Genomic DNA, 252,304 nt, shown 5'->3' on the forward strand with positions numbered 1-252,304 from the left:
GTTAAGAGGATTCTAAAAATTTCATTTTGTAACCCACGTAAAACTATAGGGAGTTTCCCTTTTACATCAAAAATTCACTTTTCATTCATAGTTTATTTTCTACGGCGTTTGTGCTACGATTTCGGCATGTATTCTCGTGACGTGATTGAATGACTGTCCCGTTAATCTGTAAATGTTTATTAAATGTGTTGCGCGCAACAACATTTAAAAACTGATAAAGGATTATTTTAGACAGTATCGAACCACCCTAACGCAAATCCGAGGCATAAAAAAGGCTTAATGTTAATAAAAAAAAGTTCAACATGATTTAAAACAATGGCGTCCTTATCGATTTGTTTGCAAAATTTTATTTGGTCTTCGCTTTGTGTTTGGAAAGTAAATATTTTAATGAATGGAATATTTATTACATAATAAAAAATATGGTTGCTGAAGAAAGATTTCAGTATATTGTGATTTGAGGCAGAATAATCGCCAAGCCTTGACAACTTCCGGGCAGCGGTCCGACGCGAAGAATTAAATTTTTTAAAAAAATTATCGCAGATATCCAACTCTTAGGGTTTAACTCGTAGCCCTCCTCGAGCAAACTTTCATATTTTTTTAAAGCATTGAAAGTTTAAAATCCATTTGGAGCCTTGGTGGTTGTAATGGATGCAACCAATCATGATACGGAAATATCCCGTTGCTAAAGTTTCAAAAAGTTTCACTTACTCGTTTAATGTGGAAGTGTAACTAACTGTGTGGAAATTTTCTTATCAAGCAGGAAGTAGTATGAATAATTTTTGACGAGTAAACAATGAACTTTGTAAGTATATTTATAGTTTTTAAGAAAATGGCACAAAATAAAAATCATGCGTGTTTAGAAGTTTTATTTAATGAAAATCAAACTGTTTATATTTGGGGTTTTTTACTCGGTAAGTAATTATCCTTTTTATTTCATTTATGGAAAGATTGTTTCTATTTTGTTTTCTGTAAGTTGAACGGCTTAAAGAGTAAGTGAGGAAATCATACAGTTGATTTTTTTCTCTCTCTTTATCAAAAAGAAAAGTCAAACGCATTGCATTTTTATTTTGTTTTCAAACTAGAAATCTTATTAAATATTAATTAATTGTATAATTTCTGAAAAATGATTAATTTTATTTTATTTGTTAAAACAGTTATAAAAATTCTGATGTCTTAAAATTTAGTTTGAATAACTGTTTAACAATGAAAATAATTTTGACTTTCTGCAAACCTTTAAAGAATTGTTTCGCTTTTTGTTTGACCATCCGAAAAACTATTTTCTGTAATTTTAATATTTATAAAATTATCATAAATTTTGAAAGTTATAATAGATTTTATTGTAAACATTTTAATTGTTACATTTAATGAGTAATACATTTAAATTATTATTTTGTGAGCATTTGCATAATAAATATATCTTCCTTTTGTATTATTTCTCTTGCGTTTTTCATTTTACTTTGTATAATTTTGACACTTACAAACATAGAATGGATTAGAGTTAAAACAAAACAGATAATCTTTCTTTTAAGGGTAAATATTTCAATGATTAGGAGTTTAATTTTAACAAAATTGTCGTGACACTTGAATTTAAGTAAAATATTTGAATGCTATACTCCAGTATTCAAATAAAATTTTTATGATTGTTTTGCATTTTGGGGAGTAGAAAAAACATATATTATGTTCAATTAAATTTCCTATATTTGTTATTTATATATTATCTAAATATTTCGTAATATGAAAAAGGGTATATAAATTTAAGAACTTATGTATAGGCTTTTTTTATGTCCTTAGATTTACATTATTTTAAAAATATTCATCAACAGTTTTTTAGTAAACATCTTCAGTTTTTTCACAATTTAGTCATCAATATTCATCAACTTTTCTATCAGTGTTAAAATATGAGATATTTTATAACATTTTCGAAAATAGAATTATTTAAGATCCCTACTTATTTAACTCAATTAGGATTATTTGATTTTTATATTTTTATTTGAAATAGTGTGACAAAAACGTGTACTATTATAAAGGATATTTTTTATATACTGAAAGAGAAACAAAACAAAAATTGCTAGTTATAGGTTCTTAACGATAACTTGTATATTAGTAGCAGGTTAAATTTATTTTATTTTATAACGGTTGTTGAACAGTCGGACCGATTTTCGGGTTTACGACTACTAATATTCAACTACGTAGCCTTGTAATTTTGAACCTAATCCAGAAGACATGGGAACTCCTAGATCTAGCATTGGGGGAAACTGATGATGAAACTAACTCGTATTAGCGTTACAAGGAGAGGAAGACCACGAGATCCTCCCACGGTTAGCCTGATGGCAAGGGGACTCTAACTCACGATCAGTGTACCACTGAGGATATTTTACGTCAGAACTGTGGTTGGTTCAAGTCGGATGCGGAATTCGTATCGACCAACCTTCTCTGGGATTCGAAACCTGGCCACCTCATTGCAAGGCGAACCCTCTATCCCCTGAGCCATCGCTGCTCTAACAGGTAAATTGGAAAGTCTTGCTCGTTGTAAACAGCAAGAGTAATTGCTTTCCGAGTGACATTGGCAGTTTAAGGAGATCTGGATTTTCTAATTTGCCTACGATGAGCCGTGTTGGCCCAGGAGAAAGAGCGGTGACCTTCCAATGATGTGTACCAGGTTCGAATTCCAGCAATGGCTGGTCGATTCCAATTCTGCAGTCGGCTCGCACTGACTATAGTTCTGACGCAAAAATATCCTCACTGGTCCTGGATTATAATTCCCTTGCAGTCAGGCTAACCGTGAAAGGTTTTGTGGTTTTCCTCACCATGTAACACATATGAGGGATAGTTCCACGAAAAAGTTCTCCTCGAAGACAAATTTCTCTCAATACTTGATCAATATCGCCCATCCCTTGTCTTCTGGATTGGGTTCAAAATTGCAAAGCTACGGAATTGTACATTGGTGGTTGTGAACCCAAAATCGGGTCGGCTATTCAACGACGGTTATAAAATAAAATAAAATTAACCTACGATATACATAATTTTTGTGGTCAACAACTTGTAAATAACTAAACTTAAGTAACGCTAGTGGTGGGGGTAAAAAAATGTGGAGGCTTTCTGGTTGCTGTTTCTTGGATTTTATGCCAGTATCCCGATTCTAAGAATTGTACTTGTTTTATACTTTTTTATTTCTTTACAGTCGTACCTTTTTGGGACTTCGTTGGTATCTGAAATAAAATTTATTGGAGAACCAAATAATTTTACAAACAAATAATTTAATGTTAAAAATAAGACAGCCGAAATGGAACATAACATTTTAAAGATAGCAGCTCATTCACTTTATTTATTGATTATTTCTAACATTTTATTTAATTTTTTAATTTACGTCTTGATTAAATATAACACAAAAATATCTTTTGTGTATACATATACACATATAAACATCTCCCTCTCTCTCTTTATATATATATATATATATATATATATATATATATATATATATATATATATATATATATATATATATATATATATATATATATATATATATATATATATATATATATATATATATATATATATATATATATATATATATATATATATATATATATATATATATATATATATATATATATATATATATATATATATATATATATATATATATATATGTATATGTGTGTGTGTGTGTGTGTGTGTGTGCGTGTTTGTGGGTTGACATCCCTTTTTTTAAATGTGATTAGCTTTGAATGATAGAATGTTTTTTTTTCAAAAAAGAATCAAAATATATAATACAGTGGGAATATAAAAAAATATAACCAGGAAGAACTTTCAGAAGAAACTAATCTTAATGGTTTAAAGAGTGAACTTCAAATGTGCTAATTATTTAGAGCTAACTATTAATTAAGTTACGAAAACAGGAACAGGTGCGTACTTTCTCTGAAGAAACATATGTCCTTTTTTTAGATGGATTTGGATAAAATTTGGTGGAAGGGTTCATATCTGCAACCACGGAAACATTTCAATGTCAGGTTTTTGTTACGAAACTGTGACATTTGGTGCTGCATGGATATTCATACAAGAATTTCATATACAGTCTCTGGCCAAATTATTAGACGCACTATAAGGTTCTATTTAAAATCCTAATTATCAGTTGATACTAAACAGTTTTATTGCTTTTACGTGACTAAAATCTGTTTGCACTTGCTTGCGTTAGTGTATCATTTGGTTAAATTGAACGATATATAACATAAATTCGACGATTGGATAATTTGGTCGATATGTTATATAAATTTAGAATATTTATTATGTCTGGTATTATATTAGTATATTATAATAATTAGACCAAATAATTAGATGCACTGTAGAGTTTTAATAATTACATGTTTAGCACGAGTTTAAATGCAATACTCCTTATATATTTAAACAGACATGTAATGGGTTTTTATTCAATAGATTTTTTATATACTTCCTATTTGTATTTATTTTAAACGTATTGCATTACAATGTTAAGGGGTTACAGCACCTTTGCAACAATTTCTTTAAATAAAGGTATAATCATTCATTTTGAGGATGCTTTACATGCCTATTTAACTTATAATCAATAATTTATCTTCAAAAAACAATTAAACTGTTTAAATTTTTTAAAATTTTAAAAAAAGTTGAAAGAATTCAAAATTTTTAAATCCCTAAGGCTTTTTTATTTTAACTTATTTTTCAAAAAAATTTTTTTCTTAGTGCTCACAATATTCTTCTTAACAATTTTGTGCATTCATTTATTGATATATCAATTAGAGTATTTTTTATAAAATATTTTGTAAAAAAGTAGATAAAAAAGGGTAAAAATTCCTGTCAGGTATATATAACATGCTGTAAAAATTGTAATGCCTTATAAAATGCTTATTCCATGCACAGTTTAAATAAGTGTATTATACTTAAGATAAAAAAGTTTACTTCAAAGCTTTATCTTAAATAGAAAAAATTCCTTAGGGACTTAATCAAGATCTAAACACAAAATTATCATTTATGAGAAAAAGCCCTTTAAAGTTTGTCAGCAGAGCAAGATTCTGTATTATTACAATCTAAAATCATTCATAACTTTTTCAAAAATGTAGATAGAGACATGATTTTTTTTTCAGTGCATTTGAAATAGTTTGAAGTTTTATTATAAGCAATAAAAAAAATTGGTATTTTTGTCATTTTTTGGGTACTGTGACCCCTTAACCAATTGATACATGAACGTAAACAAGTGCAAACTGGTTTCAGTAGCGTAAAAACAATAAAGCTCTATAGTATATACCACCTGATAATTAAGATTTTGAAAATCTGTCTTTGTATTATTCAAAAAATGAAGAAAAAAATATTTTTCTAAAGGATGCCAGTGTATTTTTGATTCAGTTTTATCATTCATGAATGCTGAAAAACAATTCTTAATTCGTAGGATTTTAATGTCATGGAATGCTACTGTTAATAAAATGAATAAACATCTAATGAATAAACATCTAATGAATAAACATCTAATGAATGAACATCTAATGAATAGGTTTTATTTCAGTGGCTGAGGAACGATGAATATTGGGATTGTATCCAGATCTTTGTAAATTGATCCTGGCTTAACAATTTCTTCCAGATCGATCAGAATGACATTTTTCATCAGTAATCAATTAATCCTCCGTGCACTGAAAGAGGAAAGAGTTTTCATTTTCTATTGTAGGCAATTAATTCCGGAATGTGAATAACATTTAAAGAAACTTTTCAACAAGTTTATTTAATTCGAAAAAGGAAAATGAGTTCACGTAAGTTGGATTTCTCGGAAATGGTGGACTCCATTTAAAATGGAAATGGGAGAAAATCACTCTTTGTGTGTATCTTTCATTCGTCTCATTGCGGGTGAATAAATTTAAGATTTCAATAGGAGGGGTAATGGATTTTAATTTTCTGAATCAATTTAGAATACGATGAAAAAAATGGAAGGAATAATATTTCGATTTTGTAGTTTCAGTATTGATTTCAGAAACTTTTCATACATTTCAAGTCATTTTTTTGTATGCTATTCAGTAGGTTTCAATTAGATATAGAGAGAATTTATTGCAAACTTTTTAATTAAAACAAATTTTAACAATATATATACATACATATATCTATATCTATCTATCTATCTCTCTATCTATCTATCTCTCTATCTATCTATCTATCTATCTGTCTATCTATCTATCTATCTATCTATCTATCTATCTATCTATCTATCTATCTATCTATCTATCTATCTATCTATCTATCTATCTATCTATCTATCTATATATATATATATATATATATATATATATATATATGTATATATATATATATATATATATATATATATATATATATATATATATATAGATATATATATCTATCTGTCTATCTATCTATCTATCTATCTATCTATCTATCTATCTATCTATCTATATATATATATATATATATATATATATATATATATATATATATATATATATATATATATATATATATATATATATATATATATATATATATATATATATAGCATAATAAATAAATATAAAAAGGACAAAAAGAAAAAAAACCAAAGAAAATTAAGAAAAACAATAAGTTTTATTTACTGCGCATAAGCTGCAAGTAAATAGAACTTATAAAATAAGTTCAAAATGTAGAGAAAACATGAAAAAAATTACAAAACAATGAAAAAAGGGGAAAAGAAAAATAATAACAATAATAAAAATCCGGAGAAAAAAATTCGAAAAAATGAAGAAGAAAAATTAATAAAAATCCGGAAAATAGAAGATATAATCTTTTCATCAGCTCACACGATTATATCCGTAAAAAAGGAGTGCTTTCTAATATTGTATCAATATAGCCAAAGTAAAATACATCAGTACAATAGTGTGAGGAGCATTAAAAAATTTACAAGAAATTTACAACAAATAAAATGGAACACATTAAGCAAAAATATCACGTAAAAACAGAAAAGAAAAAGTAAAGAAAAAACAGAATAAAACATGAAACGAAATCTATAAAGCGAGTAGCGAATTCAAATGAACTTACATGAACGGGAAATTTTTCAGAAATGATTTAAAATATTTTTATAACAAAATTGCCAGATTACAAAATATGAAAACAGAATAGTTAATAATAATAGTAATAATTAATATGTAATTTTTTTCATGCTTTCTCTACATTTCGAATAAAAGATAAAGAGTTTAGAAGAGGTGACGCCGGTTGCTTTATTTTCCATATTAACCTTAACATTAATTTAATCTGAAAGTTTCATGATATTCATGTATAAGTGTGGTGATTTATCAAAGTGATTTCAATTACTTCTGTTAAACACTGACTTAAATGCCATCGGGATCGTTATTGTTCATACCAGTTGATTTGCTACTGATTTTTTCGATCCATTTGGATTTAATTATGAGTTTTTATTATTTTTTTATCTCAATTTCTTTAGACTGCTTTGCAATAAATAAATAAATATTACGAATATTATAAATAAATAAATAAATGCCCTTAATTGATTAATAATTTTTCGAGATTTCTAAATTGACAAAAAAAAAATTTTTGCTGAAAAATTTATAGTAACAATAATAGTAATTTTAAGATAAAGAAGAAGCATTTCAAAATAAAACATGTAATAAAATATATATATATATATATATATATATATATATATATATATATATATATATATATATATATATATATATATATATATATATATATATATATATATATATATATATATATATATATATATATATATATATATATATATATATATATATATATATATATATATATATATATATATATATTTATATATATATATATATATATATATATATATATATATATATATATATATATATATATATATATATATATATATATATATATATATATATATATATATATAAATATATATGTGGGTGATTCTTTTCAAACATGACAATTCGGACCACAAAATTTCTTCAATTTTAAAGTCTCAAAGTCTTTCAAATTTAGTCTGCAAAGTAATCTAAAATTTTTTTTGTATACTTCTTTAGATATATTTATTAATATCTTACAGACAGCAGTGCCGTTTATTGACATTTGCGCGAGAAAAAAAAATGGAAATTCACCAAATCTTGAATGCCAGGAAAATGACATATTAGCTTAGAAGTTTAAAAAACAGTCAATTTAAGTCAATAGTAAGTAACTCAACTTAAGCCTTTATGCTGGATGGACCATAAACTGCTTAAATTAATTCTTTTTATCCACAGTAGAAAGACGAAATTTTTTTTTCTGTTGCTGATATGAACAGAATAAAATTGTGTATAATAATCAATCATTAAATAAATAAATAATTTTGATTACATCCAACCATATTACAATCATACATAAACTTGGTATTAGGTTAATATTTGCTTTACCTCCCTACAATATTAGCAGTTAAAAAAATTTTTGGTAACATTTCAAGTACTGAAATTCATAAGCCAGGAAAATGACAGCCAGGATAATGACAAATTCGCCATTTTATAGCATATAACTTTACTTTAATTTAATATTTTATCCTAAGACGTTTACATTCTGCAGAAAACAACAGGATTTCTTAAAATAACTCAGATAAATCTATGCAGTTTATGTTATTAATGATTTCAAGAAGCTAGGAAAATGACAACACAAAAACCTACTCATCTTGAAAAAGTTTTTGAAATAGATTTTGAACCAGAAAATTGGTTCTTTATTCATGCAACAAGACATGTTCATATAGGAGGATATCTAATCAATCTATTAACATAGGATATTTATTACTGGCTCTATCTAGTTTGGTTATAAACCACTAAATAAAAGTAGCCAGGAAAATGACAGATTTTCTTGGGACAAGCAAATTATTGACAGAAAAAATTATTTTAAACGAAGTTTTTGTAAATAATACCCTCTGCGTATATTCTAGAAATGCTTACACCGGTTGAGATAAAAAAAATAGATATTGAAAAATTTATGGGAAGTTTTGAAGCTAGTTATTATTGGAAACGTTTGTTTAGGACATGCGAGGAAAATGACATTTTGAAGGTCAATTAAATTTTTTAACTATACAAAACAGTCAAAGCGAGTACAAAGTCATTTTAAAATGCTAACAGCAATGCAATTTATTAATTTCTTTTTTAAAAAAAGTTCTTTCAGTATTACAGTATTAGATCTTGGAGCAAGGGACAGTGAATTGTCATATTTCGTGAGAATCACCCATATATATTTATATATTCACCTATATATATACTGAAACGCAGTCACTTAAAATAGAAAATAAGAAAATAACGCACTCATTTTCTAAACTGGAATGGGATTCCTTGAAGTGACGTAGTATCTCGATCCTGATTTGTTGTTGTAACGTGTCATTTGTTTACGTTATCAACTGTTTTTTCACTTTTATTTCGAGTAAGCCAAGCTCGTGAAGTATCAATTCTCTTAAGTGGCATATTCTATATTCTTGATGAAGGATTCTTTAATATGGATTTCAATTCTTTCACTATATATTTCTCACTTAACACAAAGACGTAAAACATAAACAAACTAATTAAGTTGCCAGGGACACAAAAAAAGTATATCATGGTTACAATAAATTACATAAATATATAATAAATCTAAATTAAGTAACAGATGTAGACGAGAAAGAATTATATTTCAACGAATTCAATGTGCGATACGGCGTTGTAGTTAATTAACTTCACGTTAATTAACATTTGAACTTATGTTTTGAAACCTAGCTCAATTTAACAAACCATTTTGCTTATGAAGGGCTGGCGCTGACGTCATAGGTCACATGTGTGGGTATCTGTAATCTTCTTCTTGAAGTGCAAGTATTCTATTGTCTGCTAACTCAACTTTAAAGTTAAATTAAATTTGTTTTCTCTATTGAAGATTATTCGACTTCTAATAAACCTATTCAGTTAAAATTTGGTAATTGACTTAAGTTTACAATTCTGTTTAAATTCATTCTAGCACTTGAATATTGGTAAATATTTTTTAATTTTCTCACCTAAACACATTTTTTTAATAAAAAATTAAAAATTAAGTTCTTTTTACTTTAAAAACATTAATAATTTTCCAATTTCCTTGAGCCAGTATGGTTTTATGAAAGCTTAAAAGAATACCCAATTAAAGTTGTTTCAAGTCATTAGCTTGATATTTATAACTTTTATTGTGTGCGTAAGACGTAGCCTCTTTTTTTTTCTTCAAATTTTAGCTTTGGATATATAAATTGCAAAAGTTCATTCGTAGTATTTTTAAAAAAGTGCTTGTATTTAAATTATGTCTTGGCTTATGTTAAACTCAATCAAACAAATGAATTTTTGATAATTTATAAAATACGTTCGGAAAATGTACACTGTAAAAAATTCCGGATAATATTAGGGTATAAAGTACCGGCACATTGAGGACATCATCCATAAAGCAACTTTCATTATAAAATTCCGTGAAACTTACCGTAAAATATTATTCCGTAATTTTAACAGTAATATTTATTTAATTAGATTGATTCAGTGATTTTACAGTTACTGTAAAAATCACGGTATATCAGATTTTTTGTTTCGTAACATGTTCTGGTAAAAATGGATCTGACTATAAAAAGTACCGACATTTTGAGTGTCGGTACTTTTTGCCGCAATTTGATCAGGAGTTTTTTTACAGTACACCTTAATGCTTCCTTGATAGAATCAAAATCACCTAGACTCCTTAAATTACAATAATTATATACTTACAGCTAATGCAGCGTGAAGCGTACTCGAATAATTTGATTTTGCTGTTTGCTATTTCGGTTTACTGGTAAACCTTAACGTATCTTGCGTTCTTTTACAACATGATAATAGCTAGAATCTAATATCAATGCTACAGAAAGATCATCTGATAAAATAATAAAAAAGCGTCAAATAACTACTTCTAAACCTGAAGAAGTTTTTAGCTATAAATGTAAGCGGAAATTTCAAAATAAAGGCAAGTTACAGTAAGCATGAGTCGAAAGCAAATTAAAGAAAGAAAGTACAAGTCTATATATTTAAAAGACTATCAAATGATTTAAACTTTATTAATAACCTTAGTTAGTTCCCTTCAAATAGTAACTTAACATATTTGCAGCTGCTTTGTTTATGGAAAATAATATTACGTGAATTACTTGTCCTATGATAATTCATGAATCTGTCATCATTTCATTAGATATTTATTTTAAGAGATTTAAAAATATTGATCACTGAAAGTTGTAATTACTGATACTTCTCATCAGGATTAAAATTAACGAAGAAAAAAAGACAAAAGTAATAGTGAAGTCAATTGAAATCCGATACAGTTTCAACATACACAACTTCAACATTTAAAACCTTCATCAGTTTTTAACTTCCTTAAATATCTATACAGAACAAAGATGCTTGTCACGTAAGAAAAGACCTTTTAAACAATGTATCACAAGCCCAACCTATGTATTTGAAATACCAAAGTTGAAGCTCAGTCACATCTCGATATTCGTTTTCGAATAAATCGAGCAATTTTCTTTATTTTCTTCAATTCTACATCGAGAAAAAAAAAGTAGAGTCGAAACTACCTGTGGTAAAATTTACCGTGTTTCTTGCTCTAAGGGAACAGTAAAGTTCGGTAACTTTTACAGAAGTGCTTTAATGATTTTGGTAAAATTAACAATAAAATGTGATTTTATAATGTGATAAAATTTTAAAAATGTGATAAAATTTAGTAATTTTATTACGATACCTTAAGACATGGCATAAAACCCTTTATTCGGTATTTACTTTTCAGTTTTGCATTTTTTACTAAATGTGTGGTAAGAAGAACTTTAATTTTGAAAACCAGAAAACTTTTTAAGTTGTTATCATAAAATTTCAAGAGGAATAGTTAAAACACCGAGTATTTTCGTTTTATTAACTAGAATTATGTTTCTTTTCTCATTTTTTTAAATACAGAAATGTCATTACCATACACTGAAGTAAATTTATCAGAATTTTTTTCCCGTGTAAATAAACTCCGAATTATTCATCCAGAGTTTGAATACTTTTTTTACAAGAGAAAAATTGACACATTATTACTTCTTATGATTTTTATATTTAGTTTTTACTGTCAAATCTTTTCACAAAATAACCCACTATTAGAGAAAAGTGAATAAGCATTTGGAAAGGAAACACAAAACAGACATTAAGTTTTACGAATCAATACTGAAGAAAAAGACGATATTAAAAACATCAAACCTAATTCATTACCGTCAAAAATTGAGAGCAAGAGAGATGAGGTTACAAGTAACTATTAGAAACACCTTAAAATTTTTTTCAGTAATCAAACTGGTTTTCATTATACAAAATTCTTAAAATGTGATCCAATACCTAAAAATAAAATGGAAGTGAAACCTTTTTATTCAATTTTATTAAACACTGTATTTTTTAGTTGAGATTTAAATGAGTTGAAAAATATTTCGGGACCATATCATATTTAATTCTGTTTAAATTATATTTTTATTCCACGTGTCTTGAATCATGGAAATGTGCGAAAATGTTTGATTTACAATTCAAATACGATTAGCTTTAATATTTTGAATGTTAAATATAATAATTTATTAAAATATGAATCAAAATATATCATATATATCATAGTGTGTTATAGAAATAGAAAAAGCCACCTGTTTATTTATAATTCATAGTTTTTTTAACTGTGCATTTTAAAATAGAATAAATTTAAAATTATATAACTTATTCTAATTTTGAAAACATTTTTGCAAAGTAATTTAGATTTTTCCAGCCTTCAATTTGATTTACTCTTAATTTGTTCAAAGCTATGTTCTTTCTTCTGAATATTTAAGTTTGTTTCTAAATCAAAATGTGTTTCTAATAAAATTAAATAAGAATAAAAGTTTTATTACTATTAAATTTACTGTGAAATTTTGCTTATTACTGTTTAATACTTTAATGAAATCTAATTTGGAATAGAAAAAAAAATAACTGAACTATGAAACTTTACAGATTTCTCCAATTTTGATTCTAAATGATTATTCAATAGAATAAAACTAAAATAACGAAATATTTAAGTTTGTGCTTTTAATGCAAAATATTCACATTGATCAATATATGAACCTAAATCAAATGATTATGAAGAGTAATTAAAAGTGAAAATTATTTTACTATTAAATCTGTATTATAAAAAGAAATACAACTCTCACGCTTATTACTTGGACAGGAATAGAATTATATATATATATATATATATATATATATATATATATATATATATATATATATATACATATACATTTCTTTCATCTGCTTAATCTCACCAAAATTTGTTTGTGAGCCGTGATGGCTCAAGGAATAGAGCGTCCGCCTTCCAATGAGGTGAAACGGGGGTTCGAATCCCAACGATGGCTGGTCGATACGAATTCAGCATCCGGCTTGCATCGACCACAGTGCTGACTTAAAATATCCTCAGTGGTAGACGGATCATGGATTAGAGTCCCTTGCCGTCAGGCTAACCATGGGATGTTCACATGGTCTTCCTTTCCATGTAAAGCAAATGCGAATTAGTTCCATCAAAAAGTCCTCCACGAAGGCAAATTTCTCCCACTGCTTGATCCAGGAGTTCCCTTGTCTTCTGGATTGGGTTCAAAATTACAAGGCTACGGAGTTGAACATTAGTAGTCGTAAACCCAAACTTAGGGCTGATGTTCAACGACGGTTATAAAATACTTTTTTTTATCAGTGTATTGTAAATAGTTAGAAATACTATTTTAGGATTGATCAGTAATTTTGAATATTGACAGGAATAATGAAACTTGAGCAATAATTTTCATAAATAAAAAAAAAATTCTATAAAGTTGTCTTAATAATATTGAAAATGTTTTAATCCAATTAAAATTTAAATCTAAGTTATCTTCCATTAAAATCATAAGTTTTATTATATAGTAAATTTTTAAATTTTTACTTATTGTGTAATTTTTTTGTAATGAAAATTGCACTTAAAATTATTTTACTGTAAAATTACTTTTCATTAGGGCTTAGTTAATCTTTAAATAAATGCCTTCCGCATCATAAAATATTTTTCAATCACAACTTAACATGTAACTTAACATTTCAAATAAACTATTATATCATTATAAATGATGTATTTTATCAAAAAGGACAGTATTAAGTAGAAAAAGTTTGTAATCTTTTATTTTAATAAAAATACTGTTTTTGATAAACATTTTGTTATTTCTCATAATTTAAGATGATCCTAAGTTTAGCTAGAAATATTTTTTATTGAAATTATAAAGGATAAAATATAAAGCTTATATTTTTATAAGTAAGTGCGCATATTAATATAAATTTAACTTAATTGTAATTTTAATAACTTAAAAGCCTATTGCACAACCATCTTAAAATTAGTTTTCAGCGAATTTGATTGTTAATGATATAATATTTCTTAAATAACATATTCAGGAAGTGAAAGATAGAAAAAAAAATAGTTTAGAGCAACATATGTTACTCTTAGAGTGTTATGAATGTCAACTTTGTTTTTTAAACTTCGATCTGAATGGGTTATGGAACGAACGATTACTTTAAAAAAAGTTCTATGTTACATCAAATCAGTTTAGTTACATCATTTATAATGGGATTACCGAACATTCATCCTAAACAATTGGCATTAGTTTTATTGGACTTTGTTAAGTCAGCTTTCGGTTGCGTAGTACGTATGAAATTAAAAAATAAGATCTGTCATTAGTTTCTTGAGATGAAAACAATAAACAAAACAAAAAATTGATTGAATTGAAATTAATGACCTAATGGAGTAAACAAATCATATAAATCTTACAAAAACAATTCATTTTCCCATTTTAAGCAGCCTATCGATTCCCTATTTTAATCACGTGATTCCAATTCCCGAAGAAGCTGCTCGCGCAGATTTTCTGGAGTCTCCGCAGTGCAATGGCGGCTTTCTGGAGAACTGCAGATCAACTTGATATGCTCCGCCATTTTGGGAATATTTTAGGGAATGCATAAATTCCAGGAATTCCTTTGCAGCTATTTTGCTGACGGAAGAAATCTCTCTCTCAATAATTGCGAGTCAGTAATAATCTGAAGAGCAAAAATCTCACAGTCAAAACAAGTCAAGGTGAGACCCCATCTTTCCTATTCTCATGACTTATTTCCATGACTATGACCCGTTACTTACTTTCAAATTACGCGAAAGTTTCTTTTGACAATATGGTTGCTTATGAATTTATTGTTTATTATTGCAAATGTACTCGAAAAATGGTTATAACTGATTGGTTTACGTTTGTATTGAGTCTGTAAAATTGCGTTTTGATATGATTGTAAAACTGAACTATAATTTACAATAAATTTTTAATTATTTTACAAAATTTTTCAAAAGATTTTACTGTAAAAATCATCAATAATTTACGTCATTGTACTAAATAATTAAATAAGTTATGACATTTAATTTAACTTCAAATTTATATAAGGTTGCGATTGACAATATGAATGCTTATAGATTTGTTTATAATGATCCATGTTCATTATTACAAACTAACTTTAAAAATTTATAAGTAACTAATTGGTTTCCGTACGTTTTGAGTTCGAAAAATTTTGTTTTGATATGATGTTTAAACTTAAATATGGTTTACAATAGCAAAGTGATAAAATAAAAATAATTATTGTACAAAGTGATAAAATAAAAATTAATTATAATTATTGTGCAATTAATCAATAATTAAAAATATTGTTCTGAATAAAAATTAGTTATGACATATAACTACTTCAAATTTAGATAAAGTTGTTATTGACAATATGAATGCTTATAGATTTGTTTATAATGATCCATGTTCCATTACCACAAACTAACTTTAAAAAACTTATAAGTAACTAACTGGTTTTCGTTTGCTTTGCGTTCGAAAAACAATGTTTTGATATGGTGTTGAAACTTAAATATGGTTTACAATAGCATTTAAGTTATTGTGTAAATGATTAAAAATTAAAGTTATTGCAGAAATGAATTACCCTTAACTTACTTCCAATTTACATAAAGATACAGTTAACAATATGAATGCGTGTGAGTTTGTTTAGAATTATCCATGTTCATCATTGCAAACCAACTTAAAGAATGATTAGTTAGTTTCCTTTCGGATTGTGTATGCAAAGCTGTGTTATTATATGATGTAAGTATGGTTAACAACTTAAGTAAGGTTAACATTAACTACAATAATTTTTTTTTAAATTTAAGTATCAATAACAATATTTTCTTAAATTCAAATTTTTATTTATGGTTAACAATTACTATCTTATGGTGAGATGTACATATGATTGTACTTGAGTAATGATTTATTTTATTTATAACAGTAAATAATTTCAGAGTGGCATTTATTGTCTTAAAATCGTACAGTCATGTCAAACTTGTAAAATTTTAATGAACCTCTAGCATTTAGTGTATAAATCGATATTAAAAATACTTTGCTGGTTAATTAGCTTTTAGAAATCTAGCAAATATTTATACATTTTTATATTTATACATTATATATGCAATACTTTTTTCGAATTCCTTTATTTTTGTTGTTGTTGTTGTTAAAACATCAAAATATATAATTAAAACTTTTAGTACCAGCATTGCCATTTAATTTATAAAAGAGATACAATTGATTTTATTTATAAGCACAAACAATTTTGGTGTTATTTAAGAATAATACCCCAAATAATAAGTAAAGTAAGTATATATAAGTATAATAAATAAAAAATAAAAGCTATTTTAATTGATATTCGTTAATTGCAATAGATTATATTATATTATATTATTAGTGCCGATGTAACATCTTATTTAATTAAAAATTAGTTGAATGTTTAAATAACTGTTACTCTAAAATGATAAATATTATTTCATTTTAAACGAAATTGTTTTCGTTACAATGTGTGTTTACATTTATTATTATTGTTTTAAAAAGATTTCAACTTTTCAATTCTATTTACTTAGCCTGTTTATTTTTTAAAAATATTTTTTTATAATCAGTTTTAGTTTAAAAATTATTTATTTATTAACCGATATTTATGCGCACAATAAAATGGTTATGTATTATTATTTCCAAAATCCAAGCTTTGTAAGAAATTAAAACTTAAAAAAGGTATTTCATTAAAAAAATATTCAGTCAACATATGCAACTAAAATAATTAAAAAAATTGTATAAATTATTATATAAAACGAGTATTTAAAATTCTAAAGCAAGATGACGAATAAAACTTTTTACTCTTAATTGTTAAACAATTTATTTAGCAGTAAAATATTCACAGAATTTTAATAAAGGTCAAAAATTTTATGAGAATGTAAGAGCCAAGTACATGAGCACTGGTAATCAGCAAAATATTTACACTAAACAAAAGTATGTTACTGTGCTCTACCGTATGCTAAATCTTTGTAATAAAATATGAGTTTCACAATGAAAGCTTTTAGGATATTTTATTTGAAAACATTTTGATTTTGATACAATAAATTAACTTTAATTTTGATTATAACAATATATTTATCGCCTCGAAGCAAAAAAGACTACGAAGCAATGGTGGAAGTGGAAGGAGAAGAGAAACAGGCATTAAAAAAAGGGATTCTTAAAATTGAACTGAAAAAAAGTAAGGAAAAAAAAGGGGAAAAAATAGAAAAAAGTGATCAAAAGAAAATAAGAGTGAAATTGGAGAATTTTTGTGCAAAATGCAAGTAGAGGGGAAAATGTATGAGAAGGATGTTTTCGATTTGCACATTTTAATACATTAATCATATCACTTATTCATTGTCTCATCAAAATTTCGAGATGTAATGTTTTTAGAAAATAGTAAAATGTTTCACATATGTGATTTGAGCAGCATCAAAACATTTAAGTTATTTAGTTTGCTTAAATATGAAAGCTAATAAACTATAAAGTATAAATAATATTAATTACCAAAAACGAATACAAGGTAGTACATAAGGACTTATCTTCATATAAATTTTCTGAAATCTTGTCAGAATTCAAATCATTTGCTCTAAGTATTAAAAAAGAGAAAATTTAAAATGTTTTAATTTGACAATAATTATTATAAATGCTGCGGAACTTAAAACCATAAATATCATACTACGCCATCAGATGCGATTAAAAGGAGTATCAAAGAAATTCCCTTGGAAATTCAGAAAGATAGGGAGCAATAATTGTTTCAATTAGGTTTTAGGTTTAATATTTTAAAAATAATTTTAAACGCACCAAATTATTTTAGAAGTCAGTTAATGAAAAATCATCTTTTTAAATATAAAACTTCTTTAAAATTTGATTTCTCAAAATTTTTTAACTGATTTCATTCTAATTTTGTATTTTGCTATTTAAATTTACCTATTTCAAAATAAGATAACAATTTGTTTTTGCTATTCGAATTGTTTTATTATTAATAAAATTAATAAATGATTTATTACAAATTATTTTTTACGTGGAATTATCTTCGGATAAACGAAATTTATTATCGTGTGCAAAAATATTTCGATTCGCTAAAAAATGCTCGAGACAGGGGAGAAGTAAATTTAACATGAAAAGGTTCGAAGCTACTTTCTTGACCGAACCATGGGGACTATTTTTTTCTCCAAATTACAGCAAGATTGCGAGACAAAAATCCATATCCGTTGAAATAAAGGTATGCTTATTCTGAAACAGTACCTTTTTATGTCTGATTTCGTTAATAAAATATCGTCTGCACAAACTAATTAGCGTATTTGAGGTCAACCAGCTCCAACCATTGAAATTGAGAATTAGTAGATGAAGATCTGATCATTAGAGCAAAAGTTAATCAGGATAGTTTTGTTTTTGCATATTATACAACAAAATCTGTTTTATATTTAATTTAGATTTATAAAGAATTATAAACTGGATGCTTAATATTATATTAAAAAATAGTTAAAAAATTAATGTTACTTCTAGAAAGAAGTAAATAATGAATGCACACTGAAAAAAAGTATGATCAAAACTACCAGAATATTGTAAAACTTACCATGTTTCTGGCTCAATTTGGATACCAAAAGCTAGGTAGTTTTTAACGAAGCTCTTTGCTAATGACTTTGGCAAAATTAACCATACAATATTAATTTATAATATGTGATGAAATTTATCGAATGTGCTAAAATTTGGTAATTTTATCATGATTCCTTAAGGCTTGGCATGAAAATCATTCATTCGGTTTTGTATATTTTACTAAATGTGGGGAAATAAGAACTATAATTTTTAAAAACAGAATTTCCAGTAATGGGTTACCAAACGAATGGTTTAAATACCAAATATCAAAATAGTAATTTTATTTTAGAAAAAATACTGTTTAAAAGAATTTTAATTGAAAATTTATTTATAAGCTAAAAAGAAAAACCTTTTACTAACACATAAAATATTTTTTGTAATTAACATAAAAGGATATTAGATGCTTCATCGGGAATTCAATTACTTAGAGCAAGAAAGTTCAAGAACTTATTAATTATCTTTTTGTCGGCCAGTTATTTAGTGAATAGCTATTCGAACTTCTGATGCGCCTGAAGACGATATTGCTCAGAATACTAAATTCTTGAAGTATTCTATTGAAGATGCTCCATTCCTTAACGTGGGTTGACTTGATCGATCGTTTTCTAAATATAGCAGGCGTCTTCGTTTTACGACGTGATTCTGAAATAGTGGACAACATATCATAAAAAATACCACATCGCCATTTTGTATTTAACGCTTAATCGTTTTCTCATACTAAGAAGACTGACTTTTAAACTAACTACACTGAAGTTCAAGTCATTTAAAAAAACTATCATGCTAATGGAAAAATTGTAATTAAATATTTCTTATAAGTGTAATTAATATCAATGACAAATAATATTTTAAAATAATTATTGTTATAACATAAATAATAAAATTTTTATTTAGCTCAAAAATTTTAAAACACTATTAAATGTAGTAATTTTTTAAAAAAGAAACGAATAGAAACATTGCTTTACCCTTTTGATCCAGAATTTTTATTAAAAATATTTTTCATACTTTTTTCATTATTTTGTTTAAATTTATGTCAAAATCAGTAAGTATAATTAATATTAATAACAAAGAATATTTTAAAATAGTTATTGTTATAATATGAATAATGATATTTTTATTCATTTCAAAAATCTTAAAGCACTATTAAATTTTGTATTGTTTTTAAATAAATGAATATAAACATTGTTTTAACACTTTGAGGCTGAATTTTTATTAAACTTTTTTTTCATACTTTTTTTATTATTTTGCATTAATTTATTTCAAAATAGCTGAAAAATAATATATTTAGCTTTCTAGTAATTTATGGTTATAAAATACAGCATGAAACAACGGTGTCTCCCTTTCTAAGGGAAAATTTTCCAAACACGGCTCACTTTCCAAACAACAATTTTTCCAATTTGCACTTATTTGCAGAAATATAGAACTTATAGATACAGTTATTCATCATTGAAATTTCTTTAATTCATGAAATCTATTATTGATAAATTTTCAATATGAAAAAAAAAAAAAATTCAAACTACTTTTTTCAGATTTTTCATTTTAGTACAAATATAACTCCGATATTGTAACAGATTTTGTTTTTTAACTATTAGACTGTTTTTTATAATTAGAAGATACCAAAATATATTTTTGTTTGTAATTAGAGAGTCAGAAAAATATATAAAGGGTACACCGGTGTCTCATTTGCATCAATGGTTAAAAGGTTACTTATACATTAAAATGATTTTTCACGTATTTTATTTAGCTTTATGAAGTTGGAAATGATTCTTGTTAACTTAAATGATTAATTATGGCTATTTTTTGTGCTTTTGGGGGCTAAAACATTAAAGTAATCCATGTTTATCAGCATGGATAAGGTATGCTTAGTTGGGTTTGCTGTCGTTGATTAAAACTTTAAAGTAATGCATGTACGTACAATCACTGGGATTCGAACCAGGTTCAACTCATTGGGAGGCGAGTTCTGTATCCTCTAAGTCAACACGGCTCAAACAAATTAATAAGGCTTTTTTTTTGTATAGTTGATAACCAAGAGTTTGAAGTAGTCCTTATTTACGTAAATGAATCAACTATTCTTAAGTTCTGCACTGCCGATGACTGATACATTGAAATAATTCTTGTTATCTACGATGCAAAAGTTTTTGGCGTACAGCTGCTACAATTTTTGGCATTGAGGTAAACTAAAAATTTTTACAGCGTATACATTCGAAGTTTTTATTTATTTTTTCACTTCTATAGATTTATATATTTTTGTTGTTTTTTACAGACATATTTCCTTCCGCTTTAATGTTTCATAGCAAAACTAATTTATTAAAAAAACAAGCACATTTTTCTCAATATCTTTGCACCAATTAACAATTGTAATTTTGTCAATTATATATGATTTTCTTCACGATAACTGCAGTTTTGTACTTAGAAATGTATTCAGACTACCTCGGCTGTGCGCAAAAATTTTTCTCAGTGTTTTAACTCACATCGAGGTGTAATGAGTCAATGTAAAATATTGTTAAAAATACGTTTTGCATCTAGGCGGAAAAGAAAATGCTTGTAAAATTGCCATTCATTATGGTAAGGACATATCCAATAAAAACTGATCACAGTGCTGACGTAAAATATCCTCAGTGGTAGACGGATCAGGGGTTAAAGTTCCCTTGCCATCAGGCTAACCGTGTGAGGGTTTCGAGGTTCTTCTCTCCATGTAACTCAAATGTTGGTTAGTTCCATCAAAAAGTCCTCCACGAAGGCAAAATTTCTCCCATTACTAGATCCAGAAGTTCCCTTGTTTTCTGGATTAAGCTCAAAATTACAAGGCTACAGAATTGAACTTTAGTAGTCGTAAACCCAGAAAATTGGGTCGGATGTTCAACGATGGTTATAAAATAAAATAAAATAAAATATCCAATAAAAAAAACCTAATGCTGGTTAGTAAATCTAAAATATACTGTATGCTAACCATTCATTTAGCCATTTTTCTATTCATATGATAACGGTTCACCAGAAAATTCGGGTTTTCAAAATTATAGTTCATCTTACCACTCATTCAGTAAAAAATACAAAATTGAAAAGTAAATTTAATCAAATAAATGACTTTTGTGCCATGCTCTGAGGTATGATAAGATTACCAAATTTTATCACATCGATTAAATTGTGTCACACATTCTAAAACTATTCTTTATTGTCAATTTTACCGAAATCATTACCAAAGTGCTTTGGTATAAATTAGGTTGATGTTTCCATAGAGCTAGAGACACGATAAATTTTACCATAATCTAACAGTTTTGATCATGATTTTTTCCTTAGTGCGTAAATGAATGAATTATGCTTAATTATTGTACTGTTGATGTCAAATAAATTGAAATACCCCCGGTACTTACTGATTTAACTCACCTTGAGATGCAATAGACCAATGTAAAATGTTATTTAAAATAAGTTTAATGTAAGTAAATCATAAATATTTTCCATTTATATGGTCAAATATGATGGTTGACTTTCTAAAAGTTTATGTTTAAAAAGTTAATTAACAATCACAACTTTTTCTCGTACTAAATATAAAATAGAAAACTTATTTTCATGACAGCAGGCTATTCTACTGTAATCTGAATATGATTGTTTAAAAACGTACTCGAAATAGTTTCTAAAAATACATATACTTCTAAAGGGCGTTGTAACAGAACCCAAGTTTCTGTGACATTTCGTGCAATCATTCAAAGAACGTTCCGTTATTTTAATTTTTTTTCAAAGATTTAAGAAAAGGAATTTCACTTTTGACACTTTTCTCGTTGATTTATACCGTTGTTAAAAATGGCAACTATAACGTAAAGATTTTATTCCAAAAATTGCAAATTAATTAGAGGGTTTTAAAAAAATTATATCAGAAAGGTTCTGAATAAGAGACACTTTTTTTTAAAATTAAAATTTGTTTATAACAGCTATTTTGATGGTCATTATTACTTCGAATTGTATGACCACTGTAATTCATTTGGGATTGGCAAATTTTGCAAAACTGAAAAGTCTCGCAGTGATATCTCAAAAAACAAAGAGGCAGTACGAAAAGATATGCGCAACTAACTCAATTTGTTAAATTATTTTGGGTAAGCACGGACTATTATAAGCTGCAAAGTCTGGAAAATATCCCCTTCTGGTGTTCTTTTATGGAATACTACCATAACATATTAAATACGAAAGCTTTTGACAGAATAGGATCTATAAAGCATAACATATAATATTCACTCGCAGTAAGACTTAAATGACAAATATTTCCAAATACCAACCATTACTGAAACCAATACATTGAAACATTTCTAAACATTGCGGAAAACAATAACCTTGAAACAATACCTCCAAAGGGGTTGTAAGGTACAATAGGGGATACAATCGATTACAACAGGGGAACTATAGCATGTTAGACTACTTTTCTCTAAGCTCAAACCTATTAGAGTGTTACCTGATGAATAACTGCATTTGCTTCAAAAATATATAAAAAGGAAATAACAGTCGACATGTTGCAAGCACTTAAAAATAGGCGGCCATCTTGAAGGCTTGTCCAGACGGGAATGAGAAAAAACAAACGTGATTTGAAATATAAACTTTTATATTTCAAATAACTTTTGTTTCTTCTCATTCACATCTGACAAGTCTTGAGAGTGGTCGCCTATTTTTGAAGAGCTTGAAACATGTCCACTGTTATTTCCTATTTATATATTTTTGAAGTGAATTTCTTTATAAGGTAATACCTAACAGCTTCAGTTTCTTAGGAATATTTATTTCCTGTTATTGACTAAGATAAGAGTTTTACCATGTTCAAAGAATTTTTTTTATTTTATATTGTCTTGTAAAAAATAACTTTTTCTTACTCTTATGTTGTTATTATCTTACTGTAATTATAATTAATTGCCTTTACTGAATACCAAAAATGGTGATAACTACTTAACATCGAGTATTTTGAGAAACATTTTTTTGTTTCACTATGCCAGGAATTGTCTTTATTTCCACATAGGCGCATTATAGTTGCCATCATTTTTTAGTGATAAGATGCACTGAAAATTTTTACAGTGTAGATATTAAAATGTTTAGAAAAAACCTCTTGCTCTGCAACACATTTCAATGAAATATTCCTACTTGAAAATTTAAATGAAGAAAAAAACATCAGACCAATAGCAGCATATTATTGCAGTGATGCATCATATTTCCGACATCAATAGCATATACATAACCTCATTTTCACCATACTAGCTCAGCTTAAGTTGTACTTGCTATTTCTTACAATATGGTTTTATCACCCTACTCTGCATACAACCTCACAGTCAAAATTCAATGATCATCTACCCACACGAATAATCCTCTACACTTCATTTGCATTATACCACCTCATCGAAACACCAGAAAGTTCAAGTTAAAGATGAATGGGAAAAATCAAAATTCAATGATCATCTACCCACACGAATAATCCTCTACTTCATTTGCATTATAACACCTCATAAAAACACTAGGAAGTTCAAGTTAAAGATGAATAGGAAAAGTCAAAATTCAATGATCATCTACCCACACGAATAATCCTCTACTTCATTTGCATTATAACACCTCATCAAAACACTAGGAAGTTCAAATTAAAGATGAATGGGAAAAGTCAAAATTCAATGATCATCTACCCACACGAATAATCCTCTACTTCATTTGCATTATAACACCTCATCAAAACACTAGGAAGTTCTATTTAAAGATGAATGGTAAAGGGGTCGCAAGCGGCCTCTTGTACCCAGGTATTTCACACAGTTCAGTTCAGTTCACTAAAACGTTTATTGAATAATTTCGCTTTATACATCCATGACTCACACAATTATTTTTTATATCTTCATGATAAACAGATTATTGAATCATTAAAAAGTATTGGATTGTATAAATCCCTAAAATCTTAATGAGTTTTATCACGTTTTAGCACAGGTGTGGTTTTGAGGGATTTAGTTCCCGATTTCATTGGGATAAAATTTGAACCTAATTATTTTATTCGGTCATCAATGCAAGTTCATCTAGGAAATTTTAAAATTTAATTAGAATAATTTTAATATTATTAATTAGTATTATTAATTAATTTGTATAATTAAATATTGATTATATAATTAATTAGTGATAAATTAATTAATAGTAATTAAAGATAATAATTAGTTATAACAGTTTTCTCCAGATAATCTTTTATGACTTTGTATTCATTATCTTAATTGCTTATCTTTACAGTACACAGGCAGAGAAAGAAATTCTGATAAAATACCGTCTTGTGCGGTAATGTATTTCTAGTAAAAAAAGCAGTAATTCTGGTTAATAAAACCAAAATATGCGGTATTTATACCATCATTTGGTAATTTTTCAGTTCATATGGGAACGGTTTACTTGCAATTCCAGTTTTGATAATTTTCGTTCTTATAGGCTCGCATTTGGTTATAAAAGAAAAACAGAAAAGTAAATTAAACTAAATAAATGGTTTTTATTCCATCCTCTAAGGAATCATGATAAAACTACTAAATTTTATTACATAAAACAATAATTTTTTAATTTTATCAACATCATTACTGAAGCACTTCTGTATAAATTACTGAGCTTTTTGGTGTTCTTATTGAGCCAGAAACCCAATAATGTTTACAATATTCTGATAGTTTTGACCATACTTTTTTTCTCTGTGCAGTTTAAATCAAAGCTCGTAATAAAACTCCATCTAGCTCCTTTACTGCTTCGCAATTGTAAAACGGTTAATATGTTTCGATACAAATTCATCATTAAATGTTTCCTAATGAGGTAATATCATAGGATAACTTTTCATAAAAGAAGCAGTGCTTTTACTTTAAAGCCCTCAATTTGTAATCCATAAGAATCATAATAATAGCGGGAATACAACAAAAAAGATTAAATATTACAGGTTTAAATTAGGATTAAACAAATATTATATTGCTGTACAGTACTTTTATAGTTTTTTCTGGTGTTAAGATTATGGTACCCAAAAAAATGGTAATGACATTTCTGGTGAAAAAAACAGCAAACATAATTCTTGTGAATAAAGCCAAGATATATGGTATTTAAACCATTAATTTGGTAATTTTTCCGTTCGTATGGTAACGATTTACCTGAAATTCTGGTTTTCAAAATTACAGTTCTTACTACCACACATTTAGTAAAAAATACAAAACTGAAAAATAAATTTAACCAAATGAATGTTTTTTATGCCATGTTCTGAGAAATTTTGATAACTTTATCGCATATTATAAAATCATAGTTCATTGTTAATTTTACCTAAATCATAACCGAAGAGCACGGAAAAAACAACCAAGTTTTTTGATTCCCTAAGCTGAAAACACGATAAATTTTACTATATTCTGTTAGTTGTGACCATACTTTTTTTCTCAGTGTTGCTAAGTTATAAGTTTTTATTACTTGTGTTATTTTAGAAATTTTCTCACTTATGTAACTGATTATAAAATGGTAAAAGATATTTCTTAAATTCAAATGTTTAGTAATTTTAGAAATTTTTTAAATTAACTATTAAGCTTCAGGAATTGAGACCATTAAACAACAAATTTATTGTAACTTTTGTCATTTAAACATTTATTCAGTTCGCGGCTTTAATTTTCTAACCCATTATTCACATTCCAATAGCCTTTTAGCTTTTTACTTAAATCGAAACAAATATAAAAAATGTCAAGATCAATTTATCATAAATAATTTATTTGCATATTATTTTTATAGATACATATTATATATAGACATATATTATAAATATGCATACATATAGCATTACATATAAAATCTTCTCCCAAGTCTTTTTATCTAAACATAATAGAATTTTGTGTATTTTTCAGTTTAGTCTATATTGCTTAGTTCTAAAAGAAGATATCCATATTTTGTGTTGGAAAATATCAAATTAATATAATTTAAATAAAAATAGAAAAAAATTCCTATTTTTTTCTTAAAAAAATAGTTAAAAGTTAGATTTTTGTTATATTAAAAAAAATCAGAAATTTATTATAAATTTCTGATATATATATTTTTTTTAACTTTTACACTTCTTTATAAAAGTTGAATGCATAATTTATGTTAAATATGATTTAATATCCAATTCGATTTTAACAAAAATGTAACAAAAATACTTAATATTTCTAGCTAAAATGATAAAGGTATTATTTTTTTTAAATTTCAAATAATTAATGAAATAAAATCAAACAGCATAATCCTTTTTTAAACTTCACATGTTCGTGAAATTGAATAACAAAACGACCCAATTTGTCAGTTCGAAAACAAAGGAAGAATAATGAGACCAGAAAACTTCAAAAAGTCAATTATTCGTAATTACTCTTGGCAACGTTCCTTATTTATGTCCACATTAAAAAAACTTTTAATGTAGCTGTATTTAAATTAAGTATAAAAGCAAGTAGGTATACTCTAAAAATATTTATTTATAAGCAAATAATTTTGCAATCAGCTAAAGGTAAATTAAAATTTTAAGAATTTCAGGTCTCCTTTATTCACATTTAGTCTTTATTTATTTATTATTGCTGAGAATCAAATAAAAGTTTATATTTCATCCTTTATTGTTATATCTTCTGATGAAATCTTGACGATTAGAAAAATGAGACTTGAAACAAATAACAACCTTATAAATATATTTATAAATAGATATATTTATGTGTAATACTTACTATGTAAAAATATTTCAGATCTAAGTCAACACTGAGAAAATAAGTATGGTCGAAATTACCAGAATATGGTAACTATTACCGTGTTTCTGGCTCTGTGGGAACACCAAAAAGCTTGGTTATTTTTACCGAAGCGCTTTGGTAATTTTTTCAAATAGTCAATAAAACATGGTTTTATAATATGGTTCACGTAGTAAAATCTGAAGATGTTGTAAAATTTTGTAGATTTTTCGGTATACCTCAGAGCATGGTATAAAAATCCTCTATTCTTTTAAATTTACATTTCAGATTTGTATTTTTATTTAAATCTGTGGTAATGAAAACTATTATTTTAAAAACCAGAATTCCCGGTAAACCATTATCATATCAATGGAAAAAATATCAAATGAATGGTTTAAATACCAATGGACAATTAAACCATAAATTTTGATCTGGTATTGTAGTTTTTAATATCAGAGTTATTTATTTATTAACTAAAAATATCTCTACCATGTAGTACAGCAATTTTACCACAATTTTACTTCATTCTCCGAGAAGTGTAATTAAAATTATGCCACTCTTCATTTTAAATGCAAAATGTATATATTTAAAAATAAAAATTTCAAATACATATTTTTTTTATTATTGACTTCTCTCTCTCTTAATATTTTATTTACTTAGAATTAATTTGAATTACGAAATAAGGTTTCATTAACCCTACCCTCTCGCTACCGACAATATCATGGGGTAAGGCTTCTATTTCTCGTGCCCATGACATTTCCGGTATAGAGAGTCGAAAAGTAATGCACCAAAAATGTTTAAATATATCTCTTGAGACTGATTTTTTTTATTTCCTATTTTAAATACTAGATGGCTGAACCTACATGTCATCACTATTCAAATATATGTATTTGTGACATATACTTCATACTCTTGGCTCAAGTTCTTAGGATCTTTGTAAATGTACGCGGTTTGTGTTCTGTGATAACATATTTTTTAATTTGCGTACATCATGGAGTGAGAGTTACGCAGACATATATAACAAAGGATTTTTAAATTTCTTGCTAAAAAAATTCAAAGAATTAAAAAAGAATACGTATATTGTACATACACTTTTTTTAGTATAATTTCCTCGAATGAAAAAATAGGCGAGATAATTAGGATGGCATCTTCCACGCTAGGATACTTTATGATTTCACAAATTGATTGATTTCGATGCATTTCTTAATAAACATTTATTTGTAGCGTAAATTATTTCGTTGAAATATTTTTGTATCTTTGAAACTTGTAACAAGTTTACAAAACTATAATATTTTTCTCATTATGAGTAAAATATTTTACTATATCATTTCTTGATTTTGGAGAGAAGAATATTCGAACATAATTCGAAGTTGTCATAATTTTTACTAGAAACTGTAGCTTTTCAAATCTAAATTTATTTTTAAAATTCACTCTTCAACATGAAGAGACTCTTTAACTAACATCATATATATTATGATAAAAGTTTCTTACTACTGTATCCGTTTTCTAATTATTGAAAGTCTTCTAAGAAATGCAAGTATGCAACTGACCTTTAAGATCCGGAATAAAGCTTTAAACCTTTATACTCCAGACAGATGTTGGCATTAGTCCAAAAACGGCACATGTGCCTTTTGCCTGGGGCTGCATGTAATGATTTGGGTAAATCCAATTACTATTTCTCCAAGGAATATAGGATTAGCAAAAGACAAGTTACCGAAACTTCCACGTTTGTGGAGCGATTATTTTCATCAGTTCTACGAAATTAGATATTTTTTTACGTACTAATCACACATATATGTAGAAATAAATATATAATGATTTATAAAAACTACCATAGAAAAGAAATATACTGAAAGGCATGAGGTTTACAACATTAATTTGTAATATGCAATAAATGCTACTTAAATTTAGACTTAATCTAAAGATTAATAATGAAATTAAACTGCTTAGTTAGCAAACAATCAATAAGAAATATAAAACTTAATTTTGATTGTAGTCAAGTGATTGATAGAATAAACTAGTTCGTAAAGTTATAAACATTAATACATAAAGGAAAATGAAAGCTGTTAAAATTAATATAAATGATAAAGAATGTTTGATGCAAATAAATTGCCAGATATGAGTTGTCATTTCTCTTTCAATAACTGACAAGAAATTAATTAACAATAAAATAATATTAATTATTAAATAAATTGTTAATAGAAAAAAATTTAAATTTATTATTTCCATGGATGGAATAGATATTGACTGAGTTTCCAAGGTTTTCTTTTGCCTATTAGCTAATTATATTAAATCATGTTTACATTAAAATCTTTATGAAGCGACTGATATAAATATTTATACATTTTTTTGATGCATACTAAATAAATAGTTACTAGATATTATGAATATATATTATAAACATACATTAAGAATGTATATCATGAATATATAGTATAAATATATAATATGAATATATGGAATGAATATAGGAATCTTATTAAATTCACCCTTTTTTTGCCTACTAGCTAACTATATTAAATGATGTCTATATTAGATGCCTTATGAAGCGGTTGATGTAAATATTTATATTTTTTGATGCATAATACATAAATAGTTAATAGATATTATGAATATATATTATGAATATATATTATGAACATATATTATGAATGTATATCATGAATGTAGGTCATAAATATATAATATGAATAAATAGAATAAATGTAGGAATCTTATTTAATATAAAACAAGATTTTGTTTGTTGATTGAGATTCAAAATATAACCTGATTTTTTTTTAATCTTCCTAATTCCAATGAACGAAACAATTCAACATATTTCAACTCTCCTTCTCTAAGGTGATATTTAAGTAATAGATATTTTTATTATGCCAAAAATCACCTCTACTAATCATTATGTTATTTTTAAACACATTTAAACTAAGTTTTCAATGAAATTTTTTAGATCATTTGTTAATCAAACTTTGGAGAAAGCACATGTTTTACAAATATCTCTTAGATTGTCATAGTAACAAAAACAAAATGATTTCATTACAACAGAACACATGTTATTTTAGGATACACACGGAAAAAAGATACTAACTGCCCTATTGCGTGTCATTTTTTTCAGTTCAGTTATTTATAGTGTTTAATAGATTAGTAGGTGGATATTTCAATTTATGTTTTTAACGCTACATGAATACAGAACAAATAAGATAGTTTTAATGAAGTGTAAAGTTTTGGATAAAAATGATAACCAATGAAACAAAAGATTTTCAATTTATCAAGTTCAATTAAACCTATTTTCACAGATTTTGATAACGTTTTATGATCATGAAGTTTTAAATTCGAGGACAGATTAGAAACAATAAAAAAATAATTTAAAAAAATTAAAAACACAAAATCATGTAAAATTTTGCATCATTATGACTTTGACTTAATTATGAATGCCAAACACCTAGGTTTGTATTATATTCACTTGGTGCTTCATTCACCATTGGTGAGAAAAAAATGGTTAAGTATTCAATAGTGAAAATGAAACGTAACTCCTATTCAGCCAAATACCTAATCTGACTTAATCATTTGGTGCTTCGTTCACCATAAGTTAAAAAATTGTGACGTATTCAAAGGAGGAAATGAAATTAACTCCTATTCACGCAAACACATAAGTTTGTCGTATATTCACTTGGTGCTTCATTCACCATTATTGAAAAAATGGTAAAATATTTAGTAGAGGAAATGAAATATAACTCCCTTTCAGTCAATCAGCTAAGTTTGTCGTATATTCACTTGGTGCTTCATTCACCATTATTGAAAAAATGGTAAAATATTCAGTAGAGGAAATGAAATATAACGCCTTTTCAGTCAAAAGACTAAGTTTTTTTTTTTACATTCACTTAGTGATTCATTCACCATTTGTGACAAAATAGTGAAGCATTCAATAGTAAAAATTAAATATAACTCCTATTCAAAATCATTAGACCTGTTTGACGTAAAAAACTGCACATCGGAAATAATTCTAACTTAGTTTTATTAATGAATTGAAAATTTTAAGCCACGCTAATTATTCATTGGTGGTCAATTATTAAGGATCAAAGACTTTTTAGAGGGTAGCACAAGAAATCGTGAACCAAAACAAGTGCGTTGACAAGTAATGATGTTAACAAAACAATAGCGGTTAAAAAATTAAAATAATCTTATGAAAGCGTAAGTGCGTTATTGAATGAAAACTGTTCTCTTAAAAAGGGTAGCAATTTCGAACGCTGAATTTTGCAAACCTGTTTTGAGCTTGGTTGTTAACTTTAATGTTCTCTATGACATTTATTTTAGTGAAGGTTTGGAGAACCTATTTTAATATTGTATGGGCTTTAAAAATAGTTTTGCGAGCCTTTAATTGAAGATTAACCATAAGTTTCATAACTTTATTCACTTAACTTATAATTTTGATTTGCACTCCTAATAAATTTCTTTAAACACTATTTCAAACAGTATTTTTATGATTAGTTTACTTACTTGGTTGTATTTCGTTTTTTTTTTAATTTTTCTTTGTGATTTTAGATTAATATTGCATCCTTCATGGGTTAACTAGGACCACCGAAAATTTTTTTCTCCACGAAACTATTACACAACTTGTAACAATCTATAAAAGATGAAATCAATAAGAGATGCAATCAATAAAAATATGAATTTACTATTTAAACTTACTAACAGAATTTAAGCAGCTAAATTAAATATTTCGAACTTTTCTGTATAAATTAAATATCAAAAATACTAAAACTGTAAAAAAAACAAGAAAAAAAAACAAGCATTTTCGCTACATTTGTGTTTTAACATATAAAGATATTGAATATTACATGTATTTTTATTTTTGACCCAATCTTCAATTAACATCGAACATAAATTATTATTTACATCATATTAAGTAGTAAATTAAGCTAAGGTGTCATATTTTTTTATTTGCTTTTAACATACACATTTAAGAAATCTTTTCATGCATACACTGGGAAAAAAAGTCTGAATCTGGTAAAATTTGCTGTATTTCTAGCTCTATGGGAACTCCAATAAGAACAATAATTTTTACCGAAGCGCTATAGTAATGAATTGAAGTTAATAATATGTTTTATATTATTTGATAAAATTTGGTAAATGTGGTAAAATTTGATAACTTTATCATGATATCTTAGAGAATGGCTTAAAACTATTTATTCAACTAAATTTAACTTTTTACTAAATATGCGGTAATAAAAACTATAGTTTTGGAAACACAAATTTCAGTTAAACACATGAATGAAAACAGTTATCGCATAAAATGTGTTAAATATCGATTTAATCTGGTTTTATAACCAGAATCAGGATTTTTTTAAACCAGAAATAGATTACCATGGAGCATGATTTTACCACAATTTTTTTCCCTCTGTGTATATACAAAATGTAGAATGTAAAAACAGACGTAAGTTGTATTACAATTAATAAATCTCTTTAATAAGTGCCGTCAAATAGATAAATGTCCTAAATTGAGAATTTGCTCGAGTAACCCCTAAAGACGGTGTGCTCACTCTCAAAAATAAAACTCCACGACTTTTTGACAATTTTGCATTCCTTGAAATATATTTCGTTAATTTTCATAATTATTTCGTCCCGAATTCACGTGATTTGCACGAAACGCGAACTCTCGTCAAATGTATGGCAAAAATGCTTCTTTAACTTGGAGCCTCATCACAGCGCTTCGGGGGAGATTAACTGGAATGACGAGACTAGACTAGACGATCGAAACTACCCAAATCAAAATTTTTGAAGTTCCCATCAAAACATTTTGATGATTTATGTTGGTTTCAGAGTGATTCTTGATGGTCCAAGATCATTTAATGGTCACCATTATTCAACATTTTCCATTATGTGTTCATGGTTTTTGATATGCCAACAACAATTCTGCTTTAATACTATGATGGTTAACTATCAAGAGAAGTTTGATTCTTATGGACCAACAATTCATGACGATTCGTGATGGTCCAACTATACATTTCCGTTATGGTTTAATGGGAATTCTTGTTGGTTCACAGGGATATACCATCAAAACAATTTGGTTTTTTTTTATGTTGGACCATCATAATTCAGTCCTACATTGGGGTGATGGTGGTACATGATCCTTCCAACATTTGATCTCTGAGAAACTATGATGGAAATTTCTGATGGTTCAACATAACCGAACCATCAAGAAAAGTTGCTACTCTTATGTTGGTACATCATAAATCAGTCCTAATTCCTACTTTGGGGTGATGGTTACTTATGTTGGTAAACAACAAGAATCTGATGGTTCATGATGGAATTATTGATGGTTACCATCAAGATTATGTCGGTCCATCAATGGAAACCATCAAAAATTTTGACTTGGTTAGAGAGATGACATATGGTAGTATGGTGGTCAAAGTGCTATCCTTATACCAGGACTATAATAGATCTGAATCGCGCTTCGGGCATCGATGTGGTTTTCAGCACTTTGTTCTATGTGTCCTTGTGACGCCTCCTTGTGATGGTGACGTTCTGTCCGTGTGACGGTGGTGTTCATCCATCTATATGGTGTCTACGAAAAAATAATAAACGATGCCACCCGTTGTTTAGTATTATTATTTATTTTATTAGTGAAAAATAAAACGGAATGAGGATAGATTTCTTTACTTTTGACAAAATTCATTTTCTCGTAGAAGTGACGAAATTTATTTCGTCACTTGGATAAAATATTTGCTCGGATCATACACCAGGAAATAGTTCCATTCGAAACGAAAAAAGTTTCGTGAGATTTGAGTATCCATCAAAATTTTACAGTGGTTTCACATCAAAAATCAATCAGAAAATGAATAAAAGACAAACATTCTTTTTGCAAACATGTCATTGCTTGACAACATCCTGTACGCATTCGTACACTTTGAGTGTATGCACGCATGTATATATACACCTTGTACGTATTAATATACACCTAAAGAACTGTGTTTTTCTTCCAGGTAAATAAGCGGCAGGATGAGGCTGCCCATTACAATTGACACGGTGCTGCAGCGGTTTCGCAAAAGTGCTGAAACCGCTGCAGCCAATGAAACCGCTGCACAAATTCCAGCTGGGGCGATAGTGCCCAAGGAGCCTTCTGAAGGAGTTTCTCCTATTGTGGACGTCAAAGAGGCATTCTCCTCTGCTGCTGCGGCAGTCACCGACGAACCTATCGGAGAAAAAATTATGCATGAAATCTCCGATAAAACTCACGGTAAGTTTTAGTTCTTTATAAAAGAGATAAGGTGTTTCATAATTACCATCCTTTATCCTAACATTAACTTTCAATTGAAATTAAAGCCATTAAAAATCCTGGTTGCTTATCCGTACTAGGTGTAGGCATATAACAAACCATTATTCTTACGGTTAACAGTTTGAATATCATCTTATTTATGGTTATTTGACTGTTTTGTTGGAATATGGTCTGAGACAGTGCTCTCATGATCCTCAAAAAAAATTTTAAAAAATGTACGCATTATCGATCTTTATTTATTTACATCTGACGAATCATTATCAAGATTCCTCACAGTGAAGAAGAAGTTTCTTCGCAATTAGTTGGAATGACAGGAAAAATAAAAAATAAATGCTTCTAATCGTTGTTTTTAAATTCGATCTTTACCGAGTGTAACGTTGTAAATGATGTCCTATTATGTTGACATAATATTCATTTAATTTTTAGAAAATAAATTGTAATATGCATTAAGTGTGGTAATTGTGGAACACCACGTATTGATGTTACAGTTTCGTCAATCAAAATATTTATGTTTCATTACATTAAACTTATTTTGATAAAACAATCTTACAATATACAAATGTTTCAGAAGCCCTTTTCATTGGTGTGGAAGTTACGAGAGTGTGTTAACAGCTCAGGCATCGTCTCCGTCTTTTGATTCGAGTAATTGTATGCCGTGTTCATAACTACGGTTAAAGGCTAGATAGACGAAAGGCCTTGGAATGCCAAGTTAAGCTTTTGGCATGCCTGGGCTTCCCAAAACAGCCCTTTGTAACTTCATACAAATAGCCAGACCTCGAAATCATCTATAAGCTAAACATTGTTGGTATTTTGGGGGTAAATTTAACCTCGACAATGCCCAAATTATTTCCACCCCAGTCACATCAGCTCATTTTGATGTCCTGGAATCTTGTTTTATTCATATGAATCCCGATTTCCTTGTTAACGATATTAGTTTCTCACTACCTCTACAGAGCGCACAGAAATGCATTTTATCCTGATTTTCCGATCTCAGCTGCTTGGATTTTTCAGTTTCGTTTCACACTTTTATTCTTTCATTTTTCGTGGGCAACTTAACATTTATTTTTCAATTCATTATTCCATTCCTCTCATTCACGCCTGCCAAGTCTTGAAAATCAGTGCCTATTTTTGAGTACACCGATTTATTCCCATTTATATACTTTCGAAGCGAATAAAGTTTTTAATCCAATAATATCGTATGCATTTCATAGAAAAGAAAGATAAAAAAAATCAATTATAAAGTTATAGAAGATTCGTACCATGTTCGTTATTCGAGCATGTTTCTTTACCGAAACATCACTACAAAAAACACTTTACAAATAATATGCGTATCGTAGGATCGAAAAAGAAAAGTTATCACTGTTTTGAATTATCAATAAATAAAATAGAAGACTCATATAAGTTAGCATGGCTTTACATATCAGGGACTCTATATGTCACTTATACGTGTCAGTGATATAGATGCCTATCAGTGATTTTTTTAAAAAACAATTTTGGTAATATGCTTTACTGGTAACACGAAATTCAAATAATAATAAGAATAAAAAAATAAGTTTTTTCAATTATCAGCATATAAATTTGATGTTACCTTCATATAAATTAGTAAATCAGTGACATGTCCTCATATTCATGTCTTAAGAAAAAACGCTTTTATGTTAAGGATCAAAAAATAAAAAGCAAATTATAGCTGCTTTCAAATTAAGAAAAATATCAGCATAAATAATAATCATTCTTTTATAAATCAGTATGATTTTTTTTTGTTTTTTAAACAGAAAACTTAATAAATTTTTTTAAAAAATTTTTTTATTTAATTTTTCTGGTTAAGGTGCATATTTTAAAGCGTATGTGTTTCGAAGTGTTCAGCCGTTAATTTTTTATTTACTTCCGAAGTAAATTGTATGGAAATAAATTTCGATTACAAATGTTAATTTATACATTTGAAAATCAAATAACAAAGAAGACAAATTTCAATTTATCACCGTAACGCGAAAAATAAAACCAGAAATGGTTTTAAAGTTCGGCTTAATTTTGATAAAAAGAAACTCAAAGCTTTGTGATGACTCTCTTAAGAAGACGCTATGCAGCTGGAAAAACTTTACATGGCGAATTTTAAGTTTTGAAAAAGGAGAGTTATGGCAAACTTTACTCCCTTCAATGATTAATCTCTCCAAAATTTCTTTGTGAGCCCTGATGGGTCTGGGGATAGAGCACCCGCTTTCGAATGAGGTGAACCAGGTTCGAATCCCAGCGATGGCTGGTCGATACGATTTAATCATCCGACTTGCACTGACCACAGCGCAAAATATCCTCAGTTGTAGACGGATCATGGGATAGAGGTCCCTTGCCGTCAAGCTGACCGTGGGTGTTTTTCCACTTCATGTAACGCAAATGCTGGTTAGTTATACCAAAAAGTCCTCTACGAAGACAAAATTCTCCCAAAAATTGATCTTGAAAATCCCTTGTATTTTGGATTGGGTTCAAAATTACAGGGCTACGGAATTGAATATTAGTAGTCCGTAACCCAGAAATCGGATCGGCTGCTCAACGACGGTTATAAATAAAAATTTGCTGCAATTCCGTATTTTGAAGGCAATTCGTTTGCAATTTCGTATTTTTTCGTATTTTGATTCTTTTTCTATACTTTAAATTACTTATATATTTTACATTCGTCGTTGAACAGTCGACCTAATTTAATACTTACAACTACCAATGATCAACTTTGAAGTCTTGTGATTTTGAACCCAATCCAGAAGGCAAGGGAACTCCTAGATGAAGTGTATCGTATAACTTTATTTGATGGAACTAACCCGCCTTCGCCTTAGATGTAGAGGTCAATCACAAAGATCTACATTGTTTAGCCTGGTAGAAAGTGGACTTTAACCCTTGATTTGCCTACCATTGGGGATATTTTACATCAGCACTGTGGTCCGTGCGAGCCGGGTGCAGAATTCGTATCGCCCAGATATCACTGGGATTCGAACCCGGTTCACCTCATTGGAGGACGAACGCTCTATCCCCTGATCTATCACGTCTTGCAAACAAATTTTGGTGAGACTAAGCAGTGAAGGAAGTTAGTAACTTTATTTGATGGAACCAACTCGTATTTGTGTTGAGATGGTAAGGAAAACCACGAAAATCTTTCATGTTTAACCTGACAGAAAGGGGACTCTAACCCATAATCCGTCTACCACTGAGGATATTTTACTTCAGCACTGTGGTCGGTGTGAGCCGGGTGCGGAATTCGCACCGACCAACCATTGCTGGAATGCGAATCCGAATCACGTCATTCGGAGGCAAGCGCTCTATCCCCTGAGCCACCACGGCTCTGAAATTACTTATGTAGGTGAAGGAGAATTTGTCATGAAGGGTTTCTCCAGCACTGTAGTGACTTTTTAAGTAATTCTCGGTCTTTAATGACAGCGAACACCGAACGTTTGCTGATTCGCCTTAAAACTTAATGAACTGGGAAGCAAATATTTTTTGTTGTATTTAAACAAATACTTAATTTAGCCTGATTCGGATGCGGGAATTTGAAATCTTAAATTAGTTTTGCTCCTAAAGCTACTCATATTTTAAATGATATCTTTAGTGTATTTTTTATCGAAATAAACAAGTTTAAAGACGTTATATAAAACAGGGAATCACGTAAATGTTGCAACAAAATTCTAGGGGAGTTAGGGCACATCATGAGGATTAAAATTGTATAGGAACCCATGAGTGGAAATGTTATTGTGCTGTCTAGAGGCACTTTCCTATCATCGGCGTCATTGCCGGGCATGGGTTTGCAAAATTAATCTTGATGATGTGCTTTAATTCCACTAGATGCTTGTCGCAACATTTATGCGACTTCCTGTTACGTTTTAAATTTATTCATTTTAAGAAAAAGTAGACTAAAAAGTGTCATAAAATATTGCAGCTTGGAGTGAGAAAATTGCAAATTTGAAATAAGCTACGCGAAAATATCCATGATCAGTTAAAAAAAATCTCATGCACCAGAAAAAAAGCTGTTCCCCAGTGTAAAATTTAACTTTTCCAACACATCATTGTAACGGCTTTTAGCGCAACTGGTCTAATAACTATTGAAACTGATACGTGAATAAAATAACCTCCAATTTACGTAGTGTATTTCTGCATTTGAGTGTTAAGGTGCCAGATACAACTTTTAACCCATTGACGGTTTAGCAAATGGGCAAAGTTGGGAGAATGATTCTTCCCAATACACTATTCCCCAATCTAATAACACAGAAAAACCGGTTTTGCTATGCGGAGAAAAATGCCGGTCAAAATACGACTTTTGGAGAGTAGAACCGTCAGAGGTACCGTCTCTTTCTGACTGTTTTTTTCCTTTTCATTCTGATAATATTTTCATAATTACTTTCTAGAGTTTATCACGTATGTTCTTAAAAATATAGATTTTTGAAGCATTGAATCTAGTGTATTTGTCCTCATAGATATTCAATGATTGTATGCTTTTTTTTCAGTCCCCGTATGGGGAATTATTTTGATTATCATCGGTATCGGACTGTTGCTAGTCTGCATCTGTTGCTGCTGCCTCCGACGATGGTGCAAAAGGAGGAAGAAGGACAAAAAAGGAGGAAAAGGCGGAGTCGATCTCAAAGGCATGGGGTTCCTAGGAGACGCCTACAAGGAAAAGGTAATTGATCACATACTATATAATGTTCCCTAACCACCACCCTTAATGCATATTTTTTAGAAACTATGGAAAACAAGTCTGAAATATTTATTTCAACTTTCTTTCACATCTTTTAGTTTCCTCAGTTGATCAAAATACGCATTGCAACATTTTCAATTTCGTCTTCCTCGATAATAATTAGTCAAATTTTGATACAATTTTTTTTTCAAGGTTTCATAATTATAAGGTTGAAATACTATATGTTATAGGTAATTATAACGATGTAATAATTACATTAAATGCTTTTTAAATAGTGCCACAAACACTATAAGAAAGTCAGTTAATTTCTTGCTTGTTTAATACTTCGTAGAGGCTGAAAATTTCTATTAAAAAAAGAAAAACCAAAACCATTACCGAAATGTGACAAATCACTATTGAGAAAGGTGGAATTAAAATCATAAAAATAACAATTAGATAGTATGATGAAGCTTGAAGGTGCTTCTAATAAACGGCCTTCAATTTCTGGCTTCAAAATTCAAACTTTTTGACTGTTTTTCATTGATGGACCAACAAAATCTTGATGGTAGCCATCAATAATTCCATCATAAACCATTATATTTTTCATGCTAACCAACATAGATAACTATCATCCCAATGTAGGATATTGGACTGATTTATGATGGTCCGACATAAGAATAGCAACTTGTTTTGATGGTTTGTTCATGTTGAACTATCAGAAATTTCCATCACAGTTTCTTAGAAATCAAATGTTGGAACGATTATGTTGGAATTCGGACTCATTTATGATGGTCCAACATAAAAAAAAACCAAACTGTTTTTATGACATAATTCTTGAGTACCAACAAGAATTCCTATTCAACCATCATTGAAATGTATAGTTGGAACTATCATGGACCAACACGGATCATCATGGATTGTTGGTCCGTGAGAATCAAACTTCGCTTGATGATTAACCATAAACTTCCATCATGGAGTGATGGAAGTTTATTGGCACGTCAAAAATCATGAACATGTTATGTAAAATGTTGGATGATAGTGACCATCAAATGATGTTGGACCATCATTAATCGCACTGAATCTAACATAATCCGTTAAAATTATTTGATGGAACCATCAGGAATTGTGACTTGGGTTCTTTTCTGGCAATCAAAGAGGATTTGATTCTTGCCTTCCTCTCTCATGATTCGTCAAGTTTTCGTCACCTTTTTTCTTATAATATTGCCTTACGACCATTAATGAGCATATTGTTTTACTTAATTTTTGACAAGGATTTTAAATATATGCATTAAAGGTGTTGACTACGGAACACCCTGTATACGTAATTTTCTGACACGAAATCCATATTATTTATCCGAAATATTATTATAAAATTTAATTAGTGTAAGAATCGAATAATTGTTTTAGGTACAACCGGATGAAGAAGACTTACAAGACAACATGGAAGATAATGAGGGTGAAAAAGAGAGTGAAAAATCTGAAGAAAAACTGGGGAGATTACAATACAAATTAGATTATGACTTCAATTCTAACAACGTAAGAATGGAAATATTCTAAAATGAGTTTGTATTGTTCAGAAATATCTCAGTTTTTTAAATAAAAATAATTTTTTATTAGATATTTTGAAAAAATAAAAAAATTTGAGTAGATTCTAGCAAATTTTTTCACCTATTTCTTTTTTTATTTTTTGTAATTTTTGTTTTCAGAGATTTTTTTCTCTATAATTCTTGCTTTCCTTGATTTATTTCCTCTCTTCTCATTTCCCCCCCTTCTTTTTCGTGATTTCCTTGATTTTAGTTTTTTACTACTCTGCTTTTCGTTTATGTTCCCCTCTTCACTTCTTTCGTTTTCCTTGATTTTTTTTCTTTAATTCTCATTGTTTTCCTTGATTTCTTCTAGTATTGATTTGTTTTACTTACCATTTCCTCCTCCATTATTCTCATTTTAGGTTTTTTTCCTTCACTAGTACCATTATACTCTTTTTTCTCTTTCATTTTCCTTAATTATTTTCCTCTCTTCTGGTTCTCCTTCATTTTTCTCACACTTTTCTCGCGTTCTTCATTAATTTTTATCTTTTATTATTCTGCTTTTTTCATTTTTCTCTTCTCTTTTATTCTTTGAAATTTCTTTGTCATTGTATTTGTTTCTCTAGACTTTTTTTCGTTTCTTATTTTTGTGTTACTTGACTTCACCTCTTTCATTATTCTCTCCTTTGCTTTTCTCTTTCATTATTCTCGTTTTGTTTGATTTTTTTCTCTCACCGTACATTGGTTTTCCTTGATTTTTCTCATTTACTTCTTTTCTTTACCAAATTTTTTTCCTTCTTTTTTCCCCTTGATATTTTTTTCTTTATTTATTTTTATTTATTTATTTTTTATTTGATTTTTCTCAGTCATTGTTTTAATTCTTGCTACGTTCATTTATTTTGAAATTAATCGTATAATTAATCGTACAATAATATTTTAATTTGAAATGTATAATTAATTTGTCATTACATTTTTAAATTTTTAATTAACTTTTTAATTTTTAATTATTTTTTTTATTTTTAATAAAAAATTATTATTTTAATTCATTTCTTAATTTTTAATTAATTTATAATTAATTACATTAATTTTGAATGTATAATTAATCATTATACATTTATTTTGAAATTAATCGAAAAACCTTTATAGACATATCAAAAAGTAAAATGCTTAATGCCCGCCTAACTAACATTAATATCATTATTTAACGTTAGTTTTATCACCAGTTTCCTTTAAGAGTTTTGTAAATATTAATTATATTTTGTAACATTAATTGGAAATATTTGATTCATTGAAAATTTCTTTAAAGTTTTTTCTCATTCTATTTTTATATGTTCCATATACATTTTATTATTTTTTTATATTCTATTTATTTTTATATTCTAATTTTTTATTTATTCAAGAGCATTTTACTTTTATATAGGTAATTTTCTCTTTTTAGGGGACAATTTTATTATCATAATAAATAATGTATGTTTCAAACAGTTGTACGCATAATGAAAAATCAAATCATCACTCAATAAATGTAATTTAATGTTCTTATTTTTAACTGCCTTTCAATTTTAGTTAGCTGTAACTGTAATACAAGCTGAAGATCTTCCTGGTTTGGATATGTCAGGGACATCAGATCCCTACGTCAAAGTTTATCTTCTTCCGGACAAAAAAAAGAAACATGAAACTAAAGTGCACAGAAAAACATTGAATCCGGTCTTTAACGAAACTTTCAATTTTAAAGTAAGTGATTTGAACTTTTTTTTTCCTTGAAAAAATTACTGTATTTATAGTAATGTACAATTCACCCCACACTGAAAAACCAGTGCAAAAAATGACTGCCAACTGTGCCCTAACCATGCATGTGCCATAACCATGTTTATGGCAACATGCCATGTTCACAGTTGCCATAAACATGCCAACTGGGAACTACAAACAGTACATAAAGTATAACAATAACAAACAAGTTTCTGTTAACCATAGTTTATCTTTTTCATCAATATTATTAATTTAAAATATAAACTTGCTCCGGACAGCAAATATATATTTTAAAGTGGTAGTTTATGAACTGTGATTCTTGATTTAATAAATTTAAAATATAAAATAGAGAAAAAAGTGAATTTAGAAAAACAAGAAATAAACTATTAACTTTCAAATGTTGAATATGTTTATTGAATTTATCAAACTGGCGACAAATTATGGCAGAGCTAGCTGCTGTTTTAAAGAGAGAGAAAATCCTGTCATAATTTGTTTGTAATGTGATTGTTTGAAAAACAAATTCAGTATTCGAAACATGACTTTTGTTTTATCTGAACTTTTCTTTTCTAAATTTTAAATTTTAATATATTCTTGCAATTAAAAGATAATTTGCTATGAAGTGTTTTACCTGCAGTATAGCATAATTTTAGTTAAATTATATTATTAGCAAATATTCCTTCTTAAGATTGATTACAAGATACGGTTCAGTTTAACAATTATTAAAGTTGCGGAAAAATTTTAAAGAATTGTGATTTTAATATATGCTGATATCATATGATGCCCATATTCTATCATCATACTGATGTCACATTATGGTACAGATACCATGATTTAATGTTGAACCAGTTTTTCTGAGAGTGTAAACAGGTTTAGTGAACTATTGGTGACTTGCAAATGGAATTAACCCTATAAATATTACTCTTGAATTCGGTTTGGCTAATTGGTTTGGTAGCGATTAATCAATTCTGAAACTGTATTTGTCGAAAAGGTAATATAAGTCAAGATTTAAAATTATGTATGACATCTAAAATATATAAAAGCTTTAAAAAAATGCTTATTGATGTCTTATAACGCTGTGGAAAAACGTGAGACTTAAAAATGTATTTATTCAGTTACAAATTTATCATTATCAACTGCTTATTATTTATTTAATAAAAAGTTCAATGACTTATTTTAACAAAAGCTTCCTCTAAAATCATTGCTACCAGCACTATTTGTAATATTTTGAATTTTTTATCCTGTACTTCATTTATGTTCGAAGGCCAGGTGGTAGTAGCTGTTAGCTTTATAACTCTCTCCTGCCACCTATTAATAAATATTTATTCAATTAATAAATATTTTATGGTGTCAGTGGTGATTATATCATTTACAGTTCCATTAAATCAAAACTGAGCTCAATTGTTTTCATTTATTTCTTTGCGAATAATAGTGATAATGAAAATAAATTTGATAATGAACTTTTAATGCATCCGAATACAAAACGGAAAGGTCACCTATAAAATTTCATATGATGTTTACATTACAAAAAGTGGAATATTTGTTGAGAATACTGAACTATTTAAGATAGAATAATTTTTGCATAAATTTGCATAAAAAATAAATAAAATATGAATTTAGATTTTAATAAATATTTTGCTGATTTTTTTTTTATAAAGAGCTGAATAGTTTTTTTTATTTCGTCCAATAATTACCAATTTATGGGCGTCTAACCAAGAAATTTACACTCGGGGGGCATTCAGGCTCTTCTGCCTAGTCCTGATTTATCATATATTGATGGGGCAATAATCAAGAATGTGATTAAGTAAAATTAAATCTGGACTTTAGAAACAATAACCAAACAAATTAAATTTGGATCTTTTACATCATTCATTTGGTAGTTAATTATACAAACTCTGTACTGCAAGTTACAAGAGATTTGTAGTTAATTAAATTTACGTGTTATTTGGGGATAAGTCATAACGAAAGTACTTATTGAATATTTTATCCTCCCAAACCTTATGCATGGACTGGACTTTTAAAATTGAAATTCTAATTGAACTTTTTGTGCATATCTTTTAAAGGTACCTTTTGCTGAAATTACATCCAAAACTTTAGTATTCGCTATTTTTGACTTTGATCGCTTTTCCAAACACGATCAAATTGGAGAAGTGAAAATTCCATTGAACACTGTGGATTTGGCCCAAACGATTGAAGAATGGAAAGATCTTACGAGCGTAGAAGGAGAACAAGGACAGGTAACAGTTCCAACTCTAAATAATGTAAAGCTGTTGTTGCCATGAAAAATCTTAAATTATTTCAGAAAATTATTTTTGAAGAAGAAATTTTAGCTTTGTTGTTCCTCTCAGTCCATCGGCTGGCAATCTGTCAAGTGAAGCTAATCTGGCAATCTGTCTAGTGAAGCTAATCTGGCAATCTGTCAAGTGAAGCTAATCTGGCAAATCTGTCAAGTGAAGCTAATCTGGCAAGCTGCCAAGAATTATTTTTTTTTTCGATTTCGATTCTTCTTTTTTACAAATTGAGAGTACAATAATTATTAACTTTTTGAAACTTAAATCTAGATATTAGCTGTGAATTAAGTCAGCATCGCAATCTGAATTCCATTAATGGATTTTAGAATGTGATTACTCTCTTATTTATTCTTGGCGAGTTGAAATTTCCACCGGGCCTCTCAGTCCATCGACTGGCAAATCTGTCAAGTGAAGCTAATCTGGCAATCTGCCAAGATTTTTTTTTCTTCTTTTTTTTCCGATTTCGATTCTCTTTTTTTTTTTACAAATTGAGAATACAATATTTATTAACTTTTTGAGATTTAAATCTAGATATTAAATGTGAATTAAGTCAGCATCGCAATCTGAATTCCATTAATGAATTTTAGATTGTGATTACTCTCTTATTTATTCTTGGCGAGTTGATATTTATTAAATGAACGACATTAAAAACTTTGATTGAATCCTTGGCAGCTTTTCAGATTAGCTATCATCGATAAGAATTATGATTTTCTTATTGTATGCCAATAATAAATTCTCTTTCATGAATTCACCTTTAATTAAGAACAGAAAACTTCTATTATTTATTTTATAGATTTTCAAATTAAGATTCCTCTACGTTTAAACCTAAAATAAGATTTCTTTTTAAAAAAATATACCATTTCGATCAAATTGTTGTTTCTAATTATATCCTCTTAAGAAAATGCCTAGCCAGTAGGTGGTGATTAATGCAATTCATTACCCCCAAATCAACTATTAACATTCTTATTAATTTCAGTATTTTCCAGGGTAAAACAAATTTTAACAGCTTTTGTTAAGAGGCTATATGATTTTTGCTTTTATGCCTACTTGCCAAAGACATGACTTGTTACTAACTTAAATGCTGTTTTATGAGTTGAAGTTTTGCTTCTCATATATTTTCTTATAGTTTTAAAAAATTTTTAATATTATTGCACATTTTGCTTTATAACGTAACTGTATAGTTTTAGTTTCATAAAAATATAATGGCTGCAAAAGCATTCTGCAATTCATCCCAAAATTTCAGTCATAAAATCCCTCATTACATAAGTTACTTATGTTTTTATACTGATAGAAGTTTTAAAGAACTTTTCTGATAAAGAAATTAAGATAGCCTCTTTCTGTTAAAGCATTTTAATAATGCGCTATGTATATTAAGAAAACATGCATTAACATTTTTTTTAAATTTGATAAGATATATTTTATTAATTACTTCATCTTCAAAAATTAATAGTTTCCAAAATTAATAGTTTCCAAAATTATCGTTTGCAAGTTATTTTTATTACGTATAAAAATTATTCACAAATGATAATTCTTTAATAAATGTAAAAGTTTAACTGCTTTTAGAATCGATGTTCACTACCTGAGGTATAGAGCAGTACGGTACAAAAAGCTCATTAATGCATTTTGGACAGATATTAAAATTTGTAAGAACATATTTATTCATGAGAAAGAAAAAAAAATATTCTGTAGACGATAACTAATGTATTTGTTTTTGTGTGAAATTATATGATCATATGCATTTCAACATTTTTTTTAGAGTAGGAATTGTAGATATTTGAAAGTAGACATTTTCGCGACACATCAATTTAGAGAAAGTAGAATTAGAATATAGTTTATTGTAGGTAGGTTATTCTATGAGAATAACCTGCAGGTTATTCTATTAGTAACTGAAATACGCTTATAAGACTTAGAGCATTTCCATTTAATAATTTTTCATTAGGCTATTTAGTGGTTCATGATTTTTTAGCTCCAGATCATTTTACCCGTTTAGTTTTTATATTAAGTTAGTTATTTATTGTTTTTATTTTTAAGCCTTTAGTTTCTGTAGCAGCACTTTTAGTTGCGCATGCGCATTCTTTATGCTTTTTTTTGTTTTCCATTATTAGCCTTATGATTTACCATCCCATCAGAACAATCAATCAACAATGCTTTAATTTCTTATGATTTTATGAATTGATTCGTATAATTTTTCTTTCTCAAAATACCAATTCCTGCTGTTTTTGCCATTTCGTCAATCTCCGTTGGACCTAATTGTTGTTCTGAAACTTCGTCTTGGCCTGTGGCGTCTGCCAAATTTGTAAGTATACACATCAGTCATGGCCTGGATATATGTTGTTGTTTTGGTAAACGTTTGTGTCTGTGGTTGTGCATTTGCTTTTTTGGTTTCTGCGTTCGAGTAACGACGTTGCTTGCTTTCGCTGTCGGTTAATTTTTTTCCTTCAGTTTGTCGTTTTTAATTTTCAGTTAATTCGTGTTATGCTTCTTTTTCGTGTGTTTGCAAAACTAATAATTTGCTTGTGAGCCGCTTTTTAATGTTTATTCGGAGACATTGATTTATTATATTAGTAGAACTCGCGTTGTGTCTTAGGAAAATAATTTATATGGACTTAGTTTAGTGTGTTTATATGTATCGTAGAAAGAGAGGAACAACTTGTCTAATTTAATAAGTTTTCATTATCTTTTATTCAAGTAAATCAAGACTTGTCAAACTGTTCTATTTCAGATCACAATAAATCAAAACTGAACCGTTCAATTTATCTTCTATTCCAATAAAACTGAACTGAACTGAGCGACTTGTATTATAATTCATCTTAGTAAACTAAAACTAAACATTCCATACCAATAAAATGAAACCAGTCTTGATCAAAACTGAACTTCTGGCTGGATAATCTGAAGTGATTAATCAATATAGCACAATTGCCTTATATTCTATTCTAATCCAACACAGCTGATAAATTTTTCTATATTCTTAACCCAATAATACAAATTATGAACAACATTCCTTATCTTCGAATAGATGAAAATAATATAATTTTTGGACATTAATCATCAAATCTCTCTATTAAAATAAAATAAGAAAAGAAAACCCATAGTGTTATATTTTATCAAAATATAACACGAATGCAATTTGAAACTATATTTTTTTAATGAAAGTTTGGTTAAAGAACAAAGTTAAAATATTAATCTGTAATAATTTGTGTTGTTTTCTTAAAGTTTTTGAATTACTAATTAAAATTAATATTTTTTTTTAAAGTTTTCTATGAATATTTTTTTTTCGGGGGGGGGGGGATTTAAAATACAAATTACGTGTCCCAAAAATGACTGACGATTTGGAAAATCATTTCAATGTAAAGAAAAAAGGAAAGAGATACAAATGAAAAATTTGTTAAAATTTACTTAAACCAAGTTTTGAAGTTCACCAAACTACAAAATAAGTTACAAGGTACGTAAGCATATGGCTTTAATGACTACGAAAAACTATAAATTCATGCTTAAATATTTTTAGGGAGACAATAATTAAATTTTTTTAATAAGAATGGTTTGGAATTCTCCCAAAAAAAATTTTTTATAATATTCTCACTAAGCAATAACATCTATTGTCTATATTTGTAACTAATTATTAAAATATACCTGAACAAATTAACTAATTTTTGAAGCAGAATGTAGCTAACCGTAAGATCTCTCATCTTCGGTATTTTCAAACTTTTTTTTTTCAAATCGTCGATCACTGTTGAAACTACACCCGGTATATTTACATAACAAAATACTAATTAACAAAATAATTATATGCTAATTAAATGATAATCTTTTATTTATTAAAGAGGAAATTAGAAATAAATTAAATGAGTTGGTGAAATCGTAAACGTACTTAATACTTGACATGCTTTCGAGTCACAGTTAAGTAAGAAATTTAGTAGAGCTTCTGTTTTAAAAACAAAATTAATTATTTTTTAAAAAAACAAAGGTTTTTAGCCTAACGTAACCTGAGCATCATAAGTGAAGTGTTCATTATGATTTTGTTATCATTATCTGGGTTACATAATCATAATCGTTAGACATAGTATTAAGCATTTATAACACAATCGTTTAAAAAATCTCTAGACTTATAGATTCAAAATACTTAACATGGTTTGGATATGCATCTTACATTTAATCAAAATCTGATGGAGTTGATTCTGACAAATAATCATTGTAAAAAAATTTAGCGAATCTTCACTCCCAAAATGGTACCTACTACTTTACACCAAAATTTGTACAATGAAACAGATGATACAGATGATTCTTGGATACACGCGTTTTACTACACCATGATAGTTCCTAGTCTAGTGAAACACAAGAGTGTTCTTTTACATGACTACACATAATTCTTGGATATAGGCGCTACACTACACCATGAATCAAGAATAGTTGCTAGTGTAGGGAAACACAAGAGTGTTTTTTTGCATGACTACACATAATTCTTGGATATAGGCGCTACACTACACCATGAATCAAGAATAGTTCCTAGTGTAGTGAAACACAAGAATGTTCTTTTACATGACTACACATAATTCTTGGATATAGGCGCTACACTACACCATGAATCAAGAATAGTTCCTAGTCTAGTGAAACACAAGAGTGTTCTTTTACACGACTACACATAATTCTTGGATATAGGCGCTACACTACACCATGAATCAAGAATAGTTGCTAGTGTAGGGAAACACAAGAGTGTTTTTTTTGCATGACTACACATAATTCTTGGATATAGGCGCTACACTACACCATGAATCAAGAATAGTTCCTAGTGTAGTGAAACATAAGAGTGTTCTTTTACATTACTACACATAATTCTTGGATATATGCGCTACACTACACCATGAATCAAGAATAGTTCCTAGTCTAGTGAAACACAAGAGTGTTCTTTTACATGACTACACATAATTCTTGGATATAGGCGCTACAGTACACCATGAATCAAGAATAGTTCCTAGTGTAGTGAAACACAAGAGTGTTCTTTTACATGATTACACATAATTCTTGGATATAGGCGCTACACTACACCATGAATCAAGAATAGTTCTTATTGTAGTGAAACACAAGAATGTTCTTTTACATGACTACACATAATTCTTGGATATAGGCGCTACACTACACCATGAATCAAGAATAGTTCCTAGTCTAGTGAAACACAAGAATGTTCTTTTACATGACTACACATAATTCTTGGATATAGGCGCTACACTACACCATGAATCAAGAATAGTTCCTAGTCTAGTGAAACACAAGAGTGTTCTTTTACATGACTACACATAATTCTTGGATATAGGCGCTACACTACACCATGAATCAAGAATAGTTGCTAGTGAAGGGAAACACAAGAGTGTTTTTTTTGCATGACTACACATAATTCTTGGATATAGGCGCTACACTACACCATGAATCAAGAATAGTTCCTAGTGTAGTGAAACACAAGAGTGTTCTTTTACATTACTACACATAATTCTTGGATATATGCGCTACACTACACCATGAATCAAGAATAGTTCCTAGTCTAGTGAAACACAAGAGTGTTCTTTTACATGACTACACATAATTCTTGGATATAGGCGCTACACTGCACCATGAATCAAGAATAGTTGCTAGTGTAGAGAAACACAAGAGTGTTTTTTTGCATGACTACACATAATTCTTGGATATAGGCGCTACACTACACCATGAATCAAGAATAGTTGCTAGTGTAGGGAAACACAAGAGTGTTTTTTTGCATGACTACACATAATTCTTGGATATAGGCGCCACACTACACCATGAACCAAGAACAGTTCCTAGCGTAGTGAAGCACAAGGGTGTTCTTTTACACGACTACAGATAATTCTTGAACATAGGTGTTTTACTACACCGTATATCAAGAATAGTTCCTAGTGTAGAGAAATACAAGAGTGTTCCTTAACAATACTTGGAGTAAAGTAGCTGCCATCATTTTATGTACTCACTAACACTATAATTTATAATTACTTTATGTACTCACTAACACTACAATTTATAATTACTTAATGTATTCGCTAACACTGCAATTTATAATTACAGTAGGATAAGATACACACAAGTATCAATAACGTTATTTTTGCAATTAAATATAAAGTAGGAATTATTAATTCACGCGGCATATGCACACTGGTTCTTAAAATAAATTTTGTAACATACACAGCTTAAAGAGAATATTACGATGAATTCGAACTAGGTTTAATACAGCAGAAGCTAATAGAAATTGAATTTATTAAAATATTCAATACTATTTTGCAGATATTTTGGAATTAAAATGTAATTATCCTTATTACACACTTAAAGCATACATACATTTTGAAACGGTGAAATTATCTGTAGAAATATAGCAGCGTAGAAAACAAAAAATCGAGACATCTAGTAATTAACTGTAAACAAACTACTGCCGATATCCTAAGTATGCAGAAATTGGCGATTTCTGAAGTGATAATAATTCAGGCATGGTGTGAATGCACGGGAACTTGATTTACAATTTCTCCATTGCTGGTATTTGTACATAAACTAATCTCTTGAAACAATTTGCACGTTTAATTTGGCTTTAACTTGAAATCGAGTGGTTTTTAAGTTAGACCGTTCAATTTCAAATTCGAAGACATATTATTCGAAGATATATTCGATTCGATAGAAGATGGTATTCGAAGAAATAATACAGTTTTTAAAATGTGGAGATCGAAATAAAAATTCAAACATATACATCAAATTATAAGGTAGTAAAAAACGGACAAAGTGCAATCAAATAGAGTTTTTCTTTATATATAAAAGATAATTTATGCATTTTTTACAATAAACAAGTACTTTTATTCGTAGCATAATAAGCAAAAAAAAATAATTAGCAGTATTGAATTTACCATTTCTAAGACTATAGATAGTACATTTACTACCAATTATATAAATATTTAAATTTCCGTACAATGAAAAAATGGTTACATAACTATGAATTTAATTATTATTTTACCATATTCAAACAAAACTGTCAAATAACCGCAAATAAGATTGCAATAAAACTGTTAACTGTGAGAAAAACTGTTTATTTACTGCTTTCCCTTAATGCATGTAAACAACCACAATTTCATCGCTACTTAACCCACCTAATAAAGCCACTTAGTTCTGATTTGTCAGTTTCATGACAGACAGAACAGACTTTCGAGTTACAGTATTGATACCACACTATTTCCTCCATTCCCTTCGACACATAAACAGTTTTGGGTGTCCAGCCCTCCCCAAATTGCATCGGGCACTTTTCAAGACCCATTAACTCATGTAAATTAAGGTTTTTAAACCATGCTAGTTATAAATGGTTAAAAAAAACTTATAGTTTTGTATTCATGGTTTTATAACCATACTAGTTGTAAATGGTTTCAAAACCGTAAAAGTAAAAAACTGTTCTTTACCGTACACTTTACAGTTAATCGGAAGAACAGACTTCTGCCTGATATTTTTCCATAATTTTGGAATGAAAATTCTAACAATGCAGCAAACTATTGTGTTACTTAAGTTTGCGTTGCCACCTATCATGGAAAATAAACTTATAATTTCAGTTATACATGAGTAAACACTTGTAATGCCCAATTCTCTGACAGCTTGTATTATTTGTTACATTTATCTTATAATTAAAATTAATAATTAATTTCCCTACTTTTTAATAGCCTTCAGATCGGGCTAGAAAAAAATTTGTTTGAAAACTGTAATTAATTTTATCCAATAATCTAAGTGGCTATTTTTTTCTCCGTGAAAACAGAGTTTCTAATCTATAAAACTCTTATTAGGCTAGTCCCATTATGACCCTGAAACATGGCTTCTAACTGAAAATAGAGTACAAAAATAACAGCTTTTCAATAAAGCATGCTTGTTGAAGAAAAAAAAGTGTCTTTCGGCGAAGGCTATTCCAAACAGTTCGAAAACAAGGCTCCTAACTAAGAAATAGAGAACACAAAATTTCAGTTTTTGAAAGAAGATTCTCATAAGTATCTTTGAGAAGGTCAAAGAAAATGGCCTTCAGCAAAGACCAGTCCTAATATATGGTTCTGAAACATGACCTCTAACTAAAAGTGGATAACACAAAATATTAGTTTTTGAAAGAAAGGTTTTCAGAAGCATCTTTGAGTGCGTAAAAAATGGCCTTGACCAGTCCTAATATATGGTGCTGAAACATGACCTTTAACTAAAAATGGAGAACACAAAATATTAGTTTTTGAAGGAAAGGTTCTCAGAAACATCTTTGAGTGCATATAAAAATGGTATTCGCTGAAGACCAGTCCTCATATATGGTTCTGAAACATAACCTCTAACTAAAAATGGGGAATCTACATTTCTATTCTACAACACTAAGATAATTTTACTTTCTTTGAGAATTACAAAAGTTTTTGAAATTAGGACACTTAAAAAAAATTTTGAAAACTTTTTCTTTCAAAAATTTTAAAAACATTAAAAAAATTTAATTTAATTTTATTAATTAATTTAAACGTAAAAATGGTTATTATAGTTTCCATATTTTATTTAAAATTGATATTAAATATTTTTTAATAGATAACTAAGAAAAGTAGTTATAGTGCTTGCAATATTTTATTTAATGTATGCAACTCTATTTATCGAATAACCATTAAATTATCACATAAAAAATGCAGTTATAACTGTTTAGATTCTTTTAGTTCATAAGAAGACATAAGATAGGAAATTTCTTAAGAAATAGTTAAGTTTCAAAACACATTTTTAAAATGAGTTATAAAATTATATTATTGAACTTGAAATTACACGTTGTTCCTCTCTTTGCTAGCTTCTTCGGCAGTAATTCAAATTATTATTTAATCGGTGAAATGTATGTCGTTAACTAATCGGTTGTTCACTGTTATGGTTAATGGAAATATCTTTCGTTTAATTCAAACTTTGTGATTTGATAGGAAAACAAGCTTGGAGATATTTGTTTCTCACTGAGATACGTCCCGACAGCCGGAAAACTAACGGTTGTAATTCTGGAAGCCAAAAATCTGAAAAAGATGGACGTTGGTGGCCTATCTGGTAAGGAAAATTAATATAAATTAATATATTATTATACTATTTATATACATAATATAAAGTATTAATGTGAAGTATATGCATCGTTAGAATTTCCAGGAAAAAATGGCTAAATAACAATTTATTTATTTGTTATTTTGCCATATTCAACCAAAATAGTCAAACTACCGTAAAAAGAAGGTAATCAAACTGTTATTTGAAAGAAAAATCGTTTATTGCCGTTTCCTCCAAATATGGTTTAGCAAGAATGCCTACTTTTGAAGCCACTTAGTTCCTTGTAACTGGGTACATATTATAGCAAAGAGGATCAGTCGTTCATACTCAAGAATAGTTGAACTGGGGTCCGAGTCCCAGCGTTGACACCACAATATTTCCACCGCTTCCTTGAATTCTTTTTACAGGAAAAGTTTCCAGTGTCTTTCACTCCCCAATTTGTGAATCTGGACTATTGGGATACGAAACTCTCATTCTCGCATAGATGATAGCACCACACAGCTGCTTAACACTAGAGAGTCTAGAATTTACGATCTCTCTCGGTAGGTGGTGCCTCCAGGTAAATTAGTTAAGTCACATTCCTTGGTTCAATTGACAAAAAAAGAACCCAACTTAACCACAATCTAACTTTAAATATGCATTCCTTAACGAAAGAGCTCAACATAACGTAGCTAATATTTGCGGGTTTTGAGCCATCCTATTGATGTATGCTTACAAAACCGTATAGATTTGTATTCACGGTTTTTCAACCATACCAGTTGTTCGATTTCAAAACCGTATAGGTAAAAATGTTCCTATCCCTAAAACCTGCGTGTCTTATTGGATGGACAATCTGCTGTCGATTATTTTACCATAATTTTAGAATACAAATCCTCGTTGTGTTAGTTTGTAGATGCATATACTTTCGACAAATCGATGAAACTTCTTTCATTTCTGAAACAAAGAACTATAAACTGAAATATCAAGTGAGTAAGCAGTCATGCACATGAATTCTTCAACGTACAAGCTTAAAAATTTTCGAAGAAACTAATTAATGATTTTTCTCGCTTGAGCATCGAAAAACTAATTCAAACAAAGCTAAAAGTTAAATTTAACTAAAAGGTTATATAAACGAAAGAATGTAAACAAACAAACTGAGATAATTTAGTTAATTTATAAATTTACTCAGGTTCAATATTAATTTAGAACTATGTTTTAGTTTTTATGTTGCTTTATAAATACGCATGATAAGATAGAGAAATGTGTTTTATCTACGAAAATCTATCAGCTATGCATTTTTTCAAGTCTCTTATCTTTTTCGTTAGTTTTCATTTTTTTATTCATTTAATTTTTTTTATATCAGAATAAATGCAAACTGCTGTGTTTCCAAATCCTGAAATTTTTAATTGGGTACATCAGGAAATTTCACGGTTCATACTCAATGTACTCATTAATTTCATGTTTCACTCGGTATAATAGGCACCTTCAAAAAGTTCTAGGTATTAAGTACAAAGAATCAAATACATTGATACGAACTTTTCTCTAGTTTGTAACATGTATTTCCTGAAAACAGAATACCTACATTTCATTCAGGTTTAAAATTTAAACTTTTAAATTCCTTATTTGCAAATAATTTTAAGAATCACTCAAAATTCACCAAATTCATTTAACGAATTTAAAACAATTGATTTGATAACAATCAATAGGCAAACATAATTCAATCTAATTGGTAAACATAATAATTCAGAATTATATTTAACGAATTTAATATAATTATCTTAAAGAAATTGGAACTTTTAAGAAAAAAAATTGTTTCAAAAAAATAAGAAAAAGGAAAAATTACCCCAAAACTCAGAAAAACAAAACTTTTTTATGCATTTTAAACGCAAGTGCATAAAGTAATTGAAATGAAAGATACAATAAAAGAAAAATTTTAAAAATTTTTATGAATTCTTTCTCGCAATGTAGAATAATAAGTGTTTAAGGATAATTAATGGTATAAAGATAACCTCAGGTGGCACTATCAGTTAAAATTCGAACTAAAGTTTCTCGTTTATTACTTTTGATTTAGTTTCACGTCTGATTTAGTTACTCATAAAAATCAAACAAATGTGTCATTCCATATTGTTTGGGGAAAAAATAGATCACCCTGAATTACTTCTGATCTAATGATCGGATCTTCATGTTCTAAAACATATTAATGGCACAAGGGAGAACCTCAAGTATCCTACTTAATTAAGTAGTACCATATATGGCAACGTTACTTTAAAAAAGTAACGAGTAAAAGTACAAGTATTTTTAAAAAAAGTAACGAGTAAAAAGTAAAAAGTTCTTATTTTAAAAAGTAACGAGTAAAAAGTACAAGTAAAAGTACAAGTACTAAGCAAAAAAAGTAATGATTTAAAAGTACATTTCTAGGAAATCGAAAATTCAAAGTAACCTAAAATTTTATTGAATAATATTCTTATGCTCTTTAAAGTTTTTGCCAAATTGTTGTCATTTATTTAATTATTTTTAATTTTGAAAGTTTTGGATTTAAATTTATTTTTAAATTCGAAAGAATATTATAATATAATTTTATAATATAATCGTATAATATAATTTTAAAATCAAATATAGTTTTAATTTCAAACTTTTTATGGATTTGCAAGAAAAAGAAATTTTATCTATTGATTTTAATTTTTAGTTTATTATTTTTATTTATTTAAATTACCATTGATTTAAGATTGTTTTACTCTTTAGAGACGCGTTTTAAAAGCACAAACATAAACAAAGCAAACACAGGGTTTCAGATAGCTTTGTGATCTTTGAGCTAGTAAAAAATAATTGAATGTGCAGTATAAGTTGAAACAGAAGGTATTTAAACACGAAGTCAGCTGTGAATGCATGTATATTGCACATTAATTTTATAAATTAAAAAAAAAACATAAGCATTTTTTTCAATTTAATATTTTGCTTTTTAGAAAGCTTACCGAGTTTTAGAAAAAAAAGTAACGATTTCGTTCGATATTTCCGTTACAAATACTTGTACTTTTTCCCTAAAAAAGTAACGAAAGTACAAGTAAAAGTACTAAATTTAAAAAGTAACGAAGTACAAGTAAAAGTACGTACTTTTTACTTGTACCGACGGTACAAGTAACGAAAGTAAAAGTACTGCCATATATGAGTAGTACCGACTGTGCTTTTCTTATGAAATCAGATACAAACGCGTACTTTCTCTGAATAAACATAAGTTCTTTCGGTGGATTCGGACTTCAGACTCCCCTCAAAAAAATCATTATGGGGAATAGTCACAGTCTTAATCCTTCTTAATCAATCAGTCCTAATCGTTTTGGTCCGGAGAGTGGTCCAAAATTTGATAACTTTATTTTTAATGATAATGATAACTTTATGATAACTTTATTTTTTGCGAGCCTTATCTTCTCGATAACTATTTAAGCAAACTGAAATTTTTTTTCTTCACGCAATTATAAAATTGGCTTCCCAAAAATAATTAAATGCAAAAAATAACTTTTTGTTTTATTATTATTTACTATATTATTTAAAAAAATTTAAATTTCAAGACTTGCAATTTTTTATATAATTTTAAAGAGCGTAATTTTACATGGCAAATTACAAAATTTGAACGATTACAGCCTATAGTTTCTAAGGAACAGAATTTTTCTTTTTAAAAATCGTATTTTTAAAATTCGAGTTCAAACTAACTATTCGACCAATTTTAAATTTTTCAATTTGTTTACAAGACAAAATATGCACATTAACATTAAAGGGTCTAAACTTTACAGAAACCAACTGAACAAACTATTATGATCGTATTTCCCAGATTGTGGCCAGACCCCCTACATTTTGGGGGTCAGAAATATGAATCCGTCGAGAAAAAGTTATGTTTATTCAGAGAATGTATTATTTTTGTAACATTATATATTTTATGTATATATATATATATATATATATATATATATATATATATATATATATATATATATATAGCATAATAAATAAAGACAAAAAAAACACGAAGAATATTAAGAAGATTTTTGAGTGCTTCTCACACTATTGTGTTTTGATATATTTTGCTTTGGCTATATTGAAGCAATATTAGAAAGCACTCTTTTTTGCGGATATAATCGTGTGAGCTGATGAAAAGATTATATATTTTATTTTCGCATTTTTTAAAAATTTTTGTTCTTTCTTTTTTTTTCTTCCTTCTCCTGTTTTTTTTATTTTTAGTTTTATTATTATTTTTTTCCCCTTTTTTCATTGTTCTGTAATTTTTCCCTTATTTTCTCTACATTTTGAGTTTATATATATATATATATATATATATATATATATATATATATATATATACGTAAATAATTCAAGAATAATCCATTTAATTTAAAAATCTGTAGTCTCTATTTATGTCGTTATTTTAATTTTTTCAACTGATTTATGGCTCACGCTCTATTAGAATTTATAAAAAGTACTGAAAAATCAAATGAATGACAAAATTACGAGTGTATTTAAATACAATCTCATTAATAAAACTTTCTAGAATATCAAGCTTGACAATACGTATCGTCTTGAAAACTTAAAAGATGTGTAATACACGGGAAGTAGATTCCATTTCCATTCCAGAATCTTTTTATTGTTTACACTCAATCAACTATCTAGAAGTTAAGCAGTAAAAAATATCCCTATTCGTGAAGAATGATTCCAAATCATTTGACTAATTCATAGAATAACTCGTTTTTCATGTTTGCTAACAAAATATTGCTTAATATTTACGGAATGAAAAAATATTTTCTTTCAAATAAAAAGGCTTTTTAGACTTGAGTAACTGTGTATACCTCCCTAATGACTGCTTTCAAAAAGCTTTACCCCACTCCAATGTGTTATATTATTATTAAGAAATAAATTAGGATACTTAAGCTAAAAATAGATTCAATATTCTGAGGTTCATTGTAATGAGGGTAACTTTATTCCATTTTGCCCCAATATTAAAAGAAAAATGAAATATTCCTTATGAACTCAAATAGTGCTTAAAATAAGTTGCCATGACAATGAGGCCGGTAAATTGGTTGCCATGGATACACTGAAAGTTTATTCACTGCATTTGACGTCACATTAAAGAGATTTCGAACTAGCTCTCATGGATTTTGAACGTTGTTTCTAAATTCGTGGAATATTTGTTGATTTAATCGAAGGATACCTTCTTTGCGAATTTCAGTTTAATTAATTTAATATCAGCATGGTGCAATGAACTTTAAGAAGCTTTCTTATAAGATGTTATTTTATTGCTTTATTTTACTTACAATATAAAGGTTAATTTTCCCTCTTTACTTAAAACAAACTGTTCAAGCAGTATAATCTTTACTTTAAGCATCTTTGTCATTCAAAATAACTAACCAAATCATAAATATTTTTCCTTTATAGTTTTAGATTATAAAGAACAAATTATTGATTTAGATTTACGAACTAATTAATTTACTTCTAAGGTGAATCTAAGGTTTATCTTGAATTTTTCGTATAAATGCAACCATAGATCGTTGATTATTCGCAGGTTCTTTACTTTTCTAAAGTAGAGTACACAAAATAGAGTAACTTTTCTAAAGTAACAGTAAAACAGAAAAAAATATTTTAGACATTTTCTCCTAAAAAGTGCAATTCCAAATAAAAGTATTTCTGCTCACTGGACGAAAATTTATGCATGTACAAGTAAAGCATCGTTTAATAACCAGAAATGCCGATAGACTTAAAACGGCCTGAATTCAGTTAGGAATTGTGTTCACAGAGTCTTGGGGGTGCGTCGGATTGTATCCAGTTTAAGTAACTTACAAAAGATTGCACGAGTTCATCTAATTTTATTTTATTTTATACCCGTCATTGAATTGCCAATCCAATTTTTGAGTTTACCACTATCAATGTTCAACTCCAAGACCTTGTAATTTTTAACACTATCTTGAAGACAAAGGAACCACTGGATCAAGTACTGAGGGAAATTTGTTTTCGTGAAGGAACTAACCCGCATTTGAGTTAGATAGTGAGGGAAACCATAAAAACCTCCCATTGAAAGCCTGGCGGCATGTGGACTCTAATCCATAATTAGTCTACCACTGAGGATATTTTACGTGAGCTCTGTGGTCGGCGCGAGCTGGGTGCGGAATTCGTATCAACCAGCCATCGCTGGGATTCGAACCCGATTCACCTCATTGGGACACGAGAGCTCTATCCCATGATTCACCACGGCTGGAATTCATCAAATTGCGGTTATGCTGATTTCAGCGTTTTATCTACAGTTCCACGAAGCTCTCAAGTTTTCTATAAGGTTCAAATCAGGAGATTTTGTAGCCCTATTGAGATGTAATAACCCTAGCAGCAAAATACTTGGTCCCATATTGAACCAATATTCAAGAATCTTGGCTCAATAAAGGTTCAAAGGGCCATTATTTCTCCGATATCGATATCCGATTTACCCGATATTTACAGTCAGGTGTTGTATAGAATTGTCAGATGTGTTTATTATTCAGCCAATATATGCCTTATTTTGAGTCTATGTATGCCAATATTGGCTCTATACAGGACCAATATTAAAAACTCTAGACATCTCAATATTGCCCCTTGAATGTATGTTCATATAGGCCAATTATTAGCCAACTGGGGCCGAGGTAAAATTGTTGTTAGGGAAGGTCTGTGAGTTTCTGTATAAAATCAGTCATATGTACAGTCCAATAAGGTGCATGAGGTTGTTTTACCTTCAATTAAGGTTGTTTTTAGGTTGATAGAAACATACCTTAGAGCAACCAGCTTAGATAGATTGTTTTTGAGGTGTACAGGATATTTTGTATACACTTAAAGCAAATAAGTATATCTGAAGTGTGACTACTTTCACTCGATTTTAACTAAAAGTTTCGCTTAAATATATATGAGTTTGATTTTATGGAGGTGAAAATAATGTTGAAATTGAGGTTTATCGAGGAGATTATTTTTGCTGCAAAATATAACCTTATTATCTAATTCATGTGTATTGTTTTACACCTGTTAACCACAAAACAACCTCAAAAACATCTTATTTTTTGTAAGGGTTTCCTTTCCTCTGTCGGAATACCTTTTTTTAATCTATTGCACTAGTGAGTGTTCTTCATCTTCATCAACGCATTTCTTTTTATATATTTTGTATTTCGCCACTGATAAATAGAGCCGACTCCTGTCAAAAAATTTCAGCATTAGATTCAGCTCTCTGTTAAATATATTCAGCGCTCGTGTATTCTTTAAAAATATTGTAAATGAAGAAAAATAAGGATTTACGATGTGATTGATTTGTACAATTTATTTCAGATCCATATGTAAAAATCGCCATTATGATGAATGGCAAGCGAATCAAAAAGAAGAAAACGAGTATCAAGAAGTGCACGTTGAACCCTTATTATAACGAATCCTTTACGTTTGAGATCCCCTTCGAACAGATACAGGTAAATAACAAAATATTGTTTGTATTTTTTTATAAATTTAATTATTAAGTTTTAACCCTTGTTTTACTTTGCTAAAAATGTATTGTATCTAATGTTTCTTTTTGGAATTTAAAAGTGTTCTGAAAACGAAATTTCTTATCTACTTAGCGAAAATAATTCTAGAAAAATTATCGGACTGTATGGGAATGACGTTTCTGGTAAATAAAAACGTTTTTTTTTTTTTTTGTCGTATGTCTGTTTTAGGCAGTGGGGGTGCGATTGTTGCTGTTTTTCAGTAGCGCCATCTATGGCTAGGAATACGACTTCTGCCACGCCATTCACACAACCACAACCTGTTTATAGGGCGGGTCACATTTACACACAAAGGAGAAAGGACATAGAACACACAGAGAGAGAAAGAAACATCCATGTCTTGCCCGGGATTCGAACCCAGGACCTTTCTGATGCAAGGACAGTTCCCTGCCCCCTACACAGGCCGATCGGCAATAAAAACGATATTTCTGGTTAATAAAACCTAAACGTATAGTATCTAAACCATTCATTTGGTAATTTTTCCTTTCATATGGAAATGGTTTACCGGAAATTCTGGTGTTCAAAATTACAGTCTTTATAACAATCCAGTAAATTACCCCACATTCAGTAAAAAATACAAATTTGAAGAGTAAGTTTAACTAAACTGTTTTGCTAAAATTACCACATTTTACGACCTATACCAAATTTTATCTCATAGTCTGAAACCATACTCATCGTTTATTTTACCAAAATCATTACCATCTCCGGTAATTATTTTGGTAAAATATAATAAACGATTTTGGTAAAATATATGATCTTTATATAGTTTTGGTAGAAATTAAAGAGCAATTTGGTGTGGGTGATTTACCAGCGTGTCCAATCTTGTTATTTAGTTTTTAAATATCTGTGGTTTGCACATCGCAAAGAAGTCCTAAGTCACGAAAACCCGGTTTTCCTCAAACGAGGCTATTGGATTCTGCAGCGGAACACCACAGGGGTGGATCCAGAAATTTTTCCTGGGGGTCATCATGGACTCAGATTCCCTCCCCCCACAATTAATTTTTCTTAGAGAAAAATTTTTTTAAATATTTTTTTGAAGAAAAAAAAAATGGGGTTTTTAATGCTAGTCTTTTCATTTATTTGTTTCATAATGAGCAATAGAACAATACATAAATAATTCAGGTATTCAACATCTTTAAATAATAAATGTAATGCGTTTTTTAAAAACTTCGGCAAATCTTGGCTTTGGGAGAAAAAAAAATCGATTTTTCCGACCTACCTAGGTGTATATGCCCTTAGAGTAGGATTGCCCCCCTTAAATAATTTGTGAAATATTTTCTTTTCTTTTGTAAACTATTAAAAAAGTTTTTTTTAAATTTTTTTTCAATTGGGGGGGGGGGGGTCATGACCCCCATGACCCGCCCCCCGCTGGATCCGCCACTTTAACACCATTTGGCAACTACTGGTGTAATGTCTTTGTAACATCTAACCAACAATCTTTCAAATTTCATTTTATCAGACAAGGCATTTTTAGAGAATAAAGTTATTTTACAGTGCAATTTATTATTATGTTTCGAATTAATTATGATTACTAATTATGGATTTTTATCTAAATAAATTTTTGCTGCAAGTTGTTCAAATAAGTCAGAAATTCTTAAAACTATAATTAATCTGTAATATTCTATTAATGTAAATAACAATAAAGATTTTTCTTATGCATTAAATGTTAAGCATTATATTTTTTCAAAGTTTACAAACAATCTGTTGTTTAAAATTGAAATAAGCCATGTTTGTTTCTGAAGATTTATTTCGAATAATAAATTTATACTCACTTAAAACCGTTCATAAAATTCCTAACAGACACAATTTATCAATAAAAATGTCATCGTTTTATAATAAATGCAGGAAGTAGTCTTTAGAAAGCTCTATTTTTTTTTTTACTTCTCGTCGTTATGTGACCATCACTGTCTAGACATTGTCTGAAAGTATCGAAGAATAGACGCATAAAATTTTTATGTATCAAAAGAGGTCTTACTCTTACGTACTTTGGTAAAATCAAATTTGATTATTAGATAATATTTTTTTAAACAGAATCATAGTATGTTTTTATGATTAATTCTGTTAAATTATTCCCGTTAAATGTCTACGTATTCATTTATGAGAAAGCATTAAGAGCGCTTTTTGTAGCTCTTACGCCATTGAATAAAAAGGCACAGTTATAAACTTGAAAAAAAAAGCTTTAGTTTTAAAATGTATATACCATATTGGTGAAAAAAATTTACTGGACCATAAAATGGTTAACTATTTCAAGTATTTAAGAATATTAATTTGCTAGTTGCCTTTGGCAACCAGCTGGGTCTCCTTTAAAAGTTATTTTGTACAACAAGTAAACTTTAATGGTAACCAAGCCGAATGCAAAGCACAACTGTACTTAAATATTCAAATTAATCAAATCGTAAGAGTTAAATAATTAGCGTATTATTATAGCTTCTTATTAAATAATTAGCGTATTTTTCCAATTATTATTAATATTATTATTTTTTAACAGTAGTTGAACTGTCGACAATTTTTAGCCTTATGACTACTAATGTTCAACAACGTAACTTTGTAATTTGAACCTTGTTTGGATTTAAAAACAGATAAAAAACAGAATATTTGAAAACATTATTAACTTGCATCAAAAATTGCATAAAAACATGCAAACAATTATGGCCCGATTTTTCAGGTAAACTACTAAATTTAACAACTAATTCTCAACATTTGTATATTTTTATACAATGCCAAAGTAGCTTTTCAAATATTATAAATTTAGATATTTTCAATACACTATGGCTTTTTCTTAATAATCGTATTTTGGGCCTTTTTGGAAATCAACAAAGAGATAGCAAGCTACAGATGGACACGTAATTGGATTGCGTAATTGATTGCTTGGATTACAGATGGACCGGTAATTTGACATGTAGTTTGATTGATGGACAATTAATTGCTCTGAGTTATAAAAATAGTACATTAGGCGCAAAAAAGCTTTTTGATAGAAAAAAAAGACATCAGGAAAGAGGTTTATGTTAGCCCTTTCCATTCTGGAAACCCCTGCAGAACCCCTTCATCACCCCTGCAGAAAAATACGTAAGGACGATCTTAACAAAAGCAACAAAAAGCAATACATTTTCTTGATGAGGGATAAAGAAAATTTCTTGATGAAACAAATTGGAGAGAAAAATAAGTTTGAATGTTTTAAAAATGTGAAAGTCTTTTTTGAGGTAAATAATGAAGGGTCGCATATTATTTATCATTTTCTCTGTTTTTCTCCAAGTACGAGTGTTTTAAATGTACAAAATTATTCGTACATGTATCTCAATTCTAATTGTTACAAATCTCATCAAATGGTAGCACGGAGGGAAGATATGGCCTGAAAAAAAATTCCAGGGAAACGTAACAAAAATACCTCTTTGAAACATTTATCAGCATTTTTTGAGTTTCCAAACTCCGTTAAGTCTGCTGTATCAAAATTTTATATTACAATGCTACAAACGAGGATTCCGAAATGTCTATTAATAACGGTACAATGGCAAAAATAAATTCAAAATATCTCAGAAATGAAGACCAAGATAAAAGTACTGTTTTTCCCATTTTTCACAATTGGATCGCCATCTGTTGAATTTCGAGGATGACAATTCAATAACGTGAGAAATCTGTTCTAGCCGTGAATGATTACTCAGTGATGAAGATGGGCCGTAGTGTGCTAAAACCCTTCCTTCCTTTGAGCAAAATACCTCTTTTTCCGAATCAGCTATTATGGACATGAACTATTCTTCCTCGGAGGTCTTCAAATATTGGCTATGAAATCATAGTGTATAAATTCTTCTAGGATGATTCTTGTATAATTTTAATACATTCTTAGTTTTTAGAGTTCTGGTGTATATGTGTACTATTATTATTTTAAAATTCTCAATTGTGTTTTCAGAAAGTGCAGCTGATGATAACGGTGGTGGATTATGATCGCATTGGAACATCGGATCCCATTGGGAAGGTGGTCTTGGGATGCAATGCGAGTGGAACTGAACTCCGTCACTGGATGGACATGCTTGCGTCCCCACGTCGACCAATTGCACAATGGCATTCGCTCAAAGACCCGGAGGAAGGACAAGACAATTAATCTACCTTCCTCTTTTCGTCTAGGTGAGTCAAAGTGTACACTGTTAGAAATATTCCGGGAAAATATAATTAAGGGACAATTTATTTGTTATTTTACCATGTTCAATCAAAATAATCATAAAAATGACTGTATTCAAACTGTTAACTATGAGAAAAATCGTTTACTGACTTTCTTAATTGTTTATCCCCTTCAAAAAGGGGTTCGAAAATCTGTTCTAACTACTGATGCATCGGACTCGATATTTCTCTGTTGAATGAATTAAGTTTTTGCATTCTTTTCAGAATGGTAAAAAAAAGAGAGATCTCTCATTCATATGCGTACTCATATATAAAATATACGTACATATACCTACTCATCTATAAAACGTAAAAAGAAATGTCTGGGCTTTTATAGAGCACCATGAATAATGCTTGCAAACGATTTTGAAGAATAATGCTTATATCATAAAAATGATTGTATTCAAACTGTTGAGAAAAATCATTTACTGACTTTCTTAATTGTTTATCTCCTTCAAAAAGGTGTCTGAAAATCTATTCTAAAAATTACTGATGCATCGAGCTTGTTATTTCTCTATTGAATGAATTAAGTTTTTGCATTCTTTTCAGAATGGTAAAAAAAGAGAGATCTCTCATTCATATACGTACTCATATATAAAATATATAAAATATATAATATTTATAATATATAATATTTATAATATATGTTAAATAAAAATAAAAATTTAGCTATCAGTTTCTTCCTACATAAAAACCTGCATCACATTAGTTTTTGAAGACGAAAACGAAACAGAGGTAAATATGATGCGAAATATTATTAATAATTATTACATAATTAGCATAAGTTATGATATTTTTATTCTTAATTTCGCAGTGTCTAAGAAGGAAAGGATAGATTTCTATTTCTTATTTAAATTTTATGTCTAAAAGTATATTCCTTACAAATACGCCCTTAATGATTATGCAAAGTAAAAAAAAATATTAAATGCATATTAAATTTGGTCAGAATGCATATAAACTAAACAGAAACATTGATTAAAAATAAATAAGAATATTATAGTGTTTGATTTAGATATTAACTGGATGAAAAATGAATAAAAATATTTCACACATTTTGATTTGGTATAAACTTGATGCAAAGTAGATAAAAGCGTTCTATGTATTTTGATTTCGATACAAACTTGATGCAAAATAAAAATAAGAAACTTTTATATTCCTTTTGCATGTGATATATATTCACACCACTCGGAAAAAAAGAATTTCTATACCTTAATCCAAGCTTATAACATTTTATGTTCAGTAGTAATTTCCTTAGCAATAACTCCCTAAACAATTATGCTAAATAAAAAGTAAATTATTTGCTTTTTAAGTTTGGTATAACATTAATGTGAAATATATGATAACTTAACCGAGACATTGACTCAAAATGAAAATGTTACAGTCATTTGGAATTGATATAAGCTTGATGCAAAATAAATAATAATACTTTACTCGTTTAAAATTTGGTATAAACTTGGTTTGAAGCATATTAAAATGTTCTATGCAATTTGATTTTGGTGCAAACTTGGTGCAAAGTAAGTAAAATATTTATTTTCTTCTTGTATGTAATATTAACTTTTTCTTTAAATTTCAGAACACTCGAAGGGAATTTCTATACCTTGATCCTAGCTTATAACATTTTATGTCCAGTAGTAAATTCCTTAGAATTGCGCTCTAAACAATTACGTAAAATAAAAAGTGAATTATTTGCATTTTAAAAATGGTATAACATTATTGTAAAGTACATGAAAACTAAACCGAAACATTGATTCAAAATAAATAAAAATGTTACAGTCATTGGGAATTAGATATAAACTTGACGCAAAATATATAATAATATTTTACTCGTTTTAAATTTGGTGGTATAAATTTTATTTAAAGCATATTAAAATGTTCTATGTAATATGATTTTGGTGCAAACTTGGTGCAAAATAAATTAAAATATTTATTTTCTTTTTGCATGTGATATTAACTTTTTCTTTATATTTCACAGAAGTCGAAGGGAATTTCTATGCCTTGATCCAAGTTTATAACATTTTACGTCCAGTAGTAATTTCCTCAGCATTGCACCTTAAGCAATTATGTAAAATAAAAAGGGAATAATTTGCATTTTAAAAATGGTGTAACATTAATGCAAAGCACATCAAAACTAAGCAGAAACATTGATTCAAAATAAATAAAAATGTTTTAGTCATTTGGAATTAGATATAAACTTGATGCAAGATAAATAATAATATTGTACTCGTTTTAAATTTGGTGGTATAAATTTGATTTAAAGCATATTAAAATGTTCTATGAAATTTGATTTTGGTGCAAACTTGATGCAAAATAAATATAATATTTATTTTCTTTTTTCATGCGATAATAACAGAAAGGCTCCTGTGTATTTGCAGGCAGTGTGTCCCCTGATGAAGTACTGTTCTGCAAAAACACAATTATATTTTATTTTTATTTATTTTTATTATTAAGTAATTTTGTGTTTTTACTAATTTTTTTTTGTATTTCAGAGCACTCGAAGGGAATTTCTATACCTTATCCAAGCACAACATTCCAGATACATCAAATTTCGGATTTTGTCTCCATGACCTAAAAAAATAAACTCGTGTGTGTCCAAAAATATCTAGAAATATGTATACATAAATATATAGGGTTGAACGTAGGTTTGTAAATAGCTAATAGCTATATACATGCTTTCACATTGACACTTGTCTTCGAAATGCTGTATGTATTGTAACAATTATGTATTTATTATAGTTATAATTATGTATTATTTCAAAAAAAAAGTTTTATTAAGTTTATTCGCTGTAGATGAAATGCAAATCAAAGTGTGGTTGTAATTAGGTGTGAATTCTAAAAATTTTAATAATGTTGCATATCACATGTATAAGTCTAAAGTTGGAAAAATTTTATCGTAATCTTTAGGAAAAAAATGTTGTGAAGTGATATTTATAGACAGTTTCTGCAATGCAAGACTAACTCTGGGGGTTTGTAATTGGTTCCTTTGATGTTCTATTTACAAATTCTGGACTGTTAAGAAAAGAAATTCGAATGCAATACGATTGGATATTTGTCTTTCATAAACAGTGATTATCGTTTGCGCGTTTATATTCACAACTATTGTTCACGTGGTGTTTGTATTCACAATTATCGTTTGCGTGACATTTGTTATCACAGCACTTAAAATTTTTATTTTTCGAAAAAATTAGTTTAGTTCGCTTTTTAAAAATTTCCTTAAAATGATTCGTAATTTTATTTTATTTTAAAAACCTGTTTCACTATTGTCCTTTGCACTATTTCTTTTCCTATAAATAGCGCCGAGTTCTATAATGAAATAAAATTGGTCGCGTGTCGTGGGTTTAAAAATGTCTTTTAATTTATTTCATGCATATCAGTTTCGTTCGTGAATATGTGCATTTGTTCAGTGTTCATGCTTACGCCGTGTTCTCTTATTTCTAATATCACATTATATTCAAATTTTAAAAAAAAACAAGCAAATCAAAAACAACGAACGTGAACCAATTTATCTTGTAAAGTTTTCACGCAATTCTTCAATCTTATAAAAAATATTTATATCTAATCAATTCTTAGAGTACATAATACTGTAAAATAAACTATCACGTGATAAACATGGGGCTGCACCTTTGTAGACCAAGTGCTAGGGCTAACAGAGTGTGTTATGCAGTCTATGTAGATTACAAAAAATACTCCGAGTAATTGAGAAAACACGAAAATTTTTATAAATTGCGAAAACAGTCAGGCATTGTTCGACAAAATTTAGACGAAAAAAATTTTTTAAACTTGAAAGAGTTACTATGCTCTGACGTACATAACGGAATCTTGTGGTTAGATGGCTGCCTACGATTTACTCTTAATTTTAGCTCTAGCCTATTCCTAATGTTCCATGCGTCTGGATTTGTCGCAGCCCTGGAAAAGGCTATAATCCAGCCTTTTTTCTTCTATTAAAACATTACTAGTTTATGTAGGAATATTTCGAAAAGTGAAATTCGAATTGGTAGTGTTTATTCAATTAAAAGAAATCGGGCGAATTAGAAATAACGAGAGCAAAAATTTTGCATCGTGAAGTTACGCACGGCATGTTCTAACTTTTTCTCTTTATGACAAAACTATATTCTCAAATATTCTATGATATTATTAAATTAAACATAGCATGTGTATTCAATGCATTTTTTGCTTTTCTTACTGTCTTTTGCCATTGTATATGAATATATTATTAAAAGAATAAATGAGTGGGAAAAATTTTTCTTTTTCGAAGTTTACAAGTGGAAATATATTTTATGATGGAATTGAATAAAAGATATCTGTTTCTAATATAACAAACTGTGATTATAGTACTTAATGTTTTAACCCACTGAATGCATCAGTGTTTGAGATCATAATTGTGTGAATATTACTATGGAACTCTCTTGTTGATATTTTCTGTTGGTAAATCACAAATAAAGTAACATCCATGATTAATCCTCATTTTTCTGTGTTTTTATTTCCAAATTTCAAGTAAATAAATCTTTTTTATAGCTACCAGCTCCTAAATTCAAAGTATTTGTTTGAAATTCTGCATCGATATATCGATATTTTTCGATATGTCGTAAGATTTATTTCAAGTAAACACATCTTTTTCTAAGGCTACCGCTTCTTAAATTCAAAATATTTTTTGAAATTCTGCATCGATATATCGATATTTTTTCGATACATCGATATTTTTTAAGGCTAATTAAGACTTTTTTAAGGCTAGAATTTTTTGAAATTCTACGTCAATATAAAAAAAAATTAAGAAACACTTTAAAAAATTCCGGATTAAATTTCAGTAAGAAGTACCGTTACTCAGATGCCGTAAAATCTATGTTTACCGGTACATGCTATAGAACAAAAAATCTGATATATCATAGTTTTTACAGTAAAATCACTGAATCACTTTTCAATAAGTATTATTTTATAATAATTCAAGGTAAAAACGGATTTTATGGATCATGCACCCTAAGTGTCGGTACTTCTTACCGTAATTTGATTCGGAATGTTTATGGAGTTCGTCAAAATTAGATTTCAGTTGAAAATCACTTTTTAATCCATAAAATGCCTTACTTGTATGGGGCAAAATTAAGAAATTTCGCTATCGGCCCCTCTACAGTTAACATTTTTGATACTGGCAACTCTTTTAAAGATTAAAATTTTTAAATAAGTTAAAAATTGTTGCTTTAATAATATAAGGCATTTCTCTTAAACCTTTTCTAAAATTTGGTAAACAAGAAAACTTTCACTATTAAAATGAGGAAAAGTTTTAAGAATCAAGCGTGGAATAATATCATTTTTAGAATATTTTTACTAATTCCACATTTATTAAAAAATAATAATAATAATAACAATAAAATGCGCATTTCCAAAGAAAAAAGTAATGATCGAGTGACAATTATCATACAACTTGACATTTGTTACATTTAGTTAGCGTGTAGCCTTTAACGACCATTAATTTTGCCCTATGTTTGTACTGGTATCTTATTTGAAAAGCAAAGTTTAAATTTTAAGGTTAAAATTATTACGAAAATAAGCCGTTTATAGCAGTGGTTTCCAGTAAGTGTACTTCGTGGGAAATCGGAAGGGTACCAAGAATTAGGAAAACAAAGTAATGCTTTTGAATTCAGTTATTATATAGATATCCAATCAATGATCCAATTTTTATTTATTTTTTGAAATTGTTTTAATAAAAGGCCAGGGAGGAAAATAAATTTTTAAGGGTATATAGTAATTTTCTAGTAAAAATAAATTAGATTAATATGAAGGCTATGTATTGTGTTAGTATGTATTTCTCATCTAAACTTTCAACTCAAAATAAAAAAAATAAAAATTTCACAATGCCGAAATATGTTTTCCTGATTACCATTTCCAAGTTTATAAGAGTTCGCTTTCAATTTAACGAAAATTGTAATCCAGCCTATTTCAACCTCCTCTCCTCTCAACTACTACTTTGGTTGGGGGGGGGGGGAAGGAAGAAGGAATTTTTTTCCTTTTTTTATTATCGGTCTGCTCTACATTTTTACACTACTGAGAAACGGTGCTGTACTGCTAATAAAGATTTCATCAACAGTACAGCAATTATTAAAATTTCAGAAACCATTTATATCATCCATGTCGATTAAATCTACTGACAAATTTCGACATAGAAAGAAAGAATAAAACGGTGGTTGGAGGGAGGCAGCGTACCCAACCTTACATTTAAAGTTGCCCAACAACCGGTTCACAACTGACGCATAGTTAGTCTACGGAAAGAACTCTCCCCGCCACAAAGTCTGAGGCCGTCTGCTGCTATGGAAACAAGAATAGCGCATTTCAAGGAGGGTAGCTTCTCTTCACACTAGGGCTAACACAATTGACAGAAGAAAAATATTCCCTTTCTCTCTCCGACGCGAACCAAAAAAATGCCCTAAATAATGACCCCACACCCCTACTTGAAATAATGATACCTAGTTACCATAGTCACCACCACGGGTCCTGAAGAATGGATAGGGGAGTTGTTACTTTAGGCGAACTATACCTCCTGGCCATCACTTTGCTTCTTATACACATGCTCTGGATCTTAGTGCATGACAAACAATTCGTAGTTCAAGAACGAATTTAACTTCAACGTAAAATCATCACAGTTTTACATAAAGTTAGTGAATGGATACAAGGAAACTGGTAAACAATTTGTAGTCCAAAAATTTTATTTGACATTATTTTGAAATATTTTACTTTAAAATACAGATGTAGTGAACAGATTCCGATGTTAATAAATAATCTATTTTGCTACATATATTTGTTCTGTTAAAGAAAATAGTTTTATTAAAATAGTTTGTTATTGCTTTTTCTGAAATGCTTCAAGACCACTTGAGCATCGTTTTCCAAAGGCAAACATTGATTTGGGTTTTTAAAATTTGCACTGAAAATTGGTTTGCAAAAATACAGTTGAATGATAGGAATGTCGGAAAGACAAGAGCATTCTGCGATGCGTCGAAGCTTTGCACAGTTTTTCATATCATAGAATCACTGGATCTGCAACACCTATAAAAGATTTCAAATCAGTATTTATGTTTAATTACAATTTAAGTATCTAATAGCAAGTGATATATTTAACTAGCTGAATACCCGTTCCTTATACGGGGTAAAACGAAGAAAATAATCAATAAATCAGTATGGAATAACACTACAAAATCAAGCATGAAACTGAAAGACATATGCCAGGTAGCTTTGCGTTATTGGATTAAGCAAAACACGTTTATTTATAGTACATACCCTTTAAAACAAAGATTAATTGTATTCAGTATTTTTTGGGGTGAGGTTATTGCATGAAGCTACAATCAATTGCATGAAGCTACAACAAATTTGCAACAATCAAGCATTTTTTTCAGTACTCACCCATTTCGAAGAGCCCTAAAAAACTCTGCACGCAGTATCAATATTAAAACTGCACAGTATTGATGCAATTTTGATAGGTACCAAATACACCAATATACACCGAAGAGCCATTACATTATGACCACCCTCCATCTAAAACAATGGGCTCGCCCAGGTTTTCATGCTTTATCGCCCAGGAACAATGTTTTCATAGGACACATTGGGACCCATAATCCTCATAGAACAATCCCTGACGCCTGTAAGCTACTTGAACATAGTTGCAGACCAGGTTTACCCGTTCATGGCAACATTTTTCCTGCGGGGGATGGTGTTTACCAACAGGATAATGCGCCATGTCATAAGGGTCGAATCGTCATGGATTGGTTCAATGAACATTCCAGTGACTTTCAAGTCATGTCTTGGCCCCCAAATTCACCTGACTTTAATCCACTAGAGCATTTGTGGTCCTACTTGAAAACCAAATTCGTGCTGCCACGCTATGATGAGGAATGCCACGCTAATGTGCTGCCACGCTAATGTGAGGGAATTGCGGGACCAGTTGGTGAGAGCTTGTTACCAGATACCTCAAACTACCTATCAGCATCTTGTGGAATCAATGCCACAGCGGGTGCTTGCAGTTTTGAGGGCTAAAGGTGATCACTTTTAAAGAGAATGAGCAGTATTCCTTCTTTAATTTTGCTTTATTGTATAAAGTTTATTTTTTAATTTGAATTGATTGCTATTATCAAAATTAATTAAGCATCATAGACTTCAAAAATGGTATGGCGATGTTTTAATTTTCTCCAAGACGAATTAGAATCTTCAGTCATTAATTTTGATTTTTAGAACATTGCTTACTTTTTTTTTATTCAATTAGCATCTATTATCAAAATTAATTAAGCATCATTGGATGCAATACTTGTTAAGTGATTTTTTACGTTACTCTTAAATGAATTTGTGTCATTTACCCATTAACATTAATTTTACTTTTTAGTTCATAGCTTATATTTTTGCTTCAAGTAGTGAAAGAATTAATTAAGCATCGTTAACTACAATATTTGTGAGGTGAAGTTTTACAGTTTTTCAAAATTACTTAGCTCTTCTTCTTCTTTTCAGTACATAGCTTGTTTTTTTTTATGTCAAGTAATAGATATTACTGAAATTAATCAAACATTATTGGCGCCATTTGTATTTAAGTACGTAACTTATTATTTTTTAATTACAAATATCGCTGACTTTATTCAGCTTTATAGAAACATTTTCTAAAGCTATCTATAAACTAAATCTGCGTAGATTGTTTTAGAAATACTAATGCTCTGGCAAAACTATGTATGCTACAGCGATTACTGTGATCATTGAGTTTATCTGAAATAACTAACGGAAGATTAAATATTAAAGAACGTGTGATATAAAACCCTATTTTTAATGAGAGCTATAAGCTTGAAAACGTCATTAATGTTATCGTTAAAATGTAGGAAAAACAGAATCGTCTAAAGTTTAATTTTTTATCAATGACCGGTTTTAAGTAATGATTTCCCTTTTTTAAACGTCTCTTTCGAAAGTTCTAATTGAAATTTTTGAACGAATTTGAGAATCGGAGTGTAAAATTTCTATTCTCACTCACTGTCACGTGTAACGTGTCACTGCAGCGTGTTCGAAACGCGAGCGTAAACGGTTCTGGTGTTACATATGACACACACAACAAACTCTTCCTTTTATAATTATAGATTAATTATTAAGATATTAGGTAACGATAAATACATTAGCTTTCATAGACACTTAATTATACTTTGAAGAACTTTTCTTAAAGGTTTTTATTACAAGAAGTAATGTTATCAGACTATATTTAGCATGAGCCATTTAAATTTTACGATACTATGACTAACTTTCGTTCACTTCTTATTATTAAAGTACATTATATATGCTCATTTTTGAGAATTTTTAGCGCCTTTGTTTGAACAGTTTAATTTACACGTAATTTTAATGCGTTGTTTATTTTTAATTTTAAAAGCAGAATACTTTTAAAGACTCATTGTGTTATATCAATCAATATTCCAAACGATTTTTGCTTCATTGCACTCATGAAAAAAGAAAATAATGAAGAAAGAAGCAAACCAACTAATTGGCGAATTAGTGAAAATGAGAATTAGAGAATCAGCACTTCAGCATTCACCTATCGATAAATTGGAGAATCAGACAATAGCCGAATGGCGAATAAATGAACTCGCTTTCTGGTGAATCGAAAAATCAGTATATTAGAGCATCAGAGAATCAGCTAACTCATTAAGACATAATTAATCTGAAAAAATTTGCAATTTAACAATCGACAGTATTTGTTATTATTTTTCCTGTTAGTTGTAAAATAATGGTTAGTACAACCGAGACTGAGTTTGATCGCAACCGTTTGTATACAAATACAGTCTTGCTAATTACCAAAATTTAATTTAACAGAACATCTTATCTCAAGCAAACCAGAGGGTGCTACTAACCTCATAAAAAACAAACAAATCTTTCCTGTTGCATAACATATTAAATTTCCAAATTAAGAAATGTGTTCTAGTTGCCTTGGCAACAAAAAGAATGAGATAAATCATATTTAGGAATTTAAGTGATATTTTAATGATGTGACGGATGTTATTTTTACTGTATATTTGGGAGGTCTTCTTTTGGAAAGAAAAAGATCTGTCATTTGTTTTTCACCTGCGACGCACTAGACCAAATTAAGATTAGACATTAAACATGATTTTTAGCCATGAAATGGCAAACTTGATTTCGATGTAGTAAAGAACAGTTGTGCTTTTGTAATTATTAAATGCAATACATTAAATATTTCTTAAATAAAACAATGGTTGTGTGTATGTGTTTTAAAATATCTTTTCTACTTGAGAGTTTAATCTCTTTTAATTGATTTTACACAGTCCAGTCACATTAATGTGACCACCTGTCAAAAGCCAGAATAACCACCTTTGGCAGAGCGGACCGCTACGAGACGTACAGGAAGAAAGTCAATTAGGTTTCTGAAAGTGTTCACTGGGATGTTGAGCCATGCCGACTCCAGTGCCGTGGCCAGCTGAGCTAGATTACGCGGTTGAGGATCCATGGCACGAGCAACCCGATCGAGGTGGTCCCACAGATTCTCGATTGGGTTTAAATCCGGTGAGTTATCCGGCCAGGGGAGTACGGTAAATTCATCCTGGTGCTCTTCGAACCACGCACATGCACTGCGAGCTGTATGACACCTCGCATTGTCCTGGTGGTAGATGCCATCATTCTGAGGAAAAATCATCTGTATGTAGGGGTGGACATGGTCCGCATGGACAGATACGTACTTGTACTGATCCATCGTGCCTTCCACAATGATGAGTGCACCCAGTGAATGCCAGGAAAACATTCCCCAAACCATAACGCTCTCTCTTCCAGCCTGCAGCTTTCCGGCAATTGTTGCAGGGTGTTGCTTTCAGACGTTTCACGCCATATACGCCAACGTCCATCTGTCCCATAGAGCATAAAATGTGATTCATCGGAGAAAGCCACCTGTTTTCACTCTGTGGACGTCCAGTTGTGGTACTGGCGTGCAAATTCCAGCCTTCGTCACCGATGAACAGCAGTCAGTATGGGTGCATTAACCAGGCGTCTGCTGCGGAGGCCCATGCGCAGCAACGTTCGCTGAACAGTTGTTGAGGATACACTCTTGGTAGCCCCTTGGTTCATCTGGACGGTCAGTTGCTCAACAGTTGCACGTCTATTCGTCTGAACGCATCTCCGTAGCCTTCATTCGTCTCTGCCATCTTTGGCCCGTGGTGCACCACATGTGCCACGCCGCTTGTTTTGTATAGTGCCATTTTGCCATGCACGGTATACTTTTAGCACGGCGGTAAGCGAACAGTTCACAAAATCAGTCGTTTCCGAAATGCTTCCACCCTTGGCCCGAAAGCCAATAATCATGCCCTTTTGGACGTCGGATAAATCGCTACATTTCTGCATTGCGCCAACGACTGAAATGCTTTTCGATGCCCTAGGACATCCAATATATACACTACACTGTAATGTGCTGCCACCTACACTCTGTGATTGGTTATTTCACTTTGACGTCAAAAGTAGGTGGTGGTCACATTAATGTGACTGGACTGTGTATTATTATAACACAGCAGTAAAGTTGCATAGGTAATTTTTTATTTTATTTCATTTTCTATCCGTCTTTGAACAGCCGACCCAATTTTGGGTTTACGACTACTAATGTTCAACTCCGTGGTCTTGTAATTTTGAACCAATCCAGAAGACAAGGAAACTCCTGGATCAGTACCCCCAGAGGTACTGATTCGTTATGGTAACCTGGAGGACTTTGCGACTCGACAGATTTGACGTGCATCAGCCACCATTTACTACACGGGGGTCTTCGGCCGGCGGGAATCGAACCCACAAGCTCTTGGACATGGGCCCAGCGCCCTATCGTCCAGGCTATCCCGGGCCTTGCATAAGTAATTATTAAAAACGTCGTTTAGTTATGAAAATGCTAATAGCTCAAGTTGTATTTCTTCTTAGATTTTTTACAGCTAAATTGAAAAATGCCAATAATTTTTGATCGTGAAAAATCTCTTTTCATAAATTGGCTTTGTCATTATAAAAACGGAGTTAATTATAAAGGGTGGCTCACAGCTTAAGCCATACTTTACACTAAGGGCGTATCAAATCTAATCAAAGCAACATTGCTTTTGTGATAGTCTTTAGTATATTGAGACAACCTTCCTTATACATGACAGTAAAATGGAGATATATACTGAAAATAATCAACCAGGAAATAGAAGTTTTGAGAACTAGTCTCTTTCTAATCCTGTTTTCCTTGGAGATATAGTAATTGGATTTACCAGAACCATTACATGTACTCGGTAACTACATTTTTTTATTATATGTCCATAAACCTCATGCTACTCTGAGAAAGAACATTTCTCAAGCGGTATTAGGCGGCAAAATATATAATACAATAAAATCATACACTTAACTCATTCATAATAAAAATCTTTTAACAGAGTTGTAGTTTGAACAATAAATAGGTAAAAAAAAAGTAAAACTAGTTAGAATTTTAATTGTATACTTGCAAGTAAAACATCGTAGGTAAATAGAGGCATTTGTCAATGCGGATGCCAATCAGGTTCGACAAACACGCGTGGTGTTGCTTAGAAGTATTTTCTATTTAAATCCGATTTAAATCGCATGATTAGGTATAATTTCCAATGGGATACCTGCAAATGACATCGTGTGGGTATCTCGATCCTGATTGGTTGTTGAAACAAAGCAAAAATGGATCATGGTTACAATAAAATGCATAAACAAATTATAAATCTAAGTTAAGTAAAATACGTAGACGAAAAGGAATTATATTTTAACAAACTTGATGTGCGATATGGCTCTATATTTAATTAACTTCACCTTAATTAACATTCTAACTTATGTGGAGAAATCTAGCTCAGTTTTAACGCCCCATTTTGCATATAAATGATCAGCTGGCGCTGACGTCATAGGTCACATGTATGGGTATTGTGATCTTCTTCTTGAAATGCAAGCACACAATTGGGTATACTATAGCCTACGTCACAGATCGTGTTATTCCTACTAAATTTAACTAGTAAACAGCATTTTCTGCGAACCTGATTTCTAGCAACAAGTAAAAGCATCAAACGAAGTGTCTTGTTTATAAGTCGCTACTCGCCAGGTTGGAATTATATTAGTCTAGTTCCTTTGGAAATAATTTATATTGTTGTTTTGCCGAAGTTTATGAATTTAGTAAACATATTTAAAACTCAGTTTATTAATTAAACTAAAAGGTAAATGTTATTCCTAGTAAGTGGAAGTAGTTGTGCTTTTTTCATATTATACCCAATTATCGATTTTAAAAAATAATAATGAAATGGAATTATACTTACTTATTTATTATATTTTAAATACTATCTTAGCTTTAAATACAAAACTTGTACTTTATACTAAAAACTACAAATAAATAAAAAGATACTGAAGGCTTTTTTATGAATAAATAATGAATTCAGCTTGCACGCTAGTGGCAAGTTCTCATCAAAAATTAACCCCATAATGTCTTTTTTTTATTATAAGGTTTATTTAGACAACTTTTTTCCAAAAGAATTTCACGTTTATTGCTTCAAATTGCTATAAAAAGAAATCGACTTTCTCTGTAAATTGAAATCTATTTTTAGGAGTTCAGTGAAGAATAACAGCGGTGATCACTTATATTATTCGCCTCATTCCATTTTAACTGCGACCGAAAAACAGCAAAGAATAACCCGACATTATTTATTATCTTCTGAGTAAACAAGATGCAGAAATAGAAGTCATAAAATTCATTATGAAAACCATTAATTTTATGAAGTAGTAAATAGACATGAAGGTGCAATTTGTTAAAAGCTGTCTTGAGAGAAAGAAAAAGAAAAGAAAGAAAACTTAATTGACTTACTCTTTAAGTAATCGGCTAAAACTTTATCTCCCATTATTTCTGCTATTTCTTCAGCGGTATTGCCCTGAAAAAGAATGATTAATACGAGTTTGAGATCTGTATTTCTAAAGACATGTTTAAAGAGATCTAGAACTTTACAAGAATTGCTTAAAATTTTAGTTTCGTAATAAATAAATTGAACATATAATTGTTTCAATGTAAATTTTCTCATAATTCATGATTGTTCCATTTTTGAGCAAATTCCAAAACTTCAAGTTTGTTGGTGTATGTAAATAAATCTAGAAGGAATAAATAAGAGCATTATTCAGACCTTATTAATATTGATATGTTTTTACTATATCAGGTTTTAAAAGCATTTTTCTTCTCTGTTCGTTCAACCCAAAAAAGTAGCTAAATGTTAGCTTTGCTTCATGTGGTGTAATTAGCTCATTCAAAGTCCTTGTGGATAGTTTTTAAAAGGTAGAAAGGTAGTTCTTAAAAGTCGGTAAATGCTTCGCTTCAGTCAGCTTATTCAAAGCCCTAGTGGATAGTTCTTAAAGGGTTGAAAGGTAGTTCTTAAAAGTAGGTAAATGCTTCGCTTCAATCAGATTATTCAAAGCCTTTGTGGATAACTTTCAAATGGTAGAAAGGTAGTTATTGAAAGTAGCTAATTGTTAGCTTCGCTTCATGTGGTGTAATTAGCTCATTCAAAACCCTTGTGGATAGTTTTTGAAAGGTAGAAAGGTAGTTCTTAAAAGTAGGTAAATGCTTCGCTTCAATCAGCTCATTCAAAGCCCTTGTGGATAGTTCTTAAAGGGTAGAAAGGTAGTAATTGAAAGTAGCTAAGCATTAGCATCACTTCATGTGGCATAATTAGCCCATTCAAAACTCTTGTGGATAGTTCTTAAAAGGCAACTAGCAATTGATATGCAATCTGCTTGTAAATTCTGTTTAACAAAGTGATCGAACCCTATTTTGTTTGCATTAAAAATTAGAGGAAAGTATAAATATTTTATTTTCTTGTGCAGTAATCTTTATTAAAAAGTAACACACTGCCAAGATAATGCTTTTACAATACTACAAAGTAAACAATACAGTCCGTAGGTAATGTTTGCTATCAATGAGTACAAAATAATAAAATTTCTCAGCGAAGAATCTGGCATAACCTTACTCTAACTGGCTTCGTCCGTTTCTCTTTAAGTTGTAATATTAAGTTACAATTGAGGCAACTATTACATAATTATATCTTTATTCATTCGTGCGTTTTCTTTAAATGATAAAGATTGTTATATCGATATTGTTTATCATAGACGAACCAACAAATGCAGCTAAGTAAACGTCATTTCTTTCCGCTCTTTCACGCGCAACAAAATCTTGTCTAATTCGCAGATGTATAAAAAAGTTTCATTTTGGGAACAACAAGATTATAAGCAGTAAGAATTAAATAAATGTTCCCTGTTTTTAACACTTATTTAAAAAATATATCACTTTATTACTGCCTGTTTTTATAAAAGTAGCTTGTTGAATTAAAATAGTCATAAAATAAATGGTGCCAATCGGAGGCTAATTGGAAAATCAGACTTTTTGCATACTGCCAACGTCATTAGTTATTCTTGTTGTAAAAAGGTGTATAGGTGCATCGCAAAGTGCAGTTGACAGTTTGCAAACATCTCGATTTTTTAATTAGCTTGCACTCAGTTTGTTTTTTCTTTTTCCAGTGACAATTTTACCTGTTTATCCTTGACATCTAATGATGCTCCCCCACTAACTAAAATCGAACAGATTACTTTATCCATTCTTGAAGCTGCCCTGTGTAAAGCTGTGTGAAACCTATAAATTAAATTAATAAAAATATTTGAGTTGCATCTAAAGAAAAATAAGGGAACACAAATCCAAAAATCCTTGAAGCAATGAAAATAAATTCGCTTTTCAAAAATTATTGTTCAAACATAAGTCTAAGACGTAGTTTACATTTATTTGGAAAGCTGCTTTGTCATACTGTAAGTTTTGACTAGCCCAAAAAATGTTTTAAACGATATTTAACAATATTTTTCTTAAATTAACAAAGAAGAAAATTTTGTATTGCTATATTTTATTGCTCTTTTCAAACGCTATTTTCTTACTTACTTTACTTTTCTAGTGTAGATTGTGCAGTTAAAAGACGACAGAGTTAAAAATCTTGTATTGTTTCGCCAGCAAGCCCATTAAGTGAAACCAAGTGAATTTAAGGCAGATGGTGCGTTTCTTGTTTTTCAGTGGCGCCATCTATGGCCAAGAATGCGACTACAGACGAACACGTCACAGCCCGTATCACATCCTAGTCATACATCCATTCATTCATCCACAAATCGAAATTTTGACCTGAACCAGAGAGCGATCAATCTCCAATTCAGTACCCCACGAGGTGTTGCTTTATTATGGGAACATGAAGGACTTTGTGTCCTGACAGATATAACATGAACAAGTCACCATCTATTACATGGGGAGTTTGCTGTCACCATCTATTACGGGGGTAGTTTTCGGCCACCAGGGATTGAACTCACAATCTCTTGGACATGGGCCCAACGTCCTACCAACTAGACCAGTGGTGCGCAAACTAGGGGTCGCGACCCCTGTGGGGGTCGCCAGAAGTTTTTTGGGGGTCGCCAAATTTTTATGAAATGCATTATCCCTGCATGCTGCATACCATACAGTGTACATATAAAGAGTGAAGCGCCGTCACTCCCTGTTTAATTGCAATTTCATGCTGTCCACTCTTTCTGATGGTGCTGCAGCATTTACAGGTTCGAATAAAGGGCTCAGAGGCTTAATTCAGAAGGTGGCGCCTCATATGGTATTTAATCACTGTATGATTCATCGGCAAGCTCTTGTTGCAAAAGATATGGATGAAGAGTTGCACAACGTATTACAAGACGCTGTTAGTTCAATTAACTACATTAAATGCAACAGCCGTCTCTTTTCAATACTTTGAAATGAGATGGGCTCAACGTATGAGAGATTTACTGTTACACACCGAAGTCAGATGGCTTTCACGTGGGAAAATACTACGACGGATATTTGATTTAAGAGATGAAGTGTACACGTTTTTAATCGAAAAGAAACATAGATTGGCAAGTTATTATATCAATGAAGTTTGGCTAGGGAAGCTGAGCTATTTAGTTGATATTTTCGAAAAACTTAACGACATAACTGCAGCCAGAAAAAATTCAAGCTTTTAAGAATAAGCTTAGTCTCTGGCTAACTGAACTGAATAAAAACAACACCATGTTCCCTTGCTTTAACGATTTTATCAAGGAAAATAATATAGATATATTTTCATTTAAAAACATCATTTCCAATCACATTGAAAAGTTAAAGAAGAAATTTTCGAGAAGATTCGAGGATTTTCCTGAAAATCTTGGTTGGATTCGTGATCCATTTTCCTTTGACATATGCAGTTCAACTCTTCAAATTAGTGAGAACTACTGAGTCGAAATCAATTTAAGACTCAGCCCTGACAAAAATTTTGGCTATCCGTGGAAAAACAATATCCCATTTTATGCAAGAATGCCATCAGAGTGTTAATACAGTTTGCATCAACGTATTTATGTGAAACTGGATTTAGCAAACTAGTTTCAATAAAAACTAAATACCGCTCGTGTTTAAACCCTGAAGATGATATGCGAATTGCAATTAGCAACATACATCCAAACATCGATGAGATAATTAGAAACTTGCAGCCAGATACATCTCATTAAAGGGCAATTTACTGATTTTTGTGTTATACAAAAAGTATTTTCTTAAAATTATAAATAAAATTAATATGAGTCAAATATGATGATGTTTTTATTCGATGAAACGAAAGAAATGCGCGAAATATACATCTTATTTGTGAACATTTATCTCTAGGGGTCGCCAAAAATTTTCTCTCTACTAAAGGGGTCGCAGTCGAAAAAAGTTTGCGCACCACTGAACTAGACGATCCCGAATCGCATATTAGAACTAAATACAATATCGATAGAAGTAACTAAATGGAATATTCAGAAAAACATAGAGTTAAGTATGGAAAAATTAATTGTATTGAGATTTAACTATATATATATATTTAACTGTATAGAATAAATATTAGCATTTTATTCTATTGAAATAAAGGTAAATAAAACCAATCAGTTTCTTTACTTTGAAGATAGGATTTATTTAAGCTTATTAAATATACTTACATAATATCGTCTTGCGCATCCAAAACTGAAATTGGAGCTGCAAAGAAACAAAGCTAAATGGATTTTCTAACAACATGTGATGAAAATAAATTCTTTATACTTAATGCTACTATAAGAAGAGAAAAAACGGACGAATCACAGGTTTCATTTAACAAGCTTCGATAGAGAAAAAAAAGCATTGTATTACTATCAAATTTCATCACTTTAATATTTCTCCCATTGGAATTGCGGAATTTTTCGTTGTGTAAGGTAATAGGATTTTCGTTTCGCAATTCATTGAATTGGTCCTGCAATTCATTTCGGCATGTAATATGCTTAGAATTTTTTTTCTTCTGAAAATTCAATTTCTCGCACAGATTTTTATTCTTGTTCTAAGATTAAAAACATCTATCTCAATTCTAAATCCTTTTTAGACAGTAAATGTGATTTTCTCTCTCAACTCGTAACAAAATTAATAAAGCGGTTTTAGTTGAAATAGAGAAAGGTTGCTTCATTATACTGGGTGTTTTGTAATGAGCACCCTTAATATACATATATTTAGAAACATTTACAAATTTTAAAAAAAAGTATAGATATAAAGGGTTTAAAATAGTAGATATAATAGTGGTTAGTAACCAAGCTATGAAAAAAAACATCAACAACGTTAACGCTGAGGGATCTGTACTGAGGAAAAAAGTATAGTCAAAACTGACAGAATATGACAAAATTTACCGTGCTTCTGGCTCTATATGCGAACGCCAAAAAGACGTGGTAGTTTTCACTGAAGTGCTTTGGTAATGATTTTGGTAAAATCAGCAATTTGAATAATTTAAAAATTGAACTAATAATTTAATAAAAATTCGGTTATTTTACCGTAATACCTTTTTCTGTTTGTTTGTCGTATGCCTGCTTAGGTAGTGGGGTTGCGATTGTTCCTGTTTTTCAGTGGCGCCATCTATGGCCAGGAATTCGACTTCTACCACGCCATTCACACAACCACAACCCGTTTATAGGGCTGGTCACATTCACACACAAAGGAGAAAGGACATAGAACACACAGAGAGAGAAAGAAACATCCATGCCTTGCCCGGGATTCGAACCTAGGACTTTTCTGATGCAGGGACAGTTCCCTGCCCCCTACACAGGCCTGTCGGCCATAATACCTTTGAGTATGGTATAAAAACCATTTATCCGGTTAAACTTATTTTTCAGTTTTGCACTTTTTACTAAATGTTTGATAATAAGTTACTAAATGAGTGATAACAAGTACTAAGATAGTCAGAAATGCGTCTTCCGCCAATTTTGAGTACCTTCAGCTTGTGTTATGTTAGGATGTATTTGGTTAGGTGTTCGTTTTTAGATTTGAGAGAAACTATGCGACATGTTGCGATAAAGTGTATGATTTCAAACCTAGTCTAATAAGACATTTCTTGCCATGATGTAAAATTATTCTATTCTTTTGATTTATACATTATTTATACAAAAAAAGCAACTTTTTAACACGTTGTTTCATCAATATTTTATTTTATTTTAACCGTAGTTGAACAGCTGACCCAATTTTAGGTTTACGACTACTAATGTTCAACTCCGTGCCCTAGTAATTTTGAAACCAAGCCTGAAAACAAGGGAGCTCCTGTGTCAAGTATTGGGAGAAATTGCCTTCGTGAAGAACTTTTTAATGGAACTAACCCGCATTTGCGTTACATGAAGAGGAAAACCACGAAAACCTCCCATGGTCAGTCTGACGGCAAGGGGACTCAAACCTATGATCCGACAACCACTGACAAAATTTTGCATCAGCACTGTGGCCGGTGCAAGCTGGACGCGGAATTAGTATCAACCGGTCATCGCTGGGATTTGAACCCGGATCAACTCATTGGAAATCGAACGCTCTATCTGCTGAGCCACCATGGATCTCTCATCTACATGAATTTGAAAGAGCTTTAAGCCATTACGGGGAATAGAACTCTCAATACTTTCAGTATATTAACCTCTGTGCTCGCTGCAATTTATAAAATATTTTTGATGTAAAAGTACCTTGATAAAAATGTTATTTTTAAATTTAGTTTTTAATTAAACATTTTTATTACAATTCTAGTCAATTTAGGTGGGTTTTTTTTCACTTCACATAAAGAAAAAAATTAAAACATCTTCTTTACCATAAGCTACTAAGTATCTCACGACATCTACGTTTCCTATAAAGGCTGCATGGTGAAGAGCTGTTCGACCATCATGATCTTTCAGCATTAAATTCTGTCCCTCATTATGCAATCTGGCAACCTGATAAAATAAAATAACCACATTTCTTTTTTTGAATCTCTCGCTAATTTGAAAATATTATACAAAATATATTATGCGAAATATATTTTACTTGCGAGTATAAAATAATCTGACTTCGATTATTGGCTATTAGAGAGATAGTTATAGCAAACGTACAATATCTTCACTAATACAAATATTTATTAAAGTAAGTCACATATAAGAAGAATATTATGCTATTGTGCATAATTTATATATGAAGCTGTATTTTCAAAAGTAATTAGATAATTAGATAAAAAACTGTTTTATAAAGTGCATAACAGTTTTTCATTTCATACAATAAATACCATTCATTGTTAATTTCTTGAATTAAAATTACCTGATCCAAATATCCCATCTTTGCAGCTGCTATTATATCTGGAAAATAAAAATTATATCTTACTTTATTTGGATAGATAAATTTATAAATAAAAGTTTCTGTCGATTAGTACTAAAAATTCATTATTAAATGTTGTACGCATAGTACTATAATTAAATAACAATAAAACACTAGTTTTTTTTCTTTTTTTAAAAATAATCAGTTTTATATCTAATTTTTAATCTAGTTCTAACACCTACCACCCCGATTCTACTCATTGGTTGGCTGTAGAGTAATTTATTTAGAGCATTTCAAACATGTAAATAGAGAACATAATCTGAAAAAAATGTATATCTAACTTGAAAAAATATTAAGTTGTCTAGTTTTTGTACGAATTCAATGCCAAAAGAAAGGTTTCCTTTTTTTTAATTAGGAAACGAATTTTTTTAAATTATCTATAATAACAATTTTTCTTACTGCTTGAAATGTTTTAATTTGTTCTAATAAATGCCTCGTCAGTTGATACAAATTGTAGACATAGTGTCAGTTTTCGTATGAATTGCCATTCCAACTGATTCCAATGAGAAAGCAATGAAGTCTATCTTTCACTGTGTTTGTTAACTGTTTCAGGACCGGCGGAATAACAACGAAGCGTTTCCCTTAGCCTACTTGCTCTGAGTTTATGCATATTAATACGAGAGTACCGTATTGAGATCACATCCGTGTGATCTTAGGTCACTAGAGTATAGAGTCAGAAAGGCTCGTATTATATATAATACCGGGAGCTGAGAATGGAGAATCACGCGATCACCAATGCGACAGTATCGTATTGAGATCACATCCGTGTGATCTTAGATCACTAGAGTATAGAGTCAGAAAGGCTCGTTTTATCGTTTTATATATGATACCGTGAGATGAGAATGAAGAATCACGCGATCCCTAATGCGAGAGTATCGTATTGAGATCACATTTGTGTGATCTCGGGCCGCTGGAGTATAGAGTCAGAAAGGCTCGTTTTATGTATGATACCATGAGCTGTGAATGGAGAATCACGTAATCACGTATATGTGATCACGGTTCAGAAGGGGCAAAACTTCCTCTCTCAAGCAGTAGTTTCATTAAAACAGTTCAACCTTCTTATAGTCTGAGATTGGTGCCCAGTGTTTATCACCTGTATCCTAAGTGGGAATTACGCAATATGGACGTTAGACGATTCGGCAACGGCAATGACATTTAATGAAAGGACATGGCAAGTATCTAGTATTAAATGGCAATGCAATAACTCTCAGATAACTTATCAGAGTGCCAATTATTTAGAGAAGTAGAAAAATTTTCAACCTTTAAAATGATATAATATAAATTTTTCCCATAAAAAAACTCATATTATAGCATAAGAAAATTTATTTTTTAATTTCTTAAAAAGAGACCTTGTTTTTGGAATTGCTCTCAGTATACCCACAATACACTTTTAAACGCAACTTAAGATATAATGGTCACACAATGATCACAATATAATGGTAAATAGTACTTGCAAAAATGGTACAATGTCGACAATACAATGGCACGCAATTCAAATATTTTATTGCCTTTCTAAAAAAATTAACCTAAACAAAATAGTCACCAAAATGAGTTTACTTTATAGTAACTTTATTACAGTCAAACCCCGTTATTGTGAACATGGTTTATAGTGATCTCCTGGATATATTGAGCGAAATTTTTGCTCCCGTGCCTTGCTACGCACGCATAATGTTATTTTTTTGTGAATATAATGAACTAAAAAAAGAGAGTAAGTTGGATATTATGAACTTTTTTCTGTCTTTCGACTGATTTATTTCCTTTATTTTTTTGTAATATTTTGAAATTTCTGCTTCAAAATAAATACATATACCGATTTTTAAAACCATCTATAGCAGGGAATGTAGTAATAAGCATTTTTCTTGTTTGCTCCATCATTGAATTGGTTCAGCATTCAAAGAAGCAGTAATCCTCCGGTATCTGGACAAATGCTTCAAGTCAAAGCCGATGAATTTTCTGAGTGATTTGGTGAGACTAATTTTACGTACTCGAGTGGCTGGTTAGACAGGTTTAAAAAGCGGAATAACATAAATTCAGAAAAAATTATCAGAGAGTCTGGAAGTGTTTTCACATCTGATGTTGAGGATTGCTCATCAGCTGTAGATTCCAAATTTTTTTGTACCCAAAACGAAGAGTAATAAAAAATAAAAGTAAACACAATTTTTGTTACTAAATATTATTTTTCAGTCATTTTTGTATTTCATTTTATTAGTCATTTATTTAAATAATGTGCAATAAAAGGGGGGAGTTTGGAAACATTAGTTAAAGTTAATTGCGGTAAGTCCCGGTTATAGCAAACCAAAATTTCGGTCTCTTGAACGTTCACTATAGCTGGGTTTGATTGTATAAAGAAACAAAAATAAAATAATAGTAATAGTAATCTAATCAAGTATTCAAGCGATCAAACTAAGATTAAAACAATATAAAATATTATTTTCAGGAAATCTTACTAATTCTTAATTGTGCTTGTAAATTAAATTATAAAATTGCCTAATAGCTCACATTTCAATTTATGTCCATCTAATATATTTTATAGAAAAAAAATATATTTTACCTACCCATATCGCTCATATCAATTCCTGGATCTGGTTTTTCTTCAACTTGTGCAGCATCTTCAATTATACCCCTATAAAAATATAGCATATTTTATGCATTGTATATTAATTATATTTAAAATTTGTGACGTAAAGCATAAAAAATTGAAATACATATAAGTTGGTTGGTAAAAACACTTAGGTATAATAACATATGTTGAGTTTATTGGAAATAGTAGATTACCAACAAATACAAACGTTTTTCTCTCAACATCATTAGTAGTTTCTTAATTTTCACTTTTCGTCCTGAATATTTTAATATCATCAGTGTAAATTACATTTAAATCTACTCTAATTAAATATCTCATATTTAGAAAAAAATACACTATTTAGACAGTTTTATATTCTATTTGCAATGTTGAAAATCAGAAGTTAGCAAAAACTAATACTTTCTGTTCATAGGAACTAAAGTCCAACGAGGAAATATTGCGTCGAATTAAAATAACATATCATGCTTAAGGTAATAAAGTCAATCTGTGTTGTATTGGTCTTGTAAAATTAGACTTTTTCTTCGAGAAAATTCAAACTCAAGATCAAGGCTATAAATTCTATAAATCTCACTTCAAGTTTGACAAACTAACATTATGATTAAAAATTTCATTAAATAATATTTTGTTTGTAAATTGGATGATCGAATTATTTTTTTATAAATTTGATATTCTAATGCTTTGTTTACAAATTAGTAAAACTTATATTTTGTTTATAAATAAGGTAAATAAATATTTTGCTTATAAATTGCATTAACTATAATATTATTCTAAAATGCTTTTAACTTAATTTAATTATATTAAACTCCATGTGCATATTTTTTTTTCTTCTGAAAGTTAGAATTTGTTTCATTTTGATATTTTCCCATTAGATATTTTCTTGTTTTCGTTAAAGTGATTGCTAAAGGAATGTGCTTATTTATTGATTAATTATTAATTGCTTCGCTGATTTAATCACTCAAACTAGGAATTTCCCAAATTACAGTATACGCACCAGTCGTTTTAATTAATTTTGAAATAGTTTTCTGTATTTACTTAGTTAATCAATATCTAACATAGTTTTCCCGAGTTCTGTTGCAATTATTACTTAGGGTAAGGAAATTAAAATTGAGAGTTTTTATGAAGAGAATTTAAATTATTTACGCTTTTAATTTTAAATGATACATATTAATTTATCCTTGTAAATAAGATAATATATTTGTTTTGCTCTAATAACAGCAATTAAAGCTTATGTTATCAGTATGTTTGATATCATTCGAAGAGGGACGAAAATTCAAGGAAATAATGTGTACTAAAAAATTCTTCTCTTGATTACAGTCAATGACCAGTAAAAAGACTTCCAGTCACTAACCACAGAAATAAATTTGTACCTGTAAAGTTTTCGCAATTTTAAGAATGAAGGTTTGCCGGAAAAATGTTCTTGTAAAATGTATGATCACTGAACGAAAATTAACGTTATGCTCGTAAAAAATAACTTCAGTTAGGGACTTGATATTGTTTGAGACTCAGGCGATTTGCTTGTCGAATTAAGACGACCCGTGGAATAAAACGAATATTGTAGTGCTGCCATCTGTCGAGGTTTAAGGAAGTTGTATGTTCGTAGTCCGTGGTCACCAAAACAGAGGGAGCGCGAGAAACATGTTCATTAGTCTTGATTGTTTTTTTTAGCTAAGACTGGGCATGCATTTGACCACTGATATGGACTTATGTATTAGTATTTTGATGCTCTCGGTGCTCGATTAGTCGATAAATTTTTTGATGCTCTCATGTAAGAGAGCATCTTGAATCTAATTTTCAAGTAATATATAAATTCCATGAAAATTAGCGATCTAAAGATACTATTTTTGTTAAAGTTCATGACTATCACGGTCATTAGGCTCTTTCTGTCAAAGAAGTAAGCTGGTTATATAAATTGACGATCAACTGGGAGAGTATGCTTATATTTTGGTAAAGCGAATTTATCTCTATAAGTGTTCATGTTGATTTAAACTAAATATCAATCTCCAGAAATCACATGATGTATAAATTTCAAGCATACTAATGTCCCTTTAATTTACAATTTGCATTGTATATGTGAATGAATAGTGAAGGCGAAAACGGAACCCTAAAAATGCTATTATGCAAAATTTTGAGCATTCATAAGTTAATTTTATCATATTCCAGTCGCTTAAGATACTTTTCCTTCAAGTTCCACTATGCCATATTGCATCACTATTCCAGTTATTTTTATATTTAATATAAAAATCATAGAAAACTCCAAATCATTTAATAATTTCAAATATTTTCTTAAATCCACATGGAACTTTTGCGTGCTATATTGGATTCAATGCCTCGATTATTATCATTGAGGTTTAAGCTCATAATAAGCAACCCAACAAACCCTCGTATATAAACTCCTTAAGAAATCCGTATTAAAACTTTAAATGGAGTTTTTTTTTTTTACAAAACCTGACATTTAAAATAGTTCATAATGCGTTTCATAAATTATTAAAAAAGAAACTTTTTCCTGAATTCGATTACCGATTTTTTAATGAATTTAAAAAATTATAAGTAAAAACATGTCGTCTACGCATCACTCATCTGTTCAAAAACTCGTATTTTAAAAGGGAGTGGTTGTAGAGCATGCTATACATATAACTGCTCCAGAAATATATTTAAAAATATATTCTTGAATTGCTGTCCAGATGAGAATTTTAGTTTTAAATTAGCTTCGATTTTTTAATAATATATTTATTAAATTAAAGATAAATATATTTTAAATATTTTAAAAATGAATTTTCTTAGAACTAAACTAAATTCATATCACATCTTGTAATGTAAGCTATACTAAATAAATAATTCGGAATATTTATTCAGCCATCGACAAAGATAAATCAAGTTTCGACACAAAAGTACGCTCGATTTGCTCCTCGAAGATAGGACGGAATACGCTTCTTTCAAAATTTCCAATATTTCTTATCTCGTTTGACGGTAGTAAATAATAATTTTTTTTTTGTTGAAGAGAATGAATATTTATCATCACCCGAAATCTCTGCTCCCTTGCGATTGCTGTCCTACGCTGGAGGAAGAACTAGACGCTCTGCTTACGTCATCACCATCAGGGTCGTTCTCGACTTTAACTGGAGCTTCGTCAATTGCTGCCTCTGCCAGAAACTCTCGCTGTTCAGCGATGAAAAGTTCTTGATCACATATGTCATTCACGTAGTATAGATGCTCCTGAGCTTCATCTATTCTAAAGAATTTTTGTCCGCTGCATGCTGGGATAACAGGAATAAAGAACATTTTGATGAAGTTGTTTGAATAAATAATAACGATGCTATTACATCTAACAGTTTCGTAGGGAGAGTTATTATTATCCAGATATAATATACTTGAAAAAGATATTTAAAATGTTATGGATCTTATTTTGAAGGGAAATTTATTATAAAACAGTATATGATAAGCAAATGCAGTATTATGAAAGATGTTAATTAAGCAAGTAGGTTGGTGAAGAACTACGGATAGAATAAAATTTAAAATTTTTTTTAAAATCTATACTGTTATATTTTGTAATGCATTGAACAATAGAATCATTCATATTTGATGCAATTTTAATATGGTGCTTTCGGAAAAGATTTTCTGAAATATTTGAAATATATTATAGATAAAAAAATTATCCAGCTGCAAACGGTATCGACTTGGGGCAAGGAAGCAAATTGATTTTTAAAAAAGCAAACAATAGACCATTACTTGATTAAAAACTTTGCTCTCTTTAAATATATCCAAAGTATATCCAAAGTAAAAATAACAGTCGATGTGTTTCAAGCTCACAAAAACAGGAGCCCATTTTCAAGACTTGCCAGACATTAAAGAGAAGAAACGAAAATGATTTGAAATATAAAACGAAAAGTTTCCAACGAAAAATGGAGAAATGAAGGTGAGAAACAAAGCTAAAAAAATCACAGTAGCCGAGAGCTAAAAAAGATGGGAAACAAATCAAGAAGAGCCGCTGTGGCCAAGAGGATGAAATCAAGATAAAATGCATTTCCAAGCGCTATGGAGAGATGATGAGAAACTAATGTCGTTACCAAAGAACTCAGCATTTATTTGAATAAAACAAGATTCCAGGGTATCAAGATGAGCTAATGTGAGTGGGGTGGTAATAATATTGGCATTGCCAAATTTGAATTTTAAGCACTTGAAACATGCCGACTGTTATTTTCCAATTTGTATATTTTTAATCTAAGTAATATCTAACTGTTTCAGCTTCTTAGGATTTTTTATTTAATACTTAGTAAAATAAGGCCATTTTCAAATGCGTACGATTTACATCTGATTTTCATGAAGTATAATGAATGAAAAATACTATCCCCTACGCTTTAAAAGATGCATAGGATGATTAATGTCTTGATGATTGATTGATATCTTTGAACAACCTTTAAAGTATCATGTTTTTCTGCCAATGTTCCACCCTTGTTTCTGCCAATCTGGAGCATTTTGTAAGCATTTATTAGAAAACTCATCTACTTGAGAAATATTAATTACTACACTGTATTATAAGATACTAAGTTATTATTGGGTAGAACTGGGGTTCCTTTCACAATTTCCATTCTTATTTGCACTGTAAATAATCCAGGATCAAATTACGATAGGGTACTCAGGGTACTGGTACTCTTTTACCATGAAATCCATTTTTGCGAAATAAAATATCTAAAGTGCTAAAATTTTTATAATACTTATAATCGTCAAGTCACTAAATCATTCTAACTAAATAAATATTATTGTAAAATTTAAGCTATAGTGTCTTAAGGTTAAAGTAGATTATACGAATGTTGCATTGAAAGTGGTACTTAGTACCGTAATTCAATCCGGAAATTTTCTTTAAAGTGTTGAACCGGGTTTCTTTTCTGAATAGCAGCTTAAATTTGGATCAACTTCATATCTAGGAGTTGCTGCTTATCTAGGAAAGTAATTGCTATCGATGCATCTTGCTCACTTTTTCATATTATTGGCTACGAAATTGTGGATTCTTAAGGTTGATGATCCCTTGGGTCACTACCTCACTATTTCAGAAATGCTCATCTGGAAGAATTTTCCTTACAAGTTTTGGAACGAAATTCGTAAGTCACATTGCGAAATTTAGGAAAAAAGTGGTTTAAAAGTTCGTGAAATTAAAGAGTTAAAAATATTAATTTTTATATGTTTAACAAACTCTTTCCTTAAAAATTGATGCATTTCAAAAGATTACTTTCTGTTTCAATGACAAGTTATTCTGCTGATATTAATGTGCATTAAACTATATCCGCTTTGATGTTTACATTAATTTATACAATTGAAATTTAATGTAAATTTATACAATTGAAATGTTTTGATTAGAAAGGAATTTACAATCCAGAAACCACCAGCTTGAAGTTTTTTTCTTCGGTTGGTCATTTCCTTGTTCTCTTTCCTGCAAAAGAAACAAAATAAAATTAATGTATTAATGAATAACTAATGAAAAATCAATTATTCAATCGGATAATTTCAATACAAATGGCAAAACATTAAAACCTTAAATACAGTTTTAAAATTGTTTAAGTGAAATGGTAGAAAAGTGCCAGAAGCACAAAAAATTTCCGCTTTTTTATGAACATTCATCAAAATTTCGAATTTTTCAATTTGATGTTAAAATATATATCTAAATTTACTTTATTTAAACTGAAATGTTACATTATCTAAAAGCATACGTAAGATTTGTTAAGTTTTAAGAGAGTTTATATTTCTAGAAAAGGGATTTCAGGCTGTGTGTTAGCTAAATTTCTAAGGGTGTTTCATTCATAATGAATATGAAATTAAATATAAAAATATAATATTTTTATTAGTTTCACATAAGAATGAAGTACATATGATAGTATGCAATCAAACAGTATAATGTTTTTATAATATTTAACTTGTTATAAAACTTTAACAGATTTTTATAGTTCAAATATATAGTTAAATTTGCGAAAAATTTATTGTTACGTATTTTCTACAGTGTAAAAATGAATAAGTGAGTAAAATTTTAGCAGCATAGTTACTTTACCTAAATTATTTTTGTATTATTATTTTTAAAAGAAAATATTACCATGATAAGAGAGATATTTTTATTTTCGAAGGTTTTTATCTTCAAAAAAAGGAATGTTCCAGGCATATTAGTGGGTAGAGTTTCATAGTTACTTGAATAAATTTTTTTATTGTTAAAAAAAATTTCATTTGATTAACTTAACTACTTTTCTTTAGCCGATTATGTATAAAAAAAAATTTCGGTTTTTTTATAAATATATAAAATAAAACTATAAACTTTAACCTTTCCAAAATCATTTGAGTTTTTTTTTATTGTCAAACTGAACAAAGGTTATAATGATTTAAAAAAATAATTTATTCTTGGTTACGACATTCATAATTCTGCCTTTTTTGTCCTTTTGCTCAAAAATAATTTTTCGGTTATTTTCTTTCATTTTGAATGCCATATAGCAAGATATCGAATTATTTGAAATTTTGCATGAATATTTTCTAGGGAATAGACTACGGACTAGTTTATTAAACTATTATTTAACATTTTTCAGTTAAAACAACTAATTCCAATTTTTTGATTTTTTTTTTGCCAAATAAATTTCTATATTTACTCCAAAATATCTAAATATTAATACTATATCTAATCTGTTGCCTATTACCTAAGTTGAGTTTTTATAAGTAGTATAAGGAAAAAGTAATAAAGAAATAATAAATTTCTACAAATCTATGTAATTTTGAAAAGAGGTCAATATTTGGTTTCTTTTACCCAGATTAGTTCCCCCCCCCCATAATTTCTAAAACAAAGTTGTTATTTTTTTTTGTGTTTATTCCACGTTTTCGTGAAAAATACTCACAGAAATCAAAATAAAAAATTTCTAAATTAAAAATTTGGCAGACTTGCCTCCTTCGGGTCCCTTAAACGAAAAGCATTTAATTCCTTTATAGTTTCCTTTTTTAAAAAAAAACTTCTGCGCGTTCTGAAATTATGATCAAATAATAAATTTTACAACGTTGTTTTCCTCAGTCATTTTTTTAAATTTTTAATTGGAAAATCTTTATGAAACAAGAGCAAACCCATAAAGTGAGAGATAAGAGATTAAATAGTTATTTGTGCAGATGCAAGTAAAGTAGTTTTTAATTCATGATATCAAACTAAATAATTTGCTTGTATTCAATATACGTCCATCTGCAAGTGCGTAAAAATGTAAGTTATAAAACTGGGTGTCAATGCAAAATTAAGTTGTAGCGATTAAATTTAGGCATTGATTCAAATGAATCCTTAAATTCAAGAAGTTTTACCTGCTCTTCAAATTTTTTGTCTCTTTCCTTCAATAGCTCGTTAATTTGTGATCGGATTTCTGATAAGTCAGTGTTATGACTAACGCTAACATCACCCAAAGGAAAAGCTGAAATAAAAAAATAGTTAAGTATGTCTGTCATCTTACTAAAGTAAATTTTTACAATGAGATAGTTTATTAAATTGCAATTTCATTTTTAATTAAAATCTCATCATTAATTCAACTTCAACGTATTCAAATTTAATAAATAATTTTAAACGAATCTGTTACAATTCGATAATTAAAATTAGGGTTATTTATCAATAATAAAAAGAATTTATCAATCATTTTATCAATGATTTTACCAATAATTTTCACTGAGAAAAAAAGCATGGTTGAAGCTATCAGTATGTGTTAAAATTTATCGTGCTTCTGGCTCTATGGGAACGCCAACCGAAGCTTTTTGGTAATGGTATTGGCGGAATTAACAATAAATACGGTTTTGCAACATGCAATAGAATTTTTTTGAAAGTGGAGATATTTAGTAATTTTATTAAGATACCATAGAGCAATGCATAAAAACCATTTATTTGGATAAATTTGCATTTCAGTTTTGTATTTTTTACTAAATGTGTGGTAATCAGAACTATAATTTTGAAAATAAAAATTTCTAATAGACCATTAACATATGAACGAAAAAATTATCAAATGAATAGTTTAAATATATTGGTTTTAATTACCAGAAATATGCTTTTTTGAAATGGCATTACCATGCTGTACGGCTTTTTAAACAAAATTTTTTCTCCGCTTATTAATTAATCTTATTTTTCTTTACTAATGTAAAGAAAAGAACATGCTGGAGTTTTTTTTTTTTTTTGGTAAAAATATAGATATTGTTATTCAGAAATATTTTACAATTCAATTTCCAATTTCGTTTTAGAATGAATTGAGTTATTAAATTTGGACAGATGTTTTAATTAATACATTAAAGCCCATCGAATAATTAAATTTCTCTTCCCTTAAAACGGGGCATGTTGAAAAAAAAATGTAATTTTCAAATTTCAAAAAATACACCGTACGTAAAAAAAAAAAAAACTATTTAATAAGTAAAAAACTAGCAGTAGCATTTAAGAAAACTCTCAACACACTGTTATTAAAAAATGATTTGAAATCGAACATACAAATTATATCACATGGAAAAGTTGTTGCTCACTTCTTAAAAATATTTTAAGGTTAGGTTAAAAATATTTTAAGGTTTAACAAATAATGGTGGTTACGTTACATAAAATGGCTCTAAAAACTTTTAAACTACTAAAAAAAGAAATTTAAGCAAAAAATGAATAAATAAATTTATAATATATATATATATATATATATATATATATATATATATATATATATATATATATATATATATATATATATATATATATATATATATATATATATATATATATATATATATATATATATATATATATATATATATATATATATATATATATATATATATATATATATATATATATATATATATATATATATATATATATATATATATATATATATATATATATATTTGATGTCTTAATATTTTGCTTCCTTTGAGCTTTTTCAATTTTGCAGCTGATACTAATCAGTACAAGTTAACCGGATTCTCCTTTTGATCTTGAGGCAAATTTCATGTTTGTTTTTCTCAAAGCGGATTTATAAAGGTGATGTTTTTTTGTAGATTACAATTTTCATTGAGAGTTTTTCGCTCATTTTAGTAAGAATAATTCTTTTTTATCGAAAGTATATTTTTTTAAGAATTATTATTATCATTAGATTTAACACTGCTATTTGTTTATTTAAGGAGAAAAAAGTTTCAACTTTTCCTTGTGTAAATTGATTCTTTTCTGTACGAAAAAAAATTGCAAAAGAAAAGTGAAAAGGAATAACTATAAATTTTTTTTCTTTCGAAAAAATTGGAGAAAAAAATCAGCACAAATTAAAATAGCATCTTTTAATTAAAATATTTTTTATTTGGTGAAATAGTTAAAAAAGATTTTAATTAATTTAATTATACCGATATGATTTTCAAATTTTTTTTAAAAAAATTACTTACCATCTTCAATTAAATTAGCCTTCCGATGGTGTTCTTCTTCATATTTTTGCAATGACAGTAATTTCAATGGAAGACTAACTTTTTCGACATTCTCTCTAAAAATATAATATAACTTTAAATAATAATATAATAATAATATAACTTTATAATAAAAAGAGAAGAAATTTTTTAAATAATGCTTTGAGAACTTAGAATAACTTATAGAAAAAAAATTTAAATTTATGAAATGTGTTAAAAATTCCTAGAACTTAACAGCAAATAGCATTTGAAAGGCGATAAAAATGGTCGCTTTTATGAATGATAAAAATGTTTTTGTCTTTCCGTTTTAGAATTTCTAATGGGAAAATAAGAAATATGGGTAAAGAATAACTTATCATATTTTCAACTTCTAAGGTGTTTGCAAGCTTGGTAATAATATTAAAATAAAATTATAACTTTATACGGAACGAATTCTGAATTCCATAAAAAGAGATACTGATAATAAAACATTTTATAACTATCAATTTTATGTTTTTTTTTAAATGGGGTAATAAGAAACATTGGTTGTAAAAATTATTATAATTTCAACTTTTTGGATGTTTCGAAAGGGGGTAGTAATAGTAAAATTAACTAACAATTTTAAACTTCACGAATTCTAAATGGGGTAAAAAGAGAGACTGAAGATAGTCGAAACACATTATCTGCAAATTTTATGGTTGGTTCCAAATGAAGTAATCAGAAACATTGGTTATAAAACTAATTATAACTTCAATTTTACGGGTGCTTGCGAATGGGGTAATAATAGTAAATGAATTATAACTTAAACTTCATGATTACAAAATGGGGTGAAACGATGAAAATATAATGAAAGATAATAGCTTTAAACATCAAGCTCTGAAATGGGGTAATAAGAAGATAAAAAAAATGACAAAAATATTATTACTTTCAACTGTATGGATGTTCCAACTTCTCAAGTTCTGGATGTTCTTTACGGATCACACTCACAAAAAATTAAAATAAAACTGTTTAAAATAAATTGATGTCAGTAATTATGGGGCTATTCCTCTCTAAATATATTCTTTTCCGGAATGTATCATTTTATATATTTAAAAGAATATACATCGAAAAGTTCATTAAAAATATTGATATATATTTTGGAATAGTTACTGCTCTTTCGTCAGTCAAAATATAAACTCAGAGAGTTAATTTCTTTATATTTTTTGTACTTATTTAATTACTTCAATTGAAAAAGCAACTTATTTTTGTCAGCTCCATTTTTATTTCTAAATGGTGATGACAAAAAGCATCGCAAATCCCTGATTGATAGTATATAACATCATTATTAATATCCCAATACAATAAAATATTTTAACATTTATATTAAAGCTTATTACTTACTTTTTTGCTGATGTCCCATGACTCTGGTTATGCGTGAAATAATATAGATTTTATACTATTATAAACATTTAATCGCTATTCTAAGATTTTTCCTTTATTAATTTTTATACACTGTTAGAATTTTCGTCCTAAAATTATGGTAAAATTTTCGGCAACATTTCCCATCCAATTAACTTCAAAGTTTACAGTAAAAATCAGTTTTTATCTTTACGGTTTTGAAACCGTTTACAGCTACTATGATTATAAAACCAAGAATACAGAACCATACGGTTTTTTAAACCATTTACAACTAGCGTGATTTCCAAATGGCAAAATAGAAATTTAACTGCACGTTGGAGCAAGGCTTTTTGTTAAGTAGTGGGCAGGATAGTAGAAACTCTTCATGTGTTGAAGGGAATGGAGGAAATATCGCGGTGTCAAGTCTTGGAACGAACCCCCGTTCTCTCAGCCGTGAGATTTGCCCCCTCGTCTATAATATCTACCCATCATTAAAAAATTAAGTTGCTTCATCAGGTGAGCTTAGTGCGATAAAATTCCAGTTGTTTAACCGTTTTAGGTGAAAGAAGTTAATAAACGGTTTTTCTCACAGTTAACAGTTTGAATACCATCTTATTTACGGGTATTTTACTGTTTTGCTTGAATAAGGTAAAATAACAATCAAATAAATTATAATTTAAATACTTTTTCCGAGAAATTTCTAACAGTGTATTAAAAATATGAAATATATAAATGCCAAATATATTAATGTATATATTGAGTATACGTTGAGTACATATTGATATATATATATATATATATATATATATATATATATATATATATATATATATATATATATATATATATATATTGAGTATATATATATATCTATGCAAAAATTGAGTGAAGGAGCAATATTAGCGAAAAATACAGTAACATTACTGAATCAGTGTAATTATATAAATATAATAATTACGGTATAAAATTGTACGGAAAAAATAGTTATTACGGTAATAAGGAAATACGGACGTGGCAGTACTTTTTCCCGTGATTAGATCCGGTATGTTTTGCAGTGTTTTGAACTTAGTTCGAACTCTCCTTTATTCTCTCTGTGCTACGTGGAAGTTCGATTAATAAATTAATTTTATTTTAATAATTAGTGTATATATGCATTATAAGTTAATAATTCTTCCTTATATAGTTTCTGAAAAATAATTTTAGTGAATCTTAATGTTGCATATCTTACTGTAATTATAAATATTAAAGTTGCTGAACACAAAAGCATGGTGTCAACTACTTTATATCAAGTAGTGCAAAGCGACATTACTCGTTTTTCAGAACAGCGGTTTTGGTGTTTAGTAGTTGCTACCATTTTTAGTGTAAAAGTACAAAAAAATTTTACAGAGTAATTAATATACTATATCTCCTTATTAATAATATTATTGATATCATATCAACTACTCTATTTAATAAATCACAAAACATTTCCCCTTATTAAAAAAATTGAAAATAAAATTATCTATCACCTTTATTTTAAAGATCACTTTTTCATCGAAAATATTCTGCAATTCTAGTGGAAGCACAATCATGACACACAAAATTTTTTAAGATACTTTTCAAAAGTCAGTTAGTCATAGAAGGTTAAAAATATTGTATGATCATTCCAAATAACTAATCATGATGATAGATGCAACAGTCGCCTTTAAATGAAGAAAATGCAAGACAAATTTAATTATCCTATCTCTAATTATTGTAACTTAATTGATAAGTACTTTTAAATAATTAGTAAGTATTTTTTATCAATGGTAAACAGCATAACAACAATACAATAATAGTGATATCTGATCCTGGCTTCATTTACTTAAATTCCTTCGAATGGTAACTGTTAATTTCATTGCGAAATTAATAAAAGTTGATGAATGCCTACCTTTGTTTTAGCAATCATATTTACAGTGTTTAAAAGCTCTATATCAATTATGGATGGTGCAAGACGACATGGTTCTCCGTCTACTTGGACAGGAATGGTGCATGATGTGACTAGTTTAGCTCTCTTGCATTGAGCTATGGCTGAACCATGACCACCAGCTTGTAGCAAAGGCTGTAAAGTAATAGATGAATAAAAATTTTGATCTTGTATTTGCAAATATTTTGTTCATCGTTAAGAAGTTTAGAACACATTGAATCATAGTAGCAGGCAAATTTGCTGTCACCTTAATGCTGTAGATTTCTAATGTTCCTCACATTTACCAGAATGCCTCACATTTTACAGATTTTTTAAAAGATTTAAACAGCTGCAATTTCCTGAGAAAAAATTCCAGTTGTGACTTCTTTTTCATAAAAAACAGCCAATGCCTTCTAAAGTTATTCAAGTTTGCAGAAAAAAGTGCTTTTCAGTTTTTCTTTTTTAATTTTTCATTTCATAGATAATTTTTAACGAACTACTTACCAATTGGTATGTGGTTAAACCGATGACTTCAATCATGCCATCATCAGTTCTTGGTGATTGAAAATTGGTTGATCCAGATGTCCCCCATGGTTTTGTACCACCTCCATAACTAAAATTAAAAGATAAAATATCATTTTAAAAAATAACAGAAAATATCAATTCATACTGAAAAAGAAATGTGGTCAAAACTACCAGAATATGGTAACCGTGTTTCTGGCTCTATGGGAACACCAAAAAGCTCGATAACTTTCACCCAAGTGTTTTGGTAATGATTTCGATAAAATTTAAAATAAATTATGATTTTGAAATACCTGATGAAATTCGGTAAATCTGGATAAAATTTGGCTATTTTATCACGATGTCCGGCATAAAATCGATTTATATGGTGAAATGTACTGTCAAGTTTTGAATTTTTACTAAATGTGTAGTAATTAGAGTATAATTCTGAAAACCATATGAACGGGAATCATTGCTAAATGAATGATTTAAATACTGTATATTTAGGTTTTATTAACTAGAATTTGGACTTCTGTTAAAAAAGGCCGGGGTTGTATACTCGACTCCGAGTAGACGACCCCGAGTACTCGACCCCGAGACCCACCGAGTAGATGCAATTTACACGCACAAAAAATCTGAGAATTGAAATTCATGTATTCGATCGCTGACGAGTACCATGGGCACGAAGATCTGAAGAAAGTTTCTTTCCCCTTCAGAAATATGTCAAAATTGTGAAAGTTGCCTTACGAATGAGTGGTGCTGCCATCTATCCGGGATGCTTTGAGATAAGACGTACTTTTACCTTTGTGGTGCTGTCTTTTTAAACGAAAAGCGCACCTTCCTGACTTAATTCGCAACAAAAAAAAGCCAATAATTGGCGTGCTTGCCTTGTCCAAATGTTATAAGAAAGAATACATGTTCTTTTACCAGAGAATGTCTATACAACACATAAAGGTGATTCCAACAGTATTTTTTTTTCTCTGTGTAGGATATAGTTCTTTAAAAAAAATGCTACTCATTTTTAATTTGAACTAAAAAATTCCTCTTATCCATAAATATTTATAAACTTTTAATACTAAAATTAATCCATAAATGAATAATAAATTTTAATATGTTTTACTAAAATATTTAAAACACCAGTACTGATTTACTCTCCCTCACAGTTCAGGTTAGCTCTTCAATTTTACGCACGGTAAACTAAAGTTACCCAAGCTGAAATCTCAATCCCTTTTCTATTTTTACATTGTGTCTTTTTTACAAAATTTAAAAACACATTCCCTAGATTTCATTCGTGCTGTTTTTTGATGTAGCAGTTCCCAATATTTTTCATCGTTTCTAAAAGTAAACCAAAATACATAGTGTTACAAAATGGATCTTACTAGGAGAATACTACGACTGATGGAAACATAACCGAAAAACAATTTTCTCCGATTTAAGTTCTCTTCCAAAAAAAAAAAGCGTTGCCAATTTTTGCATCAAAAATCGACAAATATTTCCAAACTTTATCGCATTTCAGAACCTATTTTTGCTTCCTTAGAACTCCATTCAGAGAATGTTGCCTACTTAGACGTGCAGAAAAATAATGTTCTCCGAAAATCTGAGCTTCAAGCAAAATGTAAATAAGAAACTTTATTACTTTTTGCTTTGATAACGTTGCAGGCTTCAAAACACAAAATACTCCCAGTTCAGGATATTGAATTTTCAAGATATTTGAAATTTTCAGAAATGTCGTTTTATAACTATAGAGTTCGAAATTTCGAAGCATTTGGAAACTCAATGAAAGAAATTGAAAATAATTTAACGCCTAACTTTTCTTTCCGCTTCAAAGAATTTTGATTTCGTGTATGAAAACTAAAATGAGAAGTTGAACATAGCTTTACTTAAGTTCTTTCAATTTCAGACATATCTGATTTCGTTTATGAAAACTAAATTTATCTATTGAAAGTAATTTTACATCAAACTTCTTTTTTATCATAGATATATATCATTTTGTTCATTTAAAAGAAACTTGGCTAGTGAAATAGTTTTTTGTCCAATATCTTTCTATCTCAGATATATTCTGTTCATGAAAATTAAACGAATAAAAAATTAAAGTGGGGTCGGGATAACCTGATTGGCAGGGCGCTGGACTCAGGTTCGTGAAAATGGGAGTTCGAATCCAGACTGGCAAAGACTCTCCGTGTAGTAAATTGTAACTGGTGCACGTTAAATGTGTCGGGTCACAAAGCCCACTATGTTTCTATAACAAATTACGCCTCTGGGGATACTGAATTGGAGATTGATATTGTTCTCTGGTTCAGGTCAAAATTACGATCTGTGGATGATTGAATGGATGCATGAATGGGTCCGCACTATAAACTGGTGTGACGTATGAGTGTGTCAAAAGTTGAATTATTAGCCATAGATGGCGCCACTGGAAGAAAAGAACAATCGCACACCTTGCCTTAATGACCTACGACAATAATAACGAATTAAAGTAATTTTACACCAAATCGATATCGTTCATGAAAATTAAAGAAGTTGTAAAAAAAAAATTTGCGCAAACTATTTCCTAACTTTGTTTATATATGATTCCGTTCATTAGATTTAAACTAAGGTTAAAAATAATCTCGTTCCCAACTTTTTTGTTCTCAAATGTATTTGATGCCGTTCATCAAAATTTAACTTGAAAATATTTTTATTAAAACTAAATTAAGTATCGAAAATAAATTCGTGTTAACTTTTTCCAATTGTATCGATGCATTGAGTTTTATTTATGAAACATCAATTTATTTTCTTGTCAGTTTAGTTTTGAAAATTATTCCTAGAATACTTTCACTACTTGGTATCGGTAGTTTTTTGTATCATACAATCATATCTCAATTTAAAAGTACTTTGGATCATTTTACCGTAATCTGGATGTATATTTGAATCAGCTTTATTATTTTAATCTTCTTTATTTAAATCATTTTATCTTTGTTATCAATATATTCCTCAATGAATTAAATGTAGGTTTATTTTTAGAAGCTTATCTTTTGTGGCAATGAATTTAAAAAAAATACAGGGTGCTCGTGACGACAGCTTTTAATATAAATTTATAAAATTCTTTTCAAAAAGAAATTTTGAAAAATGCATTTGCTAGAGTTCAGAAATAAATGTTTAAGCTGGAAACAAGAAAGCGTTATAGATATCTTACAAATTATTACTGTGGAAAGGGGGAATGAAAACGCCAAAACTTATTTTATAGCTGACGAAATTAGAGACGAGTTCAAATGCGATTATTAGAATTTTTGTCCTGCTATGAAACATGTTTTTAAGTTTTGTGATCCCGTTATTTACAGTAATAATAATTTGTCAGATTTCAATAGATTTTCTTCTTCTTTTTCGCCTCAAAATTAATTCTTTTTACTCTATTTTTATAAACAATTCTATAAGTATTTATTTAAGGCAGTTAGCATGGATAAAATAGAAATAAATTGAAAAATAAGATTCAGGATATTGTCTACTATACGTCCTGAATAACGGAAAATACAAAAGAGTCTTTCCGAAAGTCAAATATATAACCATTATTATATCCATATTATAACCCGTACATATTTAATGGGAATTAAAGTAAAAAGTTAAATTTTAAAAATGTTTTGAAATTATTGCTTCAGAGCCTGCGTTTAAAAACATTTGTTGGTTATTTTACTTTCGGAAATTTTTATTTATAAGGAGGATTTTATTTGTTTGGTTTTTGCGAAAATGATAGATAAGAATTTACAAAAGTATGCTTACATTTTTTGCCCTCGTGAAATAAAATGTCACTGATAGATTTGAATAGGACGTTGCTTTGGGTTTTTTTTTTCAGAGGACAGATTTTTTTTCAAGAGTGAATGAGTTTTTAAAAATACCTACTCCATCAATATTTCAATAATTATTTATAAAAACGTACAAAAATATTGAAATAAAATAATTGAATTTTGAAATGAGTATACATTCTTATATTCTGCATTTTAACTTGCAATATTTTTCTTAAACCCTCAAATAAATTAAATTTGAAGTGTTTATGAATTAATTAAATATAATTTAACATTTTAAATTTAGAAAATATTTGCATCAACATTTTCTTACCTTGAAATGTTTAGAAATAATATGGAATGAACCTTTAATTCTCTCAGCTTATGTGTCATGTCTTGTCCATCACACTGTAAAGACAAGCATTATAACCTCGGTCATTAAATATTTGGCTAAATAATTCAATAAGATTTATGCAAAAACATTTATGATAATTTCAATTTCTTTCAGAAAGGCATGAACAACTTCGTACATTTCAATGGAAAAAACCCAAATTAGCCTGAAAAGTAAAGGTGGGAAATATCGACATGTTTTGAGCGCTCAAAACAGATTATTATCCACCAGCAAGAAAGAATATTGTATTTCCCGTTTCATCACTGTTGGTACTTTTAAAAAAGTAAATCAACTTCCAAATTGATGCTAAAAACTTGGCTTCTTTTGTTAAATAAAAATTCGATGCATGGACTCAAAGAAAAATGCATTTTGTTCGAGCCCATTATATCAAATACGTACTTTTTTTTTAACCTTTTAACGAATAATTTATTTCTGGAAAGAATGAATTAATATATTTGTGAAACTATAACTGATATCAGAAAAGAATTAAGAATTTAGATTTGTTAGATAAAATTTATTCAAATTTTGATCGAATTGACAAAAATTGAATTGACACTCGTTCATCAGTAGGACAAATTTGTTGGTCACTCTTTCAGGGGCACCATAATAGGTGGGCAAGCGTTACTTCTACAGTAAGAGCAGATAGTACAAAGAATGAAATGCCTTGTCAGGGATTCAATCCCAGGACCTTTCTGGTGTGAAGTCAGCTCCTTGAGAACAATGCAGTCCGGTTGGCGAATTTGATAAATATGAATATTATGACCTTTACAATGGCTTTCGCCCTTTCTGTAAATATGGCTTTTAAACTTACACACATGTAAAAATTAAACATTTTTATGGCCATTAAGGTAATATTTATTGTATTATAGCCAAACAATGTATTTTTCTGTATTAAATTAAATCGCAGTCATAATTCATTAGTCATGCAATAAACTTCCAAACACATATACCAACACATAAAAGTTTATATATATATATATATATATAATGTATTTAAATTTAAAAAAAATGAAATTTGATTATGCTTAATATTTCGCACTTACTTCCAAAGAAATATAATTGCAGAGATCTTTCCATTTTCTTTGTATTAAATCTTTTCCACCAGCTTGCCCATAAAACATTTTGTTCCGAAACCTGCTATTGAACTTACCCGGTCTCGCCTCTGAAAAATTTAATTTATTTCATCCATATTTTTATTCAAATGATCGATTCTAAATAATTATCTGCTTTTTTCGAGTTTAATTTAACGTATTGAATGATTTGAAGAAAAAAAACACTTTTTCCCTACACCAAATATCTAGATAAAATTTATGAACATTCTTTATACGGAAATATACAGAATTGGTTTTAGGATCAAACCCCTCTTTAGCACTTAATACATATTTTTATAATACAAGAGTTTATTTTTAAAATTTATCTCGAACTGTAGTTCGAAATTCCGACCAAGATCATTACGATCTATAAAGTTTGCTGTCTCTGATTTTTCAAAAGAGTGTTTAGTTATTTTCAATTGAGACCCGTGTAGTTTTGAGTATTAAATCCTAAAGTAAATTTCTAATAGAACTCACGTCAAATTTTCTGTTAATTGTGACACGACTTTATTACCTATACATTATTTAAAATAAGAATTTCTTTTTACGATCTTAAAATTTATGGAAATGGTAATTCTGTATAAACTCAGGAATCAATTACATTTAATTAAAAGCAGTTGATTCATCAACAATGTTTAGGTTCGTGATTCGAGAAAAATATCTCAAGCAGTAGTTCGATAATATATATAAGTATATGTAAATATATCAAACTTATTATGATCTATAAAGTTTTATTGTCATTGATTTTTCAAAATTGGGTCTAGCTATTTTCAGATGAGATCATGCGCGTTAATGCTTTACGTAATAAGTTCTAAAATAGATTTACAGATCTCATGTCAAATTTTACTGTTACGTTATTACATATATATAATTTTAAGTAAGACATTTTTTTTTACTACTTTTAAACTTTATGGAAATTGTGATTTCGTATGAACTTAAGAGTCAATCACATCTACTACATAAAAGCAGTTGATTTATCAATTTTTCAATCAATGTTTAGGTACATCATTGGTAGGTACAACAATTAGGCATCAATGTTTTGGTACAATAGAGTTGTTTTCATCAAGAAATATTTTTGTCGAAATATTTTGTCTCTTAAAACTTTAATCTGGTTCTGATGTTGAAATAAATTAAAGTATCCTAACTATTGCTTGACTAAAACACGCTTTAGAGATGACTGAACTCTCGAAAGTTACTTCACGTTGTTAAAGTTTTCAAAGTTGTTAAGTTATCAGAGTTGCTAAGATAATAACGCTCTCAAAACTTAAGCCTCTTTAATAAGAGGCTGTGTCTTGATTATTACCTCTGGCTTCGTGAAACTCTAAGGCGATTCTAGCATCTACTCCAAGAGAGAAGTAGTTGTTGACAACATTGAGTGGTAAATTCTTTCGCCCCTCCTCCTGATTGCTTGTGTCAGCGTTGGGATTTGGAATGACATTCAACATCCACCTAATGATAAATATTTTCTTTAAAGATTAACAAAATATTCGAGGAATTAATAAATAGCTTATATTGCGTCTTCAAAACTTAAAACAAATCGATGAGAGATGAATTATTCTAAATGAACTATAAATAAAAGGACGATTGATTTTATTTTATTTTATAACCGTTATTGAACAGACGAACCAATTTGCTGGGTTTACAACTACTAATGTTATACTCCGTAGCCTTGCCATTTTGAACCCAGTCCAGAAGACAAGGAAACTCCTAGATCAAGTATTGAAAGAAATTTAACCTCGTGGACTTTTTGAAGAAACTAACCAGCATTTGAGGTTGTCTATCAATACATTTTGATGTTTGATAAATTATAAAAACGAAATCCTAAGATGTAAATTACGATGAATTTATTAAGTGACTTAACTTGCGATAGATACAGTCGCAGTGTGACTCTCAGAGAGTTATTGAAACTAAATCATAAATAAATAAATGATTTATTTAGTAAGTAACGTATATTATATTGCAAACATTAACTTGCTTTGATTCATGACGCATCATAAGAAATAAATTATGATGAATTTATTAAGTAACTTAACTTGCGATAGATACAGTCACAGTGTGACTCTCAGAGAGTTATTAAAACTAAATCATTAATAAATAAATTATTAATTTAGTAAGTAACGTACATTATATTGCAAACATTAACTTGCTTTGATTCATAACGAATCATAAGAAATAAATTATGATGAATTTATTAAGTAACTTAACTTGCGATAGATACAGTCACAGTGTGACTCTCAGAGAGTTATTAAAACTAAATCATAAATAAAAAATGAGGCATTTAGAAAGTAACGTATATTACATTAAAAACATTAACTTGCTTTGATTCATGACGAATCATTAGAACTGAATCATGAATAATAAATGAGGAGGAATTTAATAAGTAATGTAGATTACGATTCAGATATCAGCACATTGTTGCTTGACGATTTACAAAGAATGAATCATAAGTAATAACTGGCGAGAAATTTTGTAAACGCATGTTAAGATAGAAATAATCAGCGCAATTTTATGTGTTACGAATTATTAGAACCAAACCATAAATAAAGAATTTAATAAGGATCGTAGGGTAAACGAACCAGTGAAGGAACACTATCCAGTGAAGGAACATTTCATATATATATATTGACTAAAAATAAGAATTTGAAAGTTTTTCTTCAGATTGATTGGTAACAATAGCTTACTGCCAAACAATAGAAAGTCATCTAGCAATGTTTTGGATTACCTGGTCAAATAGACTACTCTGGAAAATTTTTTGAATTAGTTATTATCTCTGTAATATCTTGTTTCTTTGAAAAATTATAATATGAGTATTTGTATTTATATGTTTGAAGTGGAATTAATTGCATGTAATAGTTTTATTTTTCTCATTGTGAAAAGGAGAATTTAAAATATAGTTATTGAAGTTACGTTTAATTTTTTTTTTTAAGCATCATGGCATAATAAAGTACTGAGTTAAGGGTTTCTGGTTTTCACAGGGTTCCTTTACTGGTTTTTTTCTAAGTTAATGAAAATAAAAGATAAACTTTAATTTTCTTGCACCTTCAGTGATGTTCCGCATCAAAAGTATGTTAAAAATACGAAAGGCAACTTCTAACCAGTGAGGGAACAGGCATGCTCCTTTATTGGGCATAGATTTCCCAGTGAATGAACAGTATGTGTTAATATGTTGACACTTTAATTTTCAATTCATGATTACAAAAAAAAGTTAACATTATCCAAGTATTTACATGTTATAATTTCAAGAATAGGCTTGTTTTTAAATATTTGTATGGCTTATAAATTCACAAAGAGCACTAAAAAATAGCCAAAATTAAGTGTTCCTTTATTGGGTGTTCCTTCACTGGCAAGAGCTGTTCCTTCACTTGGTCTTCTTACTACTTGTTATTTGAACCTCCAAAACTTTAAAACAATATTATGAAAGTTCTCTACAATTTGTTTACATAATTTGCAATTAGTAACAAATGTGTTGACACTGTCATTTAACTAAAATTACGAATTTTGAAATTAATATGATTTTTTAAAAGGCAAGCGAAGCTTAAGCGTTCCTTTACTGGTTAGTTTACCGTATATTATAAAACAAACGCAGGACTTCGGAACTTTGATATAAATTGTTGGAAATGAATCATAAAATTTAAATGATAAAAACTTATTTAATCATACAAATTTTAATGCATCTTGGTGGGATACATTTATTTATTACGATTTATTCATTTATGCAAAATGTAATAAATTAAATTTCTCAAAAATTTAATTATATATATATATATATATATATATATATATATATATATATATATATATATATATATATATATATATATATATATATATATATATATATATATATATATATATATATATATATATATATATATATATATATATATATATATATATATATATATATATATTGTATATTGAACTATTTATATAACTTTTTGTAACCGAATACTGTCATAATACTAAAGAGTTTTTTAGAAATATTGGTTTGAAGTCAACATGACGTTGCCCTTGCTCCACTGGATGTTACATTTTGAATATCATTCATTTTGACTTCTTGTCTTTAGTATGTGTTAGTGCTGATATTGAATATTTACTAAATAAAAACTGTTTTAATGAAGTCAAATAGCCCAACTTATGCCAAAGGAAGGAATCATATTCGTAAGAACAAATAATAGATTACTGAAATATTTAAAAATTAATAAATTTACTAAAAACATAAAATCTTTGTTTTCTGTTAGTCCTCTAGGAAATATATGTGCACTTATTGAAGATCAGATTCAATTTATATAAATATTTTGGTGCAATATTTACACTGGTCCAGCATACAAAAAACGTACACTTATTTAATGTTATTAGGCATAACAAAAGGAAGACATTTTTTTAAAAAGATGGAATTTCATCATATATGAAATCGAATTTTGATACTTAGCTGCTTTTTTTTTTAAAAGGAAAATATATATTTGTGCTTTGTTTTCGCATAATATTCATTGAACTTTCGGGAAAAATTCATTTATTTTGCTTCCAAAACAGTTTAAAAATGCATTTTATAAAGTTTTAAAAGGTACAGAAAGTATTCGAAAATTAACTACCCCTTCTTTTATCAATTATTTTAATATTAACGACAGTATTCGCATACTTTTAAAATATCTCATAAACATTAAAATATTTTGGACCCACAACTACTTCGATGCTAAAAACCAGCATTATATTCTTAGTAAAATCTGAAATATGAGCATTATATTCTCTATAAACAGGCATTCACACAGAACCTTAATGGAAGACCAAAAGAGTATTATATGACATTCGTTGACTAGGCACAATTGATGAAAAAATTTGATTTTAACTATGAAATAGATGTATGAATTTAACTATTTAATCTGCACTTAAAATTTTACTTCTGGTTACGTTTGACTAATCATTGTAATTATTGATAATAATTTATATATTATTGGAGTTTATCTAATTGACAATTACTAACAAAAATATTTTGTAACAGATAATGTAAATACCTGTCTAGTTTTACGATTTCTCCATCTTCAATGTTTGAAAGAATCTTGGTAAGAGGTTCATCAGTATAGCCCTTAGAAAGGAAAAAAAAATCACCAATTTGAAACAAGAACTTGTTTTAATTTTTAAAAAAATATTTAACCTTTTGCGTATGACTGGTACAATAAGTGTACCAGAATGGCTTCATTGTTCTAAGTACTTAAACAAAAAGTTTTTATTTTATTTATTTCCAATGGCAGATTATAGACTGTAACAGCATACATAAACTCTAAAAATAAGAACAGAAACAAAAGATGCTCTTATTTTTAGAGCTTATGTATGCTGTTACTGTCTATAATCTGCCATTGGAAATAAAATAAAAAAATTTTAAAAAAACTTTTTGTTTAAATGTTTAGAACAATGAAGCCATTCTGGTTAAACAAAAAGTTAAATTAACCCTTTGCTTGCGATGTTCCATATTGTACCATCACATGTGGTCCACATGTTGTACCAGCCGTAAATAAAAGGTAAATAAAAGACAAAGAGACAAAGTTTTTCTCTCATTCCATGTTGCTTCAAGGGTTTTGATTCACTTTGATCAAAATAGAACTTCATTTCCCCAATGAAATTGAAACGCTTGAGTAAAAGAAAATCGTATATTTAAAATAAGATTTCTTAGGAATTATTCGACCTATTTCGCACGTATTTTGTAATTTTCCATGCAAAATTATGTTCTTTAAAGTTCTCTAAAATTATGCTAATTATGTTCTTTAAAATTATGCAAAAAAATTTATACCCGATTATTAAATTTTTTATGCTTTCATTACATTAAATTCGATAAATAATTATTAAAAATTATTTCTTACATGGATACGTCTTTGGATAAGCGAATTTTGTAAGAGTGTAAAACATTTTTTTACTTGGTCAGAAAGTTCTAGAAACATGATGAAATAAGCAAAAAGTAAAGTTAACATTAAGAGGTTCAAACTTTAAACCGCTCCTTTGACCAAACTGTTGGAACCATATTTCTCAGATTGCGACTATCCCACATATTAATGATTTCATAAATCTAAATACGTCTTAAAAAAGGCCTGCTTATTCAGAGAAAGCATGCTTTTGTGTCTAATTACGTAACTTTAAGCATCATCTGTACTAATTAATAAGTATACTTGAAGTTACCCCTACGAACCATTTACATTAAGTTCTAGAACCTGAAGATCTGATCATGAAATCAAAGATCATTAAGAGTTGACCATTTCTTTACTTTGTGCACTACATCTAGTGAATTTTCAAAGAGCATTTTTTAGTTGTTGCTTTAGGAATTTAAAATTATTTAAAATAAACAGACAGTAACACATTTAATTTTAAACTAACTAAAACATATGCAAACTGTTAATGAAGTTCTTCAGAAACGCAAATGAAGGTTTTAATAGCAATCGTTGTTATTCAAACATTTCCAGTTTTCATAAACATTTCTCAAACCTTCCTGAAGCATTTTTGTACACAACAAATGTTACAAAGTCAATATAACTTTGTTAATTGTTTGATATTACTTGCAATACGTTGGAGAAGGTACCAAGTGAATATTTTTGTTCATTGAATTTAATCAGTCATATAACTATCAAAAAGAAACTTATACGGACCTACAGACTATTCTGCGTTTTAATTTTCTATGTTGCAATATTTGTTGGTAACGTCTAGAAACAAGGTACCTAACCTAAATATTTTTGTTCTATTACATCCATACATGAATATAATAAAAAAAATTTATGTATTATAAAACGTTTGAAACATTTAAACTACTCTAAAATCGTGTCTATGACTTGAAAAAGTGCAAAAGGATGTTCTTAGAAAGTTCTTGCTTTGTATGAAATTACCTTTTTTTAGCGAAATAATATGCAATGCCTATAACTGCTGTGATTTGCATCAGCTCTACAAGATTGTTAGGTTGTGGTTTGTTCGTCAAGAAATGGAATATATACTTAATATGAAAAAACTCCGCAGTTTTGGAAAAATGGGAAGCGCTTGTGAACTAATATTTAAAAAAAAACTAAACTCAGCTACACTACAGCCCATGGAGGACCAAGGCTTAATGTGCCCATCTCAGTTTTCTTGGCAGATGTTCCGATTGGGTAGTCAATCAAGCACGGAACCTCCTAGTGTTCAGTACCCAGGAAAGCTTGCATGACTATGATGCACGCTTGGTACAATTTTTTCAATTATTTAAGACATTTGTTTGGCTTTAAGTAAAGATAACTCTTTTCACCGAGATACTTCAAAATCAAAACTTTGCTACAGATTAGCATTTTTATGCTGCATCTTTTTTTATTTTTCTTCTCAAAAGCACTTCAAAGAACATCCATAATTTAAAAACTCAGGGCACAACTTTCATAATACGAAGAAAGTCATTGTACAAGTTCATACCCCACCCCAGCCAAGAGATCTTGCCAAATCATTCCCAGTTCCTAAAGGCAGCACGGCTATTGGTGGTGACGTGGTAACCTTCAGATCATCTAAGACTGAAAGTATCCAACCAACTGTTCCATCTCCTCCACAAGCCAAGATTCTAAGATTTGGAACTCGTTTATAAAGATCCAATCTGAAAAATTGAATTAAAAATTAATAAACATTTTAACAGTGAATATTTAAGCCATTCATTTATGAGGATTCCACAAGAGTGGCAACTGAATCAGAAAGCTAGGGTGTCGTTCTCACTTAAGAATGCAAGACAATATTAAAACAACTGCACCAAACAGTTCTTTACAGTTCCATAACAGTTTCGTTAAGACAGCATTGTCCCAATGTAGTCTTGCAGTACCAGATTAGCCCAATTCGATAATACTATTATTAATTTAATGACTTGAAATTCAGGCTAAGCATTATTTTAGTTGTTAACAAATATAATTGCCTAAAAAATTTGAATTTTTAGAAACATGACCTATGATGATTATGAATGTCTTTAAAAGCAAAAAAAATATTATTAATATTTGAAACAGGAAATTCAATTATTGCTTACGTGAAAAAACATTTTCGGTAGCTTAAACTAATAGTGTTAATTATATCAGACAGATAAGGCTTTAATATTTTTTTTTCTTTTCAACTGCTTGGGTAGAATGAAAATATAATACAATGCTAAATAACATTAATTTTTATCAATAGTCTTTAAAACAAACTTTTAAATCGTTAAAAAAAGTTATTATTTATTTCAAATACTTACTTAAGTTTATTTTTTCCTTTGAAGGGGTGTAAAATATTGATATTTTATGTTTTTCGGCATAATAACTCTCTTAAAATATTTGAAAAACAAAAATATGAACCAAAAAGAAAGTTTAAGGGAAAAAGTAATAAAGTATCATCCTTCGTTATAAGTTTTAGCTGTTGCTAAGGAAACCGTGTGAAATATGTTCTCTTTTACAGATACGTTTAATGGCAATCAATCTATCATTAAAATTGTGTCACATTTGCTACACCACCGTTCATCTATATTTCACGCAAACTATGTCGAAGAAATTAAAGTTGAATTTATTTTCTATGCATGTATGTACATTAATCATGAATTTTAATTCTATTTATCATTAATCCTTAATGCCTAAATAACTTTTTGGGTACGTTCTAAAATGAGTTGGCAAAATAATATTAAAATCCTGTCTGAAAGCCTCCTATTTTATAGAAAAAGCTGTACTACTCGAAAAATTTAAGGAAAAAATGCAAAACTGTTTTTCCAATGCATTTATAGATTTACATGCACTGTAAAAAATATTTTACAATCCATGCATCTGATTTCATTTATAATCATTACTATTCTTGTACTTAAATGTAGATACAATCTAAGTAAATTCTGGTTCTCTGTATCATTAATTAATACATTTTCAATAAATGCTTGTAAATGTCTCAAAATCAATAAACAATTAAATAAAAAAAATCCTGTCTGAAATTTTTTTGTTTCACAAATAAAGATAAACAATTGATGAATTTTATGATTTTATTACTGATTTCATTGATTATATAAAATCAATTGCTAACTATTCATCTCCTTTTCCTAGCTTACTTGAAACAATTTTGCAAAAATATGTTTAAAAAAACACATAAATTACGTAAAGCTTATAAAATGAGTAACATATTTCAAAAGTAAGTAAAATTTTATAAAAAAAAATATTTAAAACAACATGGAACATTTAAAATAGAAAATAGTTTTTTTAGAATTATTTTTCAGTTTATTGCCGTAATTACCCGCCGAATTAGTCACATTTGGTGTAAGAATTACACTGAGAAAATTCCAGGATCAAATAACGATAGCACTCAGTGTTACGTCAAGCTCTCAGGTATCATAATTTTGACCTAGCTGCACTTGTATGTCATTTTGATTTATGTTGCTAAGTTGAATTTCAAAAAATTCTATGGCTGGCAACAGCATTTTTATTTTTTAAGTTGTTTATTTTTATTTCTTTTATAATTCCTTTTTTTTAGCGAAATGCTTTTTTAACCTAACAAAATTCTTTGCCGACTGTTCTCTCTATATATGAAGAAAATAAAGTAAATATTTAAGTGTTGTGAAAAGAATCGTATTTAGTTGTACAAAGTACTTCACTCAGGGTGCCAGTACATTATACTGGAGCAAGATACGGAACAAAAAAATCTGACATACCGTAATTTTTACAGTAATAAATAGAGTAAAATCACTGAATCACTCCAATTAAATAAGTATTACTGTAAGGATTACGGTATATTTCTTGGTGGAAATGATTTTACGGATAATGAACTTAAAGTAGCGCCGGTACTCCATACAGTTATTTGATCAAGAATTTTTTACAGTGTATAAGAAAAAAAAAGAACAATCGAAAGCCAACTATTCCGCTTTCCAATAGCGTAAGTGCGAACAACAGAAAACACAAAGCCTAATTTAAACAAAAATAGAGTTATAAAAAATCTACAACGATTCCAAGAAAAGGTTTAAAATTCTCACCCCATTCCTGGACCACCTTCTGTCAAATCGAATACTTGTCGAGGATTCAGAAGCCACTGAAATGTTCGAAGAAGTTTTGAGCCTTGATTACCTCCACTTTTAGGATTGATAAAAACAAGTAGAGGTTTAGATGTGGATGATGGTATGGGTTTGATGGCAAATACGTGCTTCGAATTTTCTGTTTCCTGCAAAGATGAATTAATTTTTAAAAAAAAACAATTGGGTACTTACAACTCGAGAAGAATACGATCACTGATACACAGATGCGTGATTTATGACTTTAGCGCCAACTGATCTCTTATAAACATGATGGTATGCTAAAATCGAGCTAAGTTTCTCAACATACGTTTGAATGTTAGCTAATGTGAAGTTAATTCAATACAATACCGCATCGATTATTGAATTGGTAAACATATAATTCCTTCTTCATCTATGAATTTTACTTAAGTTAAATTTATTATTAACTGTAACCGTAATATATTTTTATTGTAAAATAATATATAATGTGTTTCTCTTGAGAGAACTGATACTTGACGGACTTGGCTTACTCCAAACAGAATGGAAAGAACAGTTGCTAATTTCAACAAATGCCACAATTCCACAACCAATCAGGATCAAGATATCACTATATCACTTGCAGGTATTCCATTGTGGTAGTCAACTGTTACTACGGAATATTTTTGATCATTCATTTCTAATTATTTTTAAATTTTATTCATGATTGAGATAAAAAATAGCAAACTTGAAGGATTATCATTTTAGCATGCTCAAACGCTGATAAATTTATAGCTAATTTAATGCAAAAGGTCAGTTGCTGTTTTGATCTTTTAACTTCGTATAGGTGAGATAATTCTTGAAAAAACAGCTTCGCGTCTCGTCATAGGCGTGAAGAGGTATTTGGATTCCCAGCCAAAATTCCTCGAGTTGATGCCCGTGAAAATTGAAGTGTAATCACTGCATGGAAAAAAAGGCTAATTTACAAAAAAATAAAATGAAAAATAATCTAAATCCATATTTGAAATTTTCTCTGCATGATTCGAAATTATTAAAAGTAATTACTAGAATGTATCAAAAGTGAGTGAAGCAAGGCAAAATTAAGGTGAAAAATTTGTTATTCCCAACAAAATATTCTTTAATTTTCTTAAAGGCAAAGAATGTTTAAATTTGAATAATTTTATTCCTCATTATTTAATTCTTAATTATTAAATTTGTCTGAAAATCATATTTTATTTTTTATAACAGATTTAGTATGAGTAAAACATTAATTTTAGTGTCTTTAGCCCGTCGATTGAAGGCCCTTGTTTGATTGAATGCTTGAAAGCGTTAAATGTTTTTACCCACCTGAAAAGACAAAAATATTTCCTCCGAATTTCAGGAAAATAAAGCAAACTATTCTAAATTTATAAATTTTGAATAATTTGTTTTATTTTGTGCTTGCGTAAGAAAAAATAACGATTGATTAATGTTACAAAAGGAACATTTGAATAAAGCTCCAGATTTTCGATAAAGGTTTAGATCAACATCCAGCTAGATCAAAATCTGTCTCTGTTAAAGGAATAATGTAGTCGACTCTGAAAAATGCTTCTATTAGTTAAATGCATTACTCTTAGGAGATTCACTATTTTTTGTAACAGGACGTAATAGAACGCGTAATTTAGAACACATTTTCTTCTGCAAAATGTTAGTCCCATAATTATTTTTCTCTTGACTCTTTAACTCACTGCTTTTTCTCCAAATAGGTTATGTGGTGCTTCTAGCCCGCAAACATATTAAGTTCCAGAAAACCTTAGAGACTTAGACACAAAAGTTGCCTCAAGTGCAGATGCACCCACTCAACCAATTCTGCTTTCCTAGGTTTGTAATCCGTTTCAAGTACCCGGGCAACTTGAACAATCTACAGGAGTTATGCAAATTACTTTCAGTATTTAAGGAACAACTATCTCGGATTTATCTTTTAGACAGATATCACTTCTTTTTCCTCATCTAGTAACGTTTACGTTATGCTTAAGCAGCTACTCAATTATTTAAATACCAGCTGTACATGTTCGAACTATTTAATGCTTTTAGGTATGTAATTTACTTACTGCAATTAACTTTCTTGAGTCCTCGTGATTTTGAGAAGTATAATCGCATTATTGGCCAATTTCATACAGGCATCATAGAGAAATTTAGATGTCTCAAATAAAGCATATAACTATCTTTTACAAGCTAAGTAGCTTCATAAGGTATTCAATAAATATTTTTTTCTAAAATTACGCAGTTAAAAATGTATTTTTACTCAATGTTTTTTAGATTTATTTCTTTTCCTCGATTCACGAATCACTGGAATGTAACAAAATGCATATAACGTTAAAGTAAGTATTTATTTGAAATTTTTCAACTTAGTATAAAAAAATAGTTCATGGCTAGTTAACTACCTGGCTATTACAAACACGTATCTTCACTTTTCAAGACCTAGGACGGGGTTTGATTCTACGTGGTAATGGATGGATGTTTTTAGATGCATAAAGCATCCATGCATATGGGTGAAGGTGGAAATAGGGACCGGGCGTCTCTTGCTAAAGTCTGGGAAATTTGGTTGATATAAATGGTAAGCTCAAGCAGTAAGCTCAAAACTGACGTTTACTGCCCTATTTCGGATAAAAGTCTTTTTCGTTCGTTGTGGTAGTTTCAATCCTATCTCCTTCAAGAATGGTAACCCCATCTGCGATTTACATCATGAGTTTGTTTATTTTATACTGGGTTGAAACTAATAAACTGTGTTATCCGTTGCCCAGGCCTGAAGCTCATAGAGACTCAAAGGGGCAATTTGCATCGTTAAATTAAAAATTGCAACAAGCGTCTAACTGTGTGAACTTACATGTCTCTCCAAGATGGCTAATCAAAAATACCTCTAACTATCATATAATGAATTGTGAAAAGCATTAGGTTGATGTTTTAATTGTCTCTTATGTCCCTTGACTTGTTGACTAGCTAGTTTGCATTAATAATGTGTAAAATTACAGAATTAGTCATTTCGAAAACTTATAAAATTTTAATAATTATGTGTTGAGTAATGCTCATCAGCGGATTTTTTTAAATCCAAAATTAAAGAGAAATTAAATGATTGATACAGATTTAAGTTGTGTACAATTTTGGATAACGCATATCCAATTTAAATAACTGATAGTGGATCTATTTTCCAGGTAGATTTAAGTTGAAAATCGTACCTGAAATCCTTTTTACACTTGAAGAACAAGGTCTATTATTTATAGGTCAAGATCTATTAGGTAGATCTTCCTAATTGAAATGGCTTTGTATCGTTAAAGCTAAAATATATGGACGTAAATTGACTGTTGCAATTCAAGTTTGCTAATAAATTATATTGATTAAAAATAAAACATCTTGTTAATTTAAAAAAATCTTAGTTTATATTTTTTCTACTAATTAGGAATATAATACAATAGGATGGACTTACTTTCTCAGGTAACTTTACAATCCACGTTGGGGGAACAATTAAGTTGGCATGATCTCCTAAATTGCAGTTTTCACTACTCATTTTCTTCATGTTAAAACATGATTCTTTATTGTGGCAAACTTCCTTGCACCATGAGCAACTCATTGCCACGGTTTCCTATAAATACAGGTGAATTTGATTGATGTTTTAAAAGGGTGCATTTAGGAAATGTCAAAAAATTTATATAGGAAGAGAATATTTTTTAATCATCTTGCTTCACAGACAATCCAATTCAATCTGTAATTTTTTTTGAGAAAAATAATAATTTTATAATGTATCTAAAAAAACATCATTGACTTAGAGAAAGTATAAAAATTCGGAACCATCTCGGCCTAAGCATTTTATTAAATAATCTTGACCGAAAAAAATATCCAAGACATATTCAAAACATTGCATTTGCAGTTGGTGCTATATATTTTTTAACAATTTGAACTTTACTACAAGCACTGACACACAAATGACTTTAAAAAAAAAGGTAGAAAACTTGAAACATAGAGGTCAAAAACACCTATACATAAGAACTGCATATATTTCTGAATCAACTTGTCAAGATATCTGTTACATTTTCCATTGGTTATATGTTAAAAGATAACTACAACTTATCAAAGTTTCAAAGTTTCACTCGTAAGTACGGAGAGCATATATTAATGACAATCTTATAAAAAACGCCGAAGGAAATGAAAAAAACAATTTTTCCCAAAAAACTGAATGAGGCATAGAAGGTTTAAGTTCTTATAATTTTAAAAACTTTAGCAAAAAGAGTTATTGTTGTTTCTATTGCCACTTTACAATGTCAAGTCTTCTTGAGAAACCAAGCTAATTTAAGGCAGAGGGTGCGCTTCCTTTTTTTTCAATGGTGTCATATAGCCAATCTCCTTGTAGCTTATGTTAATATACTATATATATGTTATATACTATATATGTTAATATACTATATAATATATGTCTAGGTCTTGTGTGTAGACTACAATAAAGTCCATTTAACTACTTATCTATCATTTAACTCTTAATTTATGTATGAAAAAAGACACACAAAGGCAATAGAAAGCTCTTCGTCTTATTAATCACACAAATCATAATTATTTCTTAAAAATATTAAACATAAAAATGCTTATCATTCAAATTGAATTAAATAATTTGATGTTAAATTACTTACATTAAGCAGGCTGCAAACTTTTCCTCCAAATGTCTAAAATAATCACAATCAAACAATTAATTTTTAACAACTGTAAAATAAAGATCAATGAATAGAAAACTTAGTTTTATAAATTGTTAATTTTTTATTCTAAATAACAGTATTAAAAAAGTTTCAAAAAATTCTTTTTATGTAAAATTTGTAATTTATTTTAGTTTTGTATTACTTTTTTTAAATTTTTCTGCTGTGCAAAATATGTGTTAGTTTTATAAGCATTTTAATTTGACAGCAACTTATTTTTAAATTCGCATTAATTAATAGCACAGTTTCATTTCATTTCAGAATTATCTACAAAACAATCTCAATTAATAAAAGAAATGATTATATTTTTTATATATTAATATTTAGTCACCAGTTATTTTACTGTTGTGGTACTACATCATTTTTTACTAATTATGACTCAATGTTGTTTTTCTATTCATCTGATTTCGATGCATTACATATTAAACCATCATAAATGTACTCTAATAACATATTAGGATATTTACTTTAATCAATAGTCTCCATAGTCACCAGTTATTTTACTTTTACCACATAATTTTTTACTAATTATGACTCAATGTTATTTTAATTCATCTGATTTCGATGCATTATATATTAAACAATCATAAAAATACTACCTAATAACATATTAGAATATATACTTTATTCACCAGTCACCATTTAGACACCAGTTAGTTTACTGTTATGGTATTGCATCATTTTTTACTAATTATGACTCAATGTTTTCTTTCTATTCACCTGATTTCGATACATTACAAATTAAACCATCATAAATATACTACCTAATAACATATAAGAATATTTAATTTATTCACCAGTCACCATAGTCAAAATTTAGTCACCAGATAGTTCACTGTTGAGATACTGCATAATTTTTTACTAATTATGACTCAATTTTTTTTCCTATTCATCTGATTTCGATGCATTATATCCTAAACCGTTTTAAATATATTACCTAATAACATAGTAGGATATCTAATTTTTTTTCCCTAATTACGGCATTTTACTACATCTGTTCATCTGCATCAACTTAGTTTGATAAACTAAGTGTTTTGCAAAATTAAAGAAAAAGTAAGACAAGATTTATGCTTAAAATATGCATAGTATTTACTATTTAAATGCTGTATATTCTTATACTTGTTAGATAGCAAAGGTAAAATAAATTGGCAAATGCTTAGAAAAACATTTTGGTAATAATTAGCTTTAAAAGTGGCCTCACATAATGGTTAACAATATTTAATAGGAATAGAAATTAAAAATAGCTAAGTAACTAAATTAAATCTGAAGAGAAAATTTTATTTCACCTCTTACAAAGTTTGTCATAATTTATAAAAATGATCCTGAAAAATACAATGAACTGGATTCTCTCTTTATAAGGAATAAATGAATAATAATGAATTAAAAAAACAGCTATTAGTTAAACGCGGAAAAAAATTTTATGCATGAAAATTTATAAATATATTTAACTTACCATGATCAAATTTATAAAAGTAAAAAATATATCCACTAGTATGATTGAAGATTGCTTTACCCGGTGAAGTGAAACCCTTTTATGTCTCTTAAAAACATCCCAACTGTATTTTCATTCGCTTTGATTACAGTCAACGTTCGTGATCAGAAATAAAAAAAGAAAAGTTATATCCTCTTACCGTTACTATGCAACCAGTCAACAGAGGAAAAGAACTTTTTACGAACAACCAGTTAAAAAAAATGTCAATAACTCTACACAAATGTTTGTACAAGATTCTTTGGATTTAGTTCTTGTTACACTTAGTATAAAGTAGATTTTCTTCTCATAAATTATAACAAAGTTTAATTTATACAATGTGAACTTGTATAGAAGTTTCCAGAAAAAATTAAATTTGGGAGAAAGGGTACAGATAGAGTAAGTATCACGCAATAAAGTTTCCCTCTATTTGGAACGTGTTCTAAAAGTTTTAGGTACTTATATTATTTTTTTTTAATTTTCTTTTTCCTAAATAATAAAACAACGCTCAAACCTATGCAGCCTCAAAGCTTCTTTTATGTTGTTTAAAAACATTTTTATGCCTTTAAAACGTAACTCCTGTATTAACGTTTTGTTAATAATTTTGCCGAATCTTCTTTGAAAAAAATCGATATTGTTTAAAATATAAATGTAGAATTATGATAGTGAAATATTCATTCATTATTCAGAACGAAATTTGATTGATTGATTCATTCATTCATTCATTATTCAAAGCAAAATTAATTATTCATTCATTCATTCGAAATAAAATTTAATTGACTGATTGATTGATTCATTCATTCATTATTCAAAACGAAACTGATTATATAGTGCTAAGCTCCTTTTATGTTGTTGAAAAACATTTTTACACCTTTAAAGTATGACTCATGTATTAAAGTTTTGTTAATAATTTTGCCGAATCTTTGAAAAAAATCGACATTGTTTAAAACATAAAGGAAGAATTATGATAGAGAAATATTCATTCATTATTGAAAACAAAATTTGATTCATTCATTATTCAAAACAAAATTGATTATTCATTCATTCATTATTCAAAGCAAAATTGATTATTCATTCATTCGCAATGAAATTTTATTTACTTATTTATTTATTCATTCATTATTCAAAACGAAACTGATTATCTAGTGCTAAGCTCCTTTTATGTTGTTGAAAAACATTTTTATGCCTTTAAAACGTAACTCATGTATTAACGTTTTGTTATTAATTTTGCCGAATTTCTCTTAAAAAAATCGATATTGTTAAAACATAAAAGAAGAATTATGATATTGAAATATTCATTCATTAATCAAAACGAAATTTGATTTAGATGTTTTTAGATAACTTTTGGACTTTGCTTATTTTTTAATTTCAATTTCTAATCATTATTTCAGTGTCTAATAAATATATAGTGTTATAAGATTTATCCTCCAGATAATTAGAAACGTTTTTGCAATGTTTCTGCATCACAGCAGAAATAAAAATCAACGCTTCACTTCATTTAATTGATGTTAACGTTTTTTGAGATTCAGGGAGGAAACAAAAATGTTACTGCCGTAATATATAAAAACTGCTGTTTAACGTATAGACATACAATGAATTTAGAAAAAAATTTAAACCTTACATATTTATTACCTTTCTGAAATCATTTTTGCTATGGTAAAGCTAGAGTTTATCATCTGTATCCGAATAATAGCGTTATTTATACGTTAACAAAACTATAACAAAACGTTGCTGCTATGGCAAAACATGTTTACTGGGATAAGAAGATATTTTTTTAAACTCAGTACTTAAGATTAGTCTATATTTAAAAGTGTTATAGTCAATGCTAATGTTGATTAATAAAGACACTTACTTTTAAAAACTCGACAGTTATAATAAATACCGATAAATAAAATAAATGAAGGTAATTAAACATTTAGTTATTTCAGAAAATTTGTTATAGTTTTTAAATTAATGACTATACTACTGCCTACCTAAATACGAGTTCTAAATTGACCTATGCAAACTAATCAGTTAATAATTACATTCGTTGTTACAAATAAATTGTATGCATCTTTACTTACTTTAGAGCATGTTCTACATCGACCTTTAAGAGTTCGTCTGGCAATCCAATGATGATTAATAGCTGTATTCTAAAGGAATATTACTTATTATCATTTAAGAAAATACAAGAGTATTAAGCATATAATACTATTTTACAATTTATTTTCTTAAATTATTTTTAAAGAAACGCATAATTGATTAGTCTAAAGAGTCTACCGAGAAGGAATAGTTCAAATAAAACCAATCCATTTTGCAAGTTATATTATTTATTGCTGAAAAAGTAATTATTAAGTTATTTATTACATATTTATCTATTAATATTCAAAATAATGTTAACTACGGAAGATTTATTAATCTTACTGGTACTTACAAGTTTATTTGAAAGCACGTGATTTCAAAGAGTGTAAGACATTATCTTGCAGGCAAAATATCGCATTAAAAATATTGTTTATACAAAACATCGAGTGTACAAAATATCATCTACAGGAGCCGTGGTGGCTCAGGGGATAGAGAGTTACTCTTAGTATAAAATAGATTTTCTCATAAATTATGATTTCTCATGCTATCATAAGATAACCCAGATTCAAATCCCAGAGATGGCTGGTTGATACGAATTTTGCACATGGTTCGCACCGACCGCAGCGCTGACCTAAAATATCCTCAGTAGTACACGGATCATGGGTTAAAGTCCCCTTGCCATCAGACTGACCGTGAAAGGTTTTCGTGGTATGTTTTCTTCTCAACATAATGCAAACGTGGGTTAATTTCATAAAAAATTATTTTTAAAATTTATATTAAAAATTAGTGGGTTAATTCCATTTCTCCCAAAACTTGATACATGAGTTTTCTTGTCTTCTTGGTTGAATATAAAATTACAAGGCTACGAGTCGTAAGCTCAGAATTGTATATAGACCAGTCTTAAAATAAAATATTATCTACGTTATTTCCAATAATATTTCACCTGAGATTGCCGTTATCCAATTTTTTGTAAGTACACAGTTTAAAATGTTCTCTAATATTTTAATATAAATAACTGATAATTACTTTAATATAATCAATTAAATTTGATAAATGTTAAATTACTTGATTATGAGTTAATTTACTTATAATAATTATATAAATTTTAAATGCTTCGATTTTATTAAATTAACATTAATAAACAATTACTCGAAGCATATTAGTTAATCATATGTAAACTTTAGTAGATAACGAATAACAATTGGTGTGAAAATTAATATTTCCCACATTAAAAGTATTCAAAAATTCATTCAAAATGTAGTAACGTTTAAAATTCTTTTACGTTTAAAGGGTGAGTGTGTTCATTATAGCATTTTTATTTTTTCATTGATTCATTGATTCGTTGGTTCGTGATTCATCGTTCGTTCGTTGATTCATTGATTCGTGCAATATTTTGCATTATCATTTTAAGTACTTATTTTGTGAGCAGCCACGAGATTATCTTGGCTATATTATGTCTTCGCGATAATTTTGTCCCCAAATAGATCTCAAAGCACTCAAAGTAAAGCAAGTGTCTACACCGGCAGGTTATTCATTTAAATGACAGATTACTTTTTGCTGAAGGCGGCTATTTGCAAGTGTAAAACATGAACATCTTTATTTATTCTTTCTTTTGTTGCTAGAACGATGTAAAATAAGCGGTGCTAAAAGAAAATGAGTTCAACAAATCTACTTTTGTTTGGCTTTATGTACTTGTTTGTCTGACATTGTAAAACTGTAAAAAAAAAGTCAAATAAAGCTTACGTCACGGTAAGAGCCGATTTCAACATCTTGGAAAGTTGAACGGCAGCAAACTTTGATCTGAAATTTAAAAAAATGAACCACATTTATATAAATTGTTTTAAATAATATTGTGCAAAGATCTATTAAAAAATTTTAGTAATTCAACATTGTTAAATTTATTTCTTTTTTTTTTAATATATATATTATTAAATATTTAATGCCCTAAATTTTTTAATGCAAATGGGGGAGATTACGCACAACGGAATAGGAAATGAATAGGTACAATATGTTCGCAACGATCGTAGCTGTTTGTACAATAGCAGTATTACAGACTGTACATGACTGATCAAGCTGATTGTTATAATACACTGCAAAAAAATCAGATCAAATGGGAACGAATTACGGTAAAAAATACTTTAAAACGTTAAAGTTTTAGCGGAAAATGTTACATAACAAAAAATCTCATAGCTCGTGGTACAGTATTACCGTAAAATCACAGTCTAATTAAATTAATATTAAAGTAAAAATTACGGTATGGTATTTTATGATGAAAATGAATTTTACGGTAAAACTGATTTTATGGATGATGCACCTAAATTGTTAGTACTTAATACTGGAGTTTTTTACTGTAAAGCGTCAACGATAAAACATAGCTATCTTGTTTTGTTTCACTTATCCAAAGTCTGAATTTTAATTGCTCTTCCTTTTAATTTTTTAAACACTGCCAGAAGCTTAAAATATTTCAAAACTAAGCGATTTCTTATAGGCTACGGGCCTTGAGTGAGACACCACTGATTTGTTTTAGCTGTGGTCATGTTTAAATAAAAGTCCACGCTATCTGTCTGATCTAAATGGAAGATAATACTTAGCAGTAAAGCAGCATTGTTTCTATGTTAGGAAAAATGGGTGTATTGTTCCTCTGCTCTTAATAATATGGTCAATTACGTGGTTCGTTTATATGATTTATAAATTCTTATAACAGTTGCAAATATTTAATTCATATCCATGAGTTTAGCTTGGGAACATTTTCTTTTAAGCATAGTAAGTATTGCCGAATACTTACTAGTATATCAGCAGAATATAAAAACATACGGAAATGACTACAGATTATATAAATATACAAAGCCTCCCGATTGCATAGTTAAACAGAAAAACCTGTAGAATACAGAGGCATACGGATAAACCTATTGATTGCATAGACACTCTATAACAAAAAAATCGACGCACCAAGAAGCAATCATCCCATTGCTTTGAAATTTCGTATGCATGAATGTTTTGAACAGATCAGGCTGGAATGATGCCGACTGGGGACGTATAGTCCTTAGCGACGAATCCTGCTTCCAACTGTGTCCTGACGATCATCGAAGACGTGTTTGGAGACGCACAGGGCAGAGGGGGGGATCCTGCCTTCACTATTGCACGCCACACCGGCCCTCAACAAGGCATTATGGTCTGGGGTGCCACTTCCTTTGGCAGCCGGACCCCTTTGATCGTCATTAGAGGTACACTTACTGCACAGCGGTACGTCGACGATATCCTAAGACCTGTTTTGCTACCGTTCCTTTTGCAGCACCCTGGGCTAGTTTTTCAGCAGGACAATGCCAGACCACATACGGCACGTGTTGCTATGAACTGTCTGCAAGCTTGTCAAACTCTTCCTTGGCCTGCCAGATCACCAGATCTCTCTCCCGTCGAGCTTGTCTGGGATATGATGGGAAGGCGATTGCATCTGGCACGGAATGTTGATGACCTCGTTAGACAATTGGATTGAATTTGGCAGGAAATACCGCAAGAGACCATCCGGTAGCTTTATCGGTCTATGCCACGCCGTGTGGCAAATTTTATCCAGGCTAGAGGCGGGTCAACACCTTATTGAACTTGTTACTGTAACTCAGCAATAAATTATTCAATTGTTCTGAAATTTTAATCATTTACTATTCTGTACATTGTCTTCCTATCCACCAATTAACGTTTCAATCGGACAACTCCCTCTTGGTGAGTCGATTTGTTTTGTTAAAGAGTGTATATATATATATATATATATATATATATATATATATATATATATATATATATATATATATATATATATCCTGATTAATGTTGTTGCTGTCGTATGCCATTAAGGCAGTAGTAGTGCGCTTCATCTTGTTCTGCAATTGAGCCATCTATTGCCAAGAATTCAACTTCTGCCACACCCATACGTCACAACCCATATAAAAGGTAGACCTATTAACTCATCTGAAGATCATAATTTTGACCTGAGCCAGAGAACGACCAATCTCCAATTCAGTACCCCGAAAGGAATGATTTGTTATGGAAGCAAGGAGGACTTTGAGACCCAACGGATTTAACGTGGACCAGTCACTATTTACTAAGCGGAGAGTCTTCATCCGGCACTCACGACCTATTGGACGGATAGATAGCCCTGGATAGAACTCTCGACCTCTTGGTCATAGGCCCAACGCCCTATCAACCAGGCCATTCCGTTTCCAACCTGATAAATGAATGAATATTATAGATTTTTTAACGTACTACTATTAATTTATAAGATATACAGCAATTGTTTTTTTTTTTCAGCCAGAAGTTTATAAAACCAAAGCATAAAGAAATTATAAAATGACTAATATTTCATAACCATAATTCCTGGTTTACATAACAAAGTTTAAAAAATTGTAAGGCAGGTTATTTATAGATCTGAGAATGGTCATTTATATAATTAAATGATATAAAAAAGTGCTTCGAAACTTGTTTTTATAATTTTTTAAGAACTAATGATTGAAAAGTTTGGATAAGTAGCTATGCTAAAAGCAGTAGAATATTTACTAGTTCATACTATATAGTTAAAACTAGTGATTTATTGTAATCAAGTAATAATATAAATTTACTCAAAAAAAATATATAAATATAATTAAAAGAAAATTAAATAAAATAAATAAAAAGAAAATTAAATAAAATAAATAAAAAGAAAATTAAATAAAATAAATAAAAAGAAAATTAAATAAAATAAATAAAAAGAAAATTAAATAAAGTTGTGTGTTTACAGAGCAGCACTTCATCAGGGGACACACTGTCTGTAAACACACAGGAGCCTTTCTGTTGTTAGTGGCAAAGCCAAAACTAACAGTGCCCCGAGGCCCCTAATGAAAATTCACGCATAAAGAATAATAATAATAATAATTACCACATTAAATAAATATCTACCAGGGGGTTATATTGGGGTTTATGATAAAAGGAAGGATTTCAATTTTAATGTTATTAACCTTACGCATTTTTATTCCAACCTTTACTATAAAATTTTCAAGAATATTGTATTTGGTCAAATAATGAGATTCAAATTCATTTGTAATAACCGTATAGATTTCTTGACGGCTATTGAGGTATTAAAGAAAAGTTTAAAGAAAAATAAATTTCCTTTCAACTTTAATAATTTTGATGTTTTGATTAAAGACATTTTAAACAAATTTTATTAACTTGGCCGATATTGAAGCCCGTCTAAGCAGGCCTAGACGGTGAACAATTTGATTTTCATTTTGAAATTTTTGGAATTTGTTTTCATTTACAAAATTTATTGGGAATATGTTTTCTTTTTCAAAATTGTTGGGGTTTTTTAGATAGATGGCGGCACTTGGATTCTATTGCTCTTTAATTTGTTTTTTATCTAGGTGTCAGCACAGTATAAATTTTGAGCTGATTTGGAATTTATAAGGAAATTCTTCTTCACTTTTACTAACTGTAACTGTTTTTATGTGCTTTGGGGGCGGTTTTTTTGATGTCTTTTAAACGTTTTGTATATTTGTTTCAGTAAAGGTGATTTTATTACAAAGTTTTTCATGAATGTTAAAATGGTAGATATTTATTTAATGTGGTAATTATTATTATTATTATTCTTTATGCGTGAATTTTCATTAGGGGCCTCGGGGCACTGTTAGTTTTGGCTTTGCCACTAACAACAGAAAGGCTCCTGTGTGTTTACAGACAGTGTGTCCCCTGATGAAGTGCTGCTCTGTAAACACACAACTTTATTTAATTTTCTTTTTATTTATTTTATTTAATTTTCTTTTAATTATATTTATATATTTTTTTTTGAGTAAATTTATATTATTACTTGTTTATAAGATTTGAATTTGGTTTTAGCTGCCTTGTGCGCTGTTCCAATTTGAATTTGAATTAATGTAGTTATGTTTATTTTGGTTACCTCCTGTTTTATTTATTTCAATTAAGATTTGAATTTATGTTTGGATGATTTATTGTAATCTTATTTTCTCATAATTATTGCAATATTGAGTTGAAGTATTTACGATCATTTAAAAACCGTAATTTCATATAATATTCCAAACATACAATATGTATGCATATTTTACTAAATTTGAATTATATATTCTGTTTTTTTTATGGTATATTTACCTAAAACCTACAAACAAAGTTTGAAAAAAAGCCCCAAAACTTCCATGCAAAGCTTTTTGAATAACAATGAATAAAAATCAATATTGGATCACAAGGAACAAAAAAATAGTGTTTCCCGAACGAAAACACGTTATCACGCAAATGCTCTTTATTCTAAAAGTAAACAAGAAAATCTCGACCCTTAAAGAATAACAGCACAATAAGAGCTTAAATAATGCAAAATAAAAGAATAATAGAAAATAACAATAATAAAAATAAAACGGATAAATAAATATAAATAAAATAACCCAATTTAAAAAAATTATAAAAAAGTGTTTTTCTTTCAAAAACAAAAATTTGAAAATAAGTATTACAATTGTATATAAAAAAAGTATATACAACCAATGAAATTCAAAATCAGATATAGCACAATACTATGTCGAAAATGAATCAGTAAAGAAAAGCATGATTTGAAATTTCACAATTTTTTTTTAAATTATCGTCGCTCAGGCAGCGGGTACATTTTACCGGAACAAGAAATTTTAATTCCGAATTTTTAAGATAATTATTACCCTAATATCATTGAGTTACTATAATGTTATATAAATGCTACTATAATATTAATGTAAAATGAGCGGTATAATATTTTATGGTAAAAATAAATTTTACGGTAAAATTGATTTCACAGAATGCTTGATTTCTTAATTTGAATTTAAAGTAATTTCTAGTAACGTTATGCCTAATTATTATTAATAAGGATTATATAAAGTGATGCAGTATTTATCATATTTCATATTTGGTCGTGTATTATTATGCCAGTATTATGTGCATTGCAGTTAATTATATATCCGGTACATTTTACTGGAACAAGAAATTTTGTATCCATATTTTTACTGTAATTATTACCGTAAAATCACTGATTCACTCTAATCAAATAAATATTATTGTAAAATTTACTGAATAATATAAGGTAAAAATGGATTTTACGGTAAAATAGATTTTACGCAATGCTTGATCTCTTATGCCTCTATCACACGAGAGAAAAATATGTGCAACTGCAAGTGTAACTGCAAGTGTAAGTGCAACTGTAAGTGAAATTCCTCCGTTCGGAGTTGCCGAAAGGGTTGCTTAATTGCCTGAACGGTTGCATGAAATTGGGTTACCATATTTTGTTATTTATCTTTACTTTTGGCTCATATTTAATTTTATCATATGATTCTATTATATCATAGTTTCTCAACGATGTTCGTAAAGATGCTGTAGAATATTGATTGATTTTGATTTAATTTTTTACATTTGTATTTGTGTTAAGTCTTTTCTTCAGCAGAAAATTAAAATTCTGAAAACTTTATTTCCCCATTAGTGAAGTAGCATAGTATAAAAAGGATTATGATTTCTACCTCATAATATGAGATAATATTAAGATATCATTGAATTTCATGCTGCGTCCCTAAAAAGATAAGGGGGTGAAAGGGGAATGGACTTAAATACTATCTAGAATTTTGACGATTTTTTTACGTTGATTTGAGTGACTAATGTATAAAACATGGTGCGTAGCATTTTTAAAAGTGCTTTTTAAGTGAAGTAGCATAGTATAAAAAGGATTATGATTTCTACCTCATAATATAAAATGATATTAAGATATCAATGAATTTCATGTTGTGTCCCTAAAAGGATAAGGGGGTGAAAGGGGGATGGACTTAAATACTATCTAGAATTTTGACGATTTTTTTTATCTTGATTTGAGTGACTAAGGTATAAAACATGGTGCGTAGCGTTTTTAAAAAAAGCTTAAAGGTGCTTATTTTTGATTTTCATTTTTTAAAGGCCCTTAAAGGTGCTTTTCTTAATAAGTGTTTTTAAAAAGTGCCTTATTTTCCTTTTTCGAAAAAGAGATTTATGAAAAGGAATGTCGATTTTCGCCACATATTATGTAAAAACGTACTTTTCACATTTTTCTATTTCACGTTTTCAGAATTCATTCGTCCCGCACTGGACTGATCGTTAAGACACTGTTCCCAGCAGATCACCGAAGTCAAGCATCTTTGGCTATGGTCAGTGTGCGGGTGGGTGACCACTTGGATCAGTCTGCGTAGGGACCGAGGGTGTGCGGTATGGGTCCTCGTTAAACTGTGCTACCGCAAAGTGCTCAACTTCGCTCGCAGGTCGTCGGGCTACCGAGGCGGGGGTGCCATCCCCTCCGCAGAGGATCAAAATTGTGATGGCATGTCTTCGGATCATCCTCCGGGATGTTTCCCAGACCGTCGCCAATAGCCCATTGTGCAGCTCTAGTGCGACGTAAATTAACAACAACAGCAGAATTCATTCAACCATGATCAATTTCAGTGTACCGTTAGTCCATAGCGTATGAAAACGCCAATCATTTTACAGGTTTGGTGAAATACTTGCGAGTCCGCATGTGCGTCTAGTGAGCTGGGTTCGGTGAGATTCTTGTTCTCTCATGTTGTATTTTGCAAGATATTCTCAACTTCAGGCTTTATTTTCCACCCTCTGAAATCGAACCGAAAAATCTCTTGATCATTTTTTTAATGGCTAATATAATCAAGAAAACAGTTCTTTGTCAAATTCTAGTTATTTTATCATGATCATGTAAAGTCTGAGAATTATTTTGCATTTTGTCGATTTACCTAGAGCTTTAAAATATTTTTTGAGTGCCTAAAATGTTCTTAAAAGTTGCTTATTTTTTGTTGAAAGATTTGGCTCCGCACCCTGTAAAAGCATAGTTTATTTATATATATTTACTATGTAACATGCTAGCTAGGCAAGTGCGGTATCATTATCTATGTAAACACTAAATCGAATGAGAATAAAAACAAGCTGTCTGATTTAATAGTTTAACAATTCGAAAATTTATAAAAATTTTAATGTGTAGAAAGGACAATTTTATGACTTATACCACTTTATGCAACTGACATTGCTATCTAATCAAGTAAGGCATTTCTTCAAATTTATTTTTTAAGCTTAATTCAAAAACATAGTCCTTTGAAATAGTTCTGTAGAAGAAATGATGGTTTAATGTATGAAATATAAATTTTTGAATTACCTTTCACTCATAAAATATTTATAACATCAAAACTATTAGATCTATCAAATCAATTCTATTTTTTAAATTCAGTCTAAAAAATACATAATAATCAGACTTGTCTATACTACAATGTCTCAGAATTTTATTTTCATCAAATTAATTTACATTACATGAAGGGATCATCAATTTTATTCATTTACGCATTGCATATCAGGAATATCACTTTTATGAAAATTATTTTTTCCACTTTCTCAGTAAAATTGCTTTTTAAATATAAGAGGATTTTCAATGTCATACTTACATTTTATTATTGTAAAATTTATATCATTCATTATTGGTATAAGATAATTTAATTAAAAATTATAGGATTTATTTTGGGACAAATTTATTGTAATATACAGTATATAAATTAAAATTTATTTATAACTATAAAAAAAAAACAATATTTTATTAAGAACATACTTTTAATGTATCATATTATTTTGTTATAACCCTTTACGTGTTTTGTTTTGCATTTTAAATAATACAAGAATCAATTTAAAAAATAAAACATTTATTGTCAAGTGAAACATTTAGAACATTATTCATTTTTATTTCTTATTTTTTAATTTCTTCCATAAAAACAGTATTACATCTCTTTCCTTCTTTACCAGATAAACCTTACAGGATTATACGAAATATCTGAAATAAAAGAAAGAAATCACTTTCATAATAAAATTTTACCAACACATTATTAGAATAAGGAAGATTAAATGCCATTAATTTGAAATCATTTAAGTCCTTAGGTATCCCTTTTAAACTTATTTTAAGTTTGACAGATATTTTGATTATAGTTCTAAGATTATTCTATACACTAATGAAAGATGGCAGGTGTGTTTAGTTTTGTAGTTCTTATGTTTGGATTGAAATTTGTTTCAAGAAAAATAAATTGTATTTATAAACGAAGACTCTTAAAAATGTAAGTATATTGAAAAATTAGTAAGGTACACTTACATACTTACTGTCATTATAGAAAAGCTAAGTATCAAGAGATAAATGTGAAGTATAAATAAAAAGTAAAGTATCATTAGTTAACTTTGAATAATTATAAACAAAATATTATGCAAATCATCATACACAAAAAAAAAAAAAATAGAAGGGATGAATGTAGAAACAGACAAGGAGATTGGGAATTTGCATTTTTAATAATTACTTTTTATATATAATATACTACCTTTCTTGTAATACTTTTCAATAATTACTGGAATATGGGGTAACTTTGTGAGAAACAATTTAAATATTTACCACACATATTTTCTAACTTGTTTTAAAATGAGATTTTCAAAAATTAAAAGAATTCTTAGGGAAGAATAAAATAATTATTTCACTAATAATTATAAAACTTTCAAATAATTGGACACATGCTTTTACAATCAACAGAAACAAAGATAAAAATTTAAAAATAAAGAAATATAATCATTATTATATTTTATGTTATAATACTGAAGCAAAGTTTGGCGAGTTGCTTGGCGAATATTTCAAAGTAAAGCTTTTCGCCAGTATAATTCTTTACATATATAAAAATAGAAATTATTTCTATTTAAAGTAATTTAAACTTTGATCGGAACAAATTATAATAAGTTTTAATTTTATTAGCTTAAAATAAATAAATATTTTAAAAGAAAATTTATCGCAAAAATAATGTACTATACTTACCGATACTAAAATCGTGTGCAGGTTCCTGTTATGGTAGTACATCAACTGCATTGAGATGGTCATCTCATAGTGCGAAAGTATTTTTAATGCTTTCATTTTAAAGGAAATGTTATTATTAAACTAAAAACTTGTTCCGTCTCATCTATAAAAAAATTTCATCCGTTCATCCTCTTCCTAACGTCGCCGCCATTTTTATTTACATTTGTATATGTCATCACATAAAATTGAAACGTCATAAAAAGCAAACGATCTGATTGGTTCATGAAAGAAATTGCCTGAACGGTTGCAGATATTTCGTGCAACCGTAATTTCTATATCACACGAGCGTTTTTTGGAGAAATTTCACTTGCAGTTGCACTTACACTTGCAGTTACACTTGCAGTTGCACATATTTTCTCTCGTGTGATATAGCCATTAGTTTGAATTTAAAATAATTTCGAGTAATGTTATGCCCATTCATTATAAATAAGGACTATATAAAGTGATGCAGGAATTCTCATATTTCATATTTAGTCGTGAATTTCTATGCCGGAATAGTCGTGAATTTCTAATGTATAAAAAGGATTAAAGCGCACAAATGTGAAAAAAATTCCACTCACTCATTATTGAAGCATATTATGTAGCATAAACGGAAATTCGTGTAGTAAAATGTTTGGCGCCTTCTTTGGACTTTTTTTTTTGCGAAATTTGGATTTTTTTTATATCTAATACACTCTTTATAGTTTAAAAAAAATTAAAACTTATTTCAAACAGAGAAGCATTTTTGGACTTAACATAATTTAAAATTCTGATATTTAAGCAAATTTTCAATGAAGTTTAAACTGTACTGCGATCAATACAATACAATTATCTTTCAAGAAAAATGCATTCGAAGTTTATTTTCGTTTTCAATGCAATAAACGCATCAATACTATAGCCCCTTAATTTTCTTGTGCACGCCACTTAAAATAAATTATACTTTTCGAAAAAAATATCACTGGTTGTAATCGAATCTATACGCGAACACTTACGATTTTTTTTTGTTTATTTATTTCTAAATTTACTTGAAATATTTATATTTTTAAGTTATCTTGGAGCTATCTATTTTAAAACAACTAATTAAGGTAAATAAGCCCATCATGCAGGTGATTTGAAGGAAAGATTTTTAAAATGAATAAATAAAAATGAAAACAGCAATATAAATATAATTTCTAAAATTACCTTATCAGTTAGTATACTCTTACAATCTTCGTGAACAATTATCTTACAAGAGGAGCATTTAATTCTAGATCCTCGATCCTGAAAAAAAAACAGTTTTGAATTAAATGAATTACAGAAAAGATAGACTCAAGTAGAAAATGTTCGCTATGTACCAGAGAATTCGTTAAAGTGTTGACATCAAACCAATTTAAATTTTATTTCTGACTTATAATGTTAGAACAACAATATCAACAAATTTAATCTCCAATTTTTTTTATAATTTATTGCCAAAGTTTTATTTAAATCACAGAATGCACCTTTTATGGTCTTGTTCGAAGTTTTGTTTTTCCGAGAAGACTCGCAAATTAGATAAGCATAAATGTGACTAGATGATTGTGGTAAAGCGTTTGACAAACTGTTTCAAGACTTATGTGATCGGGAATTTTCGTCTGAGAACTACTCTTTTTGGTTTTGCTGGTAAATTTGCTTTTTTTTATGAGACTCTCAAATTAGCTAAGTACAAATGAGACTTGATGACGGTGAAAGCATCTGACATATCCTTTCAAACTAATGTGATCAGAAACTTCTGTCTTCGATAAATTTTTTCTTTGGTTTTGCCCGTAAATTTCCCTCTTTTATTATAAAAATAGGTAGGCATGTTATAAAATACGACAAAACTCATGTGATCGTGAACTTCTGTCTAAGAACTGCTCTCTTCGTCAAATGCCTTTTTCGGTCTTTCTCGTAAATTTGCTTCTTTTGATAAGACTCTCAAATAAGTTAACAGCAGATGTGATTTGATGATTGTTTTGAGGCATCTGACATATTCTTTCAAGAATGTGATCGAGAACTTCTGTCTGAGAACTGCTTTCATCGTCAAATGCCTTTTTTGGTCCATCTCGTAAATTGGCTTCTTTTGATGAAACTTTCAAATAAGGCAACCACAAATGTGATTTCATCACTGTTTTGAGGCATCTGACTTACTCTTTCAAGAATGTCGAGAATTTCTGTATGAGAACTGCTTTCATTGTCAAATGTTTTTTTTGGTCCTTCTCGTAAATTAGCTTCTTTTGATGAACCTTTCAAATAAGGCAACCACAAATGTGATTTGATGACTGTTTTGAGGCATCGGACATACTCTTTCAAGAAAGTGATCGAGAACTTGAGAACTGCTTTCTTCGTCAAATGCCTTTTTCGGTTTTTCTCGTAAATTTGCTTCTTTTGATAAGACTTTCAAATAAGGCAAACACAAATGTGATTTGATGACTGTTTTGAGGCATCGGACATACTCTTTCAAGAATGTGATCGAGAACTTGAGAACTGCTTTCTTCGTCAAATGCCTTTTTCGGTTTTTCTCGTAAATTTGCTTCTTTTGATAAGACTTTCAAATAAGGCAAACACAAATGTGATTTGATGACTGTTTTGAGGCATCGGACATACTCTTTCAAGAATGTGATCGAGAACTTGAGAACTGCTTTCTTAGTCAAATGCCTTTTTCGGTTTTTCTCGTAAATTTGCTTCTTTTGATAAGACTTTCAAATAAGGCAAACACAAATGTGATTTGATGACTGTTTTGAGGCATCGGACATACTCTTTCAAGAATGTGATCGAGAACTTGAGAACTGCTTTCTTCGTCAAATGCCTTTTTCGGCTTTTCTCGTAAATCTGCTTCTTTTGATAAGACTTTCAGATAAGGCAAACACAAATGTGATTTGATGACTGTTTTGAGGCATCGGACTTACTCTTTCAAGAATGTGATCGAGAACTTGAGAACTGCTTTCTTCGTCAAATGCCTTTTTCGGTTTTTCTCGTAAATTTGCTTCTTTTGATAAGACTTTCAAATAAGGCAAACACAAATGTGATTTGATGACTGTTTTGAGGCATCGGACTTACTCTTTCAAGAATGTGATCGAGAACTTGAGAACTGCTTTCTTCGTCAAATGCCTTTTTCGGTTTTTCTCGTAAATTTGCTTCTTTTGATAAGACTTTCAAATAAGGCAAACACAAATGTGATTTGATGACTGTTTTGAGGCATCGGACATACTCTTTCAAGAATGTGATCGAGAACTTGAGAACTGCTTTCTTCGTCAAATGCCTTTTTCGGTTTTTCTCGTAAATTTGCTTCTTTTGATAAGACTTTCAAATAAGGAAAACACAAATGTGATTTGATGACTGTTTTGAGGCATCGGACATACTCTTTCAAGAAAGTGATCGAGAACTGCTTTCTTCGTCAAATGTCTTTTTCGGTTTTTCTCGTAAATTTGCTTCTTTTGATAAGACTTTCAAATAAGGCAAACACAAATGTGATTTGATGACTGTTTTGAGGCATCGGACATACTCTTTCAAGAATGTGATCGAGAACTTGAGAACTGCTTTCTTCGTCAAATGCCTTTTTCGGTTTTTCTCGTAAATTTGCTTCTTTTGATAAGACTTTCAAATAAGGCAAACACAAATGTGATTTGATGACTGTTTTGAGGCATCGGACATACTCTTTCAAGAATGTGATCGAGAACTTGAGAACTGCTTTCTTCGTCAAATGCCTTTTTCGGTTTTTCTCGTAAATTTGCTTCTTTTGATAAGACTTTCAAATAAGGCAAACACAAATGTGATTTGATGACTGTTTTGAGGCATCGGACATACTCTTTTAAGAATGTGATCGAGAACTTGAGAACTGCTTTCTTCGTCAAATGCCTTTTTCGGTTTTTCTCGTAAATTTGCTTCTTTTGATAAGACTTTCAAATAAGGCAAACACAAATGTGATTTGATGACTGTTTTGAGGCATCGGACTTACTCTTTCAAGAATGTGATCGAGAACTTGAGAACTGCTTTCTTCGTCAAATGCCTTTTTCGGTTTTTCTCGTAAATTTGCTTCTTTTGATAAGACTTTCAAATAAGGCAAACACAAATGTGATTTGATGACTGTTTTGAGGCATCGGACATACTCTTTCAAGAATGTGATCGAGAACTTGAGAACTGCTTTCTTCGTCAAATGCCTTTTTCGGCTTTTCTCGTAAATTTGCTTCTTTTGATAAGACTTTCAAATAAGGCAACCACAAATGTGATTTGATGACTATTTTGAGGCATCGGACATACTCTTTCAAGAATGTGATTGAGAGCTTCTGTCTGAGAACTGCTTTCATCGTCAAATGCCTTTTTGGGTCCTTTTCGTAAATTATCTTCTTTTGATAAGACTTTCAAATAAGGCAACCACAAATGTGATTTGATGACTGTTTTGAGGTATCTGACGTACTCTTTTAAGAATGTGATCGAGAACTTCTGTCTGAGAACTGTTTTCTTCGACAAATGCCTTTTTCGGTCTTTCTCGTAACTTTGCTTCTTTTGATAAGACTCTCAAATAAGTTAACAACAGATGCGACTTGATGACAATGGTAAAGCATCTGGCATACTCTTTCAAGATTTTGTTTGAAGCAACGCTGTTATTTATAATTTTTTAATTTCAATTGGTCATCAGTTGATACGTGATCTTAGCATTTCTAGATCAGTTGAAAAAATATGTATGTCTATTCAGAGAAGGTACGTTTTTGAGTCTAATTTTGTTTTTTAAAATGTCATCTGCATTTATTAATTAGCAGAGATCACTTCCTCAAACCATTATGATTGAGATCTAGAACATGAAGATCCAATCATTAAATCAAAGTTATTCAGAATGGTCCGCATTTTTCTTTGTGTTTTAAAATTAAAAATGTTTTATTTCAGATATCCCTATATTTTTTTTTTCTTGTATTTATTAACTTAGAATTTTTGTCATCTTATTGAGTTCTCGATTCTATTAGAATATTATTTAAACTTAACAATTTTACTTTGCTGCCATTACAGTATCATAAACCTGAAATAAATAAAAGTCGCAAAGGTACTGTTTTTCTATAAATATTTTTGTATCCCTATATTCAAGTTACTGTACTGTTATTATTACGCTTTTAATTCAAGAGTTTAAAACTAAGAGAATTGTCTTCTTTTATTATTATTATAACGTAATTCTGCGCTACATTTTAAGATAAATTATTAGAAAGGTGTTCTAATTTTATTAACTATTTTATAATTATTATTTTTGAGCAAATAAGATTAATATACAGTTTTAAATTACAGTTCAAGAGATTTGTTAACTGATTTAGAACTAACGATCAGCTTCATTCACACTGAGATGCAAGCAAAAATGGTATTTAATATTTCCACCCGTTTGGTTAGCGAAAATATTAAATTATGGTTGTGAACTCATCAAATTTGTTTGAACAATATAATGTATTAAGAATATAAATGTTATTTTAAAAAAGTGATTACTTAGAAAAATTACTTCTGTTCACCAATTAATCTAAATACTTATAATACTAATAGATAAAATATTTGGGCGTGGGAAGAGGAGGCACAAGCGTAAACAAACAGAATTCTTTTTAGTACGAAAATGAAAAGGGAATAATTTTAGCTTTAGTAGAAAAACTGTTTTCTACCAAGAAATAATAATTGCAAAGCAATCATCGGGGTCGGTGAGCCCCAGCGATCAGGGGGCTTAGCCCCTTAGTAGTATTATAAAATATGACTACTGATACAAATAAATAGCTAAATATTTCCTTTTCAGTTATTAATTGAAATAAATACACAAAACTTTAAAAGAATAAACAACATATTTATACATATTATACGCATTTATTGGCAATCTCACTTCAAAATCTACATTTAAATAAAATATTTAGTTCATGCTAAAAGAAAGAAATGCGTGTTCGTTTAACTGGGAAAGAAAATGTTTTAACTATTTGTTTAAGGTTTTTGTATGGGTGCAGTAATTGAAGGAGCCATGTAAGTTGAGTATAATAGTTACATTCTCATCTATCTTGTAATTAGTTGAACCATCTGATACAGATCTCTTTTCCGAGTTTTTAAAACTACCGTGCTTTAAGATAACGATCGCAGTGCTTAAAATTAATGTTTGTTTGCCGGTGTTTCTAAACATACGATTCAGTAGCATTTGAAAAATATTGTTTTCAATTAAAATTCAGTAAAAGTCATCTACGCTGCGAAGAAAAATCTGGCAAAATTACCGTATTGTATGGCAATGACATTTTTCGTGTTAAAGAAAAACATAATTTTTATAGTAAAATACAAAATAGACGATATTTAAACCATTCATTTGGTAATTTTTCCTTTCATGTGGTAATTCTCAAATTCTGTTTTTCAAAATTATAGTTCTAATTACCAAACGTTTAGTGAAATATACTAAATTGAAAAATAAATTTAACCGAATAATTGGTTTTTATGTGATACTCTTATATAATGCTCCCCAACATTTTCATCCCTTCGGACGGTCAACGTTTGATGATTTTACAGCGGTCGGTGAAGGAGGGGGGAGAGGAGAGTTAATTGTTTATATTTTAGATTGTTTTGATTTAATTGTTAAATAATTTTAATTAAATTGTTTCTAAACGTGTATTCTAAATGAAGTACAACTACATGCACTGTATTGGTGACGTTTCTCAGCTTCCGGTTAACTTCTTGTCTATGGGAAGTTGTATAAACCCGGGAGAAATACACCACAGCAAATAAAATGTTGTTGTTGTTTCTAATGCAACTTGGCACGCGGGCAAGCCTGTTCGGTGAAACCGAGCAAATTTAAGGCAGAGTGTGCGTTTCTTGTTTTTCAGTGACGCCATCTATGGCCAAGAATTCGACTTATGCCCCACCATACGTCACACCCGTTTATAGGGCGGACCCATTCATACATCCATTCATTCATCCACAGATCGTAATTTTGACCTGAATCAGTGAACGATCTATCTCCAATCCAGTACCCCCAGAGGTTTAAAGTTCTTTGGGCACCACGGCATAATTTGATCCACGGACCGATACCGGTCCCGGCGCGGGGGTTGGAAAAAATTACAAAATTTTATCACATTATATATAACCATACTTTATTGTTCATTTTACTAAAATCATTACCAGAGCGTTTCGATAAAAGTTATCGCACCTTTTGGTGTTGCCATAGAACCAGAAACACGGTAAATTTTACCATATTCTGTTAGTTTTGACCGTATTTTTTTCTCAGAATAATAATGAAAAAAGATAATGGAATGTCTTTATTATTTATTAACTTAATCAGTTATAAACTGAATACCTGTTCTTCTTATGTTGTAAAACAAATTGTTAATGAGCGATTCTTAACCAATATGACATTTTATTGCAACTGCCACCTAAATCTATCATGTAATGAAACGAAGATATTTTAACGCTTAATTAATACCATTATTGTTAAATTTTTAGACTGATTTTATAACGGATTTAAACTGGTTATGGTTTTCAGGTGTAATGATTTTACTCTGGTTGATCATGCATATTAAAAAATGCATGTTGAGTTTTTAAATGCAATTTTCTGGAATATCATAAGCTATTCTTCATGTCTTTTTCATGTGTGCATTCATTTAGACATGAGTACCAGCCTTCATGTTTACATTTACTATAAACTGTATCTCTGTCATTTAAAAAACCTGTTGCTTTAGGAGCAAATATAATTTCTCTCCACACCCGAATTAGGCAAGATTAAGTATTTGTATAAATAAAGCAAAAAATTTGTCTGCCAGTGTTATCTTCAAGCATGATTTATTTTCTTTAAAGCTTTAGATCACAATGTTTGACGTAATCATATGTATCAAATCAAATTTTAAAATTCATGCTATATAGATCTCAAAATAGTTCGAATTCAGCAATGAAATTTTTGCACAAATTAAGCAAAAAAAAAATAATAATAATAATTTTAAAAAAATTGATAAATAAAAATATGTTCCTTTAATTTTTTTAAAATTTTTTTTGTATGTATCGAAATTTTGAAAATGAACTTTTTGAAACTAAACAGAAAATGGTCATAGATGGAATTGTTCACTCAAAAAGTTTTCACTAAAATAAATAACCTGTAAAGACAATTATGGGAAGAAACTTTTTTTACAGAAAAAAATTGAGAATTACGTCATACGTCTAGCTAGTGTCTAAATCATTTAGATTCATACTAATATATTTTGTATAATTTGTATTGATAATATATAATCTTCTTTATATATTTTGTATTGAAATTGTTTAAATTATTACTTGTTAGTGAAATAAATTAAAGAATTCTTGCGTCCGACTATTTAACTTCATTAGCAAGTCGAAAAAGTCAAATGTTAGGATGCCTAAGCTCATTACGTAATTATAATGAATCACATAATAAAAATGACTTAAAAACGAATTTTCGCTGATCCCTTGCCATAATGTAGAGGCTCATTCGCTAGCACAAGTGTCGGAAAGAGTAAGAACACGCATTTTTACGAGTACAATTTTTTTTTCTTCTCTCGACTGTTGTCAAAAATGATGATTCGTCAAGCTTCCTAAAAGGTTTGGAATCATTTATCCCCCACGCAAATTATAGGCTAGAATCTGGCAAGAATAAAAAGAAGAACACGTCATCAAATACGGAGAAAGAATACCCTAGAGAATGATTTTTTTCCAGATATTATTGAAAAAATTCTGGGAGATAAAGAGGAATTACTTTCTTTATGAAGAAAAAGGGTTATTGGGAAAAGAACGAGTACTAAATGATTGAAAGAAAAAAATATTCTGGTTTTAATATATGTGTTATACATAAGAACCTATCCTTATAAATAACAATTATGTGAAAATATGTGATATAATTCATTATAATCTATTCATTAGATCAAAAGATATTCAGGGTGCAAGTTTTTTTTATTAATTATTTTTGTGCCCACTAAGTGAGTAAAAAAATAATTAATTTATTTGAAATGATGGGATTTTAAAATCCGAAATCGCAATCGTAATTGTTCAAGGGTAATTAAAAAATTTTAGGTATACTCTAAGAAATCTAAATGAAAAATGATATTTTTACAGGAAAAAAAAAATTTCCGAACACCCAACTGGTGCCAAAGATCTCTTCTCGCTTTCCCTCTATGTTGGTGAATATGAAAAACAAACATGTAACTTTTTCACTTCTCGATAGATGGCAGCACTACATTCTTTCACCTCATTCTGTGGTTCGCCTTAGTTCTCAAACACCTTCACGGCCTAAATAATTCGATTATTTTTACTAGCATGATTTTTATGAGTGGTCAGTGGCTAGGAAAAAAAATACGGTCAGACTTGTGCTTTTATGATCAAGATAACTTTACTAGCCAAATGTATTTTTACGGTCAGTCACTTTAACGCTTTTGGCCGGTCACTGATTGTAATCTAGAGGTGGAATTTAGAGTATAACTATGATGCCACAATAGGCATTACATATTTCCTAGCTTTTAATTTTTTTTAATTACTTAAACTTATATTTTAATCATTACTAATCGAATTGTATTTAAATTAAATCAATTTGCTAATTTTTATAAAAAGCGAACATAAAATATTTTGGTACTTTGTGATTATCCCGTCGACCATTTTCTCCAAACCCGATATTATTGCCAAACCTAAAAACTATCGCCAAAGGATTTGGCGAGCGATGGCAGGTCGACGGGATAATCCCAAAGAGGAATGAGGTACGTTGGGATTATCCTGTTGACCAAACCCGATATTATTGCCAAAGAATTACCCGATATCAGTCTTTTCTTATCGATCAATGTAAAGGCCATCTTTTTATTTCAATAGATACTACTGATGTAGGTTCATTAAATCACTGCCTCGCCTAACCGAAAACAAAAATCTATTTATAACTCTTTATTATTAATTTCTTACCACATATATGTTTCAGTTACATGGTTATACTAATTCTCACAGTCTTGTTGGCGATTCGTTATCGCCAAAGTATTTTCAATCCTAATATTGATTATAAGGGATTGGCTTTATTTTGACTATGTTATCTTTCGATAATTCGCCAGCCTTGGATATCCTCTCCATGCTCCTAGCTGTCCGTTGGGAACAAACTCATTCACTTCCAATTTCAAATTTGTGCAACTGGGGGGGGGGGGTGCTCTTTCGGGCCTCCTAGTCCCAACCGTTTGAAAATAAAAAACAATTTCCTATGTAGAGAATGTTATCTTGATCCCTTTAAGGGATTTCTTTTCTTTATTATTTTTATATTTTAAGTATGGTCATTTTTGACAAACTAATATTTGCTTAATAAATCAAATTTTTACTTTCGGATAATTATCGATTTATTACATCCAAATTAAGACGTATATGTAACAGCAAAAGGTCAAAGATGATACTACTACTGAAATATTAGTAATGGCGATCAATGCCATCATAATAACTGGAACTAATTTTTATTAAGTTTTATGAAACAATGTATAAAATGTATTTTTTTACATGTTCAGAATTTATAAATCTCGAAATTTGAGTTCTATATTATGGAATCATTTTTATAGATTTAAATGAAGAAAATGAAATTTGAATCGGCCTTATAAACAATCAGTTTCCGGAGTATTAGTATTTCGAAAATTTAATATTTTTTTGAAAAATCATTACATTTAGAGAGTAATAAGTATAATAAAAGTCATATGTTTTATTTTTGGTTGGGTCTCCGTGTAAAAATTAATAAATTATTATTAGTAACTATAAGTTATAAGTAGACTTACTTAAAATCTTTAGAATTTTATTCATAGTTATTTTTTTAATGTCTTAAAAGATTTTTGAAAAAAATATTGTGTAAGATTTTTTTTTGCATTTAACGAGTAACATTTAGAGAGTAATAAGTATAATAAGAGTCATACGTTTTATTTTTAGTTGGGTCTCCGTGTAAATATTAATAAATTATTAATGGTAACTATAAGTTATAAGTAGACTTACTTAAAATCTTTAGAATTTTATTCATAGTAATTTTTTATTGCCTTTAAAGATTTTTTAAAAAAATATTGTTTATGATTTTTATTTTTTGCATTTAACGAAAAAGATTTTTGACCAAAAAATGTTAAAAAAAAAAAAAAAACTAAGTTTTGTTTTTATTGACAAAAAATTTATTTTTACTAATTTTTCTGATTTTGTTTATGCATATTAATGTTCGTTTGAAAGCATTTATTTTTAAGTAGACAGATTTTTTTTTTAAAGTTTCATCACAAATAAAAGTAACTATACTACCTTATTATTAGTCATTACTTACTTTAACTGATTTGAGCTATTTGTAACTTGGTATCTATTTATCAGTTTCACCTAGGAGAATACTTTTTTTTTCAGCAAAAATTTTTTTCTTTTTCTTTTGACTCTTTCCTCTTATTCTTTTTCGTGCATTCATTTTGTTTATTTGATTCTCATTTTAAGACCAAATGTTTTTTAAGTTGATGAATCTTCATCATCACGTTTTGCCGACAAAAGTAAAAACTAAATACAAGGTTACTCTGATGCTTGGAAATAGTTCCAACTCTTTAAAAAGCAAGATAGACAAAAAGTTCGTCAATTCAGACTTTTTTTTTCTCCCTGTTTATTTATTTTAAACGGGGAAAGTTTGGCGGAGTAATGAATTTTTTCCAAGCCACTATTTCCGAAGAAAACAAACTTTCCCCAGTTTATCAGTTCGTTACATAGTAGACTTAAAATCTCGCATAAGCAGTATTTACGTTAATGCGTTGTAAATTCCAGTGGATTTTTTCAGCAATAAATACGATTTTAAGAATGCTACCTTCTTTAGGAACTGAAATTAAAAAATTCTTCCCTGCAATATTTATGCTAATGCGTTGTAAATTCCAGTGAATTTTTTCAGCAATATATACGATTTTAAGAATGCTACCTTCGTTAGGAAGAACTAAAATTAAAAAATTTTTCCGTGCAATATTTATGCTAATGTGTTGTAAATTTTAGTGGATTTTTTCAGCAATAAATACGATTTTAAAAAAGGTACCTTCGTTAGGAAGAACTAAAATTAAAAAATTTTTCCGTGCAATATTTATGCTAATGTGTTGTAAATTTTAGTGGATTTTTTCAGCAATAAATACGATTTTAAAAATGCTACCTTCGTTAGGAACTGAAATTAAAAGATTCTTCCCTGCAATATTTATGCTAATACGTTGTAAATTCCAGTGAATTTTTTCAGCAATAAATATGATTTTACAATGCTACCTTTGTTAGGAACTGAAATTACAAAATTCTTCCCTGCAATATTTATGCTAATGCGTTGTAAATTTCAGCAATAACTATGCTTTTAGGATCGATGGGAACTGGAATTAAAAAGTTCTTCCCTGCAATACTTATGCTAACGCTTTGCAAGTTCTAGTGGATTTTTTCAGCAATAACTATGCTTTTAAGAATGTTAACTTCGTTAGGAACTGGAAATAAAAAATTCTTCCCCGCAATACTTATACTAATGCGCTTTAAATTCCAGGGAATTTTTTTAGCAATAAATATGATTTCAAGAATGTTAACTTCGCTAGGAACTGGAATAAAAATATTCTCACCTGTAATACTTATGCTAATGCGTTGTAAATTACAGGGGATTTTTTCAGTAATAACTATGCTCTTAAAAATGTTAACTTTGTAAGGAACTGGATTTAAAAAAGGCTTCCCAGCAATACTTAGGTTAATGCGTTGTAAATTCCAGTGGATTTTTTCAGCAATAAATACGATTTTAAGAATGCTAACTTCGTCAGGAAATGAAATTAAAAAAAAAAATTTCCCTGCAATATTTATGCTAATGCGTTGTAAATTTCAGCGGAATTTTTCAGCAATAGCTATGCTTCTAAGATCGTTGGGAACTGGAATTTAAAAATTCTTCCCTCCAATACTTATGCTAACGCTTTGCAAGTTCTAGTGGATTTTCTCAGCATGCTTTTAAGAATGTTAACTTCGTTAGGAACTGAAAATGAGAATTTTTTCCCTGCAGTACTTATGCTAATGCGTTTTAAATTACAGGGAATTCTTTCAGCAATAAGTATGATTTCAAGAATGTTAACTTCGCTAGGAACTGGAATAAAAATATTCTCACCTGTAATACTTATGCTAATGCGTTGTAAATTACAGGGGATTTTTTCAGTAATAACTATGCTCTTAAAAATGTTAACTTTGTAAGGAACTGGATTTAAAAAAGGCTTCCCAGCAATACTTAGGTTAATGCGTTGTAAATTCCAGTGGATTTTTTCAGCAATAAATACGATTTTAAGAATGCTAACTTCGTCAGGAAATGAAATTAAAAAAAAAAATTTCCCTGCAATATTTATGCTAATGCGTTGTAAATTTCAGCGGAATTTTTCAGCAATAGCTATGCTTCTAAGATCGTTGGGAACTGGAATTTAAAAATTCTTCCCTCCAATACTTATGCTAACGCTTTGCAAGTTCTAGTGGATTTTTTCAGCAATAACTATGCTTTTAAGAATGTTAACTTCGTTAGGAACTGGAAATAAAAAATTCTTCCCCGCAATACTTATACTAATGCGCTTTAAATTCCAGGGAATTTTTTTAGCAATAAATATGATTTCAAGAATGTTAACTTCGCTAGGAACTGGAATAAAAATATTCTCACCTGTAATACTTATGCTAATGCGTTGTAAATTACAGGGGATTTTTTCAGTAATAACTATGCTCTTAAAAATGTTAACTTTGTAAGGAACTGGATTTAAAAAAGGCTTCCCAGCAATACTTAGGTTAATGCGTTGTAAATTCCAGTGGATTTTTTCAGCAATAAATACGATTTTAAGAATGCTAACTTCGTCAGGAAATGAAATTAAAAAAAAAAATTTCCCTGCAATATTTATGCTAATGCGTTGTAAATTTCAGCGGAATTTTTCAGCAATAGCTATGCTTCTAAGATCGTTGGGAACTGGAATTTAAAAATTCTTCCCTCCAATACTTATGCTAACGCTTTGCAAGTTCTAGTGGATTTTCTCAGCATGCTTTTAAGAATGTTAACTTCGTTAGGAACTGAAAATGAGAATTTTTTCCCTGCAGTACTTATGCTAATGCGTTTTAAATTACAGGGAATTCTTTCAGCAATAAGTATGATTTCAAGAATGTTAACTTCGCTAGGAACTGGAATAAAAATATTCTCACCTGTAATACTTATGCTAATGCGTTGTAAATTACAGGGGATTTTTTCAGTAATAACTATGCTCTTAAAAATGTTAACTTTGTAAGGAACTGGATTTAAAAAAGGCTTCCCAGCAATACTTAGGTTAATGCGTTGTAAATTCCAGTGGATTTTTTCAGCAATAAATACGATTTTAAGAATGCTAACTTCGTCAGGAAATGAAATTAAAAAAAAAAATTTCCCTGCAATATTTATGCTAATGCGTTGTAAATTTCAGCGGAATTTTTCAGCAATAGCTATGCTTCTAAGATCGTTGGGAACTGGAATTTAAAAATTCTTCCCTCCAATACTTATGCTAACGCTTTGCAAGTTCTAGTGGATTTTCTCAGCATGCTTTTAAGAATGTTAACTTCGTTAGGAACTGAAAATGAGAATTTTTTCCCTGCAGTACTTATGCTAATGCGTTTTAAATTACAGGGAATTCTTTCAGCAATAAATATGATTTCAAGAATGTTAACTTCGCTAGGAACTGGAATAAAAATATTCTCACCTGTAATACTTATGCTAATGCGTTGTAAATTACAGGGGATTTTTTCAGTAATAACTATGCTCTTAAAAATGTTAACTTTGTAAGGAACTGGATTTAAAAAAGGCTTCCCAGCAATACTTAGGTTAATGCGTTGTAAATTCCAGTGGATTTTTTCAGCAATAAATACGATTTTAAGAATGCTAACTTCGTCAGGAAATGAAATTAAAAAAAAAAATTTCCCTGCAATATTTATGCTAATGCGTTGTAAATTTCAGCGGAATTTTTCAGCAATAGCTATGCTTCTAAGATCGTTGGGAACTGGAATTTAAAAATTCTTCCCTCCAATACTTATGCTAACGCTTTGCAAGTTCTAGTGGATTTTCTCAGCATGCTTTTAAGAATGTTAACTTCGTTAGGAACTGAAAATGAGAATTTTTTCCCTGCAGTACTTATGCTAATGCGTTTTAAATTACAGGGAATTCTTTCAGCAATAAGTATGATTTCAAGAATGTTAACTTCGCTAGGAACTGGAATAAAAATATTCTTCCCTGTAATACTTATGCTAATGCGTTGTAAATTGCAGTGGATTTTTTTCAGCAATAACTATGCTCGTAAAAATGCTAACTTTGTTAGGAACTGGATTTAAAAAAAGGCTTCCCAGCAATCCTTAGGCTGATCCATTGTAAATTCCAATTATTTTCCAGCAATAGAAGTGGTTTTAGGAATGCATAATAATTACTAGGGATGTCGCGGGTATCCGGTAACGCTGATCAAGTTTTTGTCACCTGTACTGTGCTAAGGAATTTTAGTACCGGATACCGGAACCAGGCCAATTTCGAAGATTTGCCGAGTAATGCTTCTTTATTCTCGAGAACCATATTCAATTTTAATTATCGATCTAACTCAACGATAACTTATATTCAATTTTAATGTATCGATCATCGATTTAAAGTCAACGAAAAAACAGTTCTCAATCATTTATTTTATTAATCCTCTACGGTCGTATGTCTACTTTCTTCCACCAATATTTATCTAATAGTAATGAACAACACTGCTCATTTAAATCGATAGGCTTTTAAAAGATAAAAAAATAAAGAAATTAATATTTTAGAAACTACGTCAGAGATGCCAACTGCTTCGAACAAGACAAAATAATTTTTAAAAAACGGCAAATAACTGCAAGATAAAATTTTCAAATATTTGACAAATTGTGCTTATTTTTTAAAAGGTTGAGCATGACTTAACAACAACAAAGTAGTGAATTATATAAGCTTTTTAATTATTTAAAAATAGTGGTGGATAAAAACCTAATAAATTGAATTTATTAAACCTAGAATCACAATTAATGAACTACCGCTCGAAAATATTTATTCGCTGTCTGGAGCAAGTTGGCATCTCTGCTACGTTTAGTGTGTTAAGTGGTAATGTGTTTTCCATCTTAAAAAAAAAAGAATTATTTATTTTTTCCTCATTACCCTGTGAACTAACTAGTACGACAAATATGTGCAAGAAGGAAATATTCTTTTAAATTACCGCACTGAATGGTAATGACAATTCCGATTTAAAAAAATTATAATTTTGAATAAAAAATTCAAAATATATAGTGTTTAAACCATTCATTTAATGATTTTTCGTTCATGTGCTAATGGTTTACCTGAAATTCTGGTGTTTTCAAAATTATAGTTCTTATTGCCATTTATTTAATAAAAAACACAAAACTAAAATGTAAATTTAATCGATAAATTGTTCTTATGCCAAGCTCTAAGGTATCATAGTAGAATTACCAAATTACTTTACCACATTCACCAAATTTTATCATATATTAGAAAATAATATTTAATAAACGTTGCCAAAGCCCTCCGGGAAAAATACTTTGCTTTTTGGTGTTTCCATAGAGCCAGAAACAAAGTTAAATTTATTTTATTCTCGCAGTTTTGATCACATTTTTTTTTCAGTGTATATGAAAAGGGTTAAAAAATATTAAGAATGTATGGGTTGCTACTTCTGCTTCTTTTAACCACCCACAGAAAAAAAGTATTTAAAGAATTACTTTCTTTTTTAGATTTGTTAAGAAACTTATGCAGTAAAATGACCCTTTTGCAATACTCTTTGATGATTTATGAATTTTTTTTTGTGAAATTGCAAGTAACAAATTTTTTTAATACTTGGATTCATCTATTATCTATTTTTTCCGTAGAGTCATCTTTAGATACAAGAGCCATTAAAACTTATGTGATCAAGATTTAATTAAAGAAGCAGTAAAATAAAAATTTTGGCATGATGTTGTGTCATTAAAGATAAAATGTAGTGCCAGTGCAAGTAAAATTTTTAATTGTTGGCATCCATTGTTCGATAAACTGTTTGTAAGGAAGTTGGCAAATGGCCTGCTTACTGCCATCATCTGTTGCCATTGTCACAAAAATATTTACAGAAAAAAAATTGAATTGTTCATGACTTTGAAGAAAAAATAAAGAGTGTATAAAATGTGTATACACTGTCAGAAGTTTTAAAGCTTGGTGAACCATTATATCGTTTAAATTTCCCCTAGAACCATTATATCATTCATATTTGTTGCAGTATTAATATGATGTTGCGTTGAACTATATAATCGTACATCTTAAACATAACTTTAGGATACTATGTTTTGTCCAAAGTGGAATCTAGGTTAAGTTAACACCTTGCTCAGGTTGCAGCTACCTTGCTCCTAATATGATTGAAATAACTTGCTTCCTATTATGACTAAAGGTATCAATATTATGTTCAGTCCAGTTCAGTATTCAGCTTGCTTCCTATTATAGTTGAATTAAACACCTTATTCTGGTTGTGGGAAACTTCCACCCTATTATGGCTGAAAGTATCAGTGTTTTGTTTCAATTTAAAACCTCATTCAGGATGCCACAAAATTGCTCCCTTCTGGTAGAATTAAACATTTCACTCAGGTAGTAGAAAAATTGCTTTGTATGATGGTTGATTTAAACTCTTTAATCAAATTGCTGAAAATTCGCTTCCCTTATCGAATGAACAAACGTTATATTATTATGAATTAAACATTTAATTCAAACATATGAATTAAACACATGAATTAATGAATTAAACATCTTAATCAGATTGCTGCAAACTTTCTCCGTATTATGGCTCAAAGTGACGTTACAATGCTTTAATTTAACATCGCTTTTAGGTTACAAGAAATTTGCTCATTGTTATGGTTTTAGATATTATGGCTCAACGTTGAAACAGTTTTTCTGTCAATATTAGTATTTAACTACGGGGTATGCTAGCTAAAAATTAGAACTCAAGCAAAACAAAACACTTAAATGCTTAAAGGCAAACAGTTTTTCATTTCTAATTTAACAAAAAATATAAAATTTTTGAAATGGAAAGTATGACTATTCTCAACACTCATAACAATCTTAAAACTTAACTTACTTTTGAAATTTGTATTTTTTGACTCGAAGAATTGTTTCGGCACGTTTTGTTTAAATTATTAAAAATAAAATAGTAGTTCAGGTAACGAAATTACATTTTTTTCTTAAAACACAGTTACGTCTTTTAATTTTATATCACGAATTTAAAATTCAATTTCTGTGCCTATTTGAATACTTTCGTCAATAACCATTCAAAAAAATAAAAATTACATACAATTAAGATAATTCTGATAAATAAAACTGCTGATTCAAAGACAAATCAAAATAAAATAATAGCTAATTCATAATGAAAAATACGCCCTCCAAACATCGTTGATGATAATGGATTCGCCATAAAATCCTTAATTCTCATGTTGTATTCTATTTACCTTTAATCCATTGAACGCCGACAGGGCCGTCTTAATAGCATACAGGGCCCCCGGGCAGCACAAAAATGTTCTAGACCCCTAGAACATACCATAATGTTTGAAAACGAACTAAAATACTTTACATAATTTTTAAGTAAATAATTTTTAAGATATGATGCAATAATTTCAACAAATTTAAACTATTTTTGATCATCCCAAGAACTCGAATAAAAAAATTTTAAACTATGTAAAATTTTTAAAAAAATATATAAGATGCTAAGCAGTTGTAATCCTCAAATAATAAAGTAATTTTCAAAATTATGGAAATTAATTAAAATAATTAAATTAAATTAAATGGACATAAAGGTATAACAAATTAAAATAAATTCAAAAGGTATGAATTATTTTGTCACACTAAACAGTTATTAAAACATCTTTCTATGCCCAAGTACATAAAATGTTCATTGGAACGTTGAAAAATAGATTTCAATTGCTTTTTTAAGTTTTCTTGTTGATAAACTATTCAAATTATTGGTGTTTGCATGATAATTGATCACTATTTGTAGAAAAAAATGCACACTTTATATAATAGAATATATTTATTTTAGAAAATATATAAGGCTAAAATAAATAATAAATATATTTATTTTAGAATATATATATTGTTTATTCTTTGAACACAATTTATAAAAAGTAAGATTCTCAAGGGCCCCTTGAGTGCCTGGGACCCCGGGGAAATGCCCAGGTGTGCCCATGATTAAAGACGGTACTGATCGCCGAACCTTCAATCGAGAAATACTATTAGCTTGCGAAGAAGTTTTGGGTATATAGCGTAACGCTCCGGTTGACTAACTAACCTTGATTCTTGCGCTGAACTAATAAACTAAATGTAAGATTTTTCTTATTTAAAAAATTGGTAGTTACTTCGGTAGAATATGAAAAAGACACGAGAGCTCGAAAGCTTCATAAGTGTGATAACCACAGCCTTGAAGTTTATTCCATGATATCATGCAGGATATCCTGCTATCATGGTGCTATCTTTCGTTACCATGCAAGATATCCTACATAAAACCTGCATGATAATCGCTATCACGCAGGATAACCTGCATGATAACAAGATTTGATCGATCGAAGAATCATTGTAAGGGAAGTAGTTTTGTGAATCTTGTCTTGACATCAATCGTAGAAAAGCATTTTTAATTTAGGAAAATTTTTAATGGCAAAATTTTTGGGTGTGAAAAGAACTTTTTAGCAAAGTAACGTTACATGTTGACATAAACTTTTCACTTACTACACAAATATCACTAGAAACGTAACACTGATCTCCTGAAGCTTGAGATCGGCACCACAAGTGTACTCCATTTTTAGCATCGATCTGAAAAACAAACAGAAGCTATAGCCAAAAAAATTATTTAATAATTTCTTATCGCAGGTTAGAAATCCTATAAAATGTGCAAAAAAATCTGCAGTTTGATAGTTAATGTCGCTGTTTTGGGCTGCTGGTCTGGGATTAATTCTTAAGGGGACGCCGCTACACCACTGGAAAAAAGTTTCGTCGCAAAATCGCTCTTGCCTCCATAACTAAATTAAAGTATAGAAATAGTGAGTCAAACAAACCTAGAGTGAGCCATAAAGTTTTAAATGCTGAAAAAAATTAGAAAATATCAAAATTCAAGCAAATTATCGGAAAAGAATTTCCCAGCTACGCAAGCCTGAGTCATATTTTTTTTCCTTTTGATATTTTGAAATTTTTTTTTCAGTATTTGAGGCATCGAGGCTGATTCTAGGTTAGTCTGAACTCACTTTTTCTGTATTATAAATTTTATATTACTTATGGAGAGAAAAGAGAATTTGAAACGGAAATGGCGTCCTCTTAATGAAGACACGAAGATGATACTAGCGCATGCTTCCATTACGCAATCACTTTTTCAATTAGGGAATGGTGGATGGTAGTAATCACGAGGTCTCGGCAATTTTCTTCCTAACCGCTCAGCCAAGCGTTGATTATTTCTGCCTCTTATCAAACCAGTGTCATTACATTGGAGTGGATTCCAAACTACTAAGACCCGATAGAAGAAAATGAAGGCCAATCAGGCATACAGCTTTTAACATGGAGAATCGAACCTCGGGCCAAGCCGTTGTAAGGGAAAACTCAATCCACTACACAGTCCGGATTACCCATTCGCCAGACTAGGCCATGGCCTAAGGCCCCAAATGATTAGGGGCCCCTTAAAAAAAATTTTGAAAATAAATTTAAAATAATAAGAAAAACAATTATTTTTTTTTAAAAAAAGTCAATTTCAAATGTATATTAATGAAATACGTTTAATGTTTTTACATAATGTATTACATAATTGTAGCATTATGCTTTACATATTTTATTTTACATATTTACATAATTTTTTTTAAAATGTTATGATTATTTTTTAGTTCTAATTTAACAAAATAAAGTAAAATTTAATTTATTATTATTTATTTTAATTTTAAATATGTTTTCTTAAATGAAAAGATATATAAATACTTTTATATTTAAGTAAATAAAAAATATACGAGAAAAAAAATTTAATCTAAAGGCCCCCCCAATTTGAATGGCCTAGGGCCCCCGTACGCTTAATCCGTCCCTGCCACTACGCCAACTGAGGGATTTCAAAACCTCAGCATAATAATGATTATCAAAGCATTATCGAGTCCCGCAGTAGACTGATCGTTAAGACACGGTTCCCAGCAGATCACAGAAGTCAAGCATCACTGGCTGCGGTCATTGTGCGGGTGGGTGACCACTTGGATCAGTCTGCGTAGGGACCGAGGGTGTGCTGTATGGGTCCACGTTAAACTGTGCAACCGTAAAGTGCTCGACTTAGCGTGCAGGTCGTCGGGCTACCGAAGCGGGGGTGCCATCCCCTCTGCAGAGGATCAAAATTGTGATGGCATGTCTTCGGATCATCCTCAGGGATGTTTCCCAGACCGTCGCCAATAGCCCATTGTGCAGCTCTAGTGTGACGTAAATGAACTACAACAACAACAACAAAGCTTTATCGAATAAATCATCAAAACGTATTTGATTGAGGGAAAAGAAAAGTTAAAAGAAGACTATTATCACCTTCAAGTATCATTTTGCAATTAAACAGGATTTAAAATTCGGTACACCATCTTCCTCAATGGCGATTTAGTTTTTATTTCAATTAAATATTAATTTACGTTAAAGAAACATATTCAATTAATTAATAATATCGATAGAATAATATATTTGAATTATTATGTTTTTATGTCAAACTTTTTAATTGCAGAAATTGCAGAAATTTAAGTCCATAAAAAAGTTATATATTTATTCTCATCCAAAATTACAAACGTTAAAGAAATAGCAAGAACCGTTATTCACTTTACGCGCTTGATCATTTTTAGTAAGCCCATAAGAATAACAAAATTGTAATTTTTGGAAAATTTTTGAAAAAAATTTGAAAAATGAAAAAAAGTTTTTCGATTTTTTTTAATAATTCATAAAACCTTTTTAACGAAATAATTATTTTTAACTAATTTATTTTTTTAAACACTTTCAATCCAACAACTCATCACAAATGTTTTAAGCCATGCTAAAAGAAAGATATTTTTAATGAAAGAAGAAAGTTTAAACCTTCACAAATAGGAGTGGTACCTAAAATCCATAAACAAACAAAAAACAGTTGGACATATGTATATTAAAAATTTTACAAACAATTGTGAAACATGCAAGTAATTTAGTCAAATAAGATATTTTTTAATGAATTATGTTCACAATATTTCTTTTTCATACTGTCCTTGATACAAACAAATTCTAATTACACTTCTTAAATGTGCGAAGATAACGACTTCCAGATGTTTTAAAGATCCATCATAGTCTTTTTTTTCTACTCGACCCTTTCTAATGCTATATTATTCTTTTAGAAGACAGATTGGCAACACTTTGAATAGATATATAAATCATTATTGCCTTATTCAATTGCGTCGTTAATCACTTTTCACTACAATAGAAAATTTTAATTTATCTCGCAATGTACCTAATAGCCTCATCTCGCATTCCTTGTTTCAAAATTGATTAACAACCATTATTAAAAGTCTAAAGTTTTGACAAGTTTTATGAGCGTTTAATCAATTACCCACTTAATTATGTGCAATTCAAGCTGATTTATATGTATACACACACAACAAATCTCTCAAGTATACCCCCTAAGAAAATGTTATTCCTAGTTTTGATCCACTTATTACTGGCAAAATAGTTTTTGTCGATACTGTGGTTTGTACTAAAAAAAACTAATATATCACAATTTTCAAAGATCGAATCACTGCTCTCCCCACTCACCAACCCCTGTCTTTGATAAGTTAAAATTTGTATCTCCCGTCTCAAAATCAATTGAAAACGAATTGAATAAAAAAAAATTCCATTGAAAAAAAATATTACTTAATTTATTTTACATTTTTGCAGACGATAAATATTTCCCTAAGAAAAATTAAAGAAAATTTGAAAGTTAACTTTCATATTCCAGCAATTTTAAACACTAAGTTCCAAACGTAATTAACTCGCGAGTTACGCTTAAGTTTAGGAAATACGTTTAATTGCCTTTATTTAACCCAGAAAATTCCAAGAAGCTTTCATAAATCTGATTTTTCTCAACATGTAAGCAAACGAATATTTAAATTCAAAAAAAATTTCCCTGATCATTAAACAACAGAAAATAATCACTAAAAGACGAATTTTAGTCAGTCAACATTTTACGAGAGCTATATTAATTATTGACTATATTTAAAATTGCATTTACAGAAAATTGAAAAGTATGAAATTAGAAGTTGAAACTGCTCAATATATAAGGTTATAGTTATTTCAAGCTCACGTAAAATTTAAAATATCTGTATTAGTATTTACGTAAAGTTTGAAATCCGGCATAAGTACTTTATCTTAAATCTTATTCAAAAAAGCAAAAGTATTGCGCAGTTCTGTGTTTTACAATGCATTTATTTAATTTTATTTTCCTAAAATATATAATACTTACACTCCATTTTGGTGTAAAAGATTGCTTTATGACCTTTTCTCCCTCATTTTCATCGTCACAGCTCTTTTTACTGCAAAAATATCGCTATTTAATAATGAAAACATACATATTTAATGAAAACATACATATTAACTTAAAAATTCTTTACAAGACTTATTAAAAAATGTATTCATTTGCAGTCACTGATTGGATAGCCTTTTGCCGATTACTGACTATAATCTCAGAGGAAATTTTTTCAAACTATAAATAAATGTAGAAAAAAATCTAGTAAATCATCGCACTGTATGGTAACCGTTAAAAAAAAATTCTGTTAAGAAAAGCCATAGTTCTAATTACCCAAACAAAAATATACGGAATTAAAGGCTGACAATTTGGTAATTTTTCCGTTCATATGGTAACGGTTTATCGAAACTTCTGGTTTCCAAAATTATAGTTCTTATTAACACATTTCGTAGAAATTACAATAAGGAAAATTAAGTTTAGCCGAAAAATTGGCTTTTATGCCATGCTCTAAGGTATCATAATAAAATTGCTGAATCTTACCACATTTACCAAATTTTATTATATTTCATCAAATCCTGTTTTACTGTTAAATTAAAAATTAATTCTATTATTTATTAATTTTTACCATATTCTGGTTGCTTTGATCTGAAACTTTTTTTCTCAGTGTTTATGGAAATGATTAAAGCAATTAATAATGTTACGAAGTATTAATCATTCACTGGAAGAAAATAGGATTTAAAAGGATTTAAAGGATCATGATTTTCTTTTCTGTATAGAACTAATTATTCATCGATTTTTAAAATCACAAAAAAATGCTTTTTTACACATTAAGAATTTGCATTTTGGAATTTGGAATCTCTTTTTTTTTCGTAATCAACATAGTAATTATAAACAGTTTGGATGGGGAAAAATTGCAGCCTTTGTTAGTCCCAAGGACCAGAGCACCTAAAAGAATAGGTAGAGAACCGACTTAGCTCTTGGTGGTATCCCATTTAGTCAGGCTCCTACCCTACGAGGACCTGTCCGGCTTGGGAGACCCTACCGGTAGTTAAACTACCTCCGGCATAGCTCCCATGGTTGTCAGTGGAAAAAGCCCTTAAAAACTGTAATAACTTGTAAACAAATTAAAATTTAAGAAAAAATTCACTTTAAGCTTATAAACGAAAATGGCCTTTTCAGAACGTCGCATTTCATCTCTGTCATAGCATTTGAAACATGTTTTTTTATTGCAAGTTTAACAATTGATAATCCTTGGAATAATAATCGAATCTTAAATTTGTTTTATTCCCCCGCACTCCTTATGCATTTGATTACATACCCTCTTAATTTTCAGCTTCTAACTCTAATAGTTTTTGTACAAAAAAAATGTTTCGTAAAGAAAAAAATGTATCTAAAAATTCCCAAATTAAATACTTAGAATTGCAATACTATATAAGACGTTCGGAAAAAAACGTATTAAGTTCCTACATAAAAATGGGACTTGTATCATCTCAGACTTCAACTCTGTACACCGTAAAAAATTCCAGATCGAATAACGGTAGAAAATACCGGCACCTGAGTGTGTCATGCATAAAATTAATTTTATCGTAAAATATTATACCGTATATTTAAAGTTATAATTATTCAACTACAGTTACTCAGTGATTTTACAATAAATATTACTGTAAAAATAAGGTATAAATTTCCATAACATTTCAATAACATTTTACGGTAAAAAGTACCGACACTCTGAGTGCCGATAATTTGATAAAGTTTTTTTTTTTTTTTTTTTTTTTTTTTTTTGCAATGCAGTTGCATTCCTGGGCCTCTAGTGCGACCCGTATATTATCTTTTCCAACAAGTTTAACACTTAGTCATTCCTGAACAAAGTACCAAATGTAAAATATTTTTGGTTTATTGTGCGAGTATTTTTCAACACAATTTCGTAATTTCCAGTTAAAAGTATTATAGTTTTTGCGCAGCAAAATTGAATTTAACATTTTAGTTGAGCAGCCTGAACAGCGGCAGAGTCGGTTCTTACCATATTTAATACTGAGAAATAGCGATACGTCTAACGTATTAATTTTATCCAATAGTCAAGATTTGCAAAATTCATGTAATCAATGATTTTTAGTTTAAAGTTGGAAACTCCATCAATTACAGAAAATCCAAGAAATTTTTATTTTATTTTATAAATTTTCATTACATATTCAAAATCTGTTTTATGAATTTATTAAATGTATTTGCAAAATTCAATCAAGTAAATTTCGCTAATAAACAATAATTAATAACTTCGTAAGGAATTAATAACTTAATAATTTTATTATAAATAGTTTTATAAGGAAGCAAAACTGCAAAAAATTTAAAGAAAAATTTCCTTAAAAGTAAAGCACTCCTGCAGCAGTCAAATATCCCAACTCAAAGGGTTTATGAAGGTGGAAGGTACCCAATTTTGAAATCAATCGTATGATGAAGGCGTAGTGGTCAGCACTACGCATCAATCCCTTTAACTTCCCGGATAGAACTTGTCGATCAGAAGCTAAATAGACTTCAAGTCTCCATCAAAGATAGAGCCCTAGTTCTGCACGGTGATGGCTCAAAAGTCTTAACCATTGAGTAGATGCTCGCCAAATGTATTTTATTGAAATAAGTATTCCTGCGTCTTAATTGCCAGAAGCAAGAATTTTACATCAAATAAATTTCGTAAAGGGACAATTACACTTTATTTACCAACTCAAAAGCGCTTGTAAAAACTGTCTACTTGTTACTTTTGCTGTTACTAATGCCACTTGGCAATACCGGTAGGTTTACTAGGGGAATCCAAGCAAATCTAAGGTAAAGGGTGCGCTTCTTGTTTTTCAGTGGCACCATTTATGACCAAGAATTCGACTTCATCCCTCTACATACATCACAGCCCGTTATACAAGGAGGACTCATTCATACAACATTCATTCATCCACATATCGCAATTTTGACATTGTCCAGAGAACTATCAATCTCCGATTCAGTACCCCCAGAGATAGTGATTTGGTATGGGAACTTGGACGACTTTGTCACCCTGACAGGTTTAACGTGCACCAATCACAATTTAATGCATGGAGATTCTTCGGCCGGCAGAATTCGAGCTCACAACCTCACGAGCACGAGCCCATTGTGAGTGCCAGTGAGCTCGCCCAACGAGCCGGCTCATTGGCTACTTACATGTCTAAACTAAATACTTATATTTAGCTTATTTTTTATTTTATTTAAATGATTTTAACATTGAAAATTAATTTTGCGAATATCAAAGGAGAGTTTTGATCAAAATAAAGTCGTGGATAAAATTACTGGACCATCTTTTTAAAGAATTTACAGCTTTTAAAATTTATTGTTATTGCTTCAGTTTTAAAACTTTGTAATTTTTTGTTATTCAAAATTTTGCTCTTTATTCGCTATGTGCGTTCCTATTTTAATGTCAACTCTGTCATCTGTGTCAAATGGAAAATAGTCGTATATAGGTTTAAATATATAAATAAAAAGAAATGTTTTAAAATCATTTATTTAACTACGATTAACAGGAGTGTGCTAATTGTGGTATAAAAAGAAGAAATTTACGCAAAAAAATCAAATTTATTTTATTATATAATAATTTCTTTTTCATAAAATGTATGATCTTTACCCAACTAAGCAATGAATAGAGAATTAAAATTATATTTTGAATACGCTGAAGGCATAATATATTTTTTAAGACTTAAGAGGACACCTTAAGATTAGATTTTTATCATTGGAGGCCAGTAAAAACCAGTTATCAGGCTGATCAGTATAAAGTATCAGTAAATAAATATATTTTAAAAAAAATTTTAAAAAGTAACAACAAATTCTTGTAATTCTTTTAAGTAATTCTTGTGAAGAAAAAAACCATTAATTAGGCATTTGTTTCAACGCTTTCAAATTTCTTTTAAGAAAAATGTATTAAATATCATCTAATAACAAGGAATAGGTATTGAAAAAACTCAAATATATTTTTATATTTATTAAGATATAAATATTTTCTAAGGCTTATAGCGACGTCATTCTTTCAGGTTTGCTTCATTAGGAGAAGGTAAAAACAATTATCATTTCAATCAGTATAAAGTGCTAGCATAAAATTATATCTATAAACATTTTTCGAAAACTTTTCTTAAATTACACTTCTTAAACATGTGCTTTTAAAAAAATAAATAAAACCAGCCAAAATCAGCTTTGTATTTGCATTAGCATGGAAACCTTCATATTATTTAAAAAAAGGGGTATCATATCTATTTAACAAGCAAATAATATGGAAAAAATTAAAATGTATTTTGATATTAATTAATGTATAAAAGAAATTCTAAGACTTACGGGGAGGCCATTATCTCAAGTTTGCAGTTGCGGGTATGAGTAACAACAAAGTCGAGAAATATTTAACATTTCAAAGGCTTCTCTTGGAACAGTTACATTTTTACCCTTTACATTTGTCTCTGTCTTAATAAGGATTCTTTATAAAATACATACGGTGACAATGACAAAGCGTAATTTTTTCAGTAAGTGTTTCATTACTTAAACATAAAAAACTTTATTGTTTTTAGAAATGTCATATAATTTTAATTTTGATCTAAACTAATTGAACTTATTCCCTAATGTTCAGTTAAGAGAAATAAAAATTATGAAGAAAGCTCGTGAATCTTAGTATTTCATCCGTTATCAGAAAATGTCGAAAACACTATTTAAAATTGTTTTTTGCACAAATTTGCTACGATTTTGCATTTTTCAAGGAGATTTGTGACGAATTTCCGTATATTAAAAAAAATGAACTGCAATGTCATAAATTTAAACTCATATTTCTTTTTAGAACATCAGAGGAATATTTTGAAATGTGAAACAAAATATATTTTTGTATTTTAGTATAATTATTTTTGACATTTTAATATTTCGTAAACTTTCTAAAAAGTGCCTAACATATACTTTTCAAAACATGATGTATAAGTCCTTTATATTAGAACATGTACTTAAATTTACAATAAGCAACAAACTTTTTTTTGTACGATTACTCTTACAAAATGACTTAATGTTCTTTTACTAAAAAAGCAAAATTACTTTGCTTTCTTTCAAATTTTTTTCATTTAAATACTTTTTTTTCGATGTCAAATTAAATTCTCGATTTATAGTTATAAGTCATCAGTGTAAAAAATTATCTAAATATTTTTTTATAAAAATAGCTGAAAGTATCTAATAACTTCGATAAACTCAAGTTTTCAAGAATTTTTTTGTGTTGCGTTATTTATAGAAATAACGTGAATTTATAAAATTATAATTTTTAACTTACAAACGTCATTTCAAAACTTAAAAAGCATTAAAATGAAATTGATAATTTTTTAAATGTTCAATTCCTAAATATTAAATAATGAGGAATTGACCTGAAAAAATGTTCTTGATTGCGTTATGAATTGCTGTTAAGAATAAATAAATTTTACATTACTGAAAAAAAAAATTTAAAGTTTTGTTGTTGTTTCAAACAATATTTATTGCTGTAACAATTCTTTTCTAAAATTTCGAAAAGTAACCTAATAATCTAAAGTTAAAAAATTCATTAAATTTTTTTATATGTTGCAATAAATACATTTAAGTTTTAATGTCGAATATTTAATTTTTCGAAAGGGAGACAGGCTTTTAATTTTTAGAATTTTTAAAACTTAATAATCTAATACATTAACATTAAAAATATGACATGTACGATATTATGTTTATGTTATCTTTTCCTCAATACTTTTAACAGAAACTGATATCAACTTCTACTTAGAACAGAATGCAAATCTCTACTTCATTCTCTGCCACGAGCTTCACTCATCCAAATATATATCACCCAGCGCTTCGCATGCTTGGCGAGAGAAAAAAGGGTATCCAATACACAAACAAAAGCGCCAGCGCACCCAATTTCCAATCCCATTGTATCTTTTTCCGAAGACAATCCAAAAGTCCATTCAACAGCTTAAAATGCAAGCAACAAAGAGAAAGGGAAATCAGAATAAATAAAATAAAAAAAAAGACGAAGGGAAAAGTCCTGTTCCTCTGGAGACAGGCCAAAGCGTGTGAAAATATATTTAGAACGACATCAAAAATATCCTTTCTCTTCCGTGGGCTGAATTTTGGTAACTAAATTCGACGCCAGGTCCCCGATCCATTCCTTGATGCATTTGAAATAAGAAAAAGGGTTTCTGCATCTGGCGGTGGTGGTTAAGCCCTGTATTGATGTCGGTGTCTCGCCTGCCTGTGTCAAAATTTTCCCGATGATGCCATGCGTGGATGAAAACTACCTATGGAGTCTATGTTCTTAAATCTTGGCTTAAGATCAATTTTACCTACAAACATATCCAGCGAAGAGATAGATTCTTCGAAATTAGTTCCTGAAATAAGTGTGTACGACACTCATTTTTAATTTCTGGTAATAAAGCATTCCATCATTCTTTGTGCTCTTAAAACATCTGCAAGTATATTCTCAATGGTGTTGCAGAGTCAAGGATTAATCAATGGATTTATAGTTCGATCGAACGCAATTGTGAACAAGCATGTGAAATTCCAAGTAAAGGTCTAAGTGTATCAGGATACTACAGAGCGTTGTTAACAAATGCATTATTACTATTAGTGTTTTCTGCACTATAAATATTCTGAAGAGATGACTAGTGAAAGCTTCAAACCTTTAACCAAATTACAAAAATTTTATCGCCGACGAAAAAGATGAACGTGTGCATTAATTTTTATTATTTATTCAGTTTGTATATATGTGTGGTGCTTTGAGCTATTTTAAATGAAAGCTTGTTTTTCTGCTGTATTATTACTCACATACAGTGTATGTCTCCAAATAGCAGTGGTGCAGTTAACTGTCGAAGAGACATTTCGATACGCAATCCAAAAAGTTTATCTGTAAAATACCAACCGACAGACATATCGATGAAACGAGCCGGACCGTCGGGAGCTGGGAGTACTATACCCTTAGCCACCGAAAGGTCCGAATTCGAGGATTTTATGAACGCTTATCGTCCAAACTTGGAAACAGCGCGAAGAGAATTTGAACCTCAACCAAAACCTGCAGAAGAATCAAAGGTTGATTTTGGGCGATCTATTAAAAAATTAATGAAGCGTCCAACTAATTCACCGAGTACCCAGAAAAGTATTCGTAAAGAGGGTTTTACCAGGACACCGACGCTAGCTATCCCTAATCACCCAGAACGCGAAAGAAGTGTGACTAGCGATGGGAAGCCAATGTCTGAGAAAAAGACTAAAAGGCCACTATCAGCCACTATTGAAACCTTTGCACCTCCAGCTTCTGCACCAGGGCCAACAACCCTTCAGCCTCCTAATGCAATTCTTCCAAAAACAGAAATAACACCACCGCCGTCCCCATTGCCGCCACCTCCACCCAAGGCCCCCAAACCACCAGTGAAATCACCAAAAAATGGACTAGACGACATCCAGAAAGCATTGCCTGAAAGTGCGCCTGTACTTCCTGCAAGTGTTCCTCCACCCCTAGTGCCAGTATCCATTCCAGCCCATGTAAAAAAGAAAGTGTCAATACAAGAAGGTAAACGGAGGTCAGGAACCGACGTTTTCGGTGACGCGTTCTGCCTAATTATAACTGGCAATAACATTGGCCGCTTTTTACCATCACGCCACGTGAGTATTAAAAAAAATGAACATACGTATTTTTATATTAGTTTTTTTCTTTAAGAAAATTGTTTAGAGGAATATGGACTCTTAAATAGTTTTAAAACTTCTTGTAAGACAATCTAGGATTTCATCATTTAATCTAGATGAAACGAAATTATATTAGAAAAGTTTTATAGAAAAGAGCAATATTTAATATTTTGAACAAAATCTGACAATGTGAACAATATTTATTAATCTGAAATATTTTAATTGATCAGTTGAATATTGTATATTATTTAGCAGTTTTTTTACTTTTATTTCTTCTTAGTTATTTAACATTAAAGCTCATAATTTATTGTTGATTTGAATTAAAACCTAATAATGTCCTTAAAAAAATTGCTATAAATTTGTTTAAAATTAAAAATGATTTGAATTTGGCATCAATAACTATATTTTAATAGGATATTTAAACATTAGGTCCATTTTATTGACACTGTTGACACTGAATATTAACAATATTACAGAAATCATTTCTAAAACATCATTTGATTAAAACATTATTTGATTAAAATTAAAGACTCCATATTGACATTTTTAAGAATCTTATACTGTCTAGCCAATAATTTTATTATTTTTCTTCGATTAAAAAAATTAACTTGCAATATCTTGAATATATGCCACCAAATAATTAAAAAAATCTGTAAGTCTGTTTAAGAATTAAACCATTGGAATTAAATAGACTTTGAATTTAATATTGATTGCGCATTTTTTAAGATACTAAAGGGATAAGACCCCTGTTGTTTCATGGGATATTTATTTTAAGGATAGTTGAAATTATTAACTTATATTATATACTAATAAGAATTATGTTTAATTATGCTTGTCCAACCCTATAATAATAGAAGATTTACTTTCAGTTTTTTACATTTATTTCAATAAATTCTATAAAAAGTATTATTTGATAAGTTTAGAGGTGTTTACTTCATGCGAATTTTCATACTTAGCAATGTGATTTACAGCTTACAGAGGTTTGCAAGTCCAACAATAAATTGCGAACGAAAAAAGCATTTTTGAACACTTTATGCCAGAAAATCAAGTAATAAGCTTGCAATTTGTATCGATTACTTATTTTGTTATTTTAAATAACTGCATATAATTTCGTAAACCTAACGTAAATATTGGAAGATATGGGCATTTTTATAAAAAAAAATTTTAGCCTTGTGTTTTTTGTTATAACTTTAAAAGTACCCAATGGAAATAAACAAAACTTTTTGAACAATTTAAAATTAATTTTGAAATTATTGATTTAAGATTTTTAAAAAAAAATCGTTAAAAACAGCGCATGATGTAAGCATTAAAGATAATTCTTTTAAACTACGCAATCGTAGTAAAAATTCAAAAAGTTTTTTCATAATTTTGTAGTGAATCACATATGGTAACTAGTGAAAAAAGTTTGATTTGATTATCTTAAAAATTGTAAAAGTTACAAACAATTTTCCAAGTAGTTTTTGTACTTCTTAAAAAGGAAGCGCAAAACGATCCGGGATTTTCTACAAAAATTTCTTTTGTATCATTAGACAAAATTTAATAAGAGATGATAATACCTTACAATAATCGTCCGGAAACAAAAAATGTGATGGTATAAAGGAAGAAAACACGTGAAAGAAAACATATTTTTATGAGAGATGTTCCCCACATGGTTTCATTTTTGATAAATCTTGTTTAGTAGTACAAAATGAAATTTGTGGCAAACCCCTAATCATTTTGAGCTTTCTCTTAAACAGTGCGAAAATTACTTAGAAAATTATTTATTTATTTAAATTATTAAGATATTAAAATCCAACCTTTTCATTACTTGCCAAATACGATTTAATTCAAAATTATAAAGGAAAAAAATAAATTTTTTTATGCTCATGCGCAGAATAAAAGAACTACTTTAAATACTCACATCTTGCACAGTTTTGAATGATTTTTTTTTAAATTTTAAATCAATAATCTCGTAATTAATTTTGAACTGCTACAAAGATTTTGTTTAATTCCATTAAGTCTTTTTAAAGTTATAGCCAAAAATGTAAGACAAAAAAATTATTCTTTTAATAAAAATGTCCATATCTCTATAAATATGTGTATTAGATTTACGAAATTTCATGTAGTTAGTTATTAAAAATTACAACTTAAGTAATCGATACAAGTTACAATCTTATTGTTTGATTTTCTGACAATGGGTGTTTAAAAATACTCGTTTTCTTTCGTAATTCATTGTAGGTCTCCTAAACCTCTGAAAGTTTTAAATCTTACCGCTAAGTATGAAAAATAGCATAAAATAAACATCTCTAAAATTGAAAATAATCTTTAAGTATTTCTTGAGAAATTTAAAACAGTATCAAAGGAAGTCCATTATTGTAAAGTAGTGTATTTCCCTTATGACTCTGTTAAGACCCATTAGTGAACATAATATTTTTCTAAGTAATCATTCATTTAAATAACATTTAAAATTAAAAAAGTATAACAAATTTAGTGAGTTTACAACCGTAATTTAATATTTTCGCTTACCAAATGGACTGATGTATTAAATAAAATTTTTGCGTATGCATCGCATTGCGCATGAAGCTGATTGTTAAGTTCTGAATAATTTAAGAAATATCTTTTATATTAATGTAATTTTACACAAAAAATAGTATATGTAAAATGGCTAGTAAGATTAGACTCCTATTTAAGTAACTTTGTCTTAAAAAGCAGTCTACAAAACAAAAAACAATTCTTTTAGTTTCTAACTCGTAATTTCGAAAACAATCAAAATCATATACGTAATAATAGCAGTGTAGGTAAAAATTAAAATTAAAATGTTCAATATTTAAAGTAAATATGTTTTTTTTATATAAATATATATCAATAGGATATTTTAACATTTTAAAAACGTTATGATGAATAAAACTGCCGAGATAATATATGCATTAAGTTCTCTGTCAATAATCTGGAATGTTAATCTACGCTGTGATTGATAACTGTTTATTATAAATAATATGTAAAACAAACAATTTAATCGCAATTTAAACGTTTAAATAAGCAAAGCAATTTGTTACCCAAAATGTTTTTATTTAAAATTTATTTAGTAATTTGATTTTTACATTATATTTCAATTAATATAAATCTTTTATGTCTAATTTTATTCATGAGCATTCTGTTTGTTTATATCTGCACAAAATTATACTACAATACAAATACGTAAACAAAATAAAAATTTTAATGCATGAACAAACATTTATTAAAATAATACGTAAAATAAACTCAAATTGTTTGGAAATTGGTAAAGTCAATACTCTTTATAAGTATATTTTACTTAATACTGACGGAGTGATACTTCCTTTGAGATAATTGGTAAAAAAGTTTTAGTACATTTTACGTAACGTTAACGGAATGTATTTAGCAACTACTTTTGGTAAGACTGTTTCGTACATTTTAAGGAAGAATGACACAGAAATTTACTATTTACATTTAGTAAAAATGCTTCTGTGTATTCTACGTATTAATGACGAAGAAAGTTTACCATTTAAATTTTGATTAGAAGGTTTTCGAATATTTTACTTGTAAATGCTGACGTAACCATTTAAACTTCGGTAAGAAGCTTCCGTATATTGTATGTCATATTTACAAAATAAATTTGCAATTTTATTATGGTAAAAATATTCTGATATACTGTACGTATTATTGACGAAGTGAATTTACTATTTAGATTAAGTAAAAATGTATCTGTGCATGGCATGTATTATTGGAGTAGCCAGTTTACCCTTTAAATTTCGGTAAGAAAGTTGACGCACATTTTACGTCATAATGTCAATGTATATTTTAGCATTTAGATTTTGGCAAAAAGCTTCCATAGATTGTATATAATATTGACAAAATAAATTTACCATTTTATTTCGCTAAGAATATTTTAGTATATTTTCCGTAATTTTGACAAAGCGAATTAACTATTAAGATTTAATAAAAATGCTTCTGTGCATTTTACGTATCATTGATAAAACAAATTTACCATTAAAAGTTTGGTAAAAAAGTTTTTGTATTGTTCAGTATTAGAAAATCAGAGTCGGCCTTTGCTATGATGATTGAGAACAGACGTATACGACTGGAGAGGTAAAAGAAATTAGATGGTTTAAAATGGATATGCAGCAGCTTACATTAACTTGATTTCAGATACACGGTAGCTATTGTAAAGAATAAAAATGTTAGATGCTACTGATAATAAAAATTTAAAAATACTTTTTAATTTTTAAAAAATACTGATTGATGAATTTTGCTATGATACTTATTTCTTTTACAATACTTATTTCTTTCTATATTAAAAAACCGTGAGCCACACCGTAGTTGTTTTGGGTGTTAGACTTTACTTTACACCTTGTTTTGCTGTGCAAAAAAGAGATGTAACTTAAAAAACGAAATTAACTTTAAACTTGAATTAACAAAGGGCTATACAAAAATATACAACCAGTGAGGTGGAATAGAATTTAAAATTGAGTAATTAGTTCAAGAATAACAAGAAGCTCGATATTAACAGTTCAAACTGTTAACATTTTAGTTTAGCTACATTCCAGCAGGTTGGATATGCTGAAAGTTCTAGTTTTATTTATAAACATATCATTATTTTTTTTGGAATTCAAGTTTATTTGAACGTTATCGCAATTTTAAATGTTTTTATAGCAAACTTTTTCGGACTTTTTTTGCTTTAAAAAAGCACAATGGAACCATGGTTATTGAGAGTCTTATTTATCTTTCTTAGTAATTTTATATTCTTGCGTTTGAGTTGAAATCGAAAGTAACAAAAGGCAAAAAGAAAAAACTGATGTGAAAAAAACGAAAAAAAGCAAAAAAACAAGAACAAAACAGCTTAATAGATATAATAGCTTGTGAGATATAACAGCTTAACATCTATATACATATTTCTCTTACACGGCGACAAAAAAATCCTTGTTACAACTCCCCGAATGGCAACGCTAGAAAATCGACCAATGATTGCCGCTAAAAATGTCACATGCCAAATCTAGTTGAGGTGACTGAACATATAGCGCTTTTAAAACCGGAAACTGAAGTAACCAGAGTGTAAAATATTATGTGCTTATGCGTATCGTATTTTTTGTTAAATAATTTATTTATTATATATTAGTTTATAGATGGTAGCGAGAAGAGTTTTGTGGTTGCTATGGTGACTAACTAGAATGCAAATTGTTTTTTTGAGTGAGTGTGAGATTTGTTTTTTGGAGCTGCGAAGCTGTAATTTTATTGTTTAGTTAATAAATCTTCCTTTTATATTAAACGTGATAGTAGTTTCCTTAATTATTTGATTCGAAGTCCTTTGAGTTTTATTTCAGGTCAGTTTATTTTGTATTTTTTGACAAGAGAGAGCATTTTGTTTATGCAGGTTTTTCCATTGCAATTCACTTATTTCAATTTTTAATAGACTTAATTATAGTCAAAATTGGCCTCAGCTGAACATATCCTCGACTGCTTGGGCCTTTCCAAGGAGGACTTATATGCTTCTCCACTTCTTGTAATCGACTTTTTGAGGGTTAACAACAAACTACTGGATCTTGTCTGACCTCGTCAGACAATTAGAGGATAAGTAACAACAACAACAACAATAGCCAAAATTTTAACCTTTTTAAAGAGATATCAGTTTTAGAAATTTTATCTTAAGATTTTACACTATAGCACATTTCTAATAGGTTTAACGAATTACGTGTCATTTATTTGAATTCAAATTTATTTTTATGACTTAGTATTTACTAAAAAGATGTATTTTTTTTTTAAAAAAAGTTGTTATATGGATTTGAATGATTGTTTTGAATTCTTAGAATTTTGTGCATTTGCAATGTATTTAAGTTAGTAGCGAGCGAAGCGAGCTTGTTTTGCGAAGCAAACCATATAAGAATGCGTAGCAATTTTCGGGTGTTGGCGAGCGTAAGCGAGCAGGGGGCGCAGCCCACTAGTTCATATTAATTGTTTTTAAGAATATAAGAAACCTAGCTCAAGGAAGATAAAAATCATTTCCTATTTCAATTGGTATTATGATCTAAGGTTATTGTTATGTATCATTAACGAATGAAGCCACTACACTTTTTTTTCTCATTATTTCGCACACGCTGCATTAGTAAGCTTAATTTTTTTGATATAGTTTATTATTTTTCGAATCCCCACTGAGAAAAAACAATATGGCCAAAGCTGCTAAAATATGTTTCTGGCTCTATGGGAGCATCAAAAAGCTCGATAATTTTTACCGAAACACTTTGGTAATGATTTTGGTAAAAAAAATAATTAAATATGATTTTATAATACGTTTTAAAATTTGGTTAATGTAGTAAAGTTTGATAACTTTATCTTGATACTATAGAGCACTGCAAAAATTGCAGATTTTCGTTTATTATTAATTTTATTTTTGAGCTTTGCATTATTTACTAAAAGTGTGGTAATAAGAACTGTATTTTTGAAACTCATAAGTTACAGTAAATAATATTTTATTGCTAATTTTACCAAAATCATTACCAAATCTCTTCGGTAAAAGTTATCGACCTTTTTGGTGTTTCCTTAGAGCCAAAAACACGGTAGTTTTTTTTTATATTTTGATAGTCTCTCAGTCGATCAAAGCGTACAAATTATCAAATGAATGGCTTAAATACCGTGTATTTTAGTTTTATTAACCAGAATTATGGATTTTTTTTAACAGAAATATCATTACAAAACAGTATGGTAATTGTACTAGAATTTTTTTCTTCGTGTAAGCAATCATTTATTTCGTTACGATTAACAGATTATCCAAACGTGCTTACATTAAATTATAAAAATTTTGTACTTTATTCGCAAAATTATTCTAGCTTTTTTTTTGAAAAATATTGACTTTAAGAGAATGACGAGGAACGAGAAGTAATCGTCGGGTACTAATCGACTCATTCATTTGTTATCATTAATCATTATTCAATGGTGAGTGAAGTCACCTAGTTTTAGTCATTAAAAATCTATATATCCACTTCATTAAAATAATACTGAATAATTTGTTTTTGCATTTTGATAGCCTCTTTGTATTTTTTTACCATTTTAAAAGCATTTTATAAAACTTCAAAAACATATAACATATTATGGGTTAAAATTTAAATATAAATTTAATGTGTTTTCTGAAAACCCCAGAAGATATTTCTGTAAAAAGTGGGCTTCTAATTTCCTTTCCTAAATGCACTCAATATATGAGGAAAGGTTAAAAGAAAAAGAATTTAACTAAATCATATGAATTTTAAGATGTGAAATTTTATCTTAAAAGCCTCAGGCAAGGATTATCAATATGGTTTAGAAAATTTATTTTCAAAAATAGGCGCAGAATCTTAATCATATCAAACCTGAGGCAATCTGACGGCAAAATAAAATTCTTTACTCGTCGCTTTTAAGAAGGAAAATTATTTCGTTTGTTATAAAGGCTTTTTGAATCTTAAATATAATTTTCTACCACATATGATTAAAAATATCTATAGATAAGTTTTCAATTTGCGTCTTTTTTTTTGCGGAATATATTTTTACCTGTGTGAAGATTAGACAGATTAAATCATGTCTAAAAATGATAGAAATATTAATATTAAATTTAATAAATAAATGCCCAACGTTATGTTTGAGATACGCAGAAATTTCCTGTTTCAAAATGCGCGTTAATATATTTTTCGTTATAAAGCTGGCATTAAATTGTTCGTTTAGGGTTTCTTGATATAATCGGGGGAAAAAATCGACTTCTAAATTTAAAAAAAATGAAACGCTAGCAAGCATGATAATAACAATCTAAGTAAATAATAATTTTCGTGTTATTTATGTTTTTATAGAGCGTAATGTAAACACATTCTTTTTTAATTAAAATTTCCTTTTAGTCATTTTAAAGTTAATTGTTATGTAATCTTATAATTAATACGTGCTGTAAATTAGCGTTGAGAAATATGAAGTGAGTTTTAAGTCATGCGCATCAAAGTTTTACGATTCATAATTCAAAGAAAACTTGAAGAATTTCTTACTTCCTCCAGGTACACAACATACCTATTCTGCAAATTGTTTCGAATGCTTATCAATCTGTGATTTCAAGCACAACGACTTCATTTGTCACATAAATGTGCAAACAGAAATGAAAATTGAAAATTCGGTTTTTCGTAAAATTTGATTTGCTTTTGATTGATAAACGCCAAGTATTATTGTCTTATACAATTGTTACATTCTGTAAGTAACAAATCGCTTACCGTAAAGTGGAGTAATGTATCAAAATGTATAAAAATCATCAAAACTGTGTTTTTCAGTTTCTTGCACAAAGTAATTCATAAATTGGATAGATAGCGATGCCATTTTTATTTGACGTGTCGAGTAAGCTTACGATTGCACAATCACTATGGATCAAACGGTTTTCGAAAATTCATAATGGTGATAATAATTTAAGAACTAAATGTGTGATGGTAAAATTTGGCACCGTCAAAAATACAATTAATCTGGTAAATGAAAAAAGAAATACAGTGCTATACCGAGAGTTGAGTTGTGATTAGAGCACAGAAAAAAATTCTGGTAATATTATCATATTGTATATAGTAATAATATTTCTGGTTTAAAAAAACAGATATGGCAAAAAACAAACATAAATCTGATAATAAGAGCTATCATATACGGTATTTAAGCAATTTAATAGAGTGTGAGAAAAGTGGCATTTCCAATTTGAATATTTATAATTAAACTTATAGTTTGCTATTCAAAGTCTGGTAAATGGAGCAAGCTTTAGTTATTTTCCGCAAGAGGATGACTTTTCAAAAATGCTTTGCATCATCTCAAGTTACCCGTCTAAAAGTTTCATCTATTCTTTGCTGCAATTTAGCTTCATTTAAAATTCTCAAACTGTTGCTTTTACGGACCGTTAAACTTTGATGTACGTGGCTTTAAACTTACTCTATTCATGAAGAAAATCTAATTAATAGACTTATTTATAATAAAATATAATATAAACTTTCGAAATTATAAACATATATATTGCATTACGAAGTTATTGTACATCTTTTTAATTTTAACTCAAGTAATATTTCAAATTTTTATGAATTTTCCCAAAGCCATTTTTTTCTGAAGAATTGCATATAAAAATGCAAGCACTTATACTTAAACATAAGAACTAGTTCCACAAAAAGTGCTCAACCTGTCAAGATGAAAATGATCAATTCGCTACGTAGTTTTCCTTTAGCAAGTGTTTCGATTATCTTATACGGAATAAAAGGAAAACCATATCAAGGACTGAGCTAAAACATGGAAATTTATGTATTATTAATATTAATTTTAGTTAACTTTGTAAAGCTACATTTGTAAACTACATTTGTAAAGCTAAACAACGTGAAAAGTGAAGAAATAATGTCGCTTAAACTGATCCAATATTTGTCAACGATTTTGAACATTCTGTCAGATGCATGAGAGATCATCGATGTTTGAAATCCTCGTCACTATAGTTTGGCTTCTATAATGCTGAACATTCTTTAGTGTTGCTGTTGTAAAAAAAAATATTTACCAATAAAAACAGTTATATAGAAGAAGCAGTAGTTTTTCTTTTATTTAAAATGGATTCAAAAGTGTTAAAAATTAAGCTTTAAAATCGAGTTTTTTTTTAACTTTTAAGCAAAATAAGATATTAATTTTTAAGCAATATGAGCAATAATTTAAGATTAACAAAACATTACTTACTTTTTGAAACATTAAATCAGTATTTGTGATTGCTTGATACGTGTAATTAATATATTATGTAGTAACCATTGTAATTAAAAATTAATTTTTACCTATAAGTAATATTTAACAGTAATTTATAAAAGTAATATTTTTTAAAACGAAAATTTCATACATAAATATCGAAGTAAACATAGTATGATAATTGTTTGCATTTATAAATATAATATACTAGCTGATTTACTGATTGCTAAGCTTAACTGGTTGCTAAGCTTAAATCTAAGTCAGACATAAAATGAAGAAAAAGATGCGTTATTTTTAAACTATATGTCTGGTTTTATGATTTAACAATTATTTAGTGAAATTTAATTAGTACAATGAATGTATGCAACTCAAATCAATTTCTTATAATGTCGAAAATCGATCATTAGATCAAAGGTTATTTAATCAATTTTCTTTTTTCTTTTTTTCACCTTTTCTGTACTTAATATTTAATATTTTTTTGTCCAATGCCCACCTGAAAAATGACCTTTCGTCATACAGGCATCTGAAGGGCAGATTGTTTGGCCACTTTTTCAGGGGTACCATATTAGGTGGGCCAACGTTGCTGTCTCAGTAAGGACAGATAGTGCAGAGAATGAAAGAACATCCATGACTTGCCCGGGATTCGAGCCCGGAACCTTTCTGATGCAAGGTCAGTTCCCTGACCTTTACACAGGCCCGTCAGCCTTTATATTTAATATTGAATAATGGAAAAAAAATTTCAATTATAATTACACAAAATACAACCTGGAAATAGTGGAAATAAAAAAGTTTATTATTTCAAAAGCACTTGATTATGCATCATTCACCCTAATACATCAAAGATACGTGTTACTATAGCATTAAAATAAAATTGCAATAATTAATCTCATAACAATAAAAATAAATGCACCAAAACTGAAAAGCGAATGACGTATGATAAAAAATTATTTTCAATTAATTCACTCTATACTGAAACTATTACAGACTAAAGAAATAAAGTATAATCAAAGAAATACAAATGTTATAGTAAGCATAAAACCGTAAATAATATTTGAAGCTAAAAAAAAGTATGCCCGGGTTATGCGACAGTCTCCTAATAATTCCAAAAATTTAATTAGAATATGCCATATCCAGTTATCTATTTAACTATTCAAGTATCTTGACTATAATAAAGAAATCAAAATAAAAAATTATATTTTTAAAAACCACGTTTTTGCTGTGGAGAATATTACTTTTAAAAAAATTTGAAAAACGAAAAACGTGGAGCGCATGAAATACATAACAGTAATGTTATAGTGTGTGTATGTGTGCTCTTGAGAATATGTGTATGGTATATCTGTAATTGTAATTGTATCTGAATGTGGATGTGGTTATGTTTGTGTATATGCCTATGTATGTGGATGTATATGTGGCTGTGCATGTGTATGAGTAAGAAAATGTGTATATGTATGTGTATATATACTGTTATGTATTTCATGCGCCCCACGTTTTTCGTTTTTCAATTTTTTTTTTAATTATTATTCTCCACTACAAAAACGTGGCTTTTAAAAATATTATTTTTTATTTTGATTTTTTTTATTTTAAATTATAATTTTTTTAATTTTTATTTTATATTTTTTAAAAGTTATTATTTTTTAATTATTATTCCTCACTACAGAAAACGTGATTTTTAAAAATATATATTTTTATTTAGATTATTTTTCTTAGTCAAGAGTAGTCAAGACTACTACAAGACCACTACTAAAATAATCGAACTTTCATTTTAAATTAGGGATAAAAAAATCTTTATAGAAAAACAATTCGCGATCGCAACGAACTATAGGGGGCGTTGTTGTATGAGACGCTTACCTGCGATTTCCATATGAACCGTCATTCAGTTACTCTGGAGACGTCGTTAATGTAGCGTGTAGCATTGCAACGTTCCTTCTTTAATGTGGCTTATTAAATTTAAAAAAGAAAAATGCTTGATCTTCTTTCTTGTACAACCGAAAACAAAATGGTATCTCTTTTTATTAGAGAAGGAATATCCAAAACACATCGGAAAAATATTTGTACATTAACAGAAAAAAATATGTATATTCTTATAAGAGTTAAAACCTAATACCCGAGAAATAGTATTACTAAATGTAATGATATAACATGAAAGGCCCATTTAAACTTTACATTCTATAGTTTTAAGAATCATATTAGTTCAAAAATTAAAATGAACAAAAAGTATACATAAGCCTCATAATTTTATGAAATTTAATTTTGTAAACAACGTTTTTTGACAACAATTTTTATCAAAAAATTTCAAGTTTCAATAAAAATCATTATTTAGAAACTAAGAAACGTAAAATAAAGAATGCTGACGAAACAAAAACAAAAAAACAATTCTTTTTTGTCGCCATTTTTAGTGCTACGAATATTCGTCTTTGGGATTTGCCAAAAACAAAACAAGATGCAATTTTATTTTTTCAGGAGGGAAATATTTTACCGAAAAAACGAAAATGTACCAATTCCCACAACATAAAACTTTATCTTGGCAAACGTACGTTTTGGAAATGTTATTTCATTTGGAATCTTATTCATCAGAGTTCATATGGCGATATGATTGTTTTGAATCTATGCTAAACTCTATATCGGCTCATTTTCCACCGAAATCCAATTAACTATTTTGATTTTAAATAAAGTGTTTTATTTTATGAACTGTCGCAAAAATTTTAAGTGTAGATTGGCGGCACTTAAAAACCGCCAAATCTGTAGCGGCGGTGGCGTTAATACGTCGTAAGTACCGAATTTTTATTCCATACTTTTCTGAATCATATTATTTCAAACATTGGAATATACAAGAAGTATACATAAACACATAATGTTATACCATTTAATTTTTCAAAAGTATTTTGAGAACAATTTTTATCAGAAAATTATAAACTAAAAAACGGAAAATAAAGAATTCTTAGGATAAAAAAAACGATTTTAAGAATTATTAACATTGAAGTAAAAACTTTCATATTGTTTCTTTTTTTATTATTCTTATAGTTCTTAATCAGACGTAAAAAACCATTCTGTAGAGAACCATCATCAAATGAAAAAAAAATATTTACAAGCAAATTTTTTATTGTAAAAATCATTGCACTTACCTGATTTATGATTCCCGGAGAATTCCAAAATGATAAGTTCCTTGTTTGAAAACTTTATTCTCAAATAATAGATACATAGTTTATACCTTCATTACTTTTAGAAAACATACTACACAGCAAAATTTTATAATTGATATGAATTTGAATATGTAGCTAAAAACAGAATAGCTGAATTCTAGTTGAACTTATTCTTTCAAAATTAAAAAAAACTTACCAAGAAAACGATTTAAATTAATTAAGAATCAGCACAAATGGCACTATTTCAAGTAACTTGGATAATTTTTTATTGTTGTTTTCCGAATTATATGGATACAGAAATATATACTATTCTATAACAAAGAAGAATATGCTATAACTATTACAATTCTGTATGTTCTGAATTCATATTTATTCACTGGAATGACGAAAGCAATGTTGCCTTCACTTTAATTCGTAATGAATTGAAGACAGAAGAAATGCATTTTACCTTAATACACACATCTGTAACAGTATCCGAAATCGGAAGTCATCAGTTGCAAGTTTGTTGATAATAGAAATTAAAAATTATTGAGGAATTTTTCTTCAAATGTTTGGCGTGTTCTGTTCCTGAAAGATTTACTAATATTCTGGAGATTTTTTTCAAGTTCTTCGGCCTTTTCCTTAGGGAAATTTTGTTTCTTATTTGCTGCTAAAAAATGGCGTCTGATTCAGTCAATGACTTTGATGGAACTAAATGAAAACGTGATAAATTAATGTCCGATATTTACAGGCTCCCGCTAGACGGCGTACTCGAGCGTTGCGATCGCGAATACCTTTACGACTTTCATTAGTTTTATGCTGATGACAACCAAAACAATCTGGAAATGAATGAGGAAAAACTGGATCCTACCACGTGATTTTTCAGCCAATAAAAATACTCCGACAATAAAAATCTTTTCACCTGACATGTAATACTAATTTGAAATAATGGAATCGACAACAAAAGACAATCTCGAAAATATTTTTTTTTTTAAATTTTAATTTTATTTTACTTTGTATGTCTTTTTTTCTCTTCATTTTCATGCATTGTCATCCAATTCTGAACTATGTGCCAAATTTGAAGTTTGTAGCTAGTCGGGAAGTTAGTTTAAAATCGATTACAAAATTCCACCCGGACAGACATACGCGAAAGCAAGTTTATATAAACGGGGTAAAAAAGGAGAATGAGACAATACGAACCATTTCATTAGAATCGCTTATATGATGATTTCTGTTCATTTATAATTCAAAGCGTATTAACTTTTTAACGTAAAATATTGAAAGAAATCTGTCTAAATACTGAATAATTTCCTCTGTTCATATTCATTTGATTTTTTTTATATTGCCTTATATTAAGATTACTTATTTGCTTTTTAATATGTTAAAAGTGTTTAGTTTGCTCTGCAACGTTTAGCATTCTACAATGTTTTTTAGTTTTCTGTTTTTTAGTAAAATGTTTTGCCGTAAAATATTAAGAAATAAAACCTTCTTTATTCTTATAAAAGATAACGAAAGTTAGAAATAATATAAATGAAATATTTTTGTATGTGTCATAAAAATTTTAACTGTGACGAAATATCGCATTTTATTTTTAGGAATATAAAAAAGAGAGGTTTTTTACCATTTTCAATGTCATTTTCGCTTTTTACTACTTTTTTTTTTAATTCAACCTTCATAAACACCGAATAATTAATAAAATCAATTGGCATAAAAAAAAGTCTTTCGGTTATTTGCATACGTAAATGCAAATTGTGTCATAATTCATACCAGAGGGGCATCAAATCAAATGTACCATTTGAATAAATGTCAAATGAATAAGACATATTAAATTCAAGAATGACACTAAATAAATGAACAAGATTGCTAAACTTAACGAGAATCTCTGGGAGTAGTTAGTTTTGAATCCTATTTTTTAAAAATGTTTTGATTTTTTTTAAAGCCTCTTTTTAGTCCATTGAGAAAAGGGGAGCAAAGTATTGTAAATTCTAAGCAAAGGTTCTTGCAAAGAAGTCTTAAAATCTTCCTTTTTTTCTTAAAAGAAGCATCAAATACTTAAAAAGTAATAGCTTTACAATCAACAAGAAATGTGCTTTTTTTCTGTTAAACTTTTAATTTACTTAGAGTAAGAAAATTTTTAATTTTTTTAGGCCGACAGAGACAATAATTTACCTGCACCGAATTAATTGAATTTTAAATAATGCTAGTAGCATCTTTTAGTACTTCTTTAACCACGTTGCATGAAGAAAAAAAATCTATTAAAGTTTACTGTACTATAACATTTCTAGTTAAAAGAAACATAATTCTGAATAATGAAAACAAAATATGCAATATTTAAACCATTCATTTGGTATGGTTTTTCAGCTCGTATGTCATTGGTTTACCAGAAATTATGGCTGTCAAAATTACAGGTCGTATATTTACACGCTTAGTAAAATGTCTTCTTTTTATTTCCTACGAGCTGCGCAAGCAGTCTTCCCTATGAGCAGACCCAGTGCGTTCTCCAGACGTGGTATCCACTCTTTCACCACCACAATGGGTGTGATACCGCTGGCCATGCTAATTTGGACATCTTGTTTCTGCCACACTAGATGGCAGCACCGAGACTCTATTTGGATGCTAAAGTGCACTAGGAATTTAATTTTGAAGGAAATGCCAAGAGCCAATAAGGCACTCCAGGGATCTTTTACATACCGCATAATCATACGACATGGCCGCTGAGGATTTTCTGCATCCCGAAAATCCCTTGTCTGGGCCGGGGATTGAACCCGCAGACTTGGGCTCAGAAGGCGGACGACAAACCAACTGCGCCACCCAGCCACGTTTAATAAAATGTACGAAACTGAAAAGTAAATTAACCGAACAAATAGTTTTTATATCATGCTCTAAGGTATCAGGATAAAATTACCAAATTTTAGAACATTTACTAAATTTTATCACATATTATAAAGACATATTTTATTGTTAATTTTATCAAAATCAATACCGAAGCGCTATGGTGAAAATTACCGAATTTTCTGATGTTCCCACAGAGTCAGAAACACGCTAAGTTTTATCATATTCTGGTAGTTTTGACCATACTTTTTTCCATGGAGTGCATAGGAATTTATCTCACCAAATTTGCGTTGTCATTTAGTGTAAGGAAAAAACAAAACAAAAAAAAAATTAAAACATAAAAAATGAGCAATTAATTATTAATTTATAATATGTTGAATTTGTGTGAGCTAATGAAATCTTGAACTACTCATTTTTTATACTTATCATTTGGTAATACCATGCATTAGTGTCTTGAATTGCTCACCAAATTAAGTCTAAAAGCTTTTGTTCTTGCTGGAAGTGTTCATTTTATTGTCCGGTTTTGACCAACTGCTCATTAATTAAACTGCTTCATAATCCTCATTTTTTAAGGGGTAAGGAAAACAGAATAACTATAATAGTTGAAAGATATCCTTATAAAGCCTTATTACATTTATAACCTTATTATTATAACCTTTCAAAAGAAATTTTCTTACAGCATTCCTCTTTCTAACGTAATTTTCGTTTTTTTTTCAGTTCGAAATTTAGAAAATCACATTACTTTATTTTATTTAATTACATTTTAATTCTTTTTCCTATTATTTATTATAATTTATATAACTTTGCGAAAAACTTATAATATATTTTTATAACTATAGAAATTTTTCGCAAACCAATACCCTTATGTTCTTCAGGAACGAAACATTTCAAAATAAAGAAAAACCATTCCAAGTTGAACACAATACTACATCCTTGACCACGTAGAATACTACAAGATAAACGTCGTAGAACAGAAGACCCAATTTTTGGGTTTAAGACTACTAATGTTCAACTCCGCAGCCTTGCAATTTTGAACCCAATCCAGAAGACAAGGGAACTCCTGTATCAAGTATTGGGAGAAATTTGCCTTCGTGGAGGACTTTTTGATGGAACTAACTCGCATTTGCGTTCTATGAGGAGGAAGACCGCGAAGACTTCCCATGGTTAGCCTGACGGCAAAGGGACTCTACCCCGTAATCTATCTATTACTCAGTATATTTCACGTCAGCACTGAGATCGATGCAAGCTGGATGTGGCTTCATATCTACCCGAATCGCTGGGATTCGAACCTGGCTTCCCTCATTAGAAGGCGAACGCTCTACTTCCTGTGCCATCGCGGATCCTTGTTATGTTGTATCTTGGACCATAATATCTTTGTAACATCTTTGTATTTATATATGTTGTATATGTTGTATCTTGGACCATTGGATGTTACGGCTTGGATTATGCCCATATTAATTGGATTATGCCATATTGTATTATCTTATGGATTATGCTTGGATTATGTCATATTGCCTTATCGACTTAAGAGTTAATTGGAATGGTGATTACTGAATGTCCTGTTTTATTGTATTTAACAATTCACTTTCGATTTACAGTACCCAGAGCAAAACGTATGGTCAAAATGACCATATGCTTACCTTGTTTCTGGCTCTATAGAACTCTCAAAAAGTTTTTACCGGTGTTGGTAAAATCAATAAAATATTGTTTTACAATATGTATTAAAATTTGGTAAATGTGGTAAAATTTGATAATTTTATCACGATACCTGTAATGCCTGCTTGTAAAAAAAAAAAAAACAATTTATTCGGTCAAATTTACTCTTCAGTTTTGTATTTTTTATTAAATATGTGGTAATATGAACTATAGTTTTAAAAGCCAGAAGTTCAGGCAAGTCGTTATCATTTGAATGGAAAAATCGCCGAATGAATGGCTTAAAGAAAGTATATTTTGGTTTTATTGACTGGAAGTATGATTTATATTACCAGAAATGTAATTACCATACAATAAGGTAATTTGAGAAACAAAACTTTTCTTTGTGTAAATTTTGTATTATTTCTAGAATTCAGTAACAAAGTAAGGTGTAATTAAAAATAAACCATATTTTGTCAATTGCAGAATCCAGATCCCATTCTGAGTATGCGCGTAATTCCGATTCCTGAAAGGAAGTACCATGTGATCTTGGACTTTGAAGAGAGTCCGCTGCCTCTTCCGCCCATCTCTTCGACATCCGGATTGATAGTCCTTCCTCCAGAAGACAACCCCCTTATTCATTCCAGAGACCAAGTACAGTTCTTCTCGTGGATTCGGGAAACCCATGTGGCCGCAGCTGGTATGCTCCTCATCAATGTTGAAAGAATAAGTAAGCAACTATTTCCTTAAATTAAGATATAATGCTTATTCAAAGGGGATGATGATTGAACAAATCATCAGCCATCAGTCATATCCTCCTGAGATACTGCGTCTAATACCTTAAAGAACCTTGAATAGCCTTGATTGCACAACATTTAGAAGAATTTTATCTGTAAAATACGGGTATTAATAATTTACGGGTAATTATAATTTACGGGGTATTAATAATTGCGGGCATTAATAATTTATGGGGTAATAATTTAAGGGTTCTTTTCTAATTGCAAGGCATCGCAAAGCGATTGTCTGCGTAAAAATAAAAACCCTTGTAAGGCGGAGTTTTTAATTACATTGAAAAATTATGAGAAAAAGAGAGAAATTCGATTTGCGTAACATTTTAGACAGTCGTGTGGCTTGTTATTTAAGGCAAAGTGGAATTAATTTCGCGACCAAAATAAAAGGAAACAATCTGTTAAATTATTTTACAATGTGTAAGAAATAATAAAAATTAAAACTTTTTATTTTTAAATTTTAAAAAAAATCGAGCTAAATACCCGTTTTTCGTACTTTGTGAATAAAAAAAAGAAAGTCATTACAAAACTAAATCATACACAAAACTAAAAGTTACATACCGACGCAATTTAAGAACTTAGTGGAAGAACCAGGTAAATGCCATTTTTAGTTGTATTTATGAATCAGGGAAAATAACTTAAAGTGTTTCCATCAATATGGGTATGTTCAATGTAACAGGATTGTTTTTCTTTCACTTTAATCTTAACTAAAATTATCCACATTAGTTTTTTGTATGATTGTATGACTTTCATTTCAAATTAGGCAGTGGTTCTAATTGCAAGGCATCGCAAAGCGATTGTCTGCGTAAAAATAAAAACCCTTGTAAGGCGGAGTTTTTAATTACATTGAAAAATTATGAGAAAAAGAGAGAAATTCGATTTGCGTAACATTTTAGACAGTCGTGTGGCTTGTTATTTAAGGCAAAGTGGAATTAATTTCGCGACCAAAATAAAAGGAAACAATCTGTTAAATTATTTTACAATGTGTAAGAAATAATAAAAATTAAAACTTTTTATTTTTAAATTTTAAAAAAAATCGAGCTAAATACCCGTTTTTCGTACTTTGTGAATAAAAAAAGAAAGTCATTACAAAACTAAATCATACACAAAACTAAAAGTTACATACCGACGCAATTTAAGAACTTAGTGGAAGAACCAGGTAAATGCCATTTTTAGTTGTATTTATGAATCAGGGAAAATAACTTAAAGTGTTTCCATCAATATGGGTATGTTCAATGTAACAGGATTGTTTTTCTTTCACTTTAATCTTAACTAAAATTATCCACATTAGTTTTTTGTATGATTGTATGACTTTCATTTCAAATTAGGCAGTGGTTAATAAATTACGTTGAAAAAATATTCGGCCTTTTAATTAATAGGTAATAAAATAGTTCAGGTACCACTTTTTTCTTCTTTCCCTGATTATAGTCTCTCTAAAAATATCACTTATCGGGTTTTTCCACTCAGCTTTTCAATTTATGAAGCTAAAATTACTTAATATTTTTATTTATTGTTATTTGTTGCCCTTCTGGTGACTTTATGTTATTATATCAATCTAAGCACATTTTTTGTAATTCATCACATCAAAATAAATATTAACTGCGTTAAGTATTACTTGTCAAGATGATAATGCTGGCTATCAACTCATGATACTCAAAATTAAACACTTTAAAGCAATTTTTTCCTTTCGTACCTATCCTCTGTCCTTTCTTTATAATCATACTTTTCAAGTACATAATTTGGTGATGTGGAGTCCTTAAATGCTACCACGCTCATGTTATTCGTTGCATTTATCTTATTAAGTGTTAAAGTACACGCAATTAACTTTTTTTTTTATCAATTAGAGCTATAAGCTTGCAAATATCACTGATGAAATCCTTACAATATTTTTAAAAAATGTATAGTTAAATTTTAATTAACCAATCAGAAAATCCCGTATCAGTTTTTCCTCAGCTTGCTCAAACGGTTCATCGTAGAATGTTCTAATCCTCGGGCTTCGAATTATCTGTAAGTCAAATCACTTTCGTCGAACATTTAAATTTTGATATTCTACGCTTTGAACCAGAAATTACAGCTTATATAAATAATTAAGAATATTTAAGCGTTGTTCAAATAAAGAATGTTAAAATTGATATACTGTTATGAAGAATATTGAAGTTATTTAATAATTTTTACTACCGTGACAAATCTTAATTTAAATATAATGTTTTTTAGGTATAAAATTATTTCCCAAAACAGTTTTCTTATTAGTGAAAAAATAGTACCACGTTGAAAAATTTTGGATGTCCTTATTTCGAAACAAAATAAAACTTACTTTATCAGTAAGTTATTTCGTTATCTATAGTTCCATCTGTTATATCCGGATTTCGATTCAAATAAAAAAAGATAACAGGCGAAAAAAGAGATGCGTCAAAACGCATTTAGTTTCGTAAACAACACGATGCACGCACTACTTTACTGAAATTCCAACCTTACTCTCTCAAATAAAACAACTTAGACGTTAAACCATAAAATCTGTGTCATAAACCCCAATACCAGACAGACCTTAATATGCTAAATTAAACCATAATATCGTCTCTAATCTAGTTTGAACTAGATTCTTTTAGGAGATAATATGGTTCAATTTTACGTCGTATAAGAATTACAACAAATTTAAATTATACAATGGTTCATTACGCTTCAATTTTTTAAGACTAAGTTACATAATCAATGTCAACAAAAAAAAGTATTTTTAGCTATAGAATAGAATTTAAAATTGGAATTTAAATACTATAAAAAGTTTTTACTTTCATTACGAATGATAAATATGAATGATGAAATATAAATGATAAAAACGAATGAATGATTAAGATGATAAAGTATGGTCAAAACTACCAGAATATGCTAATTACTGAGTTCTATGGGAATACTCAAAAGCACGATAATTTGAACCAAAGCGTATTCGTAATGATTTTGGTAAAATTAGCAATAAAATATTGTTTTATAATATGATATAAAAATTTGGTAAATGTGGTAAAATTTGGAAATTTTATATTACCTTAGAGAATGGTATAATATTAATTCAGTTACTAATATTATTATACTTATATTATTATTACTATATTATTATTATTATAATATTAATTAAGTTACTTATGAATTACTATTTTTTAATAAATGTGCGGTAATAAGAACTATAAATGTGAAAAGCAGAATTTCCGGTATACCATTACCATATAAAAGGAAAAATTACAAAATAAATGGTTTAAATACCGTATATTTTTGCTTTTATTAGCAGATTCGTTTTTGAACCAGAAATGTCATTATCATACGAGTACGGTAATTTTACCGGAATATTTTTATCCGTGTATTAAATTATAATATTTTGCGAATTACGCCTCCCTTAATATGGTATAAATTTGAATAATATTATTCTTATTCGACGATATTATGATATTGATACTTTCAGACAATACTTTCTTACTCAAAAAATGTTCTGAAATTCTGATGTATTCTTCATAGTTATACCATTTATAGTTATAGTGCTACTATTTATTGTTAAAGTAAATATTTTTTAATAATATTCAATAAAACCAGATCCTTGCAAATAGTCGCCGTCATTTTGCGAATCGTCTGGCTAATCAGGAAAATCTCAAGTATTTTTAAACCAACCCACACGTTTTGGTTTTATTGCAGGGAACCTACATACGTTTAGTCTTAAAAAATGTATCCTTAATTGCTCAATATCATTCAATTATCCAAATTTATTTTGCAGTTTGCAATAAGTTCATTTGTTAAAGACTTGTTCTAATTAGCCTAATTAAATATTTATTTTAATAACTTATATAAATTCAGACAAAACAAGTAATTCTTTGAGCATTTTTTAATTTGCCTAAAGAAAGATGGGTCGATAAAAACTTTGGTACACTTGAAATAATAAGCTTAAAAAATATTTATAAGATTAGAAAATACTGTAAATTTTACCAATGTTATTATTTTTAGACTTTTACGAAGAGTCTTTGTTTTTGTTTTGTGTTTTTTTTTCATATTATATTAATTTATATATCTTTGCGTGTTTAAAACAAATATTAATCTATGCATATGCTTATTTTGCACATGCGTATAGTAATATTTGTTTTAAAGATCTATTAAAAGTCTGGCATTTAAAAAATCTCAAAAACAAGCACTTGGGTGAAAAATATTTAAACAGGTACTTTTGAAAGTAGATTTTAGGTGTGCAATTTAAATAAAGTAACTTTGCACTGAGCATTATTTTAATAATTAGTCAAGTGATACATTTGTTGTTTGCAAATTATTGCACATAAGTTATAATTATATAATATTATTTATGAAATATTTTTCTTTAAGGTATCCGACTAGTTTCAACAACTTTTTTTTAGAATATTAATATAAAATTTTTAAAAACTAGTTTTTTTCTTTTATTATGTGCAAAACCTTTTAAAACTAGCAAAAATATATTACAGTAAAAAAAAAAATTTTTAACAAATGTCCATTTTTAGGTAAAAATTCGGCATTTTTTTTGCATATACGCTAAAGACAATAAGAAAAATTTCTATCGTCTGAAACAAAAAATCCTTTTAGGATTTTATTTGGAAAGCTATCAACTATGTTTCGAACTATTATCTTAAACGCAGGCAATTATAATTCTGAGTTAGGGATTAATGTAATTAAAAAAGCAAATTTTTTAAAAATTAATTCCGCACTTCTCTCTGTGAAAAAATAAGCATAAAATATGAGGTTCGGCATTTTTCTTTTAGTCTTTAGTTCAAAACATGTGTGCTGTAATCATAAACACTCATGAAAAATTGTAGACAATTATTTTTAAAATAGCATGAGATATCGTGTTTAAGATGGTGTAAAATGCGGGGCAAAAATTTTTTTTTTGAGATGAACGCATTCAAAGACTTAAAATTATTATTCTATCCACTACTATCATCTTACACAAAAAGTGCACAAAAGTAAAACACAAAAACTTACATAAAAATACAGTATTTTTAGAAAACTAAGATTACAGTTATTTTAAAAAATTCATAATAAACTCAATTTCAAAAATTTTGTCCTAATACAAGTTCTTGCAATTGTCAGAGATACCTTAAAGGTAAATGTTATTTAAATTTTCATCATTCAAGTCTCCATTTCTTTGAAATTCATTCCAAAATAATATTATGGCAAGTTTTAAATAAATTTCGATTTATCTACTAACTTTTTTAAAGAAAAAATATTAAAAACCATCAAACTTTTGCTGATGGATAAAAGTGGCCGTCTTTAATGAAGATTATCAGTTGATCAACATTAATGGATAAACGTCGCTAAAATATTAAAAACTGTTTAAAATATCTCAGACAAAAAAAATATCATCTCTGAGTAAAGCAAATTTCTCAATCTAAAATTCATGTTAAGAGAAAATTGAAATCTTTTAGATCAAAAAATAAATTCTAATTTCTTAAAAATATCTTCTGATTTATAATTAAATCGATTTTATTGCCTTTGATGTTAAGTTTAGATCTGAATTACCTTTTGAATAATACATGTTTAACAAATAATGCAAATTTAACAAAAAATTCAGAAAAAATATAATATAATGAATAATTCCGAAACGCGCATACGATTGTTCAAAAATTTCGATATTTAAAAATTATTACATTTTAACTACATTAAAATATTATTCAAATATCAAAATATTCGAAGCAAAATAATTAATTTAAGAATAGCTGTATATAATTCAAAAAATTAAGATCAATCATTTCGAAATAAAATCTGAAAAAAATCAAACTTACTATAGCCATTTTCTAACGAACATAATTTCTTGAGGAAAAGGAAACTAAACTGCTAAATAAAATGAATTTTATGAATGAGAGTTTATGGTATTGCTTTTAAAAAAATGAAAAGAGAGATAGAACAAAAGAATAATTACTTCATTGTTTAAAAAATTTTATCTTTAGTGCATTAAAATTTTATCTGGTTTGAAAAGTCAGTTTTCTTGTAAACATTCTGTTCCATTTGACAAACAATTGAGAGATACATTTAGGCATATAAAAGCAACACTTAACACAAATTAATTGATGCTTCATTGTCTTAAAAACTTTTATCTCTAGTGCATTAAAATATCATCTGGTTTGAAAAGTTATTATAATTATTACCAGTTACATTATATGTAATTATTACAAATTAATGATGATGAAATAACATGAAATTATTAAAAATTGTTGAAATTATTACCAGCATTTCTTGAAAGCTATAAATATGTTCAATGGTTTATGAACTAATGAAAAATTTCTTTTACTGGTACAATAAAATATTACCAGATTTGAAAAGTAAGTTTGCTTATAAAATTGCTTTCATTCAACTCTAAATGACAAAGAAATAATGAATTACTTTTAGGCGAATAATATTTGAAAATTTGTTTGGGTAATTTTTTAAGCAAATTGATTGAATGTTTGTAATCAAAAGTTAATTTTGATGGTTTACAAAACTAATGCTTATTCATTTTAAAATTACTTTTTTCTTCTGCAGTTAAGGCTTAAAAAGCAATTTTACTAACATATATGATTCATTGAAAACATGCGATAAAAACAGGCATTACAAAACCTTATTACAGACATTTATTAAAAAAATAGACCTTTATATGTTAGTAAATCAAAAGTTTGATTTTTTTTATCAACATTGAAAGGAAAATTTAATTTTAAATCTGATTTCTTTCAACAGGAAAAAGAACTTCCAAATTCCTTTTAGGCATAATATATTTGAAAACATGTTAGGACAATTTGGCATTTTTCTAAACAAATTATTTAAAAGTTTATGCTTTAAAATGGTTTTTAAATTTTTTTTTGAATTAATGCTAATTATAAAATCACTTTTCTCTGATGCAATTAAGTGTTAGGAAATTTGAGATATCATTTTGCTTGAAAACATAATCCTTTTTAACATTCAACGACAACAGTTATAAATAATAATTGGGGCGTAATATAGGAGGAATCAATAAGAAGAAATGTTTAAAACAAATTAATTGAAAATTTAAATTTAAAAAATTTTGTATGATTTTTTAAGGGATGCTAATTTGTTGTTCGAATTGATTTTCTCCGGTGCATTTGAAGGTTATAAGGTTTGAAAAATAAGTTTGTTGGTTGTGGTCTTCTTCAACGCAAAGAGAAGCTTAATTATGCAATACTTTGACACATCCTGAGTTCCATAACCAAATGGAATAGTTTTTAAGCAAATAAATTGGATTTCATATTCAATCAAGAATTATTTTTGGTGATTTTAGAAACATAAATTCAGTGTTAAAAAAGGTTTTGAAATTGTTAATTTGCTTCATTTCATAGATTAATAAAACAACTTAAGAATAATTGAAAAAAATAGTCGATTTTTTTTGTATACGAAATTGTATAAAGGGGCCAAGAAATCGAAATATAAAAATTTTAAAATAGGTATTAATAAAATTCATTCAGTATTTAATCAAATAGCTTCCTGAAAAAGTGTTAAAAAAAGTAGTTATTTAGCTGTAAAATGTGTATTTGCAACACTATTAATAAGATTCTAAAAAAGTAAGTCAAAGATTAAAATTTAAGAAATCTTTCATAAATTACAATGATTTTTTTCATGATTTTTTTTATGTTTTTTAAGCACTTAAATTAGAATGGGAAAAAAATAATAATTTTGGAGACAGATCTGATTTTGAAAAAATTTCATTATTTTAAATAATATAACTATTTATTATCTATTTTTGTATAGAATATATATTAACTAACTATTCTGTTAAATAATTGTAACAAATTATTATTATTAATGTTGAAATACACGATTTTTGTAATAACGTGCAAAAGTATTTTCAAGCGCGTAATATTTTAACGAAGATAAAGGGAAACCTGTGAAATGTAATCCAAATCTAAATTTCAACCGTTCTCGTGGCCTGCTATTCACAATTTATTGATAACTTCTACATTTAGTGTGGTCAAAAGGCAAGGCTGGTAAATAAGTAAGTCTAAGTTAATTCAGAGAAATTGCGTTCATTTTGTGTCTGATTCCATAACTAAAAATACGACCCACACATGTTTACTTATTAAAGGTCTATCCGTAGAATCATTGATTCCTAGTTCAATAAAATCCTATAACTAAATAAAAAGTTATTCGAAGAGCATTCATTTTTCAGAATACTGAAAGACATGCCGTAATTGAAGTACTAAAATAACTACTTATCCAAATAAAATTCCTGAAACGAATACTTCATTTTAAAACGAAATTAATACTTTTAAACTGTTCGTAATTCGAGCTCTTTATCATGTATATGGTAAACTTAATATTTATATTGTTTAAATGGCTATGAGAGATACCTCACCCAATTCACCTCAGCACAAAATTACATAAAAAATTTTTAATTTCATCACCACACCGTAAAAAAACAAATCTGTTAAATTTACAGAAACAAAATGTCAGCTAGTGTGGCCATATAAAACCGCTTATTCCTTTAAAAAAGTACTGTTATTTCAAAAAGGACTTCTGTTTTCAAGCAGATGAATACTGTTATTTTATGATGCAAAGTCTGTTATTTTAGCAAGAGGAAAAAAATCTCTAAAATAACTGTCAGCATAGCGGTCGGTGCGAGTGAAGAGCAGAATTCGTATGAAAGATAATAATCAGTCTGACAATAAAATAGAGTCGAAATTTTATTCAAACTATGTTCAAAGCATAAAATAATTTCTGGGGCAATTATAGAAAATAATGATGTTTTGTTATGATGGAATGTTGTGAAAAAAGATAAGGTTATCTTACTGTAAGCAAAACTACATGGAATAAACTGGAGTTTCAACGAAGTTTTAATCCGGTTATAGTTAGGTGAAAAACAGAGAAAAACTGTATTGTTACAGAAAAAGAAAAAGATTTAAGCTGTCAAATGTAAGGAGAAAGTCTATAAAAAACAGGAATTTATTGTAGAGCGCAGGTAACGATTACAAACAGAAAAAAATCTAAATATATCTTCAAACAGGTTTTTTCTATAAGCAACTATGTTATTTTTTCTGTGGAATTTACAATTATTTTTTACTAATAAAGGTGTTTGAAATTTTGACATTTTCGAACCACATTTTATACTAAGAAGATGTTAACATATTTAAACAATTCCTGTTTTGACTGTAATATATTTATTATATGTAAAATACAATGAGCTGTTATTTTAAACATGAAACATGACTCACTCGAGTTTATCTGGCAAAATGAGCTATTTCTATATTTTGCAATTAACACTCATTACCTTCTCATAAAATTGGCATAATTTCAAGAACAAGTGCATTTATCTACCACGAACCGGAGCTCAGAGTCTTTTGTCAAAAACTTTTATATGATAGGGAAGAAAGAATGGTTTGACTTCCTTTCTGTTTCGCTCAATCCGGATACTAAATGTTGCCAGAACCATTATGACAGCTAATATTTTGTATCTAAAAATTCACTTGCACAGGTTGAAAAATAACTGACATCATCAACATCCTTGAAGATTCAAATCTTTTGTTACGGGCCATGAAAGTATTTTCAATTTGGCACTGTTATTGCCGAAATGATAAAGCTGCAGAACTAAAGCTTTGAAATCTTCAATTTGAGTTTTTTTCCGAACTTGACGTGTCATCATACTATTCTTCTTATAAGTCTCAGTAAAATTTAACTGTTCGTATTTTTTTAAACCTTTGCGATTCACATCAATCATTACAAACTTGGAGATTTTGTTTTTTCGTTCTCGTCACATTTTTCTCTGGGACTCGTTTTTACGATAGCGTCATTTTATGCCATTGAAGAATCGCAATTCCATTCATAATACTAAATCTCATTTCAATAAGAAAGGATTAAATAATGTAAGATTAATCGATTAAAACGATTAATTTAATTCAAAATAAATATCAAAACTTAAACTATTTAAAAATTGTTCAATTAACCAAGCATCAACAAAAACTTGAATAGTTTATAGCATAGTGTGCTTGATATTAAATATTCTCTTTTTTGAAATAGTTAATGGCTTAGCTAAATTGTTTTTTACACTATATTCTCTGAAGTAAAACTTCTTGTTTATCCGAATTTATAGCGATTTGTATCAGTAATTAGTTGAAAATACTTTTATTTTCGGTTTTTGTTGTGTTTTCGTTACATTTTAGCTATACACGACCAAATGATTAAATTAATAGTAAACGATGAAACGAAAAAAAAACTATTTAAAAATTGCTTGATTAATCAAGCATTAATCTAAACTAGAATTGATACAGTTTAGTGTGCTTTATCTATACATATATTTCTCTTACACGGCGACAAAAAAAGTCTCATTACAACTCCCCGAATGGCAAAGCTAGAAAATCGACCAATGATTGTTGCTAAAAATGTCACATTCCAAATATAGCTGAGGTGGCTCAACATATAGCGCTTTTAAAAACGGAAACTGAAATAACCAGAGGGAACTTTCTCACCAAGTGTGATCTGCTGATGACAACCTAAACAATATGGAAATGAATGGGAGGAAACTGGATCCTACTGATTTTCCGGCCAATAAAAATGCTCCGACAACAATGGAAAACAGTGTCAGACCATTATGATTTTATGTTATATAGAGAAACGTTTTCTTATAATACTAATTTTTTTTTTCAAAAAAAAAGTTGCTATATGGATTTGAATGATTGTTTTGAATTCTTAGAATTTTGTGGCGAGCGTTAGCGAGCAGGGGGAGCAGCCCTCTAGTATTAAATATTTTTTTGCAACAATTAATGACTCAATTGAATTATTTATCACACTAAATATGTCTAAAATTAAACTTATTGTTGTTTTTTTTTAAATTACATAAATTTACATCAGTCATTAGTAGATTTTGATTTTTGTTTTCTATTCTTTTTTTTCTCTATTCTGGGTTTTTATGAGAATTGAGTTTAACCATTATGCTATTGAGAAGCCACAATTTCATTATCAATATTGTATCTCATTTAAAAAAGAAACGATGTATTATTTATAATAAGCAATCAAACAATTAAATTTACGCTAAGCATTGCAAGATTTGAGATTTTTTATTCGGCTTAATTGCTTTCTGAAAAAAACTATTTTTTCTTCATGCAGTCTATGAAAGCGATACATTATTGCTAAAAAAATCGCTGTCAAGCTCCCTAACCATAAAATGCTAAATTAAATTAAAGTTTAACTTTAATTAATAATAAATTTATAGAAAAGTTATTAGATAATTTAATCTTTTAGTTTCAAAGCGATTATTACTGAAATTAAATACCATATTACAAACACGCACTGTCAGAAGTTTCTCAGACAAAATAGTTAAATATCAATTTATTTAATTTCTATTTTACCACATTCAAACAAAACAACTGATAACTGTAGAAAAAAACCGTCTAATAACTTTTTTCACTTAATACGATTCAGCAACCAGAGTTTTACGGTACAAACTTGGCCCACTTAATGAAGCAACTCAGTTCCTTGCAGCAAGACGTTATAGCCGAGAAAGCTAATCTTTCAATCTCATGACCCACTGAACGGAGGCTCAAATCCCTGCATTGCGACCGCAATATTTCTTTCCTTCACTCATGCATAGATGGCAGCACCATGAAGCTGTTTTGCACAAAAATGTCTGTTTTTCCTAGCTCTTAAGATGGTGAAACAACCAGATATTCATTTCATAAAACACAACTCAACCACAACCTTTTTTAATGCCCATTACCTAACGAAAACACTAGCTCTAACATCATGCTAAATTTCTTTTGTACGTCTTTGAAACCAAGCTAGTTGTAAAGGGTTAAAAAACCGCATAGTTTTGTATTCATGGTTTTTTAACCATACTAATTGTAAACGGTTTCAAAACCGTGAAGGTAATAAATGTTCATTACCGTAAACTTGACGGTTAATTGGATGGTCAGACAGCTGCTGGTTATTTTACCATAATTTTCGAATGAAACCTTTTCACTGTGTAAGAAAACGATATTGATAAAAACAACATTTCTTGTTTTTCAGTGTCATTAGGATGAAAAGACAAAATTCTCTAGGAAAACTAAGCTAGAGAGATAAAAATTTATTATTAAACCTTTCTTCTTTTGAAGAACGTGACCATTTATTCTTGACATTAAATTTTTTAATAAATCTCCTTTTAAATGAATTATGAGCAAATTTTAATTTAAATCTGAAGGGAAAATATTGTAATTATGATTTATTATTATGTACTGTAATTATGTATTGTAATTATGTATTGTATTTATTAAAGTAAATATATTCCATAAATCCTTTGAAAAATATTTCTCTTTAAAACAATCTCTGAAATGTGTGTTGAACCTCCTAAATAGTTTCTCTAAGTGCATTTTTTACATAAAATTATGAAATAAAAATAAAAAATGACTGACCACATAAAAGCCTTTTAATACCTAAAGTTTCTAAAGATAATATTAACTTTCATTTTGTTTTTTGTTGATGTATTTAAGGATGTTAGAAACAGTCGTTTTTAATAGTTAGTCGTTTTTAATAGAAACAGTAGTTTCTAATAGTTTAAACATTGAAAAAATAATAAAATTTTGAAACTTTGTTAGCTTTAGAAAACACGTTTCAATGCGTTTTCCTGAAGTATAATTCATTTTATTGTCTCTTTCTTCATACAAAAGCATAGAATAAGTTGCGAGTTTTTACTCAATTAATGATAACTTTAAAAAAATTACTCATACGAAAAAGTATTATTCTAGTTTAAGTAGTATTATTAACTTTCACATTTTTATAAAAACTGTATTTTGTACAGGTTTTTGTGCTAAAAACTAGTTGTTGTCATATAAGTGTTTCAAACAGTATTGTTAAAAATATTGATATTATGGCTCGATGTTGAATTAATTTTTCGAAAAAGGCAATAATTAAAATACCCATACGTAGATACCCCGTTCGATAAGAGAGTCGAACAGTTCTGTCACATTGGGAAAAAAACAGGTGCATTAACAATAATAATACAAGAATAAGTTGTTTACAATGCTTTAAAAGTGTTATATTTCGAATTACCCTATATCGTGATGATCAAGGGGATAATAAATTTGATTTGTTTAATATTAAAAATACATTTTTACACTCTCAGAATAATCTAGTATGCTTTGTAATATGGGCTAATTTGCTACAGCTTAAATAAATTTTGTTTTAAGGGTAACCATAGTATCGGGAAATTCAGCTTAAAAAGTATGTATTATAATGGTCTATCTTCAAGGTTTTCCTTATGTTATATATATATATATATATATATATATATATATATATATATATATATATATATATATATATATATATATATATATATATATATATATATATATATATATATATATATATATATACAATACATAAATAAATACAAGAAAACACGAAGAAAGTTAAGAAAAACAATAAGTTTCATTTATTGCGCATAAGCTGCAAGTAAACAGAACTCATTAGATAAGTTCAAAATGAAGATAAAACAAAGAAAAATTATAGACATATGAATAAAGGGGGGAAATAATAAGTTGTTGTTTGTTATTTTTTTACTTATTATTTCCCCCCCCCCTTTTTCATATGTCTATAATTTTCCTTTGTTTTATCTTCATTTTGAACATTATATATATATATATATATATATATATATATATATATATATATATATATATATATATATATATATATATATATATATATATATATATATATATATATATCTTAATCATTATACAAGAGACATCCAAGTGCTTCTGAATAAATATTAGGGAAAATCTTGCGAAATTATCCCGATGACTTCTTGAGTTACACGCAAAAAGAGAACAACAGTAAATTCAGTTGGTTCATTAAATAGGTCGAGGGAATAATGTGGTTCTCACGGCTCAGTTTAAGAGAAAATTTAAAACGTTATATCTTGCATACTTGAAATCCAAATACAGAATAAGAAACGAGGAAGCGTGGTTGAGTAATAAATTAAGAAGTGGATTTCGATAAGAAAATTACGTAAAAGAATAGATTTTTGTTTAATGTATAAATGGAGATATTGATATTGTGGTTCAGCATTCTCTTTACTTTCCAACAGTTTTTCGAGTACCTTTCTGTCAAGAATTATTATGTATTTCATATATTATTTCTATACTGTTAAGAATTTGGAATGCATTTATCTCTAATATCGTTGAAATTCACCGCAATTGCTATACGATGAAAAGATGAATCACATAATGGTGAAAATCAATCCCATTTACTTTTAATTGCGCCTTATAATTTCCTGGATGTGTGTGAAACAAATGTCCAACAATATCGCATAAACTATAACCATTTTGCCAAAAATCACTAAAAAAGATGAAATACTCAATTTTAAAAACAATCACTAAAGATCAAACAACAATACAATCACTAAAGATCAAAAACAAACAGACAATACACACAAAAAGCAATTTAAATTTGCAACACAAGAGAGCACCTAAGAAAAATTTTTGAAATAGCTTAGAGACATTCAGTTTGAAACTATGATAAGTAGATTCCTAATATGATACAAATATACCCATCTTGCATTTAATTATACCTATAGTTCAACTGAAACAGAAGACGCTCTAATTTAATAACTTATCAATTTTTTTGAGTTCAAGGTACTAATATTACATCGAACCATTTTTTAAAAGTATATGCAAATAGATGTTGGAAGACATTATATAAAGTAGTGGAAATTTAACTTTCTTGGATGTGCTAGGGATATTTTAAAACCTAATAAAAGTGAAATATTATTGAATTTATTATCTTTCTTGTTATGCATTCATTTTGTGATAAATAAGGGCCTATTTTATAGTTCGGTTGCATTGTTTCAGTTATTGAAATAGCTTAGCGACATTCAGCTCTAAATATTGAGTGTACAAATACCGCTTATCCACAGAGGAGTCATAAAAATAAGACGGTAGCCGTCTAAAATTGGTTATAGAAACAATACGGGGCTTGTTCCACAAATTTGAAGCATTTAGCGATTCTCACTTAACCCCGTCCTTGAGGAAGGATCATTCATCACTGAGGCTAAAAGGAAAGGCGTTGACAACAGTGTTTTTCTGCAGTCACATGATCTCATTTAAGTTCACACAATATGTTTTAGAGATGAAGTTTTAAAAACTGCATGGTATATTTGAACCGATTTACTTTTTATTATTAGGAAGGTAATTATTTCAGATTGTACATCTCAATTAAATTCACACAGTATGTCTTCAAAATGAATATTTAATAACTGTTTGGTATAATTGAATTGGTTTACTCCCCACTCAACTGTTATTAGGAAGGTAAATATTTCATATCGTCTTTTAGTTGCATGACCTCATTCAGGCACACACATTTTGTTTTCGAAATTAATATTTAAAAATCGTTTGGAGATATTAGTTCGATTTATTTTCTCCTAAATTATCAGTTTAAAGGTAAATATTTCGGATTGTTCTTCAGTCACGTGATCTCATTTAAGATGACACATCTTGTTTTTGAAATAAATATTTGAATATTGTGTGGAGATTGGATTAACTCGATTTATTTTCTATAGAATTATCATTTGAAAGGTAAATATTTCAGATTGTTCTACAGTCACATGATCTTATTTGAGCTCACGCATCTTGTTTTTGAAATAAGTATTTAAATATCGTTTTGAGATTGGATTAATTCGATTTATTTTCTCCTGAATTATCATTTTAAAGGTAAATATTTCAGATTGCTCTTCAGTCACGTGAACTTAAGATTACACGTTTTGTTTTTAAAATTAATATTAAGAACTCACTTAGAGGCATTAAATCCACTGATTTTTCTCTGAATTATTATTTTAAACGCAAATATTTTATAATGTTCTTCAGTCACGTGTTCTCACTTAAGCTCACACATAACACTGCGAAGATTACAGAAAATAGTACCACCGTCACTCAGGGTGCCAGTACTTTTTACCGTAAAATCCCTTTTTGCCTTTAAATTTCAGGGAACAAAAATTTTGATATACCGTAATTTTAATACTAATGTTACTGTAAAATCACTGCTTCATTGTCATTAAATAAATATAACTGTAACAATTAGGTATGAAATTTTACAGAAAAAATCAATTTTACCGTAAAATAGATTTTTAGGATGATGTACTCAGGGTGCCAGTTTTTTTACCCGAATTTGATCCGGAATTTCGATTTATTGAATTGTTTTATTTTTTTCCTGAGTTATCACTATAAAAGTTAATATTTAAAATTGGTAAATTTTGCAATAAGTTTTTAAAAAAAGAAAGAATGAAGAGAAATAAAAGAAAAAAATAAGAAATAAGATATTTTTATTTTTTCATATCTCAATCATTTGGCACATTTTTTTGCAAATTTAGTGAAATCAAAATTAAGGTCATTTAAAAAGAAAATCTTTATGAAAAGGATTTTTTCAATATATTATATTTTCTACAAATAAATATTTATAGTAAACGATAATGCATTCATTTAAGATTTTAATTCTCTTTAAAAGGAAAGATAGTTGCGATAACATTAGAGGAATCCAGTTTCATCAAATATTTGAGAATTTGTAATTATCAAAAACCATTAGATTTTTGTGATTGTCAAAACTAACACAATTCTGCTCAAGCATTGACGAATTTTCAAAGATTAAATCATTATTTCTGAGAGGACAGAGCAGTTATTTATAAAAGCATAAAAATTACTTATAGTTTTAGTCCCTCTTATTTTCTTTATCCTTAATTCCTTCTTAATGCTTTCAATTCAGTAAAAAGCATTACACTTGCTTTTCCGACAATTGAAACAACCCTGGCAATGGGATCTACTTTAATTCCTTAATATGCATGTTTGAGATCAATGACTTAAATTCCTTAATTGGAACTTGTAAAATTAGAAAAGATTCAGCGTTTTCTATATTGACACAAGATGTAAACTGAACTAGCGTAATTTTAAATTATATTTTCTTAAAGCAATGTTTTTCAAACAATAAACTAAATAGCTATACCCAATTCCACCCATTTAATTGAAAATTTATTAGCGTGTATAACTTGGGTTGCCATTACACAAATAGGTTTTGTTTAATTAAGTGTAAATTCACGGTTTTTTTATTTAATGTGGGATTGCGAAATCTGGGTTTGGAGTATTTGTTATTTAATGTGTAATCATAATTTTTAAATAAAATTACAAAATTTTCGTTAATGATGGCAAAGAAGTTAAATTTGTAAGAAATGTCAATAAAAATTGATGTAGTTAACTACTGTATTATTTTCAGATGACTTTGTAGTGGAGTCTTACTTGAAGTCACTTGAAGTGATTAACAAAATGCTTGATTTGTTTTATATGATTTGCTTTATATGATTTATTTTATTAGTTGTTAATTTAGAGCGTGTAAAATATTGAACAAATGTTGATATTTTTATTTTAACTGGAGCTTAAAAATTTTCGCTCAAAAACCTTGCTTTTTATGAAATAATCACAATGATGTTCTCCTTTCAGCAAAATAATTTGAGTAAAAATGAATAACCCATCATAAAATAATACAACAGCATGTTTACTTATAGTTCCATTTTAAAGTAAGTCATTGGCGTGTGTATATGATTTCTGATCGAAAGAAACGTTGAAAATATTCCTACAAAAAGGTTTATTATATATATATATATATATATATATATATATATATATATATATATATATATATATATATATATATATATATATATATATATATATATATATATATATATATATATATATATATATATATATATAATATGCGGTGTATCCACACCGATATTTTTTAGTATTTAAGTTAAAAAGCAGAATTAAAGAGTCCAGTTGTGCATTATCTGTTTATTTAGAAGCTATGGTGAAAGCATACACATTTTAGCCTCCTTCCTGCTGGCTATGGGGGGAGACCCATGTCCCGTCTCAGCAGACGGAATTTAGTTAAGCATGATAAACAACAAAAAGCCACGCAAAAACTTGCGCTCTGCGTTTTATAGGATGATTAAACAGTGTAAAAAGGTTCCAGTCATATGTCTTTTTTGTATTCTTACGCCTCATCAAATTTATTTATTACTCAAAGCAAATCGTTTAATCTTTCCTTATATGGAAGTGAAAGATCTTAAAATAATTTCTCTTTTGAAGTATTAATCTAATTATTATTCATTGGCATGTTTTTAGCCTTGAAGTCCCAAAATAGAATTTCTACCCTTATCCTTTACTAAAGATATTTAATGAAAAGGAATGAAGTTTTAATGCTTTTATTAATACAAAAGTATTTAATTTTTGTATTACATCCCCCCCAAAAAAAAATTTTGGTAAGCCAAAAAAAAATAATAAAATTAAGAATACTATGAATATATACTTTATGATGGTATGACTGTCCTCTTTCCTACTATAAATAACCTTTTTCCACTATGTGAAAAAAATTATTTACAGCAACAACAATAAAAACATAATAATACAATTATCTATTTAGTGAGCTAAACAGAAAGAAAAATTTAAACATTTTATATAACTATTCTAAAAAACTTTTCAAAATTTTTCACACAAAAATATACAAAATTTTTATGCAAAACGACCTGGACAACAATTGTCATTCAATCAGAATTTACGATTCTGTATGGTTAAAAAAAAATATTCACAATTTTTATGTGAAAGAGATGGACAACTAAGTGTCATTTAATCAGAATTTAAGATTCTGTATGGTTAATGGGGTTTTTTACTAGATGAAATTCTGTATTCCCCGTTAAAATGGAAGAAAACAGAATTTCATGAAGCACTGTGTAATTGAGAGATCCAGACTGGATAAAACAAAAATAGTTTATAGAGTTTTTTCTCACTGTGTTGAGAAAAAAAAATTCATGTTACTTCGCCCTCACTCCTAACTGATGCTGAGGTAAACATCTCCACACAACGCGATTCGGATCTCTCAAAAATATAGGGATTACTTCTTCCCTTGAAGAAAGTAAAATATTTTCTGTTGGCGACTATTCATGATTTAATTTTAACATTTGTGGGCTGTGATATTTCCTAAGCTTTGAAATATGTACTATTTCAAAATTTTGTTTACTCAAATTATTCTTTTTATTTATTTTATAATTAACTTCTGAAATTTTTTGAAGAATTTTATACGGTCCACTAAAAGGAGGTGACAACTTCCTCGTATTAGGATAAGTAAATTCTTCAAACAGAACTAATTCATCATTTTTAAAGTCTATATCTAAAAATCTAGAATCATAATAAATTTTATTTCTTTCATGATATTCTCTAGTTCTTTGAATTGCTATTTTTTTAGCTTCTTCAACAGGTGGATAGACTTTTTCATTTAAGGGATTTTCGTAGGGGAGTCTACCATGCATCAGGTATGCAGGTGGAAACTTTGTTACAGAATGGGGAGTTAAGTTATAAGTATTAACTATATCTTTCAACAAAACAGGCCAGGGAGTTTTAGTAGGTTTTTCATTAATTTTACATTTTAAACGGGTAATTATTGTTTGACCAAGGCGTTCAACCTTGCCATTAGACTGCGGATGATGTGCAGTTGTCAATAATTGTTGAATTTTATTATGTTTCAAAAACTTTTTAAAATGAGAAGAAGTAAAGGCAGCGTTTCGATCACTCAACAAGGATTTGGGGATTTGATTTTGAAAAATTTGATGCAAAAAATTTGTATAAGTTTCTGAGCTAATGGATTTTGATGCAAAAGCCCAAATGTAGCGTGTAAGGTGGTCAATAATTAAAGTTAAATATTTTTTTGTTGAATTATAGTAATTCAATCCACCAACACTATCTATTGCTAGTAAGTCAAAAGACTGATTAACAGGGGGTAAGAATTGTAATAATCCAAATCTTTTTTGTCGCGGTTTTTTATTTAATTGGCACGTATGACAATGTTTACAAAATTTTGTTATATCTGAAGTTATGTTGTTCCAATAATAAACAGGGGTTATTAAGTTAATCATTTTCTGAACTCCTGGATGATTAAACTTATCATGAGCATTTTGCAGAAGTCTTAATCTTAACGAAAATGGAACAACTATTTTAGTAAAATTTTTCTTACGTACACACAATACATTATTGATATCAACAAATTTACCTTGTAAGTTATCTTTCCTTTGAGCTTCCACTATTTCACTCAAGTTCAATAAATGTGAAACATGAACATTATTATTTTTACTATTACTTTGGACAATTGAATGTGTTGCATCTCTCGAAAGCCAATCTGCTTCAAAATTAGCAGAGCCTTTTGTGTATTTAATATCATATTCATACATACTTAACAATAATGACCATCTAAATAATCTACCTTTTAAATTTTTAACATTTTTTAGCCAAACTAAAGCAGCATGGTCAGTATGTATGGTGAATTTTTGTCCAAAGAGGTAATGATGGAATTTATTTAGAGAATCGAAAATAGCAAGACATTCAAGTTCTGTAATTGCATAGTTTTTTTCATAGTCCCTTAATGAACGAGAATGAAAAGCTACAGGATACAATACACCACATTCATCTGTCTGTTTTAGCACACATCCAATTCCAACTAATGATGCATCAACAAAAAGATGACATTCATGATTAGGGTTAAAAATTTTCAAAATTGGTTTACAAATAATAGCATTTTTTAAAAGTTCAAAAGATTGTTGACATTTTTCTGACCACACCCATTTTACATCTTTCTTTAACAAGTTATTTAAAGGATGTCGAATACTCGCATAATTATCAATAAATTTATTGTAAACATTTATTGATCCGAGAAATCTTTGTAATGATTTTACATTTTTAGGGGGCACTAATTTTTTAATCACTTCAATATTATGGTTATCGGGTGATACAATTCCATTTTTAATTTCATATCCTAAAAATTCTATTTGTTTTTGCAAAAATGAACATTTTGAAAGTTTTAATTTTAAGTTTTCTTGTTTACAAATATCAAAAATCTTTTTAAGATGGGTTAAATGTTCATCATAAGAATTAGAAAATATAATAATATCATCAAAGTAGTTTGTAGCAAATTTAATTTTATGTTTATTTAAAATTCTACGAACTGTACGTTGAAAAATGCTCGGGGCATTCTTCCAGCCAAAAGGTAATCTTAAGTATTCAAATAGACCATTGTGAGTAGCGAATGCTAATTTCTCAGTGTCATCAGGATGAATACGAACATGATGATATCCCTGTGATAAATCTATTTTAGAATAATAACTACTATTAGACAATTTTTCTATTAAAGTTTGTATTAAAGGTAGAGGTTCAGAATCTGTTTTTGTAATTTGATTTAGTTTTCTATAGTCGATACATAAACGACTCTTTTTATTTTCATCATTTTTAAAAACTAAAGTTACTGGGGCAGCATAAGGGGATGAACTTTCTTTTATAATGTTATTTTCTAACAATTCCTCTATTTGTAAATCAATTTCCTGTTGTTGTTTTGGGGATGTTTTGTACGGCCTTAGAGATATAGGTAAATCTGACGTTAACCTGACTCTTTGCGGTTCCATTCTAATTTCTCCTACGTCGTGTTTGTGTTTCGCAAAAATATCATCATAACTTTTTAAAATTTCTTTTAAGTCCACATTTTCTATTTTGCTTTCATTTTTTATTTTTTCGTCGATATTAACCTGATAATGTGTGCACCCATTACCTAGATCTATCTTCGAATCATTTGAAATTTTTGGACATTTTTTCTTTTTCCTATTTGTCCTTTTCCTTTTATTTTTGTTACCCTTTACATTATTTTTTTCAATGTTTACTTTTACTGAAACATCTTCAACTTTTATTTTTTCAACATTTTTACCCTTAACATTTTGAGAATTTTGCTGTCTAATGTGCAAAGATAAGTTGTCACTGTTTGAATTAGCAGAGGTGATCAATCTCTTACCAAATTGATTAACAACTGGCCCGACACAATCAATAAACAAACAAAACTCTTTGCAAGCCTGCAACCCAAGTAAAGCATATGGTAAATCAGTATCAATTACAAAAAACTTAACTGACTTAACAATTTTGCCTAATTTAAGGGGAAACTCACAAATTTTGTTAAGTGTTAGTTGTCCTTTCGTTTGGGTAACTTTTAATTCCTCACATTTTTTAATAGGAATATTCAATTTTAACACCAAATCTTTTGGTATTACATTTAATGTTGACCCGGTATCAATATTCAATAATATCTCTTTTACTTTTTCATTTTTATTTTGTTTTGGACGTCCCTTTAGGTATTTATTTTTCACTTTACCTCCATTTAGGTACTCATTTTCTACTATATATCCATTTTCCACTTTATATCCGGATATTATTAATTGCTATTGGTTATTTGTCATATTTTGAACGTTCACATCAACCACATTACTAGGGTTGTTTACACACGTGGAGCCCATGTGAAATTGATTCAAAAGTCCTTTCTTTGAGCAATATTTACATTGATTCAATGGGTTCTCTTGTGTAGTATGATGTATTTTGGGTTTTGTCACATTCGGGGTTACATTTTTATTTTTAGGACAAGCCGGGGCTTTATGTCCTGGTGCATTACACTTAAAGCACTTAATGTCATATTTCGGGTTTTCTAACTTCTTAACATATGGTCCCTTATTAGCTTGAAATTTATTTTTATCTAAGTCACTTTTAATTTTTTCATAAAGTTTAAGTTTTTGTTTAAATTCAAAAAGATTACTGGCTCCATAAAGAATTGTTTTATTATTTGTTTGGTCTGGTATTCCTTGAATTATATAAGTGATTAGAGCTAAGTCATCAATATCACTTTGAGTAGCTATTTCTCTCATTTTTAGGAAATATTCTTGAAGAGTTTCATTATATCTTTGTTTTCTTTTTTGCAACATTGCATGTACTTCTGCACTATTGCAACTAAGTCCAAATTCTTCAAGCAAAAGATTTTTTAACTTTTCATATGAATTTAACTGAGTTTCACTTCTAATTAAAGTTAATGCATTATTTTTCATACACCTTTTTGCAAATAAAAATTTTTGCATATCAGACAATTTAAATAAATTAGCATGAGTTTCAAAATTTTCAAACCAAGAATTTATGTTATCAAAGCGGTTTCCATTAAACATAGGGGTAACTGCTTCAATATCTGAAAAACTAACTACTAATTTTGTTTCATTTTCCTTATTTATATAATTACTAGAACTTTGACTATAGGATACCATATCTTCATCAACACTACTTTTTGTACATATAGAATTTAAACTAACTTGTGTAAATTGATTTACACAAGTTTTAGTTGGTAAATGTGGTTCAAAATCAGTTTGAGTGTGTTTACTCTCAAACTGAGTAGTTTCCTCCTCATCTTCGGAGGGATTTTCCTTTACGATCGAATTTTTTAAGTGATTAAAATCACATAAACAATTTAAAATATGCTTGGCAATTTCCTCCTTATTTCCTTCACTGGAAATATTTAGAATGTCTGAAATTTTGATTAAATCCGAAAAAGTAAAAGTATCACAAATTTCTTTTAGTTTGTTTGCAAATTCATTATCGTTAGTTTCAAAAGAAAATTCTGAAAAATTTAGAATTTTGTTACGGTTTAATCTAGACAAATCATTTGGAAACAAAAGTTTAAATAATAACTTAATTTTGTTTGCCTTCGTTACTTTAATTGACGTTTGAACCACATCTATTTCTTTTAAAAACATTTTAAAAGCAGTATAAATGCACTATATCATAAAAGAAAACTATATATCATAAAAATAAAAAAAAACAATATAAACACAAGAATGCACTTCATATTTCACTCTTCCAAAGATTCGTAATAAAATAAAAAAAATTAGATTACTAAAATATGAAGTAAAACTTATTCATTATCGAGGGAAAAAAAAATATACAGATGTTCACTGGATTCATTTTTGTTACTTAAAAAAAAAGCACTTCGAAGGAGAAAATTAATCTTTTCCTTTGAAAGAAGTTTCTCTAAAGGAGCAGAAGCTCGTCTAATAAATATAAATCGCGCACATTTTTATTTTCTTCTTTTTTTTTTTTTTTTTTCTCACAACATCTTGATTAGGACTTTCGCACACTTGATTAGGACTTTTTAAAACACTAATCGCACACTTCATTGTTTCTGAGGGCACTAACAGGCATTGTAGACCCAAACGTTTTCATGGCTGTCACAGTTTCTTTCAACATTCAGGCAAAAGCGAACGGTCTGTCTCCAGTAGGTACCGGAACTGGTACCGTAAAATCACCGATGAAGCAATTTTCTCCCGGGTGGTGGAACGGCGTTAGGCGATTTCTTCCGGTCCAATGAAGCTTTTTCTCTTCAAAACAAAGGGGTGAAAAAGGGAGTTCCAAGGCAGTTTCCAGCGCGAAGCCACATCTTTGCCGGCTTCTAATATGCGGTGTATCCACACCGATATTTTTTAGTATTTAAGTTAAAAAGCAGAATTAAAGAGTCCAGTTGTGCATTATCTGTTTATTTAGAAGCTATGGTGAAAGCATACACATTTTAGCCTCCTCCCTGCTGGCTATGGGGGGAGACCCATGTCCCGTCTCAGCAGACGGAATTTAGTTAAGCATGATAAACAACAAAAAGCCACGCAAAAACTTGCGCTCTGCGTTTTATAGGATGATTAAACAGTGTAAAAAGGTTCCAGTCATATGTCTTTTTTGTATTCTTACGCCTCATCAAATTTATTTATTACTCAAAGCAAATCGTTTAATCTTTCCTTATATGGAAGTGAAAGATCTTAAAATAACTTCTCTTTTGAAGTATTAATCTAATTATTATTCATTGGCATGTTTTTAGCCTTGAAGTCCCAAAATAGAATTTCTACCCTTATCCTTTACTAAAGTTATTTAATGAAAAGGAATGAAGTTTTAATGCTTTTATTAATACAAAAGTATTTAATTTTTGTATTACATATATATATATATATATATATATATATATATATATATATAATAAACCTTTTTGTAGGAATATTTTCAACGTTTCTATATATATATATATATATATATATATATATATATATATATATATATATATATATATATATATATATATATATATATATATATAAAAATCAAAATGAAGAATAGAACAAAGAAAAATTATAGACATATGAAAAAAAAGGGGGGGGGAATAATAAGTAAAAAAATAACAAACAACAGTTTTCAAAAAAAAAAGGATGAAGTTTGATTTAAAAAACCGGAAAAAATATATAATCTTTTCTTCAGCCCACACGATTATATCCGCAAAACAGAGTGCTTTCTGATACTGTATCAATAAAGCCAAAGCAAAATATATTAATACAATAGTGTGAGGAGCACTTAAATTTTTTTTTTTAAAAAATAACAACAAATGAAATAGATCACAAAAAGTAAAAATAAGTAAAAATAACATTTAAAAACAGAAAATAAAATAATTGTTTTTCTTAACTTTCGTCGTGTTTTCTTGTATTTATTTATTTATTTATTATATATATATATATATATATATATATATATATATATATATATATATATATATATATATATATATATATATATATATATATATATATATATATATATATATATATATATATATATATATATATATATATATATATATATATTAACGGATTGAATCTTGCATCATAAACTGAAATGAATTATCGCCATCTTCCTACCACGCCTTACGTAACAGAAAGGTGTGGACGCTTAGTATTCAAACGATTGATATTTTAAACGAATTCTGCTCAAAAATATATTATTCATATACATTAATATTGGTATTTATACAGGGAAACCGATTGCAGTTTTGAAATCAGCAACATGAAAATAAGATCCGTTAAAAAATCTCGTGCAGCAGAAAACGAAAATAAATTGTTCGTCAGTATTATCACTTTATTATTATTTGAATATTAACTGAATATAATTAATTGAAATTAGAATGTAAACTGAAGAACAAAAACCTTTTTTTTTCCAGCTGAATTCCCTTTCGCAACATACCTTGTCGTCAATGGAGGCAGGAATGATGTGGCGCAGAAGATGCAAGCCCTAAATTCAAGTCCCTCACCCGACAGGGGGCGACAGCTACATTTCACGGGTAACTTCTATTTGAATCAATATTATTTGGTAATTTTAACTTTAATCTCGTATTTTCACTTTAAGAAAACAAATTCATTACCTTTAAAAAAGTTGCTTTTCTTGGGAGTCTCTAGAATGTAACGAACTAATTCCTTTATTTGCATTACAAGTTACAAATAGCGTAACGCAAGATCTTTAGAATTATTTTTTGTTCCTTTATGCTACAAACGTAATTCAATGTCTTTTGAATTTTTACTTACGCTACCTGTAACGTAACTCAAGATAGAACTACAAAAATTGCATTTTAAAGAATTACGGATCAAATTGCGGTAAAAAATACCGGCACTCTGGTTATTGGTTCTTTTTATTATAAAACCCATTTTCAGATAAACATATTACGGAACGAAAATAATCTGATCTAACATTATTTTACAATAAAATAACTGAATCACTTTAATCAAATAAATATTACTGTAAAAATTACGGTATATTATTTTACGGTTTCATGGATTTTTCGGTGAAAATGGATGTTACGGTAAAAATAGATTTTTCGGTAAAATGGATTTTATTTTGGCTACTGCCATTTTTTCTATTTCTATTTCTTACATTTATTTTTAATGATACGTTGGCAACTCGTCGTTTCATATTTCAAATCATTATTGTTTCTTCTCATTCCCGTCTATCAAGTCTTCTGAATGGGAGCTTATATTTAACTACTTGAACCACGTCGACTTCTATTTCCACCTGCATATTGTTTGAACCAATGAAGTTTTTTTTATTAAATATTACTGGTAAATTAACATATTTACAAAATATTTTCGATAAATATATTAACTAATTTTATTAACTAATTTAATTAATTTAGCCTCGCATTCAGTATGGTGGACAGAATTTTTGCAAGCAATGACTTGCACTGGGATACGATTACCCGTGTACAGGGATCGATTTGCACTTATTCCAATTAATGGTTTGGATATTAATTTATTAAAAAGAGTTTAACATTTAAGAAATTAGGAAGTATTTTACAGGGATTTACGTATTTTCTTTCTGTTAAACTGCTGAGTCTCCTATGAATATTTTCTACACTTTTACAGAAACTTTTAACTTGTTATTCTCTGCAATTTTTCATGAGACTTCTTATAAATGGTTTAACGTATGGTTAATTACGTATTCCTGTTATAAACTTACTCGTTACTAGTTTTTTAACTTATAAGTAAACTTAAAGCGAAAAATTTTGAAAACTGCTAATGTGTATTTTTCTTAGTCGTAACAAACAAAAATATGACAAAAATTATTTGTATCCTTAAAAGGTATTATAAAAGGTAAAAACAAACTTCCGCTAAACAACTCTGTAAAAAAAAAATTTGGATATATATTAATCAACTAGAAATCTTTTATCAGAAATCTCATGCAGAATTACAGAGAATTCTGTAAAAATACTGAAAAATATTCCCAGGAGACTCAGTTACTTTATGTGTATAATGTATATAAAACTCAATAACTTAGATCTCAGCTCTTCGACTTAAAGCTTTTTCAGACTTGAAAACCTTTTAAAGTTACTTTTTTTTAAAGTAATTAAAGACAGAGGTTTTTTACAATTCAAAAAAGAATAATAATATTAAAAAAGAACTGTTTACCAGTCTGTATTATTTTATGAAAATATAATTATTCTCACTGCTGAATATTTGTTAAACAGTGCGATAATGCAATTTTCATATATTAGAACATTTCTTTATTAAAATTCAGATATTGTATTTTGAAATACAATATCTGAATGATCAAATTTTAAATATATATGTTTTAAATATATATTTAAAATATATATGTTTTAAATATAAATGTTTTAAATATTAATGTTTTAAATATATAGGCTTTTTTCCAGTTGCAAATGTTCCATATGTATGAAACTGCAAACAAAATATGTAACCCAGCTCGTTCTGCACATTTTGTAGTTTCGCACTGTCAATGGCTCCAAATGCATCTTTTTAGATATTTATAGTTCATAAACCGTGTCGTAGTTTTAACTCCATAAAAAAGGCTACATGGGATAAGTCCTAGGGTGCTAATTTGCAATTCAGCGGTCCTTAATGTGTCGTTCTCTTTTTTAGAGAGTTTTCACCTGGCTGTAGTTGAAACTATAACGCAAGCTTTTATTTCTTTTGAAATTTCCTACCTGAACTAAAAAAAAATTTAAGAATCATTTTTTATTTCATTTATTAAAATGCCGAACAGGAGTGCGGGTCGCTAAACGCCGCTGGATTGAAAAATCATGCCTGGGGATCTTTATGACCATGCAATTTAGGGTAAGTCATTGTCACACGCGTTATCAAAACACTGTTTAAGAGCCACCGATGATTAGAACACTGCAAATACTTAAAGAACACATTTGTAACATTAACAGTGTAAAACTACAAAATGTGTGAATAGAAATTAATTACAGATTAGATGTTCCTCTATTCACGAAATGGTCACACATGGAACATTTGTAACTGAATTTTTTTTTTCTATATTTTTCTTTAATTTCGTAAAACAATTGCTGTTTTACTAACAACAAACAGCACTAAGTTAAACAGTGTAGAACACTTGCCAAAATAAACACTAAGTTAAGCAGTGCAATACTAAGTTAAGCAGCACTAATCTAAACACCATTAAAGTAACTTAAAGAGCAAAAAACGAAGCAAAAAACTAAACAGCACTATGTTAAGCAGTGTAAAACACTTGCTGTCTTACAAACAATGATTGATACTCGCGTATCAATTGTTGAGTGATTCTCCTCCTCATTATTGTTGTAATTATATTGATGCTATTGTTATTATATTGTTAATCTCTTAATTGTTGATTATTTCATGTATCAATGGTTGAGCAGTAATTGTTTTAATATTTTTGAAAAAATAAATAATTAAAATTCAGTCATTCATTTTTGTTAAAACTGTAGTTAATAAACTGATTAAAGTTCCATTTTTTTCATCTTCAGCTGCTTATGAAGAGGCTATTACGATATCCCGGCCACCACCTTGTACATTCCCAGAAAAACCTAGTTCCGATAAAACAGGATTTGTGATGTGTCTGTACCAAGTACTCCCTGGAGAGGATGGAGCCAAATTCGAGCAAAACTGGGTAATGTGGACAGGGGCTCGCCAACTCTATCGAACTGTACCCCAGTACATGGGACTAAAAAGAATATCCGTTCACAAAAGCATTTTACCCACGAAAATCATTAACTATTGTGTCATGTGTGAATTTTCAAATATCATGGATCATCTGACAGATGCGTGTGTGGTTATTGATCATCTGAGAGCGCGATGTTGTGGTTTCATTGGTATTTTTAGGGTACTAGATTCACTTTAGTTTTATTCAGATGTGTTAGAAGTCGATAAATACGAGGATATTTCACAGATTTCATTTATTTAAACTTAAAAATTCTGCTCTAAAATGGTTAAGGCTCTTTTACACTGTTTATGTTGTCAATCTAGCGACAAAATTCAACATTACGATCCTACGAGAATGCCTGTGTGAGGAACACCATCTTGGAAACGAGATGTTCCACAATCTGCACCCCGAATATACGATTTTAAAATTCCTGTCGAAAAATAGTTTTAGAAAATCAAACACATTGTGAGTCTCTAATTAAAACCCAAGAAAAAAGGTCAAAAATAAATTGAGGAATTATTAAAGATGAAGGCAATATTCAAAATAAATGAATATCTGTTAGATAGCTGGAAGATTCTGGGCGGAGGTGAATGGCAATTGTTAAAATACGTTAAAATTTCATGCAATAATCAAACTGGTTTTGCTTATTTTTTCCGAAATAGTGATTGATAAGATTTTAATAACGTTTTTTTTCTCTTTTCGATTGTATAATAATTTGCAACCGTTAATGTGCATACTTCTACTTTTATTTTTGACAAATTTTCTAGCAACATAAATAAAGGATAACAAGTATAGAATGCCTCGTCAAGTATCCGAAGCATAAATGATGCAGATTATTGACTATTCAATGCTCAAATAAAGAGAAAGTAATCAATGGAAAACTGTTCTGTCATTCTATTTCACGTTAACAATGAATAGGTCAACATCGGAAAAGAGCTTAAGCTTAAAAATCCTCAAATCTGATTTTTTTTTTCTTCTTTTTGACTTTAACAAGGCTTTTGAGAGAAAATATCACTTGATACAGCAATGGGGTACTTGGAAGTGACGTAGTGTGGTTTTCTCGATCCTGATTAGTTGTTGAAGCGTGGCGTTTGTTTACGTTAGCAACTATTCCTTTCGAGTAAGCTAAGCATCAATTCTCTTAAATGATGCATTCGATATTCTTGCACAAAGGTTTAAATTCTTTCACTATATATTTCTTACTTAACGCAAAGACAGGCATAAAGCCAAAGACAGGCAAAGACAGCATGTTGCACATAAACAAACTAATTATGCATCGAAGAAGCTAGGTATGCAAAACAAAAATACATCACGGTTATAATAAAATACATAAACAAATTATAAATCTAAGTTAAGTAAAAGACCTAGAAGAGAAAGAATTATACTTCAATAAATTCGATGTGTGATACGGCACTGTATTTAATTAACTTCATATTAATTAACATTCTTACTTATGAGGAGAAACTTAACACAACTTTAACATGACATTTTGCTTATAAGCGATCAGCTAGCGCTGACGTTGTAGGTTACATGTGTGGGTATCCGTGGTCTTCTTCGTGAAGTGCAAGTACCCAATTTTTAAAAAAAATGAAACTTCTGCTGACTATGCAGTTCAAGTAATTTAATTCTGTACCTCTGCTCATTTAAAGACAATTTTAAAATGACCTTTTCATTGTCCTACCTATTGAATTATTTCATTAAAAAAGAAATACTTTAAGTGAAAAACTTTTGACCACACTTATGTACGTAACCACCTTCATCCAATATGAAATTCGAAAATTATTCCAGGTTGGTTCAAAAAGTAGTCAAAAAATTTCAATGACAAATGGCATTCCGTGGTGGTTAATATAGAAATGCTATAAATAACTTAACCATTTTATAATTTCTATAATTTCGCTTAATAGTTTCTGTGAAATATCATTTTCCTCTTTATTCATTGACTGTCTAATACTACTTTCGCACATATCTAGTCATATCACAACGCATATAAATTATATGAGTTTTTCATAAACTTAAATTACAATAAAATTGAAAATATATTTCTTGCATATTTGATAACATTCAGGGAGTTTTTCGCAAAAACTGAATTTTCGATGTAAAATCAATCACTAGTTTTTAACCAGACGTCGAGTTGTTTAAAGTTTGGAGTTGCAAATTTGCGTCACATAAATATGGTTTATAATAACTTTTAGAAAATTCATTTTTATATAATAGCTGATAAATATCATTGATATTTTTTTAAATGAATGTTTGAACAACCGATGTTCAATTATATAATTATGAAGAAAATATTATAATAATTATAATGCACTCTATACTAAGTGAAATTTGTTTTTTCTTAAGCTTATATCTTAGTGGATTGAAGATTTTATCTTTCAGAAACAAATTTCAACTAAACTTTATAAGAAGAAATTTCTTACAAGCGCAAAAAAAATTCTAAATCCACTATGGTATGAAAAGCAAATTTTTTTCTGAATATATCTAGAGTAAGATTGAATAATTGTTTTAAAATAGAAAAAAAGAGAATCTCACATTCTTAATTGTTTTCGCAGTTCGAAATTAATATTGATTCTTGTTTTGAAAAGAGAATTACGCTATGTATTCTACTTAATTATTAAATACCGTTGATACCACAATTTTTACAAAAACTTTTCTTTCAAATTAAACAAAGTATTGCATTAGAAAAAACATTTTATAAGCAATATTTTGAGATGAAAATTAAAAAAAACTATATACCCTTTTCTTCTTCATTGTGCTCTCTCAAGTAAGCATTTTGTTTATTCCAAAATGTTCTTGGTGTTATTTCGTCATTTAGCAATTTTGTTTAAGTTATATTTTTCAGGTGATTTAAGAAAAAAATTCAAAATAATTTTTTTAATATTAAAAAAATATTTTATGGAAATGTTTTTAGCAATATGACGATAATGAATGCTCAAAAAAATTATTTTTGTACTTTTGTGAGAGGAAAAGCAATTTGAATATTACGTAAGCACATTTTTGTTGACTTTATGCCCTCTTTTTTATCAGGAAAAGTAAAAAAATTACAAACCCTTACTTTGTCTTCAAAAAAAGACATTTTTTTCGCAATTTTTAGAGGAATTCTTCTACAATAAAGGAAAAATATTCTCTTAAGTAAGCAAAGCTACAGCTCTATCCATTTTAATTGCTTAAGTAAGCAATGCTACTACACTATACTCTTTAGTTGCTTACTTAATTTTTCAACAGACCCAAAACTTGGGTCTTCTTTGTCTACAAACAATTTTCATAACAAAATTAATTCCTTCTAAAATTTTATATTGTGCCTCAAAGTATACTTTATTCAATATAAAAATATCCAGTGCAAATTTTAAAAGAGCCCTTTCATATAAAATTTCGAAAGTAAGTTAAATTTGACCCATTTCTAATTTCAATATATTTTCAATTGCTTTTTTTTAAAATTAACAACAACATTCCTGCTCTAGTACACTGCAAAAAATTCTACATCAAATTATGATAAAAAGTACCAACACGATGGGTGTATTAATCCGTAACATTAATTTTACTGTAAAATCAATTTTTACCATAAAATTTTATACCGTATATCTTACAGTTATAATTATTTAACTACAGTGATTCAGTGATTTTACAAAAATAATATAACTGTAAAAATTACAGTATATCAAATTTTTTGTTCCGTAGAATCTTACGGTGAAAATGAATTTTACGGTAAAAAGTCACCATAATTTGAACCGATATTTTTATACAGTGTGCAATAATTGCTACAGCCAACTGAAATTCAAAATAACTCAGCTCCTTAATGACACTTTCACTGAATCTTTCACTGACAAACTGACTCATGAAATCTGTAATCATTGTTTGTGTATCATGAAGCATGATATAAAATGTCGTACAATAATTTATTAAACATTTGTTTAAAAACTTGTTATTTATTCTTTGTGTTTTAGCATGTAGAGTTCATTTGTAAATATTCATTAAAATCTTGTTCAATGCATTTCTGTCCAAAATTTAAAACAGTCGGTTACTTTGCCTTCCACAACCAATTGAAGTTCCGTTCTGTATTTTCCCTGTAATTGATAAAATAATTTTTAAAACACTGTGTCATGGCTTTAATAAACAATTACGTATACTCATTATTTCAAAAAATACATTAATATCATTAAATATGGTCATTTTTTTTAAATTTTCAAATTGGTACAAATGTTGGTAAAATATACATACGATAGGGTAGGATCTGGTAAAATGGGTCTTGGGGTAAAATGGTTAACTTTAACAAAAACAAAAAACTAATATTATAAAGTAAAAAAATTTTAAAAGCTTGTTTTTTTTGTAATATTTCTCAGCATGTTTACAACATTTTTTTGTTTCATGATTTCATTCTCAACAAAATTTGTTTTCATGAAAGTGAAGCGTCACGTCGCTTCAAAAGTGGCAACGCATGAAAATTTATTCTGAAGCTGCAGAATGTAAACGAAAATTCAAATGGTTTTTTAACTTCTGATTATCTTAAAGAAAATAATTTTATTTTGCTCCTTTGGATATTTATATATTAGAAAGACAGTCTAGGCAACACTTGATGCCAGTCAGGTGAGAAAAATTTTCATTTTCTTTTTCATGATTAGAAATTCTTCAAGATGGGGTAAAATGGGCGTGAGTTAGGCTTAGTGATTTTGTTTGTTCTTAAAAGTACTAAAGTAAGTTTTGGTTAATTAAAACATTTTTTACTAGCGAGTATAAGTTTCTGTTTCTTTGCAATTCAAATATACTTGATTAGTTCGGAAAAAAAAGATTAATTTAAAGGTAGCTGGATTTTATAATAATCGAGTCTATACTAAAATTAATGATTAATTTTGTCGTAATATGTTCATGCTATACGAACATTGGTAGGCACAAAATCTAAAAATAAACTACAGTCTTAAGTCTCAATGTTACGATGCACTTACCCCTACAATAAAACGTGCGATCGTGCCCATATCTGGAATTGGTATTTCAATATTATCTCCGCCGAACGTTCCAGGTTTCATGGGACAACCATATGGAACATCTTTTGGAAAAAGTGGCTCGCCTTGTTCCTTAAAATCTTCGAGATACTTGCAGAAAGATTTAGTACTAAAAGGGAAAAGAATTGAAATGATTTTGAGAATTATTCTTTTTCTTCTATTATGTGTTTTACTGTTATATAATCTTTGATTTACATTGCTTTATTTAACTCAACCAGAATTTGCATATTTGGCACGACGTGATTGAGTAACAGTGATTGGCTAATTGATGACGCTATTTACTATTTCTAGTTTCAATTCACTAATTCATTGCGGACTTAATTTCTAATTGAATCAGTCTTGAAAATAAGAAGATCCACTATCTGGCAAATATAGTGTTTTCGCGAAATTGTTGATTCAATTACAGATACACTAATTCAGTATTTCTAATTAAAATTCTACATTACAATTTCTCATCCTTTATTACAATTAACTTGCTGCATATTTCTAATTGCTATTCACATCTTTGATTCTCTAAATATTTATTTCTAATTATGATTTACTAATACAGAATTTTTAGTTATACCCTCACTTATTTCGAATAATAGTTACACGCTAATCTTTCTTAGTACAATTTATTTTAATAATTACTATATGCGAATCATTAAAACATGAAAATGAGAAAAAATACGAAATGAAGATTAGATGATCCATTTTGAACAAATCGATTCCTATTCAATTTACTAACTCAATCAATTTTGTTCATTTATTACTTTTCCGATATCTTTACATTATTATGTCAAGCAAAACGCATGATTCATAGTTCATCCCATCAGAATAGAGATTAACTGCATTTAGCATCACTTCGCGTGAAGATATTTGATGCGTGATGATGGTTAACTGATGATATTCAAAATTGACCACTATCAAGTAAATTTATCTTGTACATGTCCCTTTCAATTGGCCGTAAGGCACGTATTCCCACAGTATTGGTATTAAAACTAAATAGTATTGGTGCAGTTTTAATAATCAGCAAATATATAAATATAAATACTTTATAGCAATAATGGTATATTTGGTACTTATTTCATAACCTTCAACGTTTGAGTTTTTTGCGAAATACATTTATACATGGCAGCAAACTAAAGTCATGATTTTAAAAATAAATAGAATTCTTATAAGAACTTGATGAGGACATCTGAGTATAACTAATTCTCTATTTGATCTTAATTTACTGTAATTTTTTTTTTATAAGTGGTGGAAAAAAGTTATTTTGATTCTAAATTCATTAATATATTAATACAATATCTTTGCCACCACTGGAAAATATTTTCTGAAACTACAGAAATTCTGTTGTAGAATTCTTATTAAAACTGCACCAATTATCATAATTTCAGCAGTACTGCCAAAATTAAGTGTCATCTGCTCCAGGCGATTTTCACATTAACTTTTTCTTCATTAACTTAGATTTTTAGAACGTAACTTATATTTTTTATTTTAACTGAAACATATTACCAATATCAATTATGCATTGGTATCAATAATAATATGGTAAATAATAATATCTTCAAAATGACTAAGTATATTTTCTCTGTTTACTTTTTTTTTTTGGTAGATAGGGTACTTATTCATTTCAATTAATACATATTATCAACATTAATTATCATTGTCGTCAATAATATTATGGTAGTTTTTCAAGTTTCCTCTAAATGAATAAGTACCTGAATTCCATTAATTTAGTATATAACTTATTTCTTTTATTTATATATATATCACCTATACATGTTGCCTAATAATTTAACAATCATTATTTTCATTAGCAACAATCATTGATTTCAATAAATGGCAAATGTTTAAGTTTCTCATAAGCGAATTAGTATTTTTTTCCATTAATTTTGATTTTGATGGAATTATTATCATTTCAATAACTGTTGGTTTTAAATTGTTTGATTTCAGAGAAATACATTTTAAAAGTATTACCAAGGAAAAAAAAGACATGTGGTATCAGATAATTTTATAAATTTTAATTTGGTGACGTAATCCAAAAATGCAAGCACGTTAATGTTGTTCATTGAATTTATAGATTGCTAATTGACATAGCGAATAAAAAATAATAAAAAATTAAGGTAAATGCAATAAACTCTTTTTGATCAAATAAACGTATAAACGGTTTTTGAGTTATAGACTAGAAAATATCACTAATGCTATCTTTAAAATATTTGAAAAACTGAATCGCTTATAATAAAATTTAAAACAATGATTAATGCTTTACCAATCAGAAGACTTCGTTTCGTTTTTCGCTCATCCCACTCGAACTGTTCGTCGTAAAATGTTCTAATATCGATAGGGACCTTCCGTGTAGTTCGATCTAGCAGGGTGCCAAATTTCCTCACTTTCTGTAGCATGGTTATATATATATATATATATATATATATATATATATATATATATATATATATATATATATATATATATATATATATATATATATATATATATATATATATATATATATATATATATATATATATATATATATATATATATATATATATATATATATATATATATATATATATATATATATATATATATATATATATATATACAGAGAGAGAGAGTTGTCGCCATGCACTTCATGGGTATACGAATTTAGATAAAATTTCCTTCCCCTTCAGATCTACAATGCAATGGTCTCGCAAATGAGTGTTGCTGCCATCTATCCGTGGAGTTCTTAGCTAATAAAAGGTGCACCTTTCTGACCTAATTCGCAAAATGCCGTTTGCTAGCGAGTTGCTTAAATACAATTAAAAAGAAAAAAAAACAATTACAATTTTGATTCAGTTACCATTTTTTTCTAATTATGATTTAGTGATACACAATTTTTAATTTTTTCGAAAATTTAGTTCCTATATAATTAACTAATTTTCTTATTGGTTGCTTGATACGGTTCATTAAAAAACAAAAATTATCAGAGGCAAAGCTTTAATTCCTGACATACTTTTTTCTTACTTACCATGATCCAAATTTTCCCAGCAGACATGGTACTCTTACATCAAAGTTTACACCAAAGAGATTAGTTATTTTATAATATGTTGTCCTCAGTTTGGTTTTTTCTGGCAAAGGCGACTTCAAGTTCATATGCAGCGTGATCGTCACATTTTTCTTCAAATCAATTGGATCTGGTTTAATTGTAAACTCAGAGACTGTAACCAGCCCATCATTTTTCTCTAAATAATAGAAACGCGTCTTATTATATTGACAATATCAGCAAAGTACGATAAAAATTAATTTAAAACTAAGTACCTTAAATAAATTGAAGAGCAAATATGGCAGATTAAGTTATATTTTTCCGCCATTTCAAAGGAACCTCGTGACTATCGGAGATAAATATCCGTGATTCCATAAACTTAGATTTGGTTTCGTTCGTTGTTGTTGTTTTTTAATTAGCAATGTATATATATAGAAAAAATAGTACTAAAAGAGAGCAGTCAAGAGTTACATTAATTATTTTCACTTTTTGCGCAAACTATTCAAGAAAATCAAACAATACATGCACAGAATTATAAAAATAAATCATATGTCCAATAAATCGAGTCTCTAGAGTAATCTATTGGAACTATCTATTTCAGATGACGATTAATCCTTATATTTCAAAGATCGAGAAATCAAATTTCTCCAAAAATGAGTTACTATTCTATTAAAACTATTATTATTTGCTATTATTTCAAATCTATATATTCATCTAAAAAGTAAGTCTTTAAAAAAAAACTTAATAGCAAATTAAACACTGTATTTATTTCCTTGTTTTGCGATATTCAAATCAACATTTTACAATATCGAAATTAATTAATTTTGAAAATTTTAAACGGAATTCGATTTTTGGCATTTTTTAAAATCGAGCAAGAATGGAAAATAAGTTCAAAGATGAACTTTTCTTTTAATTACAATCCTTGAAAATATTTTCAGGAATTTTTTTATTTCAAATATTTTTTATCTGCAATGCAGCAGATATTACCGAAATTTAGATAATTGAACAAAACAATGCATTTTATTTTAACTAATTTATTATCTATTGTGTTTTACCTATTATTTACTATTATTAATTAACTATTATTAAACAATATTTTTCTAACTATTTCAATCACTCATCCTTTCAATCACAATAATATTTCAATCACTCATCCATTTTTAAATGCATATTTAGTATAAAATGATAATTTTTTAACATGAAATTTAGGTTAAAATATTTTAATAGGATTCTTAAAAAATCTTACTTACGGCATTTCTCGAACTTAAAAAACTTTGCGTTCACGCAAGTTCCCCCAAGTGCTAAAAATGCAAATATTAATGGAAAAGTACCCATGTTTGCTGAGATGTAATTTGAATTACAATGTATAGATCAGAGTAATATTTATGAAAAGAAAATGTGGGAAATTTAACACCCTGTGTAAACAGAAATCTGTTTCTATCTTTGAAGTTATCTATGTCTGCTGTTGTCCATGTCTTCAATTTAGAATTTGAAACTGTGTCAATACTGAGATTAATATTTTAATAATCACTCATTTTTGCATTGTGTGGTACAATCAGTGAAAAAGAAAGATTCAAAGTACAGGAAAATTCTATGTAAATAAAATTAGACCCGGGATGCTTCCTTGTGAAACACCAGCTAGTATTTTTTCCACTGAATGAAATAGCGTTTTATAGAAGACTTTAAAAGTTTTGCTATTTAAATTACAATTGATTGAAATACAGGATTAAGATTAAGTTGCAATAATTTGAAAATAATAATTTGATGCCAGACTTCGAAAAATCTTTTGAGATAGGAATTAAAATATTATTTATTTCTTAGAAAAAAAGCAATGTAATCTATGATGTTAAGTATATCACGTTTTCCTCGAAATCCAAACTGTTTACCTGGGAAAGACAGTAGATGTGGTTTAATCCTATTGTAGATGACTTTTTTTTTGACCGGGATAACCTGGTTCGCAAGGAACTGAAATCACATTTGCGAGAACAGGAGTTCGAATCCAGCCGGACAAAGACTCCCCGTGTAGTAAATGGTGACTGGTACACATTAGAAACAGTCGGGTTACAAAGTCTTCCGTGTTCCCGTAACAAATCGATACCTCTGGAGGTACTGAATGGTAGATTGATCGTTCTCTGGTTCAGGTGAAAATTATGATCATTGGATGAATGAATAGATGTATGAATAGGTTCGCTCTATAAACGGATGTGACGTATGGGTGTGGCAGAATTCAAATTCTTGGCCATAAATAGCACCACTAGAAAAGAAGAACACTTGCATCCCCTTTGCCTAATGGCCGACGACAACAATAACAACTTTTTTTTTCAAAAGTTTTTATAATTGTACTCAAAACACTAACTGGCCAATAATTTGTTTTACTTCAAGATTAAGATGTCTTTAGCATTTTTTGAGGAAGCTGGGGGCAAACAAGAGCCAGGTAGGAGTTGACGATGTTCACAATTTGCTCTATGTATTTAACGGGAAGAAACATTTCATTTTTGATCTATCACAACCTCATAGTTTTTTTTTTAATGAAACTCTAGCTTCCTCAGGATTAATCGCTTTTAATATAATTGAAGTAAAATTGCTTGCTTCATCGGTGACAATGTTATGATGAGTCAAATCGGCATGGTGAAAACTGATTTCCTAAAGAGTCATCAAAAACTTTAGATTTTTCTTCTGTAGAGTTCATAAAAGAGTAGAGTTCTGTAGAGTTTGCTCGTTCATCAGAGGAGTATCACAAAAAACACGAGCCACATTTAGGTGCTCAACTTTATATAGGTTTGTTGCTCCCAAAAATCTGAATGACATAGAAACTTTAAATTACGATAGGTTGTTGAATATTTTCATGGGTAGTAAAATGGAACAAAACATTCAACAATTAGTTCGAGAATTATAGTTATTATTATTATTATTATTATTATTATTATATATATATATATATATATATATATATATATATATATATATATATATATATATATATATATATATATATATATATATATATATATATATATATATATATATATATATATATATATATATATATATATATATTGCAATTGTTACCAGTGTTAGGATGGTTGACTGAATGCAATTTAAAAACAAGCTTCCTAAAACCTGAAGAAATTTCGAAAACTTCTGATGTATTCCTCCGCTTTTGTTATGCTTAGAAGGTGATGTGTGAACAAGCTTCAGTTTTAAGTTCTAGGAAGTTTTATTATTTTGATTTGTAATCAAATTTACGTAAAATTTTACCATTCGGAAGAGTTTTCTGTAATTCATAAATTCTAACAGGTCGTGAGCCAAAAACAAATTTAAGAAAACTAATTTCACAACATAAATAAAGTGTAAAGTTTGCCTTGTTTTTAATGTTATCCCTTATTTGGCTATAATTGCGTAAAATGTTGTTAGGAGTAGTTACTTGGGTAATATTGAATAGAGCGCTTTTCAAAGTTTGTAAATCTAGAAAGTAACTTACGAACCATTCAACATTGAATTTTGATAAAAATATGAAACTTAATTTATTTAAAATAAAACAAAAATAATGACGTTTGGAAAAAAGCATTTATAAGAAATTACATAAATAAATCAATTTACAAAACGTCGCAAAATGATCTTCACTGGAAGTTGTGTCTCATAACAGTTCTTCAAACGGCTTTTTCTCTTATTTCCATGTCATTTCCGCCCAAATCTTGTAGCATGCAACAACTTTTTTATTTATTACCAATTCAAGTTCTGTTCGATACCTCCCCTGGAATAACAAAATATCTGTATTATTTGCAATTTTGTAAATTTTCTTCACAAAATGTGCAATATACACTGGTTATCATAAATTAAGGAAAAATCACAAAAATAGCGATAACTCTTTCAAAAGTAAGCCAAACCGTGCAAAATTTGCATATGTTGTCCACTAAGAGTAGCTGAGTAAAATTGCAATATGCAAATTAGTGGCGCTGCACTCGGCTTACGTCATCTGCCTGGAGCATAAAAGTCCAAGTTTGAGAGAAAGCACACAAATTTTACTGTGATTGCGACATTGAAAATCTGAGATAGCCAATTCGTAATAATGACCTCTAGGCATCATTTGCCTGAAGAACTACGATGGAGAGCCATCGGGAGACTAGAGGCAGGGCAGAGTCAATCAGAAGTGGCCAGATGGCTAAATGTGAGTCCATCTGTGGTTCATAGACTTTGGAGGCAATTTCAAACCACAGATTCGGCATCTAGGAGGTTCAGTCAAGGACGGCCAACTGTTACGACCAGTGCCGATGACCGATATTTGACATTAAGTGCACGCAGGAATAGAACCGCTACTCCGACACATCTTAGATCCTCTCTTGCTGCAGCCACCGGAAGGTTGGTGTCAACGTCAACTGTGCGCAGAAGGCTCCACGAAGGTGGTCTGTATGCGAGACGACCAGCCATTTGCGTGCCGCTCACATCACGCCATAGGAGAGACCGTTTGCAGTGGGCCCGACAACATGTCCACTGGACGTCAGATCAATGGAGGCCTGTTCTCTTTACGGATGAGTCCAGGTTTAGTCTAGAAAGTGACAGTAGACGTTATTTGATATGGAGAGAACCTGGGACCCGTTATCATCCATCAAACATCCGTGAAAGAGATGCATACGGAAGAGGCAGTGTCTGTGTTTGGGGAGGCATATCCTTAGGAGGGCGCACATACCTCCATGTCTTTCCAAGGGGAACCGTGAATGCTCAGGTTTATCGAGACAACATCCTTGATGCTTATGTGCGCCCATATGCCGGGGCAATTGGTGATTGCTTCCTGTTACAGGACGATAATGCAAGACCACACAGAGCTCGCATTGTTGATGATTATCTTCAACAGGAAACAATTACTCGCATGGAGTGGCCAGCTCGATCCCCGGACTTGAATCCTATCGAGCACGTTTGGGATGCTCTAGGGAGGCGTGTATCTGCCATCAATCCGCCCCCTCAGACCCTTGCCACGCTTGCAACTGCTTTACAAGAGCAATGGCTCTCACTTCCTATTGAACTGATAGACCGCATAATTGAAAGCATCACACATCGCTGTTTGTGCTGTATTGCTTCTAGAGGCAATCATATTCCATATTAAAGGTACTTTTTCTATTGCAAACCGATACTTCCAATTTGTTTATTTTATACATGTGCTAATTTCTATACTACTATTAATGTCTGATAATTTCTTTTTATGTTGTTTAATACCTTACTATGTGTTGTATATTGTGGGTAAGTTTCATAAAATTCCATGTGTAATTTCTTGAGTTATCGCGATTTTTGTGAATTTTCCTTAATTTATGATAACCAGTGTAGTTTACATTCGGGAAACCAACTTCATTATAAATCTACCTAAAATTTTGGCAGTTTTTTTTTAAGAAAAAGGAAATCTTTGTGATGGGTTTTCAATGTAAAAACATTAAGAAAAATACTTACTTGTGATTGATGATATATATATATATATATATATATATATATATATATATATATATATATATATATATATATATATATATATATATATATAAGCGTTTGAATTATCTTTGGCAATTTTAAAAAAAATGTTGAAATAAGTAGAAAATTTAATGAGTATATTAATAATATTAATTAACAGAGGAAAGAAAGCTAAATATTAACTTTCAAACGGAAATAAAAGCTAATCATTAAAGTAAGCTATGCAATTAATAGTTATAAAAGCAAATTGACAAGGGATAATTAACAAAAAAATAAGCTAACAATTAATAATCAGCAAAAAAATAACTAGTTCACAAGAAATTACAAAAAATAACAATGTAAAAAAACTAACAGTTAATAACTGTAGAAAACAAGCTAACAATTAATAACTAGCAAAACAAAAAGTAACTGTTACTAACTAATAATGAATTAGTCGTGCGAAATAATTAATCTCTTAATAAACGCGCTTTTATAGTACATATTATTTTATTTCACATTCAAAATTATTATCACAAACTATTTAACACAGTATATTATAGGTAAGTAAACAACTTTTAAGCTAATTTTTTTCATTGTGTGCCGTCAAATTTCGAAATCGTTAAAAGTGTGCCGCAACAAAAAAAAGGTTGAGAATCACTGCTGTAGTGTATACAACAATTTACACTACAAAAAATACACCACCGAATAAAGAATACAGCGTGTGTAGTGTGCAATCAACATGATGTAGCTTGTTTATTAAATTGTATTAAAGACAAGTGTTTGAAACAAGTGTAAGCACAGTTCTCAATTTTTTTGCCCGCTTTTTAACTTTTAACAAGGTTTTAGTCAGAGCCGCTATCTTTTTTAAAAAAACTTAAAAAAAAATAAAGTTCAAATAATTCATTCTTAACACAATTAACAGCTACTAGATAATACGAATAAATAAAAATATTACCCAAACACATGTTGTAGTTCTTTAAACCATTCTTTTATGACGTTGCGTAAAAGCAATAATTTGTCGAGCGTAAAATGTTCCTTTACAAAAAGGATACATCGAAATTTTCAATATATATATATATATATATATATATATATATATATATATATATATATATATATATATATATATATATATATATATATATATATATATATATATATATATATATATATATATATATATATATATATATATATATATATATATATATATATTCTAATCAAAATGTAAACATTTATAGTAATAATAAATTTAGTAGAGCATGATTGCCATGCTTCTCTCAGATTAATTTCGAAAATAAAATAATTGAGTCAGCAGTCTCTTTACTTTTTTAAAAAAAGTTCACAGCACTTTAGCACTTAATGAGTTCACTTTCAATGGTATGCACTTTTAATGGTACTCACTTTCACAATTCGGACAAATGCATTTGTTCACTGGAATTTTATTGAAATAGATAGGTATTTTGTTAAAAGATTTATAAATTTGACTTATAAACTTAACATTTATTTTAAAAACACAGTTGACTTTAAAGCAGTTTTCAAATATGTATTTTACCAATTTTATTGACATATCACCTTAAATAGAAATCTAAAAATAAGTCTGATTAAAACAGTTTATTGAACACAATTGACCCCAATACATACCGCAACTATTATCTTTGCAATCGTACCCAAATGAGGTATTTTGACTGGAATATTGGTGCCGCCATATTCACCAGGTTTCACTGGACAATGGTTTGGCACTCCTTCGGGGAAAAATGGCGTCACTTGTTCCTCAAAATCTCGAAGGTAATCACACCAGTACTTTGTACTACAGAAAAAGAATCTCATATTATGCACTACAGTTCAACAGCCATAGTAAATCATACAGATGGAAATTTAACCAAAAGAAAAAGCATCCAAATGAAGGAATTTTACTTCATTTTATAACCAACATGGAACAGCCGACTCAGTTCTGAATTTACGACTGTCAATGTTCAACTGCGTAGTCTTCCAAGTCTCAACCCAACCCAGAAGACTAGGAGACTCTTAGATTCAGCATAGTGTCAAACTAGACTTCATGGAGCACTTTTTCATGGAATTAAGACTCATATATATATATATATATATATATATATATATATATATATATATATATATATATATATATATATATATATATATATATATATATATATATATATATATATATATATATATATATATATATATATATACACTCAAGAGCCAATCATTATGACCACCTCTTAATAACGAGTTGGCCCATCTTTAGTCCGGAACACAGCTGCAACCCGCCTTGGCATGGATGCCACAAGTCCTTGGTAGATGTTCGGAGATAGATTGTACCAGATGTTTAAGTAACGGTCACGCAAATCCGAGATATTGCGACTTAGTGGTCTTTAAACTCTGAGCTGCCGTTCCATGACATCCCAAATGTGCTCTATCGGATTGAGATCCGGTGAGTTATGCGGCGAGGACATTAACTGGAATCCAGCATCATGTTCCTGGAACCACTCCACCACAATTTGAGCCTTGTTACACTGGGCGTTGTCCTGTTGGAAAATTCCATTTCCAGCTGGAAAAACAGAGAACGTGTGAGGGTACAACTGGTCCACAATGTTGTTCAGATAACCTGTAGCATTCATGGTCTACTCTACCACAACCAAGGGTCCCAGAAACGCCCAAGAGAACGTCCCCCAAAGCATAATACCGCCACCACCGGCCTGTGACCTACTGAACATTAAGGAAGCAACTGTTCGCCTGGAAGACGGCATATCCTGACAGGACCATCGGCATGATGAATGACAAACCGTGATTCATCTGACCAGGCAACTCTCTCCCTCTGATCCATGGACCAGCCGCGATGTTCCCGGGCCCAGAGCAGGCATAGTTGGCGATGACGCTTGGTCAGCAAAGGCACGCGAATGGGATGTTTGCTGCGTAGCCTCATATCCAACAGTGTCCGCTGAATAGTGTGCTCTGATACTATTCTTCTTGACCCTGCATTGTATTGGGCTGTCAGCTGAGCCATTGTCTGGCTCCGGTTTTGCTTCACCAAGCGCGACAATCTCCGACGACCTTTTTCTTTGATAGCGTGGGAACGTCCAACACCATGTCATCTACTGCTGGTTTCACTGTCATTCATCCACTTTGCATAAGTACTAACAACTGTAGATCGCGAACAACCCACGAGTCGTGCAGTTTCGGAAATACTTGTTCCGAGCCTTCGAGCCATTACAATCTGTCCTCTATCAAAATCGCTTAGATCCTCAGCCTTTCCCATCACACACAGAAGTAAGTGAAAGAATGATTCTTCAAACTCTCCAGCAACAGTTAAATACCACTTCCACCTGATCACGTGCCTTCCACGTCATCCAGGAGAGTTTATTGCAAAATATAGAGGTGGTCATAATGTTTTAGCTCTTGAGTGTATATAGCGGTCTTTATTTATATAATATGAACTATTCTAAAAACCTAAGCAAAGTGCATTAGCGAGCAAGTAATTTGAAATATGGTCAATAACAATGAAAAATTCATGCAAATACTTGATTTTGCCTTGTTCAGGTGTGGATATTTTAAATCTGAAATTAATTTTGCTCCTAAAGTTACATTTTTTTTAATTGATATTTTTGGTTTATTATTTATCGAAATGTGCAAGTTTAAAAACGTTATAAATAATAGAGATTCGTGTAAATGCTGAGACAAATTGTTTGGGAAATTATGGCACATCATCAAAATTAAAACTGCATGGGAACCCATAGCCGGAAAGGTCGTCGTATGCAGTTAAGAGTGCTTCCCTGTTATGATCTGTTCAGAAGCACGTAAAAAAAACAGTTCATAACAGAGAAGCACCCCTAGCAGAGCAACTGACGGCCATGAGTGTCAATGCAATATTAATCCTAATCCTAACTCCCCTAGAAATGTGTTATTTATAATGATATGGCCCCCTGCTATATATAACGTTTTTAAACTTCTATAATTCGACAAAAAATAGAAAATGTCATTAAAAATAATCGTGTCTTGGAGAAAGAAACCGATTGCAGACCTGAAATCAGAGAAACGAAAGTATCTAAAATCTGTTTAAAAAATCTCACGTAACAAGAAAAAAAAATTCTATCGTAATTATAGTGTGAAATAACTTACCAAGATCCAAATTTGTTGAGTAGGCAAGGAACATAAACATCAACCTCCACACCGAAAATCTTTTTTAGCTTGTAATAAGAAGCCTTGAGAACTGCACCTTCAGGAACTTCCTTTAAGACTTTTAACCATGTGGTAACATTCAGTTGAGACTGGAGATTAATTGGATCTGGACGCACTACGAATTCCGAAGCATCTACGTAAGCCGTCTGCAGTTTTGCTGCAAAAAAAAATATTACATGTATCTACAGGGTGTCTGAAAAGTTTGGAAAAGGTAAAATATCTCGAAAAGATCGAAATCATCAGATCTATAATCTATACACTAATGAAATAATTTGAAAATATGCATTAGCATTATCGAATTCGACGCCTTAACCTTATCTTGGCGAATAGAATAGAAACATCAAAATCTTAGATAAAAATCCCCATTTTTATTGCAAATGAAACAAGGCTATAATATTATAGTACATACACAATCTTCCTTTAAGAATTATCTGGGTTTTAGAACGCGGACAAATAACTTTAATTTAAAAGTTGTTGTTATTGCCATATGCCATTATGGCAAGGAGTGCGATTGTTCTTATTTTCCAGTGACGCCATCTATTGCCAAAAATTCGACTTTCGCTAAACCATTTATAGGGCAGACCCATTCAGTCATCTGCCGATCGTAATTTTTGACCTGAATCAGAGAACGATCCAACTCCAATTCAATACCTCCAGAGATATTATTTGTTATAAACTATGGGGGACTTCATTATCCTACAGATTTAACGTGCACTAGTAGCCATTTACTACTGGGGGAGTCTTCGGACTGCTGGATTCGAACTCCCGTCTCACAAACGTAAATCCAGCTCTCTGCCAACCAAGTTATCCCGGCCGTTATAAAAGTTATTAAACGTTTTTAAAAATCGTCGATTTAGCGACATTTTCCCTCCTAGATGAAAATTATCAAAATCATATCCTCATTCTCAGTTTCTTATGGACTCAGATAAGGCAGCATTGTAGTAAGTTTTTAAATATTAAAAAATTAAACCACAAACATGTCTTTCACAAAATTGTGGCTTTTCACAATAGTGACGTTTTGCATCATTCTAAAACTGAGCATACAGAGCGTTGACTGTAGATAGATTAAACTTGGCCGAACAGTTATGAGTAACTGTTGCAAACTCACAGCAGTTATAAAAAAAAAAATTCCGCAAAAAAAAAAAAAAAACCGAAGGGTAAAACAATTTTTGTGAAGCGAATTATATTAAGTAACAATTATTGGCTAATTATATGAGCAAATTTTATTCCTTAAGTAACTGAATTTATTTTAATATGGTTCCTATTTTATTTTAGCATGGTTCTCTTTTATTGTGGTTACCCTTAAAATATACTTAATTTGCTTTGAAACATAATTATCCGATTTATAATTCTTACTTCAAAAGAAATATTTCATTTATAATTCAAATATTCCAACAGAAGGAATTAATAAAAATATTTGTTTTCTTCTAGAATGTGAACTGTATGTCATATATTTTAGAAAATTTATGAACTTAAGAATCCATCTTATAATGCTAGTTAAATTCATAGTGTTATAGTGAATTATTAAACGTTATAGTTAGCTTTCTTTTATCGGAATAAAATGATGAACATAAAAATTAATACCAGGTAGATGAGGACAAAAAAGAAAAACTTACTACAATCTTCGAATCTAAAAAATTTGGCATGCACGGTTCCCCAAACCAGTAAAAATGCAACGGTAAATCCAAGAGTCTTCTCCATTTTTCAACAGATATTTCGAAAAAGTGAAATGATTTACTATTTTTTGAACAAATGGTTGCTGAAAATAAATTTCGTGTGAGAACTTAAACACGTGACGTCTGAAAATTATCTTCATAAGTTTGCTCATTCAGTCGTTTGATACAAAGAAAAAGAGAGAGAGATTTGGGTGAAGTTTAAATTTGTTGATTTTATGCTTGGGTTATATATAGGTTATTATTATTTTTACTCAATATTAACTGTGAAAAAATTATAAAATTAAGGTGATTTTTTTTATCTGACTTTAAAATATTTTTAATGTGATTTAGTTTGAAAATATTTTTTCATTGTACTTAAAGTCAATCATTTTAAATCAGACTCTTAAAAACCATGTAACATGATTGAATTTAATGAAATTTATAACCAGCGTTGAAGAGTGGACCCAATTCTGAGTTTACAACTCCCAAATCTAGTAATTTCGAACCCGACTCTGGAAACAAAGAAACTCCTTGATCATGCATTAGGTTAATATGTACTAGAAAGTTCCAGTTATCGTCATTAATAATATCACTGAGATTAAACAATCTATGAATTTGAAGAAGGTCATCATGAATTTTATTGGTTGGAAGGGAAGTTTATAGGTTTTTGAAATCAAAACAGTGAATTGAATCAACATTATTTAAAAATTTTAGTGCATTTAAAACCTGAATGCTATTTTTAATATTCCAATTTAAATAATTATTATTTTTAGTAAGCTTATTAATTTTGCTTTTTAAGTATATGTTATCAACTTTTTTAAGTATGTTCTCAAAGTAAATACCAATTTTTTTCATGTTACTATTAACGCCACTAGCAATAAACCTGAATTTGGTTGGAGTCTTATGGAATTTTGGATTGGCAAAAGGAAAAGGAAAATTGTAAATATTATTTGGTTTAATTTTAAGTCTTTTATAAATAGAATTAATTTTATTAATAATAATATCACTGTTGGTGTTAAGTTTTTTGTATGTTATATTGCTATTAAGTTCAGTGGAAAGAAGTTGTTTATAAAAAAAATTTCAAATAATTGCAAAATTATTACTAGCTTTATCAACAGTGGTAATACAAAATTTATTTTAAATATTTTTAATATCTTGCTTTAGAACAGAGTTAAAAATTAAATCCTTATGAAAAACTAATTTTTCCTTTTAATATTGATTTTAAAATCTTTAATGATATTCTCTCTCCATTCAGAAAAAACCTTCAATTGGGAAATTATGTTTGTAAGATAATTTTAAAATTAAATCATCGAGATTTTTAATAAAAATAGAAATTACTTTATTTTTAGAAGTTGGAAAAGATGGTGTAAATTTAGAACCTAAATACATAAATGTTTTAATTTTATCATTATCTATAATATCTAAATCCCCTGTAATAACATGTTTATGGAAGGTATCAAAAAAAGAAGTATCTTTATAACTCATCACAATTAAACACATAGTTCAAACTATCTATAGCTAAATTCCTATAATTGCAGATTAAATTTTTTAGACTTTTTGTATATCTAAAAGTTGGTTTACAATTAAGTTGGATAGGAAGAAGGTTTTTATTTTTACCAATAATTGCATTTATGTTAAGATTATTAAAAATTTTATCAGTAAAATCTAAAACAAAATTATCCGGTTAGGGTGAATTCTTGTGCTTATAATTATTTTTAAACCTATATCTAGCTAAATCTTCAACTAAGTTTAAAAAATTTGAAATATTTTGTTTTGAATAAATTTTTACTTGATCTAACTTTAAAAAATTTAAAAGTTTATTATGAAAATTAAGTTTAACCCCTAAAATCTTAGTTTTAATAGATTTAATAGCATTAGGTTGATCATAGCAATTAATGCAATCATTAACAAAATCTTTTAAGTTATATTTAATTTTATTTTTTCTGTTGCCTCTTTTTCCTCTATTATTATTGTAATTTTTAAAAATTTTGAAAATATTATAAATGCACTTATTATTATTAAAAGATTTAAAATTTAAGTTAGTATTTAGACCGTAAGGATAAATAAATTCATTAATGATCATATATTTATTTTCAGCTTCAAGATGTTTTTTAGGGTTTTTAACGAAATCCAAAACCTCCATTGAAATGTTTTTAAACCCGTGCTTAGAAAAATGTTTAATTTCAAGGCTATTGTTATTATTATTACAGTTATATTTGTTTGTTAAAGACCTATGTAAATTAATTCTTTTGCGAAGAGGATGGGAGGTTTGGCCAATATATATTACATCACAAATTAAACATTTAATTTTATAGATACAGCTGGTAGCCTTTTAAAGAGAGAAATTTAAAAAAGAATTAATGCTGACGAGCGATTTGCAGGTTAATCATCGATTATCCTTACGTTTAAATTTATCAATGGAATCATTAGCAATTGATTAAACTGAAGTAGGGTGTTAGCGTAACAGGATAATCTCGAATTCGCGAAACTTCTAGGGGTCGGATGTCTAATAGATGAATGTTTATTTATCTAAGGTGCGTTTAGACTCCTCCCACATCACTGTTAAACTGAACTCACGTTCATGATGCACTTGGAACATTCTTCCACTCTAAATGCACTCAGAGACGTCACTTCGTCTTTTAAAATCTTCGGAATCGAAAGACGCGAGAATGTTGCATCGTGAAAATAAAAATTATCTCCGATAAACCACAATTGTGACAAAAATGTCACTTGTACCTTTCATCCACTCATCTCTTTATTTGTGTCCTGAGATGGGACGCAAATCAAGAACTACAATGTAATAAGTAAGAGTAATCTTACTTCAACACAAGAGCATACAAAATTTTCTTTAAACAATAGCTTTATGTTTTAAAAATGCAAATATTGCGTATACCTTGCAAATATTCTATGAATATTGCTGTCAGTGTCATTAAACATAAAACTCACCAACAGACCCTTTTTATTTGTGCAAAACTTTATTGTGTGATTTAGTGTAGGCAATACTAGCTCAAGATTTTTAAATAAAAATACTCTTGGTGTCTTTAAATATTTCTACCCATAGAGATGTCCAAGTCAAAGGCAAAACTAGATCAACCTTCCATTATCATTCAATTAATTTCCGTTTACACTACTCCCATTAGGCGGTTCGTATTCCTGTCCCAATAGAAACTTATTCCAATTGATTGCATCTGTAACTGATTGATCATTGATGGATTGATTTGATGAGGTAAGTGAAATGACGTCAGATTAGACCTCTTGATATTTTTAAAATTACTAATTCTACTTTTATTATTATTGGTTTTTGATAATAACTCAATATTTTGAAATACTATTGCTGTCAGTGTCATAAAAAATATTTACAAATATTTAAATATTTTTAATTGCAAATGTTATACAAGTGTTATGTAAAGTTGACTGAATGTAATTTAAAAACAAGCTTCCTAAAACCTGAAGAAATTTCGAAAACTTCTGATGTATTCCTCCGCTTATGTTATGCTTACCAGGAGATGTGTGAACAAGCTTAAGTTTTAAGTTCTAATAAGTTTTATTATTGTGATTTGTATTCAAATTTACGTGAAATTTTATCATTCACAAAAATTTTCTGTAATTCATAAATTCTAACTGGCAGTGAGCCTAAAACAAATGTAAGAAAACTAATTTCACAACATAAATAAAGTGTAAAGTTTACCTCGTTTTTAATGTAATCCCTTATTTGGCTACAATTATCTAAAATATTGTAAGGAGTTGTTACTTGGGTAATATTGTATAGAGCGCTTTTCAAAGCTAGAAAATCTAGAAAGTAACTTACAAAATCTGGAAATCGACTTACGAACCATTCGACATTGAATTTCGATAAAAATTTGAAACTTTATTTAAAATAGAACGAAAATAATAATGTTTGAAAAAAAGGCATTTATAAGAAATTACATAAATAAATCAATTTACAAAACGTCGTGAAATAATCTTCAGTGGAAGTTGTGTCTCATAACAGTTCTTCAAACGACTTTTTTTTCTTATTTCCATGTCATTTCCGCCCAAATCTTGTAGCATGCAACAACTTTTTGATTTATTACCAATTCAAGTTCTGTTCGATACCTTCCCTAGATTTAAAAAAATATCTGAATTATTTTTTATTTAAATTTTTTTCAAATTGTACAATATAGTTTCCATTCGGAAAACCAACTTCATTATAAATCTACATAAGATTTTGGCAGTTTATTTTTTTAAAAAAGGGAAACCTTTGTGATAGGTTTTAAATTAAAAACCTTTAAGAAAAAAACTTAATTGTGATTTACTGAATCTAAAATAATAACAAAAGTAAAGACAAACATTAAATTACAGTGATAAAATGTTCTAAAAAACTACTGTTGCCAAACATAATTAGCATAAAATTAGCATGTAATTGCTATGAGTGGTACGTCGAGAATTTTTATAAAAATTAGAAATGGTATATACTGTAGTGTATACAACAATTTATACGAGTACTATAAAGGATACACCACCAAATACAACGTGTGTAGTGTGTTTATTAAATTATTCTAAAGACATGTGACTGAAACAAGTGTAAGAACAATTCTCAATTTTTTCCCACTTTTTAACTGTTAATAAGGTCTTAGTCAGAACCACTATTATTTTTTAAAATTTAAAAAATAAATAAAGCTTTCATAATTCATTCTTAACACAATTAACAGCCACTAGATAATACGAATGAATAAAAATATTAATCAAACACATGTAATTCTTTAAACCATTCTTCTCCGACGTTGCGTAAACGCAACAATCTGCCGAGTTGTAAAATGTTCCTTCATAAAAGGGGTAGATCGAAATCCTCACTGTTAATGTTTATAATATCGGATATTGTCTACCACTTAGGTTTTAAAAAAAATTCAATCACATAATTTCTGATCAAAATATAAACATTTACAGTAATAATAAATTTAGTAGAGCACGATTGCCATACTTCTCTCAGATAAATTTCAAAAATATTAATCAAACACATGTTGTAATTCTTTAAACTATTCTTCTCTGACGTTGCGTAAACGCAACAATCTGCCGAGTTGTAAAGTGTTCCTTCATAAAAGGGGTAGATCGAAATCCTCACTGTTAATGTTTATAATATCTGATGTTTTCTACCACTTAGGTTAAAAAAAAACTTTCAATCGCATAATTTCTGATCAAAATATATACATTTACAGTAATAATAAATTTAGTAGAGCACGATTGCTATACTTCTCTCAGATAAATTTCAAAAATATTAATCAAACACATGTTGTAATTTTTTAAACCATTCTTCTCTGACGTTGCGTAAACGCGACAATCTGCCGAGTTGTAAAATGTTCCTTCATAAAAGGGGTAGATCGAAATCCTCACTGTTAATGTTTATAATATCGGATGTTGTCTACCACTTAGGTTAAAAAAAACTTTCAATCACATAATGTCTGATCAAAATATAAACATTTACAGTAATAATAAATTTAGTAGAGCACGATTGCCATACTTCTCTCAGATAAATTTCAAAAATAAAATAATTATGTTACCAGTCACTTCACTTTTAAAAAAAAATATTCACAGCACTTTAGCGCTTTATGAGTTCACTTTTAATGGTATTCACAATTCGGACAAATACATTTTTTCATTTGAATTTTATTGAAATAGATAGGTATTTTGTTAAAAGATTTATAAATGTGACTCATAAACTTAACATTTATTTTAAAAACACTGTTGACTTTAAAGCAGTTTTCAAATATGTACTTTACCAATTTTACGGACATATCACCTTAAATAGAAATTTAAAAATAGGTCGGATTAAAAACAGTTTATTGGATACAATTGACCCCAATACATACCGCAACTATTATCTTGGCAATCGTACCCATTTCAGGTATTTTGACTGGAATATTGGTGCCGCCATATTCACCAGGTTTTACTGGGCAGTGATTTGGCACTCCTTCGGGGAAAAATGGCGTCACTTGTTCTTCAAAATCTCGAAGGTAATCACACCAGTACTTTGTACTACAGAAAAGAATCTCTTATTACACACTATAGTTCAACAACAATAATAAATCATGCAGCTTGAAATTTAACATAAGAAACGAAAAACATTTTAGTTAAGGAATTTTATTTTATTTTATGACCAACATTGAACAGCCGACTCAAATCAGAGTTTATGGCTATCAATGTCCAACTCTGTAGTCTTCTAACTCTGAACCCAACCCAGAAGACAAGGAGAGTCCTGGATTAAGCATAGTGTCAAATTAAACTTCATGGACTTTTCATGGAACTAACCCGCATTTGCGTTGCACGGATAGGATAACTAATAAACCTCTCACAGTTAGCCCGACAGAAAGGAAATTCTAAACCATAATCCGTTTACCACAGAGGATATTTTACGGCAGCACTATGGTCTATACACCAAAAGCAGAATTCTTACTATAAGTTGCGTCACCTCATTAGGAAACAAACACTCTATCCTCAGAGTCGACACGACTCAAAATTAAATCACGTGAAATAAAATGAAAGCTTGTAATATTGTTTCCTAACTTTTTTCAGTTGATCCAATTCTAATACAATCAATGCTGGTAGTTTGAGATGCTGATTAATAAATCAGCTTAAATTCGCTAAGCAACATATTTTTCTTCTTAACTTATATATTATTATTATTATTATTATTAAGATTTCATTTAATACCCATAAGACACACCAACAAAAAAGTCAACCAGTTGAACCGTTACGTTACTGCATTTTGCTGTAAAACGAGTAATATGTTAATCAACCATCTAATCATTCACGTTAAATTCATTTATGGTACAAAGAAGAGTACAGAAGGCGGAAGTTGCATTAAGCCACCATAATAACTTTTTAGTAAGTTTACAAGATATTCTAGGACCAAGCGTAAGCAATACTTTAAAACTCGTCGGTGAGTATTTTAATATGGACACAACTCGAAATGCGTATTTGCGACATTGAATAGCTCTCAAAAAGCGTGTTTATGAAAATGGATACAGTTTGAAATGCATATTTACAAAATTGACACAAACATGCGCCTTTTTTGTTTTCAACCTAATTTTAACCAATGAACAGGAATCCAATGCTTTTCTTTATTTATTTAAACACTAAAATTTGTCATTACGGGGCAAAATCCCGTTAGCAACTTACGTGGCAAAGTTACTAGGTACATTACCAACGTAGCTTTAAGCCGATGTCTTCGTAATCAGAATTCTAAACAACAGAGATAGTTTAAAAGTTCAAAATTCCTACAGCGTTAATTTACATTCACTATTATAAATTTAAAGTACCCGTTACAACCTAGTAAGAACAACTGTTGACTTTTAAAGTAATTTAAACATCAGGAAATTATATAATTTTAAAAAGACAACTTAAAAAGACAACTTTAATTTAAAATCAAGAGGAGAAAATCTGAGCTATGAGCCAGGCCCCAAACACAAGAATTTAGACTTCTAGAAGGTAGCTTCTGAAGCTTTCTTGACGTACGCGATGAATTATTAAGAGTTAAGCAAAAATTCGAATTTGTGTACGTATCTATTCTCTTCCTGATTCAATATACTATTCAGGTTATATTATACTAAAGTAAAGTCCCTCAAAAAAAAAACGTCGAAAATCTTTGAGTGACCAATTCCTTAAGACGAACACTTCAATAGCTGTCCTTATTTTTACAAATCTTAACTATTCTCAAACCTAAGAAAAGTGCATTGGCGATCGAGAGTACAGTAATTTAAAATATGGTTAATAACAATGGAGAATTTATGCAAATACTTGATCTTGCCTAGTTTGGGTGAGGAGATTTCAAATCTGAAATTAGTTTTGCACCTAAAGTTACAGATTTTTTTTAAAATTATATTTTTAGTTTCTTTTTTGTCGAATCGCACAAGTTTAGAATATAATAGGGAATCGCGTCAATGTTGTGACAAGCTTCTAGCGGAGTTAGGGCACATTATCAGGATTAAAACTGCATGGGAACGCATGGCCGTAAAGGTCATCGTATGCAGTTAGGAGTGCTTCCCTATTATGACCTATTCAGAAACAAGCAAAAAAAAACTTTTCATAATAGAGAAGCACCCCTAGCAGAGCGTATAACAGCGTTTCTGGGCATGGATGTCAATGCAATTTTAATCCTGATCCGAACTCCCCTAGAAATGTTTTATATATAACGATATGACTTCCTGTAATATATAACGTTTTTAAACTTCGACATAACTAAAAATGTCTTTAAAAAAAACTGTAGCTTGGAGAAAGAAACCGATTACAAACCTGAAATCAGCGATACAAAAGTATCTAAAATCTTTTTTTTAAAAATCTCATGTAACAAAAAAATAATAATTTCCAGTGAAATTATAGTGTCAAATAACTTACCAAGATCCGAATTTGTTCAGCAGACAAGGAATATAAACATCAACCTCCATACCGAAAATCTTTTTTAACCTGTAATAAGAAGCCTTGAGAACTGCACCTTCAGGAACTTCCTTTAAGACTTTTAACCATGCTGTAACATTCAGATTAGACTCGAGATCAATTGGATCTGGGCGCACTACGAATTCCGAAGCATCTACGTAAGCTGTCTGCAGTTTCGCTGCAAAAAATAAATATTACATGCATCTACAGGGTGTCTGAAAAGTTTGGAAAAGGTAAAAAAGCTCGAAAAGATCGAAATCATCAGATCTATGATCTATACACTTATGAAATAGTTTGAAAAGATGCATTAGCATTATTGAAATCGACGTCTTAACCTTATCTTGGCAAATAGAATAGAAACATCAAAATTTTAGATAAAAATCCCCATTTTTATTGCAGATGAAGCAAGGATATAATATTATAGTACATAGACGATCCTTCCATGAAGAATTATCTGGGTTTTAGAACAGACAAATAACTTTATTTTTAAAGTTGCTGTTGTTGCCGTATGCCAAGGGGTGCGATTGTTCTTATTTTCCAGTGACGCCATCCATGGCCAAAAATTCGATTTCTGCTAAACCCAAACGTCCCATCCGTTTTTAGGGCAGACCCATTCATTCATCTACAGATCGTAATTTTTGACCTGCATCAGAGAACGATCTATCCCCAATTCAATATCCCCAGAGGTATTATTTGTTATGAAACCATGGAGGACTTCGTGATCCGACAGATTTAACGTGCACTAGTCACCATTTACTACTAGGGGAGTCTTCGGACGAGTAGATTCGAACTCTCGTTCTCAGACATGTAAGTCCAGTGCTCTGCCAAGTAGGCTATCACGGCAGTTTTAAAAGTTATTAAACTTTTTTAAAACTCGTCAATTTGGCGTTATTTTCCCTCCTAGATGAAAATTATCAAAATCGTATCCTTATTCTCAGTTTCTTATGAACTCGGATAAGGCAGTATTGTAATAAGTTTTTAAGTATTAAAAAATTAAGCCACAAACGTGTCTTAATTTTGGCTTTTCATGATATTGACGTTTTGCACCATTTTAAAACCGAGCATACAGAGCGCTGGCTGTAGATATATTAAGCTTGACCTTACAGTAATGAGTAACGTTTGCAAACTCACACCAGTAAGAACAATACTATTTCTTTTCGCCAAAAAAAAAAAAAAAAACAATTACGTCATGTGACGACGGAGCCGAAGGGTAATACAATTTTTGTGAAGCGAATTATATAAAGTAACAATTATTGATTAATTTTATGAGCAAATTTTATTCCTTAAGTAATTGAATTTATTTTATTATGGTTCCCATTTTATTTTAGCACGGTTCTCTTTTAATGTGGTTACCCTTAAAATAATCTTAATTTGCTTTGAAACATATTTATCCTACTTATAATTCTTACTTCAAAAGAAGAAATATTTCATTTATAATTCAAATATTCCAACTGAAAAGAATTAATAAAAATATTTGCTTTCTTTTAGAATATGAACTGCATCTCATATATTTTATAACATTTATGAACTTAAAAAACCATCTTGTAATGCTAGTTAAACTCATAGCGTTATAGTGAAATATTAAACGTTGTAGTTGCCTTTCTTTTATCGGAACAAAATGATGTATAAAAATTAATACCGGGTAGATGAGGACAAAAAATAAAAACTTACTACAATCTTCGAATTTAAAAAATTCGGCATGCACGGTTCCCCAAACCAGTAAAAAAGCAACGGTAAATCCAAGAGTCTGCATTTTTCGACAGAAAACGTTATTCCGAAAAAGTGAAATGATGTACTATTTCCTGAACAAATGGTTGTTTAAAATAAATTTCGTATGAGAACCTAAACACTTGACGTTTAAAAATTATCTTCATAAGTTTGCTCATTCAGTCGTTTGATATAAAGAAAAAGAGAGAGCGGTTTTTTATTTTGTTGATTCTGAGTTATCAATTATTATTTTTACTCAATATTATCTGCGAAGAAATTATAAAATTAAGGGGATTTTTATTTTTTATCTGACTTAATATTTTTAATGTTATTTAGTTCGAAAATATTTTTTTTTTATTGTACTTAAAGTCAATAATTTTGAATCAGACTCTTAAAAACCATGTTCATGACTGAATTTAGAGAAATTTATAACCGGCGTTAAAAAGTGGATCCAATTCTGAGTTTACGACTCCCAATGTACAACTCCATAACCTAGTAATTTCGAACCCAACCCTGCAGACAAGGGAACTCCTTGATCAAGCATTGGAGCAAACTAGTCTGCGTGCAGGACTTTTTTGGTAGAACTAGCACGCTTTTGCGCTACATGGAGAGGAAAACCACTCACGGTTAGCCTGACGACGACCGGATCCTAACACCCATGATCGGTCTACCACTGAGGATATTTTACATCAGTTCTGCGGTCCATACGAGCCGGGGGCAGGATTCTCATTAACTAGCAACGGCCAGAAATCGAACCTGGATCACCTCATTGAAAGGCAGACGCCGCTCAATCCCCTGAGCCACCGCCACTTTAATTGAATGAATTATTTCTATTGTGAAATAACTGTTTGAAGCAATTTTAATGAAATTAATGATCTTAGTGAAATTGAGACTTACGTATTACCTGTCTTCTGCGCCACAAAAAAATTTAATACAAAGAACATAAATTACGGAGGTCGAACAAAGGAGACAGCAATTTCTTCTCATAGAAACAATTCAGACGAAGGCTGGCCGATTTGTATATATTAAACTCCACTCACTCCAATAACAAAAAATTCCATGTGCTTTACGGATTATACATTAGAGTCCTTTTTCGTCGGGCTAATCATTGATTTTCGTTGTTTTCTTCTCTATGCAGCGCAAATGCAGATTAGTTCCATTCAAATAATTTGCCTCAAGTATGAGTTTGGTAAGCTCTTTTCTCAAGTTCCCTTGTCTTCTTACATTCTCTGAGCTTGAGATTTTGGTAATAGGTAGTCCAACATTGATAAGCTTTTTAACACATTGCAAGCTCGTCATGTAAAAATTCGTTTTTTGAAATTTCTGCGGTCCATACAAAAGTTTAAAAAATGGCATCAAAAATACTTCGTTTCCGGCCGGTTTTTCAAATAAATCATCCATTCGTGATTACAACAATAAAAGTTTGTTTGTTTTACAAAAAAAAAAAAAAAATCATATTTGAGTTTCTCAAAAGTGTATATACTTGTATATCTAAGCTTGTATATACTACTCTTCCATAACTTATTTAGAGATAAAAAAAAAAAAAAGGACATTATTTCAGACTTTAAAAAATTCCAATTTTTTTCTGTAGATTTCGATCTTATATTTAAAAATAAACTTATTTGAACTTTGAATTGAAAAATCTATTAATATGATTAATGTAAACATTTTATATTTCAAGTAGAAGTGCAGAAATTTGGCGTTAATAGGGCCGATTTAAATTATTATTTAAAGGTATTCAAATGAGCTTAGCTTTCCAATTCTGTAATTTTGACTCATATGAAAAAGGAGCACAACTTAAAATGGGTATTAAAGAAAATGGACACAGCTCAAAATGCGAACTTAAGAAAATGGTCACAGCATTTGATACCGTTTTTCGCACTACTCTTATGAGTATTATTATATAAAGAATTAACTAATAATTTCAAATAAATTTGCCATGCAATTTTGTTGTTGGAATTTCGTATTTTACACAACACTTTATTGTTAAGAGATCTGAATACGAAGACATCACCTGAAAAGTTCAACAGTAGCCATCACCTGTAATTTTCCAATTCATTACGAAGTCCGTAACTTTGCTTTGTAATAATTATATTGGGTTGAGTATGAAGTCATTGCGTTTTTTTGCTACAGATGACAGTAGCATTGTTTGTGAAATACGTTAAGCATTTGAAGTAGTAGTTGTTACGTCAATCACAACTTAGGCGTCATTGTAAAAAAACAAATCCGGCGATTTTTTGGAGTTTTGTAGACTTTACAACACGGTGAACAAGAAAAAACACACTGTTCGTTTTTGCCACATTTAATTGTTTTACTTCCGTAAAGGGAAAAACGCGCTTCAAGCTTGTGAAAAATTGCAAAAAGTTTACAGTGAAGATGGTCTATTAGAGTGGTCAGTGCCAAAACTGGTTCAAAAAATTGAACGCCGATATAATATAATTTTGAAAGATGCTCCTCGATCAGGAAGGCTTACCCAGATTGATGAAGGTAAAATAAAGACATTGATTCCGTCCCTTGCATTTACATTGAAGATCAGCCAATAGTATTCATGTCAAACTAAAGAAACTGGGATAGGTAAACAAGCTCGAGATATGGGTTCCTCATAACCTCAAACAAGTTCAATTGACAGCACGAATAAACATCAGCAATATGCTTATGAAATGTGAAGAAAACGAACCTTTTTTGAAACTCATGGTGAGAAGTGAACTGAATCACCAACGACTTCAAAAGCAGAACTTCGTTAAAGGAAGGTTTGCTCTCAATATAGTGAGACTGGAAGGGTGTGGTGATTTTTTGAGCTCCAACAACGGTACAATCAATTCGGATAAGTACAGAGGGCAATTGGAATTGAGCTGTCATCTAGAAACATCCGAAGCTTGTCAATTGTAAAGGAGTAGTGTTCCTTCACTACAACACCAGATCATGCACATTTTTGTCGACCCATCAAAAATTATAGGAGTTTTGGGTGGGATGTGTAGCTCCACCCAGCATACTCATCTGACAAAGTGCTTTCAGACTTCCACTTGTTTTGATCCATTCCAAATTCCTTGCAAAGAATAACCTTGAATTCAGACAAGATTGTAAATCGGCATTTAGTTGTTTTTTGCAAATAAAGGTAGGTCTTTCAACAAACCAGGAATTATGAAGCTTAGGGAAAGATGACAAAAGGTCATTGAGCAAAAGGAAACACATAGCATTGATTGATCTTTAACCTTTATTTAAATATATGGGTTTGAAAAATATGGGAAAAAACGAAATGACTCTTCACTCAACCCAATTTTTAATTTTTAAAAATCGCTGAAGCTAAATTCGTGGTTCAATTGTTAAAATTTGGATTTTGAGCTGCGATTGTATCTTTAAATAAGCAGATTGAGCAATGACCATTTTCTTAAATACACAACTCAAATTATGTCCATTTTCTTAAACACATTTTGAACTAAGTTCAAAATAAAAAGCTAACTAACGAGTTAGAATAGGTCTATGTTAAACTGAATGCTGTCATCTTTGAAACCTTCAATAATATTGAGGCCACTGTTCTCCAGGGTATAGTAAGCAAAGTTTCAAAGCCCTCCATTTTAACATATTCTGAATTTTTTCCTGACTTTTAATATCTTTCACTTAAAAAAATAATAAAAAAAACATATATAGTTTAAGGAAGTGAGAATAATAATTATTTCAACTAAAAATATTATTTTAAAATAATAATGAAATGTTTTAGTCTGAACGAATTTATTATCGAAAACTCCTCCCTGAAAATTATGTCAAAATAATGCTGGTTTAAAACACAGTGAAATGAAGAAAAATTAATCCCAGCAGATTGAAACATTAGAGTGAACAGAATACAAAAAACAATGTAATTGTAAAACATTTCCTAAAACAAGTTGAACTACTATTATTTTTTTCACTATACAAGCCACAACAAAATAGCAATTGAATGTGGAATGAAGTCAATTAATAAATATTATCTAGATATATTAAATAGTTTTGTCCATACTTCTGGAACAACTCCATATAAAATTATTAAATTACTTATTTAGTAAAAATTATTAAAAACATAATTTAATTTTTGTGTTATTTCATCATTTCTTAAAAGTTTTATAAGCTATTGCAGCATTAATTTGAATTTAATTTTTATTCCAAATTCATATGTTAGATAAGCAATATCAAAATATAAAACAAAAACATAAAATAAAACCTCAATATTTGCAAGCTTTAATGAGATAAGTAATAAAAATGAAATGATTTATTTTGATTCATCATCATAATTGAACAATGTTATAAGGACAATATAAATTTTGAAATACAATGTAGAAGTTCAATGTGTTTAATTGCAAACGCATACACATAATGTATTTTTTAAACATTATTCCAAGCAAAAATGCAAAGTTTTTAATTTATAAAAAATATAAAGAGATAATTTTATGTTATGAATAGCCCAAATGAAATTAATAATTTTTATGGAAAATAAAATCATATAGATGATAAATATATTTACACTCTTAACAAAAGATGTTCGATATGACAAAACATGAAATAGATTTAAAAAAATCATGATGAGTTCTGTTTTTCATGGAAAAACACCCCAAAAAATAACTTGAATTTTGATCAGTAGATTGTAAAACAGTTAAATTAAATTTTAAAAAGTTAATACATAATAGTTAATATGAGCAAAAGCATTATACACGGAAAAATGCTCCACAAAAGTGCGTCAAAATTAATTCTTTTCATGCTCCTCTTGACAGTTAAACATTCTGGTTAAATATTATTCATGTGACAAAAAAAAAAAAAAAACAGACTTAATTAAATTATAAAATGTATTATATATAATCATAATACATTTAAAATAATGATTTCATTGTTTTAAACCATTCATTTAATTAACTATAAATATATATAATTAATTAAATATAATAATTTAAAATAATGATAATAATAGCCATGAATCTTCGGTACCACAATTACAATGAAATTATTAAATAATTAATATTTGAAATAGTAAGAGTGTGCCAGGTTTTAAGTTTTGTTTCATAACTTAAATACACACAAAATAAATTGTCTAAAACACAAAAATAACTGCAAATAAATAGATTTTTCTTTGGGAATTTAAACTTGAGGGAATAAATAAAAAAAGAAAAGAATTTATATAAAGTCAGAGAATAAGAAAGACAGATTATTATATTTAGGATATGCATCACTGTTTTATAACACTGCTAGCAATTCTGTAGAGAGAGAATCATATAATGCTAGTCTAACATAGATACTAATGGCATGAAAAAGAATAATGAGAACAATGTAAATTATCCAAAATAAATTAAACATAACTATTATTAAATTCAGATACTATATATGAAATATGATTATTGTGCCAGAAAATTAATTCAGAACTTAAATAAAAAATCAAATAAATTGCAAATGGAAACATTTTTTTGGGGGGTACTCGAAAGGTATGAATAAATAATAGAAAGAAAAAAGAAAGCGATCATATTAATAAAAGAGGCGTGAATCACACTTTTATGACATTGCTGTTATCTTGGTATGCAAGTTTAACATTTATGATAATTTTATGAAAGTTACATGTAAAAATAATATAAATTAGTAATTATGATTTATTTGAACCAAAACAACATTTAAATTACTTTTAAAAAAATCTTCTTCTTTTTTAAATTTGTGCCACCAAAAAATTTAATGACTGAAAGAACGGAGATCTTAAATATCTAATAGAAATATGCAAACCAACATATTTTGCCTTAGAACTGATATTTGACAACATAAGCAAATAAAGAAGATGTGCAACACAATTTTTAAAAAAAAATCACATTATTGCTAAAAAAAATGATTTACATATGTTACTATCAGTGTTTGAAAACTGACATCATATAGAATGCCCAAAAAAACAGCAAAATTGAAATTATTAATATTTCATACATTGCCTAGATGTTCTACAGAATGACTAGTGGAAATCTACAAGCATTCTGTACAATGACAAGACAAATTGAATACTAATTCACATGAGTCATATTATGCCTACAGAAAATTTAAGATACTTAAGAATCCTACGTACTGTATACGATATTAGATGAAGCAAAAAGTAAATCTCAGATCTTATATGTCGCTTACAAATGAGCAGGTATTCTATATCATGATTGGGCATTCTACATATCAGCATCTTCTATATTGATAGTATTACTATTTGATAGTAGCATCCCCACAATACTGAAATGCCAAAAGTATGCAATATAGTAAAGAAGAAAAAAAAAAGGGCCAAATTAAAAAATAACCTGCAAACATGCTTCTTGTTACATATCTCCTTCATTCCCTTGTCCCTTCGATTGAAAAAAAAATATTTTAAAGGTTTATAAAGGGGAAAAACATGGAAACATTCAACATATATTTACTTAAATATATTAATTATCATTAAATTTTGTTTTACAGTAGCTTATAATTTTAAAATTGCCATATAAATTGAAAAATTCATAACATTTCTAAAGAAAACCCCTCATAAGATTCTAAACGTCAGAGATTTAAAAGCTGGTTAAGAAATCTTGAACTTTTTTCCCCTCTAAATCCAATTCCTAAAAATTCCAATTGAAACCCTCATAATGAATTGCAGTGATATTCAAAATAGTTTCATAAGAAATCAGAAAAAAATAAACATTTCACATATATAGCTTAGAATAAGACAGAAATAAAAACAAGTCAAAGCCTTTAAAGTTTGTTTGAGCAAACAAAGGAAAAGAATGTGCAGCATAACAGCATATAAAACTACTAAATTTTCATATAAAGACCACATATTTGTAACTAAGGCACTTTTTAGATAGCACATTCGGTTTCAAAAATATCATTTAATGTGCACTTTGAATATTATATATTATACAAATGCAATAAAAAACAATTCTTTTAGAATATATCAACATAAAGCATTATATAGATAGAATATGGAAAACTTAATCAATTTAATTAAGAAAAGTTATATTTTGCAATAGCAATTATGGCAAAATGCATAAAACTCTTATGTAATAGCTAATTTTAAATGGTGATAACATATTCTTAAATTAATTTAAAAATTGTGAACTGAAAAATCATAAAATATTCAAAAAAGAAAAGCTTTAAACACATAACTATAAACGAGACTGATAACTCAGATAAGCAATAAATTAAATTAAGAATATTTTCGTAAGAGATGTTTTCTGAAACTTTCCCTGATTTACGGAATTTTTTAAGATGTATTAAAATAAGTAGAATTTTTCATTAAATCAGGAGAAATTGACAAACTCCAGTAGTCTATTGGAACATGGAGAAGCATTAGCAGTTATGACTATCTCACACAAATTCTAAAATACTTTTAGATATTAACTCGAAAGTTTAAAAAAAAATTTAGTTTCTATTTTTGCATTTAGTCAAATGTTTTAGTTTTGTCCCTTGATAACTCAAACTTTTTTCTAACTTAATACAAGTTTCAATTCAGATTTTTTTTTCTTTCTCTTTTATAAATAATCATATGGTTGGCATGCCATAAAAAATAACTTAAAAACTTTCCCACTTAAATACTTCCTTAAACTTTCATAATTTAAATACTTCCAACATTTAGTTTTATCTATTCCCTTTTAAACTACCACAGGGAAAAAAACTAGAAATTTGATGAATTTATCAATGATGATGTCATTTAAGATGTGAGGTAAGTGGGGACATAATATATCCTTTCTCAACTTAAAACTTCAACTTGTAGAGTAACAAAACCAGTTATTATATAACCAACAGTGACAAGTAAAAAAAAATCTCAATAAACAAGGAATATTTTGCAATGCATGTTAAATTTCATTTAAGTGTACTAGGTGAGAACGTACAATTATTTTACTCAGAAATTGTCATTGAAGAATTGAGTAACAACTAAAATTCATAAATCAATTCTGATCTTAAAATAGATTATTTTTTATATGAAGGCTTTTTCTCTTTCAAAACTTAGAATAAAATTTCTAAATTTCCCTCTCATATTTAGTTTTT

The 252,304-nt window shown here is 29.0% G+C and overlaps 6 protein-coding genes and 1 long non-coding RNA gene across 12 annotated transcripts; 2 read left to right on the top strand and 5 right to left on the bottom strand.

The window, feature by feature from the left end:
• Window positions 1–786: 786 nt before the first annotated feature.
• Window positions 787–70,340, top strand: LOC147806295 (synaptotagmin 1-like). Of its 4 annotated transcripts, none has more exons than XM_087169118.1 (10): window positions 787–911; window positions 34,668–34,921; window positions 39,442–39,614; window positions 41,019–41,147; window positions 42,701–42,868; window positions 44,944–45,117; window positions 54,114–54,231; window positions 61,522–61,655; window positions 65,632–65,846; window positions 68,366–70,340. In XM_087169118.1, the coding sequence occupies exons 2-9, from the start codon at window positions 34,684–34,686 to the stop codon at window positions 65,821–65,823; spliced, it is 1,326 nt and encodes a 441-aa protein (XP_087025244.1). In that variant the 5' UTR covers window positions 787–911; window positions 34,668–34,683; the 3' UTR covers window positions 65,824–65,846; window positions 68,366–70,340. The 4 variants fall into 4 exon arrangements, with proteins under 4 accessions (XP_087025244.1, XP_087025246.1, XP_087025245.1 ...); XM_087169120.1 differs by having other exon boundaries at window positions 811–911; window positions 54,123–54,231; XM_087169119.1 differs by lacking the exon at window positions 787–911 and adding an exon at window positions 14,903–15,123 and having other exon boundaries at window positions 54,123–54,231.
• Window positions 70,341–72,553: 2,213 nt separating this feature from the next.
• Window positions 72,554–164,506, bottom strand: LOC107449338 (retinal degeneration A). 3 transcript variants are annotated; one of them, XM_087169121.1, is made up of 29 exons: window positions 164,388–164,442; window positions 160,047–160,116; window positions 156,314–156,397; window positions 155,044–155,121; window positions 137,812–137,889; window positions 127,506–127,562; window positions 125,765–125,833; window positions 122,174–122,206; window positions 120,979–121,134; window positions 117,522–117,706; window positions 114,983–115,157; window positions 112,582–112,652; window positions 108,873–109,018; window positions 107,522–107,640; window positions 106,422–106,495; window positions 102,333–102,441; window positions 101,814–101,984; window positions 99,908–99,930; window positions 98,531–98,625; window positions 96,446–96,552; window positions 94,502–94,562; window positions 92,157–92,391; window positions 89,112–89,179; window positions 86,500–86,537; window positions 86,021–86,141; window positions 83,883–83,919; window positions 81,414–81,513; window positions 79,705–79,768; window positions 72,554–72,908 (listed from the first exon to the last, which is right to left on the bottom strand). In XM_087169121.1, exons 1-29 carry the CDS (start codon window positions 164,396–164,398, stop codon window positions 72,883–72,885), a joined length of 2,661 nt encoding a protein of 886 aa, XP_087025247.1. In that variant the 5' UTR covers window positions 164,399–164,442; the 3' UTR covers window positions 72,554–72,882. The 3 variants fall into 3 exon arrangements, with proteins under 3 accessions (XP_087025247.1, XP_087025248.1, XP_087025249.1); XM_087169122.1 differs by lacking the exon at window positions 155,044–155,121 and having other exon boundaries at window positions 164,388–164,506; XM_087169123.1 differs by lacking the exons at window positions 125,765–125,833; window positions 127,506–127,562; window positions 137,812–137,889; ... (2 more) ...; window positions 160,047–160,116; window positions 164,388–164,442 and adding an exon at window positions 123,687–123,801.
• LOC147806296 (uncharacterized) lies at window positions 135,452–137,169 on the bottom strand. The gene is made up of 2 exons (XR_015428557.1): window positions 136,612–137,169; window positions 135,452–135,597 (listed from the first exon to the last, which is right to left on the bottom strand). It is a non-coding gene; the product is annotated as an uncharacterized LOC147806296 (long non-coding RNA).
• Window positions 164,507–166,244: 1,738 nt separating the features above from the next.
• On the top strand, window positions 166,245–216,474 carry LOC122270952 (uncharacterized). The gene is made up of 4 exons (XM_087169124.1): window positions 166,245–167,696; window positions 185,468–185,711; window positions 211,636–211,755; window positions 214,711–216,474. The coding sequence occupies exons 1-4, from the start codon at window positions 166,875–166,877 to the stop codon at window positions 215,082–215,084; spliced, it is 1,560 nt and encodes a 519-aa protein (XP_087025250.1). The 5' UTR covers window positions 166,245–166,874; the 3' UTR covers window positions 215,085–216,474.
• A 2,318-nt stretch (window positions 216,475–218,792) lies between these two features.
• On the bottom strand, window positions 218,793–224,348 carry LOC147806297 (ganglioside GM2 activator-like). The gene is made up of 4 exons (XM_087169125.1): window positions 224,144–224,348; window positions 222,879–223,092; window positions 219,827–219,992; window positions 218,793–218,950 (listed from the first exon to the last, which is right to left on the bottom strand). Exons 1-4 carry the CDS (start codon window positions 224,226–224,228, stop codon window positions 218,870–218,872), a joined length of 546 nt encoding a protein of 181 aa, XP_087025251.1. The 5' UTR covers window positions 224,229–224,348; the 3' UTR covers window positions 218,793–218,869.
• A 2,052-nt stretch (window positions 224,349–226,400) lies between these two features.
• Window positions 226,401–234,306, bottom strand: LOC107443925 (uncharacterized). Its single transcript, XM_087169126.1, has 4 exons — window positions 234,149–234,306; window positions 232,473–232,689; window positions 229,974–230,139; window positions 226,401–226,647 (listed from the first exon to the last, which is right to left on the bottom strand). Exons 1-4 carry the CDS (start codon window positions 234,231–234,233, stop codon window positions 226,561–226,563), a joined length of 555 nt encoding a protein of 184 aa, XP_087025252.1. The 5' UTR covers window positions 234,234–234,306; the 3' UTR covers window positions 226,401–226,560.
• A 3,728-nt stretch (window positions 234,307–238,034) lies between these two features.
• On the bottom strand, window positions 238,035–244,463 carry LOC147806298 (uncharacterized). The gene is made up of 4 exons (XM_087169127.1): window positions 244,268–244,463; window positions 242,558–242,774; window positions 240,034–240,199; window positions 238,035–238,287 (listed from the first exon to the last, which is right to left on the bottom strand). The coding sequence occupies exons 1-4, from the start codon at window positions 244,347–244,349 to the stop codon at window positions 238,201–238,203; spliced, it is 552 nt and encodes a 183-aa protein (XP_087025253.1). The 5' UTR covers window positions 244,350–244,463; the 3' UTR covers window positions 238,035–238,200.
• Between the last annotated feature and the right edge of the window lie 7,841 nt (window positions 244,464–252,304).

This window comes from Parasteatoda tepidariorum, chromosome 8 (assembly GCF_982258835.1).
Source record: "Parasteatoda tepidariorum strain Cologne lab strain chromosome 8, Ptep-v5.0, whole genome shotgun sequence".
Lineage (NCBI taxonomy): Eukaryota > Metazoa > Arthropoda > Arachnida > Araneae > Theridiidae > Parasteatoda > Parasteatoda tepidariorum.

Coding starts and splice junctions, on each gene's coding strand:
- LOC107449338 (XM_087169121.1), bottom strand. Junction 127,563..137,811: donor AGAGTATACTAACTGATAAG/GTAATTTTAGAA, acceptor TTTAAATTTCAG/ATCAAAGTTTGCTGCCGTTC. Junction 101,985..102,332: donor GTTTAACCACATACCAATTG/GTAAGTAGTTCG, acceptor ATTACTTTACAG/CCTTTGCTACAAGCTGGTGG.
- LOC147806295 (XM_087169118.1), top strand. CDS start 34,684: ATGAGGCTGCCCATTACAATTGACACGGTGCTGCAGCGGTTTCGCAAA. Junction 39,615..41,018: donor GAGACGCCTACAAGGAAAAG/GTAATTGATCAC, acceptor TAATTGTTTTAG/GTACAACCGGATGAAGAAGA. Junction 41,148..42,700: donor ATGACTTCAATTCTAACAAC/GTAAGAATGGAA, acceptor TTTCAATTTTAG/TTAGCTGTAACTGTAATACA.
- LOC147806297 (XM_087169125.1), bottom strand. CDS start 224,228: ATGGGTACTTTTCCATTAATATTTGCATTTTTAGCACTTGGGGGAACT. Junction 219,993..222,878: donor CTGGGAAAATTTGGATCATG/GTAAGTAAGAAA, acceptor TTTCCCTTTTAG/TACTAAATCTTTCTGCAAGT. Junction 218,951..219,826: donor TCGCACGTTTTATTGTAGGG/GTAAGTGCATCG, acceptor TATCAATTACAG/GGAAAATACAGAACGGAACT.
- LOC147806298 (XM_087169127.1), bottom strand. CDS start 244,349: ATGCAGACTCTTGGATTTACCGTTGCTTTTTTACTGGTTTGGGGAACC. Junction 242,775..244,267: donor TTTTAAATTCGAAGATTGTA/GTAAGTTTTTAT, acceptor TATTTTTTGCAG/CGAAACTGCAGACAGCTTAC. Junction 238,288..240,033: donor TTGCCAAGATAATAGTTGCG/GTATGTATTGGG, acceptor TTTTAAATCTAG/GGAAGGTATCGAACAGAACT.
- LOC107443925 (XM_087169126.1), bottom strand. CDS start 234,233: ATGGAGAAGACTCTTGGATTTACCGTTGCATTTTTACTGGTTTGGGGA. Junction 230,140..232,472: donor CTCAACAAATTTGGATCTTG/GTAAGTTATTTC, acceptor CTTTTTCTGTAG/TACAAAGTACTGGTGTGATT. Junction 226,648..229,973: donor TTGCAAAGATAATAGTTGCG/GTATGTATTGGG, acceptor TTGTTATTCCAG/GGGAGGTATCGAACAGAACT.
- LOC122270952 (XM_087169124.1), top strand. CDS start 166,875: ATGTCTCCAAATAGCAGTGGTGCAGTTAACTGTCGAAGAGACATTTCG. Junction 167,697..185,467: donor GCTTTTTACCATCACGCCAC/GTGAGTATTAAA, acceptor TGTCAATTGCAG/AATCCAGATCCCATTCTGAG. Junction 185,712..211,635: donor CATCAATGTTGAAAGAATAA/GTAAGCAACTAT, acceptor TTTTTTTTCCAG/CTGAATTCCCTTTCGCAACA.